Genomic DNA, 288,358 nt, shown 5'->3' on the forward strand with positions numbered 1-288,358 from the left:
TCTACAGTACTGCGAACATTCAGCTTCTCATTTGGTTGAGCACTGATTTAGATGCAGCCATTACGGCTCCCTCCGATCCCACCAACCAGACCAGTCGATACCTCTACGTTATTCAAACTCCTCCCCACTTAATTAGATGTTTAATTGACAACCTGCAGACAAATGACTGGCCTGCCAGCTGACATAAATTCATGCAAGTGACATCCCATAGACCCCCCCCCCCCCCACCCCTTTGCAGGTGCATTTAATGGTACAGTCTGACAGTGACAGGGTTCAACAAGAGGCTGCGAGGGTCAAGCCTAGTCACTGATCACTGGTGTATGACCTGATCGGTGGATCAGCTTTGAACACTTCGCTAGTTATATTGAGGAGGTGATTTATTGGACAACCAGTCGTCAGTTTATTAGGCACATCTCAATTAGTTTTAACTGTTTTACAGACGTGTTGATGCTCATTTTGGAGGAACGCGGTTTGTGGTGCTGCTGACTTGTATCGTGTTGTATTGACAGGGGTTTGATCACTCCTATTTTAAGGCTATATAACAGAAACCCTTCTGTATAAAGCAGTTAGAACCAGAAAAAGAAAGGTTGGATTTTGAATTAGCCCTTATCTATGTGTATTTTAGAGCATTTTACAGAATAAAAGCAGAATGCTAGCAGGAACAGGAAAGCCACTGGTTGATCGTACCTCTCGAATCGAATGACTCCCAGTTTTGCTCCCCAAGAAGAAAGCAATAAGGCGCCAGAAATCCCATACAGTGGCCCACGGTATATGCTAATGGGAGGGATCAGACGCTCTTCTCACATAATGGGGTTTGACAAAGTGAAAATTAACACAACCCCACTCCTGCTGTTACTGTTAGAGGGGGTGGTTGATGTGGCTTTGTCTCAGACACAAACACATGCGCACACACACACACACACACACACACACCTTCCGACAGATACCACACCAGCCGTCGTTCTCATTCTCACCCAGACATTTACGTTGTACGCCCCCCACCTCCCTTCCTCTCTCACCCCCCCCCTCCCTCCCCCTATCTAGGTGTTTGTGTCCTCGGCATAAACATCCTTCCATCCCTCCTCCTTCTCTCTTTTCTCTTCTTCTCCAGCGACTCTGTTTGCTTCAATGGACTTTCATGACAACTCATTCCGTACGGGTCCTTTTTTCTCTCCCTCTCTTTCTCCCTCACTCTCCCCAGGTGAAATATTGATGGATTTTTTATGAATAGCTATGAAAAATTCATTCAAATTCCAAAATGAAAAAGCGTAAACATTCCGCATCTGCCTATGCCTCCCGCATTCATTATCCTTCACAACGTCTTCACTCCCTCCCTCTCACTCTCCGTCGTCTTCTTCCCACTCTTACCCCCCTGGCAACCCACCCCCCCTCCTTCTCCACCACCCCTCCTTGCCCCCTGTCTACCTGAAAAAGAGAATGCCGCTCTGTCTCTTTTTCCGCCACTTGGACTAATTGCTTAATTTGACCTGCTCCCTCATCAATTAAAAGTCTGTCAGTGGTAGACAGATGGAGGATGGATCAGAGGGCCAGTCGATGGACAGATCAATGACAGAACAGCTCAATAAGTAAATGGAGATGGCCAGTGATGGAAAAAGGAAATGAGAGAAGGGGAAGAATTGGAGGAAGAACAGAACAAATTGAACAGGCTGTCATGACAAAAAAAGGTGCAGTGCCAACGAGCCTCACTCAGAAGCTCCGACTCTTCTTCCCCTTTTCATTATTTGACTCCCTGCAATAATCCTAACATACCAGGAGACACTTTACATATCCTTTTCGGTAAAAACGAATGTGTTCATGTAAAAATGAATCAGCAGAGCACCGGCGAGAATCAAGTAACAAAAATTAGGGAGAAAAAAATAGGGCAGGAATTAACCATTTCTTGCTTTTTGACAAAAAAACACTGCAAAGGAGATAAAGAGTAAAATAAGAACATACAGAAATATGGTTAAAAAGAGAATGGAAGGATGGGGACAGAGGTGAAACACCGAGGATGCACCTCTCATCATACACTCCTCTATTACATGCAGAAAATGCAACTCCATAAAAGGCAGATTTCAATCAATGTGGCACAGAGCAGCAGTAAATCTGCTCGTCTCCAACTCGTCTCCAACTCGTTCACACACGTGCCTACATTTGCATGCATGTATTATACACAGTATATGCAAATCAGTTGAACAAATGAAGTACGGTACAAATGAAACATTCTTAACATGTATAGTGCTCAAAAAAATACCGGTGCCTATAAACACATAACTCACATGCACGCGAACCGCAAGTCATGTTTTTGTAAACAAATACGACCTCACTGAAATATGGTCACACACAAATACATGGATATTGACATGAATGCACGCAAGCACACACACAAACACACATGCACTAACACGCACACATATCTACACACGCACACAACCACAGTTATTTTGTTACACTTTGTTTTAATTAGTGCTCTCATGAGACTGCTACTCAGACCAATTAGAGAAGATTATCAAAGAAGGTCTGGAGTAGGGTGCATGCCCACCATGACTCTTGTCCCCAGGGGTAGGCCAGGATGAAAGCGACCTCAACACTGCACACACATGCATTACTCTCTGAAGCACAAATATGAACCCCCACCACTTGCAAGACAGAGTCTCATTGTACCTTATAATACATCAAGAAACAGCCCTGCACAACGCTGCAGCAGTAGCAGCATGTACATACATGGTCAATCATTCTGCATTGACCAGTTGCAGATGGATCTCTGAGAAGATACAGAATGAGGTCCTTCCACCCCGTCCCTCAAGGGGAACTAAAACTACTCCATTGACAAAATCACTAATGGAAACACTTCAGAAAATTGAGAGAGATTACCATCTCAAAATTAGGCCATAAAAACATACATTAGGTGTTTTGGATGAACACAGGAAACTATATATGCGACGCCAACACTTACTCTCTCTTGCTCCTATCTTATGACAAATCAATGAAAGCTCTTTTGGAGATATGTTCAGCTGAGAGATCCTGATGTATGACCAAGGGGGGGTCCCCCCCCCCCAAGCAAAGTGTACCTGTATAATTACTAAGGTGTCATTATTTATCCGTCTTGCTTTGTTGCCTTTGTTTCTTTTCTCTAGCAAAGAGAAATGTACTTAACTGCAGCATGTGTATATTCATCTCAGACTGATGTCAGTACAATACACAGAGTGCGTGCACGTTTGTGTGTGTTGTCACGAGCTAGTCCATAAACTGATGGTAAGTTAATAGCACTCAGTGTTATTATGTGCAACAGTGATTAGATTGGGAGAGGCTGATGGCACATATTGGTTTGGTCCCTGAGGGCCAGCTAGAAGAGCTAGAGATCAGAGGTCAATCACCACAGGATCAATGTCACTGAAAAGAGCTGTGTTACGTTCAAAGACACGCAATATGGTTTACATTGAGTTGATTTTGTGTATATAAGAAGTTGTATAGGTTGGCGTTTTAAGACACCTGAAAGAGAGTGCGGACTGCCTTGGAACCTCTCACAGCTACAGACCAGCACCCTGTTCATTTGTGCAGGAGAATCCCGGCTGAGAGGGAGAGGAGGTGTGAGGTGGAGAGACGTCTAAAAGGGAAAGTGACTTCCCTGGGACTTCATTAAGATAATCTGGCCACCAATACTAACAGAGTTTAGGAGAATAGGTGGGGAGAGAGCTCAGCAATGAGATGAACACTTATTAGATCAGACCCAGCAATTGTCTCTCACCGCTCATAACAGAACTCACTCTCTCTCTCTTTTACACACACACACACACACACACACACACACACACACACACACACACACACACACACACACACACACACACACACACACACACACACACACACACACACACACACACACACACACACACACACACAAAGTTGAACAGGCTCAGACAAAGACAGACAAACAGTAATGGGCTGACAAACCCAATCATATGCAAAATATACATCTTGTACATGATCACATGCAGATTCAACACAAATAGTGACATATTTAAGAAATGATTGAACAAATAAGAACAGGATGGAAAGCAAGACCGCCTTGGAGAAGATGAATGAAAACAAAATGTTCCTGAGTGGACAAATTTAACTGTGGCAGACAGATTGTCTATGAACATATCTGTTTGCCAAACTTTAACTTTAAGAAGACAGACCAAGGCTCTTATTGTTATTATCGAATGATCAGCTGATTATTTCTCTAATTGAATGATCATTTTGATGACACAGGAGACAAGTGCTGAAATATGTAAACTGGAAACAGTGACCTTTTGTCGACAAACAGATTGATCAATTACTCGGTTAATTGTTTCAGCTCTAGAGCGGCTGTCATATGGCACGATGAGTACCAACACCGCCCCTGGGCTCATTTGCTCCTTGTTTGGGGCAGTTTCGTTATCTCCAACATCAGACAGAGGACAAAAACTAATTGTTGCCCCCGCACACTAACCTTAAAGTCACTTCCTGCTCTCACCACTGAAGAGGACAGTGACCCAGGATGTCACACTATATCTGACACACAGGTGCAGTGGCAAAGCATGTCACAGCAACAGTTGTATGTCCGTCTCAACCTTCGACCTCACCCTCCTGTGAAACACCAGCAGCTGGTAGTTTCTCTCTTCCTCGTTCTGACAATAAGGGTTCAAGGGAAAGTACTGAGAGAGGTATAACATGTTTGATTCTGAAATATTTTCATACTCTTATCATATTTAGGGACAGGGTGTGAAGGAGAGGTACCACTGCCAGAAGGAAAGAAGTCACATCCTGTGTCAGACTTTCCAAGAGGGAGTCACCGCTGACAGGCTGGGAGTGTGAAGCAAGGGATGTTCCACCAGTGACCTCTAAGGTGTCCACACTCCACCGCAAGTCGAGGCAGCAGAAGAGAAGTGTAACGACGCAACTTGACCACAGACGTTTTCAGACATGAACCGAATGATAATTGGATCTGGACATTATCCGAATCCAACATATCTGAAAACCAGGTGGCACCAGCTATAATGTTTTCAGTTAAATGTATATTAAAATAGGGTCTTCAGTAAACCTTACTACCGGCCTGAATCTGTATTTGCAACTCTGCTCTCATATCACATATCTGGCTGAGGTTGTGAGGTCTGGATCACACCATGAGTTTCAGCAGAACACATTCTCTATTTTTGCTGGGACAGACTCAAGTGGGGCTTAATTGTGACAATCAAGACAGGAAGAGCGGAAACTTTCGTCATCTTCTGACAAAGCAATTTTTGGCCTTGAGCAAATGGTGCAACCGCACCCTCCACACATGAGGTGAGCTCATCCTGATAGTTTGGACGTACATGCAAGTTTTGCTTTGAAAGAGACACAAAACTGAGCAAAGATGAGCTGCAGAGTGCTGTTGGAGGACAAAGTGTGAGAGAAATACAACAGTGTACTCAAAGACTACAAGAGCCAAGATGAATGGAGGAGGGAGAACAGTGTAGAGTAGAAGAAGAGGAACAGAGGGTAGACGGAGAAAGGGAGGGAGTGCCACGTCGTTCTTAATCTAGTTTGTCTGTCGTAATCGTGTCAATGTCACTCTCAATCAAGCAGCCGCAACTAGGGCTATACAACTTCAGTTTGATTGGCCCAAACCTTGTCTTTAAAATGACCTCTACAGGGAAGGTGTGTGTGCAAATACAGAGATATAAAAAAAAGAAATGGAAGGAGAGAGGGTGAGATGAAGGGAGAGGTGTGTGTGGGGGGGAGTCTTACAGAGACAATATGAGAAAGGAGGAGAGAGGGAGCACAAATCAACTTTAAACCTGTTACTCCCCCACCTGTCTGTCAATTTTACTTTGGTCCCTTTCTTTGTTCCGATTTTCCAGTGTGACAGTATCGATTGCCCTCTCTTATTACACGAGAGGATACAGAGATGTCTGTGTGAGCAGTGGCTGGTGTACAGGTGCTTGTGTGAACTTCAGACATATCCCTGTCTGCTGCCATTAAAAACAAACCGACTGAGACATGAACTTAATGTGTAATTTGAACTGAGTTTGATCATTTGTATTTATAAGTGCATAGCATAAAGAGGCAGTACGTGTTGTTGCTTTAGGGATTAAGTTAGCATATCAGAGCATAGAGCAAAGACTTTATAGAAAAATGGACAACGCATTTCCACTTGCTCCCAAGTAGAAGCTAAAATGTCCTGGATACTAACCCCGCCATAGAGTGTATTTGGAGTCAGAGGTCACATAAATACTTGCACTCGACCAATCGCGAGTCAGTCTCGGGTGTCATCATGACGTTTCCCCCTTTGAACATCAAATAAGTAATAAATAACTATTACTAAAATTACAGAAGCTATCCTTGAGAAAAATGTGTTAGACGTGTACGTTGATTATTTATTTTGGTCTCTGTCCAATCAATTAACATGGAGGAGGCAGGATTTAGGTCCTATGCTGCACCTTGCCACTTTTCCTGGATTATACTAGAAGGTAAGATGGAGTAAGTCCACAGAAACCCTGGAGCATCTCACTCGGACATTAACGTTCACAAATGGACCTCCTCAAGAGAAAATACAGAGGAGCTCTGTGAATGTCATATACACTCCTGATCAAAATCTCAAGACCAGTTAAAAAATTGCATGAATTTGCATTTTGCACTGTTGGATCTTAGGAAGGTTCTAAGTAGAGCTTCAAAATGCAAAAAGAAGAAATGAGAACAAGAGACCAAAAGTTGTGAGCAGGCAATTTATTGAAAACAACAATTTAACTCAAATAGGCTGTTCATCAGCTGATCCAAAGTTTAAGACCACAGCCTTTAAAAGCCCAAATCTGTGTAAAAATTTGGATTCCATGTCATTTCCTGTCAAGTAATCACACTGTGAAGATCGCTTGATGGCAAAGGCAAAAAAGCTCACCGTCTTTGAACGTGGTAGGATTGTTGAACTGCATAAACAAGGCCTCTCACAACGTGCCATCGCTGCTGAGGTTGGACGCAGTAAGACAGTCATTTTGCATTTCTTAAAAGATCCTCAGGGTTATGGAACAAAAAAATCAAGTGGTAGACCCCAAAAAATCTCACCGGCGCTGAGCCGGAGGATCCGAATGGCTGTCCGTCAAGACACGGGACGATCCTCGTCCCAAATTAAGGCCATTACTAGTGCTGACTGCAGCCCAATAACCATCAGACGGCATCTGCGAAGGAAGGGCTTCAAAAACAAGAAACGTCTTCAAAGGCCACGTCTCCTTCAACGCCACAAAATTGCCGGTTTAGACTTTGCAAGGGAGCACCAAACATGGGACATTCAAAGGTGGAAGAAAGTTTTATTCTCTGACGAGAATTTTTTTTACCTTGATGGTCCTGATGGCTTCCAACGTTACTGGCATGACAAGGAGATGCCACCTGAGATGTTTTCTACGCGGCACAGTGGAGGGGGCGCCATCATGATCTGGGGTGCTTTTTCCTTCAATGGAACAATGGAGCTCCAGGTTGTGCAGGGGCGTCAAACAGGGGCGTTTTTCAGCAGGACAATGCTCCAATTCACAATGTCCATCTGACCAAGACTTTTTTCCAGGAGAATAACATCACTCTTTTGGACCATCCTGCGTGTTCCCCTGATCTTAATCCAATTGAGAACATTTGGGGATGGATGGCAAGGGAAGTTTACAAAAATGGACTTCAGTTCCAGACAGTGGATGCCCTTCGTGAAGCCATCTTCACCACTTGGCGCAACATTCGCATTAGCCTTTTGGAAACACTTGCATCAAGCACGCCAAAACGAATTTTTGAAGTGATCAACAATAATGGTGGAGCTACTCATTACTGAGTCAGTTTTTGACACTTTAATTTCTGTTTTAGGAGGGTTTTTTTTTTTTTTTAGCTGTGGTCTTAAACTTTTGATCAGCTGATGAACAGCCTACTTCAGTTAAATTGTTGTTTTCAATAAATTGCCTGCTCACAACTTTTGGGCTCTTGTTCCCATTTCTTCTTTTTGCATTTTGAAACTCTACTAAGAACCTTCCTAAGATTCAACAGTGCAAAATGCAAATTCATGCAATTTTTTAACTGGTCTTAAGATTTTGATCAGGAGTGTATATAAATATTTAAGTCGGGGTAAATGTTGAAAAATGTTGAAAGATATATCTAAGAAATAGTCTTTAAAACAGTTTTATTTTGAACACACAAACACTGGAGGGAATTCAGTCTTGTAAGATCATTCTTTTCCTAACATTCTATCTAAAATTGGATTTTCAGCCATGATTTGAGAGATAAGTCTTTAACCACAGATTATTCCCAGAAACCCACAAATACCACTGTGGCGTCAAGTTTGTTTTATTGTATTTGTCTGTGTGTTTGAGCATGCTGCATTAAGCCGCAGGCAAATTAGCCAGAAAATGTTTGTACACTGTTGGTATTTGCTTTTGTCTTCTCTGTGCACACTTGAGTTTTTTTAGTACCACTTCAGAGTCCAGATGCCTCAGTGCTGGCTTTCATTATGTAAATTCAATTGAACTGAAGTCAGCGAATAAATTCAAATTTGTGTTTTAAAGGTATTTGTGAAAATTAAATGGTACGTTTGTGTTTTTATTGTTTGCAGGGAAACTGGGTTGTAAATTTAAGATGGAATGTGAGAGGAAATTTCAGGATTAGTGGCTCAAGAATATATGAGGACATGCTGTAACCGCACCATTCAAAATAAATCCCAGATACAGACTTTAAATTGTTTGCTTGATATCCAAACCCATTTCATGATAATGAGGTGTGTGGGCAGACAGGCTTCAGAGCAGCAGAAAGATTCATTGTGTAAGATTTTGTTTTGTTTGTTTGGCTGGGTATGTGCGCAGGCGGCCAATCAAAGTCTAATTTTCTATTTTACCTTTTGACCATATAAAAAAAACGTTCATATTTTCTGATCTGTTCCTGTTTCTTGTGTTAATTCCCTGTTGCAGATCTTTCCTATCCAGTTAATAGGAACTGAACACTTCTGTTAAACTGGTCCAGATTAAATGCCTTCCATTAGATCAGAGGATATAATACAGCACATTTCCTTTCTGGAAGACAGCAACTGCTACTTGGAACAGTTAAATTGAGTTACTCGAACAAGACACGCATGGACATTAAGAGGAATATGAAATGATAGGGCGGCTATGATGGATCCAACAACTAACATCCGCATTTACCAGAAAGGCAGCTCCGAGATGGAGTTTACGAGGCTCGAATTGGAGCAGCATAGAGAAGAGACTGGGGTCCAATAAGGGTTCAAATTCTGGCTCCAGTAAGACGTCCCTGGCTCAGAGACAAGCTTTCTGGAATATGAGCAAGAATATAACCAAGGACATGCTGATGGCAACTACTGTACCGGCTGCGCTCCACGATTGCCTCTTCCTCATGAACCCACAGGAGGAACAACAAAGTTAGACATACCGGAAGATAACCTGCCTCCTCTTGACATTGAAGCTATGACACTCAGGAGGCTCAGGCATCTTAGCTGGTAAAGTGTGTATAGGATCATGAGTCAATGCATGAACAAAAAACCAAGAGGCATAGGAAACAACACCAAAGGGTCAAAGCACCAGAAATAACCAGCAAGTCATAGCCCCACACATGGATACTTCTAACATATCTACCTGTACAAGGCCAACAGAGCACTAATAATAACCTTCATCCAACTCCTAGGCCAACACACCAAGTCATTTTTATACTATCTTTATAAGACCAGAAGTAAGAACTGAAGTGTAAAGCTTGACGCTTACCAAGCATAATGTACAGGTCTATGAAAACGTCTTACTGTAGATGTAGAGAGAGACGCAGGCTCAAAGCCAGGGGAGAAGCAGGTAGGAAAAAGTTTTTTGCCAGTGGCCCAATTTAGTGATTGACAAGCCAGGCAACTGGTGAACCTCCAACCGGTCCTTGGCCACTGGTCAATCTTCATTGTTGAACTCCATAACTGGGCTGTTTGTTGTGGCCTACTGCTGCATAGCATATGGTCCTGGGCTTTTCATCTCTCAAGGGATGAAACACCCACACAAACACATGCACAGCCTCAGAGAGAGAGAGAGAAAACCAGAGAGAGGGACAGAGAGAGCAAGGGAGGAGAGGAAATGCAGACAGACACACCAAAATAGCAACTAAACGCACACACATGCACAAACCGGTCCTCAGAAGAAACATTAAACAAAAACAAAAACAAGCCACCCTGAGTGACAGGCTGGATGAATAAAACATGCTTTCAGGGCGACCCCTCTCTGGCGAGCCCTACTCCTCAGAAATATTGTGCACCGGGAAATATTCCCAGGAGGCGCCAGCAACACGGCCCACGTGAATGATGACCAGTTCCAGTTGATTTGAGCTTTGTTTGATAAGTGAAGCTGTCTGGCAGAGATCTGTCTCGACTGCTCAGGGTGGAAGTACAGGGGAGACTCTCTCTTGGTCTCCTCTGGTGAGGTCTCCTCCTGGATTCAGTTTTATTTCAACCTCATGCATGGTTTATATCTAATGCAGTAGACCTTTAGATATAAACCTTAAAAAGTCACACAAAAGACACAAATACACAAAAAACAGGCACACACACTCCCATCTACACACTCACTCCCATCCGCACTCAATTCCACTCCGCTCTAAATCAAGGCTCAGCCATGCTAATGCATGGATCCATACTGCTCTGGGTGAATTAACGTTAGTAATAAGATATCATGGCTCTGATTGATCCTCTATTTCCATGTCCACACCATAAAATGACCGAAGCACAGCCACAGCACACCATCACTCTAATGCTGCATTGATTCCACTCTGGACTGCCGGGGATTTAAGTTTAAGGCTACAGATGTTGGAAGTGGGCATGGGACTGGGGAAGCCTGACTGCCAGATACAGGACAGTAAAATAAGTTGGGGTTTTACTGTAATATTACAATGTTCGGGTGGTGCAACAAGAAAAAATCCGGAAACCTAGACTCAGACCTCATCGGAATTTCAATACCAATAATAATCAATCTATTGTTATTTTAAACACCATTTTTATTATACATGTACCAATCAGACACACTTCTATTCACTTGATAAATATGTATCTGAGACACTGAAATGGCCATCACAGCCATCCCTATTCTGACACACCATATTTTGACTATTTGATTTGAATACTGGAATCTATGAGATTAAATTACTGGTGAGATACAAATGAAAGTTTAACTGGCGAATGCAAACCTTAAAACTGGCATGAAGTGATCAGCTAAAGAGAGGAGGTATCACTTTGCCCTCTTGTTATTAACAGAATTAACATTAATTAGCAACACTGCTGACATTTGTCACGTGAACAGAGAATACGTCCGTCAGGCGTGGATTAAAAACAGCAGCTGCTCTGTGAATATTTTGTACTCACATCAGCTCCTTGCTGATAATAATTTACATCAGAGCTTAAAAAACCTGTATTTTACCAACCCAGGTGTCTAATTTTCACCCTCACATGCTGTGTGCTGCACTGTAAAACCAGCTGTCATAAAGGAGAGCAACAGGAAGCTGAGGTGACAACACACAGAATGCAGTAAAGAAAGGATCGGATGTTGATTGGCTTTATTTCAGCCAATTAAATATGCCTAGATCAGCCATAATAACTCGGGATATGTGTAATTATTAAAAACATTAGAGACAAACAGTGACAGTTTATTAAGTGGTAGATCCTTACTTCTTTATTGACGAGAGACTAATTACCACTTCAGTGTAATTCACCATCTTCAAAAATAATTGAAGCTAAATAAGAAAAATAAAGAAAATCTCAACCCCATCAAGACTTTCAGTTCATTAAACAAGCCCCCTTGGGTTATCGTAGTTTTTTTATTTTACGTTTATTTATTGACATGACAGAACAGTTGAAAACATGGGCACTACATTTAAAAATCATATCATAATCAAAATCGTTGACTATTGAAAAGACAAATCAGCCAACGAGAGCCTAAAGCTGGAACAAGTGTTATTGTGTCTGGGATACTCTCACCCAATTTAAACCCAATAATAAAGCTTGGTGACTCAACACAGAGGAAATTTATAAAGTGGTGCCAACTAGTGAAAGAATGAGTTGTGTAATAATGTAATAATGCAAAATTTAATAATTTTGTCTTTGGAATAAGTGAATGACATATGTATCAGGTTTCTTAGGGGAAAAAAGCTAGGCAGTGATAATTATGACCCTGTGCTAAAGGACAAGATACAGCAGTAACATAGTAAGGCTGAGGTTCAGACTGGAGGTTGGTGGTGGTGCCCGATGTACGTGCTGGGTTCGAATGAGATCTTCAGTGAGAATCTATCCATCAACCACTAATGAGGCTCCTAAACTGCCAGATTCTACCAACTACATCAACGTGGAGCCAAATGGAAAGACGAAGAGACTGAATGACCCATTTTTACGTTGTCCAAACAGCCTCGGGCGGACGGATTCACCCAATATCATCACTCGCCAGCCTGCCTGATGACAGAGCAGAAGTCATTGAAACCATGTGAGGTTATTTAAGGGGAGAAGACTGTTCCAGGAAACTGGTAGTCACTGTCAGAGGTTTGGTCGGAGTTTGAGGACCTGTGATTGATTTGCAAACCACCAGAGGGCCAGTCTCAATCACGCCAGTCCCCACCGGAGCAGGACGCGCTTAAGACGGGCTGGATACAGACCAACTACACCTACAGACACACACATGCACCAAACAGTCCAAACACATTCCCGACTGTCTGAATTACATGCTGGACAATATCCCACGGTCATTAAAACCAGATTGCTTTAAAGACACAGACACCACGCAAACACACACATGATCTCTCTCTCTCTCACACACACACACACACCTTTTGCTTCAAAACAAACAGTTTGTTTTCACGTATGGTGCACAGACGTGAAATCGGGCAAGTTAACTCGATGATGTTACAGGAAGAACGAACCCATTGGCAGACGCGACAGACAGACAGACAGACAGAGATGGAGACAAACACAGACAGACTCATTCACATGGCAGCGGACATGAAGTGAGTAACGCAATATAATTTCAAACAGGTGAAAGACACAATCACAACTGGTGAGAACTCTGTATTGAGCAACGGGCCAGACTGGGGCAGTAACACAAACCATAAACACATACAAACGAGTAAACACAGTGGTACCTCTGAGACTTAACCAGGTGTAATCTCTCTCTCTTTCTCTCTCTCTCTCTCTCACACACACACACACACACACACACACACACACATACTTACAGACAATGGCACGCAGAACAAAAGGCATCACCATGTTCACATTAGTGAGCCAACAGGACTATTTTTACATTTTACTGAGTCACAAAGAGTCTTCTCCCAGCAGCATGTCACTATTCTCATATCAAAGCTGCGTTTATAGCAGACAAAGCTTTGAAAGTGGGCCATGGCTCATAAAATGCCTTTATGTCCCTCGCCGGTACACTAAAACAAGCCAGAAACAATGCATTTTAATACTGCGATTGGAGTAGTGCGCGCGTTACTGAGCTTATTATGTGTGTGTAAAGAGTGTGTGTGTGTGTTCATTTACCATATGTCTGTGTGTGCAGGTGCCTATGTGTTCACATACAGTGATCTGTGCATGTGGGAGCGTGCGGGTGTACCCCACTTCCCCCCCACAGTTGTGTGTTTAGATGTGTGTGTAGGTGTTGTTGATTTAATTCCCTCCACTGACATTGTTCTTTTCCGATTCTTTTTCCCCCGGCTGACAGAATGTGCAGCCTTAACACTCAGCTAACAACCCTAGCTTCCATGAATCGCATGTAACCTAATCACTGACGCCATCTGTTAATTATGTTAATACAAAAAACCCTTGGCTGCTATTCACATCCATTCTTTGAATTAGCACCCCACATCCCCACCGAGCACCCCCTCTCTGCGCTTGCTCGTCTTTCTCTTGTCCAATCCGTTCCCATCATCTCAGGCTCAAAAATGTCCTTCCTTTCAAATCTTGTCTTTCTTATCCTTTCTAATTCTATCTCCTCACTTCCGATCAGTGCTTTTTTTTATCCTCCTTGCTAATCCTTTACATCCTTGCTTTTCTCCATCATCCATTCCCTTATTCATGTCATCAGCCTCCCCTCCAAATGCCTTCATAGTCCCTTCTCCCCCCCCCCCCCCCCCCCCCCCCCCAACTCTTCCATGAACTACTCCGTCAAAGATCTCAAACTCTTAATTCCCCCTCCTCACACAATCCCATCCCCTACAGCTCTCAGCCTGCTTTCTCCCGGGTAGCTGTTGTTGCTTCCAGCCGTGAGTCAGAGGCTAAGCTGGCTGGAAATCCCCTGGGAGGCTTTGTCTGAGGCTATCTTATTTTGGTGAGTGATATCGATCCATTCTTCCTCTTAATTGTTACTCACTATGCTAATCTGTATTTATAAATCTAAGTTCCTATCGACCTGCAGGAGACATAATAAACTTTGTCTTGCACCTATGCACGGAATAAGCGTTATTGTAATGCAGGGCAAACATCATTTACTAGTCATATACAGTGTTGGTCATCATATTAACAGAATGGAAAGGCGGACCTGGCGATATATAATCGAAGGTATTAGGAAGGCCTGATGGCATTGTGACTTTCCCTAGGGAGGCCACATCAAGCCTGGGGATGAAGTGGGCAGGTTGCCCAGGAACGGCGATGCATATAGAGCCATAAAGTCCTGAGAAAACCATCTGTTTGACTCAAGTTCAGCAAAACAGCGTAGCCAAGGAAAAGCTTGTACAATACCGACTGTAAACTAAATAAAGTTGATAGCATATTGTTGAGTGCAGTGCTTTAGGTGAAACAACACTCAGAATCTACAGCCACCCTAGCATGAGGCTGTAGTGCTCACTGTATAACAGCTGAGCTCTGAAAGGCTGGTTGGTTTTGTTCCTGAGCATTAGTGGTGGGATAAATCTAATAACTGGCTGGGGGGGCGGTCTCAAGTCACGTCTGAGGCGTTCATCATGTTGTGAGCATGAAGTGTTCCGAGATGAGTGTTTATTTGTGATAAATTGCCAATATGAGATTATTGTAGACGTATTGATAAAGCAAGAAAACAAATAAAGAAGATATACATGTATTATCTGGTATGCGTTCATGTTAAAAAATATTACTTATAGTTGCAATATTGTTATAAAATGTTTATAACCTAGAAATATATATCATTATTATCACTGACTCAAGGTTAAACATCATAATGTTTGAGGCTGATGGTAAAGTAACTTTTAGTATTTCAGCTCTTTACCTATGAGAGAAATTAGTAAACTAGATTTTAAATTTGCCCTGATGGTGGTGTATGAGGAAAACTCCAATGTCGGTGTCATTCGCTGAGGATCGTGAACCGTTGCCAAAAATATAATGACAATTCCTCATCCAGTAATGGTGGAGATATTTGCATCAGGACCACATGCACCGGGTCAGGGTGTAACCGACGCTGACCAACACAACACTCGGGGTCAGGGGATTTCAGACCACCACCTTCACCATAACAAACCACAGAAGTATCACTGGGCTCATTCAGCCTCTTCAGTTCCCAGTCCTAAATCCAACCACGTACACACGCACAAACGCACACACACACACACAAACACACACATGCGTGAAGAAATAATCATCTCCATTGCTTTCACACAGCCCCACACATACAAGCAAACACACTAGCAACCACACATGCAAACACTTGCCACCCCACACCCTGATGCCTTGGCCTCCCACAGCTGGTTGAACCAGGCCGCAGTTTGGGTGAAGCCCAGAGTTTCTTACACTTGGCTGTAAATGCTATTTATTCTGTGAGTGCTGCGCGGTGAGAGGTGCACGGTGGGAGGTCGGAGCAGTGAGTGCAGGAGAACTGAGCAGAGCTACGGTATCGACCATGGCAGAAACGGGCCTGTAGTTATTTCCACTGTTTAAGGCTCACATGCTTGCAGATACTGTGTTTTCATGCACACACACATTCAACTCACACAATCTGTCACAGGCAGGCGATCTTCTGTCCCCCGTGCCCTTTTTCTTGGCGCTCCTGTGCGGCAGGAGCTTGTCCTTCACTGCTCCACTGTTTAATGTAACTGGGAGGTGAGTAAGGTAGGCACATTAGTGATGGCACTAAAGAGCAGTTCAACATGGGAGTCTGATCCCATTGCCCCTCCCTCGGGCGCGAGGTGAGGAGAGGCAGGGTTAAGGAAGTGACGACTCCCAAAAACAGCTGCCAGCCTGTAGGATGCCGCGGAGCCCCTCTGGGCGTGGTGAAGCGGGTAAGAGAGAGGCAGAGAGGGGGCCAAGGTTGTGTCCACATCAGGAGACTCTCGAGGAGGCAGTGTCGCCCTCACCACTGGGCCTCCATCTGTCTGTACTCCTCGATCCTTCTCCTTAACCTTTCTTTCATTCTGGGGATCATTAACCGTCCACATTTATCATTCGAAAATAAATGTGGTATTATAGTATGAATAATCTCTACTTATCAAATGATCAATTAGCTGTCAAGGAAACACGTAATGATGCATCTATTCTACAGTCTGTGCTTTCTGATGGCTGCAAAGGCAAAAGCATTTTAACTTGATGCTCAAAATAATTTGTTAACTTTATAACAATATATTTTTGTTAATAACTGTAAATATGGTCTTTGGATGCCTATTGGTCAAAGACAAAGAGGTAACATCAATTAAATGTAAAAAAAACTGCCATTTTTCTAAACCTTCAAAAGTCAAAGGTCATAGAGTTAACTGAAAAAATAACTAACAGATACATTTATGAATAAAATTATTATTTAGCATTGGCCCAATCTGAAGCTAAAAACAATTCATCCTGGAGCCACAAACACAGCTGGTGGAGTCGGACTTACTGCAACACAAAATGTAGGTTTTGCTCCAAGCCTTATAGAAATGCTTGTAACAATATGGGCATGGAATTTTCTGGAGATTTCTCTGCAATATAGGGATATATGATATTTTGTGGCGCATGCATTCTTGGAAACTGTAGCTTGCCTGGTTAGAAATGAGCATATGTTACAGGTGGTGTGGAAAGCAGTAGAGAGTTGGAAGCGGGGAGTGCGTGAAGACTGCTGCCAGGGTGTGAGCGCTGGTGCCAAGGTGAAACCTGAGTGGCTCTTCAGCTCAACACACAGCAGAATGACTCAAAGAGCACATGTGCACACATGCACAGACACACACACGCACAGACACCCACACACACAGTATTGTGGAAAAACATAGAAAATGTGAATGAGATACAAACACTGTAGGTTCATGGCACGCACAAACAATCAGGGTCATTCACAATATCGTAAAAACTACAATAAAGAAACGCATGGCCTGACACACTTTTACCAGTCGGTCCATCTCGTGAGGACAAGAAATCTATTAGTCTATAAATATCTTTCAATATGCGTTCAGAGCGGGCTAATGCAGACCATACTTGTGTGTGTGAGTGTGTGATGTGGTTATATGGCAGATGCATTCTCTGGCGCGTGTGTGTTTTGTGTGCGTGTGTGTGTACGTTTCCGTGCCTGTATGATAAATGGCAGCCAGACATTGGGTTAACAGGCAGGGCAGCCCAGATGGACTACTGTTTATGCCCTTTTTTTGCCAACATAACACATATCCCCTAAAACATATGCAAGCAACACACACAGAGACACACACACATACACATATACTTCAATCCCTCTCTCTCTCAAACTGCAACCAATGAGGGTCAGCACTATGACATGTCTTCAGTAAACAGAAACTAACATGTGGAAATGAACCCTCTGTCATTACAGCTACTATTCCCATCATTTTTGGCTTTTTTTATGCACCTCCCCTTCCCCCAACCACTTCCCTCCCTTCATTTTCATTCAGCTCCCCCCTCATCTGTTGTCCTCACTGACCGTCTTTTACTGGAACGGTAATTTCCCTGCTCTCTTTTACCTCTTAAGTCTTACTGTGAGGTGAGGTAGTGTGGGTGTGAGTGGTAGGGGGTGATGGACTTTTTTTCAGTTTTTTTAAGGGGGCAGAGGGGTGTCTTCTGTGTACCACATCCTCCTTCCTGATCCAGGAAAACATACACGATTCCAGGACTCCAGCAGACGGAACGCCCCCCCCCCCTCCTCTCAGCATAACACCCCTGTCTTCAGCCAGGGACTTTCCAGAATCGCCCTGCCCAGCTAAGGAGAGCACTAGTCAGCTACAGTCAGGCTTCTGCTCCCTGTGTGGTTCTCAAAGCACCATAATGTGGAAGAGCAAGCTACATGTGAAGTCGTGCGTGCGTGAAAATCAAGCGATTTTACTCTTTAATCGTGACTATCAAAGAAGTTGAAATAAAAGCCCACTAGGGGAGAATAGAAGAAGTGAGAAAGTATAGTTAATAACATATGAGTCAAGAAGTTAATCACATGAAGCTATTAGGTGGATCAAAAGTATTGGGTTGCTTTCTGAACTGGTCCTCTAATAAAAACTCCCTCAGAGGCTGTTGTGATTCAGCACCGCAGGTGTGATAGCAGATCTAAACCGCTGTATTTCAAACACATGGACCCGTCATGATAAACCTCTGTCATAAACAATACTGTAAAATTCAGAATGCACATCTGACCTTCTCCCAGCTTCCCTTCATTACAGCCCATCCACTCACACAGTGGAAAAATCAAACCACCTTTAGAGTTACAGTAAAGTAGAACAAGTACTGCTTCAACATGACCTTCAATCAGGAGGTCATAATGAATGTTCAAGGTCTTTGTGGGTTAACTGGAACCGTAGGATCCCGGGCCTGACCCAGGACCCACAGGGATACGGATACAGTCAGATAGAGGTCAGGTTCGGTTCAATTACCATGGGTCCCAGGTCTGTTTAACATGATGAGTAATAACCGAATGTTTAAGAGCAGTAGCTCTGATTATTCAAAAGGTTTTTGCACATACACCGCACACCACCCTTTGATATATTACCTGATGCCAGAAACAGCTAACTGGGAAAGCACCTATTTCTTAAAGAGAGCTGTGACTAAAATGAAGTTACCCACAATGTAAACACATGTCAGAACGATGACTGACCATTTCCCATTATAACTCTCTGTCCACTCATTCTGGTATAGTGCTAATTCTTGTCCTCACTGTACTCCTAGGAAGTAAGTGAGATTAACGCTTCTGATTATAGCACACAGAGCCCAAACAAAACCCACAGACCATTGGCTTCCCGCTTGCAAGCAGGTGAAGGGGGCGGCTCGCGTTTCCCAGCCCAGGAGAGTGGGCCTGAAACTGGGGGAAGATACGAGCTCACCCTCACCCTGAACTTCCCTGACCGAACAAGGACACAGGGAGGCTTTGTTTTTGAGAAACGGCCGAGAACATGCAGCCCGCGGGCAGCACTGACACATCACTCTTATCTATGACAGTCCACAACACCGACTGACGAACACCTGACAAACACACTAGTGCATACATACGCAACCGCAATTAAAGCACAACAGGAACATTGGACTTATGAGTGATTTGACCACTTTGATATAACATTTACTACACAACAGTACGTAGTGTCAGGAGGGCCCCATGGGGAGAGGATGGCCGTGAGGAGGAGGACCGTGCTGCACATATCATTACATTACTTCCAGTAGTGTGTGACAGAACAGAGAGGAGGTCAGCATGATAGCAGCATCCTGGAAGGGCCCAACCAAAATACCACAACCAAGGACATGATCTGTAAACAATACGCTCCCACACTGGCATATAAGCTTTCAGTGGGCTACTAACTGTCAGTCATGTGAACACAAACACATGCACACACTTTCTCTCAAAGATACACCCCACCACCCCCCACCACCACCTACCGTCCTACTCCCTCTCTCACACACACACACACACACACACACACACACACACACACACACACACACACACACACACACACACACACACACACACACACACACACACACACACACACACACACACACACGCCACATTATACAATTGACTATGAAAGGACATCGGGCTCATAACTCTGTTCCCCTGGGGCAGAAGAGACCCAGTCACTGTCAGGCGGAAAAACAAAACAAAGAGATGGAAAAATAGAGCAAAATAAAGGCAGGAGAGGAGACAGCTACAGTGTGATTAGAATAAACGGGGTAGAGATGAAGGGAAGCTGAGACGGAGGCTACTACCTCTCCTTTAATATAAGCTGGGAAAGCGTCCCCCCCTTCCTCCCAAGACTGAGGGGACGACAGGTTTGGGTGATTTTCTAATAACCAGCGGCCTGAGGTTATTGTGTTGCTGTGCTGTGTGTATGTGCTTATATGTGCTTTATGTGTGTATATGCCTCCGTGTGTCGTCTGGACAGAGAGAATACAGTCCCAGGTAATGGCAAAGAGATATTGTGAGGAGGAGCCAGAAAAAGAGAGACGGATGGAGGAGATGCTTTCGTCTGGATTGAGATGATGGAGAGAGAAGAGTCAATGAGTGTCAGAATACAAAGAGGTATAGCTATGTTGTCATTAAGCATAATTAAAACATAAGGTGGAATAATTGGTTAAATAGCGAATTTTGTTTGACCCATGGCACACAATTTAAAAAATGCTGAATTCAATCTTATAGAAAATGAGTCCAGTGAACATCTGGCATTTTATCGTTTTCATCACTTGATTAATCAAATTATCGAGAATCTAGTTTTATCAATCCTGTAAATACTGTGTATTTCTATAAGATGTTCTTTCATGATCTAGATTATCTGGTGTTTGTTGTTTCCATTTAGTTAGAGAACCTTCAAGACACTGTGCATTTAAGACACTGTGTAAAAAAAAGAAATTTGCTGTCAAGGGATTAACTCCTTGAAATGTATCATCTCGTTTTCCAGGGTGATCCTATAACAAGTCAAACGTACGGACCCAAGAGAGTAACTGTGGCACATTGACATTCACAGCAACAACAAAAATCCAAACCTCGAGCCTAAGATTCTGCCTCATGCACGTTTAAGGTTCCAGTGTGAGAGTTATAAATTTATGTCACAGTATAATTAACTGCTATACAGGGATTGGGCTGTTAATCAAACAAGACTTCCTGGATCGTATTTTATTTTCACCAACGCAGTCCCTTTCATTGTCTTAACCCAGGGCCTTTTTTTTTTGCATCTGATGTATGCACTCTGCACATATGTAAAATGTATTCAAAACCGTTATGAATGGGTTTCTAATCCTTAAATATATATTTTCCTATCCACATCAAAATCCAGTATCAACCAGGCAACAGTAGAAAAACTGATAACACAATTAGCATTTTCATTATGTAGTGTGTGTGTGTATGTGTTTTTCTGCACATGTATGATCAGATTTCTGACCAGAGACAATTGTCAGCATCTGACAAAAGTGCAGTGAGGTGAAGCCCACGTAGCACAGCTGTAAACACACACACACACACACACATACACAAACACATTCACACACACACACACACACACACAAACACAGACAGTGTTCACATCAAATGTGTGCTTGTGTGTATTATGGGCAACTACCAGCAGGCTCATAAAAAAGACCACAACAAACCCAGCACAAGGTCTGTGATCTCCAATGGCTCAAGTATGGAGAGTGTGTGATTCAGTGATTGAAGTGTGTGGGGGAATGTGTAGGGGAATGTGTTTGTGTGTGTGTGTGTGTGGTTTTGTGTGTGTCCTTAATACACTCTTGAGGACCTTTTTACACAGCGCACACAAACAAACAGACCCACAGACACCATGCACGGCCATATGTTCAGATCATGAACATAATGAGAAACTCTTCTGGAGATACTAATAGTGTGGGGGGGGGGGGGGGGGGGGGGGGAGGAGGAGAGATGCTACGAAAGAAAGAAAGAGAGAGAGAGAGAGGGCGAACAAGAAAGAAACCACTCAATACGACTGGAAAAACAAAGAGGCACGAGTGAAGGAGCGACAGAAGTTCTTATTCTGACAACAAACGAGTGCAAACTGTACAAATAAGCCGGGACCCCAGAGAGGATTGGATTTGTCATACTCATCTGGCTCAACCTCGCATGTGAAAAACATTCCCCTGCACTTGTTGTCAGCCTGGGATTTATCTCAATCGCTTGATGTCGCAGAGTTGTAAGAGTCAGGTTCCACACAAGAGAAAATATTTTTACAGAGTAGAGAGAAAGATTTACAAATAAAGGGACGCGTTTCTGCTGAATGCACATTGTTAATATCAGGTTTACCAGACTGCACCAGATGTTACTGTTGAATCATCTTTCCTCTGAATCATCGTTTCGTGTCACTGGGTCATTTGAGGAGCAGAACCGTCACAACAGCACGTCATTCATTATTATTTTCATTAAACAGAACGGTCAAATGACTTACTTGCTTCAATCACACCTGAGTTTACCTGTGCTCATCCAACTAAAAGTTTGCCTGTTACAATATCTTTTTAATGTTGTAATTTCAAGGAAAACGGCAAGAGAGTAAATGTCTAAATATTGTCATCATGTGTCAGATACAGGCAGCGGATGGAATGTTCTCTGAACTGTGGTGGATGTTTTGTCTCTGCACTGAAAAATAAGGTTTGTTTATGGAAAGTGCCACAGCAGAGGGGGAATTTCGAGTGGTGTAACATGTTTTCGTCCACATTCAGTGGTAAGACAAAAGACCCCCATCAATACACACATACACGAACTGCAGCCCTCCCCTCTGGTCCCACCTTTCTCAACTCTCTGTCTCTCACACACACACACACACACTATGCACTGTTTATGACACCAAGAATTACAACAAAAACACCACAGCTCTTACTTAAAAAGACTTGGAAAGACCCCAGAATAAAAAACACACGGCAACATCCACTGCAAACTGCCAACCCCATCACTGACTTAAAATAAGCTGCGCTCCAGCAGGACACAAGTTTAATAAAAAGCATTTAAAAATCACAGAGATCTCCGGTTTACACGGTGGAAGTAAAATCAAGATGTGCTGGCGCAGGCCGCTCCACTAGTCAGGGAAACACAGATGTGATGGATTCAGCCGCGGTCACATGGTACAGTTTCCCAGCCTGACATGAAGGGAGAACGCCAACTCAGCTCGCTGTGCAGCACCTACCTGTTGACTCATGATTATGACATCATCGTGACTGTTCTGGTCAAGAGAGCAAGTCAGCGAGAGGGCGGGACATACACAGCCAAAAGTGAGAGAGGAGGAGAGCGATGGTGGCGGTGGCGGCGGCAGAGGGATCATATGACCATGAGGTCATAGCCAGCAGGTCCACCGGGACGGGGCGGACAGCCGGGTCAGCAGATCCCACACCTGCGTGAGTTAGATGAACTGCTGAATAGGACGACTGATGACCCCATCGTGGTGCCTGAGAATGAACTTGACTTGTATGGAGAACCGGGTCCTTAATGGAGAGTGAGCAACATCAAAGAGGAGAGAAAAAGGGAAAGAAAGAAAAGAGGAGTTTATTGCTGAGTGTGTTCGTCTGTAGTGTGTGTTCTGCAGCAGCACACACACACACTGAGCCTGTGTGAGTCTCCAGCTGCGTGTGAATAAACCTGTACAGTATGCTATGTAATCAAGGCAGAAGAGTTTGTATGCATGTGTGTGTGTGTTTTGTGAAGATCACAACCAGAACGATGTCGTGCTGAGTCAGTCATATTTGTTCATTTCCTCAGCGAGGCCTGTCAGCACCACTGATGTGGTCACACAACAGGCTGGTAGAGACCAAACCGAGCCCAACCATACCAAAGCACACCAGGAAAAACAACGCACCACTCGCCAGCTGCCTCCCGCCAACTCAGACCAGCATGCATGTGTGCCCGTCGGTCCAATCAAAGCTCCCACTTAGGGGAAGACAGCAGCTTTCCAGGCAGTCAGGGCTCAGTCCAGGAAGCAGCTCCCTGCACCTGGATTAAGACACTGGGGTTAACAGGCATGTGGTTCTACTTATGACTGAGACTAGACACACAGGCTGAGAGTGTGTCAACGGAGAGACTCCACTGAATCTACAAACTCCCCTCCTGTCAAATCTGATTTTCTGTTTCAAATTTGTCTTTGTGTAACAATGAATGAGTGTGAGGCTGACCATGTAAACACACCATGAGTAAAAGGTGAGTGGTCCCTGCAGTACATGGTGACTGTTTCAAGTGAATCACCTTCTGGTATTAAGTCCTTTCATTGAGGTCAACAGCCCAGCTTTATTTGCAGATGAGGAGTGAGCCGCCACATTAGCACTCAGAAGCAAAGATTCATATGTTTCTAATTTAGAGTCCATGAGTCTCACCCTGCTGCTCGCTTGAAACTACACCCACACATGCTCATCTTGTTCAAATATTTAACCCTCGCACTGATACACACACACACACACTCAAACATGTACACATAAGCTAACAGATGATGTGCTTGATCTAACGTACCATACGCTATGTTTACATTTATGCTTCTTTCTTTTTAACCAGTTTTAGGAATCAGCTGTTTGTCTGGCTCGTGTGTGCTTCAGCACATACTCCCACACCTCAAGACTCTGCAGACAGCTGCAACCTCTTTTGAGTTGGCATAATGTTGCCCCTGGTCAAAAAAGCCCCAACTCAACATGAGATTTACTCCTCCACCTGCCAGGTTTTCCCCGGCAGCCCCAAGAGCATCACAGCAGAGGAGTGCGAAAGGGATGAAAGGAACCGAGCATCGTTCACACTCGTCTCTCAGTTTCTCTCTCTGCAAATGGAGATATAAACATATTTCATCAAGGATATACAAACAATCTTTAGTCACAAAATATTCACGCAGTCTAGCATTATCATTACAGCGACAAACACAGGAGCACCGAGCACCAGACTGTTTTGTAGTGGACTTCTCTGCCCCCACACTGTATGATGTGCTGTTCCAAAACCAAAACAGATGATGTCGATGCTGAATCAATTAACTGATTAGTTGGTCTACCAAATAATTTATGTTTATTTCAAGTCATCAATAAAAGATTGATCATAGTTACAATAATCATTATTGCAGCCCGCGTGTACCCAATTGATCAGCTAATTTAACGACTAAGAAAATTTAAATGACTACATTGCAAAACCAATATGTATAAAGATGGATGACATGATATTTCCGCAGTAGCCTTGATTGCCACCTGGTGGCTGGCTGCAGAACAGGTCACACATCCTGCCTCCTCCATGTGAATGGATTGGAAAAGGACCTAAAGAGTTTGTTAAAATGCTAGTTTTTCCATTACGATTGGCTTTATTTAGTTGATGAAACGTCAACATTGACAGCTTAAACTGACTTGTGATTGGTCGAGTGCACGTATCGATGAGACCTCATTAACGTTGCTCCATCCCCGATCGCCATTAAAATGGTGCCATTGGCATCAGGGATACTTTTGCTTCAAGACTGGATAGTGGGATGACGTGGAGATGCCTTTCATCGTTATATACAGTGTAAGTCGAAAACTGATACATCAGTGAAAATATCAATAAAAATAACCAAAATTAAATATTTCCATGACTTTGAATGTGATGATTAGCTTCTTTTTCTTTTATATGATTGCTAGAACTTGAGTTTGTCTCTGATTTCAAGTGAAATACAACATCGTCCAATGAAACTAATACAATTGTTTGTAAGAATAACTCGGTCAAGGTGATGAAATGAGAGACAAAGAGGTTGAGAGCCCGGTTCAGAGACAAAAAGAGGGGGAAAGTGGCAGAGAGGGAAATGGGAAGATCATACAAAGCCTTTTGTGCAAATGAGGTGGTTTCCTCTCAAACACTTGCTGCTACAAAGCGTGAGACACACAAACACAGGAATAAGGGAGGGGGAAAGATGAAAGACTTTGATGTCGGTGCGTCTCTGTCCACGTCTTCCTCCAGTGCAACCTGTCACATGCTCTCCCCTCCTCACCCATCGCCTCCTCTGTGTTTGGGGAGTAAATCCCTGCATCTCACATCCCTGTTGTCCCATCCTTCTTCCCCTGTCCTCCCCCCACCCCTCTGCCCCTAACTCTCTCTAATTGCCTCTTTTACCCTCGAGCCTGCCCCCGTCCCACAGAACACTGGATACAGCAGTTCTCTGTAGACTGCTGGGAATCCATGAGGACAGGATAAGGAAGCTCGTCCCGTATCTGTCCCCGATGCATTGGGACCAGTGCACTGCTGGTTCCTCGATGACAGAATCTCCCTGGAACAAGAAACACATCCTGGTGGTTTTGACGAAAAAGATAAATCCTGGAGGGACTGGGAGGCTGAACAGAGATAGTCACTGAGGAATTTTAGGGAGCATAGAGATGTGATCAGTGTCTTTTACGGTGCATCATGTTTCAGGCAGATCATTTCATGTAGCGTATTAGGGTCAGGCATAAGAGAAAAGAGGACGAGGAATTATTTTTCATTTTGCATTACAATAAAGTTGAAATGCCAATGATGGTCAAAATGTGGAGAATGAAGTTAAACTAAATCAGTCTTCTTGTGCATTTTGAGAACAAATTTGAAACAGTATTTCAGGACTGAAATGTCAAAACGTTGAGAATAAATGTAACTCTTAATTCCAAATCTAGTTAGACGACTGACAGAATACTATTGCATCATGGGAGTGTAAAAATGTAACCATTGATGTCCCTACAGTTGTTTATCTGAGCTTGTGTAGTTTCTCTGTCTGAACAGACACGGTGTCAGCACAATCTCTTCAAAGTCCTGATTCAGATTACCAGCAACTGGTACAATTTCACCGATTCATCTCCACGAGGACTTTTGTGAAGGCAGTCATATGCAGGCAGTGTAGTTTGATATATTATTACTTTAGCTTCAGTCTAAAATGTTCAGTTTATTCTAAAAATGTGCATCTCGACATATGAAATGCTAAATAAAAAAAACAAATCTTCCATTTATTGTTTTTTTTCTGAGCTGTGGCCGTGGAACTTTCGGGAAAAGGTATACCAGTGGACTCCAGTGTTTACACGCACAAAGGAAACCAGGGTAGAAACACATCAAAGAATGTTTTTATGTGCACTGCAATAAGCTGGTTATCATAAGCAACTTTGTTTACATCCACTTAGTTGTAAGCATAAATATTTGTAAACCATGAGAACTTATTATGAAAGTGTTTGTGATCTATATGAAGCTGTAGCAGAGCCCCTTGGATTTACAGCCCAGTCAGATGATTGTCATTTTTAACATTCAGACACAAGGGCGTTGACTCTTGCTAACAGTTACTTGTCACGCAGCAAAAAACAAAAGCAGTGGTCGGTCACAGACACTGTGCACAGCCACCTGTCAGTGTTGGTGTGTAAGAGCTCTGAGAAATCACATTATACTGCAGAGGAAAATAAACCTGCTACTTAAGTGCTTGTAAACACACTAACTGTGGATAAAGTCTGATTAAATAAAGGAGGGTGAGAGCATTGAACAGGTGCAGTTAGAGTGTATGTATGTGTGTGTGTGTTCTACCTGTCAGGCAAAAACTGTTGTTTGCCCTCCCCTAAGGCCTCTCTCTCTCTCTCTCTCTCTCTCTTATGTCTCTCACCCTCTCCCTCTTTCATTTCCTCACCCTCGCTGCCTCCACTCGGCAACAGTCCTCTGTACATATCTATGTGTTTGTTTATTTGTCTGTGTTTACTTCCCAACAGATGGATCTGGTTTGTACTCTTTAAAACGGGCTGTGGGATGCGACTCATCATTGTAAACACACATGTACAGAAGACAGAAGTGTTGGCACTGTTGTACTTTGCAGTTATGAGACATAGAAAACACAAGGCAGAGCGTGAACTCACATATGTTGATGATATATTTTACATGAGACTGTTGTTGTTTTGCTTTGCCACCATCAGTGGTACACATCTGGATATCTGTGATATAATAACCAAAGTGTACATGATGCGAAAGAACGTGTGCATGGGAGTTAATTCAAGTGTCCTGCTTGTTTGTCAGTCAGTCCAGCTTTGTGAGTACCCGAGATGGATTTTGTGTGTGAGAGAGAGGCGAGCACATCACGCTGTGATCCTTATTAAATGCACTCAGTGTAAGATACAAATTCCTACAAGGTGGAGATAAATACACAGCCATCGCCGGTCCCGCTCCACATCCCTCCTTCTTTCTTTCCCCTGTCCTCCTACACATCCTGGCCCTTTCATGTGCAAAGCAGATGGACTCAATTGACATGCTAATGAGACACGTGCTCCTTCGGAGCAGTCCTGGAGCAACATCAGCCCAACCTCACCACACACTACACACACTCAGAAGTGTATGTACAGTCACTGGTCATAGATGCGCATACTGGAGCAGGTCCCTAACACGCACACACTCAACCACCCATCCACTTACCCACTCATACAAGCACGGACATAGTATGTTTGCATATAACACAAAAGACTTCTCAATAAATGATGAAGGTAGAGTGTTTGGGTGGTGCCCTTAGACATGGGACTTCAGTGTAATTCAGAGACCAATAAATCGATAATCAATAAAGGAGCAGGCAAAATTATACCTTTTTTTATCGTAGTTGAATTTGAACTTTGACTTTAATTATGGCCAAAATCTGTCCTGTAGAAAAATGCAACTGCAACATCGACCCTGGACCCACCTGGTATTGACATCTGGTTTTTATGTGATCAGATCACAAGTGGGCAGCTCTAACAGGTGTGAACTGAACATGTACACTGCTCCAACAGGCAAAAACAACAGAAGCCTTTAACGCGTCGTCGGAGTTGTTTTGATTTCTTCTTCTTCTCCTCGATGATTCCCGCCATGCAATGCATATTTGTGCGGAGAAATGATGAATGAGTTTGTTTGCATTCCGGGAGGGGAAGTGAGATCCGATCATGAGACACATGTAAGGCCACATTTCAATGCCAGGTGTGAACGCATGTTCAGCTCAGAGCTGATAAAAAAAACACATGTTAATACCAGGTGTGTAGGAGGCCATCAGAATGTTTCAAATCCAAAAGGCAATAGTGAATTTGAAATAGTCAGGATTCATTTTGCTGGATTATATTCGCAGGTTGAAAAAATCATTTGTCACCAAATGTTATGAATAAGTTCACTATCAACTGTGATAATAAACCATTCCTAGTTTCAACAAGATATAAATCTGGCAGTCCAGTGCACTTCTGTTCAGTAACTCCCACATGTTAAATCTGCAAGGTCGACATGTCTGTGGCGGACATTTCTTTCAATTAGCTTTGCAAGTTTTCAGACCAAAGTTCACAACTGCACACGACAATAAAGGTCCAGGTCTGGTTTGTGTCTGTTGTTTTTCTACATTGTTTTTTTTGGTGCATATTGCATATAGTTAATAGTTAATTTATACTCATAAACATGCAAACAGAACAAATTAAGGGTTTACCATTAGTTTTATGAGAAAGAGCCTGCATCATGCATTTTGAAAATTTCGAAAAATTTAGGAAACTGGACCCTCAGCCCTCTGTTTGGACTCAGCTTCGTGGTAATATTGTCATTGTGACTTTCTATAACACGTTTTCTCTCGTTGAGCTGAGCCTCTTCATGCCTCAGAGCGTGGCTGTGGAAAGCTCAGGTTGTTGATGGGTGAGTGCACTGAGCAGCACTTGAGGCCAGATTAACAGGTGACATTTACGAGGGTAAGAGTGTGCGAGCATGTGTGTGTGAGACTGGCAGGGTCGGGGGCTGAGTGATATAAGGCTCCCCATCAGCAGACAGGAGTCAACTACTCCCACTACTCCCCACCCTAAAGGGCAAGCTTTATAGCAAGATCCTGATATATGCCCTCGCACGCAGCAACTTTTATTTAGGACCCCCCTGTTGAACCCCCCCTGTTGAGCCCCCCGTCTCCCCTGGCTCAGTATTTATGAACTTATTAAAAGACTGGTTTGGCGTTATTCACTGGTTAGTTACATTTTATTGGAAATGTAATGAACTAACTAAATTTGACCTGTTCTCACATCTCTCTTGTTTTGTTGCCTTTTTTCTCAGACTGTGAGCTCTGTTGTTCTTCTTTTGTGGTGACTGGTTTTTAAATGAAATGAGATTAGATGCTAAAGAAGACGTGGGGGAACAATGGAGGTGTATGAATCTCTGTTGAGTTGTATACTCTGTCCATCTGCTTGGTCTTTTCTAATTATGTACATGACAATGGGTACAATATTTGTGCTCATCAAAAATCACATGCAATATTGTTGTTTATGGGACCCAGCTAATAATTGTTTTCATAACTGATTAATTTGACTATTATTTACTCAATTAATTATTTACTCTGAGTGAAAATCCTCATTTGAATCAATGTGATGACTATAAATAGTTTTTCTTGTCGAAATGTGCAAAATCGAAAATGATTCATAAGGGGAGAAAAGAAAAATACCTGCCAATAAACAAAATATTCTGCAAGAAATATTTATTCTGAGGAATTGTGATTAGAAAACAATATAAAAATATGTAATTTACATTTGTAATTATTTTATAATTAATTAAAATGGTCTTCTTTAATTATACATGAGTAAATGCATTATTTAAGCCAATGTTTTTTCTCATAAAATTGGAGCAGAGTTCATGGCATTGAACATCATTCATTTGTGAATTTGCATGGAGTAGATTTTTATGTGCACTGCAATAACAATCATCAATCAATTTTTATTTGTACAGCCCATATTCACAAATCACAATTTGTATCATTGGTTTTAACAAGGTGTGATATATTCTGTCCTTAACCCTGAACAAGAGTGAGGAAAAACTACAAAAAAACTGTGTCTCAGGGGAAAGAAAACGTAGAAACCTCAGAGAGAGACATGTGAGGATCCCTCTCCCAGGACGGACAGAGGTGCAATAGATGCTGCGTGTAACTGAACACATCAACAAAATTATTTACAACATTGATTAGAAGAAACCCTTTGTAACATAATGGAGAATGTGATGATTGTGATTTCAAACATTCGGCTTAATCCTACTTGCAAGCACAAAGGAGATTTACTTGTGCCTTTCCTGTTATTACTATGACACAGTGGTCCGGAGGCCTCTTTAAATATTTATGGTAAATACTGGTGGTGCTGTGCAGAGATCGCTTTCCATGAACAGGTGGAGTAGAAGGACCATACTTCTCCCGTCCTCTGACCCACAAGAAGAACTTTCCACACTGCTCGTGGTCCACCAAGTCCCCAGGACGGGTTCTTTCCAAGTAGCTGAGATCGATTCTGTTTTTATTTACTAATCTCAGCACGTTTTAGCCTCTGGTTATCTCTGAATGTATTGTTTTAGCCATGTGTTTCTTAACAACTCTATCAGCAGCCTATTTGTTACCTCTGTCAAGGAGGCTGTGTTTTCATCTACATTTGTTTGTTATGCAGAAACTACTACAGAACTTGGTGGAAGGATGAGGTATGGGTCAGGAGAGAACCCATAAAAGTGGTTGGCTTTGGTTGAGGGGAAGAGTGGTCATCGTCCTGCAACCAGAAGGTCCACAGTTCAATCCTCAGTCTTCTCCATCTAAATGCCGAAGTGTCCTTTGGCAAGATACTGAACCCCTAAATGGCCCCTCACAGATGTTGAATGGACAAAATGTAAGTCGCTTTGGATAAAAGCGTCCGTCTAATGACATGTAATGTTTGCCATCACATCAGCAACTCCATTACTAAAATCATACCTGTTTCCAGTTGCATTCACTCATCTCTTGGAACTAGCTGAATTTGTCATTAGGTCAGTCAGTCAGTAATGCTTTGTGTGTGTGTGTGTGTGTGTGTGTGTGTGTGTGTGTGTGTGTGTGTGTATTTGTGTGTGTTGCCTTGTGATTGGAAGAGCGAGATGAGAATACAGTCAGGCGTAGGTGGAGAGCAGCGGTGTGTTAATTTATGACCAACACTTAGACACAGGATCAATTGCCAGTAAATGTCTATAGGCTCAGAGTGGAGAACACTTTAGAGCTGAAAATGCTTTAGACACCTAAGACACCTTAGAGATACTTGAATAACCCCATCCTCTGTCAGCATGCACAATTCACTTTTATCTTTGATTTACAGTTTATAATTACTGGGTCTTAGTTTCTTAGTCTGATACAAGTAACTAGCTTTGATAGAAAGCAGGTTAACATGTATAAAAATGTGTCTTAGTCCTTTAATCGCTTACGTCAAAACACATGAAGGTGAGTGGCAGTTTCATAACCTCACTATAGGTTGTCTGTGATTAAACAGGCCTCGGTGTGCAGTCTGTTGACTTCTCAGTGAAACCTTTGGGAATCCAGGCTGGTAACATTATCCAGAACGGGAGCAGACGATGAGCACCTCATCAAGGCCTTCCATCAGCCTCCATTAGCTTCATCATCAATTCAATTCATGCCTGGGACACTCAGCGCGGTCTCATACAAGAAAACACAAACGGGCAGTTAAGTACGTTAAGTCAACTGCTGAATGATGAATATAAACAACACATTCGACACATCTATAAACTCAGACTGGGTAAAAACAACATAAATTGGTCTTCACGAAAACAGCTATGACGTTTGTATTTGTTTGAATAAAGAGCGGGGAAGTGAGATCGGATATCAGGAGACACATTTAGGACACGTTTAAACACCAGGTGTGAATAAACAAACCTAATTGTGTAGACTTGTTATCGGACCTCTCGGATCAGAGGTTAATGTTCTGAACAGGGCCATGAAAATCACTGTGAACCACTGTGGGCACAGCAGCATATTTGTTGCACTTAGATACTTTGAAGCAACTGAATAAAGTTTTATGTGAAGTTTTTCTTGAATTACTTATTTTTGGATGACATCATTTATTTCTCTTGACTCACACACATTGACTTTGAGCATGAGTGACTTTAAACTCTTTAATATTGCTTTTAATACGACATGCTTTTTGTTGCTGACAAATGCAGCTGATTAGCACTTAAATCTAATACTACCCTAATTTGTCACAGCAGTGACTAATAAAGTTCCTTCAGCGCCAGTCATTTTCCACAGTGGTCACAGCGATTTGTCCACTGTCTCCAGATGACTAACATACAGATGTGGGAACATGCAATAGGCTATACAGTGTATTATATAACACAAACTACACACATGTAATCACAGCTAACCCCGATAGTTTTAAAGAAATACATAAGAACATGTCGATTCTGTGCATAGAGTGAATTTATAACAGCCTCTCAATGGGTTTCTCTGTTCAGGTCCAGCTGCATTGACTCTGGCTTTTGTGATCTGACTGCTCAGCAGCTCGTTTGAAGACTTGAAGGATTTTGTGGGACAATAAAGAGCTGTTGGCAAGTGCAACGTTTCCTCTTGTACTTGTTCTCAGTTGAATGGGCTAAATACAGTATACTACAGTATATCACAATGTGGCAGTTATGGTGTTTGCGGCACACATAGAAAAAGACAGGTATCATTGCAGCACTATACGCAAAATTTATCGGTGAACAAGAGCAACACGAGTCTCAAAGCCAGCTGTTCTCTTAGGGCATTTGTCAAATTATGCAACTCACGTCCCTTATCGGGTGGTTTCATGTGATGGTCACCTGTGGAAGAACAGTGTTTCTCACTTCCCAGACCACAGCGTCTCTGCACCTCTCAGTCTGCAGAATTTCCCTGAGCCCAATAAGCTAAGCATTTTCCTGGGAAAGTCTGTTTTTTTCTCTTCTCTCCTGGGCTGCGTGAGAACTCCGGGCCAATCCAAACCATACGATCTGGAGATTGTGAGTGTATGCAAGCACGACTCTGTGTGTGTGTGTGCGTCGTAGTGTGTGTGTGTGCGTTTGTGTAGTTTGAATGTATGTCTGCGTGTTGATATGCCTCCCAGAGGGGCGGAGGTCTGTGTTTTAACAGTATCAGGTGTACAGGGTTTATTCTTCCCTCTTTCTTCAGCTCTCTGTCCAAGTCATGCATCGTGCATATGAAAATAGTGCAGACAGACAAAGAGAGAGAAAACTATTTCTGAATAATACAGGGCAAACTGTCTGTTCCCAAAAGCTCAGGGACCCTGCCCTTAACATAAATAATCCGTCTCAGGTATCTGTGTCTCATATCTGACTAATGCACGCTTTTGTAAACAATCAGACAGTAAACCACGAAACGCCCGGGAAACTGCAAGTGCTGGGCAGAGGTGGAGCCATACTGAGAAAACCTGCGTCTGAGAGGAGTGGCTGCGGGAGGATGGGGAGGAGGAGGGGTTGAACACATCAAGTCAGTCTTGCCCTCCAGGCCACCTCTGACCTGGGCCCTTCAGGGGTCAGGAGTCTTAGTAGATACTTAAACCTTTCTGCAGGATTTTGACCCGTCCCTCCCTCCTGGCCCAGCGTTCCCCCAAGCCTTGCCTTGCCCTCCCCATCCTGCTCTGCAGCCCACCAATAATCCTCGGCCAATCAATAGTAACTGTTCTCTCGATAATTCATAACATTAACATACACTCAATGGCTCAGCGGATGGATGGGGAAGACATAGGAGGGCCATCATTCCAGTATCGACCCCCCTTAGAGGGAGTCGATAGCAGGGAGGTGATGGAGTTATAGCGTCCTGCCTCGTGGAGGTAGAGCCACAGCCTCAAATAAACAGACAACCCACACAGGCTGCCATCTTCACATGCCCACACACATATGGTCAGATAGCAACACAAGCTTTCAGTGCGTAGGATGCTCTCTACACATGTACGTGCATCTGTTGTGCACTGGACGCTGTGCCAGAGTGTCACTGACAGAGATAAGAGGAAACCCTTTTAATTACCCCCCAGAGCAGGGACCTGCTTTTCTATCAGCGCTACGTCTCTGCTATTGCGTTTATCCGACTCCCTCTTTCCCCTGCCTCCACATCTTTTATTTTCTTCCTTCATTCCCTTTGCTCCTCTTTGCCGCTCCACAGGGCCCACTGTCCCCTTAGATTTCTTAACTGCCGCTTTCCCCTTTTGATTTCATGTCCCCGTTGCTCCGAACCTCCCCAGCTCTCATATATTCCCTCCTATCCCCCCCATCCCTGTTTTTAACCCTCCCCCTCTAAGAGAATCAGCTCGCAGCGAAATCTCAAATCATTTGGCCTTAGATGTGATGAAGAAACGACTAAGAGTAACTGACGGTGTTCGGATAAAAAAAACTGAGTGGCCTCTTGGAATAAGCCAGTGTTGAGCTACACACTCTTTCCTAATACCAATACACTTTGATTACAAAATTGCAAATATGAGGTACAATCACATATAAAACAAATTATATTCTATGTGAGGAACTGTAATCCATCATTTTATATTCTGTCAGACCATAGTCTTGCACCAATAAGTGATACATATATGATTGGGCACTATTTTTAACATCTAATATCTGAGTCATCTGCAAAGATGCTTTTAATTTTATATTTAAAGCCCATGAATTCACCTTTGACCCCTTCACTGCCACCCAAATAATTGTCACTACAGACACTGAACTGAATCAAACCAGATGACAAAGAATAATATAACCAGTGGTAATATGTCTGAAGTGCCAAAAACGATTTGCTCGATAGCCACAAGCTATAGGCATGTCGTCGTGGAGGAACGACATCGACAGCTGCAGGAGCACAGATTCTGCGAAAATCTGAAACTTTTCCAAGAACACAATTTAGCCAACAAAAGCGGACCAGGAGGCTATAACCCATTTGATGTGTATGAATCATGTGTGTTTTATTACATGTGCAGAACTTTGTGTAACACAATCAATTTCCCACATAAAACGAAAACTATTTCAACCATCAATATTTAGTTAATTTTATATTCTAAACTGCAGTTTTCTTGGGATCATCAAGTCTGAAACTATGTATATCCTTCATCTGCCAAATTCATCTTGTTGTGACCCATTGGTCTAGAGTTAGCGCCACCATTTGATGAGCTTGTCAAAGTACTGGATGGAAATGCACAGTAACTCACTTTATTAACACCAATTTTTGTAGCTGTAATTGTAGCAACCATTTCAATAACTTCTTACTGGAATTCTCAGCCAAACCTTTGACTCAAAGTGCCTTTTCATTCCATCAGAAAAAGAATACGTCCATTCGTCTTGCTCCCTCTTCCCTCCTCTGTTCCTTTCTCCCTTAAGAGACATAAAGCTTCCTTCACCCATTTCCAGCACCATCTCTTCCTCCACTTGCACACCTCAGCCCCACGAGGACCCTACACGCAGTACCCTGAAATATAGACTGGTATAATGGCCCACTAAATTAACTTCTTGTAAGCGTGGTTTAGGAATGGCTGTAATTTGCATATAATAGGAGCGAAAGAGGAGGTAAAGGGCCAGGCCTGCCCTGAGGGGCCCGAGGCTGAGGTGCGGCCCACTCTGCTCCGTCTCTAATAGTAACGCAAAGTTCAGCCTTATAAACATGTCAGTGAGACACGTGATTAAACAGGCACGGCCATTAGATAAAGGATCCTGTACCTGTGGGCTGCCCATTACACGGCCGTCATATCAGATCAGCGCCGGCTTGCCTCAGTATATCACGTGCAAAAACACACACACACACACACACACACACACACGCACAAGACATGACTATATCCTCTCTTATCCGGCTACTTCCACGGCAAAAAAATCTACACGCTCGAGACAATAAGTAAGAGTGAGAAGAAAGCAAGAAAGAGCAAGAACAACGCCAGTGCAGAGCAGCCCTGACTGATGTAGTTCCAATAATTGCAAGGCCCTGCTTCCTCATCCAAGTGCCTTTTACTTATTTAAACTGTTTGCTTTAAGCGCCACTGAAGCCAATTATGGGAGGCATAATTCAATGGGGCAGGGAATGAGGGAAATAGGAAGACTGGGGGAAAGAGGAGGGGAGCAGAAAGGAGAGAGGACGCAGCTTTTCAGCAGGCCCTTCATCATTTTCCTGCCCTCGTCCTCTCTGCTGCTCCTTCACTCAGAGGAGCCATATTTACTAAGCCTTTTACACCTTGATTCTGATTATACTGCAGCAACGGCCATACATCTTCTTTATTAAACAGATGTTATTGCAGTGCATCTGAAGTGGACTTAGTATGTATAATATACAGTGTGTACAATATTAAAGGGACAAACATGCACAGAGCCATTGAATACTAGGACTAATGTACATTCCACCAAAGCGAATGTTACTTTTGTTATTACCAATGCATATGTATTGAAAGGATGATAAAAGAGACAAATATAGACTTACATTTAATTTTGCTCTGCAGGAAACTCAATGACAGCCCAAGACTGAGCTTAACAAACAAACATTGACCTGAGGAGATGCAGAATTAACTAAAAACTGATTTTTGTGTGGAGAGAAGAAACAAAGTTGTGGTCAAGTGTTTATGAAATATTAACTTGAACTTGATGTTTGACCATCTGAAAAATCACTATGGCCTCGTAATTAGTATCATAAAATAAATGTACCTACATTAACCTCAGATTCTACTCTTTATCTGTATCTTTGCCCTGCACTTTGGTTCTACCTCTTTCTTTTTAATTTTGGGATGGATACTTGGCCAGGGAACCACGTCTTGCTTTTTTTTCTGTAAAGGCACTTCCCTGAGAAAACCTGCTGGACTTGCACAAACAACAGAGTGTATAAACCCCATCTAAAGTAATTGTATTGCTCATATTAACGAGGCATCATTTAAACATTCACACACAAACTCATATCCTGAACTTCTGTTACAGCCCAAAAGTTATAATGCAACACTTTATACATTGCCAAAGTGAAGGCAGCAATATATTTAAAAATAAGGTTAAATGATGACTAATATAAATGTACCAATATCATTCATGTTAGACACCTGAGTTACTGCGGTGGTATAAAGTGAACTCACAGAGAGAGCAGCAGAAGCAGTTATAGTTCACCCTCTGTGGAAACTAGTGGAAGAACAAATGGTTACGACGCAGGATCTCGGTGGGACACAGAACTTGTGTCCGGTCGTTCATATCCACCCGCTTCGGACATTTATCTGTTCTTCGGCGGCTTTCAGATTATTAAGAGCTGAAGCCGGTGAAGCAACGTGGGCCGGCCCAGACCTTCACTCATTCTAACAGCCGTTTAATAAATGTGATTGCAAATGGAACTTGTCACTTGCACTGGGGAGAGCTGGCCAGTCAATACCTCAGCTGGCAGGTGCCTGGGGTCACATATAAGTCAGCGAGTGATGGATATGTATCCAATAATTGATGTAGGGCAGCAGTTATTGTCAGTTTGGCTCCTGCCTCTATTGCTTATTAAAAGCTGTTGGCCTTAAGTACCAGCTAGCCAATTACTGAGGAAGCGGGGTGACTGTTTGGGAGCCTGGACCCTTAGGCTCTCAGCAGAGAAAAGAAATGAACTCCTCTATTGTTTCAGTGCGCGCGTGCCGCTGAGTGTGTGCATGAATGCGTGTGTGTTAGTGTGTTCCACGTGAAATCTTGAGCATTTATTTTTTCAGCGAACTTCCTCTATTTTTTTTGTTTGCCGCTGTTTCATTGTTCTGCCTAAGTGCTTTTCCTCAAATGTACATTTACCGTAACGCACCGCACATTAATCTGATGTGTGAACTCCTGCCTCTCATCAGGTCACAGTGGAGTAAAATCTCCCGCTCTATTGTTGTCGTTGACCTTGCAGGTTGTGTCAGACCCTGAGAAAAGCAGAACGGTGCAGGCAGCGCTGCTCTGCACTGACCTGCTGACCCTGCGTTGCACTGCTTGGTTATTAATGAACTGTAAAGTTTCACCGCTTCCTCTCAGTTCGAGGTTAACTCATCTGGAGATCCATTGTTTTTACTGCTGTCCATATCTCCGCATTTAGACTTCTGCGGGTCACAGAGTGAGTCCTGTGTGGGCGACGGTTGATGTGACACTCTGGTCAAAAGAGCAACGATGGATACAGAAGCACGTTACAGTAGCCAGCCTCGAACAGCAGCACATCTCCCTAACACAATCTCCCCACTTGTATACTCAGCAGGGGGAAAAGCAGAGAAAGCCATAATAACGCTCATCGCTTCAGGGCCTAACCCTAAGACTGTGGGGAAGGAGGGAGGGGAAACTTTGGATGTGACCGTGGCGTGTAGTAATTGTAAAACTCGGAAAGAGCTGCTGAAGCAGAATTCTGACATGTAGCGCTGCTTTTCAGTTCTGATCAAAGGGTCCACCAGAGCAGCAGCTGATAACCCAATCAATTCACTCCTTTTGTTTTTCGCTGAATGATGCACGTTTAGCGCTAACCTCCAGGCAAAGAATGAAGGAAGGAGAGGGAGGTGAGGAAGGGGAGGGAGGGAGGGAGGAAAAAGAAAAGAGTGGTGGGAAAGAAGGTAAGAATGGGGGAAGGCAATTGAAGCAAGAGGATGTAAAAGGTGCATTTGAATTCCAGAAGTTTAAGGAAAAAAAATAGAGAAATGGGGGAAAAAAATTAAATAAACTTAGCAGATTGTTGGCGAGTTTGATGGATCTATAGAAAGGTATTAAGAGGTGCTGCGGGGGATGTGACGCACATTGGAGCCGATTAGAATATGAAATGTTTTAGCAAAGAATGGAGTAAAAAGGAAGAGAGATGGAGGGGAGATTAAAAGATTACCTGTCTGCTGCTGTCGTCCTTCAGCAGCCAAGTGACTGTGTGGCAGACTGAGAGCCCCCTGCCTACAGAAGACAATCAGGAGCAGACCAAGAGGCGGGAGGAGGGTGTGTGTGTGTGTGTGTGTGTGTGTGTGTGTGTGTGTGTGTGTGTGTGTGTGTGTGTGTGTTTGGGTGGATGAGGAAAAGATGGAAAAAAGTCCAGACGAGAGAGATACAAATGATTCTATTAAAGCAGGTGGTATTAAGATGGAACGAGAGAGAGTGAGAGAAGCTAATCATTACAGTTTGCAATGAAAAAGAGGCTTCTCAGGCACCAATCAATCAGCTGGTCAGGCGATCAATCAGTCTGTATTTAGCAGACAGGCTGGCAATGAGAGGGAGGAGACGTATGAAGAAGTGAAAGACAGACACCCAGGTCCTGTTTCCTGGGTCACAGACGCACAGACTGCTGCTCAGAATATCTGCTGGTATAGGAAGTCATTTGAGACTGGCACCAAGTGACCCTCACAATGCGTGCACACCAGTTTTGACTGGATTTATGTAGAAACTGTTGTCCAGCCTGCTCCCATCAAGAAAGTGACAACAATCACGAGTCACTGAAAGCATATCACCTGACACCTGGTTCAACCCACTGTTTAGCATCTCGCTGCTCATTTTTGGTTTGACTGCTTTGCTTCAGCATCACCCAACTCATTAACCTAGTTTCCAGCTGCAACAGGTAGCTGTTCCAGCCAGTATACGTGTACCTGTACACTGGTATTTTTCAAAAAATGCTACCTCACAGTGAATTCCAACTTGACAACATGCGTACACACAGAATATATGCAATCATAAGTATATTCTGTTCATTAATGGTAAAGAGTATTATCAAAGCCATGAGGATTATATCACATGAACAGTAACATGGCCTGTAAAAGTTCAGGGTGATTCTTTAAGTGGAAATTTGACAAACATAGTGTGGTAAGTAGTGAATAATTTCACTGGATTATTTTATAAAGCTCTTAGGGATCCATTCATCAGCATAATATCCTTCTGAAGTATTCAGCAAGAAATTAATTTATAAATAAAGTCTATTACATGGTATATTTGGGGAGTTTATAATTTCCCAAGCTATGATATAAAAGATCATGAACTGGAAGAACTAGTGGGTTTTTTTTAGAACACTATCTGGCATATAGCTGATTTTGGCCCATTGATCAGGTCCAGGTCAATCCAATCCTGGTAGACAGTCCTGCGTTATGTTCATTCCAAACAGTGCAAGTGGAATGAAACCAATGCCTTTATACTTTTACACATTCAAACGGAGTCCAGCACTATCTCACTTTAGATTTTACACATTTTATGGAGGCTCAATCAAATAAAAGTCCGACTTCTTCACATTCATGCTGCTGCTGATGCCAAATCTGACCCTACCATCTGCGTGCCTCAGCAGAAATACAGATTCATCAGACCAGGTCTCATTTTCCATTTACTGTCTTCAAGCGTCCAGTCAGTGTTTCCCACAGAGTTAGATTCTATTTGTGGCAGTGACCAATAAACAGCTGAACAATAACGGGGTGAGAAAATGCTGAGCATGTCAACGTGCTGCGTGTTTTTCTAGTTTTAAACGGTATCACGAGAAAATCGTTACGTGGCGATCAGCATTAATGTTGTGGTGCAGGCTGCCACAGATAGATCAATGTACGGAAGAACACTTTGTGTAAAACAATTTTAGCTCATTATGAAACTGTGGTAGGACAAACTTTGACGGATAATTAATGAGAAGCACGGTCCAGGTTTGATGAGGTAGTACCCACTGAAATATCAGATATCTGTTTTTGGCAGTCAGGAGTGGAACTTGCACCTGTGGATTCTGGGATACTGCTATTCTCAGCCCAACTAGGGAAAAGTTAGCATGTTTGTTTTGTATGTTGGCCCTTTGATACGCTGGTGACCTATGTATCCAATGTTTTGACCAAGGTAATGGGATTGGCTCAAGCCCAACCCAACTATGTATGGTAGATGGGTAGACGTATGGATGAATGGATGGAACTGAAAAGAGTGGTTATCAGAGTTACCATAGCCTTTGAGTCTGACCATTTCTGACTATTCTCCACTCAACAAGGTATGTCCATCTCACTGATCGTTTTTTCGTGTTTTGATTGTTGGGTTTGCACATCCCAGTTTCAGAAACATGACCTGTCGGGCACTAACAGTCATGCCAGGTCGCACCATTCTGATGTTAAATGTGGATAACAGCTAAATCTCCTGACCCTTATCTGGGTTCAAACCAAGGATTAAGACACTGACCGTGAATCGCAAAATCCCCACTTCCCACTAGCAACTTTTGTTGAATCACTCTTAAGTCTTAAGTCTTCCTGTCTCCATCCACTGGCTGCAATCAAGGCATACAAATGTCCCCCAAAAAGTGTGTGAAATAGATGGAATAATGAATGCATTAGTTAATAATCTGACTTTTTCTGTGAACTGTGTGATGTCTGTGATTGTGTGTTTCAAGACCTATCACTCTTATAATAATTGGAACTGAGGATGTGAGCAGAGTAGAAGAATCACACCACAAAGCTCTGTGTGTGTTCACATCCCTCCACTCTGTCTCCTCTATGTACTCCAGTAACCTCCTGTGTGGTGCTGGCCTGCCCTGACGGATGGGGATTAAAAGACGCTAATGTGCACGCGGGGGCCACTGACCTTCCACGGAGATTGACTTTACACCAGTAGAAATGGAAGCCAGTAAATCAGCAGGCTGCTGTGGCGCTCATCCTAACACATCACTCCCTCTGACACTGTCGGCCGAGACAGAAGCACATTAATCACAAACATAGGCCCCAACGCTGTGCTGTAGGTACAGTGATGTCCCATCCATTTAACCATTTAGCACCGACTTTAACACACACAATGTATACAAATAATGAGACGTAACTTGAAAGGACAGGGAAGCATACTAGTGCCCAAAAGCACAAACTGACAATCTTACACTTCTTCATTAACAATAACACTTTAGTGTTAACATTTCTCAGGGACAGGGTCTTATCTGATTTTGAATGCATGTACATATAGTTTAAATCTAAATATCTTGCGTAGTGTGTGTTATCTTAGCATACTGCTTTTCGTTTTTTCTCTTTGTGCATAGATGAGTCTTTTGTTTGTCGTCTCTGGCAGCCAGGCGTGGTTAGGGAAGAGGAACATCTGTGATAAATTTCACATCCAACCAAATGAGCTCTGGCACAGCAGAGGGTCCATGACAAACTTCCTGCATGTGCTAATATGAGGATGGATTTGGAGCCAGTCAGACGCGAGCTGGCACACACATACGCTTTGAGACACCTAAACACGCATGTGTGAACGCGCATGGCCGAACACTGAAGCACATGCACTTACCATTATCTAGAGAGACGTATAACTCTTGAAATGGGCATGTCTCAAAAGAAAAAAGAAGATTATTTAAAAAAAGAAGAGTGATGGAAATAAAATAGCATTTTTCTTTTAAATAAAACTATCCACCGTGACAAGGATAAACACACAAAGGGAAAAGTAAAGCATGTTCAGTGCATTGCTCTCCAGGCAGTGTTAGCATTATCAGCAGTGGAGTAGTTTAGAGAAGAACTCATTCAGTCTTATTGACCAGTAAAGGGCCCCACAGAGACTGGAGTCCCTTTATGGACTGACCCTCTGCATTTCACCATGCACAGGCCAGGGGCTAGTGAGGACAAGGGAGCCAGGGGGGCATTAACCCTTCCACAGGTCAGGCCCCTGACCCAGTACAGCTTGCCCAAGCCCACTCCCAAGCCCAAGGTGGCCCACTCCACTCAATACCCTTTTAATTGCATTGGGATGGTTGCAACCTATCGATTAATACGTGTATTTATGTCGTCCCGGGCCCAGAGGCTACATTGTATTTCTGCGTGGCATATTCATTTATTTACCTATCTGTCCCGCCCCTCATGCATCATCCATATATCTATCCATCTCTCCTCCGAGAGCACTTCAATTCAAGGGCTCCCATAATTACTGCAGCCCTATAATTGAGTGCTTTGATTTAGGATTTTTCTGTTCCCTATCCTCTGCCACTGCCATCACTCGCTCCACGCCTCTCCCAATGAAAGACAGAGGGATGAGATATGGAAATAGAAAAATGGGAGATGGAGAGTATAAGATACCCCCCATCCTTACACACACACACACACACACACACACACACACACACACACACACACACACACACACACACACACACACACACACACACACACACACACACACACACACACACACACACACACACACACACACACACACACACACACACAGACTCTCTCTCCCTCTCTTATCTGGATCTACTGTTTCTGTCATCCATGAGGGGAGGGGTAAGTTGATAATTACTGAGGGAGATTCATGCAAATCGATGCCAAATTAAAGCATTATAAAGGCTTTTATCAGCTTTTCTTTTCCAAATTGAAGACGATAAAAACCCATTTGAGATGCGGGAGAAATGGCCCCGGCCCCTTCATTTAAAAAAGGGAGAATTGTAATTATGTTAACACCAATAGAATCCAAAACCCCTTTTCTTAACTCACTTACTCATTCATAATTAATTAATTTCTCACAAAACTGGGCAGGAAGAACAATGCCGTCCAGCAACGCCTCTCCCCTCTCTCTCTATTTTTAGAAGAATAAGAGGGAGATATTGTTGAGTATTGTGACAGAGGGCTCATTTCCATACCTAGCCTTACAGTCGGATTGTCTGTTTCCTTAGCTTAGCTCTATCTGCCTCGGGGCAGCAATAAAAGTAGCTCTGTTTTAGAAACAAAGGTGGGTGGACGGGATGGGGCATCTGGAGCTATGCAAGGCATACAGGGACACAGAGAGCGAGACAGAAAGAAAGGAAGATGGAAAGAGGAAAGAAATCTGAAGTAATGCCCTTGACCACGAATATTTCCTTACGCCAATAGGAAAGAAAAAAAAGAGGGGGTTTTGGTCACACAGCGCACAGACCTGAACTCGGAGTTCGTTACCAAAACATGGAGTTCCCTGCATGTACGTCACGGCCAGTCAGTCCCTACCAGCTCTGTAGTTCAAGGCTGTGAGTTTAAGGAGAAACGGCTCTTCTGAGAAGGAGAAACAGATAGCTACAACCAGCAGACAGACACAACAGAGATAAGGCCTCGCAGGGAGAGCGATCGAGAGAATGACTGTTTGACAGACAGTCACCTCAGGGCTGTCTAGTCGGATCTATTAGACATTCAACATTTCAGTTACAGAATGCACAAAGCTCCCTCCCTCCCCCCCTCAAAGCTGTGATGGGACAGGCCAAACAGACATGTGGGGGGGGGGGGGGGGGGGTGCAGAGAGATAACCTGTCACTCCACAGGGTCTTTACACGTAACACATGGTCGACACGTGTACATACATCAACCTTTGCACCGTAGCCAGCCTGATGTGATCTGATCGCGTCCGATGTCACTCACCAAACACACACAAGCAGTTTTCAGACTATTAACAGGTAAAAATAAATGTACATTCCCCCTAATCCAACACACTACAAACAACACAACTGCAGGTTTTGGCTGACTCACTGCTGTTTGCATTTTTAGCTGTGACCTTTTCCGGTTGTATTTGGAGGGGTCAACAGCATCAGCCAGAAGCCGCTACACTGCTAATCCAGGTTAATCTGCTGTTAGCAACAGCCCAATTACACGGGACTCCTGCTAAGAGAGGAGGAGGAGGAGGAAGGGGGTGAGCTCAGAGAGCGCGAGTGATGCGTGACGATGAGAGGGAGCACGCAAAAGAGGGAAGATGCCAGATTTAAAAAGAATTGCGCAAAATATAATAATTGCTTACGAGGGAGGTGTGAGGAGATTGTACGTGTGTTTGTATGTTTGTGGATGTGTGGTTTAGTGGCGATGTGTGGTGCTGTGCAAACACTCGCCTGCTGGGCAGAGAGACGGAGGGAGGCATGGCGAACCAGTGTGGAGCTGCAGGGAGCCTCATTACACCCAGCAGGAGCCGCACTCTGCCTCATCACTTCTGGCCATATCAGGAACAACCAATGCTTACCACTATACACACACAAACCACCAAACTAGATAGTGTAAGCACAGGGGCCATATCAGTTGGGGGCCAAACACCTTATTAAGACGTGTTAAGGTGGTTTTAAAGTCTATCAACTCTAATAATGGAAGATATCTTTGTAATAGTAATGAAGCCCTTGAATAAATCTGATGTAGTACAACACATCAACACAAAGGATCAAGCAGAAGCTTGTAAAAGAACTACAGGCTGGGAGATAATTTAATAAAATGTGAGAGCCATTGACTAATAGCTCAGGTGATGAATGAAATATAAAGGCTTGTTAACAAACTCACACATGACCACACGTATGACATGCAGACTCACACAGAGGCACCCGCACACACAACATCAAAACAAAGCTCATCAGCCCACCAACAGCAGCGCTCCTCAGGGCCACAAATCCAGGAGCATAAATCAGGACTGGCAGGAAAACGAGGCTTGAGGAAATGGAGAGACGAAAGGCAGAGGAGAGAGAATAGGAAAGAGGGAAGGACAGTGTAAAAAAAAAAGACAGAGCGAGAGATAGCGGAGAAACAAAACATGCAGGAAATACAGAGAGGAAGTACGATAAGCATCAGGAAGGAAAGAAGAGGTGAAAGGATGGAGTGGTGAAACTGAGGTGAGGGCAAGGAGGAGCAAGTCGGCATCTGAGAGAGAGAAAGAATTAAATAAAAATGCAATAAAGCAGCCAGTGTGAAATCAATCTGCTTAGAGTTTTGTTTAATAAAAATTCATGAAGGGCTGGTGGCCGAGAGCTCGTGAGAAATATTGGTGGCAATGAGGGGGAAGCCAAACTTGGGTTGTGGAGGGGGGGGGGGTTGCACATGTCTCTGGTGATTGTGTGTGTGTGTGTGTGTGTGTGTGTGTGTGTGTGTGTGTGTGCGTGTGTGTGTGTGTGTTTGGCTGTTTATCTGTGTTTGTTTTGACATCAGTGTGAGTTACAGGGCTGCAGTGAGTCCGTGAAAGAGGGGACAAAGAAGAAGAGGATTGAAGGTCTTCATAATAAAAGCCTTCCGACGGTGGAGAGAAGGAAAGGAACTGGGCTGTAAGTCATGGTGTCTGCCGCCATGTCAGTGTGTGTCGGCGCACATCTTTGCCTCTGTATCGCTCTGCCTCCCCCGTCTCTCTCGTCAAGGCCTCAGAGGGTGAGGTATGGCAGGGTTATACTAACGTGGTGTAAATCTCTGTCTTGCACGGCAGACAAGTCCAGGTTGGTCAGTGGTTTATGTGCTGGCTTGGAGGCTGATGCCAGATGTCTGTATGCAACAACAATGCATGGTCACCGTCCGTCTACGGGCCGGACCCCGGCTGGAAGCATTCATCATAATATAATAGTAGAAATGAGAGTCAATAAAAATAAGGTGTCAATTAAGTCACTCTTGTGTATTAAAACTTAGGGCACAAAAGACCCAAGTGCATGATTCCAAGGATCATAACGTTTTCTTAGTTTTCATGCAATGCATACAACTTAGCATTAAAGATGCTGGTATGAGGATTTTGTAATACCTTTGGGCAACAGTTACAAGTAACATTAATTATATATTAATTATCAGCAAATGATTTTGAAAGATTCATCGATTAATCATTTGCTCTGTTAAATGTCATCCGTCCAATGTCAGAGCAGTTTCCAGTCTTTATGCTAACTTAGATAATCTGACTGCCGGCTGAAACTATATGTTTAAGAGTAGAGTGGTGCATTGATCTTCTCATTTAAATCTCAAGACAAAATAAGAAAGCAGGTTTTAAAATATCAGAATATAATGATACCTTCACTATATATCTTATATAACTGAACTTACATATTTAACAAATACAAACTCTAAGTTACTATCACCAAGATAGATATGAGCAGAGAGAATTATGAGAGTAATGAAAGTGGAATGAAATTTCTTATTCTTATTTCTGAATCAGATTGGTTTTGCACTGAAATCCTGAATAAATCCATTATGAAACAAACCAATAGCACAAGAAAATGTACCAAAGGTCATGAGAGGAGGATATTTCTCCAATAGACAGGATCCAGCTGCAGGGAAGCTTCTGATGCACTCATCCTCTGAAGGTCTTTCAAAATGAACACACATACACATGAACACACACACACAGAGTTCATACATTGTTTTGTAAACCCTTTTGTTCAAGCCATTATGCACGACTGTAGACCGTTAGATGAATTTGATTTGCTTTATTGCGTTGAGTGAGAATCATGTCAAAGTCCCTGCTTTCTAATCTAAGTCAACACATTCTGCACAATGTACAGGACTGTTTACCAGCCTGATAACAGGCTGCCAGGCCGGTCTGAAGGTCATATAACAGGGGTCAAAGGTCAGGACACAGTAGTGATTTAGTATTTACAGTCATGAAATATAAGGGTCAGGGCCAAGACAATTTAGATAAGAAGCCTTTATCTATATCCCTTTCCTTCTTTTCTTTCCTCCACTCTTTCTCTTTTCAAGCACGGAAGGTAAGGCCAGGGGTTAGAAAGCAAAAGCTGCCTCTTGAACTTCCTGTTCTGAACCCTATGGCATGTAGAGAAATGCCTGCCAAGAGCTTTTGAATAAAAAAAAAAAAAATCTATTACACAGCATTTTATATTGTAGCTTTCTGTTCACTTGGAAATAAATTTATAAAAAAAAACATTAGACTATTCTATTTTAATAGCAAAGCACAGTCTGTGTTGTCTCTGGAAACAAGCAGATTACCCTCCTCAAGGCCGGACTGTGCTGCTGACACTCTTAGCCTGCACCATGAGTCACATTACCATCAGACGTGATGGATATCAGGCACTTAATTGCATCCAACTGCCACCAAAGGGAAAGTGAAAGCTTTGTCGTGCATCATGAAATCAAACTAAAATGTCCCACACGTGATCTTTGAGAAAAGCTCAAGGTCAAACCAGGAGCTGACAACTGAAACTTCAATTCTGGAAAAACAACCCCAGAGTTCTCAGAAACGTTGTCTCTGTTATCTCGTTTGAATCCAGATGCAGAGAGGAACATGTCACCAAACACACCGGCCTCTTTAGTGTCTATTCACAAGCACTCAGGCTCACAGAGCATCTGTCCTGGTTACACAAAACGTCAGATTATGCTTTCCCAATAAAACTCCTCTTTTGCAATGGCACAAACCGAGATTTGTTTGTAATGGAAAAAGATTCATTTTGCGCTTAAGGATCTTCTTAGATTGAGGCAATAAAAGCAACTTGTTTAAGCTTCAGCAATGATTCAATACAGGAAAAAAACTGAACTTGTATGAAGTCGGACCTGATCCAAGGTCGTAGGAGTTGAAGTCAAATACTTTCATCCACTTCCCCACTTCAAAGTCACTATTTTCCACAGAGCAATTTCAACATTTAACTACTACACGTGTCATTTTCTAGTTATGCCGCTGCACAATTATTTCAAGGTGTGAAATCCTTTTGCTGCAAAGCCCTTATTTTGCATCTGAAGATATTTAAACCTGAGGCGAAGCCACAGCCAATCTAAGGAGAACACAACATGTACTTTAACTCATTGTGTGCATGCTTGGTTACAGGGAACAAGAGCCTGGGTTGTATGTATTACATTATCTACAATATCCACACTATGCTCTGTGGAAGCTTTATTAGCCGAGATGCTCGTGTTGCTCTGCACTCCTTACGCCCAACACCCGTCCCACACGTGTCTCCCATGCACCTCTATCCTGTCTCTCTGGCAGCCTGCACACTCTTTCCTTCCTGTCCTATTGTGAGAGAAAGGCTGGGGGAATCCCTGGATAAGGACATGAAGCCCTCTGAATCCCTGTGATCTCTGACGTCCTCCCTCCTCCTCGCGCTGTCCAATGTTCGTACGGCTGAGGAGCCTGCAGGTGAAGGACAGGACACGCTTTCCTGACCCAGTTGGGCACAGAAATCACACAGACATAATTGATGTGAAACTGGGAGGAAAAGAGGAAAGAGGTGAGGATGGCAAAGAATAAAAAAAATGGCTTCTATCCCAAAAAGAGCTCTGTTTAGGAGGAACAAAAGCCTGAAGAGAGAGAGACACAAGCCCCTTTTCCACTTAGAATACCTCCTCTAACATCTGGACTTTGGCTGCAATGGGAATCATGCGTAAAAAATGCATTCACTCAAAGATTTAAAAACCTCTTAGATGAGAGGCGAGCCGCTTCAAGAAACTCATCCAAGTCCAGTTGACCTATTTTAAGCACTTGGATTAAAACAGAAAAGGTTAACGGTTTTACCCACATTAAAAAAAATTGAAATTACCTGCAAATTTTGGTGTAAAAGAGGTAATAGAGAGAAAGAAAGAAATGTGAGCAGATACGGTCTAATGAATGCAGGAGGCTGCTACTTGACAGCTGCAATGAATAACACTCAATACTATTAATTGGTACAATCACTGTTCATTTAGTGAAATCACTAGAAGGGCTGCATGAGAGTGGGGCTGAGCATCAGAGTCACATTTAAGTGAACACATTGCTGCACTTTACTCCCCCTCCACTTCATCCTTTTTTCCTCCATCCTCTCCCCGGCTACGGCCCTCACTTTCTCCTCAGTACAGAGGACATACCTGCTGTCAAGAGTTGCTGTTTTACCTCTATTCCTCCCGTATTCACCCTCCCCTCAACCCAAAACTCTCACTTTCCCTGTCATTAACCAGATCGCAGTCCCATCTCCATCTCAATTCCTCCGTCTCCACCAGCTGTTCGGGACAGTGTGTCGGTATGTGGCTGCTTCGTACTAATAGCAGGAGGGTAATTGTCTCCGACCATAATGTGTGGTGGTTTAACATCAAACAGGACCACTCAGCTTCTCCTGCTGTGTCCCGACTCCACCTGAGACAGCGATCCAGGTCTGCACATACTGTTACGATTATGTTCTGGTAAATGAAGAAAGAAGGCAAATAAAGTAGCCGACAAATTGATTCGTGTCTGTGTCCTTGCCAAGATTATTTTAATAGTTTTTGTTTTTATGCTCGCCCCTCACACATTTGTCTTCAACTCCTTTTGGCAGGGCCAACTTCAAGAGCAGAAGGAGAAAGGAAAGAAACCCCCTCCTTCCACCTGGGCAATTAAACTGGAAGCCAATTAAAATGAGTGTAATAGTCCCTACCGGGTGAGCTGTTAAACAAGATGGGGGTTATTGTCCTTGGAGGAAATGGCCCAGAACTCAAGACATCTTTGCTCTTCTGTTCGATACACCTACCCCTCCTGCTCCATGCTCCGCCGGTCCAAACTTCGCTGCTCCACAAAGATGAGGCCAAAATAAATTATTATATAATAATAACCTTATTTCTCATATTCAACTTCGGGCAAACAATCAGGTGAGGAAGAGGGACTACATATGTTTCAGTGGTAACAGGGATGAATGTCTTTAAATTCAGGCCACATTCAGCCATGAGTGCCTGAAAAACGATGAGGCTCTCTCCCAGCTTCCGTTTCTGGACAATTTGAGTTCTCAAACCAGCCTCTATTTAATTACCTTTATGTAAGACCTTGTTTACTGTAGAGGTGTTCCTGAATTCAAAAGACTATTGAGCAATACAAAAAATTGAAAAAACGCATCTGTTCACAGTGAGTATGTTTTGGCTGTTTTGGTCTGGTGATATTTTTTGTGGTGAGGTGCGACACTGTGTGAGCATGTGTGAATACATCACTCTCAGGCTTTAATGTCTCAATCTCAGGAGATTAAGGGCCTAATCAAGCCAGCGTCTGCCCTAATGGGGGGAAATTGAAAGATAGATATGGTACTTTACACAGCTGATTAACCAGCAGACTGTGTGCGTGTGCGTGTTTGTGTGTTAGTGTGTGTGTGTGTGTGTGTGTGTGTGTGTGTGTGTGTCTGTGATGAGATTGTAAGACTCTTTTACTACAAGCTCATTAAGAAAACCATGTTCGTCAAGTGCAAAACAGAATAATAACTGAATATATTCATCCGTTTGTGCTAACAAACACTTCTACATGTATTATCAGCTTGTGTTAACTGCCATATTGGTGGTGTTGACACTGTTGCCTCTGCTGCTTCTGCATGGTTGTTTCTGGAATTAAATCAATCACTGCTAAACCAATATGATCATCCGTCAATTAGTACAAAATACCAGACCATACCAAACATGTGTTGGCAGTAATCTACAAATAATGCCATAACTACAAGTTGGCCACCATTGATGGCCAATTTAAACAAAGCAGTGTGTGTTCAGGAGACATTAACAGAAGGAAACTGAACATCTAGTGCATCATTTCAGCTGCAAATTAAATTCAGCATTATAGACAAATAAATACACTGGTGGGACAACAGTGAACAGCATTCTATGTCTCCACTCAGAGTTCCATGGCTGTTTGCCCAAATGAAGGTGAAACAAAGTTACATTATATATAATATATATAATTTTAATAATGTTGGCAGCCATGAGAGAGTTTCTGCATATGTCTAACAGTTGCATAGGTCTAAAGCGGTGGTTCCATGACTGGGGCATGCAAGCTTCTGAAACACTGGGTGGGGAATTTGTGTACGTCTGGAATGACGGGGGCTTTCCAGCTCTGCAGGAGGATGTTTCTCTCTTAGTCACTTGCTGCCATAAACACATATACTGATCTGCTATATACAATTAGTTAATATAAGCAAAACTATCACCATAGCTGATTAAGATTTTACTGTACATCAAACAAAAGTTTCAGTCTGGCTCTAATTGGTGCTTCCACTAAATGTGTCATTAAAACACAGCCAATTTAAACTTTCCAGATCTTATTGAAAACAAAATTAGTAATATATTCTGCACAGTAAATTCTGCACTTTGGTTTATGAATTTATCTACAGGGGTATTGAACTGGTTAGTTGTCTCTCCACAGACTTAGAGAAATAGATGATGACACCAAACCAAAAGTGCAAATCTTTTTTTTGCATACATTAAAAATACAGTAGATGCATTAATTTTGAATTTTGCTTGGCCCGATTAGATTAATTAAATTACTTTGTAAACAATCAGAACTTAGTGAATCTCTGGTAATATTTGAGTAAAGCATTGCATGTTTGATTGATGGGAGTGGTCCCCAAAATTGTATCTAGATTGAGCGATAATTGCTGTGTCAATAACAAGTGTTTGATAGATTGCTAATAAGTGCTACTCAGCCTCTAACAAGTGAGCAGCGGTTGTGTGTGTGTGTGTGTGTGTCTGTGTGTGTCTCCATGGGGACCTGTCAGCCCATCAGCCTTATCAGCTGGGTGAGAGGTCTGCATGGCGTCGCTGAATATCTCTTCACCTCCTGCGCAAACACAGTGGTGTCACAGCGTATCCTCTCCCCAGGGAGAGGCGGAGGGGCTTAAGAGGGGGCTGCACACTTTATGAGGCGAAAAAAATGAAACATATGGAGGGAGGACAGGCGAGGAAAGCATGCATATGTGTACGTATGTGACAGTGAGAAGTGTGGAAGGGCGAGTGCGAAAGTAGCAGAACGTGCGTAAAGGTGTGAGGGGGCGCAAAAAGAAAGTGTTTTGTGTCAATAGGTGCTGAAAATATGGTAAACAGAGAAAGATAGCAAAACTACATGTAAAAAGAAAGAAAGGTGGTGGGTGCCTGTGTGTGATAATGTTTGTGTCTATGAGACTGTGAGGAAGAGATGCAGAGAGAGAGAGAGAGAGAGAGAGAGAGAGAGAGAGAGAGAGAGAGAGAGAGAGAGGCGCAGCGGCCTATGCAGTGTGGTGGAACTTCTCTCATCTCAGCGCATTTGGTTTGGTCCCATTCTTCATTAACTCCATTAACAGATGAGCCGCGGCGATTAGCGAAGCTTCCCGCTGATTCAGCTCTCACACCCCCCACCCTCCGCCCACTCTCCCTCTCTGCCCCTCTGTCGCTACCCCGTTCCAACACTCCTCCTCTACCTCACGTCTGAGGGGGGGCTGCAAGACCATTCAAGCCCAAAGTCACGAGAAGAAAAGTGCTTCACATGCATATACATACAAACCATGTTAAGGAAACATTACGTAAAAATAATCGGACACTTTCTAGGTTTTCAATCAGGAGACATTTCATAGTTTTCCACTTAAGCCACAATAATTTAAACACCCCGGTCTGAACAGAGGGTCATAAAGTTGGTCTATCCCTCCCTGCAGTGCTTCTTTATTCAGCTAACAATTTTTACTGCTCTGTGCCATCTTTAAGCCCAATGCTTCTCCAGCGGGCAGTGCCAAGGGGGCAGTCTGCCTGCCGCCGTACACTGTGCCATTAGCCACGGCTGGCTCTTTAGCCAAGAGGAAAAAGGAACAGAGGCGCCGATTGCCAAAAGGTACTTTAGAGGAGGGAGAGGGGAGAGTAGAAATAAACAAAGAGACAGACAGGCGAAGGAGATTTTCCTTTTATTCCCCAGCATCTGTTCCATAATAGCCCCAATTAACAGATTAATTGGACTCACATTCCTCTGCTTTCCCTCCTCCCTGCCTCCTTTCCCTCCGTCATTGTACCTAAACTCCCCAAAAAAAGAAAAGTGGGGGTATCACGCTGCTGTGGACAGACTATTCCGGCCCAGAAGTGATTTGGATCCTCTCGACCGGTGCACACAGGTGGGCCACAGTCCAGATGACAGAGAAATTACGGCGTTTGTCCAGAAGACCGAGGCCTCAGCTCTGACTCGTGATCGCTGATAAATCACACAACAAAGAAACTGCCAGTCAGGAAGCAGTCCTCCTCTTCTGACAGCTGAGAGGTTTTCAGCACTTTGGAAACAACAACAACAACAACCACCACCACCACAAGAACAAAAGGACTTTAGAATGCATAAATATGGGTTTCTTAAGGGGCTCGGCGGATGCTCCTTGGATGGATCAGGACGCACACAGTAACACACCACGCTATTCTTTTTTTTTTTTCTCTCTATCTCCATCTCCAGTGTTCTGGTTTTGCATCATGAAATTAATGACCTGCCAGTTGACTGAAGTGAGGCAGTTTTTTTGAGGTGTGCATGTTTGTGACTGTGTGTCTCCGCACTCCGGTGAGTACCTGTGAATGTGTGTGTGCATGTGCAAATGCTCATTTACATATGCCTTTGGATGTTTATGTCTTTCTGCTTGTGTGTGTGTGTGTGTGTGTGTGTGTGCGTTTGTGAGTGTGCGTGTGTGTGTGTGCGTGTGCATTTTTTTGTTAACAAGAGCCTGTGCTCCGAGCATCACAGTGGCCTGGGGATCCCACTTTTTTCTGCCCCTTCTGACACAAGGCACTTGCTATAAATTATTGACACTCTCCAACTATCTCCTCATTTCCTTCCTATCCGTCTCTTTCTGCCCCGCATGCTCGCCCCCTTCATCACCCTAAACACAAACACTTGAAAGGAGAAATCAACCTACCTTTCCCTCTTCAGGGCCACGTGTGTGGCAGGGAAGCGGCAGACAAGGGGCCTGCTGATTGAAGCCTTACTTATAGCTCCCGTCTTGTTACTCTCCCTGCACATCACAGCGTCGACTCGGAGCACCGAACATTGAAAGCTCACGACATACAAATTAGTTTCACCTCTCTCAGAGCTGCCGTCTACTCAGCTTCACCCCCTCTCTCCATCACTTTTCACACAGAAGATGAGAGGTGCCGTGCCACCTGGCTCGGTGTCAAAATAATATAATTTAATTTGCTATGAGATTAAATGGCTTCTTTTCAGTGGGAAGCTCTGACTCCTAAAAAGTACTTCCGGGCTCTGTGTATCGTCTCCTTGTTTAACTGTCTCTCTTTCTCTCGCTGTGTTTTCTACACCACACTATGAGTTTTCTTTGTCCTGTCTTACATTAAAAAAGCAATCGTTCTTTGTCTTCCTCGTCTTTGTCTCGCACTGACTGTCTTGTCTCGTGCCATTTTCAGACACCGGCAGTCTAACCCTCTCCTTTCACATGAGCTCACATTATTAGGATACTAAATACAACAAAAGGTGCGTACAATAGAGAAAAGAAGCATTGGATAGTGTAAGAAAATGGAGCAGGCTTCCATTCTTCCAGTGACTCTTGCCGGTCCCCTACATGAATAAGAGGCATGGCTAAACGTGCTGCATAATTTGTACTTTTAATGGCAGAGCCTTCCATTCCTGTGACATGACTTAATCAATAACCAGGCCTGTCGCAGTCACAGCCCAGACTCGGCTGGCGTTTTATTAATTTTGAACAGGCACACTAACTAGGCGTCTGCAAGCGTGAGGCATTTCACACGGGATAATAGGCACCCTGGATTGATAGGTTCATTCCATGTACGCTCAAACCCTCATCCCTCTCTTTTTCCACTCTCTATCTCTCTACCCCCTTTATCTCTCTCTCTGTCTCCCCTTTCTTTCCCTCTTTCTGTCAAAGAGTGATTTAGGGAGGACTCAGGGACGTGCGCGTCAGCTGTGGGAGGAGGGAGAGATGGATAAATAAGAAGGGAAGAAGGGATAAATAAAGAAGTGGCGAGAACAAGAACCAGGTTGTGACAGAGAGTCCTTGTCTGGATAATAGAGAGCCGTGACCTACGAGCGTCTACAGTATCGCTACACCTGTACCTCAGGTGGACTAGAAACGCACCTGGGCCTGAAAGGTCGAGCCGTTCTGGAAGAAAAAGGTGATGGAATGAAATGCGCTGCGCATTCAGAAAACACACACACACACACACACACACACACACAGGCGCACATTCAGATGAAATATGCAAAGAGAATACATTATCCAACCGGACACCGCGATCTGTCACCCTTTGACATCGATCAATTCAACAGTGTGCAGGCCCAGAATGACATCACTTGAAAAGAGCAGAGCACAAACAGCAAGACACAGCACACAGAGACAAGTGTAACTAAAGGGAGCGTGTTAATGTTAGAGTACCACATTTTAAACGCTAGAAAGAAAATATACAATTGACTAGATAACCTCTGCTCAAATTTGATTCTCAAATGTGTGTGTGTGTGTGTGTGTCTGTGTGTGTGTGTGTGTGTGTTTTTTGTGCGCGCTGGAGAAGGATCAGAGACACAAAGCCTCAACACCCAACGCTGTGAAGAAACTGATAATGATGAATGCTCACAAGAAATAAAACCAGACCAGTGTTTTGATTGGCTGAATTTCCTCACGGGATGATGATGTTTTGCTGAAGATGTTGATGAGTGCTCAGTTGTGTTGATGTGTCTTTATATAAAAGCTTGTTTAAAGTACAAGGCAACACGAGGGGCCAAACCAAAACGTGTATTCGTCGAGCACATGGTCGACAGATAACGTCACTTCTTCGCTCTTATCTCCTCGTGTGGCCTTGACGATCATCACATACACAATAAGCACAAAATGTCTCCACCGTGTTGTTGACACTGTGTTTATCTCTGACCATTTACAGCATGGGACTGCTCGCGATGAGGGTGGAAAGTTCCAGCATCATCATGTTTGGCCGGTTTGGATCCCTTTTTGTTGTGCATTTGTGCTTGGAGGGCTAAAAGCAGAGGACTAAACATTTAGCCCCTGACACGGGCAGGCCTGTGACTCATCTTGGTGATAGGCCCAGGGACAGAGGGAAAGACAGATGGATGGAAAACAGCAAGGCAGGGGGAGGGAGGAGCGGGGGTGCGATAGATACTGTAGGTTTTGGTGGGAGGGGAGGAAGAGAAAACAAGGATCATATGTTTACCGGAGGCCAGAGAAAGAAGGAATGCATCTGAGTCAATATACTGTTGACAGCCTCCGTGTTCTCTTCCTCCAATCATGAGGAAACACCAGACAATGAACACCTTATCATATTGGCACTACACAATAATCACACATATTCCCAAAGGTCAATAACTCCGCACATGCTAAACAGTTTCTTTTCTTGACAGGAGATTATTGGAGAAAATAGTGTGGGTTTCAGGATGATACATAGTGTGCTTTGCTGCTCTGTTATGCTTGTTCATATCCGAGTTGCGTAAAGAGTGTGCCATTACGAAAGTGTATTAGTTCACTTTAAATTCCTATCGTTCCTCGGCCCTTATGAGATGTTTGTGACCTTTGTGTTCTGGTATGTAGCACAAATACCCCAAAACTTACCAACACACACACACTGTGAACATGACCCTGGCTGTTCTGTACTCGGATGAGTCACGTTCAGCTCTGTTGAATGAAATGTCTCGGGCCCGACTACTCCAGTTATTACAATTTTAACTATAGGACAAAGTCAAGGTGTGTGTTGCTTGGACAGAACAGTTTATTCTCTTTGTGTCACATGAACAGATCTATCTTACTGCGAATTACACTTCACCCAGTTCATCCATTTACTCTTTTTCTCACATTAGTGTAAATGTAATATTTCAGACTTCTAGATTGATTCATGGTTGCAATTAACAATAATGATTATTTTCTTGATTTATAAAGTCACCGTTTGATCCATAAAATGTCCGAAGACAGTTAAAAAGGCACTCGGAGAAAACAACCAGTTTGAAAATGTCAATCTGGGCTCAGTAAAGATGTGAAGCATTATTGTTCAATAAAAATTTCAACAGAAATCTCAAACCCAGATCCCAAACGGAACTAATATTCTGTATACCAGCAAAGTTTCGGGAAAATTTTTGTTTTTTTTAAATGAAAAATAATTGTAAGTAATTATTAAAATGAATAAATCATTAATATTGAATTTTAAGCATCAATCAACTATTTAATTTGTTCCATTTTGAGATATTTGCCTTTCTTGATGAGCTAAGGTTTGGCTTGCATCTCCATTGCGGTCTGAAGTTTTGAAGTATGTAACCCCCCCGCTGATATAACTGAGCCTCTCCAACATCTCTGAGCAGCCTCAGTCTCGTGTCTTTATTTAAGCCTCACCTGGTCTCTACTAAAAAAAAAAAATCATACCCCTCGTGTCCACACTTGGCTCTTCCTTCCTTCACTGGCCAAAACTTTTGATCTGTCCCCAACCAACCCTTTCACTCCCCATCTCCCTCTGTGGCACCATCAATATTTCATAAACGTACAGTGACAAATTTATTTGAATGCGGTCTCCGGTGCGGACGCAGAGATGGATGGGCCGATCGGGGTGGCTGTGGGCTGGTGTGCGGCATGGGAGCGAGCAGCTTTACCGCATACATTAGTCACACGCTCGCAGACTTTTGGTGGAAGAGAGGGGGCCTGGGAGAGATAGTGTATGGGGGTTTAGAGCGAGTGGAGGGGGGGCATTGTGTGTGAAATGCATGCGTGTCTATCAGAATGGGTTAGCGAGAGAGAGGGAGAGAGAGACAGAGAGAGGAGGGGGCTTCTCTGAGAATTGAAGGAGTAAATTTATCATAGTTATGGCTTTCTCAGGCATCCATTTTCCTGTGGTCTGTTGACAGCTAGTAGTATCTGCATACCACTCTCCAGCTTCCCCCACCACCCTGTGTGATTGACGGCACTGGGCTTCAATCTAACGGGGCCTTACGGTTACACACTTCAGTGCTGGACACACATGCACACACACGCACATGTGCACAAGTACACGTGTGCACAAACACACAGAATCTGAGATTTCTACTTATTTTCCAACATTCTGTGACCACAGACACAGCTGTGGTCATTCTTTTAACTCCTTTCAGATTGAGTCACGCAGGCTACTACAGTTATGGCATTTAACTGCCTTTAACTGGAGGAGGAAGAAGAAGGTATTTAAAAAAATATTGTCATAAAAGAAGTATACAAAATTGAATCGAACCCTAATTCAGATTGGCAGTGGACTATAATCATTTTAGTTATCTGTATATGGTGGAAAGCAACTGTTGACAGAACAGGTCAAGGGATAACCACAATTTACACATACCATGAATTTCTCCACCAAATTATATGGTAATCAAATCAGACAGCGGTCAAAACACTTAAGTAGCAGCTTTCATTCTCCGGCTTACAATAAAAAATTTAATTCTCCAATGTTTGTTGTTGAGTTAGAGTCTTGGCCCCAGTTGTGGTAAAACCAACTAATTGACAGGCGTTTCCATCCCCAGAGCCAAAATGCTAGATTTACTAATTATTCCCATTTTGTTATCACACCCTTTTTTCGCACAAGATTTTCAAACTGTGTGGTTGAAACTGACCAACATGGCCACACCTAAAAACACCTCCAACAAAGTTCCTTATATATTTTGTTATTTTGCGGCATTTGGACACAAAGTGAATGCAGGCAAAAAATGTAATTTAAGACACAGGAAATAAAACATGGAGGAGAATGACGTGAGGACTGCTTCTGCCATAAAGAAATGGCTTAAAGGACATGACCCAGAAAATCTAACTTTTCAAATTATACCACAGACAAGTCCAGAGAATTTACAAAAACAACGCCACACAACGCTCATATAGTCATTAGGGTTGCTGCAAACTGGAGGATTTTCAACTCTTGACCGATTTTAAAAACGTGTGAGACCCTTTTTTACAGCCACATATGAATCAAGAAGTGATAGACGATGAATGAGAGTCACAACTACGGTCAAGGGCCTCAAACAAAAACCCACAGTAAGTCGTTACAAGAGGCTTTTACCGAACAGCAAGAAAAAGGTTGAGAAAAGGTCAGAATAACAGGTCTGTGTCATCATTATGAAATTACCTCTGTTAGGCTACATGGTCATATCGCCAAACTGCAGTGAGTCAGGATCAAATGAAATCAAACAGTCCAAAACTCATACAACATTGCCTATGTAACCTAAACCACGGAATATCTGACAGCTTGTCAAATTCAGACACTTCTGCACTGTGAGGAAAAAGTGTTTCCAAAATGGTATCTGTCCTTTGCCCAAATGAAACCATAAGCAATAGAGTTTAAAAAAGACAGGCGTTTCTTGTGTGTATGTAAATGCCATGTTTTCTCCAGCGTTAAAGGACTAGTTCGACATTCTGGGAAATATGTTTATTCACTTACTGGCAGAGTTTGATCGGATCTATTTCACTCTCATATCTACACTGTTAATATTAAGCTATCACAGCAGCAGCTAGTTTAGCTTGGCCCAAATTCAACTTGTACTAAGTGTAAAAACAAAAATGTTTTGGGGGGGTTGTGTGCCCTAGTGTGTCTTGGCCAAGAAAAGCAGCCCTGACCCAACTTCTGAGACACAAAATATTTACAGTGCAGACATTAAAGCAGTATCGATCTTCTCATCTAACTCTCCACCTAAAAGCAAATAAGCGTATTTCCCGTAATGTTGACCTATTGTTTTATCCTGGGAAGGACTACACACCTCCACGACACCTGGCCGCCAACTTTATTTTGACGTGCAAGAAACTGGGCCCCAATCATTGAAGGTTCAGAGTTCAAACCTAAACATAATATACAATTCAGATTGGTTCGAGTTCGATAATAGATCAATGAGACACTGTCGCATTGACGCCTTAAGAGAAAAGCCACCACCAATGCTACACCAGGCAGCTTTCACATAGAGCTAGACTCTGACCGATATGGATTTTGGAGGGCAATGCAGATACTGATATTAGCGAGTAAAATATTTTGAATACAGTTATATGATTTGATATATGTATTAAAAAAACAATGACTCCGAAGATGACATTATTAAACCCTCATGATCTTGTCTTTGAGAGCTTTGAAAAGAGCAATATCAATCTTATTATAAGAAAGAAATGAGATCGAGGCTTGATACTTTACAGTTTTAACTACAAACTTTTTTATAAATACATAAACTGAAAGAGAAAATACCTAAAAAACATTAATGCAGATCTTCTCTACATTGTTTTATTTGTAAAACTAAAGTTACCATACAGCCGCACAGCAGCAAACATTAAGGTTGATACCTCTGTGAGAGGCTCATATCAGCCAATTTTTGTATCGCCCCGACCAATAAATCGGTCAGGCTCTACACAGAACACCTACTAAGCGTATTGACTGATATAGACGGAGTGCGAGAGGATAAGGTGATGAGGAGAAAAGCCTGGCTGAGGAGAGGATGGATGAGCACTGAACAGTGTAGAAGGAGTGTATAGCCCAAGCAGCGGCGGGACAGTTCATTCAGTTAATTGTTATAATAATCATCATGACTACAGGGAGAAGAGAGAGGGAACTGATTATACCCACAGAGAGGAGAAAGGAGAGAGAGAGATTTCCTGCCTGTGAGTAGATTGTCATTAACCTCACTCTCCACCCCAGTGTGCCGTCTCTGTAGACCAGTGGAGTGCCCGTCTACATCCCATTGTTCCCCTCGTCTCTCCTGAACCACAGTAATTAAAGGCGAGGCGAACATGCTTCTAACATTATCTCTTATCTCAACTCTCCCTGTGAGCATGTACCTACACAGACACACCAGAGCGCGTGAGAAAATATATATACACACACACAGCCACAATGTCTGCTTTAAAGCAAAGAGTCCAGAATACAGTTTATTTCAAATATGGCAACTTAAAATCACCATCCTTTTAAAATGTGGCTCCAGGAAATAATTTAATTATTCACACTTGGTAAGCTTGCACATGAATGATGCCTCGGTATAATAGAGAACGATCAATGAAAAAATAATAGAAAATGAACTAATTTATAATCATTTCTCATTATTCTACATGGTTTGAATGCTGGGATATTTATTTATGATATATTTACTCTATTTTAAGTATTTTCTTTTGTTGATCTGTTTCTCTGGTTTGCTTTCGCTTGTTTTTGTGCATGTTTTCTCCTTCTATCATTTTCTCCTAGCAGGTTTTTGTTGAAGCTTTTTTGAATGTGCTTTGTATATTAAAGCCCATTCAAATTATAAACTAAACTAGATTGGCACTTAGAAGAGCACATACCTCCACCAGGCCCAACAGTCCCCTTATATTCAATGAAGCTGCACCAAGTTTCACACACTTGGAGATCTGCTCCTTACGTGTGCCTGATTTTTCTGATCAAGATCCACGAATCATTGCATGTGAAAGCGATGACGATGTTGAAAAAAAAACGTACACTGTTTAAGAAAGTGGGGCGAAAGAATCCTGGCTCTGCATCAAACATTTAATGTGTTCCTCCTTGACCCATACATCCAAAAGAAAGAGAAAAAAAAATCACTATTCCATTACGTAAAATATGAAACTATATATCGTTACGAGGGCGTTCACCCTTTCTGCAGCTTAAGACCTGCATCTTGTGAGGATATATCAGTTTACTATATTTAATATAAACACAACAGTCTGGGGTTTCATCAGGGTTGGTTAATACATTGTCATAAAGGCACAATAGAGGTTTGATGGGATCACAATAAGGGTAATATAATTTAAGGATGAGAACAATGACTTGTAGAGTCTGCATTAAAAACTCACTTCATGGACACTAAGCTGGGATACGTGTAATCTCTGGGAACGGGTCACACACAGTTTCCCTGAGACTCACTCTTCTTCCTGGAAAGCACATACGCCGACTGAAGACGAGATGTAATACCTACTTTTCTGGCAACTTGCTATGTATAAACATACACACACTGTGTGCCACACATACCCACAAACACAACCTTTTCTTTCATCATCACACCTTGGCTAAAGAGTGCATGGCAATAAAGAAGTAAGAGGTGTAAGTATGGTAGCTAAATACCAGCCAACTTCACACGCTGGTATCCAATAGCAATACTGGGTAGTTCCTCCCATTGCTCTCACAACAGCCTCAGTTATTCAAGGCCTGGAATCCACAATATGTTAAAGTTGTTTATTTGAGGTTCTCGTCTAATTCCTGCAGATTTGTCAGCTTCTCGTTGTACCACCTCCTAGAGGTGTTCTATTAGATTCAGATCTGGTGACTCAGGAAGCCACTGAAGTTCACTGCACTGAGCGAGCGTCATGTTCATTAAACCAGTTGGACACATTTCCCTTGTGACATGGGGCATCATCAGGCTGGAAGTTTAGAAGAACATTTTAGATTAAGCCATAAAAAGATCAGCAACTAGACTTATAGGTTGTGACATTCAAACCATTATTGATTATTATTAAGAAGTTCAAAGTGTACAACATCCCACCACAACCAGACTGGACTGTTGACACAAGGCAGGTCGGGTCCATGGTTTCATGTAGTTGAGGCCAAATTCTGACTTGACCATATCAGCTGAAATCTGCATTCTTCAGACCAGGCTACATTTTCAGTGCTGTCCAGTGCTGGTGAGTCTGTGTCTGAGGTGATCTTCAGCTGTTGTGGCCCAATCGTCTCAAGGTTGTGGATGCTTCTATTCTCACCACAGCTGTAAAGTGTGGTTATCTGCAATATCATTGCCTTTGTGTCAAGCTCAAACCAGTGGGGCTCTTCTCCTCTAACCTTTCTCATCAATAGGGACACTCGCTGGGTGTTTTTTTGTTTAGACACTTCCAAGGCGCCAAAGTTAAATTATATTATATTTTTTCTCATTCGAATTTTTGATATGTTTGAGAGAAACTCCTGCATCTGCATGATTCTATGAATTGCACTGTTGCAACATGAACTGTACAGGCATTCATGATCAAGTGCTTGTTGAGTGTATACAAGTTGCTATAGGTTTATGAATTTTTTTTTGGAGTATTTTTTTAGTAAAGAAAAGTGTATCAGGGTATTGCCAACATGCTTGTCGGTGTAATCTATCAGTTTTGGACAGGCGAATAACTTTCCACACACACCTTGGATATGTTGAATTAAGGGAGGGATGGGCTATGTACAGTTGTGTAACTTTCCAAAAACGACAATCTTGTTGTCACACCCACTTCACACCATGATTGCTCGGCTGTGCAAAGGCAAAAGCGTTGCCATGGGTTTGAACTTCTACTTTTCTTTTTTCAGTTTTCAAAAAACTATTTGCAGCACACAATTAAGTGCAACACTATGAATGCCCTCCAGAAGAGACAGGCTGAAACAGGTCTGGTTCATATCCTGTATTTTGAAAAAAGGCACATTTATTTTAGTTTGGCATACTAAATAAATCACAGAACACAAGTTCTGTGATGGTGCTAATTACTCAGTTATATGATTGTAGAGTAACATGATTGTAGATTATAAAAAAGTAGACAATTCAAAAACATCAGAGATGTGCTCCTCAACAAAGACCCTTATTCAACTATCTTCTTCGGTTTTGCAATATTTATTCAATTAATTAATTAATATAATTATATTTACAATATTTATAGAATCAAGAGTAATTTCCAGTGATTCAATGGGAAGTTAAGGAAAGAGCTCTACACAAACTTTATCACCTTTCACCTACCCTCACACTGTTTGATCACTGTTTCTTTTAAATGTACAGTGTTATTGAAAATAAAGAGTGAACTACAGAGAAGTAAAGAGGTAACTCGTGTCCCTTGGTGTAATTAGCGCACAGGGGAAAAAAACACTGTGCTGGGAAATTAACTAAACACACACACACACACACACACACACACAGTAGGTGGACTACTGAGGATAGACTGCCCTCTACTGACGGGCCAGACAAGGTCAGCAGCACGTCTGCCAAACTATTTCTCTTCTAAAACCTCAAAACACTAAGCTTACAACTAATAGATAAAACTATTAGTTTAATTATTTGCAGTCAGTTGCACCAACACTGACAAAAATAATAATGATGTGAGAAATCACCTCCTCGATTTCGGTGTATTTCTCTGCTCTGAACAGCACATGAATGGAAAAGTCTTCAAAATTGAACTCTACGTTCAAGCTACCGAGGAGAAAAGTTTGGTTTCAAGTTTGATCAGAATATTCTGCCAATTAATGGAACTAAACCTGAAAGGGGAGGTTTGTGCTCACTGAATAAAGCCCATGCAAACAACCAGTGATAAAACTGGTAATTTGTCATATCTCCATTTTTTTCCACACCACACTGTGTTTAATCATCACTTGTTGTTATCAAGTTCCTATTTGGCCACACAGAGTGGCTGCAATTCATATTTTGACTGTCAAGAAACCTCATTTTTTAACATGGCAGGGTCGGCCAAGTGGCACAGAGACAGAGTTTTTTTTGTGGTGGCAGAGCAGCAGCTTTAGGATGGGGAGGGGTCTTGAGAGGAAAAGCACACAGAGAGAAGCGAAGGACATGATGTGTTGGTGTGAAACAAGATAAAACCCACACATGGGCCCTAAGTATACAAACATATGTGAGTGTGCGTAAGAGAACTTTTGACTTTTCGTTTTGTGTTTACTCTCTCTGCCCGATAGGGGATAGTGCCATCACCGGTAAATACACATCATCAATATCAGGGCTTCAGTTTGTATGTGCCCAAGTGTGCGTGTGTTTGTGTGTGAGTGTGTGAGTGTGTGTGTGCAGGAATGCACATGTCCTGCAACAGCATGTTTGCGTGTGCACAAGGAGGCGTTATCGCAGGTTCTCTGCTCGTCTGAGAAAATCACACTTCATGCTCACTTCCAACCCCCTGCCTGGGACAAGACCCGCTGACAGCACCTCATTGTTATTTCTTCACGTTTGTCAAAAGTAGCACACACACACACACACACACACACACACACACACACACACACACACACACACACACACACACATGTTGTCAGCAGTTCCCATCTTTTCAGACACCTCTCACTCCCAAGTGAGACAGTTTGTCAACTCCTTGCAGGCAGCCCCCCCTGGAATCCACACACTTTCTTTCACAGTCCCATTTCAGAATATTCGACTTTCTTTCCAATTAATTCCTTTGCTAAGTTAAACTTTTCTTGTTTTAGAGTGAGGGTTTGCAAGCAGCCATATTATCCACGTCTTCAAAGCACGCACGTTAAAGGAAACGCACATAGACACACACGGGCTGGAGGAGTATCGTCAGTCCACCTGCACTTAAGACAGGCTGCCTCCTGTTCCTCCAGCAGGCTGGCCCACCACTTGTGTATCTGTCTGTAAGCAGCCCCCTTTTCCAGCTCAGCAGCTGAGAAAGTGCCAATCCCACAGTTTAAGGGCCCCACTGGCCCTGCCAGCATGATAGATAGTTTAGAAATGAGGACGCGTGTTTAAAAGAGAGGAGAGGAGAGGGGGATGAGAGGGAGGAGGAGGAGGAGAGAAAAAAGGCACGCAGCAGCAGCAGCTGTCAGACAACACAGAACCCAAGCTTCCATGACCAGGCCTCTAATAGAGAGAGAGAGAGAGAGAGAGAGAGAGAGAGAGAGAGAGAGAGAGAGAGAGAGAGAGAGAGAGAGAGAGAGAGAGACTTCTGAGAGTTGAGGCCTGAAGCTGACAGGTACGAAGTAGGAGAGGACTCACGTGGACGAGGAGATAAAGACATGCAAATACAAACTGCTCCACAGATGATTACAGAGGATACATGACAGAGACGGGGCCCCAACAGTTGTCTTAACTGGGACATGCATGCAGCAGCCAGACTTTAAGTTCCCAAGTACTTTATAAGGTTTGACTTAACTGGTTAAAGTAAAGAATATATAAATATGAAAAATAAAAGAATGAGAATGTAAATTAAGTAATGTTATTGAGTAAGAATGTTATTTTCTTTTAAGAGCCCCCATATCAACCAACATCAAATCTGCTGTTACTATCCTGTCAATCATCACACTTCACCCATTTGACTTGGTATAGTTACAGTCGAGCATTAACACATTAATCCATTAGAGTGCATATCATAGACTCATTATTAGGGTGGATATAAATGACTAACTGACGTGGATGTGTTACAGGCACGTGCACAGATTGTGGATATTAGCAGGTTGTTGGAGATGTCACCTCTGTCTGGGTAATCTTGACAGACTGTCAGGTTGAGTCATCATGTTCACACTTCTGACACCTTCAACCCATCGCGCCGCCACCATGTGCACACGCATTGACAGAGAGACTCAACAGGTAGGCCCACACTAGAAACTGCCACCTGGTAACATGAATAGCATACGTTTTTTTTCTCACTGGTTTTCCTCACCTCTCCTCTGCTCGTGACTTGGTGTGCTGTGTGAACGTGGTCAAATGGGCTGTAACACAGGCCCCAGTGAGCTGGGCTACATTTGCAGACATGTGCCTTCTTCTTCCCCACTGCTCTCACAGGGGGCCTGCCTAACACTTATTAAACAGATCTTAAGAACATCTCCATTCATCACTGCCACCTCACTCATGCATCACTGGGGGTTGTGTGTGTGTGGGTGTGGGTGTGTGTCTGTGGGTGGGGTCGTGTGTGTGTGTGTGTGTCCCCATGAGGACGACTGTCGCTTTAGAAAGGCGTTGATGTAGGAAGATTAATATTGGTGTGATAGCAGAACCATGCCAGGGAGGAAGGGTCAGTCATTACCCATCTGACCAGCAATCTCCAGCTCAAACACACACACACACACACACACACACACACACACACACACACACACACACACACACACACACACACACACACACACACACACACACACACACACACACACACACACACACACACACACACACACACACACACACACAGATGGCAGTTCTAATTTCTGTAAATCCCCCCTCATCTTAATCCACCATTCCCTTTTCCTCCTTTTATTAACTTCATTCCAAACTCTTCTCTCCTCCTTTTTTTCCCTTATACCTATCATCTGCCTCTGGCCCCTTTTTTTTTATCTAGCCTGGTGAAATGTATCACTGTAGCCTTGTTAAGTTTAGGGGAAAATGCCCGCTGTATAAAATTAATTGACTGTCTCTGGCTCATCTTTATTGTGGAGACTGCACGGGCAGGGAGGAGATGGGATGTGGTGGAGAATCGGAGAGGGGTCAAATAGTGCAATTACCGCCCAATTGATTTCCACTGGTGTGGTGGAGAGAGTAAGCATTACTCTGTCAGTGTTCACTCAAACTGGCAAGGAGTCCTCCTCTGAGAAAGAGAGGGGGAGAAAAGGAGACGCGGTCCAGTCCCTTTGTTAATTCAGTCATTAATTAGGATATATAATTTCTTTCAAATGCTTATTCAGTACAAATCAAGACAGGAACAAGTTTAAACTCAAAAAATATTTGGTCATATATCTTCTCTTGGCAGTATTTGGATGCACCTCTGACTTCAGCTGGACGTTCCCTCAGCCCAAAACCACTGCACAACATTTTCTTTCCAAACGTATCATTTAGTCTCATTTAAGAATTTTCTTAAATCCATTAATGGGTCGAGATAATTACACTCGTGCCCTGTGCAATTTGCCATGTTTCAGAATTGACCTCATGAAACCACACAGAATAAACTCGATAAACCCGATCACTGCACAAGTAAGAAAATTACACTTGACTGGAGAAAATTGTGCTTGTATTGAGAATGGGAGAATACGATATCTCACGTCACTGGTAAGTGGTGAAATGTGATTTTATAGATTTCAAAATTGGTCAGTAAGGAGGTTTTTTTTATTTAATTTTTTTGTGTTATTGTTTTTGGAAAAGAGGTGGATCTCTCAGGCTGGGCTCATGCTTTCCCTGAGGTTTTTCAGAAGGCACAGGCTGTCATAAAGTGAGTGAGTGTAAGTAGGTCCCACGTACACTCCTCTCCTGTTGGCCCCTCAGTTCTCCTTCTCTCCTCCGCTCTTCCCTGTTGTCCAAGTTTCTGATTTAGTCTTTTTCTTCTTCCCCCCACTCAGTTTCCCTCTGTCTCTCTCACTCTGCCCCTGCCCTGCCCCCCCCCCCCCCCGTCCTGTCTCCTGTCTTGAGGGCCAGACTGTGGTTCCCGTCGATAGAATCAGTGGAAAACTGTTTGGAAACCCAAACCTCAGTGAAATTATTTGATTACAACCTCCCATTACTTGCTGGTTTGGAGGCATTAGAACGTCCATGGAGAAGTAATGATTTCCATTTTGTGTTTGAGTTGTAATACAATATTTGCTGTGGTTTCGTTCCAAGGACAGCGTAGCACAGTTGCTTGATTTTTCTGGTTGTTTATACATTTTTAAATTGACACTATCTACATGGAAATACAGATAGAAGGGAAAGGGAGGACAGAAATAACAATACGGAGACGAGGGGCCGTTAAACGAAAACGGAAAACTTGAGTAATTATTTCCCAAACTGCCTAAATTCAACCGCTCACCAAAACCGAGGATAATTCTTATTACAGGGGGGAAAGTACTGCAGTGGTTTTGATTAATTAGTCAAAAGTCACAGAAATATGACCCTGCAGAACAACAGGAGAGACTCGAGGACTAATTAAGGCTACCTTGTCTCTCATCGGCAATTAAAAAACAACAAAGCTCTGCATATTTTCACCCCAAATCTCTACGTCTCTTTGTCTCTTCCTCTCAAACTGTCTTGACCCAATTTATCCTTTTCATTCATCTCCGGAAAGATGTGCTCCATCATCTTTATGTCATTAAAGGTTATGAAAATCACAGCGCCATGAGGAGGGAAGAAGGAGGAAGATGTGAGAGAGACTCGTATGAAAGGACTTTGAGAGGAAGAGGAGAGTTTAAGAGAGGATGAGGGGACTTTGATGACATTGTTCATGTGTTAGCGCGGTATATTTACAGTGTGTTGTGTTAGGACGTGTTCATGCAGTAGCGTTTGCATGTGGATATGCACACACTCCTTCATGCGGGTGTGTGCGACGTGTGCATGCGTGTGTATGCATGTGTGTGACTGCGCTGTTTGGCAGATAGAAGGCTGTGAGTGCAGCCTGTCACAGCCCAGCCCTGATTACTCTGCACCATTCATCAAAGTGTCACCTCCCTGACAGCTGCTAATAAATATACTGCCACAGACCCCCACTCACACCTGGCAGCGCACCACGTTCACACACACACACACACAGACACACCGTACCCCCCTAACACACACACACTCGTTCTGCCATACCCAGCACCCCTCTGCAGCAGCAAACACATCCTAGAGCTCATTTGCTAATTGCAGCATTTCCCATCGATTCTGTTTCTGTCTTGTTCGATGTCAACGTGAGCGAGAGGATTTAAATACTTTAGTGAATTATCTAAATTACCAATATGGAAACATGATACACAACTGAAGTCTTTTGACCTGGACTTTTTACTCTCATGCATGAGGCGTCTTCCCCAGTTTTTTTTAATTGCCAACAAACACAAAAAAAAAAAACATACGCCTCTTTTCTACAGCAGAAACTTAATGGACTGATGTTTAATGCACTGTGTCCCAGCTGCTCTGCTTGTTTTTTGCACTTTCTGCATCTATCCACACTTCCTGTATTGCACACTACAAATTACACTGTTACTCCAACTGAATTGTTTTTGCTCTCGTATGCCTGTGTCAACATATATAACTGCTCGCCACCAGAGTTATTGCAGAGCAAACATAAGAAACAATTTTACGACAATGCTTTTTTTCAAGAGGCCGGACAAAAAAAACAAAGATCGTTACCTCAGAAATGTGCATTTGCATGTAATTGCTGGTTCGCTCTCCCTTGTTTTACTTCATTTGTAATCAGTGAGGAGCACACACACCCATGCGGTCACATTTCCTCTGTTTGCCTATGATTAGACACTATGTGAATGCTATAATGATTTGCTCTTTTACTGTAAAGAGCAGCCTCTCCGGCAGATGCTCCCCGGCTCCCCCTGTTGGGAGACAGATGAAGCGTGTGACTCATCAGGGCTTTGTGTGCGTGAGAGCATGCATGTGTGTGTGTGTGTGTGTGTGTGTTACACAACACGTGGGTCTATGGTGATTCGGTGGCGGAAGCGTGGATATTGGAATATCCTGCACTGGAAGGTGTCCTTGCCAAGCTGTGCGTGTATTTGTGTGTGGGCAAGTGTGTGTGGTCATGAGGCTGTGGGCATGCTGCGCTGGCAGATGGCATTACTGCATTGCCGGGCCACCCTGGCTAACAGGGGGAGGACAGGGAGAAGGTGGGAAAGGAGACGAAGATGGGATGCGAGTCAAAGAGAGGGAAGGGAGAGGATGCTTGTAAAAAAAATTAAAACTTTGAGGGGGGAGTAGCCTGAGAAGTTGGGGAAAGTTATGACGAAGACAATATGGCTGATGAGGTGATGAATGAATGAGGAAGATGAGTACAGGATAGGGAGGAAGCAGCCTTCCCAAAAACCACCACCTCTCCATCTCTTCCTCCCAAACAATTTAACGCAATATTCTTCCATTCTTACAATTTTGCTCCTGCGAGTCAGTGGTGGTCAGTTGCCAGCTGCTCTCCAGTTTGTGTGTGTGTGTGTTGGCGTGTGCTGCATGCCTGCTGGGCAGCAGGGCTGGGCCAGGTGTGGAGTGGGAGCACTGGGAAGTCTGGGAACAGTGGGCCTGTTAATTAGAGAGAGGTGATTAATGGGACAGCAGAAAAAGAAGGAGCGCTGTATTTGGGAGGAGAGATGGTAGGAAGGTGGGAGGTGTTCAAGAAGAGAAGGCAGGTGGGGGTGCAGAGAAGGAGGGGGGTAAACAGTTGGGAAAAAGGGGGAAATATCTGGCCGAGTAAAACCATTTTTAACATTTTCAAAAACGTATATGTACACAGTTGATACTCTAATCGACGCTGCCTTTATACGTGTACGTCTTTAGTGACGTCTGCTTCGGGATCCTGTGCGTTATTGAGATGTAAGAAGTGGCGTTGTGACAAAGACTCCTCGGGGGATGTGGCATGTAAACACCAATCATTTGGCAGATGCGCTGTGAGCAAATTGGCAGTGTATTCCCCGCGGCCAAGCCACACACCATTATCAGGATTGAGACTAATCGTGTGCCGTCTCCCATATGAGGAGCAATTAATTCACACTGAATCAAACTGCAAGAGAACTGAGTGAGTACTGGAGAAAGACGAAGGGGATCGAGCGATGGAGAAGAAGAAGAGTAAAGGTGGAGTGAGGAGCTGGAGTAAATGAGAGAGAAGTTTGTGTCGTTAGACATATTTTCACTGGGATCAAAAGTCACAGAAAAATAAATGCCGCTTGTAGTTTTGCTTTCTGTCAGAGTCACTCGTAGGATTTGGTCTTGTTTCTAACTGGGATTAACTTTCTGCTGAAGGACATGACAGACGAGGAAAGCAGGACGCGGGACCAGGGCACAGAAGCAGGAGAGAATTGACGTTAGAGAGAGAGAGGGCTCCCTGTGAAGCAGCCGAACATTTATAAATGTATTTCCACAAAGATTTGACACTGTGATAGTTTTACACTATCTGTATTTCTAGGAAGATGACACTTATAAGGAATCATTAATATGAGGTTTCCCCAGTCTCACCTCAATCCAGAGGCAGTGTAGAGCCCGCACAGTCAGACGCCAAGCCATTATTTCCTGTCTGATTGCTCTGAGGCCAGTGCGATTAAGGAAGAAGACTAGAAGGTAATTTTTCACTATGATGGACAGAAGGAGAGAGAAAAGTAGAGCGGGTCTCGGTTTAATCTCCTGCAGAGGGAGGGAGTGAGGGAGGGACCGCGGCGAGAGGAGGGAAGCCATCGTTTTCAGGGATACAGTACCTAAATTAATCGTGCGGCCCGATGGCCTTTTGGATAAGATAAGTAGCATTATAATAAGGAAGGCCATATAAAAGACCTGATGGAGACGAGCCAAAGGAAGCTATTCAAACACTTTCTCTTTCATACACACAAACTGTTAAGATTTGTCATTTAACCTTTTATACTACTCCAGTGAAATCCTTTTACCTCTTCATACAACAGTTTGTGTAGGTGAAAAAACAAAAAGAACACAAAAGGAAAGGAGACACATGTAGGAACACACAGAGGAAAATTAAGGGATTCTTCAAGAAGCCAGAGAGACAGAAAAGAGTCAGAGCAACAAACAAAGAAAAAAAAGAGATGTGAAAATTCTTTTAATTCATCATTTTGTCAAAGGGTAGCCAGGTTGTGTACGTAATTCTAAGTGGTGTTCACAACTTCACGGCAGACGTGCAGAGGGAGATAAAGTAACAATTGGCGCGGCTCGGGAGCAGTGTGTGTTTGTCAACTTTGTGGGAGATTTATTTCAGATACCATAAACTGCCAGAAAGGATCAGCTCGGATGAAAAGAAACATCGACAAACAGGCTGTGAAGCCAAATGTTCAAATCAAAACTGCCACTGATGTACGAGCAGGTATTTACACTGTCTAAAGCAAATGCTTATATATATATATATATACCTGCCGATATTCTTGCATATATTCAGAAATTAAGGAAAACAAAGACATTCACACTTGCATACATATATCATTCATTTAAAAAGCGAGTTTATATTGCAATGGTTCTACAATTTCACTCCAACCATAGTGACGCATCTACTTTCAATTCCTTTAAACACATATCGTACATTCAGGGCTATTTTCTAAAACTATTTATATTAAACGAATTTTAAATAACAGACAAAAGTGAGACATTTTCATCATCATAACTTTACTCAAAATTAGTTAAATTAAAAACATAACACTGCAAATGTTTGTGTACTAATAGTGTTCTATATGCATTTAAGTGAAATGTTATGGCAACATATTTAACAGACGAGCCAGTTGAGCCTCAGATGGATTTGTGATTGATTGCAACTCTTACCATCAGTATGTGCTCTGCTTGGCACCATCGTTACAAAATATGCTTGAAATCAACTCTGTTTTGTTAGCACATCAATATTTTTCATCACCAGCAGATACCAGCACCTTTCCTCTCAGTGCTGTCCTGGCAACTCTGAGGAAAGAGGTTTATCAGCTTGTTATGTCAATCTCTCTACCCCCTGCTTTGTAGTGTGTGTTTGTGTGTGTGTGTGTGTGTGTGTGTGTGTGTGTGTGTGTGTGTGTGTGTGTGTGTGTGTGTGTGTGTGTGTGTGTGTGTGTGTGTGTATTTCAACATACTCTTAAATAGAGAGTGCCGGCTCACTTTCAGCCCCACTTTCACCCCCACTGAGTGACTGTGTGAGTGTGTGTGTGTGTGTGTGTGAGTGTGTGATCCCGCAGAGCAAACATGTTAGTTCGTCTGTTCTCGCAGTGGGCAAACAGCGAAGGGGGCTCATGAGCGGTGCTAATGGGCAGAGGAGGGAGCGGGTAAAGGGTGGCGCGTGGAGGGATAAGGACAGGGGTGAGAATCCAATGTGGATCCCTGCATCAGTACTTAATGCAGGTGGCTGCTGGTGTTTGTGTGTGTAATACACAAGCAGAAGTGTGTCTGTGTGTGTGTGTGTGTGCAGGGGCCACAGGGCAACCTCAGAGAAACTCCACTAATTGCAACTACTGGGTTTTACCTGAGGGGTCTTCTCTGGCTAATATCATTAGCTAATCTGCTGTGTGTTGTCCCCCTTGCCCTCTCCATCAGCGCCCCGCTCCAGTAGCACAACCAGCAGCATCCAACCCCCCACCAGAAAAAAAACACACTTACACCCCTTCTCCTTCTTCCCAGAGCCCAGTGCAGACTGCTGAGTCCGGGCTTGTGCTGCTGGAAGGGCCCTGCATCTGGGCTTCACTGACAAAGAAGATTAATACCTCAGCTACACACACACACACACACACACACACACACACTCGCCCACAAACCTGGGCACACTCGCACACATTTGCGCCCACGCAGCAAGCTACCCTCATGGATCCCTTTCAAATGCACACAAACACAGGCACACAGTCCAACCTCAATCAAAACTAAAAACAGAGGGACTCTGCGCATCCTACCCTCCCTCCACCCGTACTCCTTCATCCTGGCTCTGTTTCTCCAGGCTGCGGACCACTCCAAGTCTAACCCGCCATTTCCCCTCTTTACCCCCCCCCCCCCCCCTCCCCCCCATCACCACCCCACTTTAAATAGAATCTCCAGGCCACAGAAAAACAACTTTGTGCTGATGCGACTACTCCTTCATCCTTCCCCATCTTTCCCCTCTTCCTCCCACACCCATCACACACACCTATGGTTATGGAGAGAGCTCGGCTGAACATGAGCCCTGAGCCCTGATGCAGACGTTATATCTGAGTGGGCTGCAGCGTGCTCCTTGTGCCCCCTGTGGGGAAAAAGTCCACCAGGCAAACATGCTCCCGCAGGTCGGTTTCATTTAAAAGCAACAGCATCCTGGTTCAAAGTTAAAAACAAGAGTGAAAAAGACTCATGAAAGTTTTCAGCGAAGATAAAATAAAATTGTTTAAATGATAAAGAACAGAAAGTTAGCTTGATTCATGTTTTTAAGAAGAATGGCCTCTTAAGTTCCCACAACGTCCAGACAACCAGATGATGTTTATGTTTCAGGGAAATGTGAAACGAACATGATTGCACCTAAAATAGCCTTTTGAGAACAAGTAAAACACAACGGAGAAGCTGATGAGGAGAAAACAGTGGAGAGGGGTCTTTCCAGATGTGAATTATTTCTATACCTCACCTCTGAGTGGTCATAGTGGAAACTCCCCAGCATTCCTCTCGGGGATTGCCAAATGTGTGGTTTGGCCCACAGAAGAGAGAGGGGTGAGGGGTGTCAAAGGGGCGAGAGGTATTGATTTGACCTCCTCCCACCACATTCACCTGTGAAGGCCTGCACGACTCCAGCACCATACCTATCACCGGAGCCGGGAGTGTGCGTGGATATGAATGACTTCGGAGGTGGACAGAAATTTGTGCGACAAAATGAAAAGGAGGTGGAGGATGTAAAACGACAGGGAAAGAGCGAGAGAAAGTGAGAGAGAGGAAGGAAAAGTATTTGATAGTGGCTTTATAGCGAAAGGATCAGATAAAAGTGATCACTTTGACAAGCCGCCAATGTGCTGACACAGGGAAGTGTTTGGGTGTGCAGAGATGTGCGAGAGTAGCTGTCGAAGAACAGGCAGAGAGAGCAACGCAGAGGATGAGACAGAAGGAAGAACTGGTAGAGAGCGAAACTACATCTGTGCAGGAAAACGGAAATCGACAGAGCAGGACGCAGAGGAAGAGGGTGACGCCACTGTGCAGGTGAAGAGGACAGGGCATCTGATAATCCATACACTGCATCTCAAACAGAGGTGAGTGATATTAAACTAAATAAGTAAGTTTTGGTCAAACCAAAAAAGGTTTTTTTTCTCCCCCTAAAAGACGAGAGTGATTCGGGTAAAATATTTTAGAGAAAGATGGCAAAACGTGCTTTTTGAAGGACGTGGAGACTGCACATCCTGGCCTGGGTTTGACAATGCAAGATAAAACCAGTGTAGTGTTGATGTTAAGAGTTAATCAATATTTATTATAATTGTTTTTTATGACATTAGAAGTAGCACAATCTGTCTTTTCAAATATATTTTCAATTATGTGTTTTTTCAAAAATAATTCCAGTCCTGTTGCTCATACATTTATTTTTACAAAGTTAATTCATTTTATTCCTTTAAATAAAATCTTAAATTACAGTACATATATAAGCTTTAGTTCTTTATCAATAAGGGATTTTTCTTTCTTTTTTTTTTAAATCAATGTATCTTTTTAATCTACATTTAACATATTGTATATTTCATTTCAATTCAAGTGTGACTCATGTGCCAGTGAGAGTTTGTAGAGAAACGGCACAAAAGTGATTTAACTGATTTGATATCAGGCTTTATAGCCCCTATGAAAATATATCAAACCGTCTTTTAGACTGTGTTGGGGGGGGAGAGAGCAGAGAAAATATAGGTAATAACATTTAAACAAAAATAATAAAACAGTTTTACCATATAATTTTACCATGAGTCATATTTCAATATCAGGGTATAAAAAGGAGAACATTTGTGAGCATTATAAAAATGAATAACTACAGTGGGAAGTGTCATGATCGAACTTGTAATGTTGTTTGGGGCATATTGTAGGTGTATTCCTCCAATCTCTCTGCCCTATCGGACCGGTATTCCATGTCCTTATAAATAATTCATCTTTTAATCTGATTTCCCAGAGCGATTCTCAGTGTGTTAGTCACATATTCAATAACGGTGCACGGTGAATAATCTGGCTGTGTTTCCGTGTTTCTCCTCCTCCTCCCCCCCCCACCCCCATGTTCGGTGGAGGGGGTGCGTGGGGTCTGTTAGATGCTGGATTCTGAAAGTGACTGTGGTGGTGGTGGTGGTGGTTGTGGAGGAGGGGTCAGGTGCATCATCACTCAACATCCCTACAGGTTGACAATGAACAGATGCATGTATTTCCACTACACGTCCAAGCTTTGGATTATTTTCCTCTCTCGTCTGGAGCCTGAGCTTCGTCTCTCCCTCATGACTTGTTCGATGATTGAACAATTTGTTTGTGGACACTGAGAGGTGGGGCTTTATCAAGTCAGAGGAAAATGGGAACATTCAAAGGTTTTGTTTACACGTGTGTATGATACCGCAAAACAAATTGAGTGTATTTTCTGATTTCTATGTTTTTTTATTGTTAGGGATTTGCAGAGAAAGCACTTTTTTTTTTTTCATTTATATAAAATAATCTAAATAAAAAACACACAAGGCAGTTTCCATAGTTCTGATTTCTGGTTCTGGGATTATTTCCAGCGTTTCCTCACCGAACCAAAAATGTGGTGAAAAAAAAGATAAATGATTGACGGCATAATAAAAATTTATGGAAGAATTTAGTCTTTAATAATATGGGATAAATGTTCCATAAAAAAAAAAAAAAAAGCTAAATAAGTGGCAGGATTTGTTTTCCTCTTACAACTGCCACAAACTTGACAGTGTGACAAAAACATTTGGAGCAGTGGAAGTGCCTCTACAACCATAACATGCCACTGTGTCCTCTCCCCCATGGTGCCCTTGGAGCTGTTTGTTCCAGCCACACTGTCTGGCCACAGACACACAAACATGCAAGTACAGTTCACCAAGACCTCACAAACACAGCCGGCACCAATTTCCACATGCTGCCACTTTTCAGTTCTCTCTTTTTCAAAAAAATAAATATGTGTATCGAATTAAGTGTCGTCCTAATTTTTTTTTTTTCAGCTGCAGGCAAGTGAGTCCCACAACAATAGAGCTGGAACAAGAGTTTGAGAAGTGTCTACGTAAATAAGAGGGAACGCATCGGACAGCACAAGGATGGAAAATTCCACAACAAGAAAGAGAGCATCTAAACAGTGGGGAAATGAGCACATGAACTTATTATGAGGACATTTACAACACAGCATATTTCTGCTACAGACTGAACAATAGTCTATAATATAATCTTAGTTATAAACATTTATTTTACATTTTTTATAAAAGTTAAAAGGCCTGAGACAAGGATATTTAAATCAATTTTTTAAACACAATGCTTTCCAAGGTTTAACTGAGAAGATTCATCTCAAGCCGCCATGTGTGTCCATGTGTGCGTGTGTTTATAAAAATGGAATCAATAAAGACAGAATTAGTGTATCTTGCTTATTCTGAAACTGCCTCAACCCGTCTAAGATGATATCTTCCAACCCTCTAATTAGTGCACTCATTTAGGTCCACTCAGCAAGTTTGTTCATATTGAACAGCATTAAGTAACTAAATATGAAATGATGGACCCAACTCCTGGAAAACCCTCATCTATTAACTCTTTCATCATGCAATACTTTTTAACTAAGAAACCTGACCTCTGACCATGACCGGGGACACAGAGTTAATGATAAAGAGGTCTTGTGGCAGAATGTGCTGCGACTAATGGGGAGAATCAGGGTAAGACTGACTTTCTGGCCATCGAGTGCGAAAGACTTTCACATCTGCAGGCACACAAAACTCACAGATAGCTGCAGCTGCGAGCTGCATGGAACCTCAACAGTTGGCTAGACAAACCTTGAGCACCCCCTAGTGTGGTATTTCGATAATCCACAAGAAAACACAGAAAAATGTGTTTTTGACAAGGGCAGACACTCACAATTCAAATTGCTGCAGGTGGAAAGTCCAACAACATGATCTGTTATAATACATATAAATATATAACATATCTGTAATAAACACGACCTTGCTCAAAAGGAAGAACTAGGTGACCTTATGGTTCCTCTATATAGCACTGAGGCATGAATTATCCAAACAACTTCAATACTTCTCTCCAACTGAGCAACGAAAAGGATTGCAAAATATTACAAACTTTTAGAGGAGGTCATGCTTCTATGCAACTTCTCATAGACCATCACTTCAATGTTTGCCTTAGGATTAGGGTTAGGGTTAAACGGAGAGCCGATTCGGATGCTTACATGCACTTCGACACATTCAGTTTTTTTTAGCAATCACATTTCTATACATCAGTAGGTAACAGCATCCCAGACGAAGGCTGACCTGAGCCCTTTCTCTCAGGTGAGACCAGTTCCCGAAAGGTTTTGCCCGGCATCCAAATAGAAACCCCTGGCTAAGGCCCGACGTCTGTTTCCATCCAGGCTCATGTAAATGTTTGTGATTAAAAGGGAGATATGAGCGCCGAGGCGTTTTTTTGCAATCTTGCAGATCCTAATTTGGTACTGGGGGAGTTAACACACCTGCCAGCTTCCTGCTGACGGGGGTGATTTCTCAACTGTTGTTGTTTGTGCCGTCAGTTTACGGAGAGGCAAAGACGGTGAGAAAGCGAGAGAAAGTCCGGCTGGGCAAGACGGAGCAAACGCACACGCTTGCAAACATGTACACAAAATACACTATACACACACACACATGGATCCCTGGCTGCTGCCAATAACAGGCAATCCTAACATGTGAAAATGTTGACTGCTAGATGATTGATGGTAGTTATTTGTGGCTTTCTAACCCTCCTTCTTTGCCTCCACTCCCCTTTCTCCCCCTTCTTCCTCCTCTTTCTTCATCTTCCTCCTCCTCCTCTGCTCCGTCTCATCTTTGTGTTGTTGCCCCCCCCCCCCCCCAGACAATGTGAAAATGATTAATAATGTGTGATGTTGTGTAAGCAGCCTGCTGTCCATTATTCCTGCCTCGTTTGACAGTCTCCAAAACCCAAACTTGTGCGCACACGGGCGCTCCAAATGCTGAGTTTCAGGTAACGTGTCAAACTCGGGAGAGAAACAGGATCTAAATTAAATCAGGTTATATATAAATCATATAATCACGCAGTCTCTGTGAACCTTGAAGGCATAAATAAATTTGTATTTTGTGCATAATAAGGCCCACACACACCATTTTAGCTCAGACAAAACATGAAGTTTTACACTTTTTTGTAGGAAAGCTCTATTTTTCATTATAAACAGCTATATTTAGATGTTGGTATGGGGACAGACATATAAATAAAGATGTGAATACGGAGACAAATGAATAAGTGGCAGCGTAGTTCTGGGTGTCTGCTATTACTGCCACGCTGCCAGCTCCCCATCCATCACTTGCTAACACAGTGCATCTGAGTGTGTGTCTGTGCGCGTGTGTGTGTAGGAGGAAGAGGAGGAGGAGGATAAGGAGAGAGGAAGAGGAGAGGACATCGGAGGCCACAGTGCAAGTTCCTCATCCATCATTCTGTAAGACCAAACTTCAGAAGCAAAGGAAAGGGAGAGGGGAAAGGCAGAGAAGAGATGTTTTCTCAGAATGATTCTTTGCTTCCTTCCCCTTTTCCTCGAGTAATCAATGAAGCAAAACGGGGCCTGCATTGTTTCGACAGTGCAGCCAGGAATTCCTCCGTTTCTTCCACTCACCCCTCTTTGGCCAACACTCATCTTTTCTGCTTAACCATCTTTTCTATTCTTGCTCTGGCCAGTCTACAGACAAGATAGGAGGAGGGAGGGAGGGAGGAAGGGAGAGGGGGAGAGAGGGAGAGAGGGAGAGGGGGAGAGGGGGAGAGGGGGAGACAAGACAGGACAGGGCCTTTAGTCTAGAGATCATTACCTTTACATTATTAATGTATGGCCAAACCACAAAGGACATTCACAGACAATGAGGAAGCGGGTGACTGCATCTCTGTTTTCTACAGTGAAACATAAAGGGAAGGTACATTTCTGAATTAAACTTGGACTGGGCGATATGACTTCAAATCAATATCACAATTAATTCAAACCTTTACCTCAATTATGATTAATGAAAGATTATTTTATGCCACCTCCCGTGCACATGAGGCGCGTTGCTCAGCTCCGGTCAACAAGAGACTCTGCTCCTCTGCTCTTTTCTAATCACTCACACATTGAACTGAGCTTCGTAAAACCTGCTGAATTCATATTTATGTTCCTAGATAAACGGGGCGTCTCTTTGTGGTAGTTGAAAAGCGTGCACACAAAATGTTAAACTTTTTTTCAATGTGTTTAACTGTACATGTCCTAATAATTTCTGAAGAGTGTACGTGTTTATTGTTAAGGTGTAAAGTGAACGCAGATCAGAAACGAGCAGGCACTTCAAAATGAACGTAGCAGAAAGCCGACACCTCGTGAATGTACGCACGTTGGGGAAAGTACCGCAACCGAATTAACCGACGTGAACAAAATTTAGTCGGTTTACGGTTATATGTGTCAGTTTTGATACATTTTCGGTAATTTGCCCGGCACTATATTAAACTATGTGGCGTGAACCTTAATTAACCTGAACACAACATTGAATGATGACATTATTAAATGAATGCTTAATTATACAGAAACTAGGGCTGGGAGATAAAACGATAAAGATAATTATCGCGAAATAACTTTTCCTATATTAGTAATATAAGACGATGGTCAATACAACGTCGCTAGAACTCTTTCCATCCATTTTTTGACAGACAACACAAACAGCCAATGATGATCTGTTAAAAACAAGGTTGGCATTGAATAAAACCAACTAATTGTGAATTATACATTTAAACCACTTCTTAAATAATGTGGGCGTTTGTGTTTGTGGGTGTGGGAGCAAGAGATAGGCAGGAAGCAAGTTTGGCAGACACTGGTGAGGCTGAGAGCAGAATTAAGGAGTGTGCTGTGTGTTTCATTAAATGCTCAATATATCTTGTGTTTCTGGATCATTTAAGCCCCATTACAGAACAGTGGCACTGCTTTAATTTCTAAAGTGCCTTTCAAAAGGCATCACCTCAGGCGGTTATTCCTGCTCTCTCACACACGTATATGCATTCACATACATCTGCACGTGCGTGAAGCCACACACAAACACTTGCCCACACACACCGATTCAAACATTTGTGCTAACACACAACAAATGGAGACAAATAATGTTTTAAAGATTTATTTCTCTCCTTCCCTACGTTGCGTCTGTTTTTGTGCCTCTGTGTGACTTTGTGTGTAACAGATGACAGCAGCCTTGCAGCGGCTGGGTTCACTGTCTTGGCTGCCGGACACATTTGACTTGCCAGCTTGGCCGGAGGATGAACCCCGGGACTTACTGGAGCCAAGGTCAGATTCTCTCAGTGTGTGTGTGAGTGTGTAAGTGAGTGTGTCTGGTGCACACCCGCATGCATTTGTCTATTTAGTTCAAGGTGTTAGTGCTGATGAATTCTGCATACGCGGTCACAGTATACTTGCGGTACTAAACGTTACAGGAAAAATCCGTCTGTGCATTCGCGAATTTGATCGCGAGTGCTTGCGTGTGGAGCTGGAGGCATGTGAGAAGCGTGTGCTGAGCCAGCTGCAGATTGAAGAGAGGTGGAGGTGAGGGGAGTGTTGTTCGGAGCAATTGATACATTGCAAATAGAGTGGGCTTCCTGTCCGGGTTTTGTGGCTAAGGTGCTAAACGCTTTAGGAAACCAGATACACTTGCACATCCTCTAAAGAGATAGGACAGGGTGGGAAGGCGGGGGGTGGGGGGACATGAGGGGGTGAAAGGAAAAAGTGTAAGATAAAGGTAAAGCAAGAGCCCATCACTTTGCAGGGAAGTCTGCATTTTCTTCAACTTTGCTCCACTACTGCAACATTCCTGCACCTCCCTATAGTCCAAGCTCATTTCCAGAGGCACCAGCAGCCGTGATGGCCACTTGAAATCAAAGACGGGTTCATTTCTCAGACGATGCCTGCGTCGTTTGTTCCCGTTCTCCTCGCTAATGAGATGGAATGCGGCTAAATTAGCAGCTGAGAGGCAAAGCTTCATTTACAAGACAATCAAATGATCCTTTACAAAACACACTCTATATGCATTAGATGTCGGCTTTGTGAATGTAGGATGGCCTCCTTATGCACTCAAATGGGGAGGAGGGAGTGTTTGGATGTTGCGCGTGGTGAAAAATGCCAAACTGAAATCATCCATCACAATGCAATAAAAAGGCCTGCAGCGCTCTGAGTGGGTGAGACGAGTGAGATGTTTGTATTGGCCCACTGGGTTTCCCCTCTGCGAACGAGGGAATGTGTAAATGAACGTGTAAATGTTAAAAAATGCTCTTTTTATTAGACGAATTGCATCATTAAATCACATTACAAAAAAAAAACAATGCACCATTAATTTCCTCCCCTAACAGCCGTAAGTACATGCCTCTCTGTCCCCGTGCCCATCTATGTGTACCCCCATGGGGCTGCAATTCCAAAGCTATTTCATGCCATTATACAGATCAATCAGGTTGGGGAGATCTATGAGCACATGTCTGGGGCCGAATGAGTCAGAAGGCGAGAAACGACGACTTCCTAATTGTGTGTAAGCTTGTTTGTCTGCCTACCAGCCAAACAGAGGTCCCGACAAACAGGTAGTGTCTCCTTTCCACTTTTTTGCCCTTCCTCCATCAGTACATGAAAGGTAACATGAATAATAGATGAGGGAGGTGATGAGATCAATCAGAGGCTATCAGTCTGGGAGATAGGAGTGGACAGAGTAGGACGTAGCAGCTAAGAAAGGGGGGAGATAACAACTGCTCTACCGACTATGGGACAGCAGTGCAAATATATCTACAGAGAATAAGAAGGATGGGAACTGCGAGAGGCCCACAAACACGCGCAGAAACGTCTCATCATACGCCTGCACCCGCACCCGTCGCTGAATGCACTGACCCCCCGCACCTCTGCACCACACGCTCTCACATCTGTGACAATGCCACTGCAGCATGACAAATGCAAACAAAAGGTTCACCTATTCATCACTGTAGAGAGGCGCGTGGGGCTAATTATACAACTGTGAAAACCATGACGTTATGTTGTTTTTGTTTGTCCTCCACGAGATTACAATGCTGTCAATGAAGGTGTGGAGGGGAGGGGGGGAATAAGTCTTGCAGCATGTCTGCAAGGGGCACATCAAGGCCTGGGCGCACACACACACACACACACACACACACAAAACCAACTCACAAACACACACAAATATAGCTTGTGTCCCTGCCGCCTGTATACCACGTCTCTGCTTGCAGGCGTGATTAATCCAGCGCAGAATGGGAAGATTTTGACCCTAAACAGAAAAGTCCTGTTGAGGCTGCGAGAGGCATTGATTTATTTAGGCTCCACTCCGTCCACATTAATTATCGCCACGCAGGTGCAGGCCCAAATTCCTCTTCCCCCCAGCTGTAGCCCAATGCTGCTATACGTTCACACACACACACACACACACACACACACAGATGCACACGCAAATAAATAAATAAAGGGAGCACATGCAGCCTGCCCCCGTTGCCGTGCCGTGCCGTACTTATATTGTCTGGGTGGCACAGAGAACATTGGGCGTCACGGTGGAGAAGGATGGCACACCCAGATTTAGCACCGCCGCAAATAACAAACCGACAGCAAACGCACAACACATGCAAACAAAGCCGAGTTTGTCCTGTAGCGTTCTCTCATAGTGGAAGTTCTTTTGTCTCCACTTCACCATCTTGTCTTCTTCAAAACCCACAAGCAGATGTTTAACTTGAGCTGAAAAACCACCAAGAATTCTACTTTGTATATTTAAGATTTAAACAGGTGTTAGAGCCTTAAACTGGGCTTTGAAAACCCCAATAAAAATTGTATTCATATTAAAACCATCCAGTAAAGAGGTATATTAATTCACAGGGAATTTTTATTTTACGTTTATGTTTTTTTGAGTGTAGTTACTGTCTCCAGGTGACACCAGGTTGGTAGGTACACCTGCATTTGTGTCTCTGTCCTTGTCTGTGTGTGTGTGTGTGTGTGTGTGTGTGTGTGTGTGTGTGTGTGTGTGTGTGTGTGTCTGTATGTGTGTGTGTGTGTGTGTGTGTGTGTGTCTGTATGTGTGTGTGTGTGTGTCTGTATGTGTGTGTGGTACAAGCAGCAGCTCCACCACTGTGCTTCCAATAACAGGGCTAGTGGTGTGTGATGTGTCACTGGGAGTTCCACTCATTATGGCCTACATTAGCACCCCACCTCGCCCTGATTAGTCCCCTGCTGAGCTCAAAACCCACAGTGCAAGTGTGTGGGAGTATGTGTGTGTGTGTTTGTGTGTGAGAGAGAGAAAAAGAGAGGAAGAGCTACGTAGGGATTGAAAAAGAGAGAACCTTTTTTCCTCTTTAGAATGAACATCGTCTCTTCATTCCAGTGACAGCTTCCTCATTTCTCTAATACAAATGGCTGCCGGTGCTGGTCGGCATGCATCAGGAGCGTGCGAGTGGGCCCCATCACTGCTCCTCTGTCGCCGTCATTTATTACCCAGTTTGTTTGCACTCTTATCCACGGCCTTGCCCTGCCAGCCCATCCATCAACTATACACAGACACAGTGCAGGCTCACGTAAACACACACGTCTGCCCGCTGACTGTCACCACCTCGCCTTCCTGGACACTGAGACACACACGTACTTACGCGCTGCCTCACTTATCTGTACGCCCACGAACGCTGCCCTAACAACACACACTTAACCAGCTCAGTTCAAATGGTGAATTCGCCTGTGCTTCTTTTTGTGTTACAGCACTCCATCATTGTCATCCGTTCTTCGGCGCCATTCCTTCCTGTGCTCTCGTTTTGGTACTCGATACTCCCCACACACCCAAACCTTCACAAAATCCCCAAGAGGACACGTGTGTGTAAAAGCGTGGCATTGATCAAATCCTCACTCATCAATATCCGTCAATACGCATAATCTCATAGATTCATCAATAAATGCTTTCACGAATGCCTGATCACAGCCCGTGTTCTCCCACAGGGGGTCTGTGATCACGCTGGAATTGGTACAGAAGAAAAGTATGTAAAACAAGCCAATCAAAGAGACAACACACAGTTCAAATATTATGACAAGCAGAGGTGTAGCGCGGTGAAAGATCATAAAAGTTTGAAGGTGACAACAATATCAGCCGATATATATATGATTTGAAATGTATTCCTAAAATATCTTTATCTAACTCTTCTGACACATAATTGTGTTGTATTATTCATAATATGGTTTATGGTTAATTTGTTAAATAGCAAACCTACAGAAAAATATATAGTATGTAAATATAAATGTACATAAATATATATGTAAAATTATGTAAAATAAGCGTTTTTGTGCAAACATAAACACCGATACAGATATGTCTGTGAAAGGCTCATGTCGGCAGATACTTTAATTGGCCAAACAACAATTTTTTAAGGAGCATCTACTACAGATATGTTTAGATAACAATTTAAAAAACCCTTTTCAGGGCCAGACCAGTCAAAGAATGATGGAAAACCAGTTGGGGAATACAAGTCCTACAATTAAGTAAAATTATTGACATTTACAGTCGACTGCAATCGTGTAAGTGCTTCCCAGCTATCACAATCATTCCTTGATATATCCTGATATAACGAATCAATTAAAATCACTGAGAAAACAGTAGATGATGGGTGAAGCAAACAATTGATTAATAAACTATTTCAAGTAGAGAAGACATATATACAAAAATATACAAGAATTTTGTTATTTAAGATCCTTCAGTGCCTTTTAAGGCCTTTTTTGAATTAATAAAATTCAAGATAAACTGTCAAACAGCATAACGCACTCAATATGCACCTGTTTAGTGCATTTCTTGTACCCCAGCATGGATTTTTTGATTACACCGTCTCAAGGTCATATCACTGACCAGAGCCCACCACGTTCCTGTTCCTGTAAAATGCAACTTCACTAAAGGCCTATTTATCTATCACGGGGAAGGGCCGGTTGGAGATAATCGATACTGTTAATTATGTTTACTGGAACACTCACTTATCTGGGCACGTCAAGTGGGAAATAATGGAAACATAAATGTTAATATGTTGAGTAAAGGATAAAACCTTGTGCTATAAATCATCCATTTATATTCTTTCATATGCAAATAAAGCACCTTGGGACATTTAGATCAACAACCTCGATCTGCTCCATTATGGAGTAAGACAATTTTTACAAACCACTGGGTGCCTGCACACGCACACACACAGACTCACACAGAGCATGTTTGGGGGCCAGCTGCCAGCAAATGAAGGATCTCCCTCCCAATTCACTTGTTATTGTGCTGTCTGGGTGACAAGTATACCTATAGAGTGAGTATTTATTTCCGGAATGTTTTGTTCCGTTTTCCTGCAATGATGAATGTTTCTTTTATAAATCCATCGCCAGCCCTTTTAAACCATAAACAATATTTCTCCAGCCCAGATTCCTTGTGCAGCAGTCTTGGGGAACCTTGAGATTTCCAGGCTCTGATTTAATGGCTCGTAATTCGTGAAAGGCAATCCTTCTTCACCCTCTGACGCTCAGATGCACCATCCTTCCGGCAGCCCACCACGCTCGGCCTCAGCTCCCCTCTAGATCCCCAGGCTGCTCTAAACGCCAGTTAAAACTACTCTGCTGGAAACAGCAGTGCACCCCCTCTGTCACTGGCATTGGATTATCTGAGGTGAGCTGACAGGACAGAGCTTTCTGTAAAAAAAAAGAAAAAGTAATACAATAGAATTTTTTTCAGATTTGCTCTTGGGTCTGTTCAAGGATAAGAGCCAACAGGAAGATGTTATTTGGATATGCATATGTAGATATGTAGAAATCAACTGAGTAAAACAACATGATGAGGTTCTGTGTCACCTTCAGTGTTTGTTTGTCTTTGTTTCATGCTTTTTCTTATTCACGTGTATTTCTCCCGCTCGTATACCTTCAACATTACAAACGTCTCTTCATTAAAACAAATGAACAAATAGGAGAAATTTATCATTCACGATCCTGTGTGTCTGGAGTCATATCTCCTGTTACCGTGATACGCATTATGGTCCCATACTAAAATATAATCCTGTACATGACTTCGGTTTCATCTACAAAACTCATGTTTGAGTGTTTCTTCATCATCTGGGATGTGAAACCACCAGAGGCCGTAATCATGAATCTTCTTAGCACAAGAGCTGATCCTAGTGACAAGAAATTTAGTGAATTGTCTTAGAATAACCATATTTTCTAAGGATTTCCTGTCACAGTTAAGAATAAATCCTTGTAAAGAATCCAAATATGATCACACAGTATCTTAGCTCTTCAGAACGCTATGGTGGATGAAAAATTTGCAGAAAAGAGAGAAGGACTTGTAAATTAAGGAGTTTCTTAAGCAGAGGAGTACATTTTGTGAAGTTAATTTTGCCAGCAGCAGTAAGTAAGTGATATAGCACTCACTGTGTTTGAAGAATGACTAAGTATATATATATATATATATATATATAATATGTGTTCTCAACTCATCCAGTATTAGGAGACACTCCAAGAAGTCAGTGTGTCATTCCAGGGTCATTCATATTTAATACAAAGTACTGTAATACTTTATTCAAATCTTGCTGCATCTCTTCCACCATGACTTTGCAGTTTTTTAAAGAAATAAAGGATTTTTGGCTACCGGTACCCACTGTTAGAAACTACATCTCGATGAGTTTTCAATTCTTCCAAACTTTGCTGTGCAATGAGCCCAAATCCCCCCCCAAAAAGTTAGTTTACTAAAGTTTAGCTCTCATCTTCCTATGTGGTGGCACAGAGAAGAGGTTAAGCTCGTTTTAAAATGGCCAATAAATGTACTCCAGCAAGTCAACCAAGTACAAGGGAGAAACAACAGCAAGTTAAAAAAGCAATCATTAGGCTGGTATCTCTAATTGTGTTCCTTCCTCTTCTCATGTATAATCCCTAGTTCCTCACTTTGCCTTCATTAACAATGGATGAATTAATTAGAAACCTTCAAAGGATTTCTGCACAGTGAACCCAGGAGATAAAACACATCCTATTCCTCACGCAGACTCCTTTCCTTCTATCCCACCCCCCGTCTCCCCCCCTGCTCTTAATTGTATTGTTTGCTTGTTGTGTCGATAGCAGGATTAATTTCACTATAGATCAGGATTATTGACCTTCTCGTCAATGTTATTTCATTTCTGTAAGGTGCTAATTATAGGGAACAGGGGAAAGCAAATTGCACTGTAACTTGCCTCACTTGCTTTCCAATAAAACAGAAAGAAAACAACATTAATTCCCTTTAGCTGCTCTCCCTGGTAAAGTAAATTCAAACACTATCTCACTGTCTATCTGTGGCATCTAGGAGGGAAACAGTTAACAACTGCTGGACTTTATTCATTGACTTTGCATTAATAAAAAGGTGTTGACTCTGACCCATTCCCCGCTCCACCAAATGCCATTCTTGTCACACTCGCTGCCCTGTTCTTGGTTCTCTCACTTCATTTGAGAGAGGGGGACGGCACAGTTCATAAACAATTAACTGGTTGGATAAGTGATACACTCAAGCGCTAACAGACCTGAAAAACATTGCGTTATAAATTCTGTTAATTGAGTGGAGGGAGGTGAGCATCGGGCCACAGAGACTGAGTCGACACCATCGTAAAGTCGTTGCTCGGAGATCAGATGGTTGGCACGTTTGCATCATTATCTTATAAAGAGGTGAGGGCACGCCTCTTCAAGGAGGATGCATGCAACTGTATAAAAGGCTTCGGACAATGACAGCCAGCAAATCAAAACAGCTTTATACAAGTGCAGTCATTTGCCAGGATTATATCGGTTTGTCTACTTTCAAAAGGTCTACCCGAGTACAGCGAGCCCTAAGACCCTCTTATCTACCCTTTCCTCCCTCTCTCCAGCCCTCCCTCCTCCCGCAGTCCTCTAATGAACTGAAAGGTCACAGCACTAATAAAACTATTAGCAGAAATGAATCTCTCAGATGTGTTAATGCACTTTTAATTCCTGTTAGCAAATTTCATCCCCCAGCAGTTTGCTGCCCGCTAATGAGAAATAAAACGCCCCGCTCTGGGGAAGGGGGATGGGGGGAATGGGTCGATGCTCCGGCTACTCCACGGCCGACTCCATTCACACACACACACACACACACACCCACGCACACACAAGTCATGTACACTAACATTGCACCTTACACACACACCCTGGATGTGCTGGGTGTTATTCACGGACCGAGGCCTGTTTTCAGCCCTGTGATTTTGCAGGGTTAATTAAAGAGCACATCTCCATCTGTTCTCATTCAGCCTCAGCTCAGTCTCTCCTCATCAAGCGCAAAAGACACACACACACACACACACTTTTCCTCCTCCAATGCTCTTTGTCATCAGAGGAGACATAAAAAAAACCTTGACAGTAAGGTGTTCACAGCGACACAGATAAACATGCTCGGACTTAAAGACATGATCTGGCCTCTCACCCTGCTTGTCTTGTGACCTGACTAATGAGGTACAGACAGGACTTGACCCTGACATGTCTAGAAGCCACCAGAGAATATCAGGCCATGGCAGAAAAGACATTCGGTGTGTTTGTGCAAGCGCGTCTGTCAGCCCACTGTCACGTGTCACCCGTTGGGGAAGTCAAGGTTCAAAAAGTACTCTGAGTCAACTTTTTCCACTTAAAAGGTGCACATGTGGGTGGAAAAGGAAATTCCAGCGACTCAGTTCATTAGTTAATAATTTATGTATTATTGCTCTTAGAACTGTAAGAAGTGTAAAGAGGTTTTGTAACTTACAAAGTATTTTTCCATGATGATGTAAAATACAAATTGTAGTTTTGAAGCTGCAAACTACAAAGATAGGGGAGCAGTTTCCTTACCATAGAAATGCTGTGCCTTGGTGTTTTTGCAAAACACCCTAATCAAGATGAACATAAAAAATCATTTTGCGACATACGAGGAAAAGAAAAAAGTTTGATAAGGGCTGAAAAAAGTTGAATTGATCTCAGGTAAAACATTTAAACGGTGACAGGAATGACATGCGAGTCAACAATCAGTGTGATTGTTGTTTGACACAGGTTCTTGCCAAGCATGATTGGTTATTTCTCTGTACCGTCAACTATGAATGGTAATTACAACAATCGATTCCGATAAGTAAGCCATCACTAATGTAAGCCTGAACCAATACAAGACGAACTCTTCCGTTAAGAAATCATTTATATTGATATTAACAGTGATAAATTAGAGAAAAAATTGCTTATTTTACATTTAAAGAAATTCCTCACTGAGCTACAAATTCATGTACTGAAATTTAAGTTGCACAAAGATACTTTGATCGAATTATCAAACTACAAAGTTATTGGGTATTCATTGTCTTTTGATAATAAAAACCACAGGTCAAAGTTTTATAAATGTATAGTGCACTTGAGGTGATCCTTTGTTATAGCAATTTATGCTAATTTGTAAATAATCTAATATCTAACCGTTTTATAAGCAATTTAAATAAACTCAAACACCAAAATAACCTTTAGGATTTAGGTCTGTAGTGATACACTTTAACTGTCATGTTATAAATTTCACTCATTGCTTTGGGACATTTCCTGAGAATCTTCTTTCCACAGAGAAATATTACCTAATTGGAATAAAGTGGCATTCCTCTAATTAACGAGTTTATGAATCTGGCAGTTTCATACATATCAATGTCAAAAGACTTTGGTACGTTCTGCACAGCTTCCAGCCGATACATTGACTTATTGTCACATTCACAAATACATTTTCAAATGTCAAAAGCCAAAATGTAAATTATGTGATAATTATTTGTTATTCCACATTACTGCACCTGCTTACATACATTGGGTAGATTCAGCCTTAAGCGAGAAATATTTTTAAAAGCCTCCATGTCTTTCACCTTACAGTTATAGACGGGGACCTGAAAACACAGAAAGCCCTGAGGGGAGGGGCAGAGACATTCTATTACCAAACAAAGCCTTTTAATCAATAAAGAGATAAAAGATATTTTAATCAAAGACATATTTCCTTGTTTCTGTAATGCTTCTGCCGCCACCATGCACATGATCTTTAAATGCTGAAAAGGATGCATAATGCTCTCCCAGAGAGCCACTCATCCATATGAACACAAAACAGGAGCAGTCAGCAGAAACACACACCAGCCCAGCCCAGCACACAGACACTCCATAGACGCCAAATTACATTAGGATGGGCATATTAAGGGGAAATTGCATCCTGTAAACTAGAATATTATTTCTACACACAAACACACTGCTCGCACACACACACACAAACCATTTTTCAACATCATATTCCCTTGCCCCGTGCTCACTATTCAGTAACAGATCCATAAAAGTATTGTTCTGTGAATGTGCATGAACACACATGCACACAAACCATAAACACAAAGCATGGTGCTATTAGTGTGTGGGCTGTTTTTCGGTCATGCAGGCATCCGCTAGCCGTGGCTAAAGCGTTCCAATGAGATTAGACGGGTAACCGGAGCCCTTCCAGGCCCACTGAACTGAGCTCACGCCGGGCTAACAAGTCCAGAGGTGGTGGGTAGGCTGGATCGGGTTCCAGGAGCTAATGGGTCAAATACCAACTGACACTTAATTGAAATAAAGTGTGCACATTTGTGTGAGGATGTTTGCGTGTCTGTGTGTGTGGATAATTCACCATTACATTCCTGTATATAGAGAAGTTTTCGGTAAATAGTTATAAACTACCATTGTGTGTGTGCGTGTGCGTGTGCGTGTGTGTGCGTGTGTGTGTGTGCGTGTGTGCGTGTGTGTGCTTCTTAGGGTGCATCACAGTTTGCACATGTCTGCCGAGCACCAGGGAGCAAACAGCAGCTCCAGTAATAGTGATTCATGCTTTCCGTCAGGCCCCCTGACAGGCTGGGTTCGATCCCCTGCTCAACGCGCTATAGCGGCAGTAAAAGCAGCCAAGGCAGGTGCAGCACCACGAACATCATCATAACTGCTGAGGGAGTGTTGGGCTGCTGACATATTGATCGAACATCAGTTAGAAGATTAGATAAATTGACCTCGGACTCTTGACTTCAAACAGTAAAAAGGAGGAGGGCAAATCGAGAAGTGAGAGAAAACAATGGAGACAAAGGGTAAAGAGAGGGTTAAGAGACACCAATTACCAAGATTATATAGTAATTATTCAAGTTAGATAAAACAGAGTGAATTCTGGTGTTTTGAGGGAAAGCAAAATACATGATAGATCATTTTCAATAAATTATCTTATCGATCATCGTTTTTCATGATTGTTGACAGTTTTCTGTCTTTCAACTAAATCAATCAAGTAATAAATTAACCGTTCCCTCTCCAGCTTCATTAAGTAAAAGTGGCCCTTTTTTTCTTCCTCATCCGTCAGGTTATGAACAACATTCTTGTACAACACAGTAACAATAACTACAGAATCTGTGTTAACTTCAGTTACAGAAAAAATATGATTTCCACAAAGAATAAGCAAAGACATAAGATATAATCTTCATGGAGGAAACATCTCTTCTTCCCTGCCTCTACACCAACAGTCCTTCGGTCTAGCAACTCATCAGACCATCCGGCTGAGCCTAACCCCAAACCTCCTTTGGGCCCCGTGGGGCTCAGGGGCCAGGAAAGACCAGAGAGGGTACGAGCTCACACTAACGATGGAGGAAACCGTGTCCAGTCGGCTGGAGTCTGAGACGGAGCAGAAGACCCTGCACCATTGTTCTGCCAAAACACTGACAGCCCGTGATTTAGGACCGGGGCTGCCCAGGAGCACTAGGGGAGGGACAGAAGCGAGGGAGGTCAGAGAGAGGCTCCACAGGCACCCTTCAACAATTCTACCCAAATCCCTCCATCCATGAGATGGCAGAATGAATCATGGCTGACCCAGTGCAAGGCCTGGGCCTGGCCCCTCTCCACCTATCCCCATCCCCTCTATCGAACCCCTCCTCTCTCTGGACAAACATGACAAATCTGGTGTTTATTTACTTAAAAAGACCTGGAGAAAGAGCAAAGGGGGGCAAATAAAAAACTGTAAAAATCAATACAGAGTTAGTAGTTCCTGCCCTTCTGCTGCTCTTTCCTGTCTGTGCGGCAGAAGAAACCCAAGTTCAGGACTAATAAGGACCCCAGGAGGAAAAGGGACGCAGGTGGCTTCGGCAAGCTGCACATAACTGAAGGGAAATGAGTAAAGAAGATGAGCAGCCGGTACAAAATGCACATAAAAAGAAAATTCACTATACATAAACCCATGACAACCAATTAAAGACTTTCCTAGCTCTATTTGATTTTATTGACTATCCATAATCACTTGTGTCTCTGTATGAGTTACACATGCTGAGCTTTGAAGGATGACATAAAAAAGTAAACACAACAGCCAAAGTCTAAGCTGTGGGTGATGTATGTGCATAGTCTGAGACATGCGAGATAAAATTGGTCTCCAACTTAGAGTCCAGACAGCGGAGCATTGAATCTGCAGAGCCTCTGCTCTCGCCACATGACAGGGAGAAAACAGATAAGGCTTGCTCTCAGGGGAGAGGGAGGGTGGCCATCAAGCCAGCCCTCTAAAAAGAAATAACACCGGCAAGCTGTCAAGGTTTCTGTCATATCCTACATCACGTCAGCCGCCCATTCCAGCCCATCGCTGGCAAACCAAGCACACTGCTGTGGCCAAGGATGAAAGTGCTGGAAAATGGGAGTCATTGTAAACCATTTTCTGCCCCGGAGCCCCCACCGCCATCCCCTCCATCTCCACCCCTCTTCTTCCCGACTCCTCTTGAAGACAAATGGGTCCAGGGCAATGACAGAGTGCCTGGTCCACAAATCACCAGCGGCCGGTCTGCTCGTCCACTGTTTCCTCCTGCTCCGCCGCCTCCCCCCCCCTGCACCCAACCTCGCCCCTCCCCATCCCCAGCCCCTCCATTAGTCATGTGCACACGGGCAGCAGCCAGCAGCCGTAATTAGACAAGGACAAATCGCCAGGCATGGACACGGACGAGTCCGGCCGCTAAATAAGGCCCCGTTTCCATACCGACCGGTGGGCGGCAAGTAGGGCCAAGGAGAGGACTGGGGTGTGGGAGAGGGAAGCGAGGAAGGGTCGGTACTGTCCAATACAGCCTGCTGTCCTTTTAGCAACCGATACATTATCTTACAGGTCCTTGATTTGAACCCACCTCTCACCCAAACTAAACCCCTACTTCAGTCCCACCTCAGCCCTCAACCCCAGTCCCAGCTGGAATCTTTTTGGATTCTTGTCTCATTACCTACACACTATGGTGTAAAGTGAAAAGCCCGTGATTTGCCTTAAGTGCAGCAGAGTTTGGCAGAAACTTGAATCATAAACATGGATATTAATTTCATGAATATTAAACTTTTCTGCTCACTTTCGTCAAAGTGCTGAAAGTGTAAAATTCAAGATGGCAGGTTTCTCCACATAATCTGAACACGGCCATTCATCTTTCAAGACAAGGGCGAGACAGAAACCTCATACAACTCTCCATCACAGTCCTGTCAATCCAACCCCACTACGTCACTTGTTTTTGTGGTGGTCAAACCAACTCTAAATAAATAAATTGAGTAAGTAAGGCAACCCCGGAGCAATAAAGACCAATAAAGAGGTTTCAGGGTACATTAGGTGTAACGTTAGAAGGATGGAATTAGCCAAATTGAGAAACGCACAGAATCAGATTACACATGGACGAAGAAATCGGCAGTCAACAAAATATAAATTACAGCCATATGAGGGTAGAGCAGGCTGAATCCACAGAGGAGTATCAGTAACAATTGCTTTGGCCGGGTCAGAGCTGCAACACAGTCCCTGGGCAGGTGGGGGTCGACGAGAAACTGACCGCCACACACACACAAACACACACACACACAAACAGCATGCTCCACCAGAGCAAACCGTATTGATCTGCCTCCTAATTTCCTAATTAGTTTTTATTGGATTTCATAATCGTCATCAGGACACATCAAAAGAAACTCAAAACCCCAGCAAGATTTTTTGCCCTCCTCAACATAATTTTTTAAACTGTGAAAATGAAGCCATGTATTCAATTCCAAGTCCACAGCTGTGAGAGTAACCTTTTTTTTATTTTTCTTAACTACCAAAACTCCTTGGACAGCAAACACTGCACAAACACCATTTTTCCCATGTGCAGTAACTGATGTTTAGCATTGCACATTTTCTGCATCATCTGCTGCTATTTGTCACACTTCTGCTCTCTTCGGTCGCCTCTCACTTGTAGCTCTTGTTAAACATATTGCGCAGTAAGGCGCTAGAAGAAAATGTGCAGATAAATGAAAATACACTGACATTTAATGGATCTGATTCTACGAATTTGGCATTTAGTGCTTCCTGTTCCTTTTCGTCAGTCCTCTGTGGCCAAAGTGACCTCACTGCCCTCAACAAAAGCTCATCGAGCTCTCTGCTGTCCGGTGACACTTCGTCCAAACTCCACCATCCAGTTGGCATCGTTTCTCAACACAGGAAACTTCCTTCAAAATCCTGTGAATAAAAGACTTGCTCACTGTTCAGCATGCTGAAAGATTGAGCGTCAGACAGCAATGAGCACTTTCCAAGAACTACAGCAGCTTGCCAGTGGTAAATACATTCTTTTGAATGTTTTTGTAGTGTTGTGTGCGTGATGTTGAAAGATATACAGAGTACAGAAAGCAGACACGGTTGAGAGAGGGTTGAAAGACAAAGAACATCCAATGTCCTCAGTTACACTTGGGGACAGTTAGCTCGCTGACATCTGTTTATAATGAACTAAATATACACAAAAACAAAGGGGGAGGTTTTCACATTACTGGAATAAGTGTCCCCCTGGACCACAGGCCTCGACTCCTCTGTTAGCACCTCTGCCATCATATCTGTTTCAGAGAATCCTTCTTGCACCATCTGGTGAGTAATAGATGGAGGAGAGAACCGGAGAGGAACTGGGGAGGAATTAGAGAAGTGGCTGTATAGACATATTCTATTTATTTACACCACTGCTCCAATGCTAAAACAGAACGAACAAACACCAAGACCCTCCTTCTGTACGCCTTTCTAAACCCATTAAACGCCTACAGCCAGATGTTAAACAGCCACAAGAACTGATTTCAATGTTTTTTCCTCTTTGTTATGACCCATTTTCTGACAAAACCTCTGGCATAATAAGATCAATCAACATGAAAGCTTTTAGATGAAGGCGGATGAAGATAAAAGGGAAGGAAGTGAGAGATGCTGCAGTTTTCTCATCGTCATTGACGGAGCATCCGCAACAGTCGATGAATAAAACTGAAAAAATGTCCATAAGTACATTAAATTAATTGTTGTACATTCAAGTTCATAAACAGGACTGAGCTAATTTAAATATGTCATAGAAAATACAATTAAGAAAGGCACACATGTGTTTGTATGAAGTCACAACTTTACACATCTGAGCAAAAACTAAGCAATTAAGTCCGATCTGGAGGATAAAACTGGTAAAAACTTTATGAGAGAAAGATTTAAAAGGGCTAACAGGCCATTCTTACAGGCCTACAAACTCTTCTGATGTCCTTGTTATCAAATTCCTGCTGCCTTTAGACATGTAATTAATTCACAAGAAACGTAAGTTAAAAGGTCATCATCAGCTTCGGGATAATCACAGCTAAAATAACAAAATGTAAGTCTTTGGAAAAAAGCTCACCACAATTTTCTTGCAAAATTGACTTGTCTATAAACCAAGTTTATCATTTTATTCAGTTTGTTTGTGTCTAATACGTTGTGAATAATGTAACAATAAGTATGACTCAACCTGTCACAAGCTCTACATTTTAAACATGTCTATTATCAAATTATTTCACAATCACAATAATAAAAATATTTACAGAGAGAGAGTAAAAGCTAGACAAACAAAGTTGTGAAACATTGCTTATCTGTAACCTGCGTATTTTTGTCAAGGCATGGTATTATGTTGAACAAGCTTTCTACTAAACAACCAGTGTTGTCAGTTTATCTTCTCCAGAGATCTGTGTGAAGCCTTCTGTTTGATTTGAGTTGAAGGCCAAAATAGAGTAGAGAGGACAACACCACCAAGCTGTGGACATGGTCTCAGCAGCAGGGACGAGGACAAGTTGTTCTTTCCTGTGTCTGTGTCTTTCCTTTGGTTCACACAAACACAACTTGAAACTGGCGCTGTTTCTCACACACAGCAACAGAGACAGGAAACCAAACTTTCAGCCAACACGACAATGTCCATCAAGCCCAAAAATTATTATTACGGAAAATGAGACTCTAAAGGTTGCAACTCCACAAAACTACCCAAACTGACTGAAAGACACTACAATAATTAAATCCAAGTGTGTAATGGTGACAGAGACATATCCAGTGAAGGTCTGCTTTCAATTAAGTAGTAATTAAAAGACCTGAATACCAGTCAGAATGGCCCTCAGTAGAGATCATACATTCACCAGGGCCCAACAGTCCCCTTAAATTCAATCAAGCAACAGGGAACACTCATAAATATCAGTCCCCTAAACATGCCAGATTTTTTTTAATGAAGATCCATTTATTATTGGATCCAGCCCCTGATACATAACCTAAGTTTTATCGGTTCTTCCCTGACACGTAGGGCATCCTTTCACCAGGGTTTGTGGAAATCTACTCAGAATTTGATCCGTAACCTTGCTGAAAAGAAACAATCGGATGACGGGTGAAAACATCCTTGTGGGAGGTAGTGAGACATTTGGTCACTGTATCAGACAGATGAAGATTACAGTATAGAACAGGGGAAAAGTGCCTGTATTTAATATAAACTAAGGCTTGTTTAGGATAAAGAACACTCTCTATCAATTTGTACTTTTCCACCAAGCGAGTCCAGCCTGAAGGGCCTCAAGTGACCCGACCACTTCAATCACACCAGCCCTTTCTCTCAGTGAGGAGCGTGAGGGGGGCACGGGGCGGCAGAACAAGTTTAAATCCCAGTGAAGATGTTTTTGGCCTTGATCACCGTGCCCATCGATCCTAGGCTGATTCCCACTCAGATACGTCTTATTTTATTAGTGGCTTCGGCCTTCTGCTGCCCCATTCTGCGGTGATCAATACCATCATGGGGATGGCCCATATTTTTCTCACTTTTAGTGCCTTAACGCTGTTTAACCGTGTCACCTGATAAACGACAGGCCCTCCCCAAACACTGATTTCCTATTGATTTCTCCCTCATTCAGCCATTCCTCCCTTCGTCACTCTCCCATTGTTTTTATCTCCAGTTATCTGCTCCCGCTATACTTTCCCCCCTTCCCCCATCTTAAGTCGAGGATGGACATTCTAGCCACCTTTAATCCATTTCAACCACAAACACCCATTCTGATAGGAGTCAAGCTAAAGTGGCTCTTTTAATGAGAGTCACTTCAAACTCACCTTGTGGCTGATAATACGCAAGACAAAACACAATTTCAAGTACTGAGAGGGAGGTTTGTGTTTCTCATTTGCCGCCATTACCCACCAAACGGCCCGCACACAAACAGCGATGGAGACCTATCAGTGAGCGAACGAGTGTCGGCGGAGCAGGATACAGTGACCACCACGCAACAGATGCTATGAAAACCTGGAGGGAGACAGCTCCATCCATCATCAGCTGACGTCCTGGTGATTGAAGCCGAGTTTGGACTGCGGAGGAGGATGCACTGGGAGTTCCAGCAGGGCAACAGACAATCCACTTACAGGGGTTCTAAGACTATAACTGTTTAAACACGTGTTCAAACACATGTGTAGCATAGATGGCAAAATTTATGTGAAAGTAGAACCCAAACAAAAACATTAAAAAAGAAAAGAAAAAAAAAGGTAAAATATGTCGGAAAAAAAAGACAGACTACAAAGACAACAAATGAGAAAAAGAATGGACCTTGTATCTGACTGCACTACATCTATCTCCCTCTTTTCTCACACTGTACACTATTTATGCAAAATTAAACCTGCTCCAATTCCTGCTTAGTCTGGCTCATCCACTCAGTTACCTCTTTATTGATCTCTCATCTAAGGCACTTCTGTAAATCCAGTCTGTTCCTTCCCGCCTTGCTGCCATTAATGCCATTAAATATGGGTCCCTTATCACCAGATACTTTGAGCGTGTCTGGCCAGTCCTGTCCACCTCATGATACTGGCTTTATTATCTAATTCACAGGATGATACAATTATCTTATCACTGTGAAACTCCTGTGTTTATTTCAAGTTTATGTCCTTTAGAAAAATAAGCCATTCTGTCAATTTGTGCATGAACTTTACACGTGAGCCTACGTACAACTTTGCCTGTAAAAATGTTAACCTGCTGTAAAAGATTAGAAAATGACTACAAACAACATTTCTCATAAAGAAACTGTCATCTCTGGAAAATCTGGTGTAATTTCAGGTCTGAATAAGTAAAATGACACCATGAGCCCCTGTTAAGGAAGCAGCTAACATGACCTGGCATCTTTTAATAGGTCTCTCACCCTTTAACAATGGGTTAAGTGATAAATTGACATTTGCAGCACCGCCTGCCAAGTAACAGTGGGTACAGAGCATACTGAGAAACTGACCGTGAAGTAATAACGAGCGAGCGGTCAAGAGCAGAGATTTCCTATGAACACGCGAGGAAGGGGAGTTAAAAGGGTTGTGGGCTGTGAGAGGAGCAGCTTCCTGAACAAAACTGGCCGGCTTTAACAGCTACCCCGCGACAGTAACCCCCCTGCAAAGTTATCCGGCTGCAGGCATGGAGGAGCTCGAGCACCAGCTAGCGGTAGTGGAGTTTCACTGCCAAGACGCCCGGCACCAAACACATTAATCATGACCAGGGGAGTGTAAAATTCAATCGGCTCCTTCCATCCATTTCATGTGAAGCAGACTGAAGGCCGGCCTTGTAGTGCCTGAGAAAGGAAGGATGAAAAAAAGGGGAGAAAAAAGAAAGAGGAGCTCCCTACACTTCATCAGAACCCCTACTTCATAACAAATGGTGTGTCTCTCTGGCGGAGGAGTGCCATCAGAAACACGCGTTCTCTCTATCCATTTAATTCCGGCAGTGGAGGAAGGGTCAGGGAGGGAGCAGTGGGTGCGTGTTCTGCTCTCCGCTCGCCGCTTCCCCAGTCACACAGTAAACTACCTTTTAGGAATTGTTTCTCAATAAGAAATGATCAGTCCATTTATCTGCACCAGGCGGGCCTGTCTCCTCACCCAGACCTCCAATATTTTTCGTTTGACCTGATCAGGGCTATAAACTAGACCAAGACACTTTCAATTTGTCACCCGAGGAGGCCTCTGCGAGTCCCATGTTACTGATTGCATCCTCCCTCCCAAATGTAAAAATTCCTCCCATGCTTGAAATCTCTTTTTTTCATGCATACAGCTACTTGGAAATACAGGTTTTTGTTCATGTTATAGAAAATGTCCTGAAAAATGATCACATCCACCCACCATGTCCACAGCTTAATGTCATCTCCTGTTAATGGATACAGTGAGAGAAAACTGGTATTTGGAAAATAATGAATTACTAATTATGATCTTGTAGATGAATGCAAAAATAGCTTTCTCTCCCCATCCTGTTAAACAAACTGGAGTGCAATCTTTTAGTCAGTTATTCAGTTAATCAATCAACAAACAATTATTTCTTTATTCGACTAACATTTCCTGAAAAGCCTTGGGGTTTGAGCTATAGGTTATAAAACAAGTAATATATGAAGATGAAGATTCCTATTCAGAACATGTGAGGATTAATCAGTTAATTGAAAAAATTTAATCAAGTTAATTGAGCAGATTAATTTATAATGAAAATAATCGTTAGGTCGTGGACGTAGCTACCACTTCACTTATTAGCAGATTCTAAATGAAAGCATTCATCGATATGTTTAAAAATAGAATAGTGTTTATACATGTTCATTTTAGAAAATGTGCTCATCACTTTTAATTCGCCAGTTTACAAGCAAACTTGTCACTGGGTTCAAGCAGTAATTTTCTAATGTTATGTGATTAACCTTGAATCTCATATGCATACATTCACATCAAGCTTACACAAGATGTTAAAATCCTTAATCACAGTATTTGCATAGTGATAGTGTTAATTTTATATTAAACCAATTGAGAGAAAAAAAATGTGGAATCTGAAAATTAAATGTGCGCTAATTAAAAAATTATTATATCACATTGATGCAAAAATCATGTATGAATTCTACACTGCCTTAAAGAAAAAGTCCACGGTGGCCTAACGTTCGTGTGGATCGCACAATCCTACACGAACAAATGCACTGTGGACCCCTTAAAAAACCAAGATCCTCAAACAACTGGGAGCTGGCACTTATTACTGGTTGTTCACTGAGGGGAGAAATATTAACAACACTGTTTTCTTTCAAAACATGTACAAACTTTGAACAGGGGGTAATTACAATTCACACTTGACTCGTTTTCCCATCAAACCGTTTAGAAACAGTTAAACATTCTTTGAATTGGGTAGAACATGTCAATGATTTTTTGACAGCACTGAAATATGGCGAGGGACACTCAACCACGCACACACAGCCTGTTCCTGCTGCTGCCTCGTCCCGAGTCACATGCACGCGATTAATCACTAATACCTCCGGCTGTCACGTCGCATGTATGTCATTACACAACACTAATGGGCAACTGAGTGGAACTGAAAAACACATGTGGAAATTTTGCCTAGCTTACTTGTTTTGTTGTTCCTTGCAGCAAAAAAGCTTCCTTCCTGTCAAACGACACGTGTCACAGCTTCACTCGCCGTACTTCAGAGGATCCTTGAAACACAGAACAAACAGGATTCACAAGACTAAACCACTTTATTAGATTCTGTGAAATAAGAAAACATCTTATAGATTAATAACATAACAGTGACTTAATGATCTAAGATTTGACGTCTGATAACAGATCCTGTATCTCAGTTTGGTTCATATTTGTTCCCTTGTTCCTTTGCTCAACTGATCCAACAATGGGACACCAAGCATTTTGTTGCCAAAGCTTAAAGCTTTTGTTATATTGTATGTTATTATATATATTATATTATATGCAACAGTGGTACATTTTTGAAAAGTGATATGAACTGTAGTTAGCTATATTTTCACGTCTTTTAGTTCTGTTACAGACAAAGACCAATGTCACAGAGAATGTGGCCCACCTTAAGAAAATAAAGCAAAACAGTATATATATATTATATATTATAATTTAATAATAATAATATTAATAGAATAAGTGTGATCAAAGGAATATAGTAATATTCAGATCTGTCAGTTTGATGCTGCTCATATGTCTGGTTCTAAACAATGAAGCAGAAAACTTGTTTCTAGGAAAGGTTTGTGTTACACAGGGTTTGCATCAAATTACTAGAATTTCTATTGTTCATGCAACTGAGGTCACCTTCCTAAGAATGAGTAAAACAGACAAGTATGTTATCCTACACACAAACAAAATAATAATTACAATTCATTTTGTCATTATGGTCAGAAACAAAGCAGTTACACAGGATTTTGATTCAATCAGGCAGAGGCTCAGAGAGGAACATGTATAGACTGAAGCAAACACAGTAAAAGTGTCTGATGAGGCACCTCAGGTAACAAGGCAAATCTGAAGCTCTGGAGAAAAACAAGTACTGAGAGACAGAGTATTTTGCATATAAATATATTTAGATAAGTGGGATATTCAGTCATGATTGACTAATGTGTTGGCTACATTATACGCTGCTTCTTAATTGATACAATTAATGTCCAATTACTTCACTTAATTGTGTTGTAACAAATAATCATTACTGATTAATTGACACAAGAGAAAAAACGTTCTTACAGATTTGACCCCTACAGGTTATCATTCTCTATTTAAAATGGAACGTAGATGTTGCTGGGATGTAGTGATGTTTGAGGTTTGTCAGATTTGAACTGAAACAGTCAGAGATTCATTGAGGAATCAGCTCTGGCTCTTTGTTATCAGATGTAGGCCTGTTGTCTGCACTTCATTTCAACCGACACGTTACTCCTTCATTCTGCAGCTTCCAGGTAACCGGCCCAGGGGAAAAAACACTAGTCTAGACTCACCTTGTTCTGCCAATAGAGAGGCCAACATTTTCACTGTACAGTGAAAATGAGAACTACTCGTCTTCCACTACGAACTGGTATAGTCTACTTTCCCTGTTTTAGTCTTTTTCTATATGTTATAGGAAATATGAGTTTTGACTGTTGTTTGGTCAAAATAAGTATTCTGAGGATGCCACATTAGGCTTTGGTAGTTACACTGATCAATCTCCAAATTCTCTACAGATTTATAGATATTGAACATTCATTGTTTCAATCCTGTTAAGGTATATCCTCAGTGGCCAGTTACAAAAAAAGCAAAAATAAGTAACTTAATAAAACATTCTTCTTTTTCAAAATGCTTCCAGCAGTGCCATCTCCACTCCCCTTTACCCACAGCATAGACTGTGGACCCATACCTGCTGGCTAATGGAGGAAGAGCTGGGGGGAGGACAGTCCCTCTACTGCCCTCCGGTGGATAGCTGCAGAAGAACTTGACACTCTACTACTGTAAATAATATATTTTATCAAAGTGAATTTCCAGGATGCATGTGAGGGGGTGTATCTGCATAACCCTGCTCCTAAGACTGAGAGCTGTGATCATCTAAACAGCTGCAACATGTAGATTAAACCTCCATTTACGCTATCATTTAACTACACAAACTCCAACTCCTCAGGAAGTGTCCATTTTCTATTATCTTGGTCTCAGTTCCTCTGAGAACTGACCCGGAACATAAAGCTCGTTGGGAGTCAAATGGAAACTCTTTTGTTATCCACTCTATTTGTAATGAGGAGGCAGCACATGATGGCCTTTTAAACTGGCTCACTATAAAAGTCAAAAGATACAATTTGTATCAGTCAGGATCACAAATTATCATGATAAATGTCACTATAATTTTTTTTAAGTTAAACAAAAGACAGATTCGGCTCCTGGGTGAAAGTTGTGGTTTCAAACTTCTAAATAACAGACGTTTCACATAGTCTATTTACTATATGTGCTATACCCACTCACTGTGCTTGTACTTTTGCTATATTGCTACTGGATGGAAATGACATTACAATAATGACAATAACATACAAATCCATAATATCAACTGGTGGTAGGTATTAATAAGTGCGGTAGAACATACAAGGGATATTCTCCATCTTGTCCTATTATTGAAAAAATAATATATCAACCAGCCCTAAGGCAAATGCAATACAACAGCGACACCAACTGCAGCCTCCATTTTGACGACTGAATTGAATGAACACCTTTGTGACACAGTTTCAACTAAAGCCGAACATGACAACCTTCATGGCGTTTAAAGGCAGGAATCTTTTCTAAGCTAGTTTGAGCTAACAGCAGGTTTCTCTGAGGGTTAATCACTCAGCCTGGTCTAAAAACACTCACCATTGTTCCATAGGAGGCTGAAGAATCTCCTCGCCTCACACGGTTAAAAACCTATTCCATAAACTGTACAAGAAAACATTTTTAAACCCATTCTCGTGCATTAGGGCCTGTGTTTTCAAAAGAAACATGGAGTCACCACCAGCTGAACTTCTCCTCAGGTGAGGACACTTCCCGCGCTTTTACTTCTCATTATTTTATCTACTGCGTACTAATGTACTTGTGACGCCCCTGTCACTGGTTATCTTGGCTCGCTGTCTGGCCGGTAACCAGCCGTCCGGACCGCCCCGTGAAGGAGGAGTGCGGCCACTTTATTTCTCGGATAAACAGCAGGCGCAACACTCGAATCACCTCTAGGTGCTCCGTCACTTCTCCTTATACACACACTTTTAGCGGCTTTTCCCACAATACCCAGGTGCACTACGTCACACACTACAAACTTTCCTTAAAGGGCCAGGCCATACCTGCAACACAACAGCTCTCGGTCTCGGTCTCATATTCAGATGGCAAGAGAAAGCAGAGAGGGATTTTTACACACTGTCTGATAAAGATTCCGACAGTAAAGGCAAGGGGTAGTGATGGATAAGGTTTCCTTTAACAAGTTAAGTCTTTCATTCTCACTTTCCACCTTAAAACTATGAAATTAACTCAACTATGAACTAGTTCAGAATATAAATGGTGAACTATGAACGTGAACTATTCATGTTTACTTGTATTAACTGAGGTGTGAACTTGCACAACACTGCATACAGTATATATAATACATGGACGGAGACACTTCAAAGATTCTTCACACTTACAGATGACTTTCTTCATCATTCTGCTCAAGTCTTTGTTTGTGGTACAACAATGACATCACCTGGCAAAGACATGAACTGCATGAAGACGTACAAAAAGTGTTTCAGTGAGTAAAGAAATCAGAAGCCGATTCTCAGTGCATGACAATAAGGCTTTATTAGAGGTTGGGAGGAAGAAATGACAAGTGATAGTTTCTTATTTCAGAGGTGAGCAGTGACACAGGTTTACAGATTACTGCTTCGGCTGCACAAGTGTCACCACAAACGAGAATAAACGAGTCGTCGCACAAAAAACGTTTTCATTTGCGGTGAAGTCTAGGTGTCGATCGAGTGTTTATAGGTCAACATCAGAGTACCGTTAAGCATGCAAAGGTACTTTTGTGTACATTTGTGTGTTCATCTAATTTGAGCTGTTATCTATGCTATGGTGTGTTGTTCTGTGGTTTGATTACAAGTTCAGTGAATCAACACTCTTGACCTCAAGAACAAGACAATGCAGCAGGAGTGAAAATGGGTGACTGTGACCTCGCTGGTTTGGATCCCAGCAGAGTGAAATGACAAAACTTGTAATACTTGAAGTTCTCTGACGCTTTCAGAGCCGAATACCTCCGAAGACGTACAAAAAGTAAAGTAGAACCAAAGACGAAAGCAGAAATGTCGGGCACATTCATGCTGTCTATATGGAATGGAGGTCATAAATTCTGTAACTGGACATTTTACTGAACACCAGGTTGAAGATGTGGTGGGTAACAAGGAAAGAAAAGTACATTATGGCCTTGCTCAGAGGTGAGACGATCCATAAGAGGAAACGCAATCACGATGACCACAGAGATAAATGCTACTGTTTCCTTGAGGCTTTGGATACATGTGTGAAAGCACTTTGTCATCACAGCTAGAAATGGCACTTCAGCTTTAGGTTTGATTTCACAGCTTTTCATTTACAATGCTCGAGTGTATTTGCACATTCCATTCCAGAAAATGAAATGTGAAATAGACTGATAAAGAAACCGGGCACAGAGCGGTGACAAGGCCACGACGCCTGAGCTAGACAGTAGTTACAGAGCAGAAAAACCAGGAGCCCAAAATAAAGCAGACCTTTCACAGTATTATCTGAAAGTTGACTGAAAAAAAATAAATGTATATCCCCTTTTCGGTCTGAAAATATATACCACTACATTCTGCCCGGATGTTGAAGAGATCAAAACTGAATTGGATTCAAAGTGCCAATTAAACCCCAAAGCACCCAGGCTAAGAGGAGAGCAAACTAACTGAAAAAAATAAAGCTCAAGTCTCTCACAGGAAAACATCCTCACACTCTATCATCTTTCATTATTTATCATGCAACCAGGACAAAAGAAATACGGTAATTAAAAAAATAATGAAGCCTATAACCAGGTATGGACAGGCCTCTGACACAGGAGTCGATCCCTGGACCTCAGGATGCTCCGACTATGTACATGTATGAATGAACTGCATGACGATGCCTGAACAAACGCACACACAGGCACAGCCTGGACTCGACTCACATTCATCATCACTTACTCTTACATATAAACTACATCCTGCCGAAAAGCAAGACAAGACAAGTTCAAATGGAATAAATCACATGTGTTCACGTCGGTACTAAAAAATATATCTACTTACTGCTATTCTAACATGGCCACAGAGTGTGGGGGGATGTGCAGGTGGACATGTAAAATTAATATTTTACACATTTATATACAATGAAAAGGAGAGGGGGCACAGTGGCAACTTGAGACGGCTTTTCTCCATTAGGTCGGTGACTTTTGTCTAATCGTGGTGAAATGGTGCCGAGATTTACAGGATCCGGGATCTCTTGCTGGCCAGTGAACCATGCTGAAAGAGAACAGAAAAAACAGTTCAATCAAAGCAGCTCTGTTAACTGACGTGGTAATCTGTCCAGTCGTTTATGCGTAATCCTGTTAAATGACACACAAACAGAAGAAAACATAACCTTTGTGGTGTAATAAGAGATTTTGTTTTTTGCCCTACCTTGGCCTGCTTGTAAAAGTGAGGGGCCAACTCAACCAACCAGGACGACTCCACAGCAGTCACATCGCGCATGTAGTATTTTGCTGTCTGCACTACTTCATTGAAGACAACCCTGGAGGAGACAATGTGAAGGTTTTACGTATAGTTGTTAAATTAATGTATGAGAATAAAAGAGCACTCTGCAGCAGTAGAGTGCAAGGAATGTGAACTGACCATTTTGGAGGTTTCTCCCCAAACAGCACAGAGCTGGGGTGAATTTGAAGCTCACGGTCGTCTCGTAAAGTCCTAGCAAAGCAGATAATAAATGAATAATGAAATAATACAAATTAAGGCAGATATCTGATAGAGGAGTATAGCGGGTGAGGGAGACTCACCTGTACGAGCCAGAATGGTGAATGCGGGCTGCATTAGCAAAAAACCCAGACACAATGCACTTCAGAATCACGTCAGGATCTCCTGCGCAAGACAAACGTTTTATGAGATTAAAAACACACAGCTGAAAAAAAGAAAAGGTCACCAGCTACTGCCGCTTCCTTATGTGGCAGTCACTTACCTTCACTGGAAGTCCGCGGCACCTTAAACTTGTTCATGAGACGCCGGAGCTGCTCTCGTACAGTCACAGCCCGCAGCAGACCCTTGTAGTTGAGAAAATGTTCCTGACACCACTGGGAGCTCTTCTGGTGCTGCAGGAAAAAGGAAATTGTGTAGCGTTGATTAGAGTCCTCTTTATCTTGTGTTTCTCTGCCACTGAGCTACATGTATATACACAAATGCTTTACCTTAATGAACGCTTCATACACATTCAGCATGGTGAGGTGGTCTCCCTCAGCAACTGCAAATTTCCTGTGCTCTCGGGCCTGCCGGGTGAGATAGCAAAAATTGGATCATTGTTATGCTGACACAGCGTTTCTGTCAAATAAGCTCCTTTTGAAAAGCCTGTTTTTCCACTTACGGCAGCTTTCTTCTGATTGGGCGCAGTCACAAATATATTCTGGATCTGCATCATCGCAGCTATGGTAACAATCTCTTTGGAGCAGCCGAAGTTTCCTGACTCGAGGAGCATCTTGGCGAACATGGGGCTGAGGGGAAACTCCGCCATCCGCAAACCCGTGGGATCAGTCAAACGGCCGTAATGGTCCAGACCTGCCAGCAGATATGCATATAGTTGAGATTCTGCATCTTGTGCAAGGACGCCTAAGCTTGTAAATGCTTGCCAACACACAATCGTGCAGTTAAGGGACCTTTTGACTTTAAAACGTTGCTGACAACCCTTTTTCTCACCTGCCAGAGCGTAGAGCAGCTCCAGAGCCTGAACCATGGTCTGAGCAGGAGGAGGCTGTTAAAGTGGAAAAAACGCAAGATTACAATATTTACTTTGAAAGACTCAAAATGATGTGAGAATCTTTAAAAGCCCAAACAGACCACGGCTGGATTAGTTTTATGGTTTCTGTGTATTCTTCCCCACACCCCCAGAGACAAGGGGCCGTTGTCTAATTAACATGTAAAGCACATCTCCTTTCACAGTGGGTGAGTATGACACAGCCACCCTGTGGATGCAAAGCGAGAGCTACTCACAGATAGGAAGCTGAAGCGCAGCACATTGTCGATGCCTAATGCTTTGAGCTGCAGGATGACAGGGGCCAAATTGGTGCGCTGCATCTCTGGCACAGTCGAGGCAGGCAGTTTCTCAAAGTCCTCCTCTGTAGAGACGAACAGAGGCAATAAGAAAGGGGGAGGGAAAGACATAGAGAATAAAAGACAGCGGGATGATGGAGGGAGAAGAATAACGGACTATATCAATTTTCAACAAAGGTTAACAACGCATTTTTTCTCTAACATAACGATATTCTACACTAATCATTCCTCTGTTCCGGCAGACTCACACTTACCCGTGTAAAGTCGAAAGCATTTCCCAGGTCGGTTTCGTCCGGCTCTCCCGGCCCTCTGACTCGCTGAGGCTTTGGAGATGGGGGTGACCACCAGCGACTCGATGCCAGTGGAGGGACTGTAGGCTCGAAGCTTCACAAACGCACAGTCGATGACGAACACAACTCCATTGATAGTGATGGAGGTCTCAGCTATGTTGGTAGCCACCACAACCTGGAGGAAACAACAGGGGAGTCAGTCAGATGCTTTGTACAGATCTGTTTCAGTGGCAGCTGTTGTCTCCTAAGTGAACAGCTGACTGCAGTGTTTAAGAACAGGGTGTTCTTTTTACATCATGTTTTGGCCCCAGTATATTTGTTTGTTAGTTTGTCAGCCGGATTAAGCAAAAACTATTACATGAATTTCCACAAAAGTTGTGTAAGGATGGGACATGGGCCTAAAAAGAACCAATTAGATTTTGGCGTAGATCCAGACAAAAGGAGCAGATCCAGACTTAATTTGTTCATGTTTTTCGACTTCTTCATTAATTTCACAAAGAATAATTCATCCTGATGGAAAAAAAATCTGGCATATTTAGGCAACTGATTTCTGTTTGGCCTTTGTGGAGATACGCACATTGCTGAGAGCCATTCTAGTTTTCTATACTATACCGACAGTGTGTTCCTCTTCCTTAATTCTTTTTTCTTTATGGATTTATGAGCCATATGTGCAAGATGACAGAATTGCCAATTGCTTTTAAAATAATTTTCTCCTCGCTGCACAAGACACACAAGAGGCATTTACCTTGCGAACAGAGGAAGGTGCCCTCTCAAAGACCTTCATCTGATCAGCATATGGCAGACCAGAGTACATGGGCAAAATTCTCAGGTGTTTCTTCATGCCATATCGTGACAGGGACCTCGCCTGCTCCTGCAGGAGTGACGTCACTTTCTCCACCTCTTCCTATAAATGATAACAAAAGAGTATTGAAATAACAGATGGAATGCTGGCATACAATCTATACCCTCTTGTCCAATGGAAGTTATTAAAGAAAGGTTGAGTGGTGTTATAAGGATATGGCCACACTCACCTGACCGGTAAGAAAAGCCAGGACATCTCCGTCATCCTCCGTCTCATGGATCTTCAGCACCGTCTCCACTGTGGCCTTCACATAGTCTGGCACGGGACTGAGAACACACACACACAACGTTTCAAAATTAAAGACTGATAAATAATAAACTAATTTCACAAACTTATTTCCTGAAAACTGAAATATGTGGGTTGAGCACCTGACAGTGTAGAAGACGTCCACTGGAAACGTGCGTCCTTCTACTGTCAGAATGCCACATGTGTCCTTGCTGGGATCCCCAGACTCATTGAGGTTGAAGAAGTCATGGAATTTCTTCAGAAGAAACGTGATTGTACAGTTAGTTAAAAAAGCATTGAGGAGGGATTCCTTCCCTTTTTTTTTTTTGCTAATTTAAATGCAAATCCTAAGAAATTCTCTTGCTGCCCCAATTGGACTTTTTTGAAAGGGTATAACTTAAAATTGTGGTGCAACATAGTAATCTGAATGTGCAGATTAAAGCATTTTAAACCAAAATGTACAGCAGATGTCTGATACAGCATTTCAGCTGACTGGTTTGACGCTGAGCGCGGCAGTGGCCTGATTGTGTCTCTTTCATCAGTGTATTGCAGATGTCAGTACAACGTGATCTGACCTGAAATCAACTTTCCCCCGTGTCTGTCTTTGTTTTTCTTTTCTCGCCAACAAAGCATATCTGTTCATCTTAATCATGCAGTCACCTTGGCATCCAGAGTGGCAGAGGCTACGATCAGCCGCAGGTCTCGCCGCTTCCTCTGAATCTATTGAAAGAAATCAATGGGAAAAGGTAAGCAGAGTCAAGGTAAAAACAGAAAAGAAGGTAAAAGCTTCTGACATTATTTTAAAGGCTGGAAACATATGACCAGGAAAACCTAAATTTCATCTACTGACAGCATCAGCTGGTGTTACCTTCTTCAGCAGACCAATGGCTATGTCCGTGTACAGGGTTCGTTCGTGCGCTTCATCTAGCATCATCACACTGAAGATCAAAGCACAACGAAGATCAGAGTTGGAGTGAATCTGAATTCTTTAGTTCACATGCCCAATAACAAAACATTTGCAATATTGACGCAGAAAAGGCTCAACTAATGATAAGTGAAGTGCATTTAGCTGCTTCAGTTTCAGGGTCCTGGTATCTTTCAAATCGACTCATTGTCAAATTATCCATTCATCCATTATTTATCTATCCCGCCTATCCTTTGGCAGTCGAGGCAGAGCTACAGCCAATCCTAGCTGACATTGGGCGAGAGGCGCGGTGCACCCTGAACAGGTCGCCAGCCTACAGATAATTTAGAGTCTCGTATTTACATAAACCTGATTTGCATGTCTTGACAGAACCAAAACACACACTGGAAGAACATGCAAACTCCGGCAAGACCAAAGGCAAACCTTGATTCAAACCGGAATCCTTCTTGTTGTGAGGCGGACTGTCATATTGTGGCACGTAAACATATTTGTTGTGAAACTGCCTATGGAATGGCTTCATTCACTTCATTATACCTGTATTTTTTCAAGAGAGGATCAGCCATCATCTCCCGCACCAGCATTCCATCTGTAAGGAACTGAAGGACACGGGGACAGTTTAAGCACGGAGAAGATTCGCCTATAGCAAAACAAAACCACTCTCATCTGGTGGAGAATACCTTGATCCGTGTGGCTTGAGGATCAGAGCAGTCGTCAAATCGGATGGTGTAGCCCACCTCGTGTCCCATCAGGGCCCCCCTCTCCTCTGCAACACGGTTGGAAACCTATCGGCAGAGAAGAGGAGGGAAAATATAAAGTGTATGAAGCAAGATTGTGTCTTTGCAGTGAAAATACATTAAAACAGCGAAGGAGCAGAGCGGTCAGAGGACATCAGCAGGGCTCTTACAGAGATAGCAGCCACGCGTCGGGGCTGTGTCACTCCGATCACCTTCCCCTCCGCCGCCCAGCCAGCTTCCAGCAGGTACTGAAAGGAGTCAGATAAAAAGAGGAGGTAGGGAGATCCAAAAAAAGAAGAAGAAGAAGAAGAGGAGTTCAAAGCATGAGATAGAGACATTGATGTTGCAAAACTGCACCCTGAGCAATTATGTTACTCTGGCTGATGTGGTCCAAATCAGTCTACGAAAAAAGGCAACTAAGCATCAAGACAAGGTGACGCTTTAGTGCCAATAAATTGGTTGCATATGTGATTAGGTTGCCCCCTTCAGTATTACACTAACCTGAGGTATCTGTGTTGTCTTCCCACATCCCGTCTCTCCGACTATGATGACCGTCTGAAAGCTTTCCACCAAGTACAAGATGTTGTTTCTGTGCTGGATTAGGAAGCGATTGACAAAAAAAGCTCATCAACAGCCATTACAACAACAACAACAACAAAAAACACTTAAAGAGGCCAAAACCCACTGGACCACATTGAATGCAATTGTCAACCGACAGTTAACTCGGGCACGATAAAGAGGAAGATGTGAAACCTTGAAAAACAGTAAGTAAAGTAAGAAAAAGAAATAAGCATGTTAGGGCTGGGCAATATGGCCCAAAATCAGTTGACGTTGATAATTATCACAATAAATGTCACATTGTTGTTTCTTTCAAGTTTAAAGACTGATCTTTGCTTCTGAGAGAAGGTTGCGGTTTTAATCTATTCTTTATGAGCAGAGAATGACAAACCCCTGATAAACAGCAAAACATTTAACAAACCGGAGAATCAATTATGTATCATATCTCCTCACTGCGTTTGCACAATGCACAGGAATTGTTTTTGTCTCAGTGTGTCTGTTAGTTAGCAGGATCACACACCAACAACAGGAGCGATTGATGGAGGAAAACTCGCTGGAAGGAAGTGACATGGGTCAAGGAAGAACCCAGTGTATTTTGGTGTGGATCCAGAAATTTGTTTAACTTCCATCGGAAACTATATCCATGAGTGTGTGCAATTTGGTCCAGATCCAGTGCCATTCTACTATTGATACAGCCAATAAATCAGAAAATACAATCTTTTCAAACACCAGCTGTGAATCTAACATAACTGTCGCTAGATATCAGAGAAGCTGCTTCAGAGAAAAAGAAAAAACATTTCTCTTTACTTCAGCCTTTAACTGGATCTTGCACTTGCTTGCACTCCTGCGCTTTTATGTATATTTTTATCATGTTCTTTCTTTTCGGTTTGCTTATGAATGAATGTCATTTTAACATGAGCTCATGTTTCTTAAAATCTGCTCTCTTCTTATTTGAATTACATTTGAATGTTTTTACATGTATTTATATTGAATGTCTTGTTTGAAAGGTGCTATACAAATAAAGCTTATCATTATTACCATTATTATCATTATAATAACAGTAGCATTGCAACAGTGGATCTCCATCACAGTTTCATTCACAGTTGTACAGAGAGACTTTGGAACCTTGAAAACGGGGAGTTTCTGCCGCTGCTTCTCGATGGAGAGCGCTGTGTGCGGGTTGAAGATGACGGGCGAGCCGCTGGTCTCCGTGTTCAGCTCCCGCTCCTCGGAGATCCCCGGAGCCTCGGCGCCTGGAGCAGAGCAGATGGTGGAGATGTTTTATTTATCTTCTACTAAAGAGCCGAGGAGTTACAGAGGACGGCGGCCGGGCTTCAGCGCAGTGTCGGCGCCGTGACACAAAAGACACGCGAGCCCCTCACCGGTGATGTTTAAACCGCATTAGCACTTTGTGGTTGTTTCATTTTGACAGCTTTTCGCCTCGGTTCCGCAGAGCTAACGTTACCGGGCTGCAGGGGACCGCGCAGCCGCGGCTGTGCAGGAGGCTGCGGCCGGAGCGAGGCTAATTCTCTGATAGCATGTTAGCAGCTGTATACTAATAAACTACACACCCGAAAAACTTCCAGCAAACGTGTGAATCCTTCTCTTATGTCCAACTTACCCGGCTTCCAAAATTTCATCGTGGAAGGGGGAGCCGCCATCTTGCCTTCTACGTCACATGTTTTAGTTCCTTTTCCTTTTTTCTCTTTTGCGCGTCTGACGTCACGGCCTATGGTTTCAACGGAGACATCACGAGTGACGTCAACGCGCTTCAAATAATCTTCAAGCTATGATTTAATTTTAATTCAACACGAAAGGAAATCACTGTTATCATAACCATAAATATCATATTGTATTATTTTACTCATGGTTTTACATGATCAAAATAAAAGTTCAACAATTGAGGATGTGTAATGTCTTTAGTTAATAAGTTTACATATATTAAATTAATTATTTGTTTAGGCAGTGGTCTTCGTGCCTTTACCTCTCACGCACCTCATATTTATCACTTTTATTGCTTTTATTCATGTAACTTTTGAACGGTATCTGTCACAGGAATTTCCTTCAGTAACAATAAAGTTCCAACTTCTCTCGCTTATCTTTTCTACATTCGAGTTGTTTCGACACAAAAGTTTTTGTAATTAGGGCCCGAGCACTGACAGGCACTGACAGACAGTGAGGCCCTATTGAAATTGTAAATAAAACATTTTTAAACCGTATCGTTATATCATATGATTACATAATTTTGTGGGCAGACAACAAATTGTAAAAAAATATATATATAAGAAATTAAATAAGATAAAATTATTAAATTAAATGAATCCTGCGCAGTGCACTTCTGCGCAGAATTTTTTGCCAATTTCAATTATAATTAATTTGATGGCAATTAATTTCTACTTTCACTTTAAAATGCTACAAATAATACTGCACTGATCATTACTTTAATATTGTATCTATATTTTTACATTTCTACCATTTTACCTATTTGTGTTTAGCTGGCAGCAATGGATTTCCTTTATGTAGTGATATAAAAAAGCTGGCCTATGTATAAACAGTTGCAAGAAGTTGTCAGATGATCCTGCAGTTGTAGTAAGGACACGTTTTGGTCATTATTTTGAAAAGAAATTGTTTAGGTCATTCTGCCTCTCCAATATCAAGGTTTTCAGATTTTCTCTATATCAGTGTAAACAGATATACATTTGCATTTTGAACTGTCGGAAAAAGAGAACACAAGGGGGACATTAATGACACTCCGCAGACAATTGATTAATGTGGGAAAATAATCAGATTAATAAAGACAATATGCGTTAGGTGCAGCCATAATATACAATAAACTGCAGTACAATACATTTAAGTAAAGGGAAATCTGACCCTTAGCAATGCCAGCATAGAGTTAAACGCAGAGGTACAAAAAAAATCCTAGAATGAATGTTACAAAACATTTAAAACAAATGAATTTCTTCGTTTTAGCAAAAAAAAAAGGAAGAAGAGCATTTCTTTGAAAATGAAGGCCAAATAAAGACCATGTTTAATGATTCCCAAAAATTTGATCAGAAAATACAATCCTTTCAAACACCAGTTGTGTATCTAATATAACAGTATCATTACAATAACTTTGTCAGAACTGGTTTTAATAGGCCTTCACTAGAAAATACTGAGAAATATGTTACATCAAACGAGATATAACATAAGTACAAATAAATCAATGCATTACAAGGTGGATTGGACAGAAAGGGACATGATACAGAAATTACAGACAAGTTTAAATTAATTCCAGGTAAGACTTTGATCTGGAAGCTACATGTGAGAAAACAATTTAAATTATTTTTACCCTCCTAACTTAGGTCTAAGCCAATAATCAATGACATCTAGGTTTCTGAACAGTAAATCATGGCAGTGCACGGACCAGGTTTTTGCTTGAGACTGTGAATCATTTGCATCTCAACACAACATGCAGGATCCCCCCCTCTTTGTTTTAAGAAGTTATTTCGATGTGCAAATAAATTAGATCATTATTAGTTCCTGACAGATATTAGAGCTTTTTGATACTGGTAGCCGATACTGACTTAGGGACCGGAGAAGAGCTTATATAAACATCTTACAACCATTTCTCTTGATGTTAAAATTAGTGTGATTTCAGCCACAATATTTCAGAGTCTCAATCCTTGAGAAGAAATGACAGATTTAACTTTAAAATTCTTTGTTTATATATAATTAGCAAAAGAAATGTAGCACAGAGTCACCTGTAAATGATCATAACCAAAGATGACTCCACCATTGAAACCAGTCACACACTGTAGCTGGAATCCACAAAGTTAATCCATTACTGGTAGTTAAGTACATCTGATATGGTGAATTCTGTCTCTACATTAACGGTTACACTCATGGACTGATTGAATCATGATTATTATGAGACAAGACTGTGTTTACTGTCCAGTTTCTGGGATTTAAGGGATCAGCTCATGGGCAGTCAATCAGGTTGAATACTTAAAAAACACTTAAAAAAATCTGTGTTCATGTCACTCTTCCAAAGCAGAGGAAGGTCCCTGTAGTAAAGTGACTCAAACTGAATCCTCCTCCTCCTCCTATTTCCAGCATATATGGTACTGCTGAGCTGCTTTCTGTATCGTTACTGTTCTGTCACAGACGATGTCGATGATGTGAGGAAGGACATTTAACAAAGGGAAAGTGTACTGGAGAATGCCTTAAAAAAAGGAACACTCAAATTAAGAGAGATGTACAATATATGGGCATGTTCATCATGATGGTCTTGCAGGATCTCGTTATTCACACAAGGATTCCCATGATGCACTGAGCACTGAGAAGTCATACTGTATGTAGGAGCGGTGACAACCCCTCAGTTCATGGAGTTCCTGTGTGTTCATAATTTGCTTCAACAGAAATGTTCGTATTTAGTGTCCTATGGATTCCTCTCAGTCAAAATGTAGAGCTGTGTAAAAGATTATCCACACCACCTGGTAGAGACAATAACAAACACACAGATTAGATGTTAATCATTAAATTAAATGAGTCACAAACAGCTGAATTTGTCATAAACCTACAATAAGCATTGATTTGATGGTAAGACCCAGAATTATGACAGGATTATGTAATACAATTGTTTCTTTAAATATAATTATCCTCCTGTCCATACAGGACAAGAAAAATCATTCCTTAAGCAAATATAATGTTGACTATTGGGGCTTTAACTTCGCATGTGCCACATTGTTGCCGTGGATATCCAGTTTACGCTTGGTGCGTCAATTGTACACGTCTTCAGAGAGTAATGCTATGCCTCATTATTAGCATCCTCACCAGAAACAGGGCAAAAGAAGTCATGAAGCCTTCTTTGGTGAGTTCCCACGTGCCACCGTACTCCTCCTCATCGATCTGCTGAAAGCTGCTGAAGTATACATAAAGGACGCCGGCGTTGATGACGCAGAATCTAGCAGGACAAACAAGTGAAGATGTTAGATCGTCTGTTTTATTAAGAACATTCAGGCTCAGCGAAAAGCAGAGAGAATACTTACATGGCTATTCCCAGGAATCCTTTCAAGGGTGCAACTCCCCAAATCACACCAAGGATTATTGCAATTATTTGTCGGAGCCAGTAAATCACATCTAAAAACTCGTCCTGTAAAAAAAACAATACAACCAGCATTAACATAGTGATGCATTGTATTTCCTGATGTCATGTACTTTTCATCTACCAAGAAGGCTTGTCCATTCGTATTTTTATTGGTTGGTTTGGCAGCAGAATAAGGGAAAAACAAAAACATTCAATGTGGGCGCGGATCCAGGAATTATTTTTAAATCACTTTCTTTACAATTGTGAGATGGAATATTTTTGACAATTTCACCAATTTCCCAGGATATCACGCATGGATTGGCATGGTAAAAAAACTGGCATATTAAGGGGGCTGATATCAATGGCCGAGGGCAATTTGGTTGCAGATCCAAATGAAATGGTTGGGTATAGCAGATTTAAATGTGGTTTCAGAGAAGCTAGGCTTTTTTCAGCCACGTACTATATTTTGAAGTGGATATGAACATGGGGGCAAATCAAAGAATATGACTTTGTGAGAAAGGGCTTATGGGTAAGTTTGAGCTACATTCAGAGCCATTCTAGTTTTTTTTGTTTCCTGAGCAAAACGTTTCTTTCAGCATGTGTACGTGCGATGGAAAAGTACTTTCAGATCTAGCCTTGATTCAGGTAGTCTGTTCTCATCTATCTCTTGTTCCTAAACTGTGAACCACAGGAATGGATAAGCTAATGTTTTGACTGAACGATTAGAATGTGTCACCAGTTGTTTTTCTCGGTGTCAGTTTCTCCTTCACAAAGTGTGCCCTGTAGCTATGACCTCTGTGGTATGGGGTTAAGGTTTGAATCAGGCTATGATGTGGTGTTAGATGATTGAATAGAGTATTTTTTCTGCTGTTGATCAGAGAATGAAAGCAGTGTAAAGAACCTACCTTGGGCTCAAGTAATATGATGATTTATTTTTATTAGCACTGGGCAAAAAGACAATATCAATGATTATCATATCTATATAATTTTCATCAATAGCAACATAAAGCTTCAATATGTATCAATATAAGGCTTTGAATAGTGAAAGCACAGTGAGGAGGTATAATGCATGAATGATCCACCTCAGATGTGTTAAATGTTTTGCTGTTAATAAAGAGTTTATCATTCTCAGCTTACGAAGCAAAGAACTTTAACTCAGGAGGAAAATTTAAAAAGGAATAATGTGACACTTATCGTGATAATCACACATGTTTTTTTACATTTATATAAGTTTTGACCAACCAGTCCTTAACAGCTAATACAAGTTTCCATAAACTGGTTTAAAGCTGTACAAATAATCATTAGTTGAAGCCTGGGCCTTTACTACGACTAGTTTAGTGTGATACAACATGTGGGGAATATGTTTTAAAAAACCATTTCAATAATATGCCTTTAACAAGGAAGGAAACGTAACCGAACACTTTCTTTGCCCTAACTACTAAAAGTAATTCCTCCAGATTTGACAGACAGCCACAACTGAGCCAGATTAACCCTTAGCATGGCGGCTAGCTCCACGTAGCAAAAGCTAACAGCAGATTAGCCGCATGGCTAAATGTAGGGCACTTCAAGGCAAACACAACAACACAACGGCCACAGTAAAAACTCAGGAGAGTGTCTGACCTTCTCTTCCCAAACAGCGTTACTGTTCAGGGCTTTGCTCCATGCGGACTGTTTAACTCCCCCATTCTGCAGATGACTGTCTTCTTTCCGCTTCGAGCTGCTCGTCATCATTCGCTGTTTTCTGCCGCTGCACAGGCCGAAAAGTCCGAGGAGGAATGTGAAGGGAGCCGGGGCTGAGTTTTTAGGGAGAGGAGCTGAGGAGCGGAGGAGCAGAGGAGGAAGATGTGAAGGTATTAGAGGAACGAAGGCTCCGCTGATCTGACAGATTTCTGTCGCTCACCGTGTGACAGCTTCTGAGCATGCGCGACGCTGTTTGACCCGGAGAGGCCAGCAGCCAATCAGAGAGTGCGACGTTTCTGCACCGCTACTGACAGCTGCTGTTAAAACCTACAGTGACCCCCAGCGGTGGAGCCCTGCTAATGTCAGTACTTGAGGCAGGATTCACATCCCACCACACACTGGTGTACACTACTGTAAGGTTGAAAGTTAAAGGGATAGTTCACCGAAACAAGAAAATGCTGTCATTATCTGTGAGTACCCCTATGACCATGGAGGGGTGGGTGAAGTGTTTGAGTCCACAAAACACTTTTGGACTTTCAGGGGTAAACAGCATTGTAGCGTAATCAAATACAATTGAAGTAAATGGTGACCGATTCTTAAAAAAAAAAGAAAAAAAAAAGATTGAAAAACCTAAGATGCCTCCATACTGCTCTTTTGGCGTCATGTTGTCATTCAAATTCCACTCAAAAGGGTGTCATTTACACCATTTAGCCGAAAGGCTCTCTGATATCCTCCTCTGGAGCCGTGTTCACGTTTGCACGCACACACTGCACATAAGCTCTCACCTGAGGGTGAAACGGGTAAACTGTAGCATCGCTTGTTCCGGTAGCAGACATTTAGGTTAAATACATTTACAGCGTTTCAAGTTGAATTTGAAGGTGGATGACATCACAGGAGCAGCATGGAGGCATGTGGTGTTTTTCCATTGTAGATTTTTTTTACATTTGACGAAGGGGCCACCAATTAATTTAATTCTATTGGCTGCAACGCTGTTTACCCCTGAAACTCCAAAAGTGTTTTGTGGACGCAAACACTTCACCCACTTCATTGGCATAGTGGTTTAGTAGATAATGAGTGAATTCATTTTTTTCTGTGAAGTATGCCTTTAATTTCATTCATGTGTTTATGCTAATTTACTAACATTTAAATTACAGAGAATAGAAAATAAATAAATAAAATAAGAAATAAAAGCGCGAACGTTACAGTATGGTGTGGAAATTAAGTAATTATTTGATTTAACAAAAGGCTGTGATAAATAGGAAGGTCTTCAGCATTGATAAAAAATAATTATGATTTGCAGCAGACATGAGGTACTTCTGGAGCTTGTTTCTGCTATCTATGCTATTTTTTCAGGTTTACTTAGTTTTCTGATCGCTTTTTTTAGCAAGACCTTTGAACACACATTTACAAATAACCATAAACCAACCAGTGGTCTGGAGCTGAAATGATCAAGCTGATTAATTGATTAATCAGATTATAGAAAATCATATATTACGTGTATGCCTAAAGTTCTCGGGTACCAGTTTATCATATGTATCATATTGTCAGACAAAAAAAAGAAAAAATTGCAATATGTTTATTTGGTTTTGAGGGAATAACATCCATTTTCTTTTATATTGGTTAATAAATAAACTGATCAGCTGTTTTGATAATGAAAATACTTGCTTGCAACCTCACATATATGATGGATTGATTCTACCTTGCCTGAGGGATTCTGTGTGGTGATAATAAGGAACAGTAAAAAAACGAACCAGTCGTATAAAACAAAACTCAGCCCCGAATGAATACAAATGGCTGTTGTCTGCTTTGAATTTGGTAAAATATCTTGTATTTCCCAAAGAACAGTCCAAAACCCACAGGTATTAACCTAACTGATTTCATAGTGGAGAAAGAAAACCAGAAAGTATTTATTTTCAAGCAGCAGAGATTAGACAATGTTTGCTTTTGTTTCTTTGAGTGAATGCTCACCTACATCATGTAACTTGACATGACTTCAGTCTCTTCGGCTGGTTTGTCGCTGAGATCTATCTGTCGTTCTTTCTGCTGCCCAGCAGAGGGCCTCATTTATGATAATAGATTGTTTACAGCTTCATCCTCTATTGCTCATCACCGGAGAACCACCATTATTTGACTTTAACTGAGGGATATATAACTTAGGCCTGATAATTGATGTCAATTGAGTGATTTGGCTGATCATTTTCCTGGGTGTTTATTGACACGGATATGGTCAGGACGTGATCTGTTGTTTTTTTTTAAATTTAATTCAGCATTTACCTGTACGCCAAGACAAGTAACTTTAATAAATATTACTTTCTACTGTCTATGAGAATGCAGGGTAACTTTTGACATAGTGTTGATATATGACTGTATATAAGTACACAGTAGCTTTGTTGTTTGACATGGAGGGGAAACTTCTGATTTAGTGTCAGTGTCTTAATAGGCCTACAAAGTATTTGTGTGCGCAGTAGCTGTTGTTGTTCATGAGGGCTTAAATGCATGATAACATTTGAAATAGTGTCCATATATGTCTGTATATTAGTAAATATAAAATGATTTATCTATGTGCACAGTAGCTGTTTGTCATGAGGAGGTGATGGATGATAACTTGATGTATATGTTAGTATAATGGTATATATACAATGATTTCTCCATGTGCACAGTAGCTGCTTGTCATGAGGGGGTGATGCATGATAACTTTTGACATGATGTGTGCACTGTCTCTTTAACAGCAGTCACCTGTGGTGGGGGGGACAGGTGAGTCCAACATCACCGTTCACCGGGACCGGTTCTGTCGCTGTGGAGAACTTGACCCATCAGGAGCATCACTGGCACCGGCAGCAGCACAGCCTGCCGCCCCGCGGCGCTCCCCCGGTCAGACTCGTGTCGGGATGTCTGACTCACTCCTGCTCTCTGCGCCGCGGAGGAGCTCGAGCTCTCACGCCAACTCCACCGTCAGTGACGTGTGCGTCACGTGTCCTCCTCTTCCCTCGGTACGTCCGTCGTGTTTTCTGTCCTCCCCTCCACTGGCTGCCGGAGCTCACCGAGGACAAACAAGCGCAGCACAGCCGAGAGGAGAGGACGGGGCTGGGGGGGGCTGCATTGAAGGGACCGGTCCGGTGTCACGGTTCGAACCCGCCGATGGACGGAGGGGTCTTCCACCTCTAAGTTGCTATCAGTGAAGCCCGAACCTCCCGTCAGCCACACTCCTCGGGCTCCTGCCATTGTAAACTTTAGATGTAAAGCCCCTTTCTGCTGCGGACTCCGAGCGGCGACCAGGCGAGGTGAGTGTGTTTCTGTGTTTCCACTCCAAACTTGTGCGCTATCGCTGGAGCTGCTTACCTTTGCGGCGGTTCGGTCCAGCTGCATGTCGCCTGCTTAAAATGGCGACAGTCAACGAGGGGAGAGAGAGAGAGAGTATATAGTTTATTTAGGGGCTGAGGGGGGGTCCTCGCCTGTTTGAATCGGGTTCACCGTTTATCAAACGCGAACCGCACACGAGCCCCTTTAAGTTGGGGACTCGCGAAGTTGAGCGGAAGATGAACACGCATCATTTTCGGAAATATTCGACGCCGCTGCGCTGAGGGACCAGCGCAGTGAGTGTGAGCAGGTTGGGATACAGCCGCTGGTCCTCGTGTAAAGAAATAGTTTTTAACACATTAGCTGTGTCCGTTTATTTGAGATTCAGAGCCGGGAGGTTGTCCCCGAACCAACCGGCTGGATTTCCATATTAACGAGCAATGTATGAAGAAGTTAGAAATGACTCTGACCTCCTGTCACTTCAGACTCATATATTATAGTTTCCCCCCTTTTAAAAAATGTTAACAGCTCATTTACTTTGGTCTGCCCATGTGCTTTTATTAATATGCATATTTATTTATTTTTATCAGGATTTAATAACATGTTTGTTTATATAATGTCTGTTGACACATACTGTTTAAAATCTAGGCTGCCAAACAGTAATTTCTGAGTTTGCAGGTTGTTGTTATTTATCGTGCGTTTGTGTGTGTGTGTGTGTATGTGTGTGTGACTTCATGGATTAGATCAAAGCTTTCCCGCACTGCTAATTTGTGTCTGGTGCTCACGTGGGGTCCCAGGTAAAGATATGCAGCCTAATCCAGCTGCTTATTCATCTATGCATGCGTCTATCAGCCAAACTGCACCTATCACTCTCAGAGTAGCAGTTTGTGTAATGACTTGTGTAGATAACACTACACGACTGGAATAACAACACTTCTAATTAGGAATAGTCAGTCATGGATGTTCTTAACATCTGTACAGCCGCTGCAGTATTATTATTATTATTATTATTATTACTACGTCGCCTCCTCTTGCTGTATTTAAGTGTGTCTCTGATGAAATGAGCCCAGTGGCTGCACATCTCATTGAATAGTCCCACTCACACACTCACTCACTCACCCCCCCCCCTTCCGCATCAACACCTCCCACCCCTCTTTCTCCTTTCCTCCCTATCTCTCCCTCAGTTTTAGCCTTGTATGAAAGGATTAATCAGTACAACACAGTGTAAAACAAATCATATTTTATATTTACTATGAACTAACTTTGGTCGTTTGTTTCATTTCTTTATTTTTTCCCCTTATTATTTTTTCCTAATGAACATCAGATGACGAGATGATGTCGTTCTCAAAGTGAGTGATCCTCACTTTTCATTAGCGGCACTTTGGTGTCTCTTCTGTCTTGACCCACGTAATGACCGTTTTCCTCTTTGGAGGGAGACAGCAGCGTGTTCTTCTTGCACGACCAGAGTGAGTATAGGTTTGGGTCAGTAGCAGCAGCAGCAGCAGTAGCAGCCTCTTGCTCTGCTTGGCTGGTTAACAGCTTGTGATGTCAGCCATTTTAGGTTGGACAGCACAGAGCATGGTGTTCCGCCATTTCTCTCTCCCTCCCCTCTCAGCAACCCAGTTTTAACACATGCACTGGCAGTGGCCACAGCAATGCAGCCGTTTGCAACCCACGCAGCGATCCTCTCCCTGACCTGAGAGCAGCCCAGAAATGGGACCGGGGCGAAGATGGAATGACACCGTTGCAGCGCTGTCACTGAGAGTTTCTTAATGCTGCCAGCGTCGTGTTAAAACTGAAGTCGAAAGAAGTTCATTAGTGCAATATGTGTAAGCCTTCAGCGAGGTGTGCCGTGGCCGTCGGCAGAGGAGAGAGCGAGTGAAATCCTTGACTTGACTGACAGGAGGTGGTTAGCTGGAGCAAGGGCCAACGTGGGAATAAATTAACCAGCAAGGTCTTATGGTGTTGGGACAGAAAACAACACAGCAAAGGATTTTCTAACAAAAATAGTACATTGAATGTGGCGAAGGGACTTCATAATCCTCTTGAAAACACTGGGGGACAGGCTTGGTTCCTTGGGTCCTCCTGACAGAGAAGATGGCATCTGCCAGAATTTCAGGCCTGTTTATGTGTCCACATGCTGTGTCCTGTGTGGCCTCCAGTGAATACAGGAGCCCTGCCTCAGGCCTCTTCAGGCCAAGCACAGGAGCCACGGAGAGCAGGGGACAATGGCCCAAGCAGATGTCTGGACAGGGACTGGGGCACCGAGTTAACAGGAAGGACTGCATCAGCTCCGGCCAATAGCGTGCCTTGACGACGGCTACCACACCTAGCAGGGAGACATCAACACTGCGCGAGGGAGGCACTGAAATAGGAGCAGGGTAGGGACTCTCCAAATACCACTCACAGGGGTGTGTGGAACAAACAAGCACCGCTAGATCCAGAGACTAGATGGCAATGGAGTTGCGTGTGTGTGTGTGTCTAAGTAACTATGTGCGTATGTGTGTGTTTATCCACACGCATGTGCTTTGGAGAAATTAGCTGGTTGGAGAGAAAGAGGGGGTAGGAGGTGGTTGCCATGGGGACAGTAACACACCAGTGGCGCTGCCGACCTGTCTCTTTGGGCCAAACTTGCTTGGAGAGGGAGGAGAAGAACGAACGGTGAGGGAGAGGGAGGGGAAGCAGAGGGTGAAGAGAGGATTGGCAGAGGGAGAAGGAGTGTGTGGGGGGGGGGGGGGGGGGAGGGAGGAAAAGAGACGAGAGTAGAAACAAGAAATGGAGCAAACGTGGAAAGGACTTCCTGTGGTGTACACCTTTTCTCTGTCTGAGTAGAGAGAGCATTTGTTACACACAGATCTGAGCCTTGCACCTGTACCCTCGGCTGAGGATGAGACGGGTGGTTTCGTTAGCACGCAGCTACACTGTGTGTCCAAGCTGCAGAAGGTGTCAATGCTATTATTGGCCTGCACTCAGAGGATATAGCCCAGGCCTAGACAAGAGTCAGGTCAGTGGATGAAAGGAGGTCACGCTGTGCTGAGCCACTGACGCGGCGGAGATAATACAGGTTATGAACTGGGAGGACTGAAACGCCATCTTTGTGTGTTACTGGGAGATCTCTTACACGGGGGAAAAATGGCAGCCTCACTACCTCAGTAAACAAGTCTCACACACAGGCATGCAGGCAGCCACCCCCACACACCACATACACACAAATGCATGAACGCACCCCCGTCGTCCCCACCCCATCCCACGTCGCCTCCCTCCACGCTCTGTCGTACAGGAAACCCACACATGCAAATGCCGAAACAAATAACAGACACAAGCCCACCCTCACCACATGGTCAACCTATGTGCTACATTCAAATCAAAAGTTATTGGCCGACGCGCTCATACCAGTGAGTCAACGTGTCTTTGCCTGGCATTGCTGAGACATGAGCTACCCATTCCGAGTCACCAATAATAGCATTTGGCTTGCTTTGCACTTTGCTTTCAGTCCTCACCTGTATGAGGCCCGTGGGTGTTGCTGCTTCTGAGGATCTACCTTTGTCGGCAGATGTGTGCAAACGGTTGTGTTTTTTTTTCTTTTTTCTCACATGTCATCAGTGTGAAATGGCTTTGCAGTCTTTACAGCTGTCGATATGCATGAATGAGGGAAGTTAACGTCTTTATGCACTCTGTATTTACTTGTTTGTTGTTTGTTTTTGAGCACGGATAGTTATTTTGCATGAGGCAATGCATGAGTCTGAACACATAGACACTGGGGCTGAACTCCAGGTTATGACCACTGGCCGAAGAGCTCGGGTTGGAACATTCCAGGCTTTGCAGTGCAGCGAGGAGCGAGGGAGGGAGGGAGGGAAGGAGGGAAAGACTCTGTGATTGTAGTTTGGAGCAAGAGGGGGTCGTTGGAAGAGTGGGGGTTGGCAGGGTGAGATGGGATGGCTGGTTGGAGGAGGGTATCTTTGAGGGAAAATTCCTTACTGAAACACCTCAGCGCTTCCTCCACGACTGTTAACACCCCTCCTTCCCATGCCTCCTCACCCCAAACCGGCTGCCCATCCCCCACCATCCTCTCCCGTTCGCTCTCCCTCTCCTCGCCTCTCGCTTGCCCACCCACACCCAACGGAACCACGTGATGGATAGCTCAGACTGCCCACCCATAAGCCTTTGTGTTGTGTCATGTGACCGGCCTGCCTTGGCAGAGCAGTGCCCCCTGATGCAGAACTGAATGGCAGGGGGGGTAGGAGGGGTGCACAACTGCCCCAGCCATGGGCAGCTACTCTATCTGGGGGGCTTGCAGAGGGGAACAAGGGGCAACTCGTTCCCTCCTCAGTAAACTTCATTTGCCCGTTAACCCATCAAGCAGTGATCGTAGGAGTGGGGTCGGTCAGTGGTGTGAAAGAAAAGATGCCCACTCTGCGTTAGGGTCTTCATCACAGGCGTAATAAAGTATCTCCTTATTGTCTGATAGTTTATGCAGGTGACTTATGTAGATACGATATGGCATATGTAGACTGATGAAGATTAGGGCAGTTTTATTGACTCAAACCGGAAGTGCAGGCATCAGAATACAGATACATGAACTGTGTACCTTTGCTCGGTTATTGCATAAAAGGGTGTCTGTCACACCCCAGCCCTGAAAGGGTTAACGGGGCTTTGAGCTTGTATACTGTGACCTCCCTGTGGCCAGAGCAAAGCTGCAAGTTTTTTTGGGGGGTTACCAGAAGAAAGAAATTCTTATCCACTCGTCATTCATATTGAAATGAAGAAGGGTGGATTTGTCGTTTGATGACACAGACACCTGAGAGAGACGGTGGCGAAGCAGCAACACTGTGTACATTAGGCTCAATCGGAATTAGCCCTAGACATGTTTAATATTAAACATGGAATTGCACATAGGAAAGGGTCAGATTATTTCAGATATGGGCTATTTACCAGAAAAGCTGCAGACGATTTGTTCGTAAACTGTCTTTGCATAAGGAGCGGCTGGATATCGAGGTTTTCAGCAGTTTCCTGTTGAACTTTTGCAAGCCTGTAAACTTTTTGTGAGCTTTTCGCCGCCCTTTGCGTGAGGCGTCATGTCAGTGCAGGGTGATTGGTAGAGTAATTGCCCTAGAGCTGTCCTCTGATACTGCATCACTACCTCTCTGTCGGAGAGAGGGAGGGAGGGAGCAAGGGAGAGAGAGGAAAACTCCTCCAAGCCATTTTATGGAGACGAGGAATCAAGAGGTGATTTGAAAAAAATTTAAGATTCGTATTCCTGATCAGGTTTGTGCGTTTCCCTCTGTACCAATGTTGGGGGCAAGAATGCCCTCTTTCCAAGGAACATCTGTTGAGCCACCCACTTTCACAATTGTCGAGCAGGCCCTATATTTAACAACACATTCATAAGTGTGTATTTCAGATTTTTTTATTTAAAGGTGTTCAGTGAAGCTACTGTGGATTAAAAAAAACTGAATGTGCTCTCTCTGTGGGGGTGTGTCTGAACAAGGGGAAGTGAGACAGAGTTGCGTGGGGGAGGGGAAAGATCGGGGTAGGACAGGAGCTCTCCCAAAAAGCCTTTAGTGTAGAAGCAGACGGGGCACGTTTGAATGCCCTGATAAAAGAGGTAGCCTTGAGAGTTTAGGGGAAAACTTAAACATTTTAAGCAACTCAAGATTTGAATGGCTTCAGCTGAATCCATTCACAGGGCCTTTATATTATCAATGCTGTTGATATTTTACTTGGAAACATCCAGCTGTGCATGATTTTGGTCCAGCTGTGAGGAAACCGGCTTGTACTGACAAACGTGAGAAATCCAATCTTACTCCTTCTTCTAAGGGTTGTCTCTCCAATATCTGCCCTTATCTGTTATTGAAATTTAATATTTTCTATAAACCTATTCAATAAATTACGAGTGTATCATATTTAATGATGACTGACGAATTCAACTAAAATACGTTCTTTTCTCTCGTTCTCAGGTTTTTACTCAAAACTGCGGTGAGACCTGCGAGTGGATCTATGGGCGAGTCTCGCCGTCCTCCCTCCCCCACGCCTGGTCTATAGTCAACCGGAAACGACTCACATTCTCACTCACACCCTGCTCACTGTTGTTTGAACAACCCTTTTCACCCCTGCGGTCACATCATGGCCAGCAAAAGGAAGTCATCTACTCCTTGTATGATACCCAGCAAGGTAATACGTCCTTTGGAGGAGGCTGAACAGGACTTCCCTGCTCTTCTCTGTCAGTCCAGGATTTTTGGAGGGGGCAGACAAAGCCCCCTTGACCCTTCAGAGTGTTCCAAACAAGAGGCAGGGGACGCCGTCAAAGACTGTACTGGCACTTACACCTGTAAGCCTTGTAACTTTGAAACCCAGGACCTTAATTTGTTCTTGGATCATGTGTACTCCGGGCACCCAGACTTTCGCGCAGACCCCAGCTTCTGTTGCCTGAGCTGTGGGGTTTCGGCGCCCAAGTTTGAGGGTCTGGCCCTGCACAATGCCAGGGTTCACCCCAGCACTTGGAACACTACTTTACAGCTGAGGAAGAGGGACAGGAGGGTTGTGGTGGAGCAGAAACTGATAAGTGGGACAGAGTCTGGGAAGGACAGTGAAATTTCCATAAGCAAGACTCCAATAATGAGGATGATGAAGGGCAAGTCGGAGCCCAAACGGATAGTGGTGCCTCATCCAGTCTCCAACGATTTTCCATCGGATCCTCTCTCAGTCTCCTCCAAAGAGGCCAAGAGAAAAGAGACCACTGCAGTGACGGTCACACATGTTCCCACAATAGTCCACAATGGAACCGCCAAGGTCACGCTGCCCTCAGCAATTCAGATCGTCAATGGCTCTGGAGCATTACCGATGCTCAAGACCCCCATCACACAGGTAAATGGTCGTCCTCTCTGTTTTTCAGTTTGGCTGTTGGTAGAATTCTGTTTTAAATTTTAAGTTAATTCATATTCCTTCATTTAAATGATTTTAAATCTGTTTGCTTAAGGTGGTTTCAGTGGTTCAGACCAGAAACTTTCATCAATCTGCACCGATCACAGTCTCCTCAAATATGTCCTCCTCTTCCTCAAAAAACCTCCCCAAGGTAATTGTTTTGTTATTCATATTTTATATCCCACTGTTTTGAAATGAATCAGATGTAAAATAACATAATTATCGCCTGCTTTGATTTTCCTCTTTGTCCCTCCCAGGTGATGATTCCCCTGAGCAGCATACCTACGTACAGTGCCTCCATGGACTCCTCTTCCTTCTTGAAGACCTCCTTCAGTAAGTTCCCGTACCCCACAAAGGCTGAGCTCTGCTACCTGACTGTGGTCACAAAGTTTCCAGAAGAGCAGATTAAGATCTGGTTCACGGCCCAGAGACTTAAACAAGGCATCAGCTGGTCTCCCGAGGAGATCGAGGAGGCCAGGAGGAAGATGTTTAACACCATCATCCAGACAGCACCTTCCAATGCACATAACCACATCCAGAGTCACCACAGCCCAGCCCAACACACATTCACAGTCCTGCCTGCGTCACTGGGAGCCACTGGGATCCCTCATATCCTGCAGGGATCTCTTGTTAGCCAAGCCGGAGTAATCGTCACACAGCCTATGATGGCCAATGGTATCCAGCTGAGCAGCACCCCTTTGGCCCTGGCCGTCACGCCTAAGCCCCAGGCAGCAGCCCGCCCCATGATGCAGGCCCGACCTGCTGCAGCCCTGGTGGCAGACAAAGGCATCAGCATGGTGGTGGGGACGGTGGGCAGCAGCAGCACTTTGAGCAACATCATTAGCAGCAGGAGTGGGGGAGGGGGCACGAAAAACAGCATTGTCAGTAGCAGTCAAGCTAGTGTCATCAACCTTAGTCTGGGAAGCAGTAATCATAGTAATGGCAGGGTGAGCGGTGTCAATGGTAAACACAGCAATGCTAATGCAGTCTGTAGTGACAAGAACAAAATATATGTTACCAGCCGGGCAACTGATAAGAAAACTGATATCAGCAAAGCTAATAACACCAGCATTGTGCACAGTGACAGCAAAGTGACCACAGACAGTAAACCTAAACACAGTAACAGCAGAACGGGCAGTGATGGACAGAGGAGTAAAGATGGTAACGTTACCAGCAACAAAAATAAAACGAGGAACACAAGCACAGATGATGTTGACCCCATTGACCCTCTAAATATGAAAATGGATGACGCTTCTTCCCCTCCCTCGAAATCTTCCTCACCCTCGCCCTCAGCTCCTCCAGGCAGCACGCCTGGCTCCGGGACGCCAGTCAGCGCGTTCCTCGACCCCAGCTTTAACAAGAGCAAGAAGTCTCAAGTGCAGCTCAGCGCACTGAAGGACAGCTTTCAAGGCAGCCAGTTTCCCGACCAGGAGGAGGTCGACCGCCTCATTGCTCGGACTGGGCTCACAGTGCGAGAAGTTCGCAAGTGGTTCAGTGACCGGCGCTACCACTTTCGGAATCTCAAAGGGGTGCGCACGAGCACAGGTGCACAGAACAGCAAGTCTGGCACTGTAACAGGGAGCAGTTCAGGTTTGCCAGGGAGTGGCGCCGCTGGCAGTGCCAACCCTGTTGACTTGTCAGAAAGTAGCAGCAGCTCTGGTGCCAAAACGCCACAGCACGGCTCGGCACCCCTGAGTCCAACGGCAACACAGACTCCCACCTCACCCAACACGCCATCCCGCCGACTCCCCAGACAACCATCTGAAGATTTCACAGCTATCCGCTACAAGGAGAGAGAACCCCATCAGGTGAGACCCTTAAGACATGACCTCTGGGTAAAATCCGGAGAATTGGCTGCAGAGTTTACCCAGTTTGCCCCTCACACATGCACCACACAGCAGGAGATTCTCTGCACAGACGCATTGACAACAGCATCAAATCCATAGGCAGGAAGTGACATATTAACTCTGCTGCGTAGATCACGTTATCATGTTTTCAGCACCCCGGCTTTTATCACCACAAACTCTCTTGACATATTTGTCTTCTATGTGAATGCAGTTTTTTCACTGGGAAATATTTGTTTTATTTTTGTTTATTTTTTTTGTTTAATTTTGGGTCTGAAATTCATTAGACGCGTCATCAACTCCCAGGGGTTGTGTTACATGTGTTACAGGGCTGCACAGTTTATGCTGGAGTAAATGTTCAAAGTATCATGTACTAAAGAAGGTACATGATGAACACAGCAGAGTCCGTTTACAGGTCTTGGGGAGTTCTACTACATACAGTAAAAAAATAATTCCACATTAGCCACTAAGTATAACACCCCTGTATAACTGACTCAAAACCAAAGTTTCTCAGTTTATAGTGATATATCAAAGCAAAGCAACACATACTTACAATGGAAAAGCTGCTATGAAAGAAAGTTTTTGTATTTTAGTTTGACAACTAGCTTTAAGTATTGCGGATACATTTTCTAATTGAGCAGCAAATCAATTAATCAAGCCTGTCCATGTATTTAGTTCTACTTGTTCAAAGGATTGACCTTGTCCTCATCTGTATCATGTTTAGTTGAAGGCACTCGAGGCCAGTTTTGCCGAGGACCCCGACCCATCTGGAGAAGAGGTGGACAGGCTGCGATCTGAGACCAAGATGACCAGGAGGGAGATCCATGGCTGGTTTGCTGAGAGGAGAAAGAAAGCCGCAGCTGAGAAGAAGAAGGAGGAGGCAGATCGGGCACTGAGAGAGGAGGAGGTGGGGGTTGATGGGGAGGAACGACAGAAAGAGGACAGTTCAGGAGAACTGAAAGTCAACCCCATTAAGATTAATCTGAAGATGCTGAAGGTGACAGAGACCAGTGGCAAAGCAGAGGGAGAAGGGTTGGAGAGCTCTGCTTTACCGCTTCTGTCCAGCAGCACACCTGCATCCTCCCCAGGCTCTGCCCCATCCTCCACCCCCAAACCATCCCAGTTCTCCACCCTGACCCCCAAACCATCCAACTCTCCCAAACCCACAGCCATCCGAGGCAAGAAGACAGCAGAGCAGCTTCACCTGCTCAAACAAGTCTATGCCCGCACCCAGTGGCCCAGTGCAGCTCAGTACGATGAGCTCATCTCAGCTTCGGGACTGCCCAGACCTGAGGTGGTGCGCTGGTTTGGGGACTCCCGGTATGTGCAGAAGAACGGCCAGCTGAAGTGGCTGGAGTCGTACCAGACCATGGCTCTGGAGGAGGAGCTCCAGACGGAGAACACGCAGATCCTCCAGGCACATCTGGACGTACACGGCAGAGCGGAGGAAACGCAGGTAACTGACAACTACATGTAGCATTTCCACACTTTCTCTGAGCAGCTCTGTGTCTCTGAACTACTGAAATCTGAGAGGCAGGGGATGAATCTGTGCCGTGGGGATAAAAGTTTGATGTTCACTGGTCTGCAGGAGAAAATGTGCTCGTATTCTAGATAAAACACATTGCTCTAGAAAGTCATGTTAACGTTGATGCTTTACTTTTTTAAGATGCTCATTTTTAACTGCTGCAAAGCCACAGTTGTTTTTCTCATTGTTCGACAGAGGTTATTTTTGGGGGCTTGCAAATGACTTGGGAGCCACACAAGTAAATATAAAAAAATTATAACAGATTTTTCTTCTAGACTGTTATTTGGTATCAGAGCCGGCAGCACGCTCCGTAATTCAGCTTGATTGCTTTTGATGAATTTCTTCATTCAGTTGTGGTCCCAATGATTCACTGGTGTCTGACTTAAACTTTAATCTTTTGAATTGACTCCCTCTATATATATATATATATATATATATATATATATATAAGTAGATCAAATATATATATATTTATATATATATATATTTGATCTACTTGGTGCTAGAGTTAAGTACGTAATATTTAAGATTTTAGTCTGAGTCTGAGTGCCTTGGAATTCCCTGCAATTTGTAAATGCCCTGCTCTTGCACTCTACGTCTGGTTTTTAAAGCAGTTTTTGAATGAAAAATATTAATAAAAGACTTCAGCTGGAGGAGAGATATTGAGCACAAAACATATGAATTGTATCAATACAATTGTATTGTATCACCAAATTATTTTCATGCTCTGCTACTCTTCTATGGTACTATGAATTATGTTGTGACTCCAACAATATATAACTTTTTAATTATTTACTCATTTTAGCAACAGCTGCTTCAGCAAAATTGTGCCATAAAGAAACAAGAACACAAACACATAATATGGGTATTTAAAAGTAGAAAAAGGTCTTATTAATCATTGTAGGTAAATCATTTGTTTATATGATTGTGTCAGGATGTTTGGTAAACAACAGATTCATATCTATTTTACTTCCAGGTCAGAACATATGAGGACATGGTGACATCACGTCCTTGTGTTGAACAGTGTTTATCTTCTTGGTTTAACATTAACATCCGTCATTGATTTTTGTCTATTGCGTCAAAGTTTCCCTTATCTGGCAACATCCAGATGTTGCTGAGTAAATATGCACAAACACACGTGAAGTTAATGGTTCAGATCAAATAGAAACAAAGACATTTAAAAACTAGATGAAGGTGACTTGATCAGGGGAGATTTTATAAACTATAACAAGTAGATTTCATCTCACAGATGGAAGTGTAAAAAAAAAATTCTGCTCTGTTCTATTTCAGATATCAGTTGTAGAAAATTAATACACTGTTGTTCAGGATTTATCACTTTATTAGATGTAAAACCGAATGTAACCCAATACAACAGCTCGGATATAAATGATACTGTGAGAGATATTTAAAGTGTGTTTATTGAGGTTTGCACTTTGCACCGGACTGTTTTATGAGAGGTGTTTCTAATGGTTCCCAAAAGCCAGGAGTAATGAATATAAAAAAATCTGATAATTTTATTGATACCTCTGACTATGACCTGAGTATTAAAGATATAGTATAATCCTCTGAGTAAAAGCTGGCTTTAAAGGAAGAACATATGGCAGCGCTGTTGTATTAGATAATAAAATGGCTAATTAACTTCAGATAGATGAGGCTGTTTCGCTGACTTTACTGAGTGAGTTTAGTTTTTATTTTATTACCCTTTACTAATTGTGCTTTTCTTACACTGTGTTTTTTCATTCACCCGTATTCTGTTATTGAAGGAGGTCTTTTATAATTTGTGATCTCAAGTTTTTAATGTGCGGCTTTGATCTAACAGATTCTCCTTCCCACACAGCTGCAGGGACTGGCTGACGAGAGCGGCTTAACAACGGACCTGGTGCGACACTGGTTCGCTACCAAGGCGTCTTTGCCACAGACGGAACAAACTGTTGTGACGGGACCAGGACCAGTTGCCCCGGGAGTGGCCGCCGAGCCTCAGACGACAGGCTCCTCCCCTCTGGAGTCGGAGCCAGGAGGAGGAACCGAGGAGAAAATGGAGCAGTCGGTGTGTGGTGTTGCAACAGAGCCAGAGGAGGCCAACACTGACGAGACTGTGAATCCTACAAAAGGTAGTCTTCAGTGTCATATTTAACGTGATTCATGCAGAAATTACTTCCATTGATGTTTGACTGAACTGGATATAACAGATTGTTACCAGACGAGGGTCGGAACAAAAGAGGCGACTCCTTAATGTATTTGTTGAAGCTTTGACGAACGTTTGGAGCACACGAACATAAAAGAGTTTAAGGAATTTCCTTGAGTCGCATTTCTCCCTTTTTGGTAGAGTTTAACACCTGCACCACACCTGCACCACACCATGGACCGGTTTGTCCACTGACATTGACCCTTATTTAAACTCCTGAGCATAAGGTGAACAAGCCATTGCTGGGAATTAATTACTGTGATGTAACTTCTGAATCTCACAAATGATAATCCCTCACCAGATGGGATTATCATAATATGAATCATTTGAAAAAAGATTCATATTACTGTAACGTGTCACTAACAAAATTGGGTGCAAACATTTTCTGGACTCTGTCTTTCACATATGAAGAATGCATCAGGAGATTGGTCCTGGTCTGATGAGTTCACAACAACAGGAACATTTCTGAAACATTCAGGGGATGAGGCAGGAGGCCAGACATGACGCATAAATTCCACTGCAAACATTTCAGGATAATGTGTGGACATAATCATTTGTTTGAAACCATCTTAAGTTAAATTTGCCAAAATCGTCACCAGAAACTGGATCCAGTTTCAAAATGATTTATCTAAATAAAGTTGTTTGGATGATTTCTTTTCTTTTGATCGACCAATCAGTTGAGTGAGCAGGTAATCGTTATCATCATGTGGGGACGAATCTCCGCAGTAACGTGTGTAATTGTCTCTCAGGTAACACAGAAGTGTTACAGGGACCAAACGATCACAGTTGTGTACTCAGTATAATGTAATAAAGTAAATAGTTTTCTGGCCGATGGATTTTTAATGACACATTTGTCTTCATATTACCACAGGGACCGACTGAAGAGGCTGTTTGTCGGAGGACGGAGTTCACGACGCAGGTGGTGTTTGTGACGGGAGTCAGAGTAAAAGATGGCAGATGTGGTTGTAACAGGATCACTGGATGGAAATGGACCCTGAAACCATCCCCACACACCCATCCCTCTCTCTCTCTCTCTCCCCCCTAGAGGTAGGCAAGACCTCCCCCCGGCTATGTGAGATGGACGCTTAAGCTACTAAACCCCCCCTTCTATCAATCCATCCACCTACACGCCCACTCTCCCTCCATCTCTTGCTTTGTCTGCCCCTCTGCGACACACCCACCCTCTCCAATATCCGTCCGGCCACCATTTTACCTCCAGACAGAGGTTCCAGTAGAAATTGCAATCCAGTTGTGGCGGAGGGAGGGGCGAGGTGTTGTTTTACACCTGCCTGCTGGAGCGGAAGAACACAGGAAAAACAAAATGTGGCGGAAGAAGAGGAGGAGGATCTAAAAAAGTAGGAGGTGTGGTCAGGGAGACCTCACAGCAGATGTCGACTGGGGGATGGTGGGTTGGGTTCGGACAGATAATGACGAGTCCCCCCTCGGACCCGGATCGTCTGAGACACTGTTCATAGTTTGTTTTTCGGAGTACGAGAAACCACACGGCTCTCTGCGACAGGGAGCTCGCCGGGGCCTTAAAGTAAAAGAATAATGAACCTACTTTTTTTTTTTTTTTTTCCTTCCATCATGTCAATATCCTGCTACGTTTCTTTTTTCCCATCATGCACTCTCACACTTTGACTTCATGCTTGCAGCTGAACGTGCTCGCTGGGCTGTTGGCATCTTATGTGAAACACAGCACTGGTGTTCATTCGATCCTGCCTTGAATTTTGTATTTTTTTCGGGGGGGGGGACATCTCTTTATACTCACTCTTCATTTCTCAGCTAACACAACATCAAGTTGGGGGAAACGTTTAGTTAGTTTCATCTGAAGGGGGCAAGCCTCCCTGTTGTGTATAAAATGAAAAAAAGACGACTCGATATATTAGACTTTATGGAATCTTGTTTGTGTTGTAGCATCAAGTGCTTCTTCTCTACGTCACTGACCTGTACGTTCATTTGTTTTTATGGAACTTTATAATGAAATAAAATTGACTGTAAAACAACTGTGAACTTTTACCAGAGTTCCATACTTAGGCTTGATGTATAATTTTTACAGATATTTGCAGAATAAAAAGGATGTAATAAATCTGTGCCTCCGAGTGTCATTGGCCTGCAACTCAAGTCGTACACATGTTTAATTAAAGGGTTTTATAAATATACAAAATAAAAATCCTTACTTGCCAAATAGAAGGAAACAATTTACAGTAGATCTTTTGGTATTTTTATGGGATGAATAAGGTGTAGAGGAGTTATGGATAAAGTGCACAGTGACTATCTTTAGTGTTTGTACCTTTTTTTTTGGATTAAAACCTAATAATTTGAACACACAAAAATAAATGAAACATGATAAACTTACTGGCCTGTTTTCATCTGCACAAACTGACCAATGATTGAACCCAACTGCTGACCCCTGATGTGGGAAGGTAGTGAGTCCAAAAACTACAACACATCCTGATGTCAACTATAGTGTTTATTGATATTACCATTTATTTATCTGCTCATTATTTACTAGATTTATAGTCCTACATTTGAAGGCGATGTGGGGGTGGAATGCACCTGGGGACCCATGTAGGCAGCTGTGGCCGGCAGTTTGATTCCTGGTGCCTACGATGTCCTTGGGCAAGACAATAAACCCTGAATATACTCAGTGTGAGTAATGCGTGATAGAAAAAGCTCTGTTTTAATGTGTGTGTGACAAAGAATGACTGAGTTTTTGAAAAGTGCTGTTTAAATACAGTCTATGTTGGAGGATACTTTATATTAAATTATTTCTCCTCTACTCTAATCTGTAACAAAAAATGGCCGTCACACACAAGTTAAAGGTTGTTATCACACCGGACAGAGAAACCCAGCAAAGGTGACACTGGGCAACATTTAACACTTTGCCTGAACACGTTCTATTAGCTCATCATTTTAAAACCACAGCAGCTCAGTGCACCTTCTCTCGGGCTGCAGAGACCACGTGAGGCTGAAGCCCCTGCCCTCTCTTCCTGTGCTGCAGCATCTCGTGCAAATGAAACCAGCCGTGTCACCACTTGAATGAAGTGTCAAGGAAAAGAAAAGAAGACAAAGTAGTATAAAGTAGTAAGTATTTTATTTACTTTTCAGGCTTGAATATGTTTCATATGAAAGGCAAAAATTAAAATGAATACTTTTCCTCTCCATAGTTTAGGCACGTTACAGAAAGGCGACTGTAAATGAGACGGAACAGACACGATTGAAAACAAAAAGAACGAATGACACTTAAGGCCTTGAACACACACAGGCGCTCTAAGTCCTTCTGTCTGATTCGACCTCTTTACAGTTTGTTGATGCCGCTGCAGCACGTACAACAGGAGAGTCAGGGACATGTCAACCAGACGCAGCTGCTGACATGAAGTCCCACCAGTCCAAATGAAGAGACCACACCTGAGTGGGTGTACCATGGCTGTGCAGGTGCTAGTTAGGCCAGCGGGGGCACGTGAATGATGAGGCTTTAATGTGATGTGTACAAAGATGGAGGCACGTATAGATGTTAGCAGACAGTACGAGAAATGCAGCCCTGGAGGGAGAGCTCCCCGCAAAAACAAAAATAAAATACCATTCATGGACCGCTGGAGAAGTAAATGTAATATGGAGGAACTTTGGGTTTAATAATGGCACGCATAAAAAAAAAAAATAAAAAGATGCCACAAAAGTTTCAGTTAGTCCTTGAGCATTCACTCCTGTCCCTGCGTTTACCTTAAATCATACCATATGGCTTGACTCAGTGTTTCGGCACTGAGTGGGAATACTGAGTTTACATCATATATCATCATCACCACACACAGAGAGAAAACACTGTTTCTGATACAAACCTGGAAAGGTGACACCGTCAGTTATATGGAGGCCCCCCCCCCACCCCTCCCTCAGGCACCTTTTATCAGCCGCCGGCCACAGAAAGCAAGAGCTACAACCAAGTCTGAAGCTCCGGCTCGGCCTGCTCCTCCCAAACACACCCTCACACAGGAAATGAAAAGCTCCCTGCCCATTCAGGAGGAAACCAACCTTCACCCCAACAGAAAGCTGAACATTTGTGAGTCGGCGGCCAAACACTGGTCCAAAGTTCTGGCCGATGAATTGTGAAGTGCAGCGTTTGGCGTTCACCAGGATAAAGTCCAATTTTTTGTACATTTCATCACAAATTAACTCAAGGGCAGTGGCGAATTTAACTGTATCTCGTGGCACTGGAACTTAAAATCCCACACAGGTCACTGGGAGGCTGCTTAGTGACAAAACTCACCAGAACATAACAGCAGCACAGACACAGTTCCCTACATCTGTGTGGTGCTGCAAAACAATATGGCCTTGTAGTCGTTTAGTTTTTTTAACACCTTACTTTGGCAACGCAAACCTTTCTCACTTGCTTTGAGTTTGTCGACAAGTTTCTCATCCAAACATGTAAAAAGTCCTTTTGCACAAACTAAAACAAGCTGGTTGCAGAGAGTCACCTTTGCTTAGACATCTGTTGGTACTAGAACATACTTGTGTCACAGTAATCGAATAAAGGGGCCGTCGCTTTTGCTTTAAAGATACAAACGTGAGTAAAATATTTACATTTAAAAAAAACATTCAATTATAAATACGGGGAACACGTGGCTGCACAGTAAAATTTATAACAGTGCTACAATCTACAACTCCAATATTCACTCATGGTGTACGGAATGTGAAACATTCACCACGTTCCCCCGTAAATGAAAATGTTTTAAAATGTGTTTAATGTTTTCCTCAGCACTTCTGTTATTCCAAAAAATAAAGAAATCAGTATTGTCTTTTTTCGCCGGCAGCCATCTGAACTCTGTCTTGATTGACGAGCGTGCTGCCATTAAAACACACAGGGGAGACGATACAAACAAGAAATCCAAACTTTCTGACCACAAGCCTCATTAAACACTCAGAACACAATCCCTCACAGGATCTAACCCTGTCCCTGCTTTAACAAAGAGTGAGGATTCAAATTGACGTGACCATTAAGGAGTAAGACTGGAAGTGAGTGAGACAGATGTGAGAATGTGTTGTGTGGCTTCCGAAGGCGTCTGCAGTGCAGGAAAGTGGAATGATGTGCAGTCTGGTTTGGAATGTAAACTAGCTGAAGTAAAAATGACTGTGTGTGTTTGAGTGTGTTCCAGACAACATGAGCTGCTGCCTTCTCTCCCACTGCTTCGACAACAACAACAACAACAGGTTATGACTTCTTCCTGATGCCTTTCCGAAATAAAATAAAAAAATAAGGTAAAAATAAAAAATGTAGAATCCCTCCAGGATTACTGTGTCAGACTGGAGACTCATTCCTCCACAAAGCCAAGAGGAGAGAGATGTTAAAAAAAGCCATAGAGAGCCCTCATGTTTTACACATATACATAAAAAAGTCACATTATGAATGTCTAAAGGTTTAAATAATTATAATAATTAAAAACATGGATACAGGAGCTCTTTGAGAGCAGGTCAGCTGCAGCTGTTCTCTGGCCAACAGCATAGCAGGAATAAATATATATGTTCATATACGCCAAATAGAGTAGATCAAACAAAGTTAACTGGGAGACAGTTTCAAACTGACACCTCTTTGAGCTCCGTCTCTGTCCCTCCTCTAAAGCCTCCCAACTAAGCAGCTGTTGTGCACACTTAATACACAATAGAGGAGAACTTGCACCGCAAATGACCCGTCCAGAGCTGGAACTCGTTCAGCCTTGTGTTTGTTCTCCTGTGAATGTCCCGTTTCTTCTTCCTGTCCGCCGGGCTCCGCTTCCTCGCAGCGCCCACCCTCCCCACGCACACACCCTCCCCTCTTCTTATGTCCGAGTCCCTTCTCCTCCTCCTCAGGCGAGCGCTGAGGAGGCAGGCCGGGGATAGAGCGCCAGAGAGAGGGAGAAAGGGGAGAGAGAGAGCGAGACAGAGGGGTGGGTGTTGGAAAATGGAGGGAGGGAGAGCTGCCTGAAATGTAGGCCAAAGCGGTGGTGGGCGTTTCCATGGAAACAGTGTTCACAGCAGTCAGTGACATCATCGGTACGGGGGGGGGTAGGCGACAGGGTGAGGAGGAGGAGGAGAAGGAGGAGTAAGGGGGCTTGAGGTGATGGTGGCGGTGGGGGGTGTGACAGAAATTCGTCCTGATTGCCTTGGACTTAGACACGGTTCTCTCCACCCACTCGGGTCCTCCGCAAATTCCTGAGGTGGAGACAAAGACAGGAGGAGGACTTCTAGAATCGTCTCTGCGCTTCCAAAGTCCCCGCACGCACCAAAAAGCAGCGCGGCTCACACTTACCCTCTGTTCTGAGCGTCCATGTGGTCCAGCAGGGTCTCCTGGGGCACCCTGAATTCGTCCAGAGGGGACTGGTAGCGGGATTCAAAGGAGCCCTCCCTCCCCGCGTAGGCCATGGCCTGGGCCGGTGACTGGGGCAGAGCGGACATGCTGGAGGAGGTCGACGACACCGAGCTCAAATCCCCGAGCCGTTCCCGGCCTGCCTGGGCGGAGGCCGACACTGACGTGGCCCCGACCGCAAGAAACGGGCTCAGGACCTCTCCGTTCTCCTCCTGAGAGAACAAGGACGAAAGAGATGGTGCTCGGGTCAACTCCAGAGTTTCCAGAGTTCAAGTGTTCATGGCTTTGGAGTTAAATGTGACATTAAGACCATTTCCTTTAGAATCAGCGTGCAGGCTCAGAACATTTCGATGTTCTAGCTGAGAGTGACATGACACAATGATGAGACTCTGCTTCATATGTTTTGGGTTTAGATGAGACTGAAGACAAAGTCGTATTTATTTAGCAATTCTCATAATAAAATGATTTAAGGGCTTCAGTATTAGGTAAGGTTTCCTGGTAAGAAACTGGTACAGTGTAACTAGCTAACTAACCCACTAACCAACAGACTAACTAACTAGGAGCTGGTTAGCAAAGTTTAAAGACTGTGACGAGGGGGACCAGCTCGTCTGTCCTCCTATTAGCCCCAGTAAAGCATTTAACATGTAATAACTTAGTTTTACCTATTTTTGTTCAATTAAACAAACTATAAACCAACAGTTTTAAAGTCAGTGACTTGTTTGATTGTTTTTTTGGTGAGTCAAGTAAATAACTGGTGTTCATGGGCTATAAAGCACCAGTGGAGCCCGGGTCGGTGCATCTCCTCTCTGTTTGTATGTGAGTGTTTTCTGATGGTTCTAACATCATGGAGCAGCTTGAGGATCGGCTCAGTAACAAACAGCAGCTCACCCTTCCTGTGATGATGTCCATGTGGACTAACAGAGAGGCCAGCTCCAGGTCCTCGTTGTAGCTGTTCTTCAGAGGGACGGATCTGTAACCTGGTGACACAACAAGACTTTGATTACAGCACAGATTTGCTGCAATGGGATCTTTGTGGTCGTTTCAGAGAGGAAACTGTCTTTGTGTACCTGTCTTCAGCCCGTGAATGGGGAATGTGGCCTGGGCCAAGAAGTTTGGGTCGTTGAACATGTCAATCTCATAAACCACAAAGCGTAGGAAGGCGAATGCAGAGTTGCACACAGCGAACTGGAAGGGCTTCTGGGGCCACGTGGGGTTCAGACCGTTATCAGCTGCACAACACAAGCAAAGACGGAAAGAGAAGAGAAATGTTAAACATGGATCCACCAATGGTGTCGTAAGAAAATCTTTAACTAGGGAAACAGCAGTGGTGAAATTATACTACAGTAACTGTTCTGATCACATTTGTATTATGCATTATATATACATTTTAAAACAGTACCAATACTATAAAAAAAACACTCTTTCCACTTCCTAAGGACACAGAGGAACATACATATAAAGAAGAAAATAGCAGAAGATGCTTGAGCTCCTCATTTAAGTGAACAATTATCACAACATAATACTGGTTGTTCTCAGGTCAGAATTTACAGTCCAGAACTGCTGACTCCTAAATATGTGTTTCTACATCTGTGGGAATACCGCCACATCGGCCAATTCACATTAATGCCTTGTCTAAACGGATATTCTCCTCTAAGTTTGAAATAAATCTCAGTTTTAGTGATTTAATACAGCTTGATGCAGACGAGTCACAAACACAAAGGAGAAAGTCTGCAGAAAAGTAATTCTGCGCAATAAACCATCATCCGATACAGAAAAGCATGAAACTAAAGTAATTTCTCCAGAAAGCAAAAAATATTGTATTCTCAAATAGGTTTTTCTTATTTATAAATAATTCATAAATTTGGCATGACACTTAAAATCGTAGATACAATTCAAATGCCAAACAATAAACCCTGACAAGAGCTGTATCATATTTTTGTTCCCACACATGGCTCAGTTGTTTTGTACAACTTCCTGTTTTTCTAGGACCAGACAGGAAACTACATGAGGATACCGTATCCAGTAAACACTAACAACTCATTGACCCTGTGCTACAATCAGAGCAGCTCTCACCTTCCGAGTCGGTCTTTTGCTTGATACTGTCGTAATCGGCCCCGCAAACCTCGATCTCGATCAGAGGACAGACGATACCACGTCCGTGCTTGGGCAGGTGCCGGGCGCCCAAAACCTTTAGAGAGGAGAAGAGGAACACGAGTTACTGCTTTAGAACTTCTCACTTGTTTCAGCACCTAAATACAACTGTGAGCTGGTTCTGTCCAGGATTCTATGACCTCTTTGAAAGTGTAAGGTTGTTTAATCGCTCTGGACATCGGAGATAATTATATCCTCGAAAGTGTGAGGAAAGAAAATGTCAAACTGAATCTAAGAATTTATATAAATATATCTCAAGTCAGTTCATAAGACTGAGTTAAGAGGCCAATAGGAGGATAAGCTTTGAAGCAAATTGCAGCCATCAGGTGCCAAAGGTTGTAAAGCACCTCAGTACCCTTCATGATTTACTCCTCACAATTTGAAAACCTTTCTATTAGTGTATCACACATGCAAACACAGAGTGGGATCCTGGCGTTACTGTACCTCTATCTCTAGAGTGATTTGATCCAGGCCTCGTAGCGTATGTCTGTCAAACGGATCGAAGCTATCGTCCCTCATGATGGGCGGTTGAAGGACGTAGCCGCTCTTTCCGTTCAACATGAACAGGGCCTGGTTCATCTGCATGGGCTTGTCTGCATGTGGAGAAAAGAGCAGAGGGAAGTTAATCAAAGCATTAGACAAGGTTCTGTCTTCACCGCCTATCAGCTCTGACACAGAAGGTAGATACGGTACCTGCGGTCTGGAAGTTGAGCGCTACCAGCTGGGAGCCGCAGAGCCACATGGGAAGCGGGTCATAGTTGGAGGAGTCTAGTCTCTGGCCCCTGGGGTAGATCCTGGACAGCTGCAGTCGATTGTACTGCAGGAACTTCTTGCCCTTGATCTTGTTGACGTATTTCTCTGCCTTGGTCTCCGGGAATGATGACATGTCCCGGAAACAGGCCCGCTCAGTGCCGATTTCTACAGGCGGCAGGGAGAGAAGGACAGAACTGACCCACCTGTACTGGTATTGGACATATTGATTTATGTTGCCGAGTGTGTGTGTAATTCTTACTGTCTTCATCGAACGGCACAGGCCTACAGTAGATGACCAGCTCGGATAATTCCAGTGCGATCTTCTTCCTCCTCTCCATCATCTTCCCCTCTTCCAGCTGTGCACAGAGACAACTTTAAATCAGGGCTGGGCAATTAACCGAAAATGTATTGAAACCGACATTTATAACCTGTAACCATCTTAATCTGGCTAATGACGGTCAATTCTGTGAATGCTTTCCCCAAAGTGTGCATTCATGACCTTTCAGGTTCACTTATCAGCAGCGGCGTGGGTACTTTGTACCATGCCGTTAAACCCGTCTCTTCCCTGCTGACCTGCGCTCACTTTAACAATAAACACGATCCCTAACTTATTAGGACACGTACAAGAATTGAAGTTTATTTCGGATTAAGGATTCGGATTCATGATCAGACATCATTTACTAATAACTAAACACAAGTGATACAAGGAGACAACCCCCCCCCCCCCCCCAAACACACACACACACACCTGCAAATAGGAGAAAAGTTCTCCACACAGATATGAAGCAATGCTGTTTTAACTTAATTGTTGCAGAAGAAGCGACGCCCCGTTTATCTTCTATTTATCTGAGGACGAGTCATGGAGGCAGCAGGCTAACCAGGGTCATTCCAGCTACTTCTGGAATGGATCATGAGACAGTCCCAGACTAGATGGGATGTTTAATCCTAATCAGAAGCCTGAACCCCCTCCACTGTCAGCATTCGAAGAGAAAGAGCAACAGATCTACTCTGAGCTCCAATCCGAACTTCTGAAGCCTTTTACCCTATCTCTAAGGCACAGCCATGCTTCTCTATGGAGAAGCTCATTTAAGCTGTTTGTATCAACGACTTCTTTCTTTCAGTCATTTACCGAGTGCTTATGAGAATAGGTGAGGATCAGAATGTAGCTCGACTGGTAAACTGAACGCTTGGCCTTTAGGCTTCACTCCCTCTTCACCTCAGAGGTACAATGACCATGCTGATCCACCTGTCAGTCTCCTGATCATCCTTCGCTCACTTGTGAAAATAAAAACTCCTTCAGACGGGACAGCAACTCACACCACAACGGGAGAGAGCAATCCACCGTTACGGCAGAGAAACAAAAGGTAATACTGCCACTTGCATTTCCAATTGACATATACAGCCACTAGCATATGGACTTCAGAATCTCATCCCGAACACTTGAAGTCCTCTGATGAAGTCAACAGAACCACATCTGCAAAGAGCTGTGATGCAATTCTAAAGTCCCTAAACCAGGCTCTCTCCTCACCCCAGCCCTGGGCCCTGAGCAGATGCTCGCCTGAGGATTCTTTCTTTCCCAAAAACTATTGCTCAACCGAGGAAAAAAAAAACAGCCTCCAGGTGAGTGAGTGTGTAACTGCTGAGAAATACCCCATGAGCTTACTGCTTAATCAGTGTTTCCTAAATACAAGTCAGGGGTATTACAGGGCAAGTGCAAGTCGTGACTGGCTCTTTAAACCCACACTGGGGCATGAGCAATTCTTGGCCTGCTCTTCCTGTTTGCCACTTCATGCAGTATAGTTACCTTTGCCTCTGAGGTCATGGTGACCTCACGGATTTTGAACACCCATTCCTTGAGCTCTTCTTGGCTGCTGGCAGCAACATCCAGCACTAGGCCCGTCCGCATGGTGTTCGGCACAAGTGAGAAGACGTGGGGCCGGCTGCCTTTCCCTTCAGGACGCACAACTGAAGAGAAGAAAGAGAAAATGGTGAGGAAAATAGAGAAGATAAAAAATATGGGTTACACTTTCTTATTTTTACTTGAAGCATTTCCCTCCAGCCACCCAAAGGTGAAAGGATTTCATATAAAAAATAAAACATATGAACTGGTGAGGTATGGAGAGATATCCTGCTTTTAAACCACTTAAATAATAAAAATACTATCAAAAAAGCAGCGTAGTTGTCTTCTTTTGATCGACTGCGTGTACATCTTCAATTTGATTTAAAGATGTCAGAGGAGAACATTGTTTAAGTTGAAATATTTAGAACTTTGAGCACAGCAGGCCTGCCTCGAGGTTCAGCATCATCACTTTCTCCCCAGGAAAACAAACGGCTACAGCGGCTGCAGCTCTGCCAGTGCTCTCATGAAGGAAGCCATGGAACAAAGTGTTCAGAACGATATAACTGCATCTTTCCCACACCACTAGATGGAGCCAGAGAGCTAACCCCCGTCCCAAACACGTAGAAACATGCTCAAGTATAAACTCATTAGCAGAGAGCTCAACAATCCTGGACAGCATGTGCCAACACTAATGGGTTGTGTATTGACTGGATTGGAGGATGTCAATAAGATATCGAATACAGAGCTGTGAGAAAAGAGTAGTAACAAAACAGAAAGGAGAAGAATTAATAATAGAAGAGGCTGATAATGGATTAGACAAAATAAAATAAACAAAGTGGTGACAGTGCTCTTTTTGCAGTTAAAGAAACAGAGTCCTGAGTTCATGTGCAAACATATGACGGACAGAAAATGCAGGTTAGCGTCGGGCAAGGTGACTGCCTGCTCTGCAACCCTGCAGGCAGACAGGAAGTGGAGGGGCCACTCACCAATCTGACAGGAAGAGACATCCACGCTTCCTCTCAGCAGATCTCCCAGAGGGCTGTTCTCTGTTATCTCCTGCTTGACAGAAAAGTCGAGGATTAAGATTGAAGTTATCGCCCTGTTTGAAGTAATAATCCACTTCACACATGACTGACAGATGAGCGACACGGCCTGACCTCCCAGTGGGAGTCACTAATTTCACTTTAAATATACAAATGTGGAGCTGTAGGCTTCTCTCAGTTTGGGGGTTTGATGCTCACAGTTCTGTCAGGCTCCACTGCTGATGGACTTATCTCCTCCACGTAGTTAGCAGGAAACCACAGCTGCTTCTTCCCTCCACAGTCGCCCTTCCACCTGAGAGAGAGAGAGAGAGAGATATAAGATAAGATAAAATGGGAACTTAACACCTCTTAATAGATCTTAGAAAAAGGGCTTTTAGCTCATCTCATGGTCCCATGCCTGTATCAGTTAGCTCCCATTTAACACAACTATATTTAATTGTCTAAATCAAGGATATCAATTAAAATTCGTCTCAGAGAATTTACAGATAATAAAGATATGTGATGTTAAAATAAAGAGCTTAGTTTAATAAAAGTTAAACATAACGTCATAAGTGCATTACTCAATCTAAAAATAAATAAAGATACTGTTTGGCAAAAAAGACGGAACAGCTTTGATATCGCATTTAGTGTTTTCGTCGCATGCAGTTGGTCTGTGACCAGAGCCGTTAAGCAGCAGCCTAGAAAAGCTGCAGCGATTAAGACGGAAATGCTCCGTCAACATTTATCGAGACTGAATAATTCATTGGTTATAGCTCTGGGTCAGGATAGGACAGTGTCTCAGTCCAGACATTGGCAGTGACCTTGTGTTTGAATGGATGAGTCATTATTCCAGCCACTCACCATCCTCCTTCCTGTTTGTCCACATTAGAGATGACGGCGTTTTTGGTGAAGGAGAGCTCATCGTCTCTCTGGGCTTTATACTCATACATGGCTCTCACCGTACACTGAAAAGACAAGACACATGGCTTTAACACATGTTCAAAGTTTCCACCACACACACTGGTCAAAATGTGCAGAATTCAAAATGTGAACTCTAACCTTGAATGTGGGCATTTGGTTGGCCTCCACATAGAAACCTGGATTCCTGCCCTCGTACAGTGACCCGTAGTCTGGCTCCTGTTAGAAAATAGATTGTGTAGACAGGTCTGTTCATTTGGCTGCAGTGGATTTTACCACAGAATGCCAACTATTCTATATATTTATTCTTATTAATCTCTGATAAAAGTGCCTTAGACTTCATAGCAATACTTACAGCAGTGCCTATCTTCTCCAGTGTGTCCTCATTGATGGGGTAGCGCAGCTTCATTTTGCGGTAGAGAGGTTGTTTCTCATAGTAGCTGATGAGATCTACAAGGCTGTCAAACTCAGAGGTGCCCAGCACCACGGTCTGACCCTCCTGCTGCACACGACAGTGCTTTATCTTACCCTCGGCCCTTTGGAGAAAACACAGACACGATATCAATAAAAAAAACCAACCACTTGCGTTTCTCTACACTCTTCCTGGTGCATTAAAAGGAAGTAAACTGATAACTTGAGATATTATCTGTCATGACCTTAAGGGAGGACTAAGTTACCTGAAGGAAATGGCAAATGAGTTGGGTTCCGCCCTCTTCCTGACAAGGAAGGCCCCGTCACGAGGAACCCTCATTAACATGTTCTCAGCATGGCTCCTGGACAGGTTTGCATGGTACCACCTTGGGAAGAAGAAGAAAATAAACCAATAAATATTCATTTCAGGATCCTTATACATTAAAGTGTCAGCGACCAGTCTGCACTGTCATCACTGAAGGTCAGTTCAGTGTTAGGACTCACTCTTTGCTTTCGTGGGCATTGGTCTGAGGCACCGGCTCAGTCAGCTTCATCTCAAACTCATTGCACCGCAGCGCCACCTGCTGGTAGTGGGTGATCAGGGCAAAGAGCGTGTCGAACACCAGGTTGTCAGTCAGGTAGAACTTGGGGCTGCCGGCCTCCTGACGCGAGTGGATGCGACAGTGCTGCACCCGCCCTGACCGCCTGGTGCAGAGAAAAGTGAGACAGAGGAGAAGAGAAGGTCATTGTTGCATCATTATGACCAAGTGAAAGCTCTCTGAAAGGCCCTGCCCCCATTATTAACCTTGAACACGCTGCACTCTGAGGATATACAAATGGTTTCCATGCATTGTGTGTGAATCACATACAAATAGATTGATCAGCTGTGATACCTCCTCTCATGCAAAGTCTATGCATTTGCAGACAGAAGGTTAATAATCACATTTTGACCGTGACAACGACTACATTCAATTAGCGATGGAGATTGACAATGATTGATCTGCACGTGTCAATCAGCTGTTTGCACGAGTTTAACCCAACAGATCACACACAATGAGAATGGGAGAGTTTCCCATTGACATGTACATAAAGTCATATTACAAAAGGCACCATACAGGCTACAATTCACATTCAATTTAATAAAAACGACGACATGAAAAACTTACCACTTAATACTGCTTAAGGATTTGATTTAAAAAATATTCAACTACATTTCTAAATAATATTATCACTGAGTGTATGAGGTTTAATGTTTATGTAAGCATGCAAGTAAACACAGTAAATTATCGTTGCCAAACAAATGCACACAGTCTGTAAAGTTTGCAGGATTTATAAATGTAGAAGTATGTGAATTATACCAGAAGGACAACGTGTAGTCTCCCACAAAGGTCTCGCTCTCTCGGACCAGGAAAGAGCCATCAGGAGCTCCAGTCTCCAGGCAGTACTCCGACAGAAGCCTCTCAGCTATCTGCCGCCCGTCTCGCCCTGCGCCCAGCTTCCCGTGGAACCATTTCTCTGTCACGTGCTGGTCCATACCATTGGACACCTGGAAGGTTAGAAGACAGAGGGAGATGTTATTCAGCTCATTGCCATGACAAAATAAGACACTTAAAAGTGCATTACATTCTGAGACTGATCCTGTAAAAGCCCTGCAAGTTCTCAAAAATGAAAGTTACCTCTAACCCATGCAGGAATTCAAGTAATGCTCATACTATGTGTGAATTCAGTGTAACGTCTGGTTCAAGTTTTCTTCTCAAACAGCGGATCAGTCCTACTAACCTCTCTGTGCTCCTCCTCATCATCGTTACCCTGGTTATTGGAGGTCTCCTCCGAGTAGTAGATCTTACTCATGGTCAGGACAAAGAAATGAGGATACCACTCCTGAGAGGGAATGAGGGAGGATACAGGGAGAAAGACTTTGATTAAATATTGAGAGGATCCATGTGTTGCACTGAAAAGTGGCCAAAGTAAGCAAGAAGCAAGAAACAGAACTCAACAGATCAAGAAAAGCAGCTCATATTCATTTATTTTTTTAGATTTGTTCATTTCTACCTCCATGAAGGAGGTTATGTTTTCACCCCGCTTTCCATTTGTTTGTTTTGTCAGGAGGATTATGCAAGAACTGATGAACTGATTTCTACGAGAAGGATGGGGCATGGCCAAGAAAAAGATCAAATCATTTTTTTAACATAGCAAGATACTGTTATTGGCCAATTCACGAATTTCCCAGGCAATTATTCATCTTGATGAACAAAAATAACTCATATTTAAAAGACCAATATCGACAGTATGATTGTGAGACTGTTAGGTAGGTGTGTGTGTGTGAGTATGTTTATTACAGCTAAATAAACTAATATTTAAAAGCAGAAACGACAGGATTAGAAGCATATTTGTATCATTCTCCCTTCTTCCATGAACACCGAGTGAATGTGCTTACATGGTTAATTGGGTCTTCCAGGTACAGGATGCCGTTTTTGATGGAGTTGCTGATATCATTCTCCGAGTAAGGAGTGGAGGTGGACACCTCCTCATAGGCACTTCCTTCTGCGAGTTTCTTATGCTGCAGGTGACGAAGAGCGAGGAGCACAGATGGACAGAGGAAGAAGAAGATACACAATCAGACCCATTATGTTGCCGGAACACAGTGTACAAAACATTCATTCACACTTTCTCCTTTAGGAAAAATTGGTAAAAAAAAAAAAAGTGGCTCCGGACCTTGATGAGGATTTTCCTCTTGAGCTGGTTGGGTGAGGGCAGGCCGTCGGCCGAGATATCCACCGCCTTGGTCAGCAGCTGGTCTCCAAACACCTTCTTAAAGTGAGTGGCCATATTCCTCTGCTGCACAATACTACAGTGGTCCTCGATGGAGAGGATGATGGGATAGCTGAGGGAGGACCAGAGTCAAACACACATCAACCTCTTCATCTGCAGTTAGGAGTCAGTTTCTTATCTTATTTTCTCAAACACTACAATGATGAGTGATGCCACTGCAGCATGTCCAGATTGTCGATTGATATTTCTTTGTGCGAGCTCTCCCATTCTTTCATCTCGTCACAACTGACGTCTGTAAAAGATAATCACGAAGACTTACTCAGAAGTGACAAAGGCGTGCTCTTTGATGGTGGTCAGGACATCACAAAACTTGATTTTTGTTGTGAGGGTGTGTCCGTGGTAGATGACTGGCATTCCATCAGGACCATCCCAGCAATCCACTGAAAATAAACACACACACACGTGCTTGCAATGTTATTTCTTTCTACAGTACTGCACAGACAGATGTAAATATACAGGAAGTTACAGAAGAGTTTTAAGGCCTTTAGACTTAAACATGCACACGTTTATGTTACGTTTGTTTTCTTTTGTCTGAGGCAAAGTTAACTTTTTTGGCTTAAATGGAAACCTGCTTGACAAGGCTTTGGTGTTAGTTATCTTTGGTGCTGTTATGCAAGAGTAAGCGTGTGTGGGTAAGGGTGCGGCAGCGGCTCGAAAAGTGGAAATGTCAGCCAGAGTGGTATGAGAGTTAATTATTAGGTTGAAAGTCAAGGGGTAGTTATTTACTGTAGAACTCCAGTGTGTGTGTTTGTGTGTATACCCACACTCAATGCAGCGGCAGCCCATCCTCAGACAGCGAGCGTATGCCTCCAGGGACGACTCGCTGGAAAACTGGTCTCCCGTCAGGTAGCTAAAAATAAACGAGTAACGTCAACGTGCGCACACAAAAACACACATCTAACCTGTCCCTCAAAAGGTTTCACACGTCAGAGGCTGTACCATAAACACACACACTCTCCACGGTGGTGGCCTAAGCTCATTGATCGTGCCGAATCACAAGGGCTCCTTCTCTTTTGTTACTCATTCAGCCGGTCAATTCAAACACAATCAAAGCAACGTGGAAGTTATTATTCCACTGCTCCGGTCCCTGCCAGCCAAGTATTGTTCCACAACTAATACAGAAAATTATCACTTGAACTGCCTTTCACACACTTTTCAATGGGAGGAAAAATCCCTTTTCCTGCAAAATACATGCTGGGATCTCATTCTGGGACATAATTGTCAAATAATACACTTTTATCTGATGTTCTTTGGTTCGAGGTTTCAAGATAGGATGCCAGCCTCAATGTTCCCAGGCTGTAATTACAACTGGTAGAACTGAACGTAAACACACACGTCCTCCATCGCCTCAGTCTTACGTGTTATGCGAGGAGGAGATCCAGTAGTGGGACAGAGGGTTGTTCATATTCTCGGGACACACTAGATCCAGGTTGGACTCCCAGATGGTGTTCTCTTTGGAGAACAGATACGTCAGGAACTGCACAGAACAGAGGAGAATGATGAAAATGAGGCTGAGAATGAAAACGTGAGCTTTCAAACGGCCTGTGATCTACACCAGATTGACAGACACACCACAATATAACAAGAATGGCAAGGAAGTACAACAGAGTCAAGCATCGCGAAGAAACTTAAATCTGGTGGCTTGCAGCTCCAAGGCAATTGAGAAACAGGTAGTTACACAAAAATGTGTAAACTTGGGGAGGATGGGAAGCCCTCCTGCAGGGCACACTATTAATTAGCATCTGATTTACACACACGACTATAAGGATGTTGAGATTGTGTCTGCAGCATAGGACGCAAATGGTTTTGTGTTGTATTTACAAGTCATAATGTATCTCTCAAAATAGCTGCTAAAAAGCTCAATCTATATATAATCACATCTGTAACTGAACTCACATCAAATATTTCATGCAATAATCCATCTAAACTATAAGCAGATACTACAGTGGCACACATGTTTTGCTAAAAAGAATAAAACAATTGTTAATGCCTTTGAAACCACAGAGCAGCGGCATTGCGGGAAAAACATTTGCAAAAGTTAGTGGTATTGTCCTGCAGCCTCAGGCAGCAGTCAGAAATGAGATTAATTTCAACAGATACAGAATATGCATCAGCTAAATAATTTGGATTTAGTTGTGATAAGCTGCAGACTTAGCACTTCAGATAAGTCACAGTTTCTATGACAGAGGTCTACAGGGTTGTTTGTCTGAGAGTCCAGAGGTTGAACATTTGGGTTCAGTCTGTGCAAAAAAGGTGAAGGTGGTATATGTTGTCCTAGGGTTAGGGTTTATTTATTCTGACCACAGAAAGCTTCCCTCGCCTTCTGTCGAACCCTCACACGGCGCCACAGTCAATAACCTTTTCTATGTGTGGGAGGAGGTGCTTGAGGCTGAGATCGTGGCTAGCTGAGGTAAATTTACCATCTTAAGCCCACGCGATCAAGGTAGGGGTCTTCAGAAAAACATAACTGATGAATATTTATTCAAACTTTCCATTAGTGATCAAAGGGTAAGAAAGAAAGTGAGAAAAAAGGAGGTAAAAGAAAATGTGAGAGGCGGTGGGAGTGCTTGTACCTCGTCTTGGTGGAAATATGGCTGTTCCACTTCTCTCAGGGGGTCTTTCAGATAGCCGAACATAAACTCCTGAACACTGTTGTTGTCTGTAGCCCACGTTTCCTGGATTATCATAGAAATACAGATGTATTGGGATATGCGAATGAAGCACATCTGAGAAAAAATAAAGGTTCAAAGGCCCGCAGATATTACCTTTTGAGACTCCAGGAGGAAGCTCTTTAAATCCTCCAGGGACATCCTCTGCTCTGGTCTGTCAATAAACCTGGCAGAGAAAATTAATGGTTATCTTCAGTAACATGTGACGCAGCAGAAACATTCACCGTCTTTGTGTGTGTGTACTTCTGACCTACCTTTGTAGAAATGGGATTTCCATCTGCAGGATTGATCGAAAAGGAAAATTCAATTAGTAATTCAAAGTGCTGTTATTTTGATGTTTAAAAAAGATGAACATAGACATCCTGTATGGGGGCTGGGTGGTTAGACTTGGTGAGGGGGGCACTGAGGTCATTCATTTAATCTGACCACAGCTTGCCTGTCTCCTTATCTGAGTGCATGTGTCTGTGTGTGTGTGTGTGTGTGGTTGTCCTAATGGCCTCCACCAAAGGGGTTTGCTGGGTTTTTAACTGGTCCATATTGATCTCACAGCCATTTGAGAGCAGACAGATGGGGAGGGGGGAGGGTACGCCTTGGCAGGGCATCAGATGGGGAACAGGGGGATGAAAGTGCCGGGACAGAACCATCTGTGGATACACAAAATGACTGCACTTACGTTTTTCTGGGCGTCGAACATGAGGCTGCGATAGAGCTGAGCAAACTGACTGAAGGACACGTCTCCGTTCCTCAGCTCGGAGTCCTATGAAAACACGAAGCGACGCGAGAGGGAAGCAAAACACGACTGTTAACGACAAATCATAAATCTATGGTCTCTACCAACTTCTCCTTTAATGTGATATTAATGTCAGACAGATGGGAGCGGAGGGAGCTTTGTGATAACTAGGTGGTGGTTACCGGAAGCTTCTCTCGGAGGAACCTCATGTTGGGCACCCTGTAGTTGACCTGGCTCAGCATGCTCTTCAGATCCTTACAGGATATCCTAAACACATACACACTTTTAGTTGAAACACAAACATGGACATGCACGTACAATAAGCACGAGCTCTTGTGCTCACTCGAACACGTAGACACACTGAACACCAGCAAACGCACGTCCCTTACTAGCTCTGCTAAGTATCTTTGGCTTCACTTTTACTACACAGCCTGGAATTTTGGCCGGAGCAGACAATACCCTAGCAGCGTAACAAAGGCTCGCTCTTTCATCAGGGATGTAGCAGCCAAACCTCTCTGTGCATCTCCTCCATCCTCTGCAGTCTGTTTCCTGCTGCAGGAAGAGGTGCTGGTGTGTGACTGAGAGCTTAGTTCCTTCACTACACCTCAACTGAGCACTCAGCAGACAAACATACCAGTCGGATTTCGACTTGCCCTAGATGTTGCACCAGGGAAAGGCTGCGTGACTGGTGCACAATACAATCAAGTTTTATCTAATTACGGCCTTTTCCTGTGAGGTTGATCTGATTAACTCTGCAGATTTCATCTTTTGACTGAGCCGACTCACCTGTCCTCTCTGTTGCGATCCACCGAGTAGAACTGCTTACGTAACCACCTAAAACAACCCAATAAAGAGAATTCATGCAGCAACCAGAAGAGAAAGTATGACGCCTGTTCACATCAATAACTCTGGATATGGTGTGAATACACATAAGTGTTGTTTACCTCTCTATCTGAAGTGGGGTTGGTGACTTCAGCGTGTCGGCCACAAGCCAGTTCAACCCCTTCACCCACATGGTCATCTCCTCATCAGATGTTGCTGAGGAAAAAGAAACACGGTTTACTTTTAATAAAGGGGGAATGAAAGTTGAAGTTTTGTTTGGGGGATATTTTTCCTTGCACGAGATAAGGGCCTAAGAATAGAGGGTGACGTTGTGTGATATGTGATCTCAGAGCCAAATGGACCTGGCTTAATATTCGCAATTTTTATTCGACCCTCTGAGATTTGTACTCCTAAACACAAGAACAAGAAACACAAAAAACTAGTGACTGATAAAAACATTGAACATCTCAGGGGATAATGGCTGACAAATTGAGGTATATGGTTATTATCAGAGCTATTCCTGTTCAGAATATGATGCAAAGGTGAAATACTGTTGTGCTGGTTGTATCTGAATGGGTGTACGTCTCTGTGCGTACCTGCCAGGCTGAGCGACTTGAGGCGAAACTCGGTGCCATACAGGATGACGAAGCAGTGGGCCTGTTCCAGCCGCGCTGCAGAGTCCTCCACATAGCGCTCAAAGTCGCGCGACTTCTGTCCAGGACGGATCTCCTTGATCTCCCGAATGTCAACTGGGAGGAGAGACACATACAAGCGTTAGCTATAACAGAGAGCCTCCTCATTACGGCTGGGAAACATCGATTATCTGGAAAACACAATAATAATATACAATATTCAGATATCAGCACTGATCATCAGATTCAATACGATTTCATTTCCCAAAGTCCATAATCAATTCATCCGGTTTCAGCCCAGTTGTTGATGATAGATTTATGTGCAAAAAAGTTGGGCAAGAGAAATTCCTCCATTACCTGTTTGTTAATGTTTTTTACAAGTTACAATTTACTTGGAAATAATAACTTGCATGATACAATTTTGTTACAGAAGAATTTCATCAGGAAAATGCTCCTAAATAACACTTTTACAATGTTTTTATAATATAATTTCAGAAAATAGGGCCTCAGTTCTAAGACACAGACCAAGATGTATGAGTTTAAAGCCCCTTGACCACATACAGCATTGAAACTGAGACTTGAACCACATCTGAACCATAGAGGCACATACAGATATATTTGAATTTCATATTAAGTTATGACCATGTTAGCCTACCCAAATTAAGCTCTGTCTCTCTCTCACCACTGAGATCAACCAAAGCCACACTCATCTGAAAACAAGAGCCAGTCTGAGCCACTCGCACAAACCAGTTAATACTGGGACTGGTCTACTCGGTACGACAGAGCTTTGAAACCTGTCGCAGACACATTGTACTTAAGTGTGTTGTATAAAGAGAGTTTTAAAAGTCTTTTCATCATATAAACTGAGTCCAAAGGGCATGAAGCACAGGTTACAACACTGATATGCCACTTAACAACACTGCCTCCCCAACTCATATCTTTTATTTATCCAACGTTTTATGACACTGGGCTATTTTGGTCTTGACTGCATTAAAGAGCAGTTACATTATGAATGTGGGCTTTAAAGTATCTCAATGGATTCCTACCAGGGCTACCACACTAGTAGTTTAAGACCTACAGCCAGGACTCTCCTGCTAAATACACACCCACCCACACTGACACACACACACACACACTTTTTTCAGCTCCTGCTCCTCTTCCTGCACCCGAACCACACATCCTGTGCCTTTGTCGCCTACACACCACATCTGTGCTCACATATAGGTGAGAGTGAGCATGTTCTCTTCTGAAGCATAAAAAAACCCTAGTGCGTCTTCTCATGCAAAATTTCACCCAGTGAAGCCCTCTGATCGTACATCATATCTCAGTTTACTTTACTGACAACACAGGCCTGCAGACTTCCGCTGAGAGCAAGGCGGCTTTGACAGGCTGATCTGTTACAAAACACTTTAAGTCACTGGAGTAAAAATATTTGGTGCCTGCCTCAGACAGATGCAGGAAATAAAGAGATAGCCAGAGGTGTAACCTTACCGAAGGAGATGAGAGGAGGCATCCTGCAGCACACACCAGCACTTCCTCCAGCGCCTCTGCCTTCCACAACATTTCTACCATGCCCCCTCACAAGGGCTGGATTTATAAGATATTGTTCAAAACCATTGCCAATGATAAAACCGAGTCTCAGAACCAAATATGGGGGCTTGTTACGATTTTTTCTTTGACATTTCAAAAATCAAATGATTAAGTGATAATGAAAGTAGTTGTTGGCTGCAAAAATGGGATTTCAATCCTGGACCATCTAGTGAATCTCCAGCTGAGGAGTTGGTGCCGACTCTTGCAAACTGACAGGTTGATGCTACAGACAGAAAACAGGTTTGATTGGAATACAGTGTCACTCCTCACTCAGATAACATTAATAATAATCCGCATCGCATCTTGAGTTAGTTCAGCGCATGACAACCGCTGTTGTCAATTGTGTGTTGCAGAGGAGAAAAAAACACAACTGCACAGTATTGACAAAAACAAAATCTATAGCTGTGATATGAATTATATAAAGATCAATTAGACTTCTGACATAATAATGCATCAATGAGTGTTTTTAATCGACTAATTTCTTCTTGTCTTTGTCATATTAGATCTAAAACTATTACTTTTTTGCTTTTGGGATCGTTCGACAAAACAAGAATCTTTAAACTGCATAATGTGACCTACGAAAAATTACAGAAAGCACTATTTCACTATTTTCTGCCATTTTATAAACAATTCATTGGGAAAATTATCAATATTCCAATTCACTAATGAAATGATGGTTTTGCAGCCTTTATTGCAATTGTGTTTAGTATTTAAAGCCTAATTGTAAAGATATAACTGTCCTTTAAATTGTATATATATTTCCTGTAACTGTGGAGCCCACAGCGTGACCCTGTTTCAGAGTGCACTTCCACATCAGCCGATCATATCAGTTCCCTCGATACCACATCGAATTAGGTTTCCTGACAAATAACTGTCAGGCAGGGACATGGATTCTGCTCTAGCCCAATGTAAAAGAAGCAAGTCATCGCTAGAGCTGTGCTTGATTTCCATTGACAACCTGATCTTTATTACAATGTTCTCATGCAGACATAAACAATCCAAAAAGGCAGACGCACGCTGTAACACCCTGTCGCTCCCTGCGGGTTAACGTCCCGCTAATTTGCCGATACATTTTTCAGAGATGCACTGGGCTGACAGCCAAGTGCACGACAGAAAAAAGGAGATGTGCATTAGTTGGAAATGACATCAGACGTCTGAGGCGACAAAGCCTGTGTGTGGCTGATTTACAGGAGGTATGGAAAAAGTAAGTCAGTGACGACATTTCCAGTGACAGGTAATTCCATCCACATTTACATCACTGAGAAGTCAACAAAAACTATTGGAGGATTTCTTCAACATTTAGTGGTTTTAGAGTTTCATCTTCAAAGTAATTTCCAGGATGTAGCTGTCCACATGTCATTAATTGGTGCTAAATGCAGATCAATATGGGCCCATTAGGACTCTGATATCACACAGTTTCCCAAAATCCTCTCTTGAAGACACGTCATGTCCCTCTGCTCAATTCACCATTCAAGTTAGTATAAAAACTTATAGAGGTTGAATACAGAATTATGTATGTATGAGTATTGTCTCAGTTCATTATTTAGTTTGTCAAATGTCCATCCTAGTTCCCCAGAATCCAAAGCCAAAACATATTCAGCTTGCAGTTGTATAAAGCATTTTAAAAAAGAGAAGCAAATACTCACAACTGAGAAGCAGTAACAAGGAGGTTTTGTCATTATTGCTTAAAAAATTACCTAACTTGTCTGAAACGATCACAAAATTAGATTTCAATAAATTTTCTGCTGATAACCAAATTAATTATCTGGCTATTTGTTTTAGCTGTAATTCCGTCAATCCGGAGTCTGTCAACGGTATATTTGTGTCTAATTTACTGGTTATCAGAGAAGCATTATGGATGTGTCAGCACAGGCCGATATTCAGTCTCATGATAATCACAGACATGTGTCTCTGTTATAGTTAAGCCTATTATGGTGTCCAATGGTTTGTAAATACTTTATATACTTTAACTTCATGAAGAACATAAAAAGCAGCGATGCTCCACCTTGTATTTCTGCAATATTATATCTTATTTCACTGAGTGGTTTTCTGTATCTGGTTTAAATCATGCTGGATCAAATCTATCAGGGGACATGCAATGTCCTATATTTGGTAACAATATATTTATGACATCTATAGCCATTTCTTTTTTTCAGAGGCGGATTCTGATATAAATGGGAGATTTTCGTTTTTAAGATACAGGTACATCAGCCAATTGCATTTTCTAAAACCATAGATTCTTAATAGAGATTCCTCCAGCTCATCGTAACTTAAGATTCACTTTGTTATCATTCAGACAAAACACAAGACAAGTGGTACAATGAAATGCTATGGGTTCCTAAGTAGGTATAAAAACTCTTAGTATATCAAGTATTTGACAGCAGACATATAAACTATGTTGGCAGTTTAGTACCTCTGCAACAACTAACAAAGTGATCCTGTTTATTATGACCGTCCTGCAGTAAATTCTGCCTCGATGAAGGTTATAATGTTCAGCTCTTATTACCTCTACCAAGGAGATTTGTTGTTGCCCCTGTCTGTTTTCTTGCTTTTGTCGTTTGTCAGATATACATCAATTGCGTGGATCAGGATAAAAGTGGCAGATCCAGGAATATTCACTAATTTCCCAGGGAATAAATTATGGGCCTTAATGAAGAAGACCAGGCATGTTGAGTGAACTGATATCTATGAGTGTGTGAAATTTGTTGCAACTTGATTGAATTTAAAGGGACTGCTGGGCCTTGGTGCAGATATGAGCTCTACTGAGTGCTCCACTTGTAGAAACTGTGTCAGAGACGTGTTGATTCAACTGTGTGATCGTCTAAGAGGATGTTGATTGTGGTGCGGTTCAGCTGTAATGCATTTTTTTACATTTTTGGAGATTCAGCCTCTCACTTTCAGAAACGGGGTCAACAAAGTGATAGAAACCAATTTCCTTGTAACACAGGATGATCCGCAGCATCATACCCACAACATACCCTGATGGATCAGGAGAGGGGTCAGCTGGATCTCTAAACCTAATTCATCATACATTAGAACCATCATGGAGGTAGACTTTATGCAGGAATGTATTAGACCGCACCCGTTTAATCTACCTGAAATTTACAAGCCGCTAGTAGAGCGTATATCTGTCAGAAGCAAATATGGGTCATTGTGTCAGGCTGGCATCATTCTAGCTCTAGTGATGCTATATTGTATCATACAGTATGGCATTAAATATGAATACTTTGAAATAAGGGTAATTAGTCAGTAACTGATTCTCACATGAGCTTGTCTTCCGGTCACACTCACGTGCTCATGAGTCATGTCTAAGTAGCTGCGGTGTCTTCAGTAACATATTTAGACATCTGACGTTCTAAAAGGGATTTCATTTGAATATCACAGATTGTATGCGTCAGGTACTAAAGGCCTTCCATTTGTGATGTCCCCTGCCACAACTTCCATCCCGTCACTTACCACCAAATCGCTCTGCCAGACCACATCCTGCTTCGTCAAGATACACACCAGCATTATGATATTGACAGCACATAGAGATACAAAGTGCAGAAAGCATCGTTCTAGAATGACGATGACGGCACCAAGAAGAGAAACGAATTTGAGAGAGGAGAGAATTTTAAAGGCCAACACTTCTCAGCGTTTATATTTAGCAACAAGCAAGAGGGCCGTTCCCACAGAATGAATGGACGCCGTTCTCTCACTGCCATTGATAAGGGGGGTAAATACAGCGGGCCAAACCGTTCCCAAACGATCACACGCTTCCAGTAAAAAACCCTCAGATTCTATTTCTGTGCATTAATGAGCCGCTGAGGCCAATTTCACATCTCCAGGAGTATCGGATGGCAGCTATGAGCTCATACGTGTATGAAACCCTTCATCGCAGAGAAGATGATACTGTTGTGTTAAAGAAGAAGAAGAAAAACCCCAAAGACTTCTGTCCTCTTCTCTGTGTTTGTGTGTCTGCGTGTGCTCTTGTTGTTGCATCCGGAGCAGAGTACAGCTGTGCACGAGGCATCCTGCTCCCCTCCAGACGGATGAATTAACGACTCGCCGAAGCCCAGCACATCCCCGGCTAGATGCACTGTTTTGTTAAAGATTAACCTGAGCCTCAGCTTCCTCCCAGATTGCAACATATTCCTTTTAATGCCACAAAAGTGTTCCGGGAAGCAATATCTCTTCTGATTGTTGACCCTGAGTTTGTACCTGAGGTGTGATTCATCCCCTGGCTGTTCCTTTGAACTAGTCATTGGACTCTTATTGTATCTAAATGACAAACAACAATCACATCAACAAAGCAAATCAGGTTTAGCAAACCCGAAAAGCAACTTTCATCTACCAGCTCAATTAGAACTTGTAATATTCATGTTGGCATAACTGGTATTTTCTTTTCAGGAATGTTGTTTTATATCTTGAACGTTGTCTTTTTATGGTCGTTGCTGCATCACAGTTAGTTGATAAGCAATATATTTTTATTAGACTGCTTTATCTGAGTAAGATGAACCACTAAAGCATCTACCAGTTTCAGTTTCATTTCAAATCTTTGTTCCTAAAAAGGTGTCACATAACCAATATCACTGCATTTACCCAATAACATTGTGATATTTTGAAGGATCTAAAAGATTGTGGAAGTGACACAATTCTCCAGATGCTCACAATACTACCATGCTCTGAGCCGGTCAAGCACTTCACTACATGTTGTAACCGTCATATTTCTGAACGTATGTAAACAATCTATTTCTGGCATGAATGCCGGCATTGTACAACCAAAATACCAGTTCATGTGTGTGTTTTGTGTTTGTGTTTGCACGCTACTCACTCTCTCCCTCTATTTTATCCGTGCCCCGAGTCCAGATAATAGTCCTGGTCTCCAGCTTGACTTGAAATGTCCTTCTCTCTGGCCGCTGGGACTTCTTGGAGTAAAAGAGCGTCAGCACTGTCCCCAGCTCCAGGTCTCGGTAGAGGTTGTTCATCTCCGTGTCGTTGTCCATCCACGGAACAGGTCCGTTGGAAAAGAAGCCCGAGGTCCCTGCCATGTTCACTTCCCCTGTTTGTTATCCGTTTCCTCTCAGAACAATCTGCTCAGTCCAGGGATACCTACAGCAGGAGAGGGGGAAACTCATGAAACAACAAACCACCGGAGACTTCTAGTGTGTCGGCACTGTACACACATTATAACCCCAGTGAAGAGACGACACGTTTTCAATAAGGCTGGAAACCTTACTCTACATGTACTGTGCGTTTATACACCTGCAAAATACTGGAAAATGTGTACCAGAAAAAAGCTGTTTCTTGATTCTAAATCATTTTTAATGATGTAACATAAATATTTAAAATATGAATTTGTAATTTCTAAAATGTGAAATATATTGTTATTATTACTGGTAACGCTGCCATATGAGATCGAACCTACCAAATAGTCCTACAAATAGATAGTACATTTTGATATATGAATATATATGTACACACTTGTATTCATGTTTATTTTCAAAACCGATAAGTCTTTCTGTAAAATGTGTTTATTGTTCGATAAATATACACTTAATTCACGTGTTCGTATGAAGTAACATTATTAGACCTTAAATATGAAATGAACCAGAGCTACATTGTTTTGGATCTATAGAAAAATGTCGGTGATCACGTTAAGACAGAGAAATTGTGTTTGTAAACAAAGCAAACAACTTAAATCTTTCATCTCATCCATGATTTGATAGATCTTTCTCCATGGGTGAGGTTTGTACAGTGTGTTGTGCTAATGGCAGCTTGTCAAGTCCCTACAGTGACACAGATTTATCCGTAATGAATGACAGCTGCAGCCCGAATAAAAGCCTCTATCACGGGGGAAACGTGTTGATGGAGCCGATCCCAACATATAAACTTTCTCCACGGAGGTCTGAGCCTTCACGGAGCAGCGGGGCTCTTTAATCTGGGTCCGACTGAACAACAGGCCCGTAACCTGCTGCAGAGGAGAACAAAGTTTCCTTTGAATTCACGAGGCGTCACATTATTCATGGAGAGAGAGAAAAAAAAGAAGCAGTGGTGCTGGACGGCGGCGGAGGAGGAGTAGCAGGAGAGCGGGGCTAACGAGAGCCGCCTGGCTGTTTCCACGGCGTGGAGACGGGGCCGGGGAGAGTTAGCATTGCTGGGCCGGAGGAAGGAATCATGGCCGGTGGGTTCTCTCCAGCTTAAACAAGCCCAGGCAGCACTCACAGCCTCCGTCCCGCACCCCCCCCTCCTCTGTGCTCGTCTCACCGTGCGGAGGAAAAACTCAACAGGGAAAAACAACACGTCGCAGGGGCCGCGGTGCAGCTCGGTACATACCGCCGCAATCTCGGCCCGACCGCGCATCTCCCGACGGCTGAGCCCGCTCCTCTCCGCTCGTGTGTCTCCGTTTCCCAGGCGCGCTCCCCGGTTTTCTTCGTCGCTTTCCCCCGGTGGTTAAATCATCGCCTTGGCCCGGAAAGACGCTGTAGTCCCGACGACAACAATCCCCGCGTCCTCCTCTCGCCTCCGGCCGTCCATAGAGAGGGAGAGAGAGAGAGGTGGGAAGGCACCGAGAGAGCAGCGGTGAGACTACGCAAGTTTGTCCGCTCTCGGACTCAGCCAGCGAGGCCCTTCCCCCAGAGAGGAGACCACCAGCAGGGGAGCGGGGCAGCAGCCAGGCTTCCGCTCCAAGGCTTCACAATAAAGGCCCGGGAAAGAACCTGTTGCATTTAGTGTAAGAATATGCTGTGTGAACAAAAAACTGGCATATAGATATAATTTATCATATATATAATAGACAAAAAGATACATTTAGGAATGGACAAATAAACACATAAACATGAAATACAGAAGTAAATAGATACATAATAAGACAAATAGGTAAATGTGGGAATACACAAATAAATAGATTCATAAATACACAAAAAAGGTAAACGTGGGAATACACTAATACATTTATAAACAAACAAATTCATTGATAAATAAATAAACACCCAAATAAATTGATGCTTAAATTAAATAATAAATATTGTAGGAAAACACAAATTAATAAATACGTTTTACAAGGCTGTTGCTATTTATTCATTTATTTACTTGTCTATCTAATTAATCTACGATTTATTCCTAAATGTATTAAATTATCATTTATAATTTTTTGGTTATTTGTTTCGCCTTTTTGCTGAATTAGAATTTCAACTCATAAAGTGCATCCAGGCTGGATCTTGCCCTTTCTAAAATGTTTTTTGTGGGTGCCCTGTCGTAAAAGGGATCCATTATGATCCTAATTAAGGTCGTGAATAGATGTATCTTGGAAGAAAGAGGACTTTCAATTCATAAGTTGTACTGGCACATTCGACTACTTTGGTCTTTGGTCTTTTGTCACCTTCAACTTTTACTGATTTCAATAAACCTGACTTTACATGTAGTCGGCTTCAAACTCCACACACACATTCATGTCTGTTGAGGAGTTGAACGTGGCAGGAAAACACCTTCTTGCATTTATTTTGGAGACAAGTTCTCTACCTCCGGTATCAGCTCGTATATCTTCTGTTTACTTTACGCAGCTCATCCGTCCAATAGGAGCCTGTTATCTGCAGCCCCCCCCCCCCCCCCCCCCCTCATCTCATCGTCACTACTGTGCCCCTTTATCACCTTGATCAAGTAACAGGCAACTTGTTATTACACTTAATTACAACTTAAATATTTAACTGGAAAATCCTAATGTTGTGTTTATTCATATAATTTAATTTATTTTCTTTTTCCTTCCTGGGAAAATGAGTTCACCTCGATCATTTATCTTTGTAGGGACGAATACAAGGAAAATAAGGGATTAGTATTGATTCATTTATTATCGCTGAGGTGTGTTATCGGGGAAAAGGGGTCGACTGTTCACTGTTGATTAACTTTGACAAGATTTAGCTTCTCTTTGTTTCCTCGAGAGCATGAGTCGGCTGTTTCAATTCCATTCTCACCCACAAAAACAGTAAAGAGACTTGGTTGATGTTTTATTCTGAAGACTACAAAGCTCAAAACAATAAAAGCATTCGACCAATCGGAGAGAGTTGTGTGTTTAAATAGCAGGAAATATAAATGACAAACGTTATACCGTCGATTCACATTTGGAAATCAATTTGAAGAAGACACTTTCAACAGGACACTACAATGATAAACGTCTTTTTTTTGTTGTTTTGGCAAAATCCACATCCCTCTTAAAGAAACATCTGTCTCTTTTAGCTTGGACACACAGAACATGATGCTGCAATCACTCACTGTAAAACTGTGGACACACACACACACACACACACACACGCACACACAGGCATTCTCACGTTGCATATGAGCAATGAAGAGCTTTTTGTTGACAATGCAAACCTTAGTAGCTGAAAAAAATGGCAAAAAATATATACATCCCTGAAATAAATAGCAAAATCAAACTGAACAAAAACAATGACATTCTGTGTGCTAATAATTACAAGAGCATAGTGCTAGGGCTCATCACACAAATTGAAATTCATCAGGTTATCATGTCTCTCGTGTTGCCTCTCACCCCCCCCCCCCCCCCCCCCCCTACAAACATTTCTCAATTCATTCATTATTCTATGAGAATATAGAATGTCTCAATAAATCTGATGGCTTTCCAATTTCAGTCGGTAATACTCATGTGTTCATCGTCGTTCGATCCTCAGCTACATACACACTACTGTGATTTTTGTTGGGTTTAATAGCGACACCTTTCACCAGCTTGGTCACATAGTTAAAGTTATTTTCCTAAATTCACAACCGATTCATATATATACACATAATTATCAATCCGTGGTCCTCCTTCACAGCCCTGCAGTGACCACAGTAACTGGGATCGCTAGACTATGAACCATCTTTACAATCAAAGGCTCGGGTATAAAAAGGTAAAACGTGAAGTGTCTCTAAAACTCATAGTCCCTTTCAGCCATGTCGATTGCCCAAGCGAACTTCTCCCTCTGGGTTTTGTTGTAGATTTTCTCAATGGGAACGTTCGACTTCTTGCACCTGGAGAGGAGAGGAGAGGAGAGGAGAGGAGAGGAGAGGAGAGGAGAGGAGAGGAGAGGAGAGGAGAGGAGAGGAAGACACAGTTGGATTAGAGGCTAAAAATGACTCCTTATTATTCATAAATGGAAAATTCCATGAAGTGCTCTAGACAGTGAGTCAGAAGTCAACAAAGAATCTCCCTCTCATGTGTACTTAGTAGATGAACTTGATTCTTGACCACTCCTTGTTTACTCTTTTTTATTACCCAACCCTCTCCATTAGCTGCCAGTTAAATTTAGTATTAATTTTAAGATTCTTTTAAAGACTTGAAAACTCAGCACAGTCGGGCCCCCAGTGCTATTACGCAGCTACTAGCTCCCTATGCTCTAAGTTGAAATCTAGATCTAATCAACGCTTGTTTCTAGTTTCTAAGTCAACACTCGTAACTAAGGGTGATCAGGCTTTATTCCCATCAGGACCCAGTATGAAGTATGAATTCAAGTTATGACTCATAATAATCTCATTGTATCATTTCTTTTCTGATCTTATCATTTTCTTTTATTCAACATTCAGCACAAGTCAAACAACTTCCTTGATTGATGTCTCAGTCCTGTCTGGTGTGTTCCATTCGGCCGTGACAGTGAGCCAGCTTGCATAATACCAGGGCCTCACACTAACCTCACCTGAATGGAATGCACTCCATATTTTAGTTATTGATTACAACTGAGCTTCTCCTGTTATGACACAAAGAAAGGTCTGCTGTGTTGAAGGTCTATTGTGTGACACTGTTGTGACTTTCTGGTTCACTCGCGTAGAATAGAGCCATCGTTATTATTATAAGTACAAATCTGAGCTGTGTCTTCTATGACAAGCCAAATGTCAGCTGTGAAAATTCCTCTTGTTTGGTTCAAACACATCATTTTTGGACCTGTTGGTGGGAATTCTGAATATTGGTTGAGAAGCTCAAGGTCTTAAATGTTCCCCAATTCCCTGTGCAGGAACATCCTAGCTCGATTCTAGTATTATGCAGCATGTCATAGATTTTAAATGGATATGAATGAGTTATTCCCTGAGAAATCTGTGAAAATGTGAAGTGAAAAAATCGCCCTGTCTCACTTTGTTAAAGAAAGTGAAAGTAAATTCCTGGCTCTGCCCCATTGTCAGGGTCCCTGCATAAATTGAATGGATTTAAATAAAAATAAATATTAATTAATTTGATGAGGTTTATTAAACTGTCGAGTCACAAGAACACATGGTTTTTGGCAGCTGAGCCTAAAACCTTCTATTCTCGCTGCACAACAGAAAAACACGGCAGCCCCGCGACCATCAGCCCGACTCAAGTCAAGTGTTTTCATCTCTGTTACACATACTCACACACATACTACCACAGACCAGGTTCCCATGCACCACCCTGTGAGGGGGACCCCGTCCCTTACGCTTTACAACCAGGCAAAACACGGAGCATTCCTGTATCCATTGTGCTTGAGGAGAAGGCTCTCCAGAAATAGCTGTGGGGCATGGGTTAGCGAGGGCAGACCACTGTTCCCTGCTCTCTGTGGCCTGGCCCTCCATTCAGCCACAGACAGCACCTCATTGACTTCCCACATGGAGGAAGGAGCGCTGTTTGGGGACGCTCCCTGGTTTTTTAGAAACAAACCTCATTGTTCCTCGCACTCACACGCTTTTCTTCCTCTCATTTTCCTTCAGCAGCCGTTAGCTTTTTTGCTTGTGCTGCTCCTTTTCCTACAATGCAAGAGCATTTCCTGCCTTTCTGTCACCAAGGTAGATATGCGGCCCCCACACAGCCACCCACCCACTCGCCCGACCACTATGGCCCATTAAACAGTTGGTGGTTTACTCATTAAATGTCACAGGGATTGTTTTCTACTGTAATGACACTTGTGATGAAATAACATCTGGTAGTTAATAAACACAGGTAAACAATGTCTATCATAACATAAATACCAGGCGACAGAGATGCGTGGATCCAAGTAGTTGAGCTTGGAGGTGCCCAGAGCAATTTGCTTGTTCTCCTCTCTGTCTGTGGCCTGAACCTGGAGCTTCATCAGCTGCTCCTCTATCCTCTGCACAGCTTTACGCTTCACCTCCACGGTCCTGAGAGAGACACAAAGACACACACAGGGAGGAATTAACACAGATACAAAAAGAGAGAGATATAGAAAGAACTGAACTAGAATTACCGCACTGCGGCACCAAAATCGAATCAGTCCATCTTTGAGTTCAAGTGAAAGTTTGTCCTAAATTTGAAGAAGCTGATCTTAAGATATCATGTTCAAGAAAAACATAAACACTTTGCTTTGCAACCATGAACTTGGGCTGCCAAAAGAAATCAAAAATTAAGTGAATGTTTGTGCCAAAAAATTTAAAAGGAATTGCATTCACAAGGCAGAAATTGAGGTCAGAGTAAACTTGACCTTTGACCTTTGGCCACCAAATTCTATTAAGGTTATCCTTGATTGTGAATATTTGTGCCAGATGTGGTGGAATGCCCAAAGGGAATTTCACCACATCTGGCACAAATATTTTTGATTTTTTAAGGTCAAAGCAAGGCGATGTGCCCTTGACCTTTTGACCTTTGACCATCAAAATGTAACCGGTCACTCTTTGAGTAAAAGTGTATGTTTTTGCCGAATTTGAGGAGTTCCGTGAAGGCATTCTCAGGATATCCTGGGAACATGCAGCCTCCGGGCACTAGATGCCCTAAACATAATACAGTCTGTGGCCTTCTCTCCCACCTGCGATGAGTTAGCAGATCAAACTGTATCTGTCTCAGCAGCAGCGCTCAGGTGTTCTTACTTTTTGCTCTTGTCATCATGTGAAGCCTTGTGTTCGGCCTTCGCGGCCTTCAGCTGCTTCCTGGCTGTCGACAGTTGATTCTGTTTCTCGTCAATCTGCAATCACAACAAATCTGCGTCTTCATCGTAGCGACACTTTATCTTTCACAATTTTCCAGGCAGCCAAGATGACACAAAAACATCATTTCCTGTGAGGGGACAACAAAGCTGACGAAAGAGGTCACAGCGCGCGGGGGGGGGGGGGATACCTTGGTCTGGAGGTTTTGCATGGACTTCTCAAATGTTTTGGGTGGAGCTCTCTGGTGGTTACAGAGGATGGCCACCGCCCGGTTGGCTCGATTGTAGGACAGGATCTTGGCCGGGATGCTGTCATCAGCTGGAGGCCCAACAATAACAAAGCAAGGTGGGAGAGGTTTCAAATGACTGGAATTTGAAATCACTGACCCAAATAATGCTGCTTATGCATTTCAAAGTAAATTTTATTCATGTACGGTAAATAAGAAGTGAAGTATATTTGTAACTGGAAAATCTATGATTTATTTAATTTGTGTTGCATAAAGTATGAATTATATTCACATATTTTTGACCTCGTCAGTCATTTTTAGTTGTACATTACTTTAAATGTTCTGTGTTGAGTTTGTTTATTAAGTAGAGCCAGCAGGTTTATTTGCATGGAGCTTCTTCTTTACTATCTGTCCTCGCCAAAATAAACAGATTTCAATCATCCATCATAGCAAACAAACACAACATGTTGCACCTATAATGTAAACATGTATAGCTGAAGAGACGGATCACTCATAAATCAAAAATTTGATGTTGTGTGATGAATGATTTTCATGTTGATAAACAATGCGGCTGTTATGCTTACTTTAGTTTCCATTTATGTATTTTAGGGACATTTAAAGATCAATTATTGTCTTTCAGTCTCCAACTGACATTATGTCCAGTTTAAACCTATAATCATTTTACTCATAAAAACAATATGAAATTGAATCCATCTCATGAAACATCTTAATCATGAATTCGTATTTCTGAGCTGACTGAAACTGCTCTCACTCACAGCAGGAAAGTTCCTTGAGCTGCTGTTGCAGGGTGATGGAGGCGTTGTAGGTACGAAACACCTTTGCAGTCAGTCCATCCATCAGCTCCTGCAGGTGTTTATTCAGAATAGACGTCTGTATGACGGGGGGGGGATAAAGCAGAGTTGGGGTAAGCAGACACAAAAGATTCTGATTACAATTCCCCTTTAGAGCGAGGCCCTGGAGGCAGATATTCAAACGGGGTTCTTACATTCAGTCTGTCGAAGAGGTCGTCTTCCTGCTGCTTGTTCTCCAGAAACAACTGAAGGTTTTTAAAAACCTGTGAAGAAATCAGCAATTATTTACAGAGCATGAAAAAAACTTCAAAATGAGCTGTGTTCCTGTATGCAGTGTCTCCTTTCCGCCAGACGAGGGTGCTACATCAATTCTAAGGAGTAGGTGGTTAATTGTCTGGTGGGTAGTTTTGGTATAGAAATCTAAATGCAAGTAGGGATGCACAGGAAGTGCACACAAAAAACTAGTGCAAAGGTTTGTGGACGAATTTGAGGTGCATATGTCTATTGTGTGTGTGTGTGTGTGTGCGTGTGTGTGTGTGTGTGTGTGTGTGTGTGTGTGTGTGTGTGTGTTTGTGTTTGTGTGTGTGAGTGTGAGTAAACTTCAGTAATAACAGGAAACACCCTCTGAGGCCCAGCAGGAGGAAAGCTTTTAGAGTCTAATCACCTGTGTGTGCGATCATCCCTTTCAGCAAAGTGACTCCTTTTCTCATTAACCCTAACTTCACACCACTGTCACATGCACCACCCTCATAAAACCAGTGTTGTCTTCTTTCTCCTTCCACTCCTCGCTTTAACGACTCTCCCTCCATTTTCCCCCAAGTCTTGTGTCTTACCCTCTTCTCCACGGGGATCTTGTTGTAGTACCGGATGGAGTCTTTACCCAAGAAGTCAAACTCCACCACGTACTCCTGCTCGTCCAGTTTGGGGTAGAGTTTGATGTGCTCCACCCGCAGCGAGCAGCAGCCAACGGTGTCCGCAGTCTCCCCTTCCTCCTTTTCATTTCCAGCCCTCAGTGCCAGCTACAAGGGAAATGCCATACATTTATGATCTTTATCAAGATTTGGGTGTGAAACAGCTTCTCAAGATTTGTTCTATAACGATTCGAGTGAGATTAAAGAAAAACATTAGATTCCAAAGTCAAGTCCAACAGGTCAGTCGGCACCCACTTCCTGTTCTGCTACTATCTCTGCCAAGGAGGTGATGATTGCCCCCCTGCCCATTTGTTTGGGAGCAGGATTATGAAAACCCTACTGAGCAGATTCCTGTGAGATCTGGGAATTTTTCTTCTCTTCCTTTAACACTGGAGATCGGAATGTTTTTAGCTTTTTACTTTTTCACAATTTCTCAGAGAATAATAATTAAAAGTTCTGAGCTAGCAATTTAAATGGTTTCACAGAGGAGAAGGAATTATTTTTAGAAACCTGTTACTACAGTTTATATGTATCTTAACAGGTTTTAGAAATGTCAAAACAAACGTGACAGATTTGGTGCCGGATTCACAGGGACTCCTGGGCCTTGGTACAGGACTGTGCTCACCCAGTGCCATTAGTATTAGTAGTTTTCATCGTTACAGTTTTACATTGTTTAACTCACTTTGTCTATGAAGTACAGCGCCACAGCTCTCTGCCTGATCCTCATCTCTTTGGATTTCCAGTCATCTCTGTATTGGGTCCGGATGCGATCCACACACTTCTTCAACCGCCGGGCCGTCTCGTACTTCTGCCAGTCCTTCTCCCCCTGCACACACACACACACACACACACACACACACACACACACACACAGCTAATTTTTGTTTGTTATCGAAGAAAAAATGGCAGAAATAAATAGATACTCATATCAGCATTAAGACAAAACTGAGGCTGGAGACCAGGGCTACCTTAATCCTGGAGCTGGGATTCAACATGATGTACTTGATGGAGCCCTGGATGTTCTCCGTCCAAGAAGCCAGCCAGGTCACCTTGTTGTCATGGCGAACCTCCTTCCATTTTGTCCCCGCGGGAGGTTTGGGATGCTTGGAGTCCCTGCAGAGAGGGAGGTGGATGTAAATGGATGAGTAACCTGACAGTTTCCCCCCCACACTATGTTTAGCACTGTGTTTCCCAGTTTGAAGCATTTCTTCGGGTGCATGAGGCTGCGTTTCCACCTCTGAGTTTATTACGCACTCATTGGTGCAGTAAATTAAACTATGAAAGGTAAATGGACTGGATTAATATCACGCTTTTCCAGTCTCATGAACCTCTCACCCACTCACAAGTATTTTACAGTACAAGGCCCATTCATGCTTACATTCAGACAGCGGACTGGAAGACCCAGGGATCGAACCACCGAGCTTCTGGTTAGTGAAAAACCCTCTATATCTAATGAGACAATTCTCCTAAAATGAATTAAAAATTGTAATATATTCTAGAGAATTGTATTAGATTAAGATTCATTTTAGGGTTAGTGAGACCAGTGTGTGGGTGTCAACATGTCCTCCCTGAGCAGAGTTATTGTTTGCACACACACGCAGCAGGACAGGAAGACCACCTCTGACACAGTCCCGGCATGTGCGTGTGTGTGTGTCTGCGATACATCTGCCCTACTGAGCTGCTCACGCCATGTGCAGCACGTACATTCTACTGCTGGCCTCCATGTGATTGGGTCAAATTAGCTTTTCCACAAACTATTCTCACACACACTGCCCTGGAGGCACGGGAGCGCAGAGATAAAGAAGAAAATGATTCCCTCTGTGAGTAAATAAATGCAACAATTACAACATAACAGAGGATGGAAGGAAAGATAAAGGGATAGAGGAAAAAAGAGGCTGAACTAGGAAAAGATGGGTGAGTCTGAATGTGACCTTTTGAAAGAACAACATCCACATCGTGTTTGCCCTTAAGGTGTCCCACGACATTCTTTCCTTATTACCCCACCTACAACATTATGGCAGTTTGGCTCCAGTTCCCCCTGAGACCCTCGAAGGATCAGCGGTATGCATAATAGATAGATGGATGAATATTCATGGTAGTGAGGCAGGTGATAACGGCCGTGATGAGATTACCCACTTGCTGCAGTTAATGATGATGTCCTGGGGCCGGATGCGGCGTTTCAGCATGCCCATCTTCGGGTGGTCGCCTCGGCCCCGGAAGAGGCCCGGTGGCTCGATTCGGAAGTTGCCGATCCTCTCCTTGTGTTTGTCCATGATGCAGAAGCCGTACTCCTGGAGCAGCCTCTCGTTCTCCTCTTTGTTTTTCTGCGTGGAAACAGGAAAGCACAGTGAGAGGGCTTCATGATGCTTTCAGGGGCCGGGGTCGAGTCGGCGTGAACGCTCGTCTACCTGCTTCTCTTCTTTGGACATCTGTTTCCGGGCTTCTGATTGGGCCTTGAAGTACTCGCTCATCTCACTGAAGTTGCACTTGTTCAGGTCGGTGATCTTTGACTTCTCCTCTGGTGTCATTTCCTACAATGAAAGGGAACATGTCTGAAGCCCAATTTGAATGCTTGACCCGCACAACATCTGTACATTCAAACTGACACGCTTGAATGTGTCTTGTCTCATGTCCTCACCTTCCTCCAGTCCTTGAAGAAGTTCTTCCTGAAGATGTCCTTAGTTGTGTACTCGTGCTCCAACATCTTAGAGAAGAATGTAGCCACCTCCTCAGCAGGAGCACTAAGTTTCATAGGCTTACCTACAAATATTAAAAAAACAATACATTAGTGCTAAGCAAAGATAATTACAAATATATCAGAACTTAGGTTTCACACACACAGACTCACCATCAAAGTAAAATTTGACTTTGCCGGGCAGGGGCTCGTACGGGGGCGCGAACACTGGACCTTGATGTTCAAGGAAGCGCCATTTGGAGCCGTCGGTGTATCTCTCCTCCTCCCACCTAATCAAAGAAGCAACAAATACAAACCTCTCACACGGATCTTGGTGGGATTTCCCAAAGCATTAAATGAATATTTTCCCCTTAAAAATTGATCTCACCATTTCCACTTCTCCTCTTCCTCTTTTTTGGCTTTCTTTCCATCTGCTCCCTTTCTGTCTTTTGTCTTCTTTTTGGGCTTGATGTCCTGAACCAATGGGAGAGAAGAGATTGAACCGTAAGAACATCAGCAGCTGACGTTCCAGCAGGAGAACACAAATATAACGTCGGGGGGGGCTAAACAAACCTCATCCTCCTCATCTTCCTCGTACTCGTGTTTCCTCTTCTTTGCCTTTTTGTCGTGTTCTGTCTTGACTTTTTTGGGCTTGTATTCAAACCTGCAAGCGGTAGGATGATAACCACATTGTGTTTCAGAACCCAGAGTAATAAATCAAATCTTAAACATAAGTACGGTGATTTGGGATGACTTTGAACGATACCCACTCTTCATCGTCGTACTCTCGTTTGAAGGACTTGTTGTTTTCGGGGGAAGGGTAGAAGCCGTTGTCTTCCTCGGGCTCGCTCTTAATGACAGCCGGGCTCGTGTTTCTAAAGTCACACATTCGACATATTGAGCTGCTTCATAACGATGTTTGTTTCTCATCAGAAACACCACAGTGATGCTGTTTACCTCACATATCCGTTCTCTTTCTCCTTTTTAGGCTTGTCTGCGTGGGACGATTTGATCTGTGGGAGAAGGAGAGCGGTTTATTGGATTTCCTCGTCCGCTGACGATCAAAATGCACTTGAGCAGCGTTTAAACAGTCTGAACTTTAACTCATAATCGCAGTTGATGGACGGCTGAAGTAACCGTTGTTAGTTTTATGGTTGGTTTTCTCATGAGATCGATCTCTGCAAGACTTTGGAATACATCAATAAACACAGGAGTTGAATCTCAACCACTAAATCATTGTGATTATAATAAAAATAAATATTTATTCTCGATGTAACAGAATATTCTTTTAGAAAATGGTGATATTTCCACGAGGGGCCTGACTGACTGAACAAACCTTCTCTTCTCTCCTCCTCTCTTTGTCCTTGTCTTTCTCTTTATGCTTCTCCCTGTGCTTGTCTGCGCTGCCGTCGCTGTGCTTCAGCTTCTCTTTGTCTCTGTGTTTCTTCTCGGCGTGCTCCTTGTGTTCGCTGGGAGGCAGAAGCCAAAGAGGTCGGAGGTCAGGTGCAAGAGGTCAGACGTTGTCCGGATGCAAGGACACGAAAAAAAAATACGTTATTGACGGCGAGGTAACCACCAGCGATACAAACTGGAACGTTTTTTCACACAAACACACAAACGTGGACGGCTGCCAGCAGGACGGGCCAACGTCATGACTCCGCTCATATACCGCAGCCCGCAAATATTTCATCAAGACAAAAGAAGAAACCAAACCAGTGGCCACAGTGTTTCAAATTACAAATGCACTACAGATGTCGTTCATAAGAAGCTGATTTCAGGGAGTCTGTGTGATGTATGTTTGCTGATTTAACATGACAGGGCTCTGTAAGCTGCTTTCAGACATGCCCTGAACTCTGGATAGTCCACAGGAATTATCCAGAGGGGCTGAACGTGAGAAGTAAAAACTCTGGAGAAGGTAACAACGAACCCAAGTGAGAACACAGCAGGATACCGACCGGGGGGTTCACCAGGACTGAAAAACTAAAACAATAAAAATATCCCAGGATAACAAAAGAGGTGCCAAACACGTAGAAGCACAAAAGAAGATGTCAACTTGGAAAGACAAGGAGATTAAAGAGCTTTTGACACTAAGGGCCGATGCTAGTATAGTCGTGAAATAAACCAAAACATCCGGATCAGTGACGTTTCCGAAGTCCATGTCTGAGATCAGTTTCAGTTTCAATGTAGTCAGCAGAACTCGCTGACAGAATTATTTCATGTGTGTTGGAAAGCTTGAGTTTCCATGTTTCATCCTGACTGTATAAAATATTCAGCAAAGAAAGGGACAACCCACAGAATTCCCCACTGTTAAAAAATCCTTTCAGGGGATTTAGGCAACTTCAGAACATCAATTCTGGCTGAAGACACCTGCATTGGTCAGGTCATCTACCCGGAGTAGAGTCGTGTCAATGTAAACCTCCTACCTGTTGCTGTGCTTGATCTTCTCCCGCTCCTTGTCTTTCTTGTGATCTTTGTGTCTGTGCTCCTTGTCTTTGTGCTTGTCTTTGTGTTTGTGAGAGTCTACAAAGGAGAGATCAGCTTGTTCAGCATAAAAACAAAAACAAATGAAAGAACATCTTTGCACAGTTTTCTAAATCTTTTCTACATTTGGTTGCCTACACTCAAAGGTTTAGCTGAAAAAGAACGCACTCCTTATTTCTTCTATATTATCAATGCTACTGTTGAATGAACATCAGTGCCCAGCATCACATGCAACACACACAGATTATAAGACAATGGGCCCCTGGGCACAGCCTCAGACAGAAGGCCCCTACACGACTTAAAACACCCAGACTGAAAGTTTGTAGTCATTTGTAATTATTTTGTGTCTCCTTGTAGTTATTATTCATCTCTTTGTATTATGTATCCCTTTGTCATCATGTATTGTGTCGATTGGTCATTTTGTGACTCTATAAGTGACGTTTTGCAAGTGAGTTTTATTCTCAGGTGCCACAGCTTGTTCGTCCATGAGTCTCTGATGGTCTTTGCCTCATTAAGGAAAAAGGAACTTGATGCTGATGGTTGATAGTTGATAGAAACATTGTTATACATAAGAACAGGGACCAAATATGAGTAGAAACCACAGGCCAATGTTCAATGAGGGGCCAGCATAGCCAGCAGTTTTAAAGGTGCTGTGGCCATTCAGACAAGATAATAAAAATATCATTTAGCTATTTTTGAAGTATACGATTTCATTTTTAGTTTTTGGATTACAATTCAAATGCAGGTGTCATTTTTCAAACGAGTGAGTGGGTCTGGGCTTGAGCTGCGTATTATCTTAGATATTTATTAAAAAAGATAACAGTGGCTGTCTTTATGAACGGTTTACTGCAAGTGTTGCTGTTAATATTGTTGTCGGTATTTCCATAAGACGTGTACATATTGTTACTCACAGTAGATGTTATGACGAATTATGTAAAATATTTGATGCTATTTGCACACTTCGGCTTTGCTCTTTGCTATTCACTGTAATAGTCCAACTGTACAGTCACAATATTCCTCGTCTCTAATACTTATCTTAACAGAGCCTTTTTTTCAGCTGTTACACAACGTTTGATGTATTTTTAATAGAAAGATGATGATATAATACTTGAGAGAGATAATCACTCTCTTGCTCTCCCTGCAGCTCCTCAAATACTTGCACTGCTGCTGCTGTTTCACTCGAGTGTTGATATTAAAAATATTTCCTGCTGAGTGAAATCGCTCGTGAGGGAGACCCCGGTTTGGCTTGATCATCACCTCGTGGCATCCTGTTGTCATGGCAGTTTAATAACGGTGTTACCTGCTATTGTCATGTGAAACACTAACACACATCCTGCTAATGAAACCCACACGTTGATTTCAAACAGAAAATGTAAGTGAATCTCAATGTTGCAGGAGTAATGTTAAAATGAAGCATGTTATTTGAGCTTCTCTTCATTGGCTTCCATAACATTTTAGAATTGATTTGAAGTTTGTTTTTCTTACGGTAACTTTTAAGACCAATTCCAGACTTGCACTTAAGGACATTCAGATCTTTTGACAGCATATGTGCCCGGTCGTAACCTGAGGTCCTCAGCGAAGGTCCTGCTCGCCCTGAGGTGACTTGACCTTTTCTCTCAGGGCTCCCACTCTTTGGAACAACCTGAGGAGAACTCAGGCAAACTCCTTATCAATCATTCAAATTTGATCTGTATAGCCCATATTCATAACTATCTATTTGTCTCAACGATGTTTAAAATCCTCTGCCCTTTACCTTCAAGGAAGGTTGAGGGGAAATCATCAGAAAGACCTCTTAACGGGAGAGAACCACATGTGAGGGACAGAAGTACAATGGATGTATCATTGTTTTAAGTAGTTAGGCAAAAGAAGATGAAGGGAGCAGTAATGGCAGATGTAACAATCGTATAATAGTAGCTTATTTGAGTCGGTATATTGTATATCCAAGCAATCTAGTTTTTATCCACTTGTCACATTTTACAGGTGTGTGTTCTCCTAGTTCTGCTCCTAACGTCTATTTTAATCATTAGATGTTTTATTTTATCTGGTTTTCACTCTTTTTTCATTTCTGTATCGGTGCTCTTTTGTTCTATTATCTTCAAATTGCATTTAAATTGTATGTAAGTGGTTTTTTTTTAACTATTTCCCCATGTGTGCCTTCAGTTTTTTCATGTTCAACTTATAAATCCCCATGCAACAGTGTTTCGAAAGGTTCTATTTAAATAAAGTTTATAATTATAATCATTGTTATTCATGCATTTGTCTGTGTGGACAGATTTTAAAATGACTGCAATAATACAGACAATAATACAGCTCAGGGCATTGTGGTTGTTAATCGTGTGCAACTTTCTTTTCTGTGACTCTACAGTTTTAAAGTGTGAGGATTCCCTGTCGCAGGGATCACGGATGTCTCCCGCACAGATGTGGAGGCAGATGTTGGTGAGATGCGGGCGGGGACGAGTTGGAGAGCTCGCCCAGCTCTCGCCTCCATATCGCGGCAGACAGTCGGCGCGCTGGTCGGCGCCCTGGCTGCTTCACCACAGAAAAAGAAAATGGCGCAGAGACTAAGTCCTCAGCCCCAATTTGGCCACTTTCGGCTCCAAAATTCACCGCATCTGCACGCACGCACCGCCGGGCTGAAGCGTGCAGAATGACCACGACGCCGGGCCTGTCCGGATCAGCCCCCCGCGTGAAACATGCGGGGGTCGCAGGTGCACGTTTCAGACCCCCTTTTTGAACAATAGCCGCAAGAGAGTGGAGGAGAAGGGACTTAGTCTCTGGGACGCCATTTCTGTCCTTTTCTGCAAAACTATCAGCAGACACATCACGATTGTGACTGGAAATACTAATCGGTGAGAATAGAAACCCTCATCAGGGGACCTACCGATTCCTTTGGCTCCGGAATTCACCTGCAAAGTGAGAGAAAGGAGGTTTTTAATGTTTCAATTTGGCAAATGCCGGTAGCTCTGGGGTTATTCAAGTTTCAATAGGCACGGGCATGTCACAGAGGGATGCGTTTGTTTTTGCAGCTGTAAAACGCACATGATCTCAAAGTTTCCCCTGGAATAACAAAGATTAAAATGTAACTTGTGACGATCTGAGCCATTATTCCATCAAGATGGTTGATACTTGACAGTTGTGTTATTGCTGTGGTATTCATGCAAACAGCTGCAGAGGAAAACACATATATTACAGACATACCTGCGAGCCTCCGTGTCCGTGATCCCCGCTCATGGTGGATTGTTGTAGGTGACGCAGGTGGACGTACCACAGCAGACACGCAGACAGACAGCTGCTCGGGATGTCAGGGTATCGAACCTCACTGTCACTATGGAATGGAGTCCCGATGTTCACCCAGTGCGCATGTCCGCAGGCTCACGGGCAACACGCACGGTCCCATCAGGAACCAGCATCCACAAGGATCAGCCATCAAACCAGTGAGGACACATTCATCTCCTCCGAATTCATCCCTTTGTTATGTTGGTTCCTCCAGGGGCGATGCACGAGAAGATAAAAACGTGGGGCCCTTTGTGAGGCAAGTTTTATTTCTAAAGCACATTTCATAAGACAAATAAAACATTTTCAGGCAAAATAAACACATAAAGGAGGAGAGTGAGTCATATCTCTACTAATTTAAATGAGTTGAAACATACATTTTTTAAAACAAATATAGTAAATAGAATTGTTTAGAATAGGAAAATAATGTTTGGGATATGACCTTGTAAATTGTGGGGCCCCTAGTTCACCTCGTCATTTCCAGTGCTTTTAAACTGTTGGTAAATATTTTAGTCAGTTATTTACTACACATTTACCACATTGAATTAAATGTAAATTGAATCAAATTTAAGTTACATGTTTGTAACACATCTATTACACTTGTGAGAAATTGCGTACATACCATCATTTTCACATCTTCCCACAAGTGAAGCCAAATCCCCATGATTACCCCCTGGTGGCTGGTTGCAGTATACGCCACAAACCCTCTCCTCCTTCATGTTAAAGTCAATGTGCACTTGTGTGCGTTTTTCTCAAAAATGTGTTTCTGTGAGGTCTGGGGAACCCTTGAAGGGTTTACTAATTACTAGGCCAATTATTTTACTTTGTTTATTGTTTATTATTTTGGTTTACATTTTAGAAAATAGTAAATTAAATAGGCTAATCACGTTTTTTAAAGATCTAAAAGACAAAGAAAACGTTCACCCTTAAAGAGCTGCAATTGTTGGGGCGTAAAGAGAAAGCTTAAATCAAATGCTGAAGAGCTGGTATGATGGAGCAGGAAGCCCACACTGTCAAATTACATGTCATGCAGCACACAGTGAGGCAGCATTATGTAGATTGTGTTAGTTTCATTGCAGAATATTGTAGGACCTTTCCTTCTTCTTTGTTTAGATCTGTACAAACAGCACAACACAATCTACTTCAACATTTGACCTTCAGGCAACTTCTTGTAGCTGGGGCCCTAAGTCAGTCCCACTATTACCCTTCTTCCTTTTCACTACCGGTGCTTCTGAACCAAAGCAGCACATGTGGTCAGTACTTAAATTTGTCTTTAAAATGCCTGGACCGATACCAAAAACATAAAGAAAACCAAAGAATCACGTTACACGGTTCCACAGAACAAAAGCAGTAGAAAATTTAATTCAGTTTTACAGCATAATTATACAATCATAACAAGCTCCATGATCAGTCTTCACAGGATTAATCCAGCATTTAATATAAAAAGCACATTCACACGAAACACAATGTATGCACACATTCTAGCTACAATCTCAAATAATAGCATGGACAAAACGATAGCATAATTCTTTTTAAAACACTCTGTACATAGTTTCTTTCTCCAATGACAATTCATAATCTGGGACAAAGAAACCGATATCAAATGATTCACAGCGAAAAACACAATTTACAGTACAGTACAGTACACAACTGCAGTTGAGCCTATTTAGACTTCCTTCGTTTGGCTTGGGTGGGGCTCGCTCCAGTTTCTGTTAAAAAGTCACAGACAAGTGAATTAGAAGAAAGGTAGTGATGTTATGTGTACAGCTCAGGTGCAGTGAGACACTTTTTAAAATATGCTCCTGTGTTTACCTTTTACCGCAGCGCTTGTGCCAGGCCTGGCCGATCTCTTCCTAATGCCACTGTCTGCCACCGGCTCCTCCTCCACCTCCTTCTCTGCCCGGGAGCTGCGTCTGCTCGGTCCCTTGGGTTTCTCCACGGCAGCTCTGGGAGGACAGGACAGAAATACGAAAAGGGAGAAAGGAAAGGACAACACAAGGGGTGTGTTATTAAACACAGTGGGCGGGGAGTTAACTCTGCTCTACTCAGAGAAAGATATAATACCACACAGGACTGCTGTTTTTCCTCGTCTACCACAGATACTGTCCGTCTTCATCCCGACAGCATCCACTACGTCGACATGATCACTGCTTGTGTCTTTGCAGCACAAACATGTTAAAATACATACCTTGGGACTAAGTTGATGGGCGTCTTTCTTTTCTTTGCCCATCTGTGATAGAAGTGGAAAAACAGCGGTAAACTATAGACTGTGCTGAACAAACATGGCTTCACTTCCCCACCATATTATGACAATCCCCAGGAAAAGAGATAGCGCCATAAAAGGTCAGGAGGAGTAGTATGATTTCCTTTGTGATTTGCTGTTCTCAGTTTCTAACTCCAGACATGCATTAGTATTTTCATATTGTTGCATGCTATTCATACATACCAAGTGCTGAGGCCACGTGGCTCATTGTTTTCGCCATGTACCCCCTTGGACAACCAAATGAACTGCCTGAGTCTCAGTCGATGTGTCTAAGCATTTCTCCATCAAGAGCAAGGGTTTTAAGACTAGGCCGACTTTTCAGAGATCAACAGTTAGGGACACCTTAATAAACCCCGGCACACATTAAGCATTTAACATCTCAGTTGATTATCTAATAACACAGTAATTTAAAGAAAAAATATTTGATAAGGAATCTTACCCTTGCTCAGAACCTGTCGAGACCTCTTCACCTGAACAGGGCAAAAAACCCAATTAATTTGTATGCGCTTTCCCTCCAATAGACTCATTAGATCATTCGGAAAAAACGTTTATATTTAAGAAGATAAGCATTTTCATAAACAGCTAAAACAAAAAGACGGAACTTACTCGTCTTCTCACTGGCAACAGGTTCCTGGGACTGTGGGACCTCTTGTTGAACAGGTGCTGGGAAACAGGTGGAGATAGTTCAACTCATACATGAATATACAAAAATATTTTAGTAATAAACATGTATCCCTGGTTACTCAATTAAATCCGTATATTAAGCAGCTATGTAAATGTATTGTGGGAGTTGAGCCCCAACGGTCTTTTGGCTAAGCCCACTAATTGCCAATGTTTTGCACATTTGGACTGTTATCTTATTTAAAACAGTAATTTATACCCAAGAAAGCTTGAGAAATAAGGCTGCATGATGATTTAAGTTGTACTAAAAATAGACTATGACATGTAAAAACAAACCCTTACCAAAGTGGTGACAAACGATATATGTAGTCATCAGCTTGACCTGACCCAGGATCAAAGCCAGAAAATGGTCCTAATCCTGTTTGCTCGCTACATACATGATTTTTTTTTAGCTCGTGACTGTGTGTTTACCTGGAGTGGTCTGAGTGGTTTCATTAGGTGTGGCCACTGGCGGTGTGGCAGGCTCCATGGCTGGGGGGTCAGACTGAACTGGTGTTACTGCACTGGGGTTAGCAGCTGGAGAGGTTGTGGTGGGAGTAACCTCCTGAACAGGCCCAGGTGCAGTAACAATTGGAACAATGGACGGCATGGGACTTTCCACAGAAGCAACCGTAGACAGCAAGGTAGTAGAAGCAACGTCTGTGGTAGAACCAACTACAGTGACAACAGGAGCTTGAGAAGTTACAGTCTGTGCTGGGCCTGGCACTGGAGCTGCTGCAGGAACTGGGGCCTGGGTAACAATCTGAGTTGTAACCGCCAGCTGATCAGAAGCTGGGATTGGAGAAGATAGTACAGGTGGTGCAATGTTGTCTGACGCAGCAGGAATGGGATGGGAAGTTGGTGCTTCAATCTGAATGGCAGGACTAGCAGTTGGATGACAGACCGGTGGTGGCACAGCCACTGTGGGCCCGTGCGCTGGCATTTCCGTAGGATTCTGATGCGAGTCAGCTGCACCAGAAACAGCTGCAGCAGCGTGTCCAGGTTTACTTTTGACTTGGGCAGTGGGAGACGGAGGCATGGGGCTTTTTCGAACAGTGTTCAGAGCCCCAGGACTCGAGCAGGGAGGTGGAGATGCCACGGGGGGCTGCAAGGGAGATGATGCTGATGAGGTTGGATGTGGAGATGGCTGCTGGACTGGGGGACTAGACTTCTGAGCAGAACCTGTCTCACATACATTTTCGATTTTTAGAGCACTAGGGTTAATTTGTTGAGGTGCTGTGAGAGGACCAACTTGAGCGGACGAGGGCGTACAATTGGCAATTTGGACCTGTCCCACAGCACTTTTTGTAAGCTGAGAGCTAGTCATGTTAGCCACTGAGGACTGAGTGGAGGTTGGGGCAGGAGAAAGTTTGATATTTGCATTGGAAACTTGGATAGGCCCCACCATGGTCACTGCCTGTGAAACCACTGTGGTATTTGGAGCCCCAGACGCACCCGGGACTTGAAAAATTGGGTTAATAAATACAGGGGTGGTGGTGATGAACTGAGGAGGTCGAGGGATAGGGGTCTGCTGCCTGATGTCTTGAGGTCTAATATTATTGTTAGGTACAGCAACCATGGTAGACACCATAGACGTGGGGGCCTGCGGAGTGGGGGCAGAGGTGATGGGGTTAGAGGTGACAAACACAGTGATCTGGCTGGAGGAAATGGTGCTGGGAGAGGCAGGAATCTGAATGACTGAGTGAACAGTTGTCACAGGTTTAGGATTTGGGATTGGTTTTAGAGCCGAATTGGCTGGGTTGAGAGCAGAGCTCGAGATAGAACTGGCATTAATAGCTGAGGCAGAATTGCTCTGGCCTGAAGTGACTGGGTTGGGGCTTACAATTGGGGTGGTATTAGTGTTAGTACTGAGGGTTTTGCAAAGAGTAGCTGTTGGGTTTACATTCGGACTGGGATTCACCCCATGACTTATGATGGGGTTTTGATGAAGGGTGGGGGTAGTATTGGAGTTCCCAACAGTGCTAGGGTGCGAGCTGGGAATTGAAGCAGGCTGCAAACTAGGACTACTGGTAGGGATTGGAACAGCAGGTCTGGGTTTGGTTTCCGATTCATTTATAGTTGCAGTAGTAGTAACAGAGGCTGACGCATCTGTACTCTGGGAATTACCCTGGAGTGGTTTGTCAGGATCCAAAGCAGACTTGGGACTGTCCTTTGCCGGGACATCCCTAACAGTATTATTCTGTATAGGGCGAGGAGGCATGTTTGGGATACCTGTGTTATCTAGTAACTGGTTGAGGGAGGTTGGAGCTGCCCTGAGAGCAGGTGAGCCCTCAGAATCCTGCACAAGGGCCGTGAGGGTTTGCCTTTCAACTTTGCCAGCTTGCAGTTCCATGTCAGGTTTTGGATTCTGAGGCACAGGGAAACGAGGACTTGCCATTTTGGGGGCTGACAACTCTCTCAAAGGATGTGCCTGGGGTTGAGGCTGAGGCACCTTTCTCTGCTCTGCTGTCATCATTCCCTTGCTTTCTCTAACTCCCTCAGAAGGGTTACCTTGAATCCCATGGAAGGGGCTCTGAGTCTGTTGTGCCTCCATAGCCCCACTAACTTGAGAAGGCATAGATACTGGACTAGGGGGTACCAAGGTAGGGCTCAGCATCATGGTTTGCCCCTGAGGGCTGACCAACTGCTGCTGCTGGGGAGGGCATGTGATTGTCATATTTTTCGCCTTTTGTCTTCCTGGACTTGGGGTAGCAGACTTGCGGCTAGAGGCTGGACTTGATCGTCGACTATTACTAGGACTTGCCCTCTTACCCTGCCCTCCAGACTGTTTTTCCTGTTTGGTACCTGCACCCAGGGCTCCAGTGCCAGTAGAGAAAGTCTGTTGATTGTTGTTACTGTTATTTCCACCCGTACTGCCATTACTGTTGTTGCCTGATAGAGTTAAGCTAGGAGGGGCCTGACCAATGGCTTTCAGGGTGGTTGGGTTAAGACCTTGCTGATCAAATCCTCTGTTTAGGTTGGGCTGCCTTGGCGGTAAAGGAATGTTGATTTTGGGAGGAAAAAGCCCTGCAATTGAGGCATTTAGCCTCTCAGGTGAAAGGTTTATTTCAGAGGGCTCAGTACTGGGTGGACGATTAGTTGGAGTAAGTGGATGGTGGTATGGTCTGGGGCTAGCTCTGTTGGGGGTTTTAGGCCTGGAGCTTTGGGAGGTTGTGGGGACATTAGGGAAATGAAGTCCAGGCATGGGCCCTCCTTGTTGAGGTTGAGTGGGTAACTGCTGTTGGGGACTGGCTACAGTATGTGGGGGCATTGGAGATGGACCGGGGCCTTGCTTCATCATGTGAGTGTTAGGGCCTTGGTTAACCATCATCTGTTGTGTCCCATTTCCAGACTGCACCCCCATCTCTTGGCCACCAGGCCTGTCCTGCTTAGGATGAGCCCCTGCCGAGACCTCTTCAGATCCAGTGCCTTGGGTACCCTGCCCTACGTCAGGATGAGACATTCTTCGTGCAGTGCCTGCAAGCTAGAAAGAAGAAAAAAGTAAATGGTAACATTTAAATTACGAAGGTGTAAATGCCAATATTATAATTTCCATATACCACAACACGTGGCCCTTACCTGTGGGTTCACCATTAGGGGCATCCCTCTTGCTTTGTCGGGTGACTGTGGTACCCCTCCATGTCCTTGAAGACTGATCATTACAGGCATGTTACCTTGCTGTGAGACAGGAAGCCTTTGCACCTCAGATGGATTGCCCATGCCCCGCGGAGGGAGCTGTCCTCCTGGTGGGATTGACATGCGATTTTTTGCCTGCTCCTGCTGCATCTTCATCATCATCATCATCTGCTGCTGCTGCTAAAATGAAGCAAAAGAATAATTGTTAAGCGATAAAGCATTATCCATTGTGTTGATACCATTGTCATTAATGTACCTAATACTAATAATACCTGCTGTTGAAGGTGTGGCTGTTGTGTTTGCTGCTGCTGCTGCGGCTGCTGCTGCTGCTGCTGCGGCTGCTGCGGCTGCTGCTGCTGCTGCAGCTGATGAGGGTGCATCTGGGGCTGGCCTTGACCTGAATTCTGCGGCCCAGTCATCCCCTGCTGCCCTTGAGCATTCTGGAGACCCTGCATCTGCATCTGTTGCATCTTCTGCTGTTGCTGCATCTGCTGCTGCTGCTGCTGTAGTTGTTGCTGCTGTAGTTGTTGCTGCTGTTGTTGTTGTTGCATTTGTTGCTGCTGCTGCATTTGCTGCTGCTGTATCTGCTGCTGCTGCATGTGCTGTATTTGTTGTTGTTGTTGCTGCTGCTGTTGTTGCTGCTGCTGCTGTTGTTGTTGTTGTTGTTGTTGTTGTTGCTGCTGCATAAACTGCATGGGCACCTGCTGCAATACTCTCTGTTCTCCAGGCTGGCCAGGAAAGCCTAAAGATACAGCATACATTTAAAAATACAATTACAGATACTGAAAAGTAAAGAATACTGGACAGTAGGGATGTCACAAGAATACTTCGATACCGAAATTCCAAAAAAACGCCACGGTACTTTTTAACAGTACTTTTTATCCCTACTGCAAAGCTGCTGAAATGTAGGAAACAGTGAGGGAAAACAATGACAATGATTGCAGACATTTATTAATTAAATGTCAGTTACCGGCAGGCCTGTTAGCAAAATCAGGGAGTTTTGGGCCAGAGTTGTCTAAGCCCAAATTCTGTTCTCCACCCAGATTTGGCAATTCTGAATCCTCAATGCCAGCATTCACATCAAGACCACTAGGAAAGAGAGAAAATAGATGAAATTGAGTCACATATTCAATGTAACAGTGATACAATTAGCTAAACTGCAATAAATACAATTAGCTAAACTGCAATAAATACAATAATAAAATAATTACCCAGGTCCCTCTACTTGCTGTTGTCCATCTCCCTCTTTGGGCTTCTTCTTTCGTGCAGGCTTCTTTTTCTTGGGTTTGGCTTGATTACCTCCTCCTGCTCCTTGTTTGCCTCCTGGTCCAAACTGACTGGCTGAGATATCACTCTGCAGTAGGTTGACCAGCAGTGGACTGGTCAGTGTAACATCTTTACTCACAGGAAACCCACCTTGCTGTCCACAGGCTGCTACCATTGGCATCTGGCCTGGAAACTGGGAGTTAAAGTTCATACCATGACCTGCAAAGTGACCATTTCCCATCTGCATGTGCTGAGGACCCCCCATCATGCCTTGTTGCTGCTGTGCCTGCATATCAGGAACCATTTGTTGGATCCCTAAGTCCCCTGTACCATTATTGGGATCTCCCAGAGGATGTGGATGCTGTTGAACAGCCTGTTGTTGTTGTTGTTGCTGCTGCTGCTGCTGCTGCTGTTGTTGTTGTTGTTGCTGTTGTTGCAACAAGACCTGCTGCTGCTGCTGTTTCTGCTGCTGCTGTAACTGCTGCTGTTGCAACTGTTGTTGGATAAGAGGGTGACCAGCAGGAAGCCTCATCTGTTGCCCATGCATGCCCATAGCTTGATTAGGATTTCCAGGAATAGGGACCTGTTGGGGCTGTTGCTGATTCATTTGCTGGTGTTGTTGTTGCTGCTGAAGCTGTTGCAACTGATGCTGTTGCTGCTGTTGTAACTGCTGTTGTTGGAGTTGGGCCATTTGCTGCTGCTGTTGTGGAGTCATCTGCTGAGGGCCAACCTGGCCCTGGAACTGAACCATGTTACCTGGAACGTTTGGGGAAGGGCCACGCATCATCTGGCCAGCCATGACCCCAGGTGGCATCTTGCCTCCAAATGCCTGCTTGTTGCCTTGCATCTGGTTGGCAACCATTTGTTCCATCATTGAGTTTTGTTGCTGCTGTTGTTGCTGCTGCTGCTGTTGCTGCAGGAGCATGGCCTGGTGCCCTTGGCCTCCAACCATCTGACCTTGCCCATGCATCACCCCCTGGCCTTGTTGAGGGATCATCTGCTTGGGTGGGGTCATTCCTCCTCTCTGCCCTTGATTGATGGGCCTTGAGAGGACAGTCTGACCTCCACCCTGGCCTTGAACCATCTGGCTGGGGGAGGAGGACACGGGCTGGGCCTGATGCTGGAGGCCCATCATCTGGGTCTGGAGGCCAGGCTGTTGCTGGCCCATACTAGGCCCAGCAGTTGTACAAGGGGGCGGACCTGCCATACTACTTTGTGCACCCATGACATTGGGTTGGACGTGGACTGGACCTTGCATTGAGTTTTGGGTCGAAGGTTGAGCTCCTGGTGTAAAAAATAATGTAAATGGGTTTTCACAACAACAGAAATAAGCAATTATGAGTTTTATTAACTTGATGTTAAGCCACGACATGTCAGTTCTAGCTCTCATTCTTGCAAGTAATGTAATGTAAGAACTGTGCTATCCTGCTATATTTCTGTTATGGATGTTGAACTGACAATGTCCAAGTGGGACAAATGCATTACCACTTAAGGCAAAAACAATAAGCGTTACTCAACAGTATGGGAAATAAAACGATTATTAAAATTTGCCATAGAACCACAGTGATGTTTTTTCTCAAAGTACTCCATCTTGATGAGTATTATAGTGAATGAGCAACCAGAGAACCAATTTAAGTTATGGAATAACCACATTTAAATAATATTTGCCAAAATGTCTGTGACTGAGTAACAGCATCCTTGGAAATATTGATATGACATTTAAAAAAATACATTACTGGCCTTATCATTTTAATTTACCAACTCAGACTAACTTATCAACTCAGACAAAACTGTTTTTTTTTTTTCTCCTAAAAAAAACCATATACAACTGCTGTGTTGTAGACGTTTTACCTGGGTGAGACATGCCTTGGTTGCTCTGTAGCTGCTGAGGGGCTCCTCCACCAGGCGTTCCTGGAGCGCTGACACTCACCTGTCCTTGGACAAAGTTTTGGGCTGGAAAGCCCATGGGACGCTTTGGCATGCCTATGATCAGCAATGATTGTTATTTTTTAAATGATAAAGCAAAATGTCCAAATCTTTAAACATAAGTTACCACATTTAATGTGCACTAACCTGGGTGAACTAAGGCCCCAGGCTGACCATGCTGGGGCATTCCCATGAATCCTTGTTGCATGTTACCCTGTTGGCCAAGCGCTGCTCTTCCTGGTGAACCAATACCCTGAGGAAAACCCTGGGGAGTTGTAGGTCTCTGAGCCATCATGGGAGGAGTCCCAGGTGAACCCTGTTGAAAAGGAGACGAGGAGGAACCAGGGGACTTGGCGGTGAGGTTGCCCTGTGGTCCAGAAGCTGGTGGAAGGGGTGGAGGGGGTCTAGGCTGCCCTACAACACCACCAGGGCCAACCTGTAGGCCTTTAGGCTGAGGGGCTGCAAACTGGCCCATTCCTGGCTGCTGTTGTTGCTGTAATTGACCCTGTCCCATGGTATTGAATACCTGCCCAGCCTGTTGGCTGCCAAATGGATAAGGGGGCGGAGGGTGGCTGGGAGTCTGCACTGTAGCAAGGGAAGGTGGCCGTTGTAACATTTGTGCTTGGGGTGGGGGCTTTCTCCAGGCAGGGCCTGGGCCTTGAGAGCCTTGAGGCTGGAGAACCCCAGCGGGCAACTGGTTCCAGCCAGGAGGTACGGCCATCTGGCCTGATGGGTTGAATGGAGGTCTGGGTCCAAGCTGGGAGAGCTGAGCTTGCTGCTGGGCCTGTTGCTGTTGGTGATGCTGTTGTTGTAGCTGTTGCAATGCAGCAGGGTTAAGTGGTCTTCCTACCTGCAGAGTCTGCATGTGATGGGCAGCCTGAGGAAGCATGGGGCCTGGACCATGGGGACCAACTTGTTGGTGCTGAAGCTGCTGTTGCTGCTGAACTGGCATACCAGGCATCATCGGGTCCATTACGTCTGTGAGAGAGGAAGCAGAAGATTTTCCATAACTATACTGCCAAAGCTATAACATAACTCATGGTGTGATCTTAAATATTTGATGAAGAAGAAAAAAAGACCTGAACCTGTCTGTGAAGATGGTCTTGGACCACGAGGGTGCATCTGTCCACTGCTGCCAGGTAGCATGGCCTGACCTGCCATGCCAGGACCAGGGGGAACCATCTGTGGATTAGCCATCCTGACTACTCCTTAAGGAAATACGAGCATATTATTTATTACTGGCAAGCGTGACTTAACACAAATAGTCAATGACTAATCTTTTTTGTATTATTGTTGCATGTCTTTATGGATGCAACAATAACAATAATAATTTCTGCATAAAACCTAATGTACCAATATCGAAACAGATAATCACTTTTTCTGTCGACAATTAGAGCCATTTCAGCCTAGTTTACTGACCCAAGTGTAATCAATTCATTAAACTAATACCTGGACCAGGCTGACCCGGAAAGGCGACATCCATTCTTATCTGGCCAGGTGCTCCAATTGGTCCATTCACTCTCACTTCTTGTCCTCGATTTGGTCCCATAGCCACATTGATGGCCCCTTCCCCTAAACATCAAAAGAAGTCAAATCAATGTCTCACATTTACTAAAGGAGGTCCAGTTTGTATCCTGTATTTTGGAGTGCTGCAACTGAAAACAAAAACATTGTCGAGTGCATTCCAATTGACGTCTCATGAAGTTTGAAGGCTGTGCTGTTACCTTCTATCTGCACAGAGAGAATCCCCAATTCTCTGAGCTGCAGCTGGTTGTTCTGGGCCAAAAGTCTAAGTCGCTCAGCAGCATCCCGAGGAATGTTGAAGGTAACCCGCACACTGTTCCACGGCTCCACATGCTGGGGTTTCAGCCTGTCAGAGGCTTCAGGATGGACAACAAATGGATGCAAGTTTATTTTACAGTGTAAACAAGATTTTAAAAAATCTGGACAACACCTCTCTGATCGAAAAATAAAATATTATTCAGACTTAAAATTAAAACAAATCTCTACAATTTTATTAAAATTTGCTTTAAATTAAAAAATAACAGATGGAAGTATTTATTCTATTCACTTTGAATTGCAGACATGATAATACTTTAACAGTGTCCTCTTTAATTGATTACTGTTGAAAACCTATTTTCATCAGCTGAGATTCAATGTTGTACAAAATAAAACATGGAAAAGGTCAAAGGCATCAGTTGACAACATTATTAGTGTTTTCAATAAGCTCCTGTAATCTTACTTTCAACATTAAAAAGTGCTTTAAAAATATATGAACTAACCCATGTCAAGCATGTTAGGGATCCCGCTGAGGACAGTGTCAAGTTTCTCTGTAAAATCCTCATCCTCCATATTCCCTTGAAAGGCAACGAAAACTGTAAAATCGTCTGCCACCCCGCTGGGTTCTTCCATGCCATCTTGCGTGTTGTCTTGCTCCTCTTCTGTTACTGGGCTTCCATGGCAACTGTATGCATCCTCTCCAGCATCATCCCCAACACCAGAGTCCCTGTCTGAATCATTATCCGCTTCCAGGCACTCTGTCCGCTGGGACAGCTCAGGTGGGGTGTGTCCATGTGCCATCCTCCCCTCTTACTAGGAGTGGCGTTTGAACCGTGTTATGCTGAAATTAAACACGACAGAGATGATGACTTTTATCTAATAAACCACTACAGCGCTGCCACACACTGTTTTTCATAGTCAAGAGGCAGCTGAGATGTCAGAGTGAAGAGAAAACATCCTGTACTTGAAACCATATAATTAGTATATAAAATGCTGGATAGAGAAGTCGCTGTTTGTTGCAAGCTCCACGTGAGACAAGGTAGAACATCTTTATTTTTGAAAGCCCACGATAAGACTGCACTTACTTGTGCTGAACAACTATAAAACCAGGGTGTTTGTGTTTGGACAAACACAGGGTCTACAGTGCGCCCATGAGGCCAGACACCTGTGAGTAGTCTTTGATTCAGAATTCCTAAAAACATTATTACCATCATAACATATTGGTATATTTCTGAGTATTGTTAAAATTAGATAATTTCTCACATTTAGTGATGCACAAACTTCTATCCATGCTTTTGTCTCCAGCGGTCTTGATTACTGTAACTCACTATTAGCAGGACTGCCCCAGAAATCTATCAAGTGTCTCCCACTTGTTCAAAATACAAAACCTCGACAGTATGAACACATCAGCCCCGTTGCAGTGGCTGCTTATCACGCTGAGAATTGATATCCAAATGTTATTGCTGGTGTTTAAATGTCTAGGCGGGACTGCCTCCTCTTATATCACTGACCTTCTAATCCTGTGAACACCTGCTCCTAATCTCAGGTCTCCAGCTCGACTTTTGGTTCCCAGGACAAAGCGTGAAACTGAGGATGGTAGAGTTTTGTCTGAAGGGCTACACCATTCTGGAATCACCTTCCACTGGGAATCAGACAATCTACCTCGTTGTTCTATTTTAAAATCTCGTTTAAAGGCTCATTTCATCCGGATTTCTTACGTCTTTGTGTATGTCACTTTTACTGTTTCCATGTTTGTGAACAGATTTAGGTTAATAAAAGTTTTATTTATTTATCATCGAGTAAATAAGATGACGTTAAAGCCAACAACACACCTGCACGTCAGTGACATCACTATGACCTGTGATGCTAAACCTGGACGAGCAGACGTGTCAAATCTTTAGCAAAAAGCCCTGTTGGTGGTGGAGATGCTCAAACCATAGCGTGATAAGACTTTAATAACTGATAAACTTCATTTAAACGTTTTCATAAACAGTGAGCAGCTTAGTGGATGTGGTCGGCCCGGCAGTGGCAGGGGCCTTAGCACAATCTCAAGCTAATAGCGATCAGACATCTGCAGACAGAACAAGAACACCCCGCATCTCACGTCAGTGTGAACTTTCATAAAGTACATGCACGTCACTAACAACTCGATTTCAAACGCGTTTAACCAGACGCCGCATTGTCAAAGAGGCTCAAATTAAAAAACCGAGACGGTTCCTGCTGGTTATCTCCTCAAGCTACCGTTAGCAACGGCTAGCTGCGTTAGCTAGCCGAGAGGCGCTGCACATCATTTATCTTGACTGCCCGGGGACCGCAGCTTGTTAGCTTCGCCGCTTGTTCGCTCCCACACGCTCATTGTCACATGCAGTTACACACGCACTAGGAAAGCAAGAGCCTTACCACATATATTCATCGGAACACGAGTCAAACCAGTCGACATCTGCTAGCAAGATTAGCTAACAAAACATGAATCACATACAAGGCTGAAGCGAAACGACGTCAACCCGGCTAAAGGGGAAATACTGTTTCCGGTGGCGCTTTCCAAAATAAAACTCCAATTAAGTATCAATGTCAGAAAAATAAGGAAGAAATAAATGAAGTTATTCTTCTTACAGACTTACAGACTTACAGACAAACTCAATTGGTTTATTTTGTCATATCATCATACGCATTAAAGGTCCAGTGTGTAAGATTTAGGTGAAAGGGATTTATTGGCAGAAATGTTGTATAAGATAACCCTAGTGATGTTTTCACTAGTTTATAATCATCTAATTTGTGCACATCTTCACCCTAGAATGAGCCTTTTATATTTAAATTCCAAACTTAACTCCTTATGAGTTTTTATGACAACTGAAGGCTACCACATGTTCTTTCATATTTGGACGGGAGGGTGAGGTGAGGAGTTTTCGGCTGCAAAATGCTACTTCACCTCTAGATGTCACTAAATCCTACACACTGGACCTTTAAGCTGAAAGACAGTTGTCTGCAATCCTTTGGCTATTTTATTCTTGGATCAAAGCAAGACACCATTGAGTCTTATTGTTATAGTATACAAAATTTAAGCTTGTACCAAAATCTGCACTGTTGTACTTATTCATCCGACACTTGTGTTCCTTGGTAATACCCGGAAAATAAATAAAAAGGCCCAGGAAGAACTGGAAAAATACATCAGCTCCTATATAAAACTCCAGCTACAAAAAAATAACTTATCTGAAAAGAACAAGGTCCCATAATTATTCTACAGTTGGTAAGATCCACAGCATGTATAGACAAACAAAGTGGCAAACATAGACCAGTATGATGATGTGATGTGAAAACATTTTATTTCTTAGGCTTGTACAGTGCTGATTTTTAATAAAATCAGATACAAATACACATGGAATCAAACATCGGGTGTTGTGCAAATGTTTGCCTTAAGGCGTGGTACTCTACAGTATAAGAAAACAAGCATCAAAAGTCGTATTGCACTGGTACCCAACAACAGAGGCAAAAGGTTGAGGGAATGTTTTTTCACTCAGCACTGGCCATGCTGGATATCATTTAAACATCTTTTAGAATGCACTGCTTGACAAATGCTTCTTACTTAAAATATAATGCCGGAAATAATTACAAATGATAGAGGTACACAGCAGCTGGTGGAATGCATTGTGTTACACTAGTAGAAATAATGTATACAGCCCAACAAATGTTCATATAAAAATAGACAGATTACATTCAATCCATCTCTAAAGATTTCCTTTCTAAAAACAAGTAAACCTTTCCCCCAAAAAGCTCTATTCCACAAGCTTTGATTGACAACAAAGTAAAGCAACAACTAAAAATGTTTAACTTATGTATTTAAATAACTTCTTCTATGATGAGTGATATTTAACACCAGTTAAACTGAAGCGGATGTGTTTTTTGTTTAAAGAAGCTCCTGATGAGCTATTGATTGTTCACAACAGTGGAAGCAGCTGAACCAAACAACATCTAATCACAGTCACATGCCATATAAAAAGCAGGAGATTAAATGGTTCAGTTTAGGATCGTCTATTTATTGTGTGATGACACTCGGCTTAAACACTAGTTTTGAACAAGTACTTTAAATAGAGGACCATGCAAGTGCTGTAAATGGTGGCGTCCTTGTGTGGCATCATTGTCTTCCCCTTCTCACAGAAAACCTGGTTGTTCACCATTAATTTACGTCAGAACTACTTATCACGAATTCTAAAAGCAAGCTGTTAAAGAAAAGCTTCAAAAGCCATCCTGATTTTCTATTATCGTTTTCTAACACCCCAGAAGTAAATCCATCCAAACCCTCTGGAGTTCATTGCCTGTTTTAAAAAGAACATGGAATGCAGATATTATGAGCACAGCTGGCCTTTCCATACCCTTCCCTGGATAATATAGGCTGCAATCTTTGATGCTTCTAAGGGGATTGACAAATATTTTCCACACTATCTACACTGGGATTGCACATTAGAGTGGGCATACCAACTTTGATATGTGTGAAATGGTGTTAATTTTTATTTTGTTGGCAAACAAATTTATAAGTGGATTCAAATGAGTGATTTCAGAGAAAGATGCATTTCTGAAGTCTTATATTTTTCCTCAGCATGTTGGTCTTAAATTCTGTTTAGTGAACTGGTTCTTCATTCTTCTCCTTACTCAGTAACTTTCTCTTACAGTGTACCCTTTCTTTTTTTATGTGTGAGTGCGGGTTACACACTAGGGCAGGATGGACATAGTGAGGGCAGATGCGTCAGCACTTCGGGGGTCCTTCACCCCAATGATGAGGTCATTGGTTCTTCGGGTGCCCTCCACTAATGAGAGAACGTCTTTCCTCTCAACTTTGTGTCCTTTGATCTGCAGCAGCGCCACATCTTCATCTAGAAACTCAGCTGCAGGAAAGAAGGAGAAAGTGGGAGAAGGAGGAAGATCTGAGTTTAGTGGGAAGAATAAACAATGATAAATAAAATGTAAGAGTAAAAAAGACTTCCTTTTACAGCCGTTGTTCGAATGTAATGTGGATAAAGGAAAATGACACCTTGTGATGAGTTCACACGGTCAGTTTAACCATCACAGTGTGTTCAGATTGTATTTTTATGAGAACTTTAAGCCATGCAGGTCACAGAATAGCACTTGTTGATAGCTCTGACTTAAAACCTAAAACTACAATCTGTGGTTTATGCTGCTCCCCAGAACAAAGCAGATTAATGCACAGGGAGTTGTAACATTTAACTTTGCCATTCTACTCTGATCAAATTCAATCGTTGGATGTGATGACAATAGAGGTTCTTTCTGCTATGCCATCAACTCATCTCCTGTGCTATACAAAACTGTGATCTGATGACAATATAAATACTGGTCCAAGGGCACTTTAGAAAAGGAAATTGGATCCGCAATTAGAAACAAAGTCAAACAAGAACTCACAGTCCACCAGGAGGGTGTTGGGCTCCAGCTGTGGGTGGAGCCGTCCATACGCTACACTGTCACTCATGTTTTTACGTGAAGACAAAACATTCATCAGCACCTGTGAAGAATTAGAGAACACAATAGATTGATTATTACAACAGACATAAATCCATCTATTTTTGCCAGGTCACAGTAGCAGCCGTTTAAGCTAAGTGGTCAGGACATCCCTCTCCCCAGCAACATTTCCCAGCTCCTCCTGGGGGAGCGTGAGGGGAACACAGCGGTGCTCAGCTGGGGTCAAAGCCCAGCCACCAGTTGTTTGCCAGCCAGCTCCCCTCTCAGGTCGGTCTCCAGGAGGGCCGCGATGTAAAAATGACTTGGGATATATGAAATGATAAAATTCTAAGAATCAGTCATGAATGTAATTAATGCTAGCATCATGTAAATTACCTGTGTAATGCCACTGAGAGCTTTCTCCCCATTGGAAGATCCAATGGCCACGTATGTGCCACATAACCCCACGGCTGGCCTCACTGCTGTGGGCATCAGAAAGGACATGGGCCTCTTCCCAGGCTGGAGGTTGTTGTGCTGGAGAAAACGAGACCAAACACAATGAGAACGTGAAGCTATCATTAATGCTGTTGTGAGAAATAAAAGAATAATAATTCCATCAAGAAAAAAGGGTGCTTGTACTGGGTTAGGTGATGAACTCTGCGTTTTATTGGGCCAAGTGAAGTCCAGGATCTGGCTGTTTAGAAGGATTCCGGAGGGCGTCACTATCCCGCTGCCAAATGGTTTGTTTAGAGAGCTACGAAAAAGGGTCAGAGTTTAAGTTTTATAACAATATAAATTCACTCTTAAATAACACAGAGATCTGTTTAAACAGACGTGGTGCATAGCAGCTCAGTTAAAGCTCGTCATACCTCATGAATGACACAATGTAGTCATCTGGACCCATGACCATGACCTGGGCAGCTGCTGCACCCTCCTCCAAGGTAAATGATGGAGTGTAATGGCTGGCGGGTAGAGCCTGGGAGTCATTGATCATCTGACGGAGCAGGGAGGCCTGTGATTTGCTTGTAGATGGGAACAATAAAGTGCAAAGATTAATGAAAACACCTAAGTGAATCAGAATGGATATATTCATTGTTAAAGTTAATGATAAATATCTACCTCTGCATCTTGGTAACAATCTCAGAGACAGACGTGTCAAACAGGGGGTCTCCCAGCCCACTAGCCAGGGCCAAGGCTATCTTCACAGACTGGGAAAGTACAACAAATTTCAGACAAATATCTCGTCAGTTACTGCACTTTGTATGCAGTTAATGCTGCACACTGATCGGGCAGATAGTACAGTACCTCCGCAATCCAGTGGTAGGTGCTGTTCCTGAAAACCTGGCTGGTGATGTTGTAGCCTTCCAGGATGTTGAGAGCAGTGATCAGGGCCACTCCTGCATGTGGCGCTGAGGCCACCATCACATGATGTCCTTCAGAATTACAAACAAATAAGGAAAATTTAATGATTTCTACTGTGAAGCTGAGAGATTTTAGTGGCATAATTAAATACGAAAAAGTAAAAAGAAGAAAATAAATAATAATGAGTAGTATGAGTTCAATGTATAAAGCAAAGGGAAATTATAAAAGTTCCACATACTGTTATAAACGTTTTGCATCATCTTTGCCTGGTATCCCAAAGAAAGTGTACAGTTGTACGATACAGATATAAAACAAATTAAAAACTGTTTATAATACAGCATTGAACATTGTATCCTAAGGTTATAAAATAAATAACAATTTACTCAAATAATAATCAATAGTGTAATAAATAAGGGATGAGAAAAATGGAACCATGTGAGGATATATACAAATTACGTTTCATGCCCATTATTTTCACATGTGGATGATTAACAGCCCGAGCTTGTGTACAGCAAATATTTAGGTGTGCAGGTATATGCGCTATACACACTTCACCATGTCAATGTGCTCATGTCTTTAGTCACGATTATATTGTTAGAGGAACACTTGAAGTAATGATTTCATCAACTTCAACTTTGCCTCATTGCTTCTGCTCTTCTATTCACTCTATAATGTCAGATCTCAGGATATTTTAATGTTAATATAACACATTTTTTTAACTGAACTTAGGAAGAGTGGGTTTGATTATGATGCTTAATGCACATTAAATGAGCTGCCGAAAATCTTTTACAAATACTAAAAAATACTATCCTCTGGTACTCACACACAGTAAAACTGTTCTGGCTTGTGTGTGTGTGTATGTGTGTGTGTGAGAATCTTCTTGAATTGTCTGATCATGAATCATTTATTCTTGTGCATTGGTCTATCTAACCTAAAATAAGAAATTAATGAAATAAATCGGAACAGGCTCTTACCCTGATAGGTGATCTCTGCAGGCTGCTGTAAGACTGTACTGTAGTTTCCAAAGTCATCGTCTGTGAGCACTCCGCCTTTAGCTTGAACCTATTAAAAAGGCATAGTGACTTTAAATTTATCAAAGGGAAATTGAACAGTCAAAAATTCCAGGAAATTCTATTGCTTTACCGAGTAGAATCACAAATCCAAATGATGGTGGTTGTTATGGGTGGATACTAGTTTAGTTGTGTGACTAAAGGTTTGTATTTTCTCCTCAAACTAAAGAACAAGGACCAGGTCCCTTCTTTTAAAAGACGGCCTGAAATGTGATGCCAGTCGACATCCAACACCCATCTCATGTGTAAGGTACAGTGCCTTGCATAAGTATTCACCCCCCTTGGACTTTTTCCCATTATGTACTGTTACTAACTGGAATTCAAATAGACTTAAATAAACTTTTTCCCGTTTGATCAACAAAACATGCATAGTACTTTGGAGGTGCAAAAATAAATTTTATTGTGACACAAACAATAATGAGAACAAAAAAGTTGACATCTGTTGGGTGCATAAGTATTCACCCCCCTGGGTCAATACTTGGTAGAACCCCCTTTCGCTGCAATTACAGCTGCAAGTCTTTTGGGGTATGTCTCTACCAGCTTTGCACATCTAGAGATGGAAAGGTTTGTCCATTCTTCTTGGCAAAAAAGATGAAGCTCAGTCAGATTGGATGGAGACCGTCTGTGAACCGCAATCTTCAAGTCTTGCCATAGATTCTCTATTGGATTGAGGTCTGGGCTTTGACTGGGCCATTTTAAGACATTAACATTCTTTAATCCAAACCATTCCTTTGTAGCTCTGGCTGTATGTTTAGGGTTATTGTCCTGCTGGAAGATGAACCTCCGCCCCAGTCTCAAGTCTTTTGCAGACTGCATCAGATTTTCTTCAAGGATTTCCCTGTATTCGGCTCCATCCATCTTTCCCTCTATTCTGACCAGTTTCCCTGTACCTGCTGAAGAGAGGCATCCCCACAGCATGATGCTACCACCACGTTTCAATGTTGGGATGGTGTGCTCAGGGTGATGGGCAGTGTTGGGTTTTCGCCACACATAGCGTTTTGCATTGAGGCCAAAAAGTTCAATTTTGGTCTCATCTGACCAGAGCACCTTCTTCCACATGTTTGCTGTGTCTCCCACATGGCTTCTGGCAAACTCCAAACGGGATTTTTTATGGATCCCTTTCAACAATGGCTTTCTTCTTGCCACTCTTCCATAAAGGCCAGATTTGTGGAGTAGACGACTAATAGTTGTCCTGTGGACAGATTCTCCCACCTCAGCTGTGGATCTCTGCATCTCCTCCAGAGTAACCATGGGCCTCCTGGTTGCTTCTCTGATTAATTTTCTCCTTGTCCGACTCTTCAGTTTGGGTGGACGGCCTCCTCTTGGTAGGTTTGCGGTTGTGCCATATTCTTTCCATTTTCTTATGATGGATTTTATGGTGCTCAGAGAGATGTTCAAAGCTCTGGATATTTTTTTATAACCTAACCCTGCTTCATATTTCTCCACAACTTTATCCCTGACCTGTTTGGTGAGCTCCTTGGTCTTCATGATGCTGTTTGTTCAGTAATGATCTCCAACAAACGCTGAGTCCGTCACAGAACAGGTGTATTTATACTGAGATTAAATTGCAGACAGGTGGACCCTATTTACTAATTATGTGACTTGCAAATGTGACTTGTGAATGCAATTGGTCGCACCAGATCTTTGTTAGGGGTTTCACAGTAAAGGGGGTGAATACATATGCACTCAACACTTTTCAGATTTTTATTTGTAAATAATTGTGAAATCCATGTAATATTTCCCCCCACTTCCAAATGATGCACTATTTTGTGTTGGTCCATTACATAAACTCACGATGAAATAAATTTTAATCTGTGGTTTTACCATGACAAAATGTAGAAAAGTCCAAAGGGGGTGAATACTTATGCAAGGCACTGTAAGTGATATGGGAGTAAACAAGTTTTCTCTCCATTTTACTTTTTTATTAAAAAAACAACAAACCCCTAACCCCAACCACAAAAAAATATTTTAAAATAGACAAATACTGCCGATACTCTGCATTGGGGAGTAATTCTAACCTCTCATGGGCAACACTACTTGAGTCACCTTATAGAGATCAAATACAGAGGGACTATATAAGATACAATAGACATTGTATATTTGTTCATATTTTTAGAATCATAAAGAACCTGAGAGAAAGATGATCCAACAATAACATTTGAAATAATATAACAATCGTTATATATTATTTTAATTATAATAATAAGACAAAATTACTTTGATACATGACAAGAGCTGCTTACAAATTGTGAGAAAACATAATAATATAAGTTGATTGTGTTGAACTGCTTGTAAACCACGGAAAGTATTTTCAAATAATATTCTGTAGTTGGTTTCAGATTGCTGGTACTAATACATGTATTAGTATTACTAATAATGTCAATGTATTTCGTGTATTTGGACCACACAATTATGAGAGACAATTAATTGGCATCATTAAATAGTCATCCTATGACACGACTGAATTACCACCATAGACTAGTTACAAAATAAAAAGATAAACTTCGTGGAAAACAGGGTTTAAAGGGGGTATAAATAACTCCCTGAGGAGATAATGCGGAATTTATGACTTCTTATATAACCATAGCTAGAGAGAGGGAGAAGAACTCTTCCTTACTGCAGCCTCCATCTCCTGCGTCAGGTTACCACTGTAGAACTCCGGTATCCCCTTGTCTGCAACAGCCTCCAATATGGCTGCCAAATCCAGACGTCTGGTGAACAATCCAGAGAGGGGAGCCTGGCCGTTGGGGAGGAACAATGCCCGGAATGCATCTGAGGTGTTTTGGTCCTTAACTTTAGCCAGAGCTTCAGCTATGGAGAGATGGAAGAGGAAGCTAAGATCATCTCATCTTGACATTACTTCACGTTGCTGAGGGAACTACACCGAGGCCGGGAGACAACGCTGGTGTTTATCCGCAAGGGAGCAGCGACATTCGTGACTGTGACTTCACTCAGTGATTCATATTACATAACAGCACACTTACCTAAGTCATGGGTGACGTTAAATCCATCTCTGGCCACATCTGCTGCCATGGTAACCACATCCTTCCATGACATCCTGAGGAATTCAAAGAGTATGTCTGGCTTGGTTTACAAATGTTTAAAACTCATACATACCCTATGGAATCCTACTTTTGCCAAATAAATAATCCACAATACACCAATATTAGACGTAGTATGCATGGATCAAGAGGGTTGGAGAGTGGGGTAACATCCTCCTCAGCAGATGAAGCATCAGGATAGTGATAATAACATAGCATCAGAGTAATTGCAGCCCAACAAGCTGGCTAAAAAAACAATACATGTCCTTTCTTTTGACCCAGCTGGTGACTCTCTCACTCCTTCAGCTCTGAACTCAAGCACAGGCTTTGTCAGAGATTATATAAATGACAGATATTGCTATTGTTGTCTAAAAGCATTCGATAAATTCAAGGGGAAAAAATATACTACGTCTTATTAATACAGGTCGTTTGAAAAACAGGAGTGGGATTATATTTACTGTACCTGCCATAGAGCTGGTGTGCCTGGTGCATCCCACTGAGCATGCCTGGTGTGCCCACCAGCAGGCCAGGCTGAAATTTTAAAACAAGAACAGTGGTCATATGGTGTCTTGGTGCATAACAATGACAAATGCATTGCTCTCTTAAGAAAAGGAAAGAAAGAGTAATCCAGAAAGTTACTTTACATTTTGATCCAGGTTAGTCCTCATCATCTCCTCGTTGATGGCAGATGGTGCCGTCTCCCTGAAATCGATGACCCTCGTTTCATTCTTACGGATGTCATGCACCAACATAACTCCACCTCTGCAAACAAGATCCACAAAGCATTAAGTTATTTACTTTTTAATATTGAGCAAAGTCTAAAAACCTCAGTGGTATTCCTGTGTAGAAAAGTGTAAATGAGTGTGTTCTCTATCACTCACCCTCCTATACCAGAGGTGTGAGGATGGACAATTCCCAAGCAGAGGGCCGCAGTGATGGCGGCATCAACACTGGAGCCCTGCTTCTCCAGAACACTGAAGCCAAGCGATGTACACTGAGCCACGTCCGTCACCACCGCTCCCTGGTTAAAGACCTTTACGTGAACAAGCACAGAAGGGAGAGACGGTTAATATGTCTATGAACTGACTTCGGAATGTGAGGGAGGAAGCGTAGTGTAACAGACAAAAGCCTACCTGTGGGTCTCCAAAGTAGATCTGCATGATGAGAGCCACCGTGACTCCTGTGGCGAAGGTGAGACAGGCTGTGATGATGACAGTCATTCCATCTCGCTGGCAAGCACAATCTTCTGTGAAGGGGTCTATGTTCGTCTCCTGTAGTGACACGTCATGGCCGGCCAGGTCTGAGGCAGAGGAAGGGAGACGCTGGAGGCGAGCTGACTTCAGAAACAGATCTGGGTCTGCAACATGCAATACAAACCAAAAGGCTAGAATTTAGAATAAACAGGAGAGAGCCGGTGTATGTGGAATGGGTTCCGTTTCCTCCTACCAAACTCCATTCAAAAATGTGTCAATTTAAATTGGCACTGCTTACAGAGGGACATAAAACTATTTCTGAATTCTGCATCCATGTAAATCCACAAACAAGCTCCTATGTAGTTCAGGAGTTGTTGTTCCCCCGAATATCAATTATCAGATTTAAGAGTTTTGCAAAAGTTAATTAAATATGATTGGGCTGTAGATATTTGAAGATGCCGCCTCGGCTCTAGAGAACTGTGAAAGACATGTTTAACCTTTTATGGAAAATATTTTTCATCAAGATCTACAGGACATACCAATTCGCTCGCTGTAGAGACAATCGGATGTTCACAGTTCAAGTGTTTGTGAAAGGGTATTGTGTAGAACGGCGTGTGGCTGACCTGTGTCTTGCTCACTCAGCATGTTGTCATCGTCTTTGCGAAACTTGAGGGCGTTTTCCCCGGCCATCACATCGTCCTCTGGCAGCCTGGGGAAGCTGGTGATGCTCATGTAGTCCACGGGGGAATAGGCGCTCCCCAAGGTTGTCTCCGGATTTGCATCGTTGTCCGCCACACAGCCACTCGGGTACCCCGACATGATGTCATGAGCAGGACTGTGCATGACTACACAGATAACCTATCTTTATCTTGAGGGTTTTAGGGGAGGGGGGGGATGCTCATATTCACAGTCACATCTGATTTCCAGTCATCGATGATCAGACTGCCTGTATCATCCAGATGAACAGGACCCCTTCAACGGACCTCTAATGGAGCTCTGGTGTTGCTGTGATGCAGAAGTACTTCAGCTCCTTGACGGGGTCCTTAACATCCCGTTATATCACAGCTGTCCTGCCGGGATTTGTAGTTCTCTGGTGCACTGCTTCCTGTCGCAGATGGTCTCTGACAGGCCGGAGTATGGGCGTGTAGCTGCGGTGATGATGATGATGATGGTGTATTCTGTTTCTTCTCCAATCGTGTAACCTGCAGAGAATAACACAATAAGCATGCTAACAACACCTGTGAAGCATTTGTCTGAGCGCTGTTATACAAGCCTCCATTACATTTACTCGCGCGACACTGCGCAAACATGAGGAGCAAATATTGACATGCGGCAACACGTCTCCGTCTGTGCCGCAGACAGGTGAACGCATGATGTTTTAAATGTAATGAACAAACCACAGCAGCGCGTGCACCGTGTCCAGCTCCTCGGAGAAGATGCTATCTGCGTATCCTCCTCCGCCGCGCGGCCACAAGCTAACACACCGGTTTACCCTAATTCCACGGCCGCGAACAGCCCGGCGCTAACTCGGCTTTACTCACCGCAGTGGTTTAAACGTGTGTTATCGAAGAGAAGCCGTCCTCTGCGGTGCTGTAGCGGGTTCGAGCCCGGGGAAGGTGAGCTGAGGTCAGCTCTCTGTCACCACGACTACCGCTGAATCACGGCCCGACGCCCCGACACGGGGAAGTGAGACTCAGTTTCGTACAACCGGTAGGACTTGTCCAGGAGATGGCGAGCTGGAATTGAGGCTACACATTATTGTAAATATGCCCTTAATTGTGACCTGGATACGATCGGTCACTCAGAGTGAGTTCTAAATATAGAAGTCAGATAAAAAATATATTATTAAGCTCTTTATATTCACAATTCAACGAAATTCGCCTGCTAGCTGCATCTCCGTCTTGGTTCCAGTGTCAGACTGACTTCGCAGCAGGTGATGAAGTCCCCCCCTCAGGTGCTCTAAACTGTTTTTTGTTCGGTGGACAAACCGCTCCGTGTGTCCATTGCTTCCTGCATTTTTATAAATCGGTGAACCAGATTAACAAGTTGCAGCAGGTCTACTGAAACCCAGCCCATATGAACTATCCTCTGTCCCTCCCACCATACACTGCCGGATCAGGCTCCTTTGGGGCCATGGGCCGAAACACAAGTTACTCTGCCCACCCAATTACTCAACTGTAATCTGCTTGATTTCTTTATTGCTGGTTGGTTCATTTGAATGATCCTATAACCGGTCCTTATAAAGAACGGATCTGACTTTTAAGGCGTGAACCCATTGTTTACATAAGAATAACAAACATTTGAGCTAGTCTCGTCTCCTCTCCTCTCTCAGATCCCCCTGGGAAAATCTTCTGTGAGTACTGTCCACCTTTAACCCACTGATCCACTGCCATGTAATAATAAAAAGCTGGGGCTCAAGAAATAATTTTTTTAAGGGCTCAATTACCAACAGGACAAAAGAGGAGAATGCCCTTGAGGCCACCAAAACACCAGCTCCACACCACAAAATAATATCCAATTCTGAAATAGCAGATGTTATTCTTATTCCTGGCTCTAATATACTTCATCGACCCTTACATACGTCATCTTGCATGTCTTCTCATTGTTTGCTAACTTTTATTTCCCACCCCTTTCTCAAGCCTCTAATCAAAGTCAATAACCATTAAGTTACGCGTGAGAGAACTCCACCCATATTCACCTCAGATACTGTGTCTACACACATTACCACACCCGCCTGCTCACTTCCTTCCCCTGTCAACTTACACCTGCATTTACACTATCATCTCTGTGGTGGAAGGTTAAAAAGAAGGTTCCCTGAAGTACAAATCAGATATCTGTTCTACTAGTGACTATTTCCATTTTAAACTACTTTATACATCTACTTCACTCGATCTTGTCAGGAAATATTGTGCTTTTTTGTACTGCATTTTAGAGTATACAGTGTACTTATACATTATAGTCCAATTTATAAAATACAGTGTATTGTGTAATGAATTCCCCATCACGATGAAATAAGACATATACATTAAAACTCACAGAGACTGTGATCTTTTGTGTACGTTTTTGCTGTTTATCAAGTTTAAAACAACAATCTTCACTCAACTCTACTAAAAAACATCTTTTGCACTTATAATAATAATATGACATTGATCGTGATGATTATCCATATTGACTGATATCATTTTTTTGTCTTGAAATAAGTTTTGGCCATCTCGTCCTGCCCTGTCTTCCATTATTGTTGACAATGGATCAAGCGCTGTTTGCTCTAATCCCGTTCGCTTCTGTTCTCCCGGATGAAAATAATGACACAAGATTCAGGTGTCAACCTGAGTATTTATTGATCTTTTTTTTTCTTTTTTTTTCTTTATGGCGGTTACCTGTGTTCTCTGGATGGATGTTGGAAAAGCCATCCGATGACTTTTTGCATAGTCTGGCCTGTCAGTGGACGACTGCCCACTTAAGGGATGGAAAACTCAGTACATCACAAAAACCATGCAGAGATGGTGAAAGGCACAATCACCATAGATTTCAGATACGCCAAATTTTATATGTTTATATATTTCATTGTTTAATGGGGGGAGGTGGGTGTACTAATTGAGATGTAACACGGGCAAAACCCCAAGTGTGTTTAAGCTGCCATCATTTCAGGGCACAACATAAAACATATGAAACTCCCCAGACATTCAACGGCTTTCATTTAAAACATCCTTTTGGTGAACGACTGTTCTAATACCTATATGGGAAAATACAAGCATATTCTATTGTATTTTTTCTGATACACTTAATTTCACTTTTTCTTAAATATATAAACTATTTGTCTCCTGCCTCGTCCTCTCCCTGACCACATCTTCCATGTAATGTAGCGTCTCCCCACATTGGGTGACCACTATCTCTCCCCATTATTGGATGGCCACACATTTTCAAAAATCACACAAAGCATACTGACAACACTTTTGCCATTTTTACATGACACTGGTGAGAAAGGGAAGAAATACAAATTGAGGAAAACATGACAGGATTGCAGCGGCAGAGGTATCTGTGGTGATATATTTCGTACATACACACACTCACACATCCACAGGGGCTCTCTCATTGTTATTACCCTGTTTTCACTCTGTACCGACTTTTATTTTGACAACACAGGAACAAAAATCAACCTCTTAGGCACAGTTAGAATAGCGAGCTCCAAAGATGTGAGGAACCCTAGCAAACAGATCGCTATGTGTGTGCATGTATGTCTGTGTGTTTGTGTGTGTGTGTACACAGACTCATCACCTCAGATGCATTCCCTTCACTGTTCAGTGGAATAAACAGGATACATAATTTCATAATTATACTATAAATTAACAGAGACATTTAAAAGGAATATTGGCAGAAATGAAAAAATGGGTGTTATATATATCTTGTGTTATATATATCTTGGGGGGGAAAAATTATCTTTTTTATCTAGATGATCTTAACGAGAAAAGACGTTTCCATTTTCCCAGCACCCCAAACAAACAAATACCCCAGACTCTCGGATTGTAATAAAATCATGTCATTGTTCTGTGTCCTCACCAGCGGCCATACAGCAGATGCAGTGCTAAGTGAACCCTCTGGAGGGTAGTGTTTTGTATGGCGCATCAGCTCTGAGTCTCGTGCTGTTTGTGTATGGTGCATCTCAACTGGCTGACACTGACACTGGGGTGAAACCACCACATTTGGCCACTGAGTCGCCCTCCTGGTTTGTTAATGAGCAGAGAGAGGATTCTCATCGGTCCCATCGGACACAATGACTCAGATCCTGAGAGGCTTTGACATCTAACGAAGCGTTATAATTCTTTTTTTTTCTGTTTTTAATATTTACAAGATAAATAAAAACGATCATTATTCATGTCCTTTTTTTGTAGAGTTTCTAGCAGTTTACGTGTCAGTACACCTCTTCACACACAGTTTGAATCAAAATGAAAAGAAGAGAAAAAAAACAAAATCCTCAAATAAAAAACAAAAAACAAGCACACGGCACACCGCTATAACTTTGACTCACAGAAATGAATGACAGTGCAAACTTACATCCATGTCTCAAATAATTTACAAACATTAGCATACACTTCAGCACCATTGTTTACTATTGTTGTTGAACACATATCAGTTAGCTAGATCTGTAAGTGGACACTGTTAGAGCTGGATGTGCAAACGAGAGAGGGATGGACAGTAACGGCGGGGAGGTTGAATAAATGTGATGCAGGCCCATAAGCAGGATGTAGGGGACGATAGATGCCTGTTGTTGGGCTTTAAGGAGATAGTTTCTCCCTTTCTTTTTCCCAACAAGTGCCTTCTTGAAAGTCAGAGACTTCATTATATTTTATGAAAGGGATTTATGTGTATAGATGGTACTTTCTTTCTGTGGCTAACACAGCACACACTGTGGGTGAACGCGTGTGCCGGGCACATTGCTTTAGTTCACAGACAAAACATTTAATGATTGCCATGCTGTGTAGTTATTTAGAATTTGTCGGCTTCACAAGCCAAGCGTTGTATTTAGTCTTTGTCCGGCAGGAACAGACTTTCTTTTCTTTCTTTGCTGGAACCACACCGAGAAATAGAGACTATAAAATAATATAACCTTACAAAGATAAAATGAGGAGAAAAAAGAGAAACAAAACAAAATAAAGAGTTGCCATCGATACCGCTCTTTACTTACTGTAACCTGCCATACCCTGTAACCCCAAGGCAAGCCCCTGCATCTTTTCACTGCATGTCTAATTCTTCTCAATAATGATATTATGGCCACCTGTTGCACAAATTTTCATCTGTACAAAAACGACGATCATTATCAAGAGAAACATAAAAACAAGAGTCATTTCCGAAATGCTCTGCAGCAGTGTTGATGTTGAATTCAACTTGTTGAAATTCACTGGCTGCTCTGAGGGTTACATAACACTTTCCTACGACCATTTCGTATCAATCACCTCTTTTTTTTAATGCTACCTAGCTCTAATTCTTCCCGTAATTTATTTGACTCTTTAGTCTGCTTTGCTCCTTCTTTCGCCATCGTCTACTTGCTCTCCACCTTCCACCAAAAGCGAGAGGAGAGGAATCTCACAACATTTGTTTCCTGTGATGAAATTGGGTGGCCACATGTTGCCGCGCCTTCATCTGTCAATTTGCAAAATTGAGGGAAACAAATGTCAGAGTGAACTTCCCCTAACTCTCGCCAAGCACGGTATATCTCTCCACCTCTTCTGAATAAAATTAAAGTTTTATTTTGCAAGAATTAAAACATTGAGGACATGATGTGTCGTTTTTCGCTGAAAATATGCTAAAACTCAACTTGTCTCTATCCTACAAGGATTCCAGCAGAAAGGTCTGTTCCTCCATCGAAGAGTAAAGTACACTTGGTTGTTTCAATTACATATCATTATCTCCTCAAGTACTTTGGAGTTAATGTAATGGCTGATTTGAAAAAATAATAATAACATGCCTTGAGGAAGAGTCGAAGAAAGGAGAATATTTTTACCAAGACAGGAAAGAAAAAATTAATAGAGCTACATTTTTTTTGTGCTGTTTTTCAGACATTATTTTTACTAAGTACAACCTTTGTAAATATTTTTTGAAGACTTTTTTAAAGTTGTTTAGATACTGCAACGGACAAAATGTATAATGCAATAAAGATCTACACAGATGAACTCGGAGGGCTTGGTTCATAACAGCAGAACGGGGCATACAACTACCAGGTGGAGCCAGTTTGTGTGTAAACCAAAACATAGGAGCTAATGTTTGTATTTGATTTATCATGATATAATGTGCGGAAATGAAAGCAAATATGATGTGGGGTCAATATATATTTAATAATGTGTGTCTAATGCCCTCAGGTTGAACGATGCCCCCTGCTTGCTCAGGAGCTTAGTGGCAGACGTTACGCTTGCTGGGCTGGTGAAGTAAGGTGTTTCTGGCGTGCGCTGCGTGGCGAGGGACTTGCTCCCTGGTGCGGTTTTGGCGTTGGATGCGGTTGCGTCCCAGATGGCGCCTCTCGATGCGAGCCTTGCCACGCTGGACCCTGGCCACTTGGGTGACCTTGGCCAGGGCCCCGGCCTGGGCAGCTGCTCCACGGCTCACCCTGGTGGGGATAGTGCTGCGGATGGCGGCGGCAGCAGCTGGTTCAGTCACTCTGCTTCAGGGAGAGAATAGGTGCGATTGTTGTGAGTCAGACAGAAGTGAACGTGGAATAAAGTTTGCATAATAAGTTCTTTTTTTCTCACCTCATGCTGCTCGCCTGGCCGACGAGGCTTTCCTCTCCCACCACAGACAGGTTGCTGTTGGAGACCATGGATAAGTTGTTTGGCGAGACGTACACAGACATGCTGGGGTGCTCGATGAGAAGGTCCTCCATCGGGCTGGCCTCTGCTGTTGCTCCCTCTGCAGTGAAACAGGGGGGAGGGGTGACAAACCAGCTCTCATCCATGCAGCCTCTCTCTGAGCCTGCCCTACTGCTACCCCCACTGCCCCCACACTCACTCCCAGAGCCAGGGGACATCGACGGGGTGGAGGAGGGCGTGGACAGTCTGGCCCGCCTTGGCAGGGTCACGGGTGTAATGGCACCCGAGTCTGATGGGCTAGCGCTAGGGCAAGACAGGGGGTCTGATGTTGCTAGTGCAATTCGTGCCTGACCTTTATGTGTCCTACGGCGCTTGTGAGGCGGCTGGGGAATGGGGAATTCAGTCCTTGCATGTGTGTCTTGATGATGTGATAGGTTACTGTCGGGGGATGATTGTGCAATCAGCGGATGTCCCGTCTCATCCTCTGCCTGCAGCATGCTGTCAGACCCTTCTGAGCACATGGCGGGGATGAAATCAGGTGATGGGACAGCCAATAAGGACAGGTGGAAGGGGCGGCGAGTTGCAAAAAAGGATGCAAATGTGGTAGACGCAAAAGTCATGCGTGTTGAGGGGGGTCAATTTTGAAAGGGATCACATACGCACGCACACACATACCAGTGTGGAGAATGTGAGGGTGTTTAAAATAATTGGAGGGGAGGAAGAAGAGGGGGTAAGGAAACACAGAACATAAAAGAGTCACATCATTAGTTGTGCTGACCCTCTAAGGTGGTGATTTACGTCAGCGGCATAATGTTTGTCTCGACTCTGCTGAGAGCTACTTTTATGTTGCTTTGGATGATTGGTTGGCTTCTGAACAGGCAAAGTAAAAATTTCACACTCAGTAATTGGCTTTGTCATGATTGAGATCATAAACAAAGAGGTAGGAGATGATTGTTCGCAGAGAATTATGTGTTTGAAACGTCTGCGCCACGCCCCGAAGGATTCTTCACCCCACCCCAAACCTTATATTCACTTTACACTTACACTCTACACAATACACTTGATTCAGGATTATAGATAATGCACTTAAATTGGGATATAGACATGCAAAAGAAGACAGATGTATTCCTTAACTTATTAAATCTTAAATCTTATTCCTCAGATCCAACCCCACACTCCCTCTGCTGAGACTCACCAGGCAGATTGACGAGCATCCATCCCTCCTCGTCAGCCTCCGTCACGCAGGGGTTGGGTCCCTTCAGTTCAGCCGCGACCTCCTCCACCTCCCCGAACAACAGGCTGCTCAGACGCTGAAACATGACTGCAGGTGCTGCCAGGTGCGATTGGTTGTCCACAAAAAAAAAAGCTTTAGCTGCCTATTTGAATTTCTTATTTGTGATGACGTAAACGCTTGTTGCGCTTTTATGCAATGCTTTGTCTGATCTTTTGAGTCTTTTTCTCTTTTGAAGCCCTTTGCTGGATCTCGGTTTCTACAAACGGGAGTGGACAGGCTTGTGTAGTGCAAATGTAAGGTTTCACTTGGTTTGGAGCAAAGGCCTGGAGAGAGAGAGGGAGAGAAAGAGGCAGATGAGAGAGTGGTTAGTGGTCATTGGGTGCATCACTGTCAACACATCTTACCGATGAAGCAACAACTTAAAAAGGGAACTTGTACTTCTTTACCACTTGATCGATTGTCGTTTTGTTGTGCAGAACAACAAGTGAGAAAAACTCAAACCATATTTTGACGTCTTATTACAGACAGGTTAGCACATACAGTATAGACAACATTGTATATTCATTTGAAGTTATTTTTCTGAACACATGATGAATGCTAATCCACGGGGGGAAAAAGCTTCTCAGTGACAACATTCCTGGTACATCTGAGAAGTTGGTGACAGTGATGAGAGCAATGAGAATGACCTTAAACTGTAAAGTTGGAGGCCTGAGAAACCACAAGACTCGAGTTGCTGAGGGAAACTTAAGAGTGTGGTTCCATTATCCGTGGGTTTTTGATGACAAGTGAATAGTTTCACACACGCACAAAGTCATTTGATCCATTGTTGGTATAAAACATTGATCACAGCGGGATTAAAGCTAAGCGATTATAGATTTAAGGTCTGCTCAATAAACTGAAAAGGTCATGCACTGCAGGTCAAACCCATAAAGGAGTATGTACTGGTTCCTCAATGGAAATATGTTATTGCAGTAGTACAACATCTTAATTTGATCTTGCATCTTACAGCTTGTGGCCTTAATAGTGAGTTAATGTGGCAGAGGAACTCTGAGGTAATCAGTGAGAATGTGAAGGAAGGTTTTCAGCCAGTAAGGAGCTGGTGGACAATGGCGTCCGTCCCTTCCCCCATGATATTTATATAACTAAGTCTCAGGACAGCTGGACAGGCTGAAGAGGAGGAAGAGGAGGAGTAGGTGGAGGTGAGACAAAGAGCCAGACTCTTGTAAGGTCTGGCTTTTGCACAATGTTAAAATACAAAGAAGGGCAAATAAATGAGGACAGAAGTTACTGAGGCAAAGGACAAGTATCTGACCTACATGTAAATACGATGATGTAACGTTGAACAGGTGTTTTGAACAGCCAGCTGACAAGGCAAACCCCTATATGTTCAAAGGCCAAGTGCTATTTACTTGAATTGTGTGAGTCCAGAAGAGGCAAGGACTGAAGCGATCAGAGAGTTCACGACCTCTGGCAATACCTGCTGACTAAGGTAATGAACTTTAAGCTAAATGACTTTCCCCTCATATGCTTTATCTCCATTATCAGTTTATTTGTGTTGTTGTTTCAAGGTTCCAGAGGTTTAAATTCCAGTTTATAACCTCTTTCATTCCTCAAACTGTTTGACCCCACAGCCTGTACCGAAAATACCTGCATATAAATACAAGATGTGCTGCTGACACTGAACTATTCTACCAGCCACAGAGGTTAGTAGAATTGAAGGAGCACAGATTAAAATGCCAAACTAATTACGCATGGAGCAGAGAGACATGGAAGGAGACATGCATGGATGCTTGTTGGGAAGCTGACACTTTCTGTCCTTATTTGGAGAATCGTCATGGTGATAATCCTAAAGAGACGTCCTAATTGCGACAGTACTGCATGTGCTCCTGAGGTTTCTCATGTCAAGTGGAATTATAGATATTTTTACAAATAAAGTCGCTGTCAATGAGTTCGTTTGAATTGGTGTGTGCTTGAAATAACAAGAGAAAGTGAGAGAGGAATGAAAGGGGGAGAAAATGGATTAAAAAAAACGATGTATTTTGTATTAATCTGGGTGGTTCTACCTCCTTTTTCCTGTGCTATCAGGTCATGTTTAAAAAAGTCCATCCAGTCAATTCATTAAAAAAGGCCCATGCAGGGTTGTCGTACTTTTGGGGATTTTGCAGAGTTACTACGAACTGAGGCTCTGCAGTCTGTCCTCAACACTGAGACTGGTTTTAATGCATTCCTGGAATAAAAGCACTAAAGTCATGAGACTGTGACCTATAAGTTCTGATAAACACATTTTTGGAGAGAAGGCCTGGGGGTTGCTTCGCATAGGGTGCAGTACATAGAACACACACACTCAAGACGGACCTCAATAAATATTTTTGTTTTAGTTTGGTCTTTTGTCTGCACGGGCTGATTCAGGGCTATTTGTCTGTAGTATAAATAAAGCTGGTGATCCTGTCAATAGAGGTCAAATAACAGCCACTGAAATGGCTTTTGGCCTGGAGGAGAGAGTTCCTGGATACATGGCATGGGGGGTTGAAGAGGCCTTATCTAACAACTACCACATGTTAATGCTGATTTATCTCATTTGAAGTAAAAAACCTATAAGCTGGATAATATCAAAAAAGTCCGACAATCATGCTCATGTTTTTCTTCCCCTTTCATAGTGTGTATTGCATTAATTATTGGTTTGTGAGACTAGAACTGCTCCCTCTGCATATTTATGATGATGTCAATATTAATCTGATAAGACATGCTGTTTTATTCTATTCTTAGGATGCCCATTAGCGTCTAACCCGGGACTAACTGGGACTAATTTCTACCTCAGCCAATTGAGGTTCTGTTTCCCCCCCTGTCTGTTTCAATTTAGCACTATAATCCTTCCACCGTAGGATTTCCACGAACCCTGGTGGGTTGGGCCGAGGCAGAAGCCCTTACATTTTGGTGCAGATCTGGAACAGGAGACATATCCAGACTTTCTCTAGCATTTTCATTGATTTCTCTGCAAATAATTTGTCGACCTTGATGAAAAAACATATGCATGTCTCAAGGACTGATGTTTACGAGTGTGTGCAATTTGGTGCAGATCTGAATAAATATCTGGATCTAGTTGGTGTTATTGTAGTTTCCCACTGATCAGTCAGAGCAGCTTTACCCAATCCTTATGTGTGCATGTGCTCATTTTATGCTTGCGCTCAAAAGCCTCTAAATAAAAAAATTCTTTATACTGGAACAACTGCACATCCTGATATGTGGGGAGGATCTTGACTTATGAACTCTTATTTGGCAATGGTCCTTTAAAAGAAAAGTGGGAGGGGCGAGGCCCGTGCTGGGAGGGGACTCGCGAAATAAAAACAAGACGCATGTGGCGTCACGCTTACGTCACTGACACTAACCGAAGAGGCTCCGGCTTTTTTGGCGACCGGAGGAAGGAGGAGAGAAAAAGTCTAAGGAGCAAACATGTCAAAAATATCCTATTTATCAGAGCGTGTAAACGATCAGTTTGGCTCCTTGTGTCCGATCTACAGTTTGACTACAGCATATCCATCGATGAGCGAGTGGCTGCTGCTGTCGACGGTCATCGAGCTGAATCCAGTGACAGGATGAAAATAAAATACGGTGCTCACAGCGACAGTGTTTACATTTGGCAAAACACACGAAAACCCCCTTGATTTGTGTAATAAAACAATGAACCGACATCGATCGACAGCCGGGAGTGCGAGTGCAGCGGATCCAGGTTAAACATGAATTATCCGTATAAGCTCCCGGCTGAAGGGTCAGAGCAATGACAGTTGTGGCTCTGCGACTGTGCACGAAAGACATCGAGTGGAAAAGCTCGGGACGACACAGTAAAGACGCTGGTTCGACGGTTTTAACATCTGCGGCTTTGTGGAATATGAAACATCGACTCTGTGCAGGGGTTCACCTCCCAGATAAAACATCAACATCCGCCATCGACCTGACTCCACATCAGCATTCATTTGCTGCGGTTTGGAAAACAACGAGCTGCTGCTGTATGTCCTATGTCCTGCAGACTGTAACCTCCACGTATGCAGCCTGGGGTTCTTTTCCCAAGTGCTGGACGTCGAATCGACCTCATTAAACCGTGTAGGTGTTTGCTGCTTTCAAATCTACCCATGACCTAATAATAGGTCATCAGCGGCTACAAGGCACGGCAGTCAAAGATAGCTCCTGTGTCACACACAACGTTTCATTAGAATAACATACATGTCGTATGATTTCATAACAGCTGGTATCTGGTGTAGATAAGCCTGCGAGGAATGCAGCGGCTCCAGTGGCAGAGACATATGATGCCTCTGAGATCACACACTTCCACACAAAAGACACAACGATTGTTACGAGCAAATAAGAAATAAGAAATTGAGAATAGCTTACCTGCCTTCGCAATGTTATTCAAGTTGTAAACGAGATCTCACACACAGTAGAAACGACAACAATTCTTAAAGCATAGCTTTAGATAGCCTTTAAAGTGAGGTAGATCAAAAACACCGTTATACAAAAATAAAAGGCTTTCTTCTCAGAAGAAGGGCTTCGTGTAAAAATCTTTTTTTTACACTGACGTTTCAGATCATAACATCTGCAGCTCTTTTTTTCTATCCTGTCCTCCCTTCAGTTTTTTTTTCCGCTGCAGATTTGGCCTCTGTTTATTGCTGCCTCCAGCTGATCCTCGGATCAGAATGTAGAACGTACAAAACAGCTGATTGTGAGATCACAATACTCCCGGCCCCGCCCACAGGCCCCGCCCACACCAAACAAATCGACCAATGGGAATTTTACACAAGCCACAAGCCGAGGGCCTCTAGGTAACAGGGGGTGGGGGCAGGGCGAGAGAGGAGCTGTCAACCTGCTCCCAGATGGGACTGGTGGTGACTTCACCCGGAGACTGATCCACGATCGGCCTCCACCTTCCCCGGCCCTGCTGTTTCCAGATCTGGCTGGGGGGATGGTAAACTGATCCAGAGTCTGCTCTCAAACTGCCTCAGATGCAGGCCTTCTACAGCAGGGAGGGATGAAGATTTGTCGACAGCAAAGTCATAGAATTGTCAACTAGGTGGTTCATTAAAGAAATTGACGTAGAGCTGAAACTTCTGCTACTAAATTGTTAGAACACCCGCTGAATAGCCTCTGGACACCAGATTCTATTTTGTGGATTGTGTTTCGTTATGTAATGTTGCACTGCACAATTATCATTTTATTCTATTTGTTTTATATTCATTTTTATTGTCAGAGATGAAAGAAGCAGAACACGCTATTTTGCAGATTCCTATAATTAATCTTGCACTAAGGACCTGACACTAACATTACATCCTCAAATTGTATTTATAGCCCCAGTTTATAAACTAGATTAAGCGTCCCTGTCCATTGATGCTGGTGATGTTACTTTAAGTTTCATTTGTAAATAGACCTCTCTCCCCTCCCCCCAACATCCCTCTGCTCAGTCCGCCTCGGTGGCGAGGGCCAGCCAATCAGATGTTTTTTTTTCTGAATGCAGCATTTCAGTAACCAATGGGCTTTGGAGAGGTTTGAAAAGCCCCCCTGGTGGTCACTCTTACACTCTGCAGTCTGTAAAAGCTTGAAGAAGAATCCCCACCGCCTCTTATCATTGCAGATTGTGCAAACTGATGACTATGTGTTTGTTTGTGTGTGTGTGTGTGTGTGTGTGTGTGTGTGTGTGTGTGTGTCTCTGTAGGTGAAAGATCATCCAACCTGTCTTTTAATAAGTCTATAAGATAATACACATACACATCAAGACCTCTGGAGTCCATGATTGCAGGTGGCGTGTGTTTTTTATTTGTCATTTTATTTGAACATATAATGCAACAGCATCAAAACTGAAGAGCAGAATTGAGCAAATGTGAACAGATTATTACACTTGGAACCTCCTCACAATTTAGGAAACCCCAAAAGATTTGCAAAAGGAGAAAGGGAAACAAATAATAAAGAAGAGAACTTGTAAAAGTTAGACAGGTTGAGAAATGATGGTCAATAATCATCAGAAAAAAACAAAACAATAGAAGGACACTGTTTAGACATGCACAATGTGCACTGGCCAGGACAACCAGAGCAAACTGGTTTTTCGAGATCTTTGATCTGCACAAAGTGGACAGGTCACCCAGAGCGTTGGAGCATATAAACCTGAACCATGCAAGCGTTCAGGATTCCTACGGTGTGTCACTGCCATTAAAAACACAGTGCTCCCACTGGAAAAGAACAAAATACAATGTTCAAGAATGAATTCCACATTTACTTCACTATGTAGAATAATATATTTTTAAGTTCCAGTTTACTTTCTGCACCTTTTAACTTATCACTGGTCAAGTAGATCCTGTAGTTATATAGAGAATTAAATATCTACATCAGATTACATCATAGTCTACTTTACACTACTTTGGGCATTTACCAAAGTTTAGCTAAGTGGGATTGACAGAGACTCTTGATGTAAAGCGTATGACTGCGAAGCTAAAATGTTTTGTTCAGGACTCAGTTTATCTTATGTATCATAACACACGTGAAGGCCTGTCATAGAGACTGCATGAGTTGAAGACAAGTGGACCACACCTAACAGGGCTATGCCTCCAGATATTTACTCACATTTTTCTTCTGGCAGACTTTGTCGCCTTATTGCCACACCAGCGAGAGACCACAGCAAGAATCCAGCACAGTGAGAGCCTTTGAAAGGCAGGATGATAAGGTTTCGGCCTATACAGTTACCAGGTGCTAGGCAACTCGCACAGACACTTGTACACAAACACACACACACACGCACACGCACACACACACACGCAATCATCCTGCAGTGATGATGGTGATATCCAAACCCCCGGTAACACGGTGACTGCAGACATTTAGAAAGAACAGTTTGTGCATCTTGCGTGTGTGCTTACAAACTATTCAGCAGAAGTCACAGGCCTGGCAGAGCTTGTTATGTCATGTCTTTGGGGCTCGTTTTGCCATGTCAGCAACTAGTCATGCACAGAAAAGGCAATTCAAGACATTATCCTTTAGCGCATTTGATTACAGCCACATCATGCACAAATAATTGGTGCTTGAATCCACCGCTCAAGTACACGGAGAGAGAAGAGGTTATGGTTTTCCATTGTCTTCTTCTTCTGCTTTAACCAGGCTGCAGGTTTCACTGAAGTTAACTGGCTTCCCTGGATTCCCACAGTTTGCAGAGAGGGTGGGAGAAATGGGTGAAAGGTTAAAGCAATGGGTCCCCTTCCCTCCCCTCTCTGCCTGTGTTCATGAATGTGTCATGAAGCACTTGTTTAACAGCGTGCCTGCCCTTGCTCCGGCTGACACCACTAACACAGGCATGTGCGGCCTCCAACCAATCAATCCCTGGGCGGTAAATGCTGGTATTTATTTAACGGTTGAAGACCAAGGTGTGGCGATGGACTGGTTCAATTGGAGGTCTGGCTTCTTATGTGTTGATACTTGAAACAGTTTATGAACTTACTTGTAAAAAAATAGCCATTTGACAGCTCATCCTCTTCCTTGAGTGTGCTGGCGAATGATAAGACAGCAGCAGCAGAAGATACAGAGCACCATCACATGACAGGGCCAGCAACAGTGCAGCAGGCCAGAAATAGGACACAGTGGGGTTGTTCAAGTGGCAGATCTCTCTGCATTGGACTGACATTTTAGAGGAATTACTTTGCAGAGCTAATCAATGCTGTCAATACAACTTCCATATCAGTACATTAAATACATGTACAGTTTTTTCCCCAAGACAGTGGGGCTCACAAACAAGCCCCCTGCATCACACTGACTCTGCATCACACTGACTCTGCTGACCCCCCCCCCCCCCCCCTCGCACATAATTTATAACTCTATATTATTGGCATTATCACCAATCTCTGCACCTTAGAACCGCATGTAACTCTCTTACTGTATATATTGTTGTTGTTTTTATATTGTTGTTTTTATATTGTTGTTTGTACAGTGCACCAAGCACTCCAAGGCAATTTCCTGTATGTGCAAATATACATGGCATAAAAGAATTCTGATTCTGATTCTGATTCTGATAATGTGAATAGTAGTATTTCCCCAAATGTCAAACTAACACAGAAGGGATCTCCATCTGCATCCACATCAAAGTCGAAAGCCACCCTGTGATGTGAGCTATGTTGTACCAGACAGCGGCAGGACATGAACATGCAAAATACAAAGACTCATGTAAATCGTAGGTGAAAAAGCTTTTGTAGAAAGTTCAATGGCTGCCGAATGCTGCTGCTGCCAAATATAATTCTTTTCTGCTGCAACCCTTTAATGTCTGTTCCAAATGTGTCTATGTGCATTTGTGTGTGTGTAAGTGTGTGTGCGTGTGTGACAGTGACAGTGACAGCGATTGATGAATTACCTAAGTACATAACTGAACTTGTGCTGTACAAGTTTGAGCTATTTGTATTTCACTTGAGTATCTAATTGTGGTTACTTTATAGTTCACTACATTGAAATGAATAAATATTTGATTTTTTTATAGCTCAGTTAATTACAAATAATTAATTTCATGTTTATGAATAGAATGGAGTTAATTTGTTGATAAATCTAATAAACGATTTCCTTAAATAGTTTGATAATCAATATTCATGCGAAAATGACACAAATTTATTTGCTTTAGCTTTTCAAATTCATTGATTGGCTGCTTTCCTTTGGTTCTTATTGTGGTAAATTGAATGGCACGGGACCTGAACCACTATTTTTAAAGTTATGGCTCCATCTGGGGCAAGGTGTTATTTAAGATCTTATTTATCCCCTTGGTATTCCCTTGTGATCCTATCCACTCTAACGTCTGGAGGCCTGTGGCCTTCGTTTATCACCTTCCGCATCTCATGTTGCATACAGTCTACACTGGCTGCCTTCCAAAGCCCCATACAGTCCTTAGATAAACCTCTACCACCACACATGTTACTAGTCATTACTCAGCACAACACAGAGGCAACATGGTGTCACCGATTCAAATTTACACAACAACTCCCCCCCATCTTCCTGTGAGATAACTCTACAGGCCTGTGTGTTTACATCCAGCAGACCCTGTCACTCCTTTCCCGTGCAGCCCTGCTGAAGGCTGTGTGTCACATGTCCATCCCATGGCTCTGTCCCTACAAGGCTAAAGCAAACAGGGCCTGTAAGTGTGTCCTTGGCAAGCATGTGCTGATAAACACAGACATGAGTGGGGACAGGCTGTGCTCTCCAGAGGGGGCACGACAGGCCCTCGTTCACGCTCCCCTGGAGGATATTATGAAACGTAACACGGGGGCTATTTTAAATTCCCCTAAGGATTATGGAGAAAGCAGTGAGTTGCAGCTGCTTGTGTGCGACTGAGTTGATCAGTGTGTATTCGGAGGCATGTGCGTCTTTGATGAGGACATGTATTATTCCTACTCAGGGTCCAGATGAAACACAGTGATCCATTTCGTCATCCCCACCGATGTGCTGTTTTCCTTCCCTCCAGCGTGGCAGGAAGAGGTGGCCCCTTGCTCAGATGTGTCCTCTGACTGAAACCCAAACATGACCTGGAGGCTAAAAATAACACAGAGGGAAGATCAGAAGGAAAACTCAGCAACTTTCTTTTCCAGTCTTTCCAACCTGTGTCCACACAGCTGTTGTGTTGAGGAACCGGCTTTAGAAACAGCTGTAGCACCTCGACGTGCCTTTAAAACTCGAACACTCTCACTGATCGAAATATCGTGCGTGGAGCCAGGTCAGGGTTAAAACCAGTCTAAAGTTTGTGACCTGAATTACATAACTTGGCAGCAGAGCAAAAATATCCAGCCCAACAGCCGTCTCCTTTTATAGTTCTGACGTCACACGGAAGATCAATGCGTATGTATCTTTAAATAGGATCATGTCTGACGTATCATCACGGAAGGGGATGTAGCTCAGTGGTAGAGCGCATGCTTTGCATGTATGAGGCCCCGGGTTCAATCCCCGGCATCTCCACACTTTTTTTTTTCTGCTTCCCGGGAGCTGTTGTCTTTCCAGGGAAATCTGACATTATCGTAAAAACGCGTTTAGTAATATAAACTGTAACGTTAAATCTCCAAATGAACTCGGTTCCTACCAGCTTGTGTTCTGTCGAGTGTTTCACCAATTCATCATTTCATCATTTGTTTTTAAATCTACATTTGTGTTATGTAACAGTCGGATTAAATGTTTTTGTTTTGTTTAATTTAGCCCAATGAAGTTGGGCTTAATTAAATACAATATCTGTTTACCATAAATAGGAAAATATGTCAATCTTTTAAAAGAAATATGGAGTGGTAAGGGAATGAGAAAAAATAGGAATATTGGAATATTTTCATACATTTATTTATATCTTAGTAAGATTTAAAGTGTATGAGTTTTTGTGTGTAGATTTCCAGAGACAAAGAAACAACACTGTATCGCCAGTATTTATTTATTCTTATGTATGTATCTGATATGTGTTTTATTGTGGCGTGTATGTTTGACATGTACTATAAACTGGAGGATTTAAGTTACTTGACAAAATATCTTTCAAAATCAGACGTTGGTGGTGGCTTTGTGTTCACCATCGAGTGCCACAGTTTACAGTCAAAGTGCTGACCCTATGCCTCCCCACACACCCACACACACTCTGGTTGAGCCCAACCTAATAAGAAATATGGCTGTATTAATGTCCTCTTCTTTTAGCAAGTTAGTCTAGGCTAGCTCATCAGCAAGCAGGACACACTATCTGCCATGAAACAAAACCACTCTGAGTCTAACCTTCACATGTACTATTCAGGTGCCCGTAAATGCCTAACCCACTTAGAGGGCTGTACATTGTGACCTGAAAGAAACACTTTTAACTACATGACACACATCCAGTCCCAAAGTCAACATTCCTGAAGGTGGGAAATTATGAGAAACATTAGCCAGTCCTGTCTGATCCTAACTATGGTTTGACAGTAGTAGTCAAGAAACGAGCATATTTAGAAAATCACATTTATGTCTGCCAAGGTTCCGTTCAATTTGATTTGTATGGCGCCAAATCACCACACATAAGATCTAAAGGAACTTTCCACAATAAGGTTCATTATTACGGAGAAACCCAACAGCTCCTACAATGAGCAAGCACTGTGGGAAAAAAAACTCTAACAGAGCCTGGCCCAGTGTTGGCGGCCACCTGCCGTGATGGGTTGGGGTGCGAAAAGAGAAATGGGTGAGATAGGAGAGGTGAGTGTGGCAAAGGGAAAGAGAAGAGCAGAGAGAGAGGAAGAGGGGGAGAAGAGAAAGGGAGAACAATCAGAGTTGTATTGAAGCACTGTGAACGGACGACAATAATAGTAATAGGCCTTCTTATAGATGTGATGATGTTATTAATAACAACAGCAGAGAGAAGAAGGTCAGTCTTAGTCTGAACTAAAAGGTCCTATAGTGTAAATATCAGATGTCAAAGCTGCTACATATGTCAAAAAGGCTTGTTGAGGGACGTGTTAGGAAATATAATTTCCATAAAACAAATACAGATCATGAAAACGGGTCTGGTACGTTTCGCCTGTTGCTGACTCAGTTTCTTCGCTGTCACACATCATTACTGAAAACACGGTTCGGTCTAACCTGAGGGTTTTGTTGCTTAGTCAAGAGACAAAACAGGAAACACGACTTTGTCAACCCTGTGCCGGATCAAACACACACACACACATACACTAATAGCAGACACACACATTCCTCAGTGTCTAGTCTCTATCATTGAGCTCAGGATGTCTCTGTGAGGTAACACCTGTTTGTGTTGTATTACCACGTTGAGTCACTTATCATCCATTATAAAACCATGTAGCTGCAGAGTGTTGCTAACAACCAATCCTTGAATCTAAACTCTGTACCTGCAGTAACAGGCTGTTTGGTGAGTAGTGGATCTGACCTCTGAATTAACCGCTGACCTGGAGACACCTGATTGTTGTTCTTTGAGCACCCTCGTGTGGACCGTGCTGGAACAGTCCTTCGGTAGATCAGCAGAGGATGTTCTGACCCGGAATGACCTTTGCAGAAAGGTCAAAGGATCATGTAAACTAAGACAAACAATGCAATTCTGTGCCACAGTAAGACAACTTATCCCGCCTCTCTACCTTTAAATAGCACAAATCTCTGCCTGTCTGACTGACATCTCTCAGTGGATGTCTGCACACCACCTGAAGATTAACCTTGACAAGGCTGAACTACTTTTTTCTTCCAGGGAAAGACTCTCCCACCCACGACCTGACTATTAACTTTGACAACTCCGTGTTAACCCCCACTCAGACTGCCAGGAACCTGGGTGTAACACTCGATAGCCAACTCTCCCTTACTGCCAACATTACTGCAACAACACGGTCCTGTAGATTCATGCTGTACAACATCCGGAGAATACGCCCCCTTCTCACTCAGAAGGCGGTGCAGGTTCTTGTCCAGGCTCTGGTCATCTCACGCCTAGACTACTGTAACTCCCTCCTGGCAGGTCTACCTGCTACTGCCATCCGACCTTGGCAGCTCATCCAGAATGCAGCAGCTCGACTGGTTTTAACCAACCTAAATTCACTCACACTACTCCGCTCCTCCGCTCCCTTCACTGGTAACCAGTGGCTGCCCGCATCCGGTTCAAAACACTAGTACTTGCTTACCATGCTGTGAACGGATCAGGCCCAGTCTACATCCAGGACATGGTCAAACGTTACACCCCAGCGTGCTCACTCCGCTCTGCTTCGGCTAAACGGCTCATTGCTCCCTCACTACAAGCTAAACACTCATCAAAATCCATTGCTGTCCTGGCTCCTAAATGGTGGAATGAGCATCGACATCCGGACATCAGAAGGTTTACACATCTTCTGCGGAAAACTAAAACCACACCTCTTCCGACTATACCTTGAATAAAAAAATAAAATAAAAATAAATAACACTTTAGTAGCACTTAAATGGCACTTACTTATAGCACCTTGTAGTTTTGCTTTATTTTGAAGAAATTGTACTTTCTTGATTCTTGTCGTTCTGGGTCTGTACCCTCGGCGTTGATGCACTTATTGTAAGTCGCTTTGGATAAAAGCGTCATCTAAATGAAATGTAATTTAATGTAATGTAATGTAATGTAATGTAATGTAAAAATATGGAGAGTAAAGCTCCTGATGGCGAACTCCCTCTTCAGAGAAGTGTTTCACAGAGCATCTGTTCCTGCAGTAGCTTCACCTGCAGCTCTGTCTCCAGACAAACTCTGGATCTCAGACTGTGCTCTTAGCATGAACACATGAGGCCTGGTGCTGGAGCTGAGTCCAGCACAGCCACAGCGTCTCAGTTTACTTCATCATCACTGATCTTCTGTGGGTTTGTTTGGGAGGGTGGTTCACTGATGGAGAAAATGCTGAACTAAAAAGGAAAGAGATAGTAGCAGAGATCCTATATGTTTTGTCAGAAAAGAGATCTTACTCTGTCTCAAACTCCAAATTGTTCGTTTGTTGTTTATCCCTGATAGATGTTGTTGAGGAATCCAATCAGAAGATATCAGAACTCATCATTAACAACAATATTAGTTGTTAGTGTTATATGTATATATTATTATATCGTATATTTACTACATTAACATCATTGTGGTATGATTTGCTAATAAAATTAAGAGGCTTGAAGTTGCTTGTATAATTGGAGCAGGCAGTAACAAAAAGTATCCACTAGAGGTCAGTATAACAGAGCATTCAGTAATGTGCAGAGAACTTTCAGACACCAGCGCGGCACCGGAGATCAGATGCAGAGGTGGTGTAGACAAGGCTGACACTTAGCGGTGCACACAAAAATACAGATATTCAATAAAGAAAGAATGTAAAATAACTTTTTTGATGTAATGAATTAGCAACAAAATAAAGACCAGGCATAAAACTAGCAAAAGGTATAACAAGAAGTAATGAAAAGAAAAGACAATGGTGTTTAAAAAAAGGATCAAATCAATTAAAGACCATAGAAATATGTCTCGAGTTGTTTCTTAAAACTATGTAGCTCATCTGATATGTGGTGGGAGTTTGTTCCAAACCTTTGGAAAGCAACTCAGAACTTGCAACTCCTGACTCTGGGAAGTTTCAGACTCTTCATCTGGCTCCTCCAAGATCATCAGTTTCCCTCAGAAAGTAAACTGCTGACTGTTGGATGACTTTTAATGGCCCCACATATCACAGGATAGGTCTGTGACTGTCTGCCGTCCAGATAAGGTTGGAGCAGATACACACACACACATTCGCCATGTTTTGTTAAAATCCATGTCTGTAGCCAAGTATACAAGGTTTGTTTAATTATTACTGGATTATATAACACAGTCAGTTTTTCTTTTCAGGCTTATTTAGCTGATAGTACTTATGTATTTTGACAGAGTAAAGTTGCTAATTTTACTTAACACCAAATGTTGTGCGACCAAGGCCTGAGTGTGCCACAGGTTGCATGGTGCATTTTAAAATGTGAAGTAAAGGATCGGAGTCTTTTCTCTACTACTCCTCCCAGAGTCCAAATTGTACTCAAGCACAGTACTTGACTCAATGTACTTAAAATTCACCTCTGGGTAAAAAAGAGATTTAATAATATTTATAAATTAGCACCAGTATGGGAGAACTAAGGGCTGAGCCGTTTTGGGGCCAGTGGGACACAGAGCTCCATCTGCAGGAGATGCTGCTGGCCGCTTCATGTAAACAATCTGCCATTTGCCCTGTTGATGACGTCATAGGGCCAAGAGTTAGTTCCAGAGACACATCAAGTTAGCGTCAGGATCAGGGAGAGAGACTCAGAGTGTCCTTGATGGATCTTCCCTTAAACATGTGACTGTTTTGTGTCTAATGGAGAAAACTGAGCAGAGAGTGTGTACAGGCCATATGTGTGTGTGTGTGTGTGTGTGTGTGTGTGTGTGTGTGTGTGTGTGTGTGTGTGTGTGTGTGTGTGTGTGTGTGTGGGAGTGTGTGTCCATGGTCTGCATTCTTCAAGGGTAATCTTATCTTCCTCCTGCTGGGCTTATGGACCTCTGAACTGCAGGGCAACACACACACACACGCATGCACGCACACACACACACAAACATGCAGCGGATAAGTAATAACCAGCATTGTGTGCACCTGATAAACAATAGTTTCTCATATCTCCACAAGCTTGTTTAGTGTGTGAATCGAAGACAAAATCATGTGGCATAACCCAAGTCATGTGTGATAGATGAACAAAGGCAGAGAGTGGATCACTGAGCACAAGTTAAACAGACCCAAGGAACCTCCCTAACCTGAGAGGACAGTGAACTGGCCTCACTGGCAGTGAAAGAAGCTGTGAATCACAGACTCGTTCGTTTCCTTTCAGATTCGACTCAAAGCATCTTGGGAAATCTGCTGAATCCTCTGAATCAACACAAGTACAAAGAAAACTTGACCTGATTTGGGCCTAAGGATCAGACTGCAAAACAACCTGCATACACTTCTAATGTAAATGTGCTCAAGTGGCCGTTACCTGTCGTCTGAATGAGCTGAAAGGTAACAATGCACCTGATTGTTCAAAGTCCACCAGTGATGGGCTTTTAAAATGTAAATTGTGAATTTAAACCACAGCTCTTTGCTTGTTGCTTGAGCAAAAAAAAACAACCACTTGTACAATGACAAAAGGTGTAAGTCAGGGAGTTGGCTTCTTTTCAAACACATGAGTGGACACTGGAGGGCAACATGGCCACCACCCATCAGCTCAGACAGGATGCAACATAAATCCAAGTGATGAAATGTATACAATAGACTGAAGAAGATAGAAAAAATACATTAACACAAGTAACGAGGGAAATGATAAAAATGAGTTTTATATTTAATGACTTGACTAAAATCGTGCTGATGGAGAAAAGAAAATAGTTAATAGGTTTTAAACAAAGTGATTTGATCGATGCACCAGCGGTTCGGTTATAATGTTGGATTCTCTTTAGCTTTGTGAACTGGATAAAACCTGAAGGAGAAAGGAAGGAAAGAAGAGCTGGCTTTCAATTGTAAATTTTAAATAAATAAAATATTTTCTTAAATAATCTCTTAATTTCACTTAGTTCTGTTTGACATATGTAAGATCTTTTGGGATTGTTGTATTTTGTTGACGATTCAATCGACTTTTGACGCAATTCTTATAAATGCAAGGGAATACAGTTTAAACAGAATACAGTATATACAGCGCGAGAATATATATTTCTTGTTTATTTCCCTGTTCAACTGGCGTCCATGATGGGAAAACTACAATATGATGCCATTAAGTTATGTTAATCGACCTGAAAATAAGAATGGTATTCAATAAATATCTATTCATAAATTAATACAGTACAATAAAATGCCACACACAATATGGAATAAATGCATCCTAATTCATATTTTAATTTTTCATATTAAACTGTATAAACCCTATATCTATATCACAATTTAATAACAGACACTACAGTACACAAACGGTGTAACTTATCAATATACACGTTCCTTTTGGCCGGAAAGGTTGCATCCAACTTCAATTGTTGGAACTTGATCAGGAAACCCTTGCTGAATGTTTCTCATACTTTTTAATTTAGTTTGAAGAGGTTTCAGCAGCAGTGTGTGAACACCGGCTGGTTCATGGTCCCTGAGGCAGGAGAGGAAAAGAACATCTGTGTGTCATAAGGTCAACTCCCTGTTGTAACACAAATTGTCTGCAATCACAGACAACCTGAAGTGATCTCCACAGAGGAGGAAACTGTTTGAAATCAGCTGCTTCCCCTCTCATGGCCCCTTGCACATGCATGAAGGATGGTGGATGCTCAATTTGTCTTCATTTTAGTATTGGTGGAGGTGACAAAGACACACACTTAAACCCATACCATACCTCGGTGTGTAAACCACCACCAAACCCCATTTGTACAGTCAGAGCCCGCAGCGGCAGCAGCCCCACAGCTCAGATGACTTTCACGTGTGTCTCTGCCTCTTGTTTTTACTGCTGCGCTGCCCTCCTGACCTCCAGTCTACGTGGCGTCGGTGTCAACAATCAGCCTAACGACGTGTGAACTTTTGGGCATGCCGCGACAATGGCGCCTTCAGACAGGTGCATACACCCCCATCACCCACCCACCACCTCCACCAGCACCACTCACCATGCAATAGAAGACTCTTTGCAATGCTAAACAGGACCGTAACATTCCCGTCTGATGACTGCCACCCGATGTTCAGACTCATGGGTTGTGTGCATCTGCAAAAACAAAACAAAAAAATCAAGGGGGAAGACCCCATATCCATATCATAGCGTTGTGATAAAATCAAATACACAACTCATGCTATCCGTGCGTAAAATATGTCCACAGGTCGTCATTCCGTGCGTAAAATCAAAACACAAGCTGTACACGCCATGCGTAAAATATGTGCACAGGTCATGAATTCCATGCATTTTCTTTATTTACATGAAAGTGGGGGATTACAATGCAAACAATCGTTACATTTACAATAAAATACGCAGTGAAATAAGTAGAATATGGTGATGAATGGTGTCGACAATAAGAATTTACACTTTCCTTTGAATTAACAGAACGGAGCTTGAAGAATGTAAAACGTTTTAAATCTCTTTAGACCTGTATATTCCGTCAAACCTTACTCGTCTTATTTTGGAAGATATCAGGGGTACGATTCATTTTGCCCGTGCAACTGCGTAAAATCACGCAAATTAAATTAGGCACTTAATTAACAAGAGAAGGATGAAAGATGGTGTGACACTCGTTTCCTCTAGGGGCATATATCCCGGGTCGGTGGATTTCATGCCAGTTAAAGAAGGCACAGGACTGAATGGGACTCTGTTTGGCTTTACATCATCATATGGCTCCTGACAGCTCGGTTAATTTGGCCCTAGATCGTGCTGTGAGCGAGCAGGAGAACAACAGTTCCTCTTTTATCCAAACGGGCTCATTCCCCGCAGAGAGACAGAGGGAGATACGGGTCAGGGTGAATTTTGGTGGCATTGAGAGGAGCAGCGAGAACAGAGCGTTTGTCTCTTGGACCTTCTCAAAAATGTCTCATCTCCCCCTCTCACCGGGGTGCGTAAAAGCCCCGAGCAACAGGCGCACAAGGAGGCACAGACATCAATAAAACGTGTGTGTGTGTGTCTGTGTGGAGAAAGAGTTTCAGTGTCACAACTGCAAAAAGGTGGAGAAACAGTGCGATCATGTTCAGACACTGTCCTTTAAATCCACATAGAGCAATTTAAATGAGGTTGAAATTTGAGCGCATTTTTTACTTTTTTTTAAACCTCAGATGGAAGCTTTTGTTTTCACAGATTTCACCGTTTTCTATGCGTCTTAATCCGGAGTCGCGTGCAGAGATGAACACAATTTAGCAACTCGTAGTATATTTACAGCATGAACCGACAGAGGCCGCTGTAGCCTCAGATAGTAATGACCGCGGCTCACTTTATTGAATGGAGAAAGTCAGGGGAATAAGAAAACTATATATTCGTTGATCGGATTTTCTTTTTCACAACGAAAAACTTTAACCTTCACATTTTCATAAGGTTCAGGTGTTGAAATTAAAATGCTCGGACTTAATACTTGTTCTTGTCTGCCTGTAGGTAAAACACCACTCAATAGAACCGTGAAACGCTCGATTAGATTTGCGCCTTGCTGCAGCTTTTGGCACATCGGGCACCTGTGGTGAATGGTGCTGGTGGCGCCATGACGCACGGGGTGTGTCTTTGGGCGGAGACCTGCCCACCCACCCCGCTGCTTCTCCCCTCTCTCCTACTATATGAGGAGGCAACTTCGCCTTCCTTCATCAAGACACATCCAAGCTTGCCAGAGGTCCCGCAGATCTCCTCCGAGCGTCTAACCCGTGTGACCGCAGCTCAAGGCACAGATCCACATCCGTGCACCCGAGTGCACTCCGGCGTGGGAATTGTCACTTTTTTGTTTTAGAGATAAATCGGAGAAACCATATCTCAACATGCCTCGGTCATTCCTTGTGAAGAAGTATTTTTCCAACAAGAAGCCTTACCACAGGGAGAGTCAGTTGGAGAGTCAAACCGGTAAGATTTCTCTCAGGGACTGAGTTTGATGCATCTGTTGTTACGTTAGAAGTGTAGAGTAAATCACAGTCATGGGCTCAAGTCAGCACTCAAAACTGACCATGTGGCTGATAAGACACTGTTGTCTTGCATGCGGCTTCCTGGGTGCAAAGCTGCAGAGTGTTTCTAGTCACCTGGATAATTTGCTGAGGGAAAACCCAGGTTGACATTCAGGCCTGTGTTGAATGCAGGCTGTAACCAAACACTGAGACTGAAAAAAAGTTTGTGCTTTATTCGATTATCCTGTCAAATTGAGTAGAACCCCACCTGACTTCCTTTCCTCTGTGTGTTGCCAGCTTTTGTCCCAGAGAGCTTTCCCCGGGCTGAACTTCCAACGCAGAACAACAGCTCTGCCCTGACCTGCTATCCCAGCAACCCATTCTACATGGACCTCCTGCCTGCACCTATCTCCCCGGTCGACCCCGTGTCTCTGCCTTCATCACCCCTGGGACCACTGGACCTCAGCAGCTCACCCTCCAGCAGCAGTGGCGAGGAAGAGGAGGACGGTGGGCGCAGTTCAGACCCCCCCAGTCCGGATGTCCTCCAGTCCGTTTACTACTGTCTCCACTGCAGTAAGAGCTACTCCAGCCTCTCTGCACTGTCCCACCATCAGACGTCCCACAAACAGCCGTCCCACTGTGTCCCGCTGCACCAGAAGCCTGCTCTGCCCACCGAAGTTTCGACACGCCCGGCCTTCCACTGCAAACACTGCCCTAAGGAGTACAACAGCCTGGGAGCCCTGAAGATGCACATCCGCTCACACACTCTGCCGTGCGTGTGCCCCACCTGCGGCAAGGCCTTTTCCAGACCCTGGCTTCTCAGAGGACACATTCGCACACACACAGGTATGCAACCTCTCATATTGGGCCACACCATTGATTTCTTAGGTCTATTGGCTTGTTAATGTAGTGTACCTTGTGCTCATTGATATTCATTGAGTCTCCTGATGTGTGAGCAAATGTTTTTGCACAGCATAATCTAATCTTAGCTTCACAGTGGTTCTGCATGAAAAAGGGGGGACGTCTGCATTAAGTAAATTAGGGCAGTGATCCTGCTCTTTTGTTGTTTATCTGTAGATCATTTGAAAGACAATGACCAGAGGGACACTCCTTTTGGTCTGTGAATCAAGTGTTTCCCTGAACCTCACAGTTTGTTTTCCCCACCCTCTTCTTCCCACCAGGTGAACGTCCCTTCGCTTGTCAACACTGTAACCGGGCCTTTGCAGATCGCTCCAACCTGCGCGCCCACCTGCAGACCCACTCTGAGGTGAAGAAGTACCAGTGTGGCTCCTGCTCGAGGACCTTCAGCCGCATGTCACTGCTGCACAAACACAATCTCTCTAGATGCTGCCCGGCCTCATAGACTCACATTCCCTGGACTGCTCCCTTAAGCCAGTCGGAGCTGCTCGACTCCCCCCCCCGATAAGTGCCAATACACCCACAGCCAGGAGGCTGATGCCAGCTCATTTCAAAGCCATGACAAGAAAAACTGTTGCTTTTATACAACTAAGTGCCTTTTTAAAATGTCTTGACTCTGTAGGTCTATCTCTTTTTCATATTGGGTAATCCGCAACACATTTTTGCCGTGTCATGCCAACTTTGTTTGTTTGTTTGTGTGTGTGTGTGATTTGAGGGCAGCTGGACATGCAGTTAATTCCCAGGAAACTCCACTGGTGCCGGCCGGTCCGGGACTGTGGCCATGGTGCAGCTGCTTGGGCGTGTTTGTGTGAGTGTGTGTCTGTGGTGGACGCGGGGATGTCATTCCTCACCATACTATACATACATGGCATGTGTGTGGAAATGAGCAAGTGTGTGTGTTGGGACAGCTGTCTGTGTATGGTGCACTGTGGAGGCAGGGCGCTGAGAGACGTGTTAGCTGTGACCTCGACGACAGGTGACCCTCCGCCCGCCACAAACACTTTCCACACGCGCTCCTCGTGTCATTGGACATGAAAGGGCCACTTAAGCTTGACCAAAAAAAAAAAGCCTTCAACAATATTGTCATTTACTAACACTTTTTGGGGGGGAGGATGTTGACCTACAGGTTTTTTATAAACTGTTTGGTGAACGTGAAAATCATATGGGAACTCTGTGCCTTTTTTAAGGTTGTGTATTTTTCAGCCACCTGTAAATAAAAGCTTTGTTTTTTTTAAACTGCTGTTGACCCACTTATTCTGTGCTCTAATGTGAATTAGTGTTTCAACAGGCATTGTATTAACTCACAACTCTAAATGAGTTCATCAGGACAGACATGACAGATTCTGAATGGGATGATTGAGCTGAGTGTGTGTGTGTGCGTTGGATGCTGAGTGATGAGGGGAACACCTGCACCCACCTGCCGGGCTGTCAACACACAACATGCAGGTCCACTAGGAGAATACATGCTTAAACGGGGGCAAGGGGGTTTTCCATGCTGACTGCAGGTGGAAGAGAGGGAGGTAAATTAATTTTAAAAGCATAAAGAGGAGGATGAAGCAGGGTAAGAAAGGTAAGAGCGATATTGGCTGAGTGTGGGAAACCAACTGACACACTCCAAACCATAGGATCGGCCGGGTGAGACCAAAACAAAATAAACCAGAGAGTCACGGGTCCACTCAGTCTGTGCGGCCATCTGTTCCTTGCCGGCGGGACTCCGGTTACCTTGTAGGAACTTTTGGAGGAAGTCTGTGCTCACGGGCCCAGCTGAGAGGGAACATCCGTGGTGCACATATGGTAGCAATGTGTCTACAATCTCCCCACTGCCCTCCTGACCCACACACACTGACGCCAGCAAGTCTTAGTGAGGTAACAGCGCGTTTCCTCCAATAGCTCCCAGTGTTGAGAGGTGGATGCATGTGTGTGTGTGTGGGGGGGGGGGGGTAGGGGGTTAAAGAGCCTCTCAGAAAGCTTGGGATCAGATTGCATGACTTAGGTTGCCCCAATGTAAACAGCACCTGAAAGACTCCACACACACACACACACACACACACACACACTCGCATGCAACCACGCACCTATTCATTGAATATCTTCAACTTGATCAAAGGGGGAATTTTTCAATTGTCTGACTATTTCTCTCTGGGACGATTGGAAGGGACAGGTGAGCGTCTTCGCTGCTGCACGCCTACACAGGCAGTGAGTCACCGGGAAGAAGCACAGCCACAGGGGACTCAACCCCCCCCCCTGGACCGTCGACAGTGTCCCTCGTCTTGGGCCCCGGAGACGGGGGCAACAGGGTTGGATGGGTTACGAGCTGGAGAAGACTCATAATATGTCAAAACAATCATTGGATGATATTCCATTTTCTCCTTGGGATATCTAAACTCTGCCCCCACAAATTGGTACAAAAACATTTCACTAAACAGGCTGTCATTCCTCGTGTGTTTCGGCCTTTTTCTATTGAAATTGAACTCCTACATCTGGCTGGGGGGACATTTTTCTGGTTTGCAGTGTGTAGGAGGCAGTCGATCACCCTGTAGCTTTGAGGCAATGAGATCACTGGCCCTGTCACCTTTCTTTTCAAAGTGTGTGTGTTTGTGTGTGTGTAATATCATGTTGGGCTCCTCAAAGTGTTTTAATGTCCGCTGCGTCATGCATGCGCCCCCCCTTGACTAATGTGACATTCTTGAGCCATTAGTGACAGACACACTATACTGTCGTCTGAGAGAAGAGGAGAGAGGGCCGCTCTGCTGTCCTCGCAGTCCGCTCCCGAGTCAACCAAGGATTTGATTGTCATGCAATAAGAAATAATTTTATTCTGACCTATCACCTAGAAAATATAGATGATCACGGTTGCCTCACTGTAATAAATAAAAGCAATAATATTGGAGTTGCTGTGGATGAAGCTCCATGAACCAAGAATCCGTTCTGTGTATAAAAAAGCTGATGTTTGACAAAGTGCAGCTGGACGAGTTGGAGTTTGTCACATTGTGCCGTCATCTTGGAAACAGAGAGTATATGCCTCGGTGTAAACAACTGTGCTGAGTGGAGGGATACGTGGAGCTATTGTGTGAGTGCAACAGAAAAGATTACAGGACGGCATAAACTCTCTCGATATGAGTATTGCGAGGCAGCAGTGTATAAGCCAACAGTGAAACAAACCTTTTCCAGAACGTAGGTTGAATGTTTGCGAAAGATAAAATCCAGCGTTGTGTGTTTGTGGTAATGTTTGGGACACAGGAAGTGGCCTGTCAGTCTTGTTTAAACACAGCCCCCCCTCCAAAAAAGTGCTGATATAAAGCATCTGGGTGCGGCTACAGCTGTTTGTGTGTACACGGATGTGCGAGTGTGGGCGTCTGTGAAGTGTGTGGAAAGCCAGGGGTTCACAGTCGTCCATATCGGGGAAGAGGGAGCGTTGGATGTATTTCTGAAATCAGAGCTGGCGGCGTTTGCAGAGCTGAGTCACTGGAGGATCAGATTCGAGCCAAGACGGTTAAGTCACTGGGTTAAAGTTTCAAACCCTCTTACAAGCTACAGTGCTCTTGCACAATGTTACTGTCCTAAGAGTCTCCACTCTGCTGGAGGTTGGCACTCAGCCCCAACAGAGAATTCTCTCTCATCGGCATTTGTCCTTAAAAAGACATTAAAAACTTTATTTTTTTAGAGGAAGAGATTTTTTCTCTCCTGTCTGTAGAGGACAGATGGGTGATTGGTTGAGGAAACTCATGTTTTAGTTTTTAATGGACACTGGTGGCCCCGTTTTAGCTTGAAAACTCCGGGGCTGCGCTTTAATCTGGATGGGCAGAAACCCGCAACTACTCACGATGTCGTCTGATTGGTCAGGCTCCTTTCACATGACCCCTTTCCGGAAGACGACATTAGCTTCCCAGTGTAGAACGCAACATGGATAATCAATTCCAAGCGTTGCTGACCCAGTTATCTTTACTGACAGCTGTTGTGCAGTTAAATTCTGCATTTTGCAAGGATACAACTGCGTGGGAGATGAGCGATGATTTGTTTGTAGCCGGACTCTTTCTGCGACCAACAACCAAAAGCTTCCTGTGTACACCTGCACGCAAAAGCCCAGGGGTGTTAGTATCGGGGGGGGGGGGGGGGGTTAAAACTAATACGGAGCCAAAACGCTGGTGTGGCCAGAGATTGTAATACATGTGAACTAAGGATGAGAGGATGACAGTGGGAGGAGAAGCAGGCGAGGGAGAAGAGATTGAGGAGAAGAGATTGGACTTTGAGGGTGGGGTGGTAAGTGTCTGGTGGAGAACGAGAGTCTCTATTTGTTTATCAAATCGCTGAAGAACAGACTTTGCAGAGGAGTGCTATATGTTGCAATGTAGACTTGATCAATGACATGTGCTGTGAGGGCTGAGAGATACTCTCCACTGATGATTGTCTGCAGTTCACACACACAAACACACAAACACACACACACACACACACACACACACACACACACACACACACACACACACACACACACACACACATACACACACACACACACACACTAAGAGCTCAGGTCTCTGGACAAATAAAGAAGTTTTCACCAAGGACAGGATATGGTCTGTAGGAGGGGGTACACACCGTTTCCTGCCCACCTCCGCACTCCTGCTGTCCCCTTCTGTATGTGTGTGCGTGTGTGTGTTATGTGGCTGGCACTGTGTTTCCTCCTAAACACAGAGCCTCTCTGTCCCACAGGGTCAGAGGGTAGAGGATGAGCCATAAAGGGACAGGAGAGTAAACAGATGAGAGACACTGTGTGTAACAGAGGTTTCCAACCTTGTGCCATCCAGAGCAGCGTGCATGCAGGTTTTCAACAAGCCTAAAGAGTTGAGGGTCAGTTGAATGGCACAGTTTGGCTCTATTCACTGTAATATACATGCAGAGGCCAAGAGAAACTAGGACAATATTGATGACGCATTCTATTGTGCAGTGATATAGATTCATGATTTTAAAGAAATTGAGTTTGAAATATACTTTATTAAACTAGAATGAAAACTAGTGGCCAAACCCAGAAAAATTCAAAAACAAAGCTCTATCCTATTAAATAAAGTAAAAAGAAATTCTGGATCCACACAGAAATTTAAAGACTTTTTCCCTGACCCAGACTACATCCTTCCAAAGAGCTTTGCGGTTATCCGTCCAGTATTTTTTTTGTAACCTAGCTAACAGAAAAGCAAATAAACAAACAAACCAACTAGTAAACGCACAGAGGGGAAACATAACCTTCATGGTGATGAGATCAGCAGATGGGAAAGTCTCTTTTCGGTTAATCCTGTTTGACAAACACTTTGACTTGCATGGATTCACATTGATTCAAAAGTTGTGCAACCTATTTTTTTCCCATAAAGCAAAAGTGCCTGCAGCTTTATCCTTATTTGAGACAGTGAGACAAAGAAGCAGATCCAGCTGGTAACAGTTACCAAGGCCCTTTATTTCTTTTATTCTTCGGCGTGGAATTGTTGGTCTTTATTTTATTTTTCATATGCGTCAATGCTACTGATTATCGCTCTTATTTTGAAAATGTAGGTTCATGAATTAGGAAGTGAATTCATTTATCCAGCGCTGGAAAGTAACAAAGTAAATTTTGTTATTAATTTTTGTCAAGGTGCTCACAGTTTACTTGACTGTAGTTTAACCTATAAGGTCACATTTCTACAACATTTACCTGGCAGCTTCTTTGACAACAACTTTTTGATATACAAAACTTACGATGCATATTTTGAAGTTTGAATTTTAATAATTATAAAATTAGTAAAACATTTATTACAGCACTTTATACACACAGAGTTTACAAAGTGCTTTAACAGAAAAGCGAGAAAAGTAAATATTAGAGAAATAACAACCAGCAGGATGCAATGTGACAAGGTGGCAAGACAACCACCTTAAGGGGGTCGCAAATAAGGTAGTGTTCAAATTAAATGAATAAATATAGAGCTATGTCCCATGAAAACACATAAAAGCAGGAATTTGAACAAAAAAGTAAATAAAAGGTGAAAAGAAAATGATAAAAACAAAGTAAATACACAACACCACATGAAGGCCAGTCTATAAAAATGGGAATTAAGTTAAGTATACACAAGGCTGGGCAATCGAGGGACTACATGTCACATTGACCTCAGGGTTGACTGTCACACGTGTCCGAGTCCACTCTTGCAGTCTCTCACCATCTGGTAATTGTCTGAGTAATGTGAGGTAATCTAAATGAAAAGGGAGACAGCGTGGTGGGACAGCGAGAGTGACGGTTCCCATATGCTCCACAGAGCTGTTGCATTAACATTGTTTTTAACCGGTATCGGCTGTCAGACTCCTCTGTGTTTCAGTAGTGTGACAGCCGAGAAAATACAAACATCCTCCATCTTTGCCCTTTACTCGAGAACATAAGCACCGATGGAATAAGAGCGAAGTTTAAGCATCTTTTATTAGAAGTTTTCCAGTGTTTTTGCTCCAGTTGCACGACCTCACAGCCTCACTACGCCCACATGTGTTGCACAGAGCAGAGTGACTGTGGTTGCATCAGGGGTAATGTGACCGTGGCTTAACACACTTCATTTGACTGATTACCACACCTTCACTCAGAGGCAGGGATGTGAATACAGGGGCTGCATGGAGAGAAACATGTCGAGCTTTGATTTACTGGGGCTGGTGGTTGATAAGAAATGAAGGTGTTCAGTGTTATCCTGCAAATTCACTTGTTGAACCATCTTTCACGGCCTCAAAGTTTAAATGAGTATAAGTTCACTGAATTCAGATGAAAGCGTCGTCACCAGACCTACTATAAAGCTGTAGTTGTAAAGAATTTAGGGGCTCATGGAGATATTGACAATACAAATATTTGAAATATAAAAGGATTAAAAAATTTACTACTGAGGCCAAATATAAAAACAGATTTAAAGATAAATAGCTGGAGCAATACAAAGTTGTGCATCACACTAACAAAGCCTGTCAAATGATGGTACAGCAGATGCAAGTGTATTTAAAAAAAAAGTGAAAACAGTGCAAGAAAAAAAGAGAAACTACAAGACTCCATGGTTAATGCTTCACACTCATTTCACCAATACATTGCAGCAACGAGCCAACCAGGGTTTAATGTGGTGGTGTTGGGATTAAATGTGCAGAGTGAGCTCAGCCAGCATGTCATTACATGAGCGAATAAGAGAGCGGGCTCACAGGGAGCAGCGGAGAGCACATAATGTGGGGGGGGGGGGGGTTGTTAAGAAGGTGTCAGAATAAACGTGAAAGAATGAGTGACATGCTGAATTACAATAATAAGAGGGGGAGAGGGCGACAAAATAAGGAGACCGCGGTGGTGTTTTCCTTGGACCGCTGGACACGTCTGTGTTTCACTTGGCACCTGAAAGCAGAGAATCGCCCGTGCTGACTTATTTTTCTCCTTTTCTTTCATCCCCTGTCTTCTCCCTCACCTCAGGTTGTGTCATTCTGTCTCTCCCTCTTATTTAACACAGGTATTCAGGTATTTGCCCCCAGGGTGCTGCTGCTGGTGCTGAGAGGTGCAAGGTGCACTTTTGTCCTCCTGTCAGGGCCTGTGTGGGCCCGGGGGGCCGCCAGCCGAGGGACCGGGACAGTTCTATTGTCCCGTTGCATTCCAGTCAATGAAGGATACGGAGGGGGACGAGGGAGGAGTGTTGAGTAGGTGGGTGAGGAGGGGGGGACCTTTGAATTTGGGGAACCAGAGGTTGTGTGTGTGTGTGTGGTGTGTGACTGAAGAAAGCACAGATTGCCTCCCCTCTCCTCCTCCTCCTCCTCCTCCCTCCTTGTCCCGTTCTGTCCTGTCCCTTGAGGAGCCGCGGGGCAGGCAAAAGCACCTGCCTGAAATCCACACCCCAGGGCCAGACGCCGATCTCCCCCATCTCCTTCGGTTTTATAGAAACACTGCATGTGCCACACACACACTGGTGTCCACTTACACCCGTTTAAAAGGGGAGTACAGACATGTCGTACTCTACGTATTAGAAATCTGAATTTAAAATCAGCAGGAGTTCATGAATCCCCAGTGTCCCTGTGGAGAAGCTTGAATCCCCAAACGTTTTTTATTGAGCTTAAAGAAGAACATCGACCAAAGTCACTGGTGAACTGCTTCGTCTGATGGGAAGCTTTGGAAAGCTCTGTTCTGAAATCAGATACAAGTGGATCTGGGTCCAACTCTTTTTGTAACCTTTTTGTAAAAGTGTGACTTCAGGCTGCTGAGCGGAGGTGAGAAGTGAGACTATGTGAATATGTTGTGCAGTAAAAGTGAAAACGCAAAATTGAATCTGCTTGTGTAAAGTACACATGAAAATGCACTTATTTCAGTAACAAAATAAAAGTACTTCTTTTACATCTCACCACTGGTCTGGGTTAGGACAACATGTCTCCCTAAAAAGAGTTAAACTTTGAACAGTTTCGTCTAGACACTTGTCATACAGTATTTTCAATTGACTTTTCAATGGAACAATGAACCAACGAAAACATGGAGGCACTTTCTAAGCTACCGTGTGTGGAAAACAATAGTTTATCTCGTCCAGAAACACTCTCTGCTCTCTTCGACTTCCCCTCTCTGTCACAAGCAAATCCCCTCATCCGGAGCCTCGAGCTGCATGTTCACATCTCAGTCCCCGTGTCCTCCTCGTCTCACACATCGTGACCCCGTCACTGTGCGACTGTCCAGTTCGCCATGTTTTGTTTGGCAAAGCGAGAATCGGCCCTGGCTTTATCACGGTGGGCAGATTCACATTGCAAGACAGGATAGCTGGTTCTAATGCTGCGAGTCAGAGCACATGTTCAAGCTGATGTGCATGCTTGTGTATGTGTATGTGTGTGTGTGTGTGTAACTAGACCCTCTTTTGCAAGTAGGGACAGGTGTGTCACCACCTGACCCCACCCCCAGGCCACACGGCACCTCCTGTCCTCAACACCTGTCCCCATCGTCTGTGCAGAGACCTGTATACCCCTCCACTCTGTCTCGCACACACACACACACACACACACACACAGTGGCTGAGGCCTGCAGGAAGGCAGGTTGCTGGACTGTGACAGAGCGAGCAGGATCAAATCAGGCGGTGCGGCGGCCGGTTTGTCTTGAGTATCCACACAGCTGTCCCCGTGAAACTAGAACTGCATCGATGCGTCTGGCTCCAGCTCCCTGTCTGTCTGGCGGCACGGTGTCATCTCTGCACACACGGTGACATCGCTGCAAGCTGTTGGAGAGCTGCTCCAGACCTTCACGTCCCTGCTGCAACAGATGGGAACGTACCACAACATATATCTTCTTCTTGCATGTCCCCCTAAAACAAAAAGATTTCTTTTTGTCTTACTTTCTTAACTGGATTTTACTCCTTAGTTTCATGAAGATGAGAGGGTTCAGTGTGATGACTGCAGTCCAGCAGGGAGAGCAACACCAAGGTTCAGATTTTACTAAAGGAATCCATGTGACAAAGTGACTGAGAGTTTTAAAACAGCTGCAGCTACGAAATCAAAGTACGCAGGTAAATATCAACGATATTGTTGCTGCCGATTAGTAAATGATCCTGCCACTGCGAAAAACTTGTTTTAACGTGGCTCTAATGCTATGTGCTCAAGTAAAGAAGTTTCAAGAGTTTATGTTTGAGTAATCTCATACAATTTGTATCTCGAATAAAGAGGTGATGTTCTTGTCTGTGTCTGTTTCTTGGTGTATTTGTGCTATTAATTCGATTTCAGGGACTTTTGTAAACATGAAGTTGCCATTGTGGACACATTGGAGCTTTTAGAAAAATCTACATTCATGAATAAAACTTAAATTTAAACTTAAAGCAGCGAAAATCAAAATCTTATATCAGATAACATAGCTGTGAGACATGAAAGCGATATCACTAAAGCTGTAATTAGTGAATATTGTATTATATTATAGAATATTTTGTCTATAACAATAAATGAATTAATTAAACATATGTTCAGATCACACCTGTTGTGAATAATCCTGAGAGGAATCAGACTTACTGTATCACAAGAGAAAACACCTGAAAATATGATTAGCGTTATACCTGCTAATTATAACGTTTGATTAATTTCCAAGTGAACTAATCATTTGTCTACAAATTGTGTGATCATAGGACGGACTGAGTTGCTCGGCCTCCTAGACTCTGTTCTAATGATGTCACCATGTCCGCAGATCTGAACTGAAGCGGGTGACTGACATGTTAATATAACAGATAAGAGTGAGCACCCGAACTATGAAATAAGAGCCTGCTTATGAAGAAAATCATTTTCCTTTAGGTGTTTCTGTGTGTCTGTGAGAGAAAGAGATAGAGAGAGTGGCAGAGAGAAAGGGAGGGAGAGGTCAAAGCAGCCTGAAGGCCATTGTAAATTCCTCGCTGGCCCAACCAAAGACATTCTTGTCAGTTGTTTTTCTTTCTAATCTCTATGCTCAGATTACCAGCTAGAGGGCCTGACCAGATGAGAGGAGGACAGGGTGGCATGCATGCACGCACATGTGCCCAAACACGCACAAACACACACACACACACACACAGACATACACTAGGTTTGCAGAACTGCACGCTATGTCGCGGAAAACTCAAACACTTGGTCACCGTGTGCTACAGCGGATTAATGGAAGGCATCAGTCCGTCCTGCTGAGTCTGCATCGACTGAAGCTGAATTTAGTGTCACACAAATGAAACAAAAACACAGAAACACACTGAAGTCATTACCTGTGAGCTTGTTTTCTTTCTTTAACCTAGAGAAAACAACGCCCCCTGCGGAGAATACTGAGAGGATTCCCACATGACTACACACGCACACACACACACACACACACACACACACACACACACACACACACACACACACAGACACACACACAACATAACACAACACAGTATTTGAAGCTAAAATCTTACCAGTAAGTCTTTCCAGATGTTCCTAATTCTGTTTCTCTGCTATGATGTCGCTCAACTGACATTCAGCTAAATTTGTTTGGCTCTATCACATTTCCCCCCCAGATAATTCAAATGCAATTTCGGGGGAAGATTATTTCCATTCAAAAAAGGAACATGTCATCAGTTGCCTGATTCAGAATTCCTGTGATACGTGGATTTCAATGTGCGATGATGCTCTTCTGTTGGGCCAGTTAAAGGATAAACTTTCCCCAGAAACAAACAAACACAGAAACAAACAGCTGGGTAAATCTTGATCCCCGTCCCGGTGCCAACAGACAGGGGGCTGAGGGCCCAGTGAGGCGCTCCACCAGGGGGCAGAGACCAAACCACCACCCCCAGGAGTGATTGGTCAAACCAGAATTGAATCACCGCCAGTCTCTGTTGCCACTTTGAATTTATCCACAGTGATATAAGACACAGTTGTACCAGGCTGGGCTCCATTTATCCTTTAATCATCCGCACTATTTGTCTTTTACGAAAAACTAATTAGTAGGTTATTTGCACTCTAAATAAACTTGGCTCTCCGTCCCTTCCCCCTGTGGCCCAACCTGCAGTGATAAAAGAAACAACTAATCATCCTAGAGGTGACACCTGATATTGGAAGTGGTGGGGGGAGGGGGGGGGGGGGGGGGGAGTCAAAGCAGATGAAAACATGCTTAAAGTATTTACCCACACCTCACCTCAGACCCCCACCGTCTTGGCATGTAGCTGAGGCTTGGCCGTCTGAACCAGCATGAGTCCTCACACTTCAACAGGTGTGGGGAGAAGTGAGAGGGAGAGGGGGTGAAGGATGAAAAGAAAAGGAGGAGAAGCAAAGATAAAGCAGTCGGAGCACCTGTTTTGAACTCCCAGTGCCTTCCTCTGGCGGGCCAGGGCTTGCACTGCGCTGCCCAGCACAACACATTCATGTCCCGCTGCCTGATCAGCTATGTGAGGTGGCGCTGGGGTCAATTTTCAAGGGCTGGAGATGAACTGAAATGGGGGGAAAAGGTCAAGAGGGAGCGGTAATTATGCTTCAGTAATTACTGATGGTTATATGGCGGTGATTTAATAGCACATGCGTAAGTGGGTGAGTGCTGCAAACACGGAGCAGGAAACCTTGACTGCCACAGAAATGTTACTCTGGCTTCAGATAAAGATTTGACAATTCTGAAGATATTTGACGATGAGCAGTTTGACATTTCAAAGTTACTGTAAAGACCGAATGATGCCAAATCCTTTGTGTCCATACTTTAATGTTGATTTTTACCATTTTATTTTACACTTAAAAGCCAATTTTCCATGTGACTGGATGTTGTGCCAAGTTTGTGGATCTTTACCATATAAAACATTTTTGCGTTCGAAAAATAATACTGCATTTTTAAACAACACACTTTACTTTTTTTATTGTCAACTCAATTAAATTTGTAATTCAGTGAATATTATATATATTATATTATTATTATATCCACTGTACACTAATATTTACAACTTTTTGAACCATATTTAAAAACTTGTCCGGTTCTAAAAATGTATACAGCGATGCAGAAATCTGATCAAATCGACCTTACTATGTTGATTAAGGAACCAGGTCTGACATGCAGTTTTACAAACGGATGATTTTTTAAATCACCCCTTGAAAATAAGGCAGGTTTAAAAAAATCCATCATATTAGTCAGGCTCCTTCTAAAGCGTGTGTAGGATTTTGTGGCATCTGGTTGTGGAGTTGCATATTGCGACAAGGTAAATAGTCAACGCCTCCTCGTTCCCTTTCTAAACATGAAGAAGAACCTACGGTGGCTGTCAGGTAATAATAACATGATATCACCTTTTTTCAAAGCTTGGTTTTGGTTTGGCCGTTCCGGGCTCCTGTAGAAACATGGCGGTAAAATATTACGGATTACATGTAAGAGGACCCGCTGCAGATAAGATAAGTACAAAAACAATGATTTTCAGTTTCGCGAATGGCTAAAATAAGTCTGAATCTTATATTTAATTTCTGCCGATGTGAATCCTACACGCTGGGCCTTTAAAGGTGAAATCTTATTCTTATTTAAAGTGCAGGAATGGGAGAAGCCACAGATGCTGGTTTAATTATTTCAGAGTCATTCCAACATTGTTCTCCACACGCACAACAAACACAGCCTGGTCATCTGATGTGACCACCACGGGGAAGAATATCAGACGTCTGGAGGATCCCTCTGCCTCTTCCCCAGCACCCCCACTTCACACACACACACACACACACACACACACACACACACACACACACACACACACACACACACACACACACACACACACACACACACACACACACACACACACCAGTAACAGCATGCCCACAGAGCTCACCGAGGCTCATTAACCTCCTGGTGGTGGGGGTGGGGGTCAGGGGCATCAAAGTGGCAGGATCACTGCAGACTCACCCAGCAATCCTACCATGGGGGTCTGGAGCCGCAGTGTCTTACCCCCTAATGAGAGGCCATGACATGCACACATCCACACACAGTTTGACCCCTCAGGACCAGCTGGAAAAGAGAGTCTGACATGCCTGTAGCAACTCTCCTACCCCCCCCCCCCCCCCCTCCCTCTCCCAAAACCCCAAACATTCCGGCCTGTAAGCAGCGGCCCGCAGTCACCACGACTCGCTCATGTCTCAGCAAAATTACCTAAATGCAACGGGGAGAACCTGAGGGAGGGAGACAGAGAAAGGGAGAGATGGAGGGTCAAGAGAAAGTCAGGATTTAAAGGTGCAACCTGTAAGTCTTGATATCGTCACATGGTCGACGTTAATGTTCACGAGCAGAAGCAAAGAGGGTCCAGAATCAAATGTCAGTCCTTCAATTTCCTCTTTTGCTCCTATTTCCGTCTCATCTTTTTTCCACTGAGGCTAGGATGCTATCCATCCAGTCTCGACCCAGCAACAATGGCTGAAGCTCAGAGTATCCATCACCGCCCTGACAGCCAGTGCATATGATAAAATGGAATCGTTACAGAGAAGATTAGCAAACACTCAACAGGCATGTGGGAGGGGGTGAGTCAGGAGAGAGAGAACGAAGGGAGGGAGGGAGGGAGGGAGGGAGTTTTGGAATAGCTTTCTGCCAGGAAGGCAAGTGCAGCAGCGGCCAGGGGGGGGTTGAGGGAGGGGTGCAGGGTCGAGGGAAGAGGCACCTTGCAACAGCTGGTCTCAATTATCCGTGGAGGGGCTGCTGAGCGTACAGAATCCTGCATGCATGTGTGTGTGTGTGTGTGTGTGTGTGTGTGTGTGTGTGTGTGTGTGTGTGTGTGTGTGTGTGTGTGTGTGTGTGTGTGTGAGCCTGTGTCAGGTTGAGGCATCGCAGGGGGAGGGCTGAGACCACTGGCGCCAGGAGGGGAGCAACAGGTCAGGGAGGATGAAGATTATAAAAATACTAGCAGGCAGTTGGCCTTGGTTCTGCTCTTTGTGAGTGTGTAGTGGATACTCCTCTCCTGCCACACTGCCACAGGATGTGGAGTGTGGAAGTGTGTGTGTTTGTGTACCCACAGTGCATCGGGGTAGTGTGTTTCTGTGAACATCCTGTTGGACAAACCTTCCTGGCTGAATTAGAATGGGGACCCACATTATTAAATATCAAACTTGTCTCATGGGTTCAGATCATTTACATGTAATATCCTAGTTAAATCCTTATTTTAAACAATAACTAGTGATGAATTAAAGGTTTGATAGTAAAATAATGAGACTAATGCAGAAATGTTATTATCATGTAAAGTAGAAGGTTCGATTCTGTATCCTCATTGTGAGGGACATAAGGAGATATTGTAATAAACTGAACAATTCTTATGATTTGTTATATTGGGCTATAACATAGACATAAGTGCAGTAACGTATTACTTTGAAATTACATTTCAACATGTTAACAGGAAAGGAAGCGTCACATACCCCATCACATGATTTGAATCTGCTGAGTTACAAAACATTTTCACAAATCAAGGAAAAATTTGGAAAATCCCATTTACTCCAATATTGCCTAAAAATAAATCATAAGGCCCAGGGCTCCCGTTGGCTTGAGAGCCCCGGTGCAGTGGTTCATCATTAGGCTTTACCAATAAAATCTGACTTGATTGTGACGATAGCTCAACAGCTGCCTCAGGACCTGGACCACAGCAATAATGGAACAAATGAAGTAGCATGTTGGCACAAATGAGTGCACAGCGCCCCCTAGCGCTCAAACGCTCTTGTAACATGAACATGTTCTTCCATCCCATTATCAGGCTTTAACTTAAATGTTAAAATTGTAATCAACGTGAGGATGGATGGATAAATTACTTTCCATGACTGACTTTTAAGAGAGAAGAGCTAATTTTGTCCATAACCACTGAGAGTGACACTGCTTCATGAAGAGATATTTTAAAGGCCAAAGTGATTCCAGCAAGAAAACTGTGCTTCAGTGTTTATCTTTTATACGTTTAAAAAAAGAAATTGGACTTCTGTACTTGTAGATTTAATCAATTGATTATAATCTGATTTGCAATATTCCAATGTATGTTTGTTTGGATTTTTAAGCTATACGATTTCACAATCATGGAGGGAGGATCCATCATGTAAATCAGACTTTAGAAGTTTCTTATTCATGTTTTCATATAGTAATAAAGCCCTGAACCTAATGTGCCATACAGCTATCTTAGAAAACAACTACAACCGTCACCTGGTGGTGGTATATGGTCACTAATGTGCAGAGAAGTGTTTTTGCAGAACATAATGATGCCACAGTGGAGTTGAACTTGGTCCTTTGACCACCGGCAACAAATAACATTACACAAGTGAAACAAAGTGAAAACAAAGTTTTATTTTCAAACTTTTCTTCAATTCACAGGATCACCACAAACCGTTTAAAACATTTCACCTCACACTCACACAAAATATAGGTTTTCAAACAATCCAGCACAAATCCCATTTTAAATGTTGCACATGTTAGTGAGGTGGAGACAACAAGCGGTGCAACTTACCGTAAGAACAATAGATAAAAGGATTGCAAAACATTCTCGCCCCCCCCCAGTATAAATATATTTGCAGTAAAAATAAAATCAAATCTGCAAATAGTCCCTCAAGTAAAAACAAACACACAGTGTAAAGCTCAGAAACAGTTTTTCTTTGTATATGGTGACTTTTGAAGCTTGATATTAAAAAACAAGCGTATGTGAAAGTTGAATAACACACTGGCTGTAAATGCTGGAAACACACTGACATGAAACACACTGTGTTGTTATTCTCCTGTTTAAGAGTAAATCATTTCCACTGCCCATGAATAATTGCCCATGATTCGAAATCATGATAACCTGATGCTTAGCACAGGGTATTACATTCAATTACATTTAATTTAGCTGACGCTTACAATAAGTGCATTTAAACCCAAGGGTACAAACCCAGACAACAAGAATTAAGAAAGAACCATGTCTTCAAAAATAAAGCAAAACTACAAAGTGCTTTAAGTAAGTGTCATTTAAGTGCTACTAAATTGTTTTATTTTAGGAATAGTCGGATATAGAAACAAATCAACTCAAAAACTCGACACTTGTAGCCCGAGGTTAGTCCCAAATAAATCCCTGAATCCCACGAGAAAAAAAAAGTAAATTGTGCATATAATATTTAGGAAGGGTCAATTAAAAAAAAACAATCACCTGATGATAGTCCCTGAGCTTCTGCTTGTAAAAAACTGCTTAGTTTCCAGCTTCAATCAACATACTCACAACGTAGAGAGATATAATGTTCACTCAACACTCCTCATCTACTGATAGTGTAAGAGGGGTATTCGCTCTCCTCTTATTTAAATTTTTTTTTTTTTGCTTTTGTCACAGCTGACTGTCACTAACAGCGTTGTCACTGGAGCCTCCATCATCGCGTTACACAGGGATCTACGCCGGCGATGTGATGTCTGCGTCCTGTGTATGAATAAAATGTCAGACATTGATATTAACATTGGCAGTTTAGTGTGTACACTGTCCTGACTGACACAGGGGTGACAGAACTCTTCTTGACCAGCTAGATAATGTAGGTAGACTAGAGGAAGGTGATCTCTGGACACCGATTTTTTTAAAAGGTACACAGGATAAACACTAATTTTAAATAAAACATTTCTTGCTTTAGTTTTTTTTTTCTTTCAGTTTCTCCAGACCTCATTCCATTCATTTCAGTTTCCCTGACTGTATTGTTTTTGGTTGTGTAGAGCCACACTGCCTCATTAGGACATATTTCGGCTCCCCGCTGTCATTTGATATAAATGCTGTAAAACAGCAGCGTTCTTTTTTTAGTGAGATACTTTTGTGTTAAAACAAATTTCGGAGTGGTAATAATGTGGTGATAATCAATATTGATGTTATTTTGATGAAAAATATCTACATAGAACTCGTTATTACCGAACACCAATTGGAATTTAAAAGGTGCTCTGCCTGTCTACAAAGCAGATTTCCATACCTAAGTTGTTTGGCCACTAGGGGGCAGTGGGAACAAGCTGTGAATCTGACACAGACACATCCTCTCTGTTACCTCAGGTCTGAGCCAAACTCTGCCCACTGCTGAGGTGACATCCTCAGGCCAAAACAAGAGAGACAGAATCACAGGGCACCAACTGTATGCTACCTCATGAAGAGGAGAACCTTTCCTCTGCAGTGGGCATTACTGTGTATCACTTCGAGTCTTTGGGGCATCATGTAAGCAATCATTCAAAGAGGTTGTAAATGTATGTATATAGCTTTAATATCTTACGTAAAATAAACTTCAAATCAAAAACGACACACTGCCAGCCCCACTAATAATGGCCTCTCTGTCCTAATTGTTGGTTTGGGCGCTGCAGTTGCGAATGTGCTGGAATGAGATCAGGTCACAGTTTGAGCTACTTTGAGGAGGCTAGCATCGTGATGGTGAACCAGTGATGGGTACTCAAGACTGGCCCATGAGGTCGAACCCATGAAATGCTCAAACAGTTCATGGTGACTATGACAGAAAGCTGTCAGAACACAAACGCAGCCGTGTGGCAGCAGACCGGTGAGAGTTGCTGTGTTCGACCTCTGTGCTGCTGCTTTGACTGACGACAATGAGCTGGACCATTGAGCTATAGAGGAAGGTGGCCTCAATTTTTGAGTGACATGTTACACTAACAGTACAGGGTTATGCTCAATACACTGCTCCACACAGCCATTTCTGCTCAACATTTACTACCCCCACCAAGGGGGTTAGGTTTTGTTCTTGTTTGTCTGTTATTCAGCGGGATAATGCAAAAGTGCAGAACTGATTTCCATGATATTTTGTGGAGGGGTGGGGCATCTCCCAGGGAAGAGTGTACTGAATTTGAGTGTGGATTCAGATTAGAACGGCTCCAATTAAAAAACATGTGGCATATTTAAGCGACTGATATTTATGATTGTATATAATCTGGTGCAGAACCAAATAAAAATCTGGATCTCGTGAATGTATGCGTTTATTTATGTGGTTTCATAAGATGACTGTTGGTGCTGAACAGAAGTATGTGCACTTTTCTTAGGGCCATTCAAGTTCCCTTTGTTTTCCATTCTCAAAAGTCTCTCCAGTTTGAGGCAAACGCTCTTGAAGGCGTGTACCCATCCAATGTTTATCAACCAACATTGACACTGCAAGTAAATACACAATTCTTTACACTGGAGAAGATAAATCTTACCGTAGGCGTTGTGAATCCGTTGTTTTCGCACCACTGAACAAAATGTCTCTTTGCAGCCTCCACAGTCTGTACATCCCTCTTCTTGCAGTAGACTCGGATCACCTGCTCGTCAAACACCGCTGGAAGCATTCTTGACACCTGACAAGAATGACAAGGGTTTATTTTAAGCTGTAAATTCAAAATAGAGGAAGTGACAATCAATCTTTGTGTTTATAAATATGAGACATGAGAAACATTCAGCTCTGTAAATGCGAAGGCAACTCATGCAAACAAAGATAAAGATGTGTGACCTGGTCCTCGTTTATCTGGAAGGCTCTAGTTGGGTCAGTTTTGCAATAGAATCGCACTTCGTTGATGGGGTTCTCCTCATTCATCCCATAGTTCAGATAAATGACCTAAAGGAGAGGTTTTGTACAGTAGGCAACGAATCAACAAAACTAAAATTCACATTTAAAAATAGTTGTTGTTAAATATAATTTATGAGATAAAAAGTAGTTGAACTGAAAACTCACGTCAACTTTAAAGTCTTCTGGCTGCAGATGGACATCCTGGACAACCGGGACACCCTGAGGATTGGTCTCTGACAATTCTGCTTCCCAGCCTGTAATCGCAGCCTAACAGATGTGAAGTGGATTAAGTAATAAGAAAAGAGAATTTACATCCAAAACACAGAATGATATACGAGGATACATATACAAACACATATGGTTAGATTTCTAAGTTGAAATCACAATGTACTTTCCAACATGCAATACATTTTTTTATTGATTAATAATATCTTAGGATCAAACTGGTTTCATATCATCTATAAGGAAGCTAATTGGCTACATCAAAGCAGCAGCTTTTTTGGACAATTGCTAAATCGTCCAATATTTGCTTATTAAAGCTTCTAAAACACAAGGTTTGGATGTTTTTCTTTGAATTGCACTGATGGGAATTTAATGTCTTTGCATTAAGTTTTGTTGATCAACAAATCAAATCATAATTGGATATAAAGGTGGATGACATGACTGTTCCCAAAAGTGAAGCCAAAGTGTCTGGATATCATATCTCTGGAGAAGCAGCCAGTTGAACCCTACTTGAACAACATTGATAAAGTTATCAATATAACTTATAATTTGTAAAAACTAAAATTCAACAGCCAAAATAGTTCCATAAGAAGAACACAAACACACACCGGGGTAACCTCCAAATGTTCTCTTGGATTGGTGCGGCCCAGACACTTGTAGAGACGTCGACAGACGATGTCTTCTAGAATCTTCCGCGACTCAGCCAGCTCCTCGGAGGACGAGTGGAGTATTTGTTCAAACACATGATCTAAGGGACAGAACGGAAATCTGTGAATTTGAATCATTCATGCACACTAATGTGAATATGTTTAAAACTGTTTTAGAGATGGCACACTGAGGTGTCCACGGACCTGTCAGTTTGGTGTAGGCCTCCATGTCGTCTATGGCCGTGGAGAGAGTGAACATCTCCCCTCCTGAGCCTTTAATCTGGATGTGTGGATCTGCTTTTAGAAAGGCCTCAGTGATCCTAAAGAAACACCCAACACATTATCACCTTTCAGAACGACCACAGGGAAAAGCAAAGAAGCTACATCAGAGCAATGAGCTACTCACATGATCTCTATGATGTTGCAAACACTGTGCTGGTAGGCTCTTGTGTGGAGGCAGATCCTTGTGTGGAACATGTCATACAGATTGCCCACCTCCTGTTTAAAGAATCACTTGTGTTTTAGTCACAGCTTAAATGTTTAACTAAGACGTTTTGTAAAAAGCTGATCAGAAAGAAAACGTAAGAGAGTTTTTACTTTGTCTCTGGTACAGATTTGCTTCTGCCCGTCCACCTCACACACCCGGGCGAACATAAGGCAGCGCTGATAATCAAAGTTGTTCTTGATGCCCAGGTGGTAGCAGTCCCTAAGAGGAGAAACATGTGAACAGATGGGCCATTAAACTCACAAGGATTTATCAACATGTGCTTTAGGAAATCCTTATTAAAACCAACTAATACGTCTAAAATACTCACCTCGCAAAGTAGTCCCACTTATCCACATCAATGCCATTTCTTTTGTTGGCAACAATCTCATAGAGAAAGGACTTGTCCTCTGGGCGGCCTTTGTAAGGCCACTTAGACAGAAAATAGACACATGAGATTCTGATATATTAGACAAATATTTTTAAGGATTAATAGGATTTTAACTCTGGTTTCCAGAGGCAAGTCATTACACATTGCTGAGAACTAATGTGGCATTCATTGCATCTGCTGCATACACACTAATAATCTGTAGCCTGCACTGTTAATGTGCCAATGGATTAGTCCATATGCAGGTCAAACTCTTACTGTTAACTGCATGTGCAGGTACACAATAGTGCAAGAGTGTGAGGAACATTAAGCTGCACATCAGTCACTGGTTTTTGTAGCTTTTAGGAAGTGAAAGTTTCTTCTGCACATTTCTGCTCAAGCCTCCACCACATTGGAGCTGAAATTTAGTGCAAATCAGACCCATAGAATGAATTACAACTGAAGACACTGATAAATGTGCAGTTGGGAAGCTGACAGCGAGAGAGTGCAATGTCGGCCCCTCATCTTATTATAATGTGAGGAATCTCAGTCTGTACTTCTGTCCGTATGTACCTAATTCAGGCATCGAGTCGCAAGTTTAGTGCAATGTGGGCGCTTGAACCGTTCCAAAATGAAAAATAATTTGAATGAAATAGTGCTCAGTAGCAGCAGAGGCACTGATTCAGGGCTCTTAATCTGAGCCTACCCTTCAGCTGCTGCCTCGACCCATTTTACAGGAACTATTTTAATCCAGAGATCCTCTAGTCAAAATGTTGTTTTAGTTCCAGAGTTCCTCAAAAGGTTCTTGGTTCCTTTGGTAAAGTTCCTGCAGTAGAACAATACGACTATAATACTAATACAACTATCAACTGATCTCATATAGGCAGAACTAGAAGTTACCCCCTTAGCTTTAGCTCCATTAGTGTCCAATGGTCCATCAATCAGCTCCTTGATGAAATCCAGGTCCTCAGGCAGCACCAGTTCGTATTGCTCCATCTCCTCCTTCAACTTGTTGTGCTCAACCAGGTAATCAAACATGTCCAAAGAGGCCTGCTCATGCTGAAACACACAAAGAATTGTTTATTAATATTATATAATAATTGTAACTTATGGGAAATTACACAGTCACAACTTGAAAATGAAAGCAATCAGAAAGAGCTTATCTTAAAATATGACTCCTGCAAACAAGAATGCTTATCGGTGACGTTTGCCAGACGGCAGTTCTGTGGTCATAACTTAAATAATGACTGTGTGTTTATAAGCTCTTAGTGTCTCTTATCAGTGACGCTTATCATTACCAACATTGCAACCACTAACTTAGACATCAGCTGTCCTGCTGAGAGGCCAGGTGACACTGACTGCTTCGTATAGCAGCTTTGTTTTTACAAATAGATAGAAAAGCTCCCTTTCATCCCGATGTTGTTTATTGCTGTAACGTCATCCCATATGCTGCAGGAGGTTTTATACAAATATCAAACTTTATGGGTTCAGTGTGTAGAATTTAGTGACATCTAGTGGTGAGGTTGCATGTTGCAGCTGAATACCCCTCACCTCACCCTCCCCTTCCAGACATGACAGATAACTTTTAGCAGCCCTCAGTTGTCGTAAAAACCTAAAAAATATCTAGATTGTCTGGTTTGGACTAAAAAAACATGGCTGCCCCCGTAGAGAGGACCCACTTCAGATGTAAATATAAAGTATTTAAATATAAACAGGCTTATTCTAGGGTAAATAAAACAACCATTTGTACTCTTCCACTGGGTGGTTCATATTCAAGATTCAAGATTTAAGATTTTTATTGTCAAATGCACAACAATAACATTAAGCAGTCGTTGGCAGTGAAATGCTTGAGTCTCAGGCTCTCTTCTAACAATGTAGAGATATGTGAAAGGTTATGTGATCTCCTTGAACTAATTGTTTTGTTTGACAATCATATGGCCGAGGATAAGTCACATTTTCTTACCTTCCAGGTTAGACCAGGGCGTGCTTGGGGGATGAAGCTCCGATCAAACATATGGGAAAATGGCCCATGTCCTGACAGGAATAATAAAAACATGATAAGAGGATTAGGCTGCATGGGATCTTTGCACTAATATACGTGGGTTCTACTCCCATCTGGACAATAGAGGATAATAAAAATACTAGAGCTGTGAAAAATAACGCGTTAACGCGTTATGATTAAATTACAGGATTAATTCGTTTTTTTTTTTTTAACGCATTTAACTCATGCGCAGAAGGACCTTCCAATTCCGCCGCCTCTGCACTAGTCGCCGCTCTAACGCCGGGTTCACACCGGACGCGGAAGCGACGCCGAAGCGAGGCGTAAGCGCAGCGCCAATCCTCTGGCTCCCATCCACTCCCATGTTAAACCGCAGCGCTGAACACACCGGAGGCTGAAGCGTAGCGTTGTGCCGCGGCTGCCTAGCGCCGTGAAGCGATCGTTTCGGCGTCGAGTCAATTTTTTCCGCTTGACGCGAGCGTATCGCGACAGGAAACACACTGAAAAATGATTTTAAACGATATAGATGACATATTTTATATGACATAAATGATCAAATATGCATCCCATACTTTGTATTCACGTTCTGTTGTCTTGGACTTTTAATTTTACCACTTTTACCAACCACATTATTTAATGTCCCCCTCTGCCCATCCACTACAGCCACACAAGCAGTCATAAAGATAAAAAAGAGGGGGGGGGGGGGGGGGGGCTACGTATTCTCCACATAGGCTTGAGTGGAGAATACGTAATTTACCCTCGACACCCGACATTTACCGGAGCTAACAGCGGAGAAGTTCTTCAACATGGATGACATTAAATTAATCATTGAAGTGGAGAAGTAACTTGAGTTGTTGATTTTCAGCATTTGTTGTATAAAGACAACACCAAAAAAGACACATGTTGGGACGCTGTTGCAGTTAATGTTGGAGCAACAAGTCAGTATATGCTTGAAAAAAATGATTAAATGCCGTTTTTACTGCAGGCTGATAACAGCAGCAGTATGTGATATTATTAGTAATGCGCGGCGCTTCGGCGTCGCTACCGCGTCCGGTGTGACCAGCCAAGCGCCGGCGCGCCAGGGATTAGCGTTTACGCCACGCTTCGGCGTCGCTTCCGCGTCCGGTGTGAACCCGGCGTAATGCAGTCAGACGGCAGCTGCCATTCAAACAAACAAACAACATGGATAATTCTGATGAACCTGAGGACCTTCTGGACGGGAAGATCGTGTTCCAAAAAAACAAAGATCGAACATTCAGTAAAACCAAGGTGATATGCACACTCTGCGAGAAGACGTTATCGTTTCACCGTAGCAATACCCGCCTGAAGGCCAATGTATGCTTCTGCGTTTTGACGGACACGGACAGATAGGACCGCCCTCTCCAACGTGGAACGCCCTCTCCGTGCCTCTCCGAGGCTCCTCGGAGAGCTTTTCGTGCAGCTCTCATTTTTCTAACTACACGTCGAAATGACGGACAGCCAACGGATAGCACTTGGCTGTGATTGGTCCGCTAACGCCAGCATTTCGGAATGGAAACTTCCTGTTCCATTCCCTACATCACAATAAACCAAAATCACAACTACGACTCTATGATTAATGTGACAAGTGTGTCCGGCTGACGGTGGCTGGTTAGAGCACTTACAGCATGTGTGTACGGTCACATACGGTTATAACGAACTTTGATAACGGGGGTAGCGGGCTAGCCACCATGCTAACTGCGGTGGGAACAGCGCAAAAACCCGCTGACTTTAATCCCACGGCTCATGACACTGTTTCTCAAACACCGTCAGGTTAGAAGCAAACACTTGGTAGTAATTAGTATCGGCTGTCCGTGCTGACTGTGTGTGGAAGCTGGGCGGAAGCTAGCTGCCTCCGTGTAGCTTCAAGCTGTTGCAGCTGTTGAATTAGCAACGCAGTTTGGAAACAAGACCGGGGAACCGCTGCGCTAAGACACGATAACAAAAGCATTTTGACCCGCTGGGTGTCACTTTATTCAGCAAAAACTGTCGCGTCATCAACATCCTTTTTCTGTTACCATCGTTCACTGTGTGTGAGGAGCCGGGAGGACGTAAATAAACCAGCGTGGACTTCTTCTATATACCTCATGAGGTAGGCTTGTCTAAGCTCGACTTCCGTTTCGCCATCTACTGTTCTGGCGGGGAATTGTTTTCACAACAAAAAGGCTCGTAGAACTATAAATCAAAAAGGGTCCGTCCGATCCGTCCGTCCGTCATTCCGAAACGGACTCGGAGAAGCATACTGAGGCCTTAACCACCGCAACGCGAAGCATGTGTTGGTCGGCGAGGGGCGTTCAAGTGGAATGCGCCAAACCAGACTCACTCGCCGGACACATTGTGCAAAAGAAGTTAGTTTGCCTCACCAACTGGCTAAAGACCAAGTAGCTAAGAGGGCCTTTAGAGGCATTAGATTGTATCATGGTGTGGTTAATGGTTGTGTGACAAAAAATATAAAAAATGTCAACCATCCTATGGCTAAGAAGCTCAAATAATTTCTGTTTAATTTTAAAAAAAAAGTTTTATTCAACCACACAATGGCTAAGGAACCCGAATTCTGTTTAGGATGAAGATTATATTAATGTTCCATATGGAAAAGCAATGATAACTGCTGAAGAACTGCTGAGTTGCAGCACAAAAGAAAAGTTAAATGTCATAAATCTTGTTTTCACAAAAATATTCCGAAAAAATCGGTAATGTGATTAATCATGATTAATCCATAGAAACCTGTGATTAATTTGATTAAAAATTTTAATCATTTCACAGCCCTAAAAAATACATTCACTTCCATTCTTACTCGTGCACACGATGTGCAATGCTCACCCAGGTCATGGCAGAGCCCAGCGATCTTCACGCAGAGGATGTCTCTGGAAGAGATATCGAGTTCTGGCTGCCTGTCATTTAGAGCCTTTACAAGTCGTCCTGCCAAGTGACAAACCCTGTTCCCACACACAACAAAACATTTTATACAAAACAACACAAGACAGGGAAAATACAAACATTGTGGAATACATTGCCATGTGTTTATGAGACATGTTAAAGGACCTTCGCCGAAGAGGTTGACTTTACTCTGTTTGTTTGTTGTTTGTTTGGTTAGATTTCGATTTACAGCATTATTTCTCAAAAACTATTGATTGGATTTCTACGGAACTCGTAGGAAGGACGATACACGGGGACAAAGGGGCGTTTTAGCCGTTTAAAATTTTTTGGGAATAATTAATGAATCTTAATTTCATGAAAAAAAACTGACACATTGATCATTTGACACTGTCCCTAAATGAGAACAAACCCGATGCTGTGTTCAAAGCGGTTGTGGGACGCTCCGGGGAAGACAAAGTAGGCCCCTCCCAGCTGCTTGATGTTTCGCAGTCTCTGGAATTGAGGTGTGTCAATGATTTTGATGAGAAGTGGGTGCAACTCCACATGCCCGTGGATCGGATCATTAAAGACCTGGCAGGAGACAAGACAACAAAAGAAAGACTGACTCCATCACTCCTACTCGCAGCATTAGTGTGCCAAATTGAAACTATCTGTAATAAAGTTAAGGGTTAAACTGTAAAATCTCAATTATAATTCTCTTTCCCAAGGGTTCTATAACCACATCTTTGGGATCATTACCAATTAAAAATATATAATGATAGGCATTACAGTGATAATTCCATTATCACTGTCTGCTTTTACATTATTGTGCAATCATCCTGTCCCACTGAACGACTGAAATATTTTTTCCTGTAGTGAAAGGAGTAATATTATGTATACTTTCAATATTTTTTATTTCTCTGTTTAATTCTCTACCTCATTCTGACTTGTCTGCTGCTGAAACATGGGAATTTGGTTGTTTTATTTTATCTTATCTTTTTATATCAGCATCATCCCAAATAAAAAACGAATCAGTCAGGTTCTATTTGAAATCGTTCTACCACAATACAAGATTGGAAACGTTTGATAAAAATAATAACAATAATAAACATTACAAACAAAACTCTTGCATGGTAACGTGCAGAATTTAATGAGGTAGGTGAAATACAGGATGGGCAGGGCAAGGAGCACAGGGAGTTATCACACACAATGTTGTTTTCCAAACCTCATTAACACTGCAATAACATGTGATGTAACTGAATCCAAGAACCTCTAGACTGCGCCTCACCGAGCTGTCTTCATGCTCTCCACTGTGGCAAAGCTGTCTTAGCGTCATATCGCACCACAATCATATCTGTGATAAATATTCAATTTTATCAAAAAGTCAAAGCTGTATTCTCACTTATTAGCGTGGAAATTTGTAGATATCAATAATAAAAAACTGTATCTCAAGATATCTACAACTTTGATTCTAGCCGTAAAAACAAAATATAAAATCCCGAAAACCCTTAAAAAGTACAAGTGGCAGTTTTACCATTTAATAGCTCAAGTGGATACTGCAGATATGTGTCATTCACTTCTTACTAATCCATAAAGCACAGTTCATACCTACAATCCATTTCTTACAAAGCCATTTTGGATTCCATTATTTTCTCATTTGATGTGAAACTGGACGAGCCCTCAATATGTGAAGAGAGAGAAAACCTCACTCGTTTCTTGAGAGATCAAAATATTTACTATCTCCAGACGCAAACAACATCCCGACGGATATGATGAGTACATTTTAATTTTAATTTTTGGGTGAACTGACCCTTTCTTATCTGACCTTAACCAGATTTTGAGCTCTAGCCAAAACAAAAAACTGTTACCTTGCCTGGCACTGCCATCTTCCTGGTACTGTGCAGGCTCCGCAGATGGTCACCGAGAAAACGGGGAAGGATCAAACAGAGGAGGAGGAGGAGGAGGAGAGGTTAACCCTAACCTGGGTTTTGTTATTTGAGTAGCTGTGTCAAGGTGAAGCGAAACACCACCAGCACTTCCTGTCAGGGATTTAAAAATAAAAGTCCACTGAGTCCTCGTTCCGAAACCGTGCGACTGAATGAAACCAGAGTCTGCGTCTGTCCACCAGCTGAAAGTTTGAGATAAAATGAATCACCTGCCTTTTATACTCACAGACTTTCGACAGCTCTTAGAGGGCAGGGCTAGATCCAGTTGAACGAGGGAAACCGGAGCAGCGACATCGAAATCCCGGATCATGTCCTTGACGCTGTTGTGAGCTTTATAAATGCGGCTTATTTAAAAATGTTCATTCCTGCCATTAACTGATTTTCTGTCCAGTTGCCCGAATGTGGATCGGACACATCCTCCCTCCATTTTCACATGGCCAGCAACATATCGGAATACAAAAGAAACAAAAACTGAAATCACAGAAACCCTGATGGGGTGTTGTTGACAATATTTGGGGTTTTATTCATTTCCAAAACCATTGACTGTGAATAAAGGTGGACGAAGCCTTTCCATTTCCTGCCACTTTACAAAAGTGAAGCCGAAATACCCCAGATTCGGGTGCTGCCATCTTGCTCCGATGACTAGGATGATCATTTGGAACCAGTGGAACTTATGATATCAAGATCCCATGAGCAATCATGAGCCAGACTCAGCAACTGGTTTGCAGCAGGTTCCTTTGCAGCAGCACAGAAAGAACGGTCATGTGAAAATGATTAAAAACACTGACACTTCAGAGGAAGAGTTAGGTGAAGACATTACAATGGTGAATGAGAGAGTCCTTCACATAGTGTTACAAATACATATTGGTAATGTTTGTGTGCACAATGATAATTCAAGTTAATACTAGTTAATTAACTTGTGCATATTTCGATTAAAAAACACAGTATGTCCTTTCAAACAACTCCATGTTAATTAAGCACCTGCTAAAACAACATTTGGACACAATGACTCAAAAGACTTCTGAGTGATCAGTGAGGTCAGTCAAGTTTTTCTACATTCATAATGTGGACACATAGTCATAATGATGATGTGCTAAGGATCATTCACTGACCCTGACGTCTTTCACACTCCCTTGCTTTGTGATTTACAATCCTGAAGGGCAGGTCTTAATTGTTTCTTTATGAGCTCTATGACCATGCTCTTATATCTAACTCCATAACAACCAATTATAAATAGTTTCTTCTGTACACACTGTCTGTACTGTGACGAGTGGAACTTTGTATGAAGAATAAGAGCAGAGTGATCACACGCGATTTTGATTGTTTTCACAACCTCATTAACACGGCAATAACATGTGATGTAACTGAATCCAAAAACTTCTAAACTGCGCCTCACCGAGCTGTCTTCATGCTCTCCACTGTGGCAAAGCGGTCTTAACGTCTTATCACACCAAAATCATATCTGTGATCAATATTCAATGTGATCATTAAGTCAAAACTGCATTCTCACTTATTAAATTGGAAATTTGTGGATATCCATAATTAAAAATGTATTTCAAGATATCTACAACTTTGATTGTAGCCGTAAAAACTAAATTTAAGATCCTGAAAACCCTTAAAAAGTACAAGTGGCAGTTTAACATTTAATAGCTCAAATGGATACTGCAGATATGTGTCATTCACTTATTACTAATCTATAAAGAACATTTCACACCTACAATCCATTTCTTACAAAGCCATTTTGGATTCTATTATGTTCCCATTGGATGTGAAACAGGACGAGTCCTCAATTTGTGAAGAGAGAGAAAACGTTGCTCTTTTCTTGAGAGAATCAAAACATTTACTACCTCCAGGGAAATGATCCCGCAACAACATCTTGTGATAGCAGCCCATGAGAATCTGTTCCCATGGAGATTGTGCACAGTTACACGTCAAAACACTGAGTCAAAGGTCCCAGTTACATTCACTCTGTGACAGGTCAAATATGCAAATATGTAACGGAGAGGAGTTTAAAAGTCTTATGGTCTGGGGGATGAAACTGTCTGAGCCTGGTGGTGCGGGCCCGGTTGCTGCGGTACAGTCGGCCAGATGGCAGCAGGCAAAAATGTTTATGGTTGCGCCGTCCTGGTGATGTGCTGGGCAGACTTCACCACCCTCTGTAAACCCTTACGGTTCAGGGTGGTGCAGCTGCCATACCAGGCGGTGATGCAGCCAGTCAGGATGCTCTCTATGGTGCACCTTTAGAAGTTGCAGAGAATCCTGGAGTCCATGTGGAGCTTCCGCAGCCTGCGGAGGAAGAAAAGCCGCTGTCTGGCCGTCTTCCTGATGGAATCTGTGTGATGGGTCCAGGTCAGGTCATCAGTGATGTGGACCCCGAGGAACTTGAAGCTGCTGAATCGCTCCACCGTGGTCCCGTTGATGGAGAGGGGGGCGTGTTCTTCTCCTTGTCTCTTCCTGTAGTCCACGATCAACTCCTTCGATTTGCTGACGTTGAGATGGAGGTTGTTGTCCTGGCACCAAGATGTCAGGGCCCTTACCTCCTCACTGTAGGCCTTCTCATCGTCGCCGGTGATCAGGCCTATGACAGTGGTGTCATCAGCAAACTTAACGATGGTGTTGGAGCTGTGGGTGGCCATGCAGTTATGCATGAACAGGGAGTACAGAAGAGGACTGAGCACGCAGCCCTGGGGGGCACCGATGTTGAGAGTCAGGGTGGAGGATGTGGTGCTACCGATCCGCACCGCCTGTGGTTTGCCCGTCAGGAAGTTCAGTATTCACTCACGGAGGGTGATGTTGAGCCCAAGGTCTCTGAGCTTGGTGACGAGCTTCAGGGGCAAGATGGTGTTGAATGCTGAACTGTAGTCTATGAACAGCATTCTCACATATGTGTCCCTCTGGTCCAGGTGGGAGAGGGCAGTGTGGAGGGTGAGGGAGATGGCATCTGCAGTCAACCTATTTGACCTGTAGGCAAACTGAAGAGGGTCCAGAGAGTCAGGGAGGGAGGAGGTGATGAATGGTTGGACCAGCCGCTCAAAGCACTTCGTGATGATAGAAGTGAGTGCTACTGGGCGCTAGTCGTTCAGGCAGAGGATTTTTGTTTTTTTGGGAACAGGGACAATGATGGTCTTCTTAAAACATGCGGGGACTACAGACTGGAGCAGTGACAGGTTGAAGATGTTTGTGAACACATCTGCCAGCTGATCTGCACACACCTTGAGAGCTCGGCCGGGGATCACATCAGGTCCAGGTGCCTTGCGTGTGTTGATCCGGTTGAGAGATTTCCACACGTCTGCCCTGGATATGACGGGGGAGGCAGCGGCCCTCCTGGGCCTCTTCGATCTCCGCAGCCGGGGAGTTTCTCTCAAAGCGTGGAAATAAAAAGTGTTCAGATCCTCTGTGAGAGATGCAGACACTACATCAGCACTGCTGGTCCAGGCTTTGTAGTCTGTGATGGTTCTCAGTCTGGCCCACATGTTCCTAGTATTGGTCCCCTTGTAGTGGGACTCCACTTTGTCCCTGTAGAGTCTCTTAGCACTGCTGATAGCACTCCAGAGCGTGTACCTGGATTTCTTGTATTCCTCCAGATCCCCCGAGATGAAGGCAGCAGTCCGTGCTTTGAGTTTAGCATGGACTTCACCATTTATCCAGGGCTTCTGGTTTGGAATTTTTTTTACTGTAATCCTGGGTACGACGTCATCGATGCATTTGCTGATGTAGCAGATGACCGCGTCCGTGTACGTGTCGATGTCATCATCCTGGAACACGCACCACTCAGATGAAGAGGTTGTGAGTGAAACACCTGAGTGACCCACTGAGGAGGTGCAGCCCTACTTTGACACTTCAGGGGAAACTTGAACATGTAACACATTTAATTTTAAATCCAACACACACTTACTTTACTCCAATCCCCTGCAGACCCGCGTCATCGAGGTACCTCAGGCCCACACCAGTTATTTTTTGTTCTGGAATATGAAGCAGACACATGATGAGCTGTCGGATTCAGGTCACATGGGATAAACAAGCGACTCAACAACATGTATACATCACCGACACCACCACTGACCTCTGAACGTTTTGACCATCACATTATCTCCACCATGCTTGACAGATGGCGTGAGGCACTCTTCCAGCATCTTTTCACCTGTTCTGCGTCTCACAAATGTTCTTCTGTGTGATCCAAACACCAAACTTTGATTCGTCTGTCCATAACACTTTTTTCCAATCTTCCTCTGTTTATGTCTGTGTTCCTTGACCATATCAATCTTTTATTTTTATTGGCCAGTCTCAGATATGGCTTATTCTTTGCCACTCTGCCTAAAAGGCCAACATCCCGGAGTCGCCTCTTCACTGTAGACGTTGACACTGGCGTTTTGAGGGTACCTTTTAAAGAAGCTGCCAGTTGAGGACCTATGAGGTGTCAATTTCTCAAACTAGAGACTCTAATATACTTGTCGTCTTGCTGAGTTGTGCACCGGGGCCTCCCACTTCTCTTTCTTCTGGTTAGAGCCCGTTTGTGCTGTTCGCTGAAGGGAGTAGTTCTCACCGTTGTAGAAAATGTTCAGTTTCTTCGCAATTTCTCGCATTGAATAGCCTTCATTTCTAAGAACAAGAATAGACTGGCGAGTTTCACATGAAAGTTCTCATTTTCTGGCCATTTTGAGAGTATAATCGAACGCACAAATGTGATGCTCTAGATACTCAACTAGCTCAACGGAAAGCCAGTTTTATAGATTCTCTCAGCAGCTAAAAACTTTTCAGCTGTGCTAACATAATTTCTCAAGGGTTTTCTAATCATCAATTAGTCTTCTAAGGCGAGTAGCAAACACAATGTACAATTAGAACACTGGAGTGATAGTTGCTGGAAATCGGCCTCTACACACCTATGTAGATATTTCATTAAAAACCAGACGTTTCCACCTAGAATAGTCATTAACAACATCAACAATGTATAGAGTATATTTCTGATTAATTAAATGTTATTTTCTTTTGAAAAAAACAGTGCTTTTCTTTGAAAAACAAGGAAAATTGACCCCAAACTTTTGAACGGTAGTGTATATAGCCTTAACATTAACAAATAGTTTAAGCTTTCATTCCTGTGACCACGCTTACATATGTGCGTAGTAGTTTTATATGACGCACCAACATTGACTGCTGTAACTAATAATCCCCAATTCTACATTGAAACACTTCTCCACTATGTATAGAGTGCGCACCGGTTTACTGTGACTAGCATTCACGCTCCATAATGCAGCATGAGGAGCGCATCGGGCTGTGCTGCTCAACGGCGAACCTACAGTCTATGCGGACCAAACACAAGCTTAAACAACATTAGCTTAATCTCGACATAAGCTAACAAGCCATGCATCGTGAGCAACACTACCTGCTAATTATTGCTACCAGGGCCGGCCCTAGCACATTTGGCGCTCTAGGCAAGCTTCACTCCTGGCTCCCCCCCCCCAAAAAAAATTTATTATAAAATGATTTCTTTCTTCGTCGAAGTTGCTTGGACACACACACTCTAACCATAAGCCTCAATGTGCTAGCATGTTCTGACAACACCAAGGAGGTTCGTACCTCAATTTTTGCCTCATTTTACCCTAATGTTAGATTAATTTTTTTAACGTCAAAGTATTGGTTGGAGATATATGTTATGGGTCCCAAAATTATTACCACAGCAACAAAGTATATCTGTAGAATACAGCATGAATGCAGCAGCAGTAACGACACGGAGCATTCAGTTCCACATCCAGACTGCATCTTATTCAAATTAAACACAATTTCAAGTACAAGCATTTCTTTGAGTGTAACTACATTTTTAAGTGCATAAAACATACATTCAATTATTATGGTGTCTCTTTCCTCCAAACATCTTAATATACATCATCACTCATAAAGAAATATAAACATTTACAATATAGACCTATTGAACATTAGCTTATAACTGGTCTTTATAAGGCACAATAACAATACATGAATTACAGAGTCTGTGTGTGTCGGAGCTGAACAACACACTGTAAAGTAAACAATATACTATCGCGACCCGCCTGCAAGACGACGAGCAGGTAAAATAAACACCTATACAGGCGAATGTAGCCCCGCCCACCTAGTGCGCGAGTGTCTCTCCTCACTGCCCAGCGGAGTTTCTAAGTTTTACCAGTCAACACGTCTCAATGACACCCGTGGTGATCAAGCGAGGCTTTAGGAGCTAACATAGGTGACTTTCACCCACTACTACCCTGTAGAATACAGGATGGAAGCAGCAGCAGGAACGACACGGAGCATTCAGTTCCTCATCCAGACTGCATCTGACAGTACGGGGTGCAAGTGCTCCCGTGCCAAACGTTCCACCTGAGTGCTGCTGTCATTTACTGATTTCTCTAATGAAACTACTTCAATTACTGTCAGAGTAATTCAATACAATATTTTGGCCATACCACATAGAGAAGGGGGCAAAAAAAACTCTGCCTAGCAAAGAAAAATATATTTTATTTTATTTTATTTTTTGCTCGGCGCCGTTTTTGGCGCCCCCCTCTGAGTGGCGCCCTAGGCAACCGCCTATGTCGCCTGTAGGAAAGACCGGCCCTGATTGCTACAGTTCTAATATATGAATTAAATAAAAAACGATTTTCACTCACTGTAAGAACTTGACAACAGAGTTGTGAGACGGTCTGTTAGTACAATGAACTGCACAGAAAGCCATGGTTTGTGTCGAGTGCAGTGACGGTACGGTGGCCCTGAGAGCTCAACGAACAGCACTTAAGAAAACACATGCAAGTTGACAAAACACATGCAAGTTGACAAAACACAAGCAAAGTAAGAAAACATCTTCATCAATTTCACAACACAACACAACACATTACAGAAACGTGCTGCAAATAGACGAACGCGCAGCAAATAGACGAACGCGCAGCAAATAGACGAACACGCAGCAAATAGAGGCGACAACACAACGGAAGTGTTTCCAGAGGACAGCTAAAAGGGATGGACACCTGCCACAGGAGACGCTAAAACGTCCAATACACCATACAATTTCGGTTCCGCACAGGAGTTGTCTTCCCACGGCTCTGGAGCCGAACGCGGCTCTTCAGCCCCTCTGCAGTGGCTGTACTGTACAGTGTTGTGCATATGTTTCGCGAACGCTAAACTTAACGAATCAGTTTTCATATTGTTAACGTGAACGTAACGATGAACGTGATTGAACGTCACGTTACTTTTTTAAAATCATCATCGTATCAGGCCCTCATGAAATTCCATGAGCGGGTGTGGGTGTGTTGTGTGTGCGTGTGTGTGTGTGTGTGTAGCGGTCTGACCGGTCTCGGGTCTCGGGGCACCGACCCCGCCCACTCGCTCAGAAGTGGGGGCAAAATTTCTCTTCTAATAGTAAAGGTTTCCTCCCCCTGCACACTATGGACAATACATGGCCTCACAAACAGGGTCTTGCGTGTTAGCGCTGTTTATACAGTTTAACAGGAGAAGACGGCATGTCTCTAGATCGGACCATCTTCCTGCTCAGAGCTCACTGTGGGTCTCTCCGAGCGAGTGGGCGGGGTCGGAGCCCCGGTGCGCTGGCCACACACATACACACACACACACAAACCCACGCCCGCTCCTGGTATTTCATGAGGGCCTGATACGATGATGATTTAAAAAATGAACGCGACGTTCAATCACGTTCATCGTTACGTTCACGTTAATAATATGAAAACTGATTTGTTAAGTTGAGCGTTCGCGAAACATATGCACAACACTGTACAGTACAGCCACTGCAGAGGGACTGAAGAGCCGCGTTCGGCTCCAGAGCCGCGGGATGACAACCCCTGTGCGGAACCGAAATTGTATGGTGTATTGGACGTGTTAGTGTCTCCTGTGGCAGCGGTGTCCATCCCTTTTAGCTGTCCTCTGGAAACACTTCCGTTGTGTTGTCGCCTCTATTTGCTGCACGTTCGTCTATTTGCTGCACGTTCGTCTATTTGCAGCGCGTGTGTCTATTTGCAGCGCGTTCTGTAATGTGTTGTGAAATTGATGAAGATGTTTTCTTACTTTGCTTGTGTTTTGTCAACTTGCATGTGTTTTGTCAACTTGCATGTGTTTTCTTAAGTTGCTGTTCGTTGAGCTCTCAGGGCCACCGTAGTGACGGGATCTGCCGACATGAACCTACGAGTGGACCGAGGAGTCACAGGTGGCTTGCGGGGAGCTAACGAGCGGCTAGTGACAAGCTGTGCCCGCATAGTAGCCTGTACCCAGGTGTTAATCAATAGACCCCGCCCCTAATTATGCGTAATCTTAAACCTCTATATCGTTTAAACCAGAGAGTTAGAAAAAAATTCCTCCCCTCAGAGTTGTCATGAAGGAATAACCTCGCGATTGAGACTAAAACCAAAGTTTGTACCAGGCTTTAAACAGGTTTAATTCTGCTATAAAGTTGGGCATTTTAACATTGGAGTCAATGGGACTTTCTGTTTCTTGAAGCCAGGCGTAGCAGCTTCCCATCAACTGCAGCCATTTACACTTCTGTGTTGACATCATCGCTCAGCCCAGGGTGTTGCCCCTTGGTCTGTCCAGGAGCTGAACGTTTTGGATAAAATGAATCACCCTCCATTTATACTCACATACTTTACGTCAGCTCCTAGAGGGCAGGGCTAGATTCAGTTGAGCGAGGGAAAACCGAGCGGAGCCATCGAAATCCCAGATCATGTCCGTGACGGTGGTGTGAGCTTTATAAAGGCGGCTTAGCTGTAACCATAGACTGTAAATAATGGTGGACGAAGCCTTTACACTTCCTGCCACTGTACAAAAGTGAAGCTGAAATGACTAGGATGATCATTTGGAGCTAGTGGAACCTATGATATCAAGATCCCATGAGCAATCACGAGCCAGACTCAGCAATTGGTTTGCAGCAGGTTCCTTTGCAGCAGCACAGAAAGAACAGTCATGTTACAAGGATTAAAAACACTTGACACTTCAGAGGAAGAGTTAGGTGAAGACAGTAGAATGGTGAATGAGAGAGTCCTTCACATAGTGCTAAAAATACATATTGGTAATGTTTGTGTGCACAATGATAATTCAAGTTAATACTAGTTAATTAACTTGTGCATATTTCGATTAAAAAAACACAGTATGTCCTTTCAAACAACTCCATGGTAATCAAGCACCTGCTAAAACAACATTTGGACACAATGACTCAAAAGACTTCTGAGTTCTGAGTGATCAGTGAGGTCAGTCAAGTTTTTCTACATTCATAATGTGTTACACAGTCATAATGATGATGGGCAGGTCTTAATTGTTTCTTTATGAGCTCTATGACCATGCTCTTATTTCTAACTCCATAACAAACAATTATAAATAGTTTCTTCTGTACACACTGTCTGTACTGTGACGAGTGGAACTTTGTATGAAGAATAAGAGCAGAGTGATCACACACGATTTTGATAACCCTAACCCTAACCCTAACCCTAACCCAGGTTCCTTTGCAGCAGCACAGAAAGAACAGTCATGTTACAAGGATTAAAAACACTTGACACTTCAGAGGAAGAGTTAGGTGAAGACAGTAGAATGGTGAATGAGAGAGTCCTTCACATAGTGTTAAAAATACATATTGGTAATGTTTGTGTGCACAATGATAATTCAAGTTAATACTAGTTAATTAACTTGTGCATATTTCGATTAAAAAAAACATAGTATGTCCTTTCAAACAACTCCATGGTAATCAAGCACCTGCTAAAACAACATTTGGACACAATGACTCAAAAGACTTCTGAGTTCTGAGTGATCAGTGAGGTCAGTCAAGTTTTTCTACATTCATAATGTGGACACATAGTCATAATGATGATGTGCTAAGGATCATTCACTGACCCTGACGTCTTTCACACTCCCTTGCTTTGTGATTTACAATCCTGAAGGGCAGGTCTTAATTGTTTCTTTATGAGCTCTATGACCATGCTCTTATTTCTAACTCCATAACAAACAATTATAAATAGTTTCTTCTGTACACACTGTCTGTACTGTGACGAGTGGAACTTTGTATGAAGAATAAGAGCAGAGTGATCACACGCGATTTTGATTGTTTTCACAACCTCATTAACACCGCAATAACATGTGATGTAACTGAATCCACGAAACTCTAGACTGCGCCTCACCGAGCTGTCTTCATGCTCTCCACAGTGGCAAAGCTGTCCTAACGTCTTATCGCACCACAATCATATCTGTGATCAATATTCAATGTGATCAATAAGTCAAAACTGTATTCTCACTAATTAGAGTGGAAATTTGTAGATATCGATAATAAAAAATGTATCTCAAGATATCTACAACTTTGATTGTAGCCGTAAAAACTAAATTTAAGATCCTGAAAACCCTTAAAAAGTACAAGTGGCAGTTTTACTATTTAATAGCTAAAGCTGATACTGCAGATATGTGTCATTCACTTCTTACTAATCCATAAAGAACATTTCACAAATACAATCCATTTCTTACAAAGCCAGTTTGGATTCTATTATTTTCCCATAGTGAAACAGGACGAGTCCTCAATTTGTGAAGAGAGAGAAAACGTTGCTCGTTTCTTGAGAGAATCAAAAAATGTACTATCTCAAGACGCAAACAACATTCGATGAACATGATCCCGCAACAATGACTTTGTATGATGAATAAGAGCAGGGTCAGGCATTGAAAAAAAAAAGTAAAAGCCTTTTTTTTAAGAATGAAGTGGAAATGTCAAAGATAAAGTCAAACAGCAAGATTGTTTTGTGGTTTCTTTGGTGGAATTAAATCATGATGTCAAGAATATTAAGTATAAAATCTTAATATTGAGAATAAATTCAAACTAAATCAGAAGAAAATATTTTGGTATTGTGTTAATAAAGTCGAGATCTTAAGAATGAAGGCAATAGGATAAGATCAAAAAGTCAAAAATAAAGTTGAGATATTGAGAATGAAGTCAGAAGGTTTAAAAATAAGTAGAACTAAATCAGAGGAAGATAAAAAAAAATGGTATTTCATGTATTAGGTCAAAATGCCAAGAATACATTTGAAATATTGAGAGTGAAATCACAATGTTGTGATGGAAGTCAAACTAAATCAGTTGAAGATAATATTTTTTAACAGTTGTGAGACGGTCTGTTAGCACAATGAACTGAACAGCAAGCCATGGTTTGTGTCGAGTGAATCGACGGGGATCCGCCGACATGAACCTATGAGTGGACCGAGGAGCGCACAGGTGGCTTGCGGGGAGCTAACGAGCGGCTAGTGACAAGCTGTGCCCGCATCGTAGCCTGTACCCAGGTGTTAATCAATAGACCCCGCCCCTAATTATGCGTAATCTTAAACCTCTATATCGTGTAAACCAGGGAGTTAGAAAAAAATTCCCCCCCTCAGAGTTGTCATGAAGGAATAACCTCGCGATTGAGACTAAAACCAAAGTTTGTACCAGGCTTTAAACAGGTTTAATTCTGCTCTAAAGTTGGGCCTTTTAACATTGGAGTCAATGTGACTTTCTGTTTCCTGAAGCCAGGCGTAGCAGCTTCCCATCAACTGCAGCCATTTACACTTCTGTGTTGGCCTCATCGCTCAGCCCAGGATGTTGCCCCTTGGTCTGTCCAGGAGCTGAACGTTTTGGATGAAATGAATCACCCTCCATTTATACTCACAGACTTTACGTCAGCTCCTAGAGGGCAGGGCTAGATTCAGTTGTGCGAGGGAAAACCGAGCGCAGACATCGAAATCCCGGATCATGTCCGTGACGCTGGTGTGAGCTTTATAAAGGTGGCTTAGCTGTAACCATAGACTGTAAATAATGGTGGACGAAGCCTTTACACTTCCTGCCACTGTACAAAAGTGAAGCTGAAATGACAAGAATGATCATTTGGAGCTAGTGGAACCTATGATATCAAGATCCCATGAGCAATCATGAGCCAGACTCAGCAACTGGTTTGCAGCAGGTTCCTTTGCAGCAGCACAGAAAGAACAGTCATGTTACAAGGATTAAAAACACTTGACACTTCAGAGGAAGAGTTAGGTGAAGACAGTAGAATGGTGAATGAGAGAGTCCTTCACATAGTGTTAAAAATACATATTGGTAATGTTTGTGTGCACAATGATAATTCAAGTTAATACTAGTTAATTAACTTGTGCATATTTCGATTAAAAAAAACATAGTATGTCCTTTCAAACAACTCCATGGTAATCAAGCACCTGCTAAAACAACATTTGGACACAATGACTCAAAAGACTTCTGAGTTCTGAGTGATCAGTGAGGTCAGTCAAGTTTTTCTACATTCATAATGTGGACACATAGTCATAATGATGATGTGCTAAGGATCATTCACTGACCCTGACGTCTTTCACACTCCCTTGCTTTGTGATTTACAATCCTGAAGGGCAGGTCTTAATTGTTTCTTTATGAGCTCTATGACCATGCTTTTATTTCTAACTCCATAACAAACAATTATAAATAGTTTCTTCTGTACACACTGTCTGTACTGTGACGAGTGGAACTTTGTATGAAGAATAAGAGCAGAGTGATCACACGCGATTTTGATTGTTTTCACAACCTCATTAACACCGCAATAACATGTGATGTAACTGAATCCACGAACCTCTAGACTGCGCCTCACCGAGCTGTCTTCATTCTCTCCACTGTGGCAAAGCTGTCCTAACGTCTTATCGCACCACTATCATATCTGTGATCAATATTCAATGTGATCAATAAGTCAAAACTGTATTCTCATTTATAAGAGTGGAAATTTGTATATATCAATAAAAAAAAATGTATCACAAAATATCTACAACTTTGATTGTAGCCGTAAAAACTAAATTTAAGATCCTGAAAACCCTTAAAAAGTACAAGTGGCAGTTTAACATTTAATAGCTCAAATGGATACTGCAGATATGTGTCATTCACTTATTACAAATCTATAAAGAACATTTCACACCTACAATCCATTTCTTACAAAGCCAGTTTGGATTCTATTATTTTCCCATTGGATGTGAAACAGGACGAGTCCTCAATTTGTGAAGAGAGAGAAAACGTTGCTCGTTTCTTGAGAGAATCAAAAAATGTACTATCTCCAGACACAAACAACATTCGATGAACATGATCCCGCAACAATGACTTTGTTTGATGAATAAGAGCAGGGTCAGGCATTGAAAAAAAAATGTAAAAGCCTTTTTTTTTACGAATGTAGTGGAAATGTCAAAGATAAAGTCAAACTACACTGGAGCAAGATTGTTTTGTGGTTTCTTTGGTGGAATTAAATCAAGATGTCAAGAATAAAATGTAGATATTAAGTATAAAATCTTAATATTGAGAATAAATTCAAACTAAATCAGAAGAAAATATTTTGGTATTTTGTTAATAAAGTCAAAATTTTAAGAAAAAAGGCAATAGGATAGGATCAAAAAGTCAAAAATAAAGATGAGATATTGAGAATGAAGTCAAAATGTTTACAGATAAGTAGAACTAAATCAGAGGAAGATAAAAAAAAAATATTTCATGTATTAGGTCAAAATGCCAAGAATAAATTTGAAATATTGAGAGTAAAATCACAATGTTGAGATGGAAGTCAAACTAAATCAGTTGAAGATAATATTTTTGTGTTTGGTGAATAAAGATGTAATGTCGAGCAACAGACAGGGCGCCATCTTTCCTAGCTGATGTGGTTTCTCCCTTCAAGAGCATTGCTTTTCAAATACTGATTACCACATTGTGTTTATATGCTGAGAGAAAAATTCACCAATTCTTTTACACAAAGTATTTTGTAATTGGCTGTCGTAGCTACTAACATTATTCTTTTTATATATCCTTAAAGGTTTAAAAACACTAACTCTTAAAGCTACTTCAGCTACTTAGGGGACTTTGGGCCACCTACATCAAATGGCCACAAAGGGGACACTTTTTCTCAATTCTTTAGTTTGGTTGCCTCTGCAGTAAGGGACTTTTTGAAGCAGGTGCTGTGTTGCGACATGTGCTCAAACAAATAGATTTATCGTTTAATGCTAAAAGAAGAAATGTCCAAATTCCAAGATCAACAAACACAGAACTGTACAATCATATCAAAGATGTTGTCGTCCACCATATTTAGGATAAGTATCTTGAAGAGGTCCACTTTCCCCTGTATTGTTATCACTGGGAGCTGGAAGCTTTTGGGGCGATGGCAACAAGAGCTTGTGATGTGAGTCGTAGCAATTGTTGTCGTAAGTCTTCAGATTAAAGACAAATATGTCTCGAGAGGTTACTGTATGTCTGTTCATTTGTGGTAAATAATGGCAGTGTTAATCTTTCGGTTTTAATCAGTAAAATTAAGACTGAACTAATAACATTTAGATCAGATACAATATACTCCAGCCCTATTCAAAATGAGGGCCTCGGTCAAATGTGAGGAAACATCAGTTTGTCGTTTAGGAATGGTTCTGGGGTCACAGATGAGGGGTTTCAGAGGCTTTCTATGCAGACACACATCACACTGTAGCTCTGTAGTCCCTGTAAGATCAGATAACCTCAGATGCTTCTGCAACTCACATAGTAATTAATGGTCATCATGACCAGGCTGGCGGATTTTCTTAGAATGATGGGAATTTATATAAAAGGGCTTTGACTGAAAATGTACTTTCCTGAGTATAAGGGATATTAAAAGTCAGAAAGAGAAAGTGATCATCACAAAAGTACCTGAGTTGAAGTCTGAAATTTCTTCTAATCTGTTTTAGTTACAGCTAATGTTTTGATGAGTGCTGAGAAGAAATAAAAAAAAAGTTACTACAGATAAAAACAAACAAACTTGTAATTACTCAGATTTTTGAGTACTGTTGAATAGGTAGGTGCCTTGAGAACAGGGTCATGCAAGATACAACTATGTAGTATTAGTGTAATATTCAAATTGTACAGATTGATATTCTATTTTATTGTTGAATTGTACATAGTAATACAAAAGTAATACCAAAAAACAATAAACACAAAATTTAAGAAACTAAAATACAATGCATAAATGTCAAGATAAGCATACCAACACAAATCTATTTGTTTTTACATACTCAAATGTATAGATCATATAGCTCCTAGTGTAAATCCCAAACACATGTACACACAAAATACCTTAAGTTCCACAAACCTGCCTCTCAGTATTATGCTGTATTGTTATTGTCATTTTTCGTTATTGTCAATCTTTGAAAGATCACCGTGTTTTAACCAGAAGACAGCTAGAGATTGTCATTCATGGTTTCGTTTTTTCTCTTTTAGATCTTTGCAATTCTCTCTTCACCTGCCTGAGCGACAGAGTCCACATAAATAGCAGCTCATCCAAACATGGCGGGCAGACAGATCAAATCAAATCTGGTAAAAGAAGAAGTCTGTATTTATTTTAAAATATTTTTTCCGCTCTGGACTATCACTAAATACATTTTTGATCTTTTGTCTCCATATGTGCCCGGTCATTATCATTTGACAATGTTTTATTTGATCTTTCTCAATTGTAATTTCTGTTATTTCTGCATCTGTGCTCTTTTTCTGTGGGGTATTCAGATTGGTTTTCAACTGTTTCCTATTGTTTGCCTTAAATTTGTAACTTGCAAACCGCCTTATAACTCTGTTTTGAAAGTTGCTATATACAGTTTATAATTATTACTATTATTACTTTTAACATTAGTGTTGTCGCCAAAGAATCCAAACTGATTTGCAAGAGCTAAACTAGCGAGTCAATGGATTTGTTAGACAAGTATGGAAATGGTTCAGTTGTTAAAGCTGTAAAACCAATGATTTTTTACCAACCTGTTTTGCAAATATTTGTTTTTACATTGTTTCTCTTATTGCAGTGGTTCTCAAAGTGGGGGGCGCGGACACTCTCCGGGGGGGCGCAATGTCACAGACAAAAAAAAAAAATTATAAAAAAAGACAGGTCATCTGTCACTGGTTAGTGAAAGCTCCCTCAGTGGTGAAATGCAAGGGACTGGACTGACACAAACAAATCAAATACTGTTTCGTACCTGATCCACCAATCAAAAGAGGAGTGTTATCATTTGAACGCGAGTTGCACGTACGGTCCGAGTATAAAAGTAACTGCAGGCATGGTCAGCGCTCACCCTCACTGAGACGACACCCTGCAGAGTTTGTGCGATTGCTCTTGTTTCCTCCTATTCGTAGCCTAATCTAAGGAGTAATTAGCTCCACAGTCTTTTTTAGAAAGCTCATGGCCCCAAGAGCTAGCCTTCTAGCTAGCTAACTTCTTCCAACTGCAGCTAGCCCTTTTCTCCTTAGCACCTACCTTTACATCTTCAATCATCCACCGTGTTGCAACAAATAAAACACCGGCATTTGAATACTATTCTGTGCTGTCCCTGTCTACATTGTGTACTTTTCCTTTTGTTAGGAACCATTGCCTAGCACAGCCTTATTCATTATTCGTGTGCAAGTCGCTCACAGCCACACATAAAAACACACGCACAAGACCACAACGTTGAAATTAGAACTTTATTAACATCACACACACTGTATCAGCAAACCATCACAACTATGGCCAAGTTTCTGATTCGTAAAAGTCAGGCAACCGATGCGCCAGTTGCGAAGAAGCCAAAACTTCGCAAATATGACGAGAGCCATTTGCAGTTTGGTTTCACCGTCACTGGCACGACTGAGCAACGTCCTCAGTGTGTTCTGTGTGCCGAGGTGCTGGCAAATGACAGCATGAAGCCATGCAAATTAAAAAGGCACATCGACACCAAACACCCAGACTTGAAAGAGAAGCCTGTGGATTTCTTTAAAAGGTAAACGTTTTGGCCTCCAGCAACAACAATCCACCATCTCCAAGCATAGGGTTAGGGTTAGGCTCGCGGCGCGAGGGGGGGGGGGGGGGGGGGGGGGCAACTACCCCTAACCAGCTTTGGGGGGGCCCAGCTTACAAAAGTTTGAGAACCCCTGATTTAATCTATTTATTTGAATAGGATTTGTTATATTCCAAAGTATGTTTGTTTGGATTTTTAAGCTATAAGATTTCACAAACATGAAGGGAGGATCCATCATGTACATTCAGACTTTAGAAGTTTCCTATTCATGTTTTCATATAGTAATAAAGCCCTGAACCTAATGTGCAATATAAAAGTGTTTTTGCAGAACATAGTGATGCCACAGTGGAGTTCATCTTGGTCCTTTGACTACCGGCAAAACAAAGAACGTTACGCAAGCGAAAACAGAGTTTTATTTTCAAACTTTTCTTCAACTCTCACAGGATCACCACAAACCGTTTAAAACATTTTCCCTCACATTCTTTCAAAATATAGGTTTTCTAACAAAGCAGCATAAATCCCATTTTGAATATTGCACATGCTAGTGAGGTGGAGACAACAAGCTGTGCAACTTACTGCAAGAACAATAAATAAAAGGATTGCAAAACATGCTCGCCCCTCCCCCTTCCCAAGTATAAATATATTTGCATTAAGATCAAATTAAATCTGCAAATAATCCCTCAGGTAAAAACAAACACTCAGTGTAAAGCTCAGAAACAGTTTTTCTTTGTATATTGTAACTTTTGAAGCTTGATATTAAAAAACAAGCGTATGTGAAAGTTGAATAACACACTGGCTGTATGCTGTAAAACACACTGACATGAAACACACTGTGTTGTTCATCTACTGTTTGAGAGTAAAACATTCCGCTGCCCATGATTAATTGCCCATGATTCAAAGACATGATAGGCTGCTGCTTAGCACAGGGTGTAAAAACAATTCAACTTAAAAACTCGACACTTGTAGCCCGACGCAAGTCCAAAATAAATCCCTCAATCCGACGAGAAAACAAAAGCTAAATTGTGCTTATAATATTGACGAGGGGTAAATTTTGTTTAAGAACCCTGAGGATAGTCCCTGAGCCTTTTTTTCTCCATTTCTGTAGCTTGTAACAATATTATGCTGACAACACTTTCATCTACTGAAAGTGTAAGAGGGGTGTTCGCTCTCCTCTTATTTTAAAGTCTTCATGTGGCTCTCACCAGCTATGTCACTGGAGCCTCCATTGTCGGGGTCACAGGGGTCAACACCGGCGCTGTGATGTCTGCGTCCTGTGTGTAAATAAAATGTCAGACATTGATATTAACATTGACAGTTTAGTGTGGACACTGTCCTGACTGACACAGGGGTCAGTGACAGAACTCTTCTTTACCAGCCAGATAATGAAGTTAGACTAGAGGAAGGTGATCTCTGGACCCCGATTTTTTAAAAAGGTACATATATAGGATCAACACTGATTTTATGAACACATTTCTTGCCTTAGTTTTTCTTCTTTCAGTTCATCCAACATTTCTTCTGTTCATTTCAGTTTTCCTGACTGTATTGTTTTTGGTTGTGTAGAGCCTCACTGCCTCATTCAGACATACTTCGGCTCCCCGCTGTGATTTTATATAAATGCTGTAAAACGGCAGCGATCTTTTTTGAGTGAGAAACTTTTGTGTTACCTAATTCCGCTCTGTAAACTGATGAGTGGTAATCATGTGGGGATATCAATACTGATGTTATTCTGATGAAAATTATCTGAATAGAACTCGTTATTACCGAGCACTAATTGGAATTTAAAAAGGTGCCCTGCCTGTCTACAAAGCAGATTTCCATACCTGAGTTGTTTGGCCACTAGGGGGCAGTGGGAACAAGCTGCGAACCCGACACAGACGCATCCTCTCTGTTACTTCAGGTCTGAGCCCAACTCTGCTCACTGCTGAGATAGACAGAATCGCAGTGCACGAACTGTATGCTACCTCATGAAGAGGAGAACCTTTCCTCTGCAGTGGGCATTACTGTGTATCACTTCAAGTCTTTGGAGCATCACTGGGGCAGGAGGCAGTTAACTGAAGGCCAATGTAAGCAAACATTCAAAGAAGTTGTAAATTTATGTATATAGCTTTAATATCTTACGTAAAATAAAATTCAAATCAAAAACGACACACTGCCAGCTCCACTAATAATGTCCTCTCTTTCCTAAATTTGGGTTTGGGTGCTGCAGTTGCGAATGTGCTGGAATGAGATCAGGTCACAGTCTGACCTGCTTTGACGAGGCTAGCATCGTGATGGTGAACCAGTGATGGGTACTCAAGGCTGGCCCCTGAGGTCGAACCCATGAAATGCTCAAACAGTTCATGGTGACTATGACAGAAAGCTGTCAGAACACAAACGCAGCCGTGTGGCAGCAGACCAGTGAGAGTTCCCGTGTTCGACCTCTGTGCTGCTGCTTGGACTGCCAACAATGAGCTGGACCATCGAGCAATAGAGGAAGGTGGCTTAAATTTTTGTGTGACATGTTACACTCACAATACAGGGTCCTGCTCACTACACTGCTCCAAACAGCCATTTCTGCTCAACATTTACTACGCCCGCCAAGGGGGTTAGGTTTTGTTATTGTTTGTCTGTTATTCACCGGCATAATGCAAAAAGTGCAAAACGGATTTCAAGGATATTTTGTGGAGGGGTGGGGCATCACCCAGGGTAGGGTCTACTGAATTTGAGTGTGGATTCAGATTAGAACGGCTCAAGGAAAAAAAAAACGAAATCTGGATCTCGTGAAAGTATGTGTTTATTTATGTGGTTTAATTAGATGACTGTTGGTGCTGGAGAGAAGTATGTGCACTTTTTTGTTTTCCATTCTCAAAAGTCTCTCCAGTTTGGCCCTTCAGGGTGTGTACCCATCCAATGTTTCAACCAACATTGACACTGCAAATAAACACACAAATCTTTACACTGGAGAAGATAAATCTTACCGTAGGCGTTGTGAATCCGTTGTTTTTGCACCACTGAGCAAAATGCTTCTTGGCGACCTCCACAGTCTTTACATCCCTCTTCTTGCAGTAGACTCGGATCACCTGCTCGTCAAACACCGCTGGAAGCATTTTTGACACCTGACAAGAATGACAAGGGTTTATTTTAAGCTGTAAATTCAAAATAGAGGAAGTGACAATCAATCTTTGTGTTTATAAATATGAGACATGAGAAACATTCAGCTCTGTAAATGCGAAGGCAACTCATGCAAACAAAGATAAAGATGTGTCACCTGGTCATCGCTTATCTGGAAGGCTTTAGTTGGGTCAGTTTTGCAATAGAATCGCACTTTGTTGATGGGGTTCTCCTTCTTCATCCCATAGTTCAGAGAAAAGACCTAAAGGAGAGGTTTTGTACAGTAGGCAACGAATCAACAAAACTAAAATTCACATTTAAAAATTGTTGTTGTTAAATTTAATTTATGAGATAAAAAGTAGTTGAAATGAAAACTCACGTCAACTTTAAAGTCTTCTGGCTGCAGTTTGACATCCTGGACAACCGGGACACCCTGGACACTCTGAGGAGTGGACTCTGCCAATTCTTTTTCCCAGCATTTAATCGCCTCCTTACATATGTGAAGTGGATTAAGTAATAAGAAAAGAGAATTTACCTACAAAACTGTAACACAGAATGATATACTAGGAACAAACTGGTTTCATATCATCTATAAGGTAGCTAATTGGCTAAATCAAAGCAGCAGCTTTTTTGGACAATTGCTAAATCATCAAATATTTGCTTTTTAAAGCTCCTCTTACACAAGGTTTGGATGTTTTTCTTTGAATTGTACTGAAGGGGATTTAATGTCTTTGCATTTAGTTTTGTTGATCAACAAATCAAATCATTATTGGATATAAAGGTTGATGACATGACTGTTCCCTAAAGTGAAGCCAAAGTGTGTGGATATCATATCACTGGAGAAGCAGACAGTTGAACCCTACTTGAACAACATTGATAAAGTTATCAATATAACTTCTAATTTGTAAAAACTAAAATTCAACAGCCAAAATAGTTCCACGAGAAGAACACAAACACACACCGGGGTAACCTCCAGATGTTCTTGTGGATTGGTTTGGCCTAGACACTTGTAGAGGCGTCGACAGACGATGTCTTGTAGAATCTTCTGCGACTCAGCCAGCTCCTCGGAGGACGAGTGGAGTATTTGTTCAAACACATGATCTATGGGACAGAACGGAAATCTGTGAATTTGAATCATTCATGCACACTAATGTGAATATGTTTAAAACGGTTTTAGAGATGGCACACTGAGGAGTCCATGGACCTGTCAGTTTGGTGTAGGCCTCCATGTCGTCTATGGCCGTGGAGAGAGTGAACATCTTCCCTCCTGAGCCTTTAATCTTGATGTGTGGATCTGCTTTTAGAAAAGCCTCAGTGATCCTAAAGAAACATCCGACACATTATCACCTTTCAGAACGACCAAAGGGAAAAGTGAACAAGCTACCTATGAGCAATGAGCTACTCACATGATCTCTATGATGTTACAAACACTGTGCTGGTAGGCTCTTGTGTGGAGGCAGTTCCTTGTGTGGAACATGTCATACAGATTGCCCACCTCCTGTTTAAAGAATATCTTTGGTTTTAGTCACAGCTTAAATGTTTAACTAAGACTTTTTTTTTAAAAAAGAGAGAAAGAGAGTTGTTACTTTGTCTCTGGTACAGATTTGCTTCTGCCCGTCCACCTCACACACCCTGGCGAACATAAGGCAGCGCTGATAATCAAAGTTGTTCTTGATGCCCAGGTGGTAGCAGTCCCTAAGAGGAGAAACATGTGAACAGATTGGCCATTAAACTCACAAGGATTTATCAACATGTGATTTAAGAAACCCTTATTAAAACCAACTAACAAGTCTATAATACTCACCTCGCAAAGTAGTCCCACTTATCCACATCAATGCCATTTCTTTTGTTGGCAACAATCTCATAGAGAAAGGACTTGGCCCCTTGGCGGCCTTTGTAACGCCACTAAGTCAGAAAACAGACATGAGATTCTGATATATTAGACAAATATTTTTAAGGATTAAAAATAATTTTAACTCTGGTTTCCAGAGGCAAGTCATAACACAGTGCCAAGAACTAATGTGGAACTTATAGCATCTGCTGCATACACACTAATAATCTGTGGCTTGCACTGTTAATGTGCCAATGGATTAGTCCATATGCAGGTCAAACTCTTACTGTTAACTGCATGTGCAGGTACACAATGGTGCAAGAGTGTGAGGAACATTAAGTTGCACATCAGTCACCGGTTTTTGTATCTTTTAGGAAGTGAACGTTTATTCTGCACATTTCTGCTCAAGCCTCCACCACATTGGAGCTGAAATTTAGTGCAAGTCAGACCCATAGAATGAATTGCAACTGAAGACACTGAAAACTTTGCAGTTGGGAAGCTGACAGAAAGACACTGCAATGTCGGCCCCTAATCTTATCATGTGAGGAATCTTGAGCTTCTGTCCGTATGTATGTAATTCAAACAGTTCAGTGTATCAACTTCCAACTTGCAAAGTTTCTCTCAGGTGGCTCAAAGAAGTGGATTGGCAAGTTTGGTGCAATTTGGACGCATGAAATGTTCAAAATGAAAAAACTTTGAATGAAATAGTGCTCAGTAGCAGCAGAGGCACTGATTCAGGGCTCTTTATCTGAGCCTTCCCTTCAGCTGCTGCCTGGACCCATTTTACAGGGAACTACATTTAATCCAGAGATCCTCTAGTTAAATGCAGTTTTAGTTCCAGAGTTCCTCAAAGGGTTCTTGGTTCCTTTGGTAAAGTTCCTGCAGTAGAACAATACGACTATAATACTAATACAACTATCAACTGATCTCATATAGGCAGAACTAGAAGTTACCCCCTCAGCTTCAGCTCCATTAGTGTCCAATGGTCCAGCAATCTGCTCCTTGATGAAATCCAGGTCCTCAGGCAGCTTCAGGCCGTGCTGCTCCACCATCTCCTCCTTCAACTTGTTGTGCTCAACCAGGTAATCAAACATGTCCAAAGAGGCCTGCTCATGCTGAAACACACACAGAATCATTTATTAATATTATATAATAATTGTAATTTATGGGAACTTCAACAGTCACAAATTGAAAATGAAACTAACCAGAAAGAGCTTATCTTAAAATATGACTCTTGCAAACAAGAATGCTTATCGGTCATGTTTGCCAGACGGCAGGTCTGTGGTCATAACTTAAATAACGACTGTGTGTTTATAAGCTCTTAGTGTCTCTTATCAGTGACGCTTATTATTACGAACATTGCAACCACTACCTTAGTCCTCAGCTGTCCTGCTGAGAGGCCAGGTGACAATGAGTGCTTAGTGTAGCAGCTTTGTTTTTACAATTATTTTAAACGCAAATAGAAAAATTTCCCTTTCATCCCGATGTTGTTTATTGCTCTAACGTTATCCCATCTGCTACAGCAGGTTTTATTCAAGTATCAAACTTTATATGTTAAAGGTTCAGTTTGTAGAATTTAGTGACATCTAGTTGTGAGGTTGCATGTTGCAGATGAATACCCCTCACCTCACCCTCCCCTTCCAGACATGACAGATAACTTGTAGCAGCCCTCAGTTGTCATAACCTGAGGGCTGTCACAACCTTAAAAATGATTTAGTTTGACCAGTTTGGACTAATCTAAAAAAAATGGCGGCCTCCGTAGAGAGGACCCACTTCAGATGTAAATATAAAGTATTTAAATATAAACGGGCTCATTCTAGGGTAAATAAAACAACCATTTGTACAGGTTAATCTGCAGTTGTTTTAAATATGACATCACCTATTCAAGGGTTTACCATATATGGTGAGAGGATATGTCTCTGATCTTTCCAGCAAAATAACAGATAAACATCTCACAACTTTGTAGGCCCTGTCCAGACCTGGTAATGACAACTGCCACGAGCGATCCAATCACAAGTCGACATGATTCATTTCGTCTGTTCACATCTGGTATTAAAATACACCTGGAATTCCTTCTCCAGTGAGCACTTCCTGATCCATATGCAAATAAACACGTATGCCATTTGTGTTCACAAATACCAAATGATGATGTTTACAGCCGGTTCCAACTACACAGATGTGTCTGTTGTCATTAGCTGCTTACAGACATTCACTGAACTCTGGAGGAGGTGTACGTGTGAACGCTAATGTCAGAGAGAAAGCTTCCAGAGTTTCTGCGCCTGGCTCCTAAGGATTGGTTGTTTATGTTAACGTGTCTGAGCAGTGACTCTCCCACTGGGTGGCTTATATGTGAAAGGCAAAGTGAAAATGGCTTATGTGACCTTGTATCTCCTTGAACTAATTGTTTTGTTTGAGACTCATATGGCCCGAGAAAGGATGAGAACAGGATAAGTCACATTTTCTTACCTTCCAGTTTAGACCAGGACGTGCTTGGGGAATGAACCTCTGATCAAACATATGGGAAAATGGCCCATGTCCTGACAGGAATAATAAAAACATGAAAAAGATGATTAGGCTGCATGGGATCTTTGCACTAAGATACGTGGGTTCTACTCCCATCTGGACAATAGAGGATAATAAAAATACTTTCACTTCCATTCTTACTCGTGCACACACCCACGATGCTCTTACTCACCCAGGTCATGGCAGAGCCCAGCGATCTGCACGCAGAGGATGTCTCTGGGAGAGATGAGGAGTTCTGGCTGCCTGTCATTTAGAGCCTTTACAAGTTGTCCTGCCAAGTGACCAACCCTGTTCCCACACACAACAAAACATTTCATACAAAACAACACAAGACAGTGAAAATACCACAAACATTGTGGAATACAGTGTTTATGAGACATGTTAAAGGACCTTGGTCGAAGAGGTTGACTTTACTCGTTTGTTTGTTGTTTGTTTTGATCATTTGACACTGTCTCTAAATGAGGACACACCCGATGCTGTGTTCAAAGCGGTTGTGGGACGCTCCGGGGAAGACAAAGTAGACCCCTCCCAGCTGCTTGATGTTTCGCAGTCTCTGGAATTGAGGTGTGTCAATGATTCTGATGAGAAGTGGGTGCAACACCACATGCCCGTGGATCGGATCATTAAAGACCTGGCAGGAGACAAGACAACAAAAGAAAGACTGACTCCATCACACCTACTTGCAGCATTAGTGTGCCAAATTGAAACTATCTGTAATAAGGGGTTAAACTGTAAATGTTTAATCTCAATTATAGTGTGGTGTTTGTGATTGTGTTTGGTAGTTTGTGGCTGTGTTCTTCCCCTTCTGTGTTCCCCTGTGTGTGTGTGTGTGGCAGGGGGTGTGGCTGGCTGGTGGCTGCAGCAGGACGAGGCACACCTGCATCCAATCCTCCTCATCATCCTCCTCCTTTTTAAGCCTGGGCGTCTCAGCACTTCGACGCCAGATTATTCTGTCCAATACGGTAGTAAGAGATGAGCAGGAAACTCTCGACTTCCTTATCATTTGGATGTAAGCTAACCTTGTGACTTTCTTCACCCAGGACTCTTGTGTGCCTCGTCGCTCGGCTCTTCATCCTCCACGTTGCCAGGATCTACAAGCCAGCCAGCACCCTGCTACTCCTGCCTTCCTTTTCCTCGCCAGCAAAAATAAACTCTGTTCCTTATCCATCCACTCCTTGTCTGCTTTGGGGTCCAAACCTTCACTTAGACAAAACATATAGTTCTCTTTCACAAGGGTTCTATAACCACATCTTTGGGATCATTACCAATTCAAAAAATATAACGATTAAAATTACAGTGATAATGCCATTAATACTGTCTACTTTTACATTATTGTGCAATCATCCTGTCCCACTTCACTTTACTGAACCCACGATGTTGTTGTTTTCCAAACCTCATTAACAATGCATAACATGTGATGTATCTGAATCCACGAACCTCTAGACTGCGCCTCACTGAGCTGTCTTCATGCTCTCCACTGTGGAGAGCATGAAGACAAGACACGTCATATCGCACCACAATCATATCTGTGATCAATATTGTATTATCACTTATTAGGGTGGAAATGTGTAGATATAAAAAATAAAAAATGTATTTAAAGATATCTACAACTTTGATTGTAGCCGTAAAAACTAAATTTAGGATCCTGAAAACCCTTAAAAAGTACAACCGGCAGTTTTAACATTTAATAGCTCAAGTGGATACTGCAGATACCATATAGACATCCATAAAGAACATTTCACACCTATAATCCATTTCTTACAAAGCCAGTTTGTATTCTGTTACTTTCCCATTGGATGTGAAACTGGACGAGCCTTCAATTTTTGAAGAGAGAATCAAAACATTTACTATCTCTAGATGCAAACAACATCCCGACAAACATGATCCTGCAACAACATCTTGTGATAGCAGCCCGAGAGAATCTTTTCCCATGGGGATTGTGCACAGTTACACATCAAAACACTGAGTCAAAGGTCCCAGTTACATTCACTCTGCGTCAGGTACAATTTAAATATCTGATCCTGCATTCTGGAGAGGAGGAGTTACACTTATGGACAATATTTATAACAGATGTCCACATTTGTAAGATTGCAGTGGTACATAAGGAAACTGACATTCGACTAAATCCATTACTGGATATCAAAAATGTCATCAGGAATTTTGAAAGGTTTCTCATTTTGGAAATCCAGATTTTGATCTGTGGGCAAAACAAAAAAAGAAGAGGACACACAGAGAGAGAGAGAGAGAGAGAGAGAGAGAGAGAGAGAGAGAGAGAGAGAGAGAGAGGAAGAGAAGGAGAGAGAGAGATGACTTGCTGTTTATCTCTGCAGCTGTTACCTTGCCTGGCTCTGCCGCTATCTGCCACAGCTTCCTGGTACTGTGCAGGATCCGCAGACGGTCACCGAGGAGCCTGGGCAGGGTCAAACAGAGGAAGAGGAGGAGGAGAGGATGAAGAGGTTGTGGGTGAAACACCCGAGTTACCCACTGAGGAGGTGCAGCCCTACTCTGACACTTCAGGGGAAACTCGAAGATGTATCACATTTATTTTTAAATCGAACACACACTTACTTTACTCCAATCCCCTGCAGACGCGCGTCATCGAGGTACCTCAGGCCCACACCAGTTATTTTTTGTTCTGGAAGATGAAGCAGACACATGATGAGCTGTCGGATTCAGGTCACATGGGATAAACAAGCGGCTCAACAACATGTATACGTCACCGACACCACCACCGACCTCTGAACGTGTTCTCCCACTCCTGCAGACCCTCTGCCCGCAGGTACCGACACGTTTCCTCCACGCCCCCATCGAGTGTAGTCCGAGTCCCGCGGCGCTCTCTTCTCCGGCTGCGGGGCATGCAGAGGAACCGGCGCTTGTTCGGGTTGATACGGGAACGGGAAGCCGCACTTTTACAGCCGGTACTGTTGAACCCCAGCAGCCTGACACAGCTGATTGCGCACAAATGACTCTGAATATTACACGGGTATCGTTAAATTGACCGGCTGCGTCAAAGTGAACCGAAACACTACCAGCTATTTCCCGTCAGGGATTTCAAAATAAAAGTCCACTGCACCCTTTTCCCGAAACCCTGCGCCTGATAAATGGACGGAGGGTCCGTGACGTCACCCATTGGTGTCTGCAGAATGAGAATGAATCACAGTCTGCTGTGATGTCCTGAGGTTGCCCCCTGCTGGCTGCTGGGTTCCTCTGCTGCTCTAGCTTTGTTTGTGCAGCTTGTGATTAACCAAAGTTGTCCATAAAAGAAAATCTTAATATCCTTCAAGGGCAATTTGATGTACAACCAGCAATCATCAATTGATGACAGAGATAGTAATTTTTATTATTAAATATTGATGAATGAAGAAAAAATTGGGCTCCAGCAGAAGGTCTATCTGTGCACGTGCCTGGTCCTCACACTTCAACAGGTGTGGAGAGAAGTTAGAGGGAAAGGGAGTGAATGATGAAAAGAAAGGGAGGAGAAGCAAAGATAAAGCAGTCGTGGATTTTGACCGTATGAAACATTTTTGCGTTTGAAAAATTAAATACTGCCACAGGATGTGTAAGAGTGTGTCTGTGTGTGTGTGTGTGTGGGTCCACAGTGCATCAGGGCAGTGTGTTTCTGCG

General features: G+C 42.9%; 11 protein-coding genes, 1 long non-coding RNA gene and 1 other non-coding gene across 24 annotated transcripts; 3 read left to right on the top strand and 10 right to left on the bottom strand.

Annotated features, from left to right (window-relative positions):
* Positions 1–106,355: 106,355 nt before the first annotated feature.
* Positions 106,356–115,163, bottom strand: dhx35 (DEAH-box helicase 35). 2 transcript variants are annotated; one of them, XM_053425398.1, is made up of 21 exons: positions 115,088–115,163; positions 114,592–114,719; positions 113,410–113,502; positions 113,079–113,156; positions 112,852–112,956; positions 112,709–112,770; positions 112,118–112,187; positions 111,910–111,969; positions 111,393–111,505; positions 111,194–111,290; positions 110,908–111,066; positions 110,127–110,337; positions 109,813–109,937; positions 109,519–109,573; positions 109,190–109,380; positions 109,017–109,094; positions 108,791–108,920; positions 108,612–108,693; positions 108,451–108,522; positions 108,238–108,349; positions 106,356–108,081 (listed from the first exon to the last, which is right to left on the bottom strand). In XM_053425398.1, exons 1-21 carry the CDS (start codon positions 115,125–115,127, stop codon positions 108,043–108,045), a joined length of 2,100 nt encoding a protein of 699 aa, XP_053281373.1. In that variant the 5' UTR covers positions 115,128–115,163; the 3' UTR covers positions 106,356–108,042. The 2 variants fall into 2 exon arrangements, with proteins under 2 accessions (XP_053281373.1, XP_053281375.1); XM_053425400.1 differs by lacking the exon at positions 113,079–113,156.
* A 1,048-nt stretch (positions 115,164–116,211) lies between these two features.
* On the bottom strand, positions 116,212–120,469 carry rab5if (RAB5 interacting factor). The gene is made up of 4 exons (XM_053425471.1): positions 120,155–120,469; positions 118,497–118,600; positions 118,282–118,411; positions 116,212–117,941 (listed from the first exon to the last, which is right to left on the bottom strand). The coding sequence occupies exons 1-4, from the start codon at positions 120,263–120,265 to the stop codon at positions 117,900–117,902; spliced, it is 387 nt and encodes a 128-aa protein (XP_053281446.1). The 5' UTR covers positions 120,266–120,469; the 3' UTR covers positions 116,212–117,899.
* A 2,701-nt stretch (positions 120,470–123,170) lies between these two features.
* zhx3b (zinc fingers and homeoboxes 3b) lies at positions 123,171–138,075 on the top strand. Of its 3 annotated transcripts, none has more exons than XM_053425472.1 (7): positions 123,171–123,495; positions 129,469–130,375; positions 130,488–130,583; positions 130,690–132,240; positions 133,001–133,732; positions 135,621–135,912; positions 136,858–138,075. In XM_053425472.1, the coding sequence occupies exons 2-7, from the start codon at positions 129,635–129,637 to the stop codon at positions 136,866–136,868; spliced, it is 3,423 nt and encodes a 1,140-aa protein (XP_053281447.1). In that variant the 5' UTR covers positions 123,171–123,495; positions 129,469–129,634; the 3' UTR covers positions 136,869–138,075. The 3 variants fall into 3 exon arrangements, with proteins under 3 accessions (XP_053281447.1, XP_053281449.1, XP_053281448.1); XM_053425474.1 differs by having other exon boundaries at positions 123,175–123,495; positions 135,639–135,912; XM_053425473.1 differs by lacking the exon at positions 123,171–123,495 and adding an exon at positions 128,996–129,296.
* A 991-nt stretch (positions 138,076–139,066) lies between these two features.
* On the bottom strand, positions 139,067–165,295 carry plcg1 (phospholipase C, gamma 1). Its single transcript, XM_053425475.1, has 33 exons — positions 165,009–165,295; positions 163,507–163,784; positions 157,068–157,220; positions 156,594–156,687; positions 156,436–156,483; positions 155,832–155,916; positions 155,593–155,676; positions 155,174–155,196; positions 155,016–155,085; positions 154,824–154,925; positions 153,609–153,727; positions 153,015–153,100; positions 152,510–152,630; positions 152,134–152,302; positions 151,856–151,978; positions 151,198–151,299; positions 150,777–150,964; positions 149,923–150,123; positions 149,685–149,804; positions 149,363–149,543; positions 149,149–149,226; positions 148,951–149,054; positions 148,309–148,402; positions 148,054–148,123; positions 147,032–147,192; positions 145,487–145,583; positions 145,168–145,392; positions 144,919–145,067; positions 144,397–144,511; positions 143,391–143,552; positions 143,212–143,300; positions 142,267–142,535; positions 139,067–142,169 (listed from the first exon to the last, which is right to left on the bottom strand). Exons 2-33 carry the CDS (start codon positions 163,721–163,723, stop codon positions 142,127–142,129), a joined length of 3,942 nt encoding a protein of 1,313 aa, XP_053281450.1. The 5' UTR covers positions 163,724–163,784; positions 165,009–165,295; the 3' UTR covers positions 139,067–142,126.
* Positions 165,296–167,223: 1,928 nt separating this feature from the next.
* Positions 167,224–180,992, bottom strand: top1b (DNA topoisomerase Ib). Its single transcript, XM_053425035.1, has 21 exons — positions 180,852–180,992; positions 180,535–180,559; positions 177,596–177,692; positions 176,509–176,641; positions 176,130–176,185; positions 175,943–176,047; positions 175,746–175,836; positions 175,561–175,646; positions 175,347–175,462; positions 175,137–175,258; positions 174,907–175,029; positions 174,635–174,822; positions 173,467–173,611; positions 173,181–173,324; positions 172,421–172,606; positions 171,782–171,850; positions 171,552–171,666; positions 170,740–170,867; positions 170,493–170,587; positions 169,641–169,790; positions 167,224–167,696 (listed from the first exon to the last, which is right to left on the bottom strand). Exons 1-21 carry the CDS (start codon positions 180,882–180,884, stop codon positions 167,594–167,596), a joined length of 2,310 nt encoding a protein of 769 aa, XP_053281010.1. The 5' UTR covers positions 180,885–180,992; the 3' UTR covers positions 167,224–167,593.
* Positions 180,993–182,258: 1,266 nt separating this feature from the next.
* On the bottom strand, positions 182,259–194,990 carry ncoa6 (nuclear receptor coactivator 6). Of its 3 annotated transcripts, none has more exons than XM_053424345.1 (17): positions 194,857–194,990; positions 192,960–193,297; positions 192,402–192,557; positions 192,127–192,249; positions 191,763–191,882; positions 190,825–191,655; positions 190,603–190,734; positions 188,697–190,035; positions 188,456–188,574; positions 187,758–188,227; positions 187,429–187,665; positions 184,282–187,333; positions 183,796–183,852; positions 183,629–183,659; positions 183,115–183,156; positions 182,739–182,872; positions 182,259–182,635 (listed from the first exon to the last, which is right to left on the bottom strand). In XM_053424345.1, exons 2-17 carry the CDS (start codon positions 193,255–193,257, stop codon positions 182,589–182,591), a joined length of 7,188 nt encoding a protein of 2,395 aa, XP_053280320.1. In that variant the 5' UTR covers positions 193,258–193,297; positions 194,857–194,990; the 3' UTR covers positions 182,259–182,588. The 3 variants fall into 3 exon arrangements, with proteins under 3 accessions (XP_053280320.1, XP_053280319.1, XP_053280321.1); XM_053424344.1 differs by having other exon boundaries at positions 191,763–191,885; XM_053424346.1 differs by lacking the exon at positions 183,115–183,156 and having other exon boundaries at positions 191,763–191,885.
* A 764-nt stretch (positions 194,991–195,754) lies between these two features.
* Positions 195,755–206,646, bottom strand: LOC128441730 (glutathione hydrolase 7). Of its 3 annotated transcripts, none has more exons than XM_053423804.1 (17): positions 206,435–206,646; positions 206,112–206,306; positions 205,194–205,772; positions 204,511–204,734; positions 204,259–204,410; positions 204,022–204,139; positions 203,841–203,908; positions 203,321–203,394; positions 202,954–203,147; positions 200,241–200,328; positions 199,210–199,337; positions 199,024–199,112; positions 198,774–198,926; positions 198,544–198,658; positions 198,301–198,438; positions 197,869–197,968; positions 195,755–197,336 (listed from the first exon to the last, which is right to left on the bottom strand). In XM_053423804.1, exons 3-17 carry the CDS (start codon positions 205,411–205,413, stop codon positions 197,164–197,166), a joined length of 2,034 nt encoding a protein of 677 aa, XP_053279779.1. In that variant the 5' UTR covers positions 205,414–205,772; positions 206,112–206,306; positions 206,435–206,646; the 3' UTR covers positions 195,755–197,163. The 3 variants fall into 3 exon arrangements, with proteins under 3 accessions (XP_053279779.1, XP_053279780.1, XP_053279781.1); XM_053423805.1 differs by having other exon boundaries at positions 206,112–206,318; XM_053423806.1 differs by lacking the exons at positions 205,194–205,772; positions 206,112–206,306; positions 206,435–206,646 and adding an exon at positions 205,110–205,162.
* Positions 206,647–207,891: 1,245 nt separating this feature from the next.
* Positions 207,892–217,805, bottom strand: LOC128441731 (tumor protein p53-inducible nuclear protein 2). 4 transcript variants are annotated; one of them, XM_053423809.1, is made up of 5 exons: positions 217,489–217,805; positions 213,064–213,425; positions 212,221–212,376; positions 211,812–211,968; positions 207,892–211,723 (listed from the first exon to the last, which is right to left on the bottom strand). In XM_053423809.1, exons 2-5 carry the CDS (start codon positions 213,185–213,187, stop codon positions 211,456–211,458), a joined length of 705 nt encoding a protein of 234 aa, XP_053279784.1. In that variant the 5' UTR covers positions 213,188–213,425; positions 217,489–217,805; the 3' UTR covers positions 207,892–211,455. The 4 variants fall into 4 exon arrangements, with proteins under 4 accessions (XP_053279784.1, XP_053279783.1, XP_053279785.1 ...); XM_053423808.1 differs by having other exon boundaries at positions 212,221–212,379; XM_053423810.1 differs by lacking the exon at positions 212,221–212,376.
* A 1,076-nt stretch (positions 217,806–218,881) lies between these two features.
* On the bottom strand, positions 218,882–220,611 carry LOC128441733 (uncharacterized). The gene is made up of 2 exons (XR_008338755.1): positions 219,706–220,611; positions 218,882–219,314 (listed from the first exon to the last, which is right to left on the bottom strand). It is a non-coding gene; the product is annotated as an uncharacterized LOC128441733 (long non-coding RNA).
* Positions 220,612–222,987: 2,376 nt separating this feature from the next.
* Positions 222,988–223,059, top strand: trnaa-ugc (transfer RNA alanine (anticodon UGC)). Its single transcript has one exon. It is a non-coding gene; the product is annotated as a tRNA-Ala (tRNA).
* An 8,785-nt stretch (positions 223,060–231,844) lies between these two features.
* snai1b (snail family zinc finger 1b) lies at positions 231,845–234,270 on the top strand. The gene is made up of 3 exons (XM_053425202.1): positions 231,845–232,098; positions 232,434–232,982; positions 233,318–234,270. Exons 1-3 carry the CDS (start codon positions 232,017–232,019, stop codon positions 233,497–233,499), a joined length of 813 nt encoding a protein of 270 aa, XP_053281177.1. The 5' UTR covers positions 231,845–232,016; the 3' UTR covers positions 233,500–234,270.
* Positions 234,271–248,776: 14,506 nt separating this feature from the next.
* On the bottom strand, positions 248,777–260,701 carry LOC128442557 (deoxynucleoside triphosphate triphosphohydrolase SAMHD1). The gene is made up of 14 exons (XM_053425064.1): positions 260,449–260,701; positions 259,011–259,171; positions 258,545–258,660; positions 255,671–255,741; positions 254,608–254,766; positions 253,672–253,772; positions 253,454–253,562; positions 253,263–253,354; positions 253,061–253,176; positions 252,818–252,957; positions 252,153–252,254; positions 251,931–252,035; positions 251,641–251,778; positions 248,777–249,889 (listed from the first exon to the last, which is right to left on the bottom strand). Exons 1-14 carry the CDS (start codon positions 260,464–260,466, stop codon positions 249,863–249,865), a joined length of 1,455 nt encoding a protein of 484 aa, XP_053281039.1. The 5' UTR covers positions 260,467–260,701; the 3' UTR covers positions 248,777–249,862.
* Positions 260,702–277,423: 16,722 nt separating this feature from the next.
* LOC128442556 (deoxynucleoside triphosphate triphosphohydrolase SAMHD1) lies at positions 277,424–287,709 on the bottom strand. Of its 2 annotated transcripts, none has more exons than XM_053425062.1 (16): positions 287,471–287,709; positions 287,303–287,369; positions 287,072–287,144; positions 285,205–285,365; positions 284,907–285,022; positions 284,678–284,748; positions 283,165–283,326; positions 282,185–282,285; positions 281,967–282,075; positions 281,787–281,878; positions 281,585–281,700; positions 281,342–281,481; positions 280,760–280,870; positions 280,538–280,642; positions 280,248–280,385; positions 277,424–278,561 (listed from the first exon to the last, which is right to left on the bottom strand). In XM_053425062.1, the coding sequence occupies exons 1-16, from the start codon at positions 287,589–287,591 to the stop codon at positions 278,496–278,498; spliced, it is 1,749 nt and encodes a 582-aa protein (XP_053281037.1). In that variant the 5' UTR covers positions 287,592–287,709; the 3' UTR covers positions 277,424–278,495. The 2 variants fall into 2 exon arrangements, with proteins under 2 accessions (XP_053281037.1, XP_053281038.1); XM_053425063.1 differs by lacking the exon at positions 277,424–278,561 and adding an exon at positions 278,613–279,341.
* Positions 287,710–288,358: the final 649 nt, after the last annotated feature.

Source organism: Pleuronectes platessa, chromosome 6 (genome assembly GCF_947347685.1).
Source record: "Pleuronectes platessa chromosome 6, fPlePla1.1, whole genome shotgun sequence".
Classification (NCBI taxonomy): Eukaryota; Metazoa; Chordata; class Actinopteri; order Pleuronectiformes; family Pleuronectidae; genus Pleuronectes; species Pleuronectes platessa.

Coding starts and splice junctions, on each gene's coding strand:
- dhx35 (XM_053425398.1), bottom strand. CDS start 115,127: ATGGCGGCTCCCCCTTCCACGATGAAATTTTGGAAGCCGG. Junction 111,067..111,193: donor TGGCTTTTCTTACCGGTCAG/GTGAGTGTGGCC, acceptor TATCATTTATAG/GAAGAGGTGGAGAAAGTGAC. Junction 108,694..108,790: donor GCCGCGGACTTCCAGTGAAG/GTAAGTGACTGC, acceptor TGTCTTGCGCAG/GAGATCCTGACGTGATTCTG.
- rab5if (XM_053425471.1), bottom strand. CDS start 120,265: ATGATGACGAGCAGCTCGAAGCGGAAAGAAGACAGTCATCTGCAGAAT. Junction 118,601..120,154: donor ACGCTGTTTGGGAAGAGAAG/GTCAGACACTCT, acceptor TTTTTTTTACAG/GACGAGTTTTTAGATGTGAT. Junction 117,942..118,281: donor CTTCTTTTGCCCTGTTTCTG/GTGAGGATGCTA, acceptor TGTCTCTACCAG/GTGGTGTGGATAATCTTTTA.
- zhx3b (XM_053425472.1), top strand. CDS start 129,635: ATGGCCAGCAAAAGGAAGTCATCTACTCCTTGTATGATACCCAGCAAG. Junction 132,241..133,000: donor AGGAGAGAGAACCCCATCAG/GTGAGACCCTTA, acceptor TATCATGTTTAG/TTGAAGGCACTCGAGGCCAG. Junction 133,733..135,620: donor GCAGAGCGGAGGAAACGCAG/GTAACTGACAAC, acceptor TTGATCTAACAG/ATTCTCCTTCCCACACAGCT.
- plcg1 (XM_053425475.1), bottom strand. CDS start 163,723: ATGGCAGGGACCTCGGGCTTCTTTTCCAACGGACCTGTTCCGTGGATG. Junction 153,728..154,823: donor CATATTTCCACCAAGACGAG/GTACAAGCACTC, acceptor TGTTCTGTGCAG/TTCCTGACGTATCTGTTCTC. Junction 145,068..145,167: donor GCTCAACTTCCAGACCGCAG/GTACCGTATCTA, acceptor CTCCACATGCAG/ACAAGCCCATGCAGATGAAC.
- top1b (XM_053425035.1), bottom strand. CDS start 180,884: ATGAGCGGGGATCACGGACACGGAGGCTCGCAG. Junction 174,823..174,906: donor TGTCCAAAGAAGAGAAGCAG/GTAGACGAGCGT, acceptor GTTTCCACGCAG/AAAAACAAAGAGGAGAACGA. Junction 171,667..171,781: donor ACCTCTTCGACAGACTGAAT/GTAAGAACCCCG, acceptor CCCGTCATACAG/ACGTCTATTCTGAATAAACA.
- ncoa6 (XM_053424344.1), bottom strand. CDS start 193,257: ATGGCACATGGACACACCCCACCTGAGCTGTCCCAGCGGACAGAGTGC. Junction 192,558..192,959: donor CCCTAACATGCTTGACATGG/GTTAGTTCATAT, acceptor TCCATCCTGAAG/CCTCTGACAGGCTGAAACCC. Junction 183,660..183,795: donor TGTTGCCAGTGAGAAGACGA/GTAAGTTCCGTC, acceptor TGCCCTGTTCAG/GTGAAGAGGTCTCGACAGGT.
- LOC128441730 (XM_053423804.1), bottom strand. CDS start 205,413: ATGCACAGTCCTGCTCATGACATCATGTCGGGGTACCCGAGTGGCTGT. Junction 204,735..205,193: donor GCTGAGTGAGCAAGACACAG/GTCAGCCACACG, acceptor TGCATGTTGCAG/ACCCAGATCTGTTTCTGAAG. Junction 198,439..198,543: donor AGAGTTCATCACCTAACCCA/GTACAAGCACCC, acceptor CGTTTTCTCCAG/CACAACAACCTCCAGCCTGG.
- LOC128441731 (XM_053423807.1), bottom strand. CDS start 213,187: ATGTTTCAGCGTCTGAGCAGCCTGTTGTTCGGGGAGGTGGAGGAGGTC. Junction 212,380..213,063: donor GATGCTCGTCAATCTGCCTG/GTGAGTCTCAGC, acceptor CCATGTGCTCAG/AAGGGTCTGACAGCATGCTG. Junction 211,724..211,811: donor GGCCAGGCGAGCAGCATGAG/GTGAGAAAAAAA, acceptor CTCTCCCTGAAG/CAGAGTGACTGAACCAGCTG.
- snai1b (XM_053425202.1), top strand. CDS start 232,017: ATGCCTCGGTCATTCCTTGTGAAGAAGTATTTTTCCAACAAGAAGCCT. Junction 232,099..232,433: donor TCAGTTGGAGAGTCAAACCG/GTAAGATTTCTC, acceptor GTGTGTTGCCAG/CTTTTGTCCCAGAGAGCTTT. Junction 232,983..233,317: donor ACACATTCGCACACACACAG/GTATGCAACCTC, acceptor TCTTCCCACCAG/GTGAACGTCCCTTCGCTTGT.
- LOC128442557 (XM_053425064.1), bottom strand. Junction 251,779..251,930: donor TCCAGATAAACGAGGACCAG/GTCACACATCTT, acceptor CATTCTTGTCAG/GTGTCAAGAATGCTTCCAGC. Junction 249,890..251,640: donor ACGGATTCACAACGCCTACG/GTAAGATTTATC, acceptor ATTCATACACAG/GACGCAGACATCACATCGCC.
- LOC128442556 (XM_053425062.1), bottom strand. CDS start 287,591: ATGCCCCGCAGCCGGAGAAGAGAGCGCCGCGGGACTCGGACTACACTC. Junction 282,076..282,184: donor AAGTGGGACTACTTTGCGAG/GTGAGTATTATA, acceptor TTCTCCTCTTAG/GGACTGCTACCACCTGGGCA. Junction 280,871..281,341: donor AACATCTGGAGGTTACCCCG/GTGTGTGTTTGT, acceptor CACATATGTAAG/GAGGCGATTAAATGCTGGGA.